Raw genomic sequence first — 288,358 nt, 5'->3', positions numbered from 1 at the left:
GGCTAACGTCCCATTCACGGGAGTGGAGGCTGTGCCCTCCGTTGGATCTCAAATCAGCATATTGGATAGGTTCTAAGGAAATGCCAACTCCTATGATCAAAACCTCCAATTGACTTGGCCAACTTATAGAGTGAACCTATTCGGTTACTAACTCCCTCACTTCAGGCTCTGCAAGACCTAGGCGGGTATACATATTCACTAGTCACTTTTGATGACTAATGCTTTTTATAGCAGATTGAGTATCTTGATCTAAATTTTTCCCTATCTCAGAATGGCATAGGTTCCTGGGATAGGTGGCTTTTAGATGAGTTCAAGATTGTTGTTGTGAAAGAAATTCGATCTTTGTGCTTGAAATTTATATGTATACATTATTGCTAATTGATTCTATATATCCTACTCAACTATTCCTATTGCTTTAAAGTAAAGGTAATTGATATGGTAAATATTTGTTGTTTATGAATGATCGGTGCCTTTCCTCTTGTTTGGACCACAGAGTCTATTACTTCAGCAGGACTTAATGTATGCTTCTATGAGACAATTTTTAAATCATCCCCAGGTAGATCTTTTAGTCACCTTTCCTCAAAAAGATCCATTTTAATAGTCTTATGCTATAATTTACTTGAATGAATTTAACCCTTATTTTATGAGACTATTCAAGGAAGACTTACAAGGAACAATTACATTCTAAAAGTAGGCCTTTTATTCAAATTAATAGCAACAGGAAAATAAACTTCGCTAGGGAGATACAAGAAACCTTATCTTCTATGAGATAATATCACAGAACAACTGCCAACTGAAATAAACAACTCATAGCACATATGTAAAGGAAAAAACAACTGATTACATTGAGAGTTTTGAAAGTTACAAAAAAACTGCTAGAGTATATTGTACACCTATTTCTTGATTCAATAACAACACTCTTCATGCGCTAGCAATCTTCATGCTTGTATTTTTATGGAAATTGGCTCCAAGATTTGGATACTTCTTTAATCACTCTTTAATTCATATTTTTTGTGAATAATACTTTATGACTAAAGTATTCCAAAATACATTAATCTTTGGTAATGACTATCACTCCTCTTCAACCAACATCTTTACATTTGTATTCTTATATTTACTCATATGACATTTATGTAAAATTTCCTCACCTATGAATAAAACTTTCTACCATCCATTCCTTTTGTGGAAGTGTACAAGTAAAAATAAATTCCCCTTTAACTTTGCATTTTACTCTTATAAGTGAAACAAGACCCTTTGGTAAAATATTTCCCTCATATTCTTTCACTTGTAATTATGAACTTATTTCACTCGCCACATTTTTTATTCCTTAAAAATAATGCTGGCCTTCATAATCTCATTGAATCATCTCACCAATTTAGAGTTTAATTCTCCCAAATATTCCAGAAGACATCTTTACCTAGGAGAACATAATTCTTCTTTCGTTAGGGTAATTTATCATGAAGATTTAACCTTCCCATATTCAGTTTTTACTTAGCTTGTCAAACAAATTAAAGATGATTCATTATTATTTCCCTTCAAGTCTTGTAAAATGATGAAGCATATACCTTAGGTAGAATAATTCTATCTTTCTCAAATATATGAAAACTATTACCTCTTCCATCTTTAATGTTTTTGTCCACATTCAATTGAGAGGTTTAATCAAATTATTATTTGATAATTTTTTCTCGTGAAAACTAGTTTTGATAAAATGTCCATAACTTTTTCATTTCTTAATGAAATTAAGAATTTCAAAATGTTCTGGAAAGCTGGTGCTAAGGAGAAACTAACCAAGAAAACCATTTTGGCAAATTTATCTTCATGAATGAGAAGATTTGATCACAATATGATGGATTTCTATGTTATATTTTTTTTTTTAATTTGCAACATTATTTCATTGTAGCATACCATTTGTGAGAAGCTATTTTTTGTTATGTAGATTAGCCTTGTTTTGTCAATAACACAATTGAGAAAACTCTTCTCTTTATGGGGTCCACCACTTTAGCTCATATTAACCAACTTAATGGTTTTCGTTTTACCATTACATATATAGTTTATATATAAGATCATTTCTTATAATGCTCCATAATAATTAATTTAAATCATTTTTGATTGATTTAAATTTTAATTTCTCTTGAGTGTTATTCCTCTTCAAACATATAATGTGGCCATTTGAAATATTATTATTGGAATTTGAATAACAAGCTATTATGGGTTTGCACAGATGAAACTTGATCCCCTTTTAAAACTTTATGTGTGGCTTTACCCTTATAGGAGCCACATTTATCCCCACATATAGTAAACATTTGGTTTCAATAATATCAAATATATTAATTTGAATTATCAACTTTCATAAAGAAAATGTCTTTCATTAATGAACGTGTAACAGTACTAACCTTATCTAAATATCAAATAAACCATTCTTCTCGAACCAACGCTCCATACCTTACTTTGACTTATTTTGCCAAATACTTCACTTGAACAGGTGACGGGAACAATTCGGAGTAAATTTTTTGTCATGAACTGATTAAACATTATCAAATTGTGCACTTTGACATTTTGTAAAAAGTGGTCCAATCATGATTTTTGCATCCAGAATAAATGTTGAAAACTATCCAAATCATACCGTGAGGTCACAAAAATTGGGAATCATGTAGACATTTAACCAGAGATTGTAATGCAATTGACAACTCTGATAAATTCCTTTTGAGGTGAAAGATATCAATTTCCAAAGTAGGCTCCACAATTGATTTTCACTTTGTACAAGTTTTATATTTGCATAGATTGCATTTGGTTTAAGCTTAGAAAAAATATCAAATGGATTGTTAAGGCTCCCAAAACTTGCACATGGGTTCATAATGGTATGGAGAATTGCAAGGAATAGCTGGTTAGATATTGGGATCACCAGGTTGCAAAATATGAACTCAAACAAAGGGCCACTTGTAATAGTTTTTAATGAAGAAATGAAATAAATTACAAATGATATGGGTATAGGAAAATAGCAAATTAGGTAGTGAGGATTTGCAAATTGGTATAGGAATACTTTGTTGATAGGGGAATTGATTGGGACAAACAGATTAGTATGAAGAATCATGACAGATATTAATCCTTGAAAATGGCTACTCAGAATGGTTGTGTGTCTCCAACTGGTGTGGACCATAAATTTTGTTGTTTGAGAGAGGTATTAAATTTGATAGTGGGGAGCTCAATATGGATAGCCATGCTTATTGATGAGTGGTAAACCTAACTGCAAGGTCAAATTTCTTACCAAGATCAAGATCTATGAGTGCATTTTTAGGGGTGTCCATTGAATTATCTCATTGAGGGGACCCTAAATTTTGCCAAAATTTAGGGCTCCAATAGTGGCTTTGTCTAGAGATGTATGCCCCTTGTCAGCATAGCAAGAATCTAGTTTTCTCTGGTAGAGTAGACCATTGCCAATCACATCCTTTCTATAGATTATGTTAAAATTGCATCTGGTTGTCCCTAGGTCACAAAAACTGAACTGTGATTTTTCCTGGATCAAACACCTGGTCCTCATCATGCAAAAATATTCCTATTTCATCATAAAGCTTATCAATTGTCATTTTTCCATGTTTTCCATATATGTTGTAATGCCTTTTATTTTTGTCTTGATGTTCTATAAAAGAATCACAACAATCTCCTTTTGTTTTCACAAGAATCAAACTTTTATAAACCATTATACTATTTGATGTATAAAGTTTTAACTTTTGAGATTTTCTAATATTTTCAAGTATCATATTATCTCTCCTTTCTCTATGGACACGTTCCAAATCACATAGGATGTATTCACCACATAGGCTATAAAATCTTGATAAATTATTAAGTTTTCATATTCACCAAGGTTTTCTTTCTGAAACATCCTCTTATTCACGAATACATCAATATTCATCCCTATTTTATAAGGGTGTTCCATTTTACTTGAGAGAGTTTGTTTTTTACCTCTAATGCCATCTTTAGGTAAATCCTCTTAGTAATGTCAACATTAGAATTTGAAAAAAAATTCTCCTTTATTATTTGCTTATGTGATTCATGTAAGCCAAAAGTTAAAAATTTATATCTCGACTTATTTTTGAGATGTACTTTATACTGAGGAGAAGGATTATTCAAAAACCCTAAATTTTTCTCATGCCACTTTTCTCTCATTTTTGAAAAAATTATATCACCAATTTTATTTGTCTGAGTTTTCTTTGGAGAATGCAACTTTTCTGATCCACAACAATGCTCTCAATTATCCTCATTATTATTTATATCATTTCTCAATAAGATCTCTTGATCATCTGGAAGTGTTTTTTCTTCTTCATATAGTGGATTCAAAAAGATAGAGATCTTTGTCAGACATACTTTGGTAGTATATCATTTCATCATTTCTATCTGCATCATTATAAAGAGGATTTGTAAAAAAATTAAAATCATCTCCATACTCATGTGACTCTTCAGTTTGTCAGTCACCATATGTGTCCTCACTATCATTAATTTATTCATCAAAGGAATAGCTGGACTCATCACATGAAGTTTTTTTCATTGTATCCTCCACATTACAATCTTCTTCTATCACCTTGTCACACAATGGGTTTGAAAATTCTGGAAATTATTTTTAGGTGTGTGTGCACATTTTGTCTATTGTTCATAATACACCCCCCTTGCCTTTATTGCATTTCTCTTATACTCTCTATCTAGAAGATCTGAAATTTGTTCACTATTGAGAAAACATTCTTCCTCTTCATCAATTAAATCATTATAGTTCTTAGGTATGGATGAATTAGTCATTTGTTCACTATCAAACAAGCATGCTTCTTTGCATAGAGATAATTTCTCATTATTACTATTAGAAATAATTTCCTTAGGTTCTGACTCATAGTCACAAACATCATCAATTGCTTCTTCATCAGATGGGCCTTCCAAAGGAACAAGTGATTTATCTTCATTTGCCTCTCTCATTTTGATGATACTCTTCTCTTGTACAACACGCAGTGTCTTGTTCATCGCCATAGCAACTGAACATGCTAATTGCAAATTATCAGGTCCACATTCCCTCATGAGTGATTCTAAAAGTATAGATATATTTGGCCTTGTATCATCAGGTGCTTGCAAATAAGTTATCATCGTTCTACCAATTAATCCTCTTATAGATTCACCTTCCTTTCTCCTTATGTTGAGGAGTGCATTAACACTTGCCAAGGGATCAATATAGTGATCTTTTTGAATCTGATTATGGAATGTAAAACATTATGGAGAATGGAATGATGGATTGATGAGAGATACATTTTCTTCAATGATACCATATAATTCCTCTACGAACCACCATTCAAGTTCCTCCCATGATGAGATTCTTTGCAGGGACAACAACCTAAATAAATGCTCTGCAACATCTTCCAGTGTCATCACGAATAGTTTCATGATCAATTCCTCCGCACAAATCTGAAAATTTTCAATAAAAAGGTAAAATTCTTTCAAATGTTCAATTGGTGATTCACCTTCTTCTCCATGAAACCTCGGTATATGAGTTTTAATCTCATATGGGAATGGATATGGATACATAGGAATGTTACTGAAATCCAACGACTTGTATGCTTCATAAAGTTGTCATTGTGTATATGTATGTTGTATTCTTGCACACATAGCTTCATAAGAATATGGATACTGATACATACTGGATGCTACTGATCTTTTTCATTTAATTTTTATTTTTTACAGAGTCACCACCTCTTTCACAGAGGATAAAAATTATTTTATTCTTCTGAGTTCTTTTCCACAACAGAGTCTTAATAATTCTTCATAATCGATCCCCAATAGAGTCGCCAATCTGTTTGATCTCAAATCAACAGATTGGATAGCTTCTAAGAAAATGCTAGCTCCTATGATCAAAACCTCCAATTTACTTGGCCAACTTATAGAGTGAACCTATTCAGCTACCAACTCCCTCACTTCAAGCTCTACAAGACCTGGGCGGGTATACCTATTCACTAGTCACTTTTGATGACTAATGCTTTTTATAGTAGATTGAGTATCTTGATCTAAATTTTTCCCTATCTCAGAATGGCATAGGTTCCTAGGATAGGTGGCTTTTAGATGAGTTCAATATTGTTGTTGTGAAAGCAATTCGATCTTTGCGCTTGAAATTTATATGTATACACTATTTCTATTCGATTCTATATATCCTACTCAACTATTCCTATTGCTTTAAAGTAAAGGTAATTGATATGGTAAAAGTTGTTGTTTGTGAATGATCAGTGCCTTTCCTCTTATTTGGGTCACAAAGTGTACTACTTCAGTAGGACTTAATGTATGCTTCTATGAGACAATTTTTAAATCACCCCCAGGTAGATCTGTTAGTCAACTTTCCTCAAAAAGATCTGTTTTATTAGTCTTATGCTATAATTTGTGGTGCAGGAGCACCTAGCTTCATTCTCAGCTTCATTTTCATCACAGGTTTGATTTTTGTTAGTTTTAAGTTGGAAAGTTGTCTTGGATGTTTTTGAAGTTGTTCTAGGTTGTTTGGATGAGTTTTGAACTCATTGTGTGGTTTTGGTTTCTTGTTTTCATCTTTTTGCTCAAAGTTGCCAGTTTGGTGTTGCTTGGCAAAATGATGGAAAAATGAGTTTTTAATGTGGTTTTTGTTTTAAAAGGTTTTAGACATGTTTTATGCTTGGGTTTTATGTGTGAGAAGTGTTTTTAGGCGATTGTTAGTCTTGGAGGTCAATCTTGCATTTTCTAGGCAGCAAAAGTTGTCATTTAGGCATCAAAATGTCAATTTTAGGTGCTCTTGGACATATACCTGTCCATACAGGAGGATAACCAATTGGGAGAGGTATTTAATCTCCTGTTTGAACCAATGTAAGGATTGATTTTGTGATTTTATGAAGCATTTTCCAAGTGTTCACTAGTTTTACTTGGTTTTTCTCTAGTTTTTAACTCCATGTGAACAACAGTCCGTACACTTGCTGTACTTGGCTACAATGTTCTTGTATTTTTAGATTCTATTATGTTTTCTTAAGCTTTTCCCTTTGGTGGCATCTAATTTTATCAAGTTTTGAGTTTGTAGAAAAAATAGTTTGATTTGACAGTTTTACTGCCTTGTCTAGGAAATTGGCAAGGATGCTTGACCAACTTGGCTTCTTGAAGTCCTAAAATGTTCATGGCTTCCCAAGAACCAGTTGGTCAACTTGTAAATTATGTAAATACATGTTTTTCTTTCAAGAGTACAGGTGCAAGGATTTATGTGGCAATGGAGCCCTAGGCAAGTGTGCCATTTGGCTAGGGTCTTGTAAAGGTTTGATGCTTTACTCTTCCATAGCAAATGCATTCTTCAGGTAGAAAGACTTGTCTTGTTGTCCAAGGTTGTAATTTAAAGCTAAGAGGCTTTCTAAGCCAAGAGAAGGAAGGTTACACTTTCAGTTTGTGCAAATTGTAAGCAAAAACAGTGAGTCATTGTTTTGGTATTAGTTTTCCTTTCATTTGTTTGCTCTCCACCATTTGTTGGTGTGTGTAAAAACTTTGTATCTTCTTTGTTTTTTTGCAAACAAGAGCAAGGAAATGTGTTTGGCCCTTGTCCATGGGTTGGAAAGTTGCCAAGATCAATTGATGATCTTTGAGGCAAAGTTGTAAAGCCCAATTTGCTGCCACAGTCAACTATGACTGATTTTAGCATTTTACATGATGTTGTTATTGCATTTTTCCTCTTCCACTTAACAGGTATGAAGGACAGAAAACTCTAAAGATAGAGTAGTGATAGAAAAGCACTGAACAGTCCTTTGCAAAGGTGTTTGATAGTGGTAAAGTGCAAGTCACAGTGAAAAAAAATAGTGAAAGGCAAAAGTGTAGTGACAGTTAGCCTTGACAGTGAATGAACCATTATTTGTAATTGCCTAATGCTTGTGTGCAGGGCTAACATGACTCTCCTTTGTCTCTAAATGGTATACATGTTTACATGTTTGAATATAATTGGTTTCTTTTTGCAAATGATGTGTTTGAAAGAGGCAATAATGGAAAAGTTGTAAATTGTTGCATTCTCCTCATAAGCAACTTTTTGTAAAATCTTGTTCTCCAAACTTTGAAGTGTAAATCTTCTTTATTGTGGCCTTATTAGTCAGTAGTATGATCACACTAAGGTTTCTTGTTTCATATTGGAGGTCTCTAGTTTGAATGTTGGTTTTCACCATCAAAACCCTACCAAACCCTCCTTTTTCACCCATTTTTGGGACAGTCACAGAGAAGGCTTGAGAGACCCTGAGACTTTGAAAATATTCAAGTATTCCCAAAAGGGTATCCATATATGTGAAGCTTTTAGTATAGAAGTCCATCTCTTGAGCAGGGTGAGCACAAAACCCCAAATGGAGGGCTAATGCCTAGTAGCCCGTTTTAGGCCTAAAACCAAGTTTTTGTCAAATCGGGTATGCCAGAGAAGGTGTCAAAGTATGAAATCCCACAAATCAAGTTGAAATAGGTTAACCTAACATGAATTCAACCTATTTGGTGAGTTTGGCTTCATAAGTCAGTTTTGGAGCACTTGAAAGGATGACAACAACTAAGGAGTTGATGCCCTTGAGTAGCCAAGGAGAGTTTGACATAGGGAGGTGGAACAAGGTGAGTTGTTAGATTGCCTTTGAGCTAATTGCACTCTATCCTTGGTGACTACACCTTGAAAATAGTAAGGATCTATCACTTAGCAAACACACTAGCCACTTAACAACCACCTTGCACTATCCTCTCTATCATAGTGGTATCAGAGCACAATTACACTTGGGAAGAAGTAGCAATTTGGCAACCATGGTGACAAATGCAGAGCTAGCAAACAAAGTGGAAGACCAGGAAGAAGAAAATAGGTTACTCAGAGTGAAACTAGACCTCTTAGAGCAGAAGTTGGGTGAAGTAGAAGTGAAGGTAGATGAAGCCAACAATAAGATAGAGGGAATAGAAGGTAAGGGTAAGCTATTAGCTATAGAAGATGAAACCTGTATACTAGACCCTGTGATAGAGAATGAACCCTTTTTGAAATCCTTGAAGGCTATGAGTGGGAGAACACTAGAAGGAGTCCCACTATTCAGTGGTAAAATGGACCTAGAAGTGGTTATGGAGTGGATTGAGGGGCTTGAGAACCATTTTGAGTGTGATGGTGTGATAGAGGCCCAAAAAGTGAAGGTGGCTAAGTCCAGGTTGAGAGGAGCTACCTTAACATGGTGGAAGTTCATTCAGGATGAACATGAGAAAGAGGGCAAAAAGCCCATAGCAACTTGGAAGGGAATGTTGTCCAAGATCAGAGAGGCTTACATTCCAAAGGACTATGAAATACAACTCCATAGGAAAAGGCAAAACCTTAGGCAAAAAGAGTTAGATGTCAGCACCTACACCGAGGAGTTTTAGAATCTATGCCTTAGGTCAAAGATCCAAGAGGATGAAAATGTCAAGGTTACTAGGTATCTCAATGGCTTGAGATGGAACATACATGAAGAGTTAAGTTTGTTGTGCCCTACAATAGTCCAGAAGTGCTATCAACTTGCACTCAAGGTAGAGGAAAGGAGTAGGAAGAAGCAAGAGTAGCATAACAGAGGTAGAGGAAGAGGCAGAGATGGTCAAGGCCATCGAGGCAGTTTTGGGGGAAGACACATAAATCAAAGGTCCCAGGGGGAATCTAAGCTTATAGAGAAAAGTGGGGATTCTCAGAGCAAAACTAATTATAGGGGAAGGGGATCAAGCAACCTAGGAAGGGGTAGGTCTAGTGGCCCAGGTAGAGGGTCTTACTTCTCCACAATGAAATGCTACAACTATCAGAAATTGGGTCATCCTACTTATAGGTGTCCAGAAAAGCCTAGTTCTTCCCATGGAGGTGAAAAGAGAGTGAATTATGCTCAGGAGGAAGGGAGTAGTACAAGAACTCCAGCAATGAACCTAGCACCCGAAGATGGTGAGAGTCTAATGATAAGGAGAGTATTGATGCAAGAACCTCATAAGTGTGAAGTGTCTCAGAGAAGAGCATTGTTTAGGATAAAGTGCAAAATCTTGGGCAAGGTATGTAAGGTGGTTATAGATTCAGGTTCCATAGATAACATTATCTCAGAGGAGGCAGTTAGCAAATTGAACCTACCTAGATTGAAGCACAGTGAACCCTACAAGGTAACCTGGTTAAACAAGGGGCAACATGTCCTAGTGAATGAACAAGCATGGGTAGACTTCAACATAGGTGAATACAAGGATAGGATACTATGTGACATCCTTCCCATGGATGCTTGCCATCTACTATTGGGTAGACCTTGGCAATTTGACAGAAGAGCACACCATGATGGTGAAAAAATCACATATTCCTTTCAAAAGAATGGCATTGTCTACAAAATTCAGTCCCTTAGTAAAGAGATAGAGAACAGCAAACCATAGGCACCTAAAGTGTTATTAGTCAATGAAAAAGAGTTCATCCAAACCATGAAAAAGGGAGATGGGATTGGTTATGCACTTGTAGTGAAACCTAAGGAGGAGAAGAAAGAAAAACAAGTAGAGATCCCACAAGAAGTGCAGCAAATTCTTGATAACTTTAAGGGCATCATCAGTGATGGACAACCAACAACATTACCTCCTCCTAGAGCCATTAGTCATCAAATTGACTTTATACTAGGAGCTTCTTTGCCAAACAAAGCAGCATACAAGATGACTCCTGAATAGAACAAAGAGGTAGCTAGGCAGATTCAAGAGTTATTGGATCAAGGATTAATAAGAAAGAGTATAAGTCCTTGTGTCGTACCCACTATGTTAGCACCTAAGAAAGGGGGCACATGGAGACTATGCACTGACTCCAGAGCTATCAACAAAATCACAATAAGGTATAGGTTCCCTATTCCCAGGATAGAAGATTTGATGGATTGTTTAGGGGGTGCGAGGTATTTCTCCAAAATAGACTTAAAAAGTGGTTACCATCAGATAAGAATAAAAGAGGGTGATGAGTGGAAAACTGCTTTCAAAACAAATGAGGGTCTTTATGAATGGTTGGTTATGCCTTTTGGACTCTCTAATGCTCCCAGTAACCTTATGAGGTTAATGAATGAAGTATTGCAAGATTTTATCAGTAAGTTTGTGGTAGTCTACTTAGATGATATTCTCATTTTTAGTAAGACTAAAGAGGAGCATTTGAAACACTTAGCTATTATTTTGCAAAGATTATCTGATGAGTAGTTAACCATAAATCTTGAGAAATGTGATTTTATGCAGCAAGAGCTAGTGTATCTTGGTTTTGTTGTGTCCAGTGGAGATCTTAAGATGGATCAATCTAAAGTTGTAGCCATAACAAGCTGGCCAACCCCACAATCAGCCAGTGAAGTTAGAAGTTTTCATGGTCTAGCCCAGTTTTACAAAAAGTTTATCAGAGGTTTCAATGAGATTTGTGCACCCATGTTAGATACAATAAAAGGTGGTCATAAGGTCAAGTTTCAATGGATAGAAGCAGCAAATAAGGGGTTTGAGTTACTCAAAACTAGAGTTGCTACACAGCCAGTGTTAATCCTTCCTAGTTTTGATAAACCATTTACCATAGAATGTGATGACAGCCATCCTGCAGTAGGTGTAGTCTTGAGTCAGGATAATAGACTAGTTGCTTTCTTTAGTGAAAAAATGAATGATGCAAAGAAAAAGTATTCATCTTATGATTTAGAGTTATATGCATTGGTGCAGGTACTCAGGAAGTGGAGGCATTACTTGCTTCCTAAAGAATTTGTTGTGTATACAGACAACCAAGCAATCAGTTTCTTGAATTCTTAGGATAAACTCAACCATAGGCATGGGAAATGGGTAGAGTACCTACAAGCATATACCTTTACTCTTAAGCACAAGAAAGGCCAATGTAACAAGGTAGTTGATGCTTTAAGTAGGAGATTGTTGACTATTCAGGAGATCCAAGTTAAGAGTATTGGGATTGATTGCTTTCAAGATTTATATCCTAATGATGATGATTTTGTTGTTGCTTATAAAGTTTGTCTTGCTTTTGAGAATCATTTCCATAGTGAGTATGCTGACTATACATTGCAGAATGGTTTGTTATTCAGGGGAGGATAGCTATGTGTTCCTAAAGGTTCCATGAGATAAAATCTCATCCAAGAGAAACATAATGGGTGTTTGAGTGGCCATTTTGGTCTCAATAAGACCTTAGAGTTGGTTCAATGCTTTTATTATTGGCCTAAGATGCAGAGAGATGTCTGAATGTATGTGGAATAGTGCATGATATGTCAGAAGGCCAAAGGTAATATCACTAATGCTGGTTTATATTAGCCACTTCCCATTCCTTCTAGGCCATGGGAGTGCATCAGTATGGATTTTGTTGTAGGTTTACCAAAGACAAAAATAGGGCATGACAGTATCTTTGTGGTTGTTGACAAATTTAGTAAAATGGCTCACTTTATACCTTGCAAAACTACTAATGATGCTAGTCATATTGCTTTCCTTTTCTTTAAAGAAGTTGTCAGAATACATGGTTTGCCATCTAGCATTGTATTAGATAGAGATGTTAAGTATTTGGGTCATTTTTGGAAGACTTTATGGAAGAAATTGGGTACTAACTTGTCTTTTGGCTCAGCTTACCATCCACAAATAGATGGCCAAATAGAAATGGTGAATAGAACATTGGGTAATCTACTCAAATGTCTCACTAAGGAGTATGGACAAAGCTGGGATCAGCTCATCCCACAGGCAAAGTTTGCCTACAATGACAGTGTAAACAGATCCACTGGTAAGACTCCATTTTAGATTGTTTATGGTATGCACCCAAGAGGTGTTTTTGAGTTACATGATGTGACTAACTTGCAACATGTTAGTGGGACAATAGAAGATATGGCACAATCTCTAAAAGATACATGAACAGGTTAAGCAGTCTTTGCAGGACACCACAACAAGAGTCAAGGCAAGGGTGGATGATTCAAAGAGGGATGTCCAATTCTCAGTTGGATATTTTGTGATGGTACATCTCAATAAGTCTAGATTGCAAAAGGGAGTTCCTACCAAGTTACAGATGAGAAGAATTGGACCTTGCAGGATTTTGGCTAAATATGGTCCAAATGCTTATAAAATTGATTTACCTACTGAAGTTTCCTTGTCTCCTATCTTTAATGTTGTAGATTTGGTACCTTTCAAGGTCTAGCCTCTAGAAGAGACTCAAAGAGCTTCAGACATTTCAAATTCCCTTTCTGATCTATCTATCCCCTCTTCTTCTTCTCCCATTCTTGAATAGGTACTTTATTCCAAAATCATCAAAAAGACTAGAAAGCATGACTACTTTGAGAATTTGATCAAGTGGAAATATCAACCAGCTTCTGAAGCCACTTGGATACATGAAAGTGACTTCAATAAGGCTGGTATTCCTCTCTCCTTTCTGCCCAAAGGAGTCACATCACTTATTTGTCACCGGGGGAGTATGGTGCAAGAGCACCTAGCTTCATTCTCAACTTCATTTTCATCATAGGTTTGATTTTTGTTAGTTTTAAGTTGGAAAGTTGTCTTAGATGTTTTTGAAGTTATTCTAGGTTGTTTGGATGAGTTTTGAACTCATTGTGTGGTTTTGGTTTCTTGTTTTCATCTTTTTGCTCAAAGTTGCCAGTTTGGTGTTGCTTGGCAAAATGATGGAAAAATGAGTTTTTAATGTGGTTTCTGTTTTAAAAGGTTTTAGACATGTTTTATGCTTGGGTTTTAGGTGTGAGAAGTTTTTTTAGGCGATTGTTAGTCTTGGAGGTCAATCTTGCATTTTCTAGGCAGCAAAAGTTGTCATTTAGGCATCAAAATGTCAATTTTAGGTGCTCTTGGACATATACCTATCTGTACAGGAGGCTAACCAACTGGGAGAGGTATTTAATCTCTTGTTTGAACCATTTTAAGGGTTGATTTCATGAGTTTATGAAGCATTTTCCAAGTTTGCACTAGTTTTACTTGGTTTTTCTCTAGTGTTTAACTCCATGTGAACAACAGTCCGTACACTTGCTGTACTTGGCTGTACTGTTCTTGCATTTTTAGATTCTATTATGTTTTCTTAAGCTTTTCCCTTTGGTGGCATCTAATTTTATCAAGTTTTGAGTTTGTAGCAAAATTAGTTTGATTTGACAGTTTCACTGCCTTGTCTAGGAAATTGGCAAGGATGCTTGACCAACTTGGCTTCTTGAAGTCCTAAAATGTTCATGGCTTCCCAAGAACCAGTTGGTCAACTTGTAAATTATGTAAATACATGTTTTTCTTTCAAGAGTGCAGGTGCAAGGATTTATGTGGCCATGGAGCCCTAGGCAAGTGTGCCATTTGGCTAGGGTCTTGTAAAGGTTTGATGCTTTGCTCTTCCATAGAAAATGTATTCTTCAGGTAGACAAACTCATCTTGTTGTCCAAGGTTGTAATTGAAAGATAAGAGGCTTTCTAAGCCAAGAGAAGGAAGGTTACACTTTCAGTTTGTGCAAATTGTAAGCAAAAACAGTGAGTCACTGTTTTGGTATTAGTTTTCCTTTCATTTGTTTGCTCTCCACCATTTGTTGGTGTGTGTAAAAACCTTGTATCTTCTTTGTTTGTTTTCAAACAAGAGCAAGGAAAGGTGTTTGACCCTTTTCCATGGGTTGGAAAGTTGCCAAGATCAATTGATGATCTTTGAGGCAAAGTTGTAAGGCCCAATTTGCTGCCACAGTCAACTATGATTGATTTTAGCATTTTACATGATGTTGTTATTGCATTTTCCCTCTTCCACTTAACAGGTATGAAGGACAACAAACTCTAAAGATAGAGAAATGATAGAAAAGCATGAAATATTCCTTTGCAAAGGTGTTTGACAGTGGTAAAGTGCAGGTCACAATGAAAAAAAATAGTGAAAGGCAAAAGTGTAGTGACAGTTAGCCTTGACAGTGAATGAACCATTATTTGTAATTGCCTAATGCTTGTGTGCAGGGCTAACATGACTCTCCTTTATCTTGAAATGGTAGACATGTTTACATGTTTGAATGTAATTGGTTTCTTTTTGCAAATGGTGTGTTTGAAAGAGGCAATAATGGAAAAGTTGTAAATTGTTGCATTCTCCTCATAAGGAACTTTTTGTAAAATCTTGTTCTCCAAACTTTGAAGTGTAAATCTTCTTTATTGTGGCCTTATTAGTCAGTAGTATGATGGCACTAAGGTTTCTTGTTTCATATTGGAGGTCTCTAGTTTGAATGTTGGTTTTCACTATCAAAACCCTACCAAACCCTCCTTTTTCACCCATTTTTGGGACAGTCACGGAGAAGGCTTGAGAGACCCTGAGACTTTGAAAATATTCAAGTATTCCCAAAAGGGTATCCATATATGTGAAATTTTTAGTCTGGAATTCCATCGCTTGAGCAGGGTGAGCACAAAACCCCAAATGGAGGGCTAATGCCTAGTAGCCCATTTTAGGCCTAAAACCAAGTTTTTGTCAAATCGGGTATGCCAGAGAAGGTGTCAAAGTATGAAATCTGACAAATCAAGTTGAAACAAGTTAACCTAACATGAATTCAACTTATTTGGTGAGTTTGGCTTTATAAGTTGGTTTTGGAGCACTTGAAAGGATGACAACAACTAAGGAGTTGAAGCCCTTGAGTAGCCAAGGAGAGTTTGACATAGGGAGGTGGATTAAGGTGAGTTGTTAGATTTCCTTTGAGCTATTTGCACTCGATCCTTGGTGACTACACCTTGAAAATAGTAAGGATCTATCACTTAGCAAACATACTAGCCACTTAACAACCACCTTGCACTATCCTCCCTATCAATTTGTTTGAATGAATTTAACCCTTATTTTAAGAGACCATTCAAGGAAGACTTACAAGGAACAATTACAATCCATAAGTAGGCCTTTTATTTAGATTAATAGCAACAGGAAAATAAACTTCACTAGGAAGATACGAGCAACCTTATCTTCTATGAGACAATATCACAGAACAACTGGCAATTGAAAGAAACAACTCATAGCACATATGTAAAGGAAAACATAGCTGATTACATTGATAGAGTTTTGAAAGTAACAAAAAAATGTCGGAGTATATTATACATCTATTTCTTGATTCTCCTTTTTTTTTCCTCCTCTCTAATATTACATATATATTACATTTTAGGGTTGTAACCCTTCACTTTTTTCAGTGCAACTTTACATTTAATTAACTATGATTAAAATATTTAATTTTAATCACTTTAATCTTCACACTTCAAAATAATAACACTCTTCCTACGCTAGCAATCTTCATGCTTGTATCTTTTATGGAAATTGGCTCCAAGATTTGGATACTTCTTTAATCACTCTTTAATTCGTATTTTTTGTGAATAATACTTTATGACTAAATTATTTCATAATACATTAATCTTTGGTAATGACTATCACTCCTATTCGGCCAACATCTTTACATTTGTATTCTTATATTTACTCATATGGCATTTATGTAAAATTTCCTCACCTATGAATAAAACTTTCTACCATTCATTCCTTTTGTGGAAGTGTACAAGTAAAAATTAAATCCCCTTTAACTTTGGATTTTACTCTTATAAGTGAAACAAGACCCTTTGGTAAAATATTTCCCTCATATTCTTTCACTTGTAATTATGAACTTATTTGACTCGCCACATTTTTTATTCCTTAAAAATAATGCTTTTACTTAATGTTGGCCTTCATAATCTCATTGAATCATCTCACCAATTTAGAGGTTAATTCTCCCAAATATTCCAGAAGACATCTCTACCTAGGAGAACATAATTCTTCTTTCATTAGGGTAATTTATCGTGAATATTTCACCTTCCCATATTCAGTTTTTACTTAACTTGTCAAACTAATTAAAGATGATTCATTACTATTTCCCTTCAAGTCTTGTAAAATGTTGAAGAAAATACCTTGGGTAGAATAATTCTATCCTTCTCAAACATTTGAAAAATATTAGCTCTTCCAACTTTAATATTTTTGTCCACCTTCAATTGAGAGGTTTTATTAAATTATTATTTGATAATTTTTTCTGCTGAAAACTAGTTTTGATAAAATGTCCATAACTTTTTCCTTTTTAACAAAATTAAGAATTTCAAAATGTTCTGGAAAGCTGGTGCCCAGGAGAAACTAACCGAGAAAATGATTTTGACAAATTTATCTTCATGAATGAGTAGATTTGATCATAATATGATGGGTTTCTATGTTATGTTTTTTTAAATAATCTGCAACATTATTTCGTTGTAACATACCATTTCGGAGAAGCTATTTTTTGTTATGCAGATTAGCCTTGTTTTGCCAATAACACAATTGAGCAAACTCTTCTCTTTGTGGAGTTCACCACTTTGGGTCATATTAAACAATTTAATGGTTTTCATTTTACCATCACATATATAATTTACATATATAAGATCATTTCTTATAATGCTCCATAATGATTAATTTAAATCATTTTTGATTGATTTAAATTTTAATTTCTCTTGAGTGTTATTCCTCTTCAAACATATAATGTGGCCATTTGAAATATTATTATTGGAATTTGAATAACAAGCTATTATGGGTTACAGATGAAAGTCGATCTCGTTTTAAAACTATATGCTGGGCTCTACCCTTATAGGAGCCACATTCATCCCCACATATAGTAAACATTTGGTTTCAATGATATCAAATATATTCATTTGAATTATCAACTTTCATAAAGAAAATGTCTTTCATTAATGAACTTGTAACAATGCTAACCTTATCTAAATATCAAATAAACCATTCTTCTCGAACCAACGCTCCATACCTTGCTCTAACTTATTTTGCCAAATAATTCATTTGAACAGGTGAGAGGAACAATTTAGAGTAAATTATTGGTCATGAGTTGATTAAGCATTATCAAATTGTGCACTCTGACATTTTGTAAAAAGTGTCCAATCATGATTTTTGCAACTGGCCAATGTTGAAAACTATCCAAATCATACCATGAGGTCACGAAAGTTGGAAATAATGTAGACATTTAACCAGAGATTGTAATGCAACTGACAACTCTGATAAATTCCTTCTGAGGTGAAAGATATTAATTTCCAAAGTAGGCTCCACAATTGATTTTCACTTTGTACAAGTTTTATATTTGCATAGATTGCATTTGGTTTAAGCTTAGAAAAAATATCAAATGGATTGTTAAGGCTCCCAAAACTTGCACATGGGTTCATAATGGTATGGAGAATTGCAAGGAATAGCTGGTTAGATATTGGGATCACCAGGTTGCAAAATATGAACTCAAACAAAGGGCCAATTGTAATAGTTTTTAATGAAGAAATGAAATAAATTACAAATGATATGGGTATAGGAAAATAGCAAATTAGGTAGTGAGGATTTGCAAATTGGTATAGGAATACTTTGTTGATAGGGGAATTGATTGGGACAAACAGATTAGTATGAAGAATCATGACAGATATTAATCCTTGAAAATGGCTACTCAGAATGGTTGTGTGTCTCCAACTGGTGTGGACCATAAATTTTGTTGTTTGAGAGAGGTATTAAATTTGATAGTGGGGAGCTCAATATGGATAGCCATGCTTATTGATGAGTGGTAAACCTAACTGCAAGGTCAAATTTCTTACCAAGATCAAGATCTATGAGTGCATTTTTAGGGGTGTCCATTGAATTATCTCATTGAGGGGACCCTAAATTTTGCCAAAATTTAGGGTTCCAACACCCTCACCACGGAGGTTGTAGCCACAATATGGATGCAGACCCCTGCATCCACATGGTGGATGCAAGCCTCTGTGGCCACATTGTGGATGCAGACCTCTGCAGCCACACTGTGGTCACAAAACTTTGTGGCCACAATGTGGACATAGACCTCCACAGGATGTGATCCATTGGAGGGGACACGAGTCGAGCCTTAGTTCCCCTGCCCTCCAAAACCTAAAACCACTTCAACAATTTAAAAAAAATTATAAAATGGAAAACCCCAGTTAATTCACAGTCTTAGACTGAGACTAAAACAAATTTCTAGAGCATCCATGGTTTTCAAATGATAAAATTTGTTGAATAACCAGACTCAGAATAGGCAAATTTTTCCAATCAAATACCATATTTGGCTAATAGGATTGATTACACACATTTATCCAATCCATTCAACCAATCTTGCCCAGAACAAACTAATTTCCCCAATTAAAACTTGATTCTGAAGACATTCATTGAAGTTTTAACAAAATTTTATCATGAACAGCCAACCCCAATATTTGATTTTAAAAACAATGAGCAACCAAAATTTAATCTGGGGGTTGGGAAAGAAGGCAAGGGGGGTTTGAATTTGAGATTAAACTACAACTATTCCTTATTCCACAAAATATAAGAGATTTTCAACAAGAAAAACTAGATTTCTTCAAAATCAAAACAATCTTTATTTAGCAAAGAAACCAAAGAGATGAACAACAATCGTACCTTATTCAACAATCCTATGAATGGTTTTGATGAAGAGCCCAACCTAGAAGCTCAAGAAAATCTTTCTCTCTCAAATGCCCAATATTTTCATTCCAAAAATAACTCCCAAAATATTTTTCCAAACCTAGGTTAAATGGAAATTGTTTTGACAAAAAATCCCCTTTTTTTTGGATTTTAAATATTTTCCTCCAAAAAATAAAAATCATTTTTTTTTTAACAATTCAAATATGATAAACTTGCTTTTCTTCTAAAATTGATTTTCTTGATTCAATTAAAACTAACATTTCTATCATTTCCTGCCCTCCTTGAATTGTCAGGTTTGTGTTCATGTTCACTGTATGGATGACTATCGGTATAAGTTTGTACTCGTGACATACGATGTCATTCATAGGGTGAGGTTGTGGATAATCATGATACATTCAAGGGTGGCAGTGGTATGTGCGATGTAAATTTTTTGGATTTTTAGCTTAAAATGGATATTGGCATGAGTGTGGTGTTATCTGTTGTACGTACTTAGGCTATTATTATTTGATGATGTCTCTGTACTAACTTGAGGATTGTTTTGTGTGACTTCGGTCGTTGCAGGAACGACATTATTCTATGATGTTTGTAATCATTTTTTGGCATATGTGTTTTCTCCCATTAAGCTTACATTGATGGTTGTCAGGTTTGAAGTGTTGTTATGCATTGTGAAATATCACATCGACATAGTTTGCAATCCTAAAATGATATTTTATCTATCTTTTTTGCTGTCGACATGGTGGTAAGTTGCTGGCGGACATTTATTACTTCTTTCCCTACTTTTCACTTAGACTATTTAGAATGTGTTAGGCTACATTTTATTTCACATGTTTCGTGGGTTGTCTTGGTGTGATTGTTTTTGCAAATGTCGAGTCTCTTGTCTTCTATAAAATATAGAGTGGTGCTTGAATATGTGGTTCTGGAGGAAGAAAATGAGGATAATAATGAAAAGCTTGGTAAGGTTTTTAACCTGTTTTCTCCTGAGGTGCCTTATGAAATCCTCAAGCTTTTGGGGAATCGTTGGTTGGAAATTTGTCTTAATATTTCTTACTCTGAGATTATGTCTCATTTTGTTACAATTTGTTATGATGTTTTACTGGATGCTGAATTGGTTTGTCTCTTGGTTTCCACATTCATATTTCCAACTTTGTGTAATAGGGATATGGTTTTTTCTGCTTTGGATAGTTATCATTTTGATGTGGGGACTTTCTATTACAGTGGCTTTCTTCCTCGTCATGAGATTTTGGGTAATGGATGGTATGGCTGATTATTGTTTGAATTAAGAATGGGGTTGATATGTGATACCATGGATGATACCCAAGCATGCATGGAGTTTCTTGTGAATTGGGTTCCTGCTCAGTTTGTAGATAAAGCTTTGGTTGTTTTTAAAGCTTTTCACTCGTTACTTTCTTTGAGCTTTCTGTTCTTTTCTCCTACATGGTCGGAATTCCCTCTAAGGGTTGTTCCTCCTCCGGATGTAGCTAATGATCCCCCTACTGAAGGCACTAGCACTTGGTTTCAAATGTCTGATACTTTTCTATGATATCTTGGAGATGTGGTATGATTTTTTGATGCAGGTATGGGCAATTTTGGTATAGAATTCAGTTTTGACAAGCGGTGTTGAAGATTTTTTTGCTCCCCATTTGGTAAAAGCATATGGGCTTCTTGGTGTCTTTGCATGATTTTCTTGTGGAGATATTTTTGAGATCCAACTCTTCATTTTGTAATCAGTTGAGCTTATGTTTTGTTGGATATAACCATATGTTGAACTATTGTATCAAGAAATGTCATATGGGACCTCATTGTATCTCTCAAATGAATGGGTTTGGGCGAGTTATATGATCAATTGGATATGTAACAACTATTTTGTAAGGGTAGTATAGTTTGGTTTATATGAGGCGACAACCGAAGGTTTTCTTGCAGTTTCTTTCTTGCCGGTATGCCTTTTGAACCCGTTGTAAAAAAATATTAAATATAATACAAAAAAAAAGTTTAGTGGCTTGTCCACTTTTATTGAAAAAACAAAACTAACATTTCTATTTCAAAATGCCAAAGAGGGTAAAATATTTCTAGTTTTGAATATAATTTAACCTTTCCTTTTCAAAATGCATAAACTTAATTAATTCATCATTTAAAATAACCAATTAATCGAACTTGCTGCAAACAGGAAATGAGAAATTCTAATTAAATGATTAATCAAACAAAAGGGGTCCTATTTAATTTAGTCCCTTAATTTACTAATGTGTAAAATAACACATTTAACCAAATTAAAAACTTAGCATTAAATACTCAATTTTACCAAACGTACAACACGCAACCCAAGAATGCATAACCAATACACAACCCGCATACCCAACCAAAGGGAAACTGACAGACAACTAACGATGCTCACTTGAGCATGACTAGGGTAAAATGAGGGTCTTATGACTACCTAATGCAATTCCTTAGGACCAATGAGGCACACTAAAACCTGTGAATCTAGGTGGAGATGAACCTCGTACCTTATGCAGTATTGTACCTGTAATCTCCTGCCACCATGAACCACACATCCATACATAAATGTATATATAATGAAAGTGTTAGCCCGAGATTAATAACATGAATCAGTAGAAAAATTATACTTACATAAGAATCGATGCAAAAACCACATTTATAGGTATGCACAATAATCATAATATCTGACTATAACATTACAACCTAGTAAATCAACCAAGGTCAAAATGGGTTTTAAAATCTGATTAGGGCAGGGGTACTACACACTTTCTGCCCTAATCTAGACCTCAGCCTTCCAGAGCAGTCACTGGATCACAATCTCATCGGATCTACATATTCTCTCAATCTCTTAACTCTATCTTCGATCTTCCAACTTTTGCCCTCTCAAATGATTCACAAACCTCCATTTATACCATTCACAAATGATAACAACTTAATCAAGTTGGCCCAAAGACCAACCAGTTCATGATGAAATGTGTAACAGTAACATGTCGGCTCAAATGACTAAGAATAACTCCCAACACATAAAACATCACACGGTCCTCCAAGAACATTGGACATGGCACAAGCAACATAAATACATGATCCATAAGTCACGAAGATCAGCTGCAACCTGATCCAACTTCATTCAACACACTGTCATAATAACTGGTAAGAACATATCAACCGAGCCAATACCGAAATCGACAACTCACCAGGATTAAATCCAATAGCCATAAAACTCGAACATAAACAAGACTACGAATAGAAGGGAATAAACCCAAAACTACAACGCTACATCAAATAAGAAGAAATGTCACGATCTCAAGCAATTCCATTGAAAAATGCCTCAACCAGTAAGAACTAGACCAATGCTCCTACATCATAAAGTTGAACCAAAAGCTTGGATCATTGACTATGATTTCTCAAACCATATGATAGGTGATTAAGGGAAGTTCATTAACCTTGAGAAGTATGATGGTGGATCAGTAAAATTTGCAGGAGAGGAAGTTGCACCTATTTGTGAAAAAGGATGCATTACAATTAATGGCAAGCATAAGGCTAATGATGTTAACTATATCAAAGGTCTATGACATAATTTGTTGCGTGTAAGTCGGATGTGCAATAAAGGTTATGAGGTCATATTTAAAGAGTCTAGATGTGAAATAAAAAAGGAGGTACTGGGGGATTAGTTGCAAAAGGTATGGGAACAGATGGAAATGTTTATAATGTGAAGGATAATAGTGAAAGCAACTATTTGCTAGTGCAAGTTAGTGGAGAATGCAATCAGACTGAGAATACACCTAAAACTCAAAATGAGGTTACTCTTGTTTTTTAGAAAAAGAGACTGTTCCAAAATTTAAATATTGGATAAAGATAGTTGAAGAGGATCTGAATCGGATAGAGGAAAGTCAAACTTCAGAACACATACCTATAGTGGTAAACAAGAGTGACATAGAAATAAAGAGGACATTCACAAGTAGGCTAAATAAAGATGATAAAGAAACAGAAAAGATAAAAAAATGAATTAAATCAACATGAGCTTACTGTTCCATGGAACAAAAAAGAATTTTAGGAATTCTTCTACTCAAAATAGGTACTCATTATGTTTCAATGGTAATTGTTTTGCATGAAATATATTTGGACATAAAATAAGTGAGTATAGAAATTAGAAGGGATCACATTCACTCAATAAACAATGTTATTATTGTAATAAGTTTAGTCATAAAGCTAATATGTGCAGAAGTAGAATAATAGAGAGTAGAAATATGAATGCAAATTATGGTAGGAATGTTCAGTCTTTCAAGGGAAATTGCTACTTTCAATTTTTATGGGCACAAGGCCATTGTGTGTAGATCTAATGGAAGATTAAAATGGACTAGTGATGGAAGAATGAATGAAAGTGGACTACAACAAGGTTCAGTATGCTATAACTGTACTAAGATTGGACATATTACTAAGTATTGGAGAGAAAGGAATGACAAGTCTACTAATCAAGATAAAGAAGATTGGTCTTAAAGAGAAGTTGAAGATAGTATGGATGAAGAAATTAGATGAAGTTATGTTTGTGATTGAATTTGCAGCCTCGATATTGATTCTTCTAACAATTAAACACAATATTGTGTTTGGGGGGAGATTTACCTAAAAATATTATGAACCTCCTTAGAGATTTGGGTGTTGAATTGTATTTAGCATCGTTGCTTAAAAATATTATGTGAGGTTTGGATGAAAATGTGGAAGAGGTGAGCCAGATATGGAATCAATCTATAATGCAAATAACTGAAGAAATTTTCATGGTAGTAGAGTGATTTCTTAAATCAAAATTTTATATTATTATCTACTATTGAAGAAAAATACTTTGCGATAATTATTTGTGATACTCAAATCATGACATGAAGTATTATTTAGGAGACTCAAATCTTATCTTCTATCTCCTAGATTGGTGTGGAAGCTACTCTCAGAGGGGGCAATGTAGTATATGTTCCTTCAGTTTCAGGAAAATGGTTGTAGATGAGAGTTGTCCTTGTCAAGGGGAGTATTGCTTGTATCAACGAAAGATAATGTGTCAAGATAAAATATGTGATACCATACCCGAGCATGCATGGAGTTTCTTGTGAATTGGGTTCCTGCTCAATTTGTAGATAAAGCTTTGGTTGTTTTTAAAGATTTTCACTCGTTACTTTCTTTGATCTTTTTGTTCTTTGCTCTTGCACGGTCGGAATTCCCTCTAAGGGTTGTTCCTCCTCCGGATGCAGCTAATGATACCCTTACTGAAGGCACTAGCACTTGGTTTCAAATGTTTGATACTTTTCTATGATATCTTGGAGATGTGGTATGATTTTTTGATGCAGGTATGGGCAATTTTGGTATAGCATTCAGTTTTGACAAGCGGTGTTGAAGATTTTTTTGCTCCCCGTTTGGTAAAAGCATATGGGCTTCTTGGTGTCTTTGCATGATTTTCTTGTGGAGATATTTGTTGACATCCAATTCTTCATTTTGTAATTAGTTGAGCTTATGTTTTGCTGGATATAACCATATGTTGAACTATTGTATCAAGAAATGTAATATGGGACCTCATTGTATCTCTCAAATGAATGGGTTTGGGCGAGTTATATGATCAATTGGATATGTAACAACTATTTTGTAAGGGTAGTATAGTTTGGTTTATATGAGGCAATAACCAAAGGTTCTCTTGTGGGTTCTTTCCTACCGATATGCCTTTTGAACCCATTGTAAAAAAATATTAAATATAATACAAAAAAAAAAGTTTAGTGGCTTGTCCACTTTTATTGAAAAAAAAAAACTAACATTTCTATTTCAAAATGCCAAAGAGGGTAAAATATTTCTATTTTTGAATATAATTTAACCTTTTCTTTTCAAAATGCATAAACTTAATTAATTCATCATTTAAAATAACCAATTAATTGAACTTGCTGCAAACAAGAAATGAGAAATTCTAATTAAATGATTAATCACACAAAAGGGGTCCTATTTAATTTAGTCCCTTAATTTACTAATGCGTAAAAGTACACATTTAACCAAATTAAAAACTTAGCATTAAATACTCAATTTTACCAGATGCACAACATGCAACCCAAGAATGCATAACCAATACACGACCCACATACCCAACCAAAGGGAAACTGACGGATGACTAACGATACTCACTTGAGCATGACTAGGGTAAAACGAGGGTCTTACGACTACCTAATGCAATTCCTTAGGATGAATGAGGCACACAAAATTTTGTGAATCTAGGTGGAGACGAACCTCGTACCTATGCGGTATTGCACCTATAATCTCCTACCACCATTATCCACACATCCATAAATATATGTATATATAATGAAAGTGTTAGCCCAAGATTAATAACATGAATCAAGAGAATAATTAAACTTACATAAGAATCGATGCAAAAACCACATTTATAGGTATGCACAATAATCATAATATCTGACTATAACATTACAACCTAGTAAATCAACCAAGGTCAAAATGGGTTTTAAAATCTGATTAGGGCAGGGGTACTACACAGTTTCTGCCTTAATCCAGACCTCAGCATTCCAAAGCAGTCCACCGGATCAGAATCTCATCGGATCTACATCTTCTCTCAATCTCTTAACTCTGTCTTTGATCTTCCAACTTTTGTCCTCTCAAATGATTCACAAACCTCCATTTATACCATTCACAAATAATAACAACTTAATCAAGTCGGCCCAAATACCAACGGGTTCATGATGAAACATGTAACAGAAACATGTCGGCTCAAATGACTAAGAATAACTCCCAATACATAAAACATCACGTGGTCCTCCAGGAACATCAGACGTGGCACAAGAAACATAAATACATGATCTACAAGTCACAAAGATCAACCACAACCTGATCCAACTTTGCTCAACACACTGTCAGAATAACTGGTAAGAACATATCAACCGAGCCAATACCGGAATCTACAACTCCCCAGGATTAAATCCAATAGCCATAAAACTCAAACACAAACAAGACTACGAATAGAAGTGAATAAACCCAAAACTACAATGCTAAATCAAATAAGAAGAAATGTCAAATCACAAGCAATTCCATTGAAAACTGCCTCAACCGGTAAGAACTAGACCGATGCTCCTACATCATAAAGTTGAACCAAAAGCTTGGATAATTGACTATGATTTCTCAAACCATATGACAGGTGATTAAGGAAAGTTCATTAACCTTGAGAAGTATGATGGTGGATCAGTAAAATTTGCAGGAGAGGAAGTTGCACCTATTTGTGAAAAAGGATGCATTACAATTAATGGCAAGCATAAGGCTAATGATGTTAACTATATCAAAGGTCTATGACATAATTTGTTGAGTGTAAGTCGGATGTGCAATAAAGGTTATGAGGTCATATTTAAAGAGTCTAGATGTTAAATAAAAAAGGAGGTACTGGGGGATTAGTTGCAGAAGGTATGGGAATAGATGGAATTGTCTATAATGTAAAGGATAATAGTGGAAACAACTATTTTCTAATGCAAGTTAGTGGAAAATGCAATCAGACTGAGAATATACCTAAATCTCAAAATGAGGTTACTCTTGTTTTTTTTAGAAAAAAAGAATGTTCCAAAATTTAAATATTGGATAAAGATGGTTGAAGAGGATCTAAATCGGATAGAGGAAAGTCAAACTTCAGAACACATACCTGTAGTGGTAAACAAGAGTGACATAGAAATAAAGAGGACATTCACAAGTAGGCTAAATAAAGATGATAAAGAAACAGAAAAGATAAAAAAATGAATTAAATCAACATGAGCTTACTGTTCCATGGAACAAAAAAGAATTTTAGGAATTCTTCTACTCAAAATAGGTACTCATTATGTTTCAATGGTAATTGTTTTGCATGAAATATATTTGGACATAAAATAAGTGAGTATAGAAATTAGAAGGGATCACATTCACTCAATAAACAATGTTATTATTGTACTAAGTTTAGTCATAAAGCTAATATGTGTAGAAGTAGAATAATATAGAATAGAAATATGAATGCAAAATATGATAGGAATGTTCAGTCTTTCAAGGGAAATTGCTACTTTCAATTTTTATGGGCTCAAGGCCATTGAGTGTAGATCTAATGGAAGATTCAAACATACTAGTGATGGAATAATGAATGAAAGTGGACTACAACAAGGTTTAGTATGCTATAACTGTACTAAGATTGGACATATTACTAAGTATTGCAGAGAAAGGAATGAGAAGTCTACTAATCCAGATAAAGAAGATTGGTCTTAAAGAGAAGTTGAAGATAGTGTGGATGAAGAAATTAGATGAAGTTATGTTTGTGATTGAATTTGAACCCTCGGTATTGATTCTTCTAACAATTAAACACAATATTGTGTTTGGGGGGAGATTTACCTAAAAATATTATGAACCTCCTTAGAGATTTGGGTGTTGAATTGTATTTAGCATCGTTGCTTAAAAAGTTTATTTAATTTTTGGATGAAGATGTGGAAGAGGTGATCCATCTATGGAATCAATCTATAATGCAAATAACTGAAGAAATTTGCATGGTAGTAGAGTGATTTCTTAAATCAAAAGTTTGGATTATTATCTACTATTGAAGAAAAATACTTTGCGATAATTATTTGTGATACTCAAATCATGACATGAAGTATTATTTAGGAGACTCAAATCTTATCTTCTATCTCCTAAATTGGTGTGGAAGCTACTCTCAAAGGGGGCAATGTAGTATATGTTCCTTCAGTTTCAGGAAAATGGTTGTAGATGAGAGTTGTCCTTGTCAAGGGGAGTATTTCTTGTATCAAAGAAAGAGAATGTGTCAAGATAAAAGATGTGAGGCCCTACCTTGAGCCCGTCATAGCACTTCTTTATTTTCACTATGAACTTATCTTTTGATATATTACTGTGATGCACTATGGATTTAGAGACTACTTGACAAATGATTTGATATCATTGGATATGATATATCCCATATTATGTTTGATTTCAGTACTTATGTTGATGATGTTATGATTCATGTATGCATGCCTAATTGATGAATAATTTATATGATGTTGCAATTGATTAAATGATCACATATGGATTGTTAGGAAATGTAATTGGATTCAATCTTTATTGTTCTTGATTAGGAGATCAATCTATAATATGATGTGAAATTTGGATGCTATGTGTTTAAAAGTATATTCTTTCATATATCTATGCATATTGTTTTGGACTTGCTGATGTCTGGATTGAGATGTGCAGGATATTAATCTTGTGACCATAGAAATACATGAGAGAACTAGAGCAAAACCTATGTGTGTAATGCCCCTATAGGAACTCTAAAGGAAAACAACACTAATATGCAACTAAAGGGTGAAATATTTTTTAAAAAAAAGATTAAGTGCATTAATTATTACATTGCACATTTAAAACACAAACGAAAGTCTAACACATGAATTCCTAAAGGGTTACCAATGAAGATTAATTCGTAAATAAAACAACATCATAAGGTTAATCCAATTATCCATCTAATTAGGGAACTCAAATACATCTAATTAAATCATATTCATAAAACTGAATTCCACATTGAAAGATCTAAGGTGATACAATATATTTATTTCAATGTAGCATTTACACATAAGAATAAAGATAACTGAAATAACATACATTCAATTGACTTAAGATTATAATATTCAATAATTACATGGCTTCCAATAGTATAAATTAAATACATAGATTACAATGCTAAGGTTACATAGTTTACTGATACAATGACCACATGGGTCTCAAATGTACAATAATCATGAACATGAGATGATACATGAATCACGAACCACATGAACACCAGTGAAGCCAATCCTTACATGAAGGTACGAACAAGAATATCCGATGGGAAGTGGCACTACCACCCGACCATGTGATCCCAAAATGGAATCACCCTGCCATGCTAGGAGATAGAAAAAAACCCTCAAGCAAGCATAAAAAATATAAGTAGGACAATACAACATGACTCCACAATACTCATGTGACTTGACTCACAAAACACTAGTGAACCTAAAGAGAGAGTGTCATCATATGGCTTAAGATGGTTACACTAGGTAGGCCTCCATAGGTCCCAACCCCCATCCCAGGTTATCCTGGTAACCTTTCCTGAACCCTCGGCTCCATCTAAGTATCATGCGGACCCTACCAACCCTTCGTGAAGACAAGGTGGTAAAATTTGCCATTCCAAGCCTTCCCACTACATCTTGAGCCTATACGAGCACTCAACCATGTGTGGGGTACAATATTTTAATTAGCATTACAACTACCCACCCCCTAATCAATTATTAGGTTATCACTTATTAACTGACTTTCAAGGAGTTATCCTGCCAACCACTTTAGGTGTGGCCCCTGCTCAAAAGCCACTCTCTCATAGGACACTAACAAATACGGTCTCTCTATGAGGACCCTATGGCAAAATTGATAGCTATATCTAATCTTGACAAAATACAGGTGAAGGAAACACAAATCAATAACCAAGGATTGACCATTTGGAACAAAACACACAACAGTTCACATCAACAGGGTTACGCAAACAACACTTGATCAATAGGGTACAACAACCATTACGACATGATGACAACTCAAAACAAGAATTGCAACATAAATAAGCTCTTGCCAAAGATACCACTTACACTAAAGATCCTAATACATGCAATCTTTTTAAAACAGTCAAAAGCATTAAATGCAATTATCAATATTTAAGAATTATAGAAGATACAACTATGTTGATAAAAGAAATTTAGAGTCGTCATTTGTCCAGTAAGGCTAAAATTAACCACATTTAAATAAATTAAAATAACCCCCTCAAGAAAAGTCAATGCATAATCACTGTAATTAACCCACTAACATATATTCATGATTAATTAATAAAAGAAAACCAAATATATGTTTTCAATAAAATAAAATAAAATTCCAAAATAAATATATATAATAATATAATATATGTATATAAACATATATTCATCGAACATATACCTATATAAATATATCATATTAAAATATATATTAAAACAAAAAAAAATCAAATTCCACCAATATTCACTATTTCCACATATCCCAAAACAATAATATATTATTACTTTTAAAAACTATATATATATATATTTAATAAACATAAAATAAAATTTTCGAATTCAAAAGCTCTTTGCCTGTGAACACAGTGGGCACGAGAAAAGGGAAAACGGCAAGTTTTTTTTTGGTAGCTTTTCTACCATGTGGTAGCATTGCTATCATATGGTAGAATTGCTACCTGTCAGGTAGAACTGCTACCTTACGGTAGAACTGATACCTTACGGTAGCACTAATTATGCTAGCACTGCTACCATACGATAGCTTTGCTACTGTCCCCCCCCCTTATTTTTTTATTATATTTTTTTTTAAATTTAAATTTTAAAATCAAACTCCCTATGCCCAGCACAATCTGTAACAAAACAGAGTATAGAAAGTTTTTATATATATATTTTTAAGACAATCTTTTTTCAAATAAAATTTCTGGGCATACTAGATAAATGGAAGAATCCCAAACATCATATTTTAGGCAAAATCATGAGGATTAACAAGCCATAAGAGAGAATTTTAAACCAAAATTTCTAATTTTCTCCACACACAGGAAGAACACAAAAACACACATGAAGAAGAAATTTCCAAAAATTTTACCAGCATAACTTTCCTTTCACCATAAATTTGCAAATTCACACAATAGGCAAAAAATCCCTTTCCCAAACCAGGAAACAAGGAATTTAAACTCCAAATTTTAAACTTGAAATTAATAACAGGAAGAGTCAAATTTCTGAATTAAAAATCAATCTCCTTCCAATTTTTACAAACTAAATCAAGGAATAGTTTAATCATCCAAAAATCAATTAGTTTCCCAAATATGAACTAATTTTAAAACTCCCCAAACAGAGATCCTTAAAAAAAAATGAACACACAAAGAGGTATTTTTCCAAGCTAAATTTAAAATTTTCAAATAAAATAAAGAGGGGAAAACACCCAACCTATGATAGCAATCCTGGAAGAACACTCTAAAATCAACCAGAATCAAATCTCCAAGCTCCAGTTCTGGTTTCCAATCTAGCCTCCAAAATTTCTCCTCTCCTCATTCTCGTGAGCTCTCAGGCATATATGGAGAAAAATATTTCTAACTTAAACTCTTAGGTTGAAAAGTTTTTCTCATCCAATCACAATTTCCAATTTAAAAATTACTTTTCTAATTTTTCCGAAAAAAGTAAATGGAAAAGTTTTTTTTTTTAAATCATTTCTTTTCTCAATGGTATTTAATCAACTTTTTCTAAAAAGTTATAAAGGCAATAATTTAAACTCTATTTTTATTTTTTTTCAATCTAAAAAGGCAAAAGCATGAAATTAACTTTATTTATTTTTCTACTAGATTTAAATATGATCACTTTTCCAAATATAAAGCAATTATCAAATTAAATTTAATAAACTCATTCAATTAACTAAATCCATAACACAAAGGCATATTAATAAATACATTAAATACACCAACTATGAAACGACGCCACATACTCAATTAAATATTCTAACCCATGGGGGCACACAAACCGAGAAAAACCACATGAAGACTCTGAAAAAGTCAAACGATCAAGACTCAAAGGCCAAACAAACAGAAAGGATGACCAACTGACGATACTCACATGAGTGTAACTAAGGGTAAAAGTTAGGGTCAACAACTATCTCCTCCACTCCCATCGAACAAATAAGGTACGCTCAGACCTATGAAGCGGGGTGAAGATGATACCCCGTACCTACATGGTACTTGTACCTACACGGTACTTGTACCTACAATGCCCTGCATCAATGAACCACACATGCATATAGACAAATATATAATTAGACACGACATGCACACCGATGTAGGAGAATCGTGGCATTCCTTGTCTCACTAGAGTGAGTGAAGGAAAATCATCCCCTCGCATCCCATACAGTTGCAAACACACAACATATAAATAACACATCACATATGTAAGGTAAAAATGTCAGTCCATGATAATAATCCATAAAAATAGAATTAATCATAAGTACTGAAATACTGTAAGAAAGTATACATCACATATCCAGTTAAAGCATGAAATAACATCAAATAAGTCTAAATAAAGTATAGAAATAATGTATCAATTGAAAAGTCAACTGCAGTAAAATATAAGTCTAACAAGTTTGATCAAGAAGGGGTACTACATTCTACCCCCCAAAACTAGGCTTACTCCTAGAAGCCTAAAACAGATAAGAATATAGCTCTCTCATCTTCGCTGCATCCTCCCAAGTTGCCAAGGTCTCATCATTTGGGTCCCATAGGACCCTTACCTGGTTGATGGTACGAACCTTGAGATCAAATCCCAACGCTAAAGAATGCGCATGGGCTCCATGGAAAGTTGCCCATCCTCAACCTGCAAAGCATTCCAATCAAAAACATGTGCCACAGCAGGATGATAAGGTCGAAGAACTGAAACATGAAAGACATCATAGATGTGAGATAGGCTCAGTGGCAAGGCAAGGCGGTAGGCAATAGGTCCTATCCTCTCAATGATCTCAAAAGGACCAACAAAATGAGGCACCAACTTATAACCCTTTCCATAATGGATCGGAGTCTTTTGCGAACGCACTCTCAAGAACATACGGTAGCCAACAGAAAACTGATGATCTACCCTATGAGCATCTGCATACTTTTTCTGCCTATCCTATGCAGCTACCAAATGCTCATGAATCCATTCCACCTGCTACTCCATCTCTCAAAGAATATCTGGTCCTATACGCACCGTGTCCTCTAACCGATCCGAACTCAAAGGAGTACAGAAAGGATGACCATACAATGCCTGGGAAGGAGATATACCTATGGAGCTATGATATCTATTGTTATAAGAAAACTCCACTAGATAAATATAATCCTCCCAACGCGACTTCTGGCCCATAACATACATGCAAAGCATGTCCTCCAAAAACTGATTCACTTGCTCGGTCTGACCATCTCTCTGGATGATAAGTTGAACTAAATTTCAACTGGGTCCCTAAAGCATGTTGAAGTGAGGTCCACAAGGCTGACATAAAGACAAGATCTCTATCAGAAATGATCCACCTTGGAATTCCATGCAACCTCACCACATCTTCCAAGAAAACTCATGCCACCACTGCTATCATATAGAAAGATCAAATAGGAACAAAATGAGCAACCTTGGTCAATCCGTCAACAATGACCATCATGTCATCATGACAATGCGAAGAAATAGACAACCCAATAATGAAATCCATGGAAATGATGTCCCATATCCAATCCAGTACCAGATTAGGCTGTAAAATCCCTGCCAGGTGTTGATGCTCCGCCTTCACCCACTCACATTCAAAACACTTTGACACAAAATTAGCAATGTCACATTTCATACCAACCCAATGATAAATCTGTCTAAGATTTGTGTGCATCTTCTTGACACCTAGATGTGCTGAATAGGGTGCATGATGGGCCTCAATCATGATCAAAATGCGAAGACCCTCCAAATGAGGTACATAGATCCATCCAAGATGATGAAGAAGACCATCTATCTCAAGGTTATATCCAAAATATCTACCCTCTAGTGGCCTTCCGAACTCCGTCATGGCTCTAACATCCTGATACCAAGTATCCTGAGGAAGAACTCCAAGAATTATCTCTCAAGTCCACACCAAGGGACAATGTTGAAAATCTATGCCACTTATGACTCAAAGCATCTGCCATGACGTTCTCTTTCCCTTGAATATATCAAACCTCAAAATCATACTTGTAGAGGAATTCCATCCATCTTCACTATCGAGCATTCAAGTTCGGCTGCGTGAAAATATACTACAAAGTGCAGTGATCACTATGCAGCTCAAACCGATGCCCCAATAGAAAATGTCTCCATCTAACCAATGCATGCACTACACCTGCTAACTCCAAATCATGAACTGGATAGTTCAACTCGTGGTCCTTGAGTTTATGAGACTCATAGGCAACCACACATCCATCTTGCATAAGAACTGCACCTATACCTTCTAAAGAGGCATCTGTGCATACCATAAAATATCTGGATGGATCAGGGACTACCAAAATTGGGGCACTGACAAGGAGTTCCTTCAAGGTATGAAAAGATGACTCACACTGCTCTCACCAAACAAACTTCTTCCCTTTCCTCTAAAGAGAATTAATCAGGTGACCTATTCGGGAAAAACTCTGAATGACGTGATGGTAATATCTGGCCAAACCCATAAAACTCTAAACTTTTGAAACATTGGTCGGTACTAGCCAATCCACTATGGCCTGGATCTTTGAAGGATCCATGGATACACCTTCTCCTGATACCACATGACCAAGATAGTTCACCTCTGACTGGAAGAAATCACACTTCACCAAGTTGGCATAAAGTTGATTCTCCATCAAGCACTGCAATACCTATCGCAAGTGACCCTCATTCTCTTCCATAGATCTAGAATAAATCAATATGTCATCCAAGAAAACAAGGATAAAATGATCAAGGTAGGTGCAAAAAACCCCATTCATGAGGCTCATTAAAACTGAAGGTGCATTCATCAACCCAAATGGCACCACTCTTAACTCATAGTGACCATAACGAGTACGAAACGTCGTCCTATAAATTTCTGCATCATGAATACACAACTGATGATACCCAGATTTTAGATCAATCTTAGATAACACCTTGGCTCCCTTGACCTGATTGAAAAGATCATCTATATGAGGAAATGGATATCAATTCTAGATGGTTACCTTATTCAACTGTCGGTAGTCAATGCATAACCAAAGAGAACCATCCTTGTTCTTAACGAAGATAACATGCGCACCCCAAGGGGAAACACTAGGATGAATGAACCCCTTGGCCAACAATTCCTCCATCTACAACTTCAACTCACTCAACTCCTGAGTAGTCATCCAATATGGAGCTCTCAAAATAGGTTTTGCACCAGGAACCAATTCAATGTGAAAGTCTATGTCAAATCTCTTCCTCATCCACATCCTCAAGAGAAATTACAAAAAGCTGATACCCTCGATGCATACACTGCTTAAGTTGCATAGCGAAAATCATATATAAGGATATCGATCTTTGAACTCCAACGATCCCCACTTTCTTGCCATGGTCATCTAAACACTCTACTATCTTCTGATGATAGTCTACACAAGCAATGTGAGATGATAGCCAATCCATCCCCAACACTACTCCATAGGACCCCAAAGGAATGACTCGAAGGTCAATAGAAGTAACAAAGGGTCCTAGGTCCAACTCACAACTAGGAACAAGGGCATCTATGGACACGCGCACTTTGGTAGCCAACTCTACTTGCCACCTATCTACCTACTTAGTAGACACAAGCTTGCACCACTCCACAATGGACAAATAAATGAAAGAATATGAAGCACCGAAGTCAAAAAGTACAGAGATAGGAATACCACACAACACACTCATAGCCTTAATAACTGTACCTTGATGCTCAGCCTGGTAGTCATCAACCACTGCAAACACTTTGTGGGATCTACCTGTATCCCCTACTATCAGCTCTAATGCTAATGACCTCTAACTCCCTATCTGGTGAGAACACTAAGGGCACTAAGTGGCAATGTGACCAAACTATCCACAAGAGAAGCAAGCTCTCCTACCTATTCCTCTAGCTCCAGTCGGCCCATTGGACTACTAGAAGCTTCTCCTACTAGGGGCCTAAGATGCACCCTGAGAGGACTACCCCGGAAGACCCTATCTGCTCCTCTGTCAGTTCATGTTCCTCCTATGCTGAGAGTTGCCACCTTGCTAGCCCTGGAACTATTTTATCCTTGATGGCTACTACTGTTGTTGTTGTCCACCCTTAGCAGGTGTTTAAGGACTCCTAAATGGTGTAGCTAGCTGGGACTGGTTCCCATGAACTTTGGGCCCACTAAAAGGTACACTCCCTATCTGCACTCCTGACTGAACACCATGTGCACAACTAAGGTTCTGCTCTACCAACTTGGATTTCACCACGACTACCTCAACTGAAGCTAGCTCAAACACTCTCACTCCTCCACTAATGCAGTCATTTAGACCCCTCAAGAAGTGTTGAACAAGCATCACCTCATTGTTGCCAATACTGACATACTATTTAAGCTCGTAGAATCGATGCTTAAACTAATCTACTGACAAACCATACTGATGCAAAGCGTAGAACTCGTCTACCCGAGACTGCCTCCATTGGAGTGAGAGAAATCATGCCCTGAATCTCTCCAGAAAGATCTCCCTTGATACGGTGTTAATGCTCACACTGATCCTCTCCTCCTCTAATCTCCACTAGATAGATTCAAAACTCTCAAGACACGTGATAGCGCATCTCACCTTGGTGTTGCTTCCATATGGGAATAGGGCAAAACACCAATCTAAACTGATAAGCCAGGTCTCTGCCTTGAGACCGGTACCTTTACTGTCAAAGAAAGGAGGGTTGGATCTCATCAAGTCCCTCATGTGACCCATGGGAGTTGGGTCCTAGTCAGCTCGGACCTCCCTCATTCTGGGAGACCTCTCTATCTCTCTCTCCTCTAGAACCTATTGATGTGACTCCCCAACTTGAGCATGGATGGGCTGATCAATCTCAGGTTTGGGGCCTAGCCTAGCTCGAACCTCCTGAAACATCTATCTCATCTCTTCCCTTTTGAGAACCTACTCTCCAGCATGTTGTTCATCCTGATGAACAAACTACTCCTACTCCACACTCACATGAGTGGGTGGTGGCGAAGGACTATGGCAGTCGGAACCTCAACCCTGTCCCCTACCTCTACCTCTATTGCGACCACCAACACGACCACCTCCCTTGGCTTTCCTAGCCATGACCTAACACTGCAAAAGAGAAAATGGTTCAAATCTATGGCAAGGATAAATACAAGGGAAATAAAAACACTAAGACCTACACAAAAGGTCAAGTTGAATGGGCTCACTACAATCCCAGAGTACCCAATATTGAAACATGGGCTTTGATACCAAATGTAATGCCCCACCAGGAATCCTAAAGGAAAACAACACTACTAGGCAACTAAAGGGTGAAATATTATTTTTTTTAAAAGATTAAGTGCATTAATTATTACATTGCATGTTTAAAACACAAACGGAAGTCTAACACATGAATTCCTAAAGGGTTACCAACAAAGATTAATTTGTAACTAAAACAACATCACATGGTTAATCCAATTATCCATCTAATTAGGGAACTCAAATACATCTAATTAAATCATATTCATAAAACTAAATTCCACATTGAAAGATCTAAGGTGATAAAATATATTTATTTCAATGAAGCATTTACACCGACAAAGCATTTGCAACATCTCACCGGTACAGTTAAAAGAACAGAGACAACAATAAGAGATAGTAAGAAGTTTATGGAGAGTATAAACTTGATTTTGGCAGATCTATTTCAAATTGTAACTATCCAGTTACAAGGTTGAAACTACAAACTCTACTAACATCTTGACAACCTTTGTCATTGATGCCAAAGGGGGAGTAGTGGGATGAGAAAATTCAACAACACAGGAATCATATGCTCAGGGGGAGCACACACATTTTTGGTAACTTTTTTGGACTTCACATTTTTGATACACTTTTGAAATTTCTCATGAGTGTTGCCATCAATACCAAAGGGGGAGATTGTTGGCATATGCACACTCCAATGAGACAATGTATGAGATTGAAGGTTTTGTCATTGATGGCAACCTTGCAATCCTATGGCACTGGTAAAGGAATTATACCGGCAAGGCATTACACCGACAAGATAGTGCACCGGCATCAGCAGATCACACTCTACATCGGCACTCAGGACACTGACACCGGCACAAAGAAAGGAAGTATACCGACACAGAGGCCGATAGGATTTTGTTATATTATATTTTGTTTATTATTGTAAGAACTTTGTAAGTTGACTTGGCAAATTGTAAAATGACTCTTATATATAAAGGAGATCATTGTAGACATTTTGTAAGGAGATGTGTAAGCGATAAGGAAAAATATTAGGTAGACCTATTATGCGAAATATAGGTTAAAGGATTTATGTAAGAAGCAGAGCAGCAACCGGTACTGGATCAAGCATTATAGATGCTATTGTAAAGCAATACAAGATATTGGATTTGTATAATCCACATTGTAAGTCAGTGAGACTTTCCATTGAGCAGTGAGCTCTAGGCAGTTGGCCTTCCTGCATGTGCAGGCCCCTATTGTAAGTAATATTCTCTTATTGGGCAGTGAGTGAATATTGTGGGTCACAAATCCCACCGAGGTTTTTCCCACACCAGGTTTCCTCGTTAAATCCTTGTGTTATGGTGTGCTTTTCATGTGGATGTTCTTGATTCTATTTATTGCATACCAGTACACTGTTATAATATGTTCTACATATTTTAAGTTAAGAAATTCTAATTACCGGATAGATACTGATTCACCCCCCCCATCTCAGTATCTGTGGGATTCCTAACACCCACTACATCTTGAGCCTATACGAGCACTCAACCATGTGCGGGGTGCAATATCTTAATTAGCATTACAACTACCCACCCCCTAATCAATTATTAGGTTATCACTTATTAACTGACTTTCGAGGGGTTATCCTGCCAACCACTTTGGGTGCGGCCCCTGCTCGAAAGCCACTCTCTCATAGGACACTAACAAATATGGTCTCTCTATGAGGACCCTATGGTGAAACTGACAACCATATCTAATCTTGACAAAATACAAGTGAAGGAAACACAAATCAATAACCCAAGATTGACCATTTGGAACAAAACACACAACAGTTCACATCAACGGGGTTACACAAACAACACCTGATCAACAGGGTACAACAACTATTACGACATGATGACAACCCAAAATAAGAATTGCAACGTAAATAAGCTCTTACAAAATATACCACTTACACTAAAGATCCTAATACAAGCAATCTTTTTAAAATAGTCAAAATTCAGACTTGTCATTTGTCGAGTAAGGCTAAAATTAACCACATTTAAATAAAGAAAAATAACCCCCTTAGGAAAAGTCAACGCATAATCACTTTAATTAACCCACTAACATATATTCATGATTAATTAATAAAAGAAACCCAAATATGTGTTTTCAATAAAATAAAATAAAATTGTGAAATAAATATATATAATGATATAATATATTTAAATAGATATATATTCAGCAAATATACCTATATAAATATATATATTAAAATGAAAAAAAAATAAAAATCAAATTCCACCAATATTCACTATTTCCACATATCCCAAAACAATAATATATTATTACTTTTAAAAACTAATTATATATATTTTAATAAACATAAAATAAATTTTTTGAATTCAAAAGCTCTTTGGCTGTGAACACAGTGAGCGTGAGAAAAGGGAAAAGGGAAGGTTTATTTTTGGTAGCTTTGCTACCATACGGTAGCACTGCTACCATGCAGTAGCTTTCCTACCGTCCCCCGCCCCTCCCCCCCACCCCCTTTTTTTAATTATATATTTTTTTAAATTTAAATTTAAAAATCAAACTCCCTCTACCCAGCATTCTATAAGAAAATAGAGTATAAAAAATTTTATATATATATTTTTTAACACAATCTCTTTTCAAATAAAATTTATGGGCATACCAGATAAATGGAAGACTAACAAACAACTTATTTTAGGCAAAATCATGAGGATTAACAAGCCATAAGAGAGAATTTTAAACCAAAATTTCTAATTTTTACCAACATAACTTTCCTTTCACCATAAATTTGCAAATTCACACAATAGGTAAACAAATCCCTTTCCCAAACTAGGAAATAAGGAATTTAAACTCCAAATTTTAAACTTTAAATTAATAACAGAAAGAATCAAATTCCCGAATTAAAAATCAATCTCCTTCCAATTTTGACAAATTAAATCAGGGAAGAGTTTAAACATCCAAAAATCAATTAGTTTCCCAAATATGAACTAATTTTAAAACTCTCGAAACAAAGATCCTTCAAAAACAATCAACACACAAAGAGGTATTTTCCCAAGCTAAATTAAAAATTTTCAAACAAAATAAAGAGGGGAAAACACCCAACCTGTGATAGCAATCTTGGAAGAACACTCTAAAATCAACCTAAATCAAATCTCCAAGCTCCAGTTCTGATTTCCAATCTGGCCTCCAAAATTTATCCTCTTCTCATTCTCGTGAGCTCTCAGGCATATATGGAGAAAAAAATTTCTAACCTTAACTTTTAGGTTAAAAAGTTTTTCTCATCCAATCACAATTTCCAATTTAAAACTTACTTTTCTCATTTCTCCAAAAAAAGTAAATGGAAAAGTTATTTTTTTAAAATCATTTATGTTCTCAATGGTATTTAATCAACTTTTTCTAAAAAGTTATAAAGGCAATAATTTAAACTCTATTTTTATTTATTTTTAAATCTTAAAAGGCAAAATCATGAAATTAACTTTATTTAATTTTTTACTAGATTTAAATATGATCACTTTTCCAAATATAAAGCAATTATCAAATTAAATTTAATAACCTCATTCAATTAACTAAATCCATAACACAAAGGCATATTAATAAATAAATTAAATACACCAACTATGAAATGATGCCACATACTCAATTAAATATTCTAACCCACTGGGGCATGCAAACCAAGAAAAACCACACGAAGACTCTGAAAAAGTCAAACGATCAAGACTCAAAGTTTGAACAAATGGAAAGGATGACCAACTGATGATACTCACATGAGTGTAACTGAGGATAAAATTTAGGTTCAACAACTATCTCCTCCACTCCCATCGGACAAATAAGGTACGCTCAGACCTATGAAGCCAGGTGGAGATGATACCCTGTACCTACATGGTACTTGTACCTACAATGCCCTGTGTCAATGAACCACACATGCATACAGACAAATATATAATTAAACATGACACGCACACCAATGGAGGAGAATTGTGACGTTCCTTGTCTCACTAGAGTGAGTGAAGGAAAATCATCCCCTCACATCCCATACACTTGTAAATATGCAATATATAAATAACACATCACATATGTAAGGTAAAAGTGTCAGTCCATGACAATAATCCATAAAAGTTGCATTAATCATAAGTACTGAAATATTGTAAGAAAGCATACATCACATATCCAGTTAAAGCATGAAATAACATCGAATAAGTCTGAATAAAGTATAGTAGTAATGTATCAACTGAAAGTCAACTTCAGTAAAATATAAGTCTAACAAGTTTGATCAAGAAGGGGTACTACAATGTGTGAATATGAAACCAAGGATTGTCTATTTGGAGAGACAATACCTTGTTTGTAATATGATAATTTTTATATAAGTGAATGCTTGTGTGTGTGTTTAATTTGTTAAATTTTAATTTATTTCCCCTTGAGAAGGCATGTCCAAGTGTATGATGTGTTGTATTTTATGGTATCACTTGACACTTGTAATGTGTTGTGAATTGGCATGTGACATTCCTTGAGAGGGAAATGTGAAAACCTATGCATTTTTCAAACCTCATTTAGTTTTCCCAAAGGGAAACTCGGTTAGGGAGCCCTTGGTATGGTCAAATCAAGTTTGACCCGTAGGTAAACTTTAGGTTGGTTTTTGGGGGGTCAAACTAACTCCTGTAGTTGAGGTTAAGTCATCTTTGAAGGCCTGCTTGATACACCTATGGGTAAGGGACCTTTTTGGGCATAGAACCACTCACATGTGATTGCCAAGTCACTTCAAAAGTGACCTTTTCTTGATGGATGAAAATCAACTTTTAGAACATTGAGTTTTGGTAAGGCAATCTTCTATTCTTGTGTTGGATGCACTTCCCCACCTTACACTTACCTTTTCAGTTTCCTCTTTTAGAAACCTTGTAAGAGGGTTGGGAAGACCAACCTATGAGCTCTCACCATAATTTTCCAAGAAAGTTGGAAAGTGTGAGAAGAGCCTACTTAGGAGAAAACAATTCTAACTTAGAATTTTATCACCCACTCTCCAATCTTGGAGATCAAGAGTTGTTGAAGGAATTAAATTTTGAAGAAGAAAAATTATCTAAGGTAAAAATCTTGTAGTTGATGGAAATCTTGTTGGATTGGGTTGGGGTATTGTCACCCTTAGGTTTTAAATGCATATGTTGGTTGTTTTATGTGAAAATATGCATGTTGTAAATTCACCTGTTTGTGACTAGAGTTTTGTGTTATTGTAAATTCTTGGTTGAATTGTTGCATAGTGTAGTATGTCTTTTCTTGAATATTGTTTATGAGATTCAAGACCAAACTTACATTTGGGAGGGTAGAGTAGTCTTGGGGTGAAGGGAGTTTGACAATGTTCATAGGGTGTAGAGTCTCTCTTCCGGGAAGAGAGGGAAACAAGGATCTGGGATCCTTGCTGCATTTTATTTTGTTTAAATTGGGGGTCATAAGGGAGGATTTGGCTTGAAATATTTAGGGGGTCATAAGGGATTTATTTTTATGGTCATGAGAGACCAAGTTTGCATGGATATTTTTGGTCTTGTGATGGCTTTGGTTATTGTATTATACTTGCAGAACTCCCCATGTCTAGTCCACCTTCACCCCACTTTAAAAATGTCATTTTATGACTATGTGTTAAGCTTGGGATGGGGTGTTTTTGTGTTGAATGTTTCCTCTTTGTAATTTGGAAATTGTAAGTGTGTCAATCTTGTTTGTAACCTCTTTGGTACCTAGTTCTCCCAAGCTCAGGGGTGGCCTCTTATAGGCCTAGGTTGGGAGGTGAGCCTCCATGGTCACAACCAAAAGAGTTATTTTAATTGCAAGTCTGTATATTGGATGTAGAAGATGGAAGAAAGAGAGTTACCTATGTGGCCGATTGCGGAATGTTATCTAGTTACAACTACATTATTATTTTAGTTTATGCTTATTTTTATGTATTTGTAAAATCTGGAAAAAGATTGTAATAGGGAAAGAAACCTATGTATTTCTCTTACCTACTATTGAGTTTTCAAAAGAAAATGTATGAGAAAAGAATGTATTTATTTCATTAGTTTATGTATTTAGTAGCAAAATAAAAGAGACAAGAAATGTATAGTTAATCTATTGTAAATTCTTTATTTGAAAGAAATACAAGCTGGAAAAAGATTTGTTTTTAAGTGGTATTGAGTTGTTATTTTCAGATTTAAAATAATGGGAGAAAATCAATAAAACTATGCAATTCCTAAACTAGTATTACATTATTTACATTTTGTTTTAAACTATTAGTTTGCTTTTAATCCTAGAAAGATTATTCTTACAAAAAAAATATATAGAAAGAGTTTCATTGTATTCACAACATTTACATTTGTAACATATAGGAAAATAAATTGCTTTGGAAAAAAGAAATAGTAGTTAGATTAATCCAAGGTTAGGAAAAAGATATTACAATAGTAGATTAAAGAAATGGATTTAAATCTACTTATACATCTGTAAATGTTTTAAATTTGCTTGTTAGATATCCAAATAAATCAGATTTAAATTCCATATAAGCATTTTATATACTCTTATATATATATATATATATATATATATATATATCCTCTTAAACCTGCAACTAGTTAATCTTTATGAAATATATACAGATTGATTAAATATTCCTCAAAAGGTATATATCAAACATATATATAAATATATGTATTTTTATATTGCAGTTATAAATTGACACCTTGGGTTAATAAAATAATATTAATACCCGGGGATCGTTATAATTTTAAATATAGTCTAATGACCCTGTTGGTTATTAGATAACCATGACTATTGAATTAATATTAATATAAAGAGTTTATATTAATATTAATATATTATATTTGGAAAGCTCATGATTAAATAATACATTTAGCATTAAAGTTTAAATGGAATTATTTGAGTTAAATTAGTTAACTCTATACGCAAATGAACCTTTTAGTTGTTTCTAGGGAAATTAGATTTTAATCCCTAGGTAAGTTATATTTTCAATGAATGGAACTATTCAAGCTCTTAGATGTGAATTAATAAATAATTTAATCAATCAAATTAGAGTATTGTTATTAACTCTAGGGGTGATATCTTTAATTTATTTTGAAGAACTAATCCCCATTAGGTGCAATGTAGAGCAATGGCTTAAGGGATAAATATACCCCACATAGTCAACATGCGTTACATGTTGCCATTTTAATTAAATTTTAAATAAAACATTTAGACATTTACATTGTAGTTCACATTAAGATGACACTAGGATAATCAAGTTAGTAAAAATTAGTAAGCATCCACACCTTCACTTTAGGTAAACATGAGTAATTAAGCCCTATTTGTTTTTTTTTTTATTGTTTTGTGTTTTTGCCCTAAAGTTTGGACACTACAAAAGAGTTCAACAAAATATTACAAAGTGGGAGAGAGCTCTGAAGGAAGGTGACTATTTTTAGATGCATTCCCACTAGTACATTTGGCCTAAAATTCCAACGGAGAAGGTATATTGTGACCAAATTTGATTTTTTTTTTAAATGCTCGAATTCATCAAATTCCGACGATAATTTCATATTTGGTTTCGACGAAGAAGGCATTAGTAATGAAGTTTGTTTTTTTTGAAAAAAGTGCCCGCATTCATCAAAATTCTGATGACCATGGGTATTACTTAAAAAAAAAAGAGCGCAAGTCATTTGCTCAATCAATCCCGCACAAGCTTCGTCGACCTCTAACAACCCTACGTGCAAGCTTCATCGATCTCGACAACCCTGTGTACGATGTCCTAAAAGGTTAGGGTCTTTTGCATATGAATTTTTATTTTAAATTTAATCTTCTTAAGTCTTAAGGTTTCTATCTTGAATATACCTTGGTGCCCAATTTCTCCTCGATCTAGTTACATCCACTTGCCATGACTTCCTCTGATACACCCATCTTAATAGATGCCTCCACCAATATAGTAGATTGAAATCAATGAAAGAGGGGAAGAGTGGATAGAGATATTGCTGGAGGAGATCGGGTTGTGCATGATCATTTAATGAAAAAGGGAAGAGGAGAAGAGGGCACACTTGATGGAGGAGATTGGCAAGTGTCCCAACTAAGTTTTGACCATGGAGGCCAATATCATTTCTAATATCCTTTCTGCCACTGCCAAAATGTGAGGTTTGTAATAGGATGTGACATCCATCAAAGCATAATAGAGCAGTCATTCTAACAAGATGGCAGATTAAACAATGTAGGAGAGCATTGATTAAAAATAAATACAAGATTGCAGTTTATAATGGTAAAATTAAAAGGGGCAATGAACAAACATAAAAATACTTTGGAAGGTTGTAGAGATGGTGTGTGGCACAATATAGAGACAGGCTATGCAAGAAACAAGAATAGAAAAGATGCAAGGTTGAGCCATAGAGTAGGGTATGATATCCATCAAAGCGTAAAGGCTTTTGAAGCTCTACCATAAATATAATTTCCATGTGTTTGATCAAATCAATAAATATCTAAAAAAATGAAACTCTAGAGAGAGACATTAAATGTGAAGACAAAAAGCAACTGAAAAGGCATCGAAGGTGAAATGAACCACTAGAGGAATTACTGTAATTCAAAACATGAAAGGGTATCAAAGTGGAGAAGATACAATATAAGAAGTATTGACCAAGGATGTGGAGGTGTGTGGGCATCGGCCAAGAGAGATAGAGGAATTGTAGAGAGGATTGATTGGAGATTGTTAATTGCATATTTGAATAAATATTTTGTTGTAATCTTTATGTCAATTCAATTTGTGTGCAAAGAATATATACATTTGTGCTAACTATTATTTAGTTTCTAGGTTAGGTAGAGGAATATTTGTGTGCTTGCATCAAATGATATAAGAGATTAGAAAGTACTATCTATAATTCAAATTGCAAATGTATACTATCTATAATTCATAAGATGGCATACTTTAGTACTTATAAAATAGTCTTATCGATTAGAAAGTATCATGGTTTTAGAGTGTAACATGTCTACCCAATTAAGACTGAGGAGAGATCGATCTACAGTAGCAAGAGATTGATCTGCAGCAGCAAGAGATTGATCTATAGTAGCAAGAGATCGATCTGTAGCAACAACCAATCGATCTGCATAACTTTTGTGCTTTAGATCGATCTACAATAGAACGTCAAAGATCGATATGCAGATTTTTTGTGCTTCAGATTGATCTCTACCTTTTGTAGCCAGTTCTCGATGAATGGCAGGGTGGGGACTTAGGAAAAATAAAACCCCCCAATGGCTATCTCCTAACTATAGTCCCCAGAACAATTCAATACAGTAACTAGAGTATAAAATTCTATCAAGCCAAATAAAAGAGTCATTAAAATAGGCTCATAAATTGATCATGTGTTTCTCTATATGATTGTCATTGAAATGTGGTATTATATTATAGAGTCAATATTTCAAACAATGGTATGCTTGGGATAGACACACTAACTAAATTTGTTTGGCTAGATGTACTAAAATATATGAGATCTTGTTCCTTGTGGATAGGGAGAGTAAAACTAGAGGTAACTTGTCACCCTTGGTAACTAGAGACTGAAGATAATAATTAGGATTTGAATCAAGGACCATTTTAATTACTTGCATCCCTTTAGTATATTGTACATATTCATATATGTCTTCCAATATAGCAACTTGATGAAGATCTTTTATCAGCACCTTTGAAGATGAAAACAAAATATTTTGAGATTCCTCTAGAGATAGTAAATGTGAAGGCATTCTACACTTAAATTCCTCTTGACTTACCTCCAAGTTTTTCTTATGTTTTAATTGTGCAGTTGCCAAGTATAAATTTCAAGTTTGCAAGTTTGAAGTTTATTTGCAAGTGTCCTTTCAAGTCTAGTTTGTCCAAAAGTTTCCTATTTTATAGGTGTGAAGTCATGATTGTGTGTCTGATTTGGAAGTTTTCTAAAAAAGAATGATATTGAATAAAAGCACAACTAGATTATACAAAAGTGTATAAAAATAGTGCAAAAGCATCATTCAAGGTTACAAATGCGTAAAATAATTGGACAAAGGAGCAATTATAGGTTACATATGTGCTCCTTCCTTTGAGACATTGAGCTTAAAATGCAATTAACAACCCTCTTAGATATGCCATCAAACATTAAAATTAATTATCCATTGAAGAAGGAATTCACTTGACCCTATTCTCTCTTTTGGACCACTTATGTCTTAGTCACCAAGCTCAAGAGATTCAATCAATTGCTGAGAATATCATCTTAATGAAAGTTATAGACAAGAGTTATGGGGGTGCCAAATAAATAATTTTCCAACAAACATTTTTAGTTTTCCATTAGGTTTGTCCTTATTTGAATGCTCATTTCAATTTCCAAGGATACTAGTTAGTACTAGGTGTGATGATTCTTTGGTTCCACCAAGATCCCTAATATACTACTTTTAGTAATTTTTTCTTTTTTGAAAGCTATATAGTGTCTGAATTTGAAGCACATAACAAGAATAAAAGGCATTCATCTCTACTACAAAGTTTACCCATTTTGTAAACACACTCGATTAAAATAAAGATCATTTTGTTCAACTATATTGTAATTATCAATTTTGTGTTTTATTTTGTTTAATTTTTACTTTTGGTACAATAAATTTCTCAACTAGTGTATTGTTCCTCAAATTTATAGCCTAATTTAGATAAGTGCTACCACAACCTAGTTTCTCTTGCGTGTACCATCAAATGCAATTAGATATTGGATATTTGAATTAAAGACAAGATTCAATGATATTGAAGAACTAGCTAGTAACTCCTCGAATTCCTTCAAGTTGTTGATCTAGGTGGCTTGAGAAAAACAAAGATCAAGGATGATGAACCAATTTGTGTTGATGCCATTGAAAAGGTCATTTGGCAATTGGACTTCCTTCAGAGCCTAGGTAAGTTGTGACATCCCTAAGTTTGATGGGAAAATTGATGTAGATGTTGTTGATGATTATATTTATAAATTGGATATGTATTTCTTTGTAATTTCTTAGATTAGAGAAAATTAGTAGAGACCTATTTAAATTAGAATTCCAGTTCAACAATGTTGGATTTCTAGCTTGCTAGCCAAGGAGGAGTTGAAGGAACTCCACTTGATTTAGTGATGTAGGTGAATTTCAGTTTGGGTGGTTTTATGGAGGCGAATTTTAGTTTGGGTGAATTATTAGACCTAAAGAAGAATAGAAAGTTGCAATAGATACATGTGCTCAAATACCAATAATAACTACATAATAGAAGAAGATGGAGCATATGCTCTCAAGGTACAAAGGCATGTTGATTTTGTTGATGGGTACACCTTTGCATTGTTAGGTAAATCTTTCAATTGATAATGTCCTTGACACACCACTACTAAATTAGCCACCATATAAATGACCATTTTTGGACAATGATGATTTCTAACATAGTGTGTAGGCACCTAAAATATGACAGAGATTTATGCTATTGTTTAGGTCTGCTTACAAGGTCTACATATTGGAAGGAGACAATCATCCATACTTATCACAAGCTTCTGCAGCTCATGTAGACTCAAGGTGAGTTGTAAAATGACCATCAAAGGTGCTCCATGTACCTACAATGGTGAGCCATTTCTAACATACTATCACCTGAGACTTTTTCTATTTATCATAACAAGATGTTTTATAACAGAGTGGGTAAGTACCTAAAATATAACAAAGAGATATATGATATCATTTAGGTTTTCATGCAATGCAAGGATTACATTTTGGGTAAGGAGAGGAGATTGTCATGCATACTTATTACAAGCCTCTGCAGTTCATGTAGACTTGAGGTGAGTTTTAAAATTACCATCATCAAAGGTGCTCCATGTACCTACAATATTTTTTTCAATTGAACATTTGACACAAGAACGAGAGTATTGATAAGGTTGTTGATTGCTTGAATTATCTTTCATCTACAACTCTGATAGCAATGCTTGGTTCTTGCAAGCATGAAACATTAGAATAACCTTAACTTGACATTAGAGATCTTGAATTCTTTGACATATACCAAAAATTCATAGTCAGGTGGTAGGTTCTTGATTTTCACATAGAAAATGAGCTCATATGCTACATGAGACACATTTGTATTCCCACTAAGGAACCACAAAAGACGATTCGAGACTTTCACTATAGCTAGGTGAAAAGATAGTGCTACTGCTAATTTTATAAAATTATTCCTATTGTCTACAATAGGGTTATAGAAGTGAGTTTCAAGTGACATATGCAAAACAAGCAATTGTAGATAAAGAGAGAAACAAATGACTAGGGATAACCTCCTCCTCTTAGTTGTCTTGTTATAATTGTTTTTTGGTTTGAGTTGTTGTCTTGTTTGGACTTTGGGATGTGACTCTTTCCACTTACCTTTATTTTTGTGAATATTAATAACACTATTTTGGAAATGATAATAGATCCTCATCCATTAAAAAAAATTATAATGGTAAAATTCATAGACCTTGTGTAGGGTCCTACAAGCCTAGAGTAAGGATTTTGAAGCCTAGATACATTGATTTGGCCTTGTGGCCATCAATGAGTGTTGACCCAATAGGAGATGTCTTGAGATTGACAATTTTGGAAGTGTGGCATTATTGAGAGCCAACACTTAGGTGTGAACCCTGTCTTCACAAATTATGATCATTTTCATGATACTTGACCATATCCTCATGGTGTTGGCTCAATTCATATCAGTTTTCCCAATCCTAGAAGACAAGTAATGTATCCAAGGGTGTCTAGAAGAATTGAGTGTATGATCATTGACTTTATATGTTGAAACCATTATACATGCCCCTCCATTGAGGGTATTGAGGAAGATTGGAAATAGTGTGTTTTGGTGCAAAAACATGATGTGAGAAGTTTGATGCAGAGGCGAGGGTAGAACTCGGTATTTCATATTAGGACAACAACCACATTGATTAGTAAAGTCAAATAAGGTCTCTCCAATGTTTAGGATACACAAGGGCAACATTAGTCATGTAAGTATGCATGAGCATGGGAATGGATCGTTACCTTCCTTTTAGACTAACTTGGGTCTATGAATCCCAATGGTATTCATCCCAAAAGTATATGCAATATCATTCACTTGCACCCAAGGTGTGACTGAGAATTTTTTCTTACTTGTCACTGATTTGGACAGTATTGAGAGGATCCTATAAGGATGACTATCACCATACTCTCAATGGCTTCACAACATTGATAATGAATTCATATTAGACACTCATGGATTACCCCAATTAGGCATTAGTCAACTTAAGATATGATACAAGGATTGCATACCACAAAGCCATTAGCATATCACCTGCTCTAAATCACCACAAAGCCATTAGATATGTTTTGAGATGAAAAAGAAGAGTTAAATGATTTTGGTTGAATTTGAATTATTTATATGTTCAAGTAATTTAATTTGGTATACTATACTAAAATGTGATTTCATAACTAACATTTCAACTTCTATATAACTAGTTCTATAGCCCGATTTGTGTGCCTGTGAAGAAAGACCATGTTAAACAATATCAGCAAACAACAAAATAAGGAGACAGTTGCTAGATTGTGGTCTAACTTGAAAAGAAAAGGTGATGGAAAATGTTATTTTTCCTACAAAATCTGTAAGGGGTTAAAGACTAGAAGACTTCTAATCAAAACAACTAAGAAACATTGTAGGTTGCATGGTTACATTGAAGGGGGACATGATTATCATCCATTGGTAAGTTTTTCATTATATAATTTTAACAATTTATATACATAAGAAATAAATTGATGATGAGATAATGATCATGGTTTATTTGTGTTTAGCATTTTTATATAGGTCAAGTGCCCCAGAGCGCATGATATGGATCAACACAACCCGAAGAATATGGTTTTCAAAGTGGAGGAACATGGAGTTGTGAATATCAAAGTTGAAGATAATGATCCCATGGAAGATGATGATCATGAGCCACAAAACACAATTGAAGATGATAGTACAAATACATTGATCCATGACATATTTAGTACTAGTGCAGCTAATCATGGTGACAAAAAAGAACTTGATGTTGTTGTAAAGTGGAAAAATCGAACCCTAGTCATTCTCTCCTCCCCAATCTCCAAGGAGAGAGAAGGAAGAGTCACTAGGGTTGATGGTTCTCACTTAGGAAGGACTTTACATTCAAAAAGAGGGGTTGAAACCCACAAGATCCAATCCCACACAATGCAAGATTGGATTCTAAATGAGTTTCAAGGGTTAAGACATCAAGGATACCCTCTTTTGTAAAGAAATGTAGATAGAAAGATTGAGCTAGAAATGCATGAAAAGTGGGAAAGATTCGCTTATAAACAGAGATAGGGATATGGTATAAAGCTGCGGACCTGGAATTAGCAGTAAAATGTTGAGATGGTGTTGTTTTGCAAATTTGAGCGAAAGTTGACAGGACGATGGCACCCGGCGTGCACATGGTCCTCCGAAAAATCCACGAAACGAAGGTGGATCTGTTCGTCTCTGCACAAGGATTCCAGATCTTCAATTACAGCCGCGTACTTGCAACCTACACACAGAAAAGAGAGGATGATTGGGGGGTTAGGGATGAGGGGTTTGCCTTTAGGTCAAACCCCGGTTTTGGAATTAACCAAGAAATGAGAATGTTGTAAATGTAAATGTTTGTAATGTAAACAAGTACCGATACCTTGTTGTAAGAATGTTTGTATTCTTACATGCGAAGGTGTAATGTATGTAGTATGTTGTATGTTGTATGTGATCTCCTCTTCAATGGTTGAATCCTTGTCTTGAATGCAACACTTAGCCTTGAATGGAGACTTAGAATGATCAATTGCTTGAAGGAATGCTTGAATGCTTGAATGCTTGAATGTTTGAATATCGTTTCTGCCTTTTTTTCCATCATCCAAAATGGGAGAGGAAATGTAGTTTATATACTTGTCAATTAGGGTTAAAAGACTGATTTTCCCGACCTTAGGCCGACCAGGAAATGTTATTTTCCAATTTGCAAACATAAAGACCCGAAGCCCCATAAGAGACCAGGCCCAAAATAGGGTCAGGGACCAGGGCACTGGGCGCCATGGTCCCACCTCCAGGGGCAGCAGGGTGCAAGGAGGATCAGGCCAAGGTGCTGAGAAATGCAGTTTTTGATGTCATGAACAAGTTTCAGGGTCTCCATTCAAGTTCCGTGTTGCATCGCCATCGTGAAGACCCAAATGTAGTCGAAATTGCAAGTGTCGCAATTTTAGGACACTACATTTAGCCCCCACTTTAGCGGGAGTATAAGCGTACGCTCATACTTCCGGTAAAGTACAAGGAAACAACATTGAAAAACTTTCACCACGTCAAGGAGGCAAGATACACCAAGCCCCCATTGGACTAAGGATCTTACGACTTCGATTGACAAAGTAAAAGGGAAGATCACGAGAGAGAACCATGACTGTCAGTAGTAAGGTTCCCTCACTATGAGTCATGCAAGAAAGATATCAAAAATTTTCAAGGCAAAGCTAAATTTGTCAAGAAATTTTCAAGTATCTTGAAAAGATATGGACGGGATGTATGCCCCCCTACGTTAAAGCGATCGCACACGCCTCACCGGGGGTGATTTCTTTAAGGTAGTGATACATATAAGGAATGAGAAAGGAGCACGTTATCACAAGGATTTAGCCCCCAAGTGTGAGATAAGCCCAAGGATAATAGACACAAAACACAAAGCACAAGGTGACTTCGCTTTCCTCGGGGTCAGCATGCTATATGATAATTCATGTATATCATATGTATGTATGCATAATTGTTCTTCATTCCCCAATCAAGGAAGGTCACCTAGAAGAAGGGAACACGTGTGTCTTTTGAGTCAACATGAGAGAGACCAAAAGAGATCTCAATGCTTTGCATCATCCTCAAGTAGACAACACTAAGGACAACAAATAGAAGAATGAGAATAACACATAGAAGAAGTAACAAAAGAGAGGAGGAGAGAATCTGCTATGCTAATGACACTAGTCTAGCACGTCATCTACCCCCCGATCTTGCTGATCAGTATTTCGAGAAGGTAGGAAACATGCTAGAGGAGGAACATCCAACACAGCAGATGGAGCTATCACAAGATCCAAACAAGGGCTATGTTCATATCCCAAGCCACGGTGTTCTTGTTTAGGAGCTAGGATAAGTGCTTTAGAAAATTCGTTAGATAAATGGTTATCAACATCAACATATTCATATTCACTATCAGAATGAACAGGAATAACATTTTCATCATGAATAACATTTTCAGCTATATCATATCAAGATTTATAAAAATAGGATCTTTAACTCGCACAGGATCAAGACCATCATGCATCTTATGTTTAGGAGATTTTGGCTCAATTTTCGGCTGAGGAGAAAATGGAATAATACTAGCTGAAGGTGTTTTTGGGGTTTGCAAAGTTTGAGAAGCAGCTGCCTAAGCTCTAAGATGATGCTTTCATTGGCGTTCACGTGTAGAACGATTTCGTCTAGTCTTAGTAGGGAGTTGAGAAGATTGAGGAGGAGGAATGTTCTCATCCTTTTCACTTGGGTGCTTAGGTTGAACAATAGGAGAAGAGGAAGGTCTCTTCTCTCCATAAGAGGAAGGATGAGGAATTGCTCCATATAAGGGAGGAATATTTGGTTTAGGAAGGAGACCAAGCCCATCATGACGAGGAGGTATAGGTCTACCTTTAGAAAGTTTATTAGACATAGGCATAGTTACATCCATAGGGATGGGTTGGGAATCTTCTTGAGGAAAGACATTGGTTTTATCTTTCAAAGGAATAACTTCCTTCTCAAGAATGATAGGAATATCAAGTTTGGGTGTTCTAGGTTCACTTAGAGATAGGATCATATCTTTTTTCCACTTTTGATAAGATTTGAAAAGATGATCACTTCGCGGTGGAAGAGATTGGAATTGTTTAGGCCAAAAGTAATCAATAGGAATGCTAGAAGTTCTTTCAGCTGGTTTAAAGAGACTATGATTGATAGTAACAACTTCACCATTATGGGGAAATTTCAAACACTTATGAATAGGAGAAGCAATAGCTTTCATGGAAGATAGCCAAGGATAGCCTAGCTTCACATGAAATTGTTCAGATGATGGAATAATAGCAAAGTCCACATCAAGGGATTTGTTATGGACCTCAATAGGTAATGTAATAGAACCAATTGTAGGAGAAGAAAATGCATCAAATAATTTCACAACCACATTTGTTTCATCATAGATCACCTGATTCAATTGCAAAGTAAAAAGAATTTCTTCAGTAATGACATTACCCATACAAGAAGGATCAATAAGCACTCCACAGCAAGGTGTATTCTTGACTTTTGCAACTATATATAAAGGACCATCAGGTGCCCTGATAGTTTCACTGGAATCAAATGTGATGGAAGGTTCTTTAGGGATTTTCTGCTACTCTACAAAGTTAATCACATTCGGAGTCATAGTCACGAGATCATTAGGTGAGACAGAGGAATCAGTAGTATCAATCGCATTAGAGGTATGAGAAGGCAATGGATCAGTTAAAATCTGAAGATTTTGGTTAGGAGGAGCTACAGATGTGTTGCCTTTATCATTCACACCAGAAATAGAGATAGTATTATTATCAATCAAATCTTGAATTTTACCCTTTAAAGCAAAACATTTTTCAGTATCATGCCCAGGATGACGATGAAATTGACAAAAAGATTTGTTATCAAAATAGGGCGAATTAATCTTTGCAGGATCTATTTGCCTTATAGGAGGAAGAGTAAGCACATTTTGTTCCAATAACTTATTCATAATACTATGCAATGATTCATTCAAAGGAGTAAACTTTCTTTCTTTCTTGAAAAACTTAGAAATAGGAAGCACACCTGATGCTGCATTCACATTGTTATTGATGATGTTTTCATTGAATTTAATTGACTCTCTATTCGGTTTAAACTTCCCAAATGGTTGTTGACTACTATCACCCTTATCACTCGGAGCCATAGGATTTGCTTGTTCCATTTGACTCACAGTCAGTTGATAATTGTGAAGAGTTGCGCACAACTGTTGGAAAGAAGTAAACTCAGAAAACAGGAGTTTTTCTCTAATATCTTTTTGTAAATTAGAAATAAAGATTCTCTGAATATCATTGTCAGGCACTGGAAAAGAAATCTGAGCATACAAATGCTTATATCTACCAATGAAATCAGTCACTTTTTCTTTAACACCTTGTTTACAATGCATTAAATCAATCAAAGTAACTTTAGGACTTATATTGTTTTGAAACTGTTGAATAAAAGCATTGACAAGTTGTTCGAAAGAAGTAATAGAATAGGAAGGCAACGAGCAATACCACTGTAGGGCTTTATCTCTTAATGTTCTAGTGAACAGTTTTGCAAGCAACCTTTGGTCATAAGCAAAATCGGTACATATTGTTTGAAAAGTCTTAACATGTGTTAGAGGATCACCTTTACCATTATAAAGCTCCAAATGCGGAATTTCAACATGTTTAGGTGGAATAGCTCGAACAATGTCAAGAGAAAGTGGGCTCGCAACATCAAATGTGGGCACACTAAACTTAGATTGATTCATAGAGGCAATTTGTTGCTGTAAAGAAGAGACAGTTTGTGCAAGATTGTTAATGGTCGCTTCAGTCGAAGAGTTAGATTGTGATGGAGGTGTTATGTTATTGAAAGAAGGTAGAGAGTAAGGTGGTGGGACACTATGATAGTTAGTCATAGGAGATGATTGGAAAGGAGGAACACTACAAGGAGGAATGGAAGGGTTAAATGAATTGCCCCCTTGCGTCATGTTCATTTGTGGAGATATAATAGGAACACTCATTGAAGGAATGAATGAAGAAGTTGGATTGAATGAAGGAAGAGGGTTGATTAAAGAAGAAGGATTGCCCCCATGACTGGTGATCATAGGAGGAATGTCTTGTGTTGAAGTAGTCATTATGTTTGATGTAAAAGTAGGTATACTAGCAATAGGAGTTGTCAAAGGAATAGAATGATTATCTTGAGTAGGAGGTTGTGTATAACCTAAAGTTTCGGCACAACTCTTCATAGGCATCACATTCGAATCCACAATGTGTGCAATACCACGCAAAATATCAATTCCATTCTTATCACTTTGAACCATACGTTTTAGACCCTCAATTAATGAAAGAGCTTCGCTATCGGGGTATTCTTGAGACATCCATTGTCGAAAATCATCAAATTGGTTATCCAATTTCGAAAGTTGTTCTACAGAAACCTCATGGAGAGCTTATTCATCATTAAGAGGATTAGAGGAATTACCCATGTCCTCGTTAAAAAGGCCATTCAAATTAGGTTCCATCTCCTCAGTAATTAAACCTTGGAAAGACTTAATTCTAAGGCTTTGTCTAACGGGAATAGTGTAAGTAGGGCTTATTGTTGTAAAACTCATGCACTAAAGAAAGAGAAGATTTTTGAATTTTAGAGGTAGCAAATTTCAATAAAATCAGCCAATCTCCTAGATTTAAGCTGTTAAATGCAATCAGGACAATCTCCCAAAATTTCGGAAAAAATGTCTGGGACCGTGGCGAACAGAGTGCACACAGTCCTCGCAACTTTTTTCGAAATTTTCAGGGATGAAAGTTATGATGATTTTAAAGCTAATCTGAAAAAATTGAGTGATTTTACGATCTGTAGATAGGCCAAATTAAAGTTGCAATCTCAAAATTGAACCCTACCAAGATTGTTGAAAAATGTAAAATTTGAATTTTGAAAAAGAGAGGGAAACTGAAATTTTGAATTTTATGATTTTAGAGGGAATACTGAAAGCAATGCAGGCTTTGAAATTTAAAAGTTGACTCAATTTCATGCAAAATTATAATTTTGAAAGTGGAAATCAGGGTTGTTGCAATTAAACACTTAATTTCAAAAGTCACAAACTGCAAAAATTTGAATAAAGCACTGAAATTTCGAATGAATACCAACACACTTTTCAGATTTAGGACTGTAAGGAACACAATTTTAACACAGATTTCAATTTCAACAATTTTTGAATGATTAGAAGCCTTAATCCAAGCAATCACTAGACCAACTTTGACTTTAATTTTGAAAGTGTTAGAATTGATAAAATCAGCCAAAATTCTAGATTTTAGCAGAAAAATACAGTAAGATCTAGCTCCCGAAATTTCGGAAAAAATGTCGGGGACGATGGCGCTCGGGGTGCACATGGTCCTCGCAACTTTTTTCCAAATTTTTAGAGATGAAAGATATTGTGATTTTGTTGCGGAATCCAAAGTTACAGCCGATTTGGAGGTGTTTTGATCAGTGAAATTATCAGTCAAAGGTTGAATCAAGAGGGTTTTAAAAATTAGGGTTTTGACACTTAACCACTTAATTTTTAGAATTAAAGCACAAATTTGAATTGATAATTTGCAATAGAAGGGTAGATCTGAAACAAACATTAACAATTAAACATTTCACAAGCTCAATTACTAAAAACAAAATTTTAGGGTTTTTATGCAATTAACCTCTAAAATTTGCAAAAGATCCAACATGGAAATGCAATTAAGGAAGCAAAATTTTCAGATCTAACCATGAATAATCAGAATTAGGATGTTCACGTCGGGTTCACCAAAATGTAAAGCGGAAAAATTGAACCCTAGTCGTTCTCTCCTCCCCAATCTCCAAGGAGAGAGAAGGAAGAGTCACTAGGGTTGATGGTTTTCACTTAGGAAAGACTTTACATTCAAAAAGAGGGGTTGAAACCCACAAGATCCAATCCCACGCAATGCAAGATTGGATTCTAAATGAGTTTCAAGGGTTAAGACATCAAGGATACCCTCTTTTGTAAAGAAATGTAGATAGAAAGATTGAGCTAGAAATGCATGAAAAGTGGGAAAGATTCACTTATAAACAGAGATAGGGATATGGTATGAAGCTGTGGACCTGGAATTAGCAGTAAAATGTCAAGATGGTGCTGTTCTGCAAATTTGAGCGAAAGTTGACGGGACGATGGCGCCCGGCGTGCACACGGTCCTCCGAAAAATCCACGAAACGAAGGTGGATCTGTTCGTCTCTGCACAAGGATTCCAGATCTTCAATTACAGCCGTGTACCTGCAACCTACACACAGAAAAGAGAGGACGATTGGGGGGTTAGGGATGAGGGGTTTGCCTTTAGGTCAAACCCCAGTTTTGGAATTAACCAAGAAATGAGAATGCTGTAAATGTAAATGTTTGTAATGCAAACAAGTACTGATACCTTGTTGTAAGAATGTTTGTATTCTTACATGCAAAGGTGTAATGTATGTAGTATGTTGTATGTTGTATGTGATCTCCTCTTCAATGGTTGAATCCTTGTCTTGAATGCAACACTTAGCCTTGAATGGAGACTTAGAATGATCAATTACTTGAAGGAATGCTTGAATGCTTGAAAGCTTGAATGTTTGAATATCGTTTCTGCCTTTTTTTCCATCATCCAAAATGGGAGAGGAAATGTAGTTTATATACTTGTCAATTAGGGTTAAAAGACTGATTTTCCCGACCTTAGGCCGACCAGGAAATGTTATTTTCCAATTTGCAAACATAAAGACCCAAAGGCCCATAAGAGACCGGGCCCAAAATAGGGCCAGGGACCAGGGCGCTGGGCGCCATGGTCCCACCTCCAGGGGCAGCAGGGTGCAAGGAGGATTAGGCCAAGGTGCTAAGAAATGCAGTTTTTGATGTCATGAACAAGTTTCGGGGTCTCCATTCAGGTTCCATGTTGCATCGCCATCGTGAAGACCCAAATGCTGTCGAAATTGCAAGTGTCACAATTTTAGGACGCTACAATTGTTTATGATTTACCTCTACTTGAGAAGGCATATGAGGCCCTTTACGAAGGCTCCCAGACAACTCTTCTCTCCGTTGTATTGTTGTTGGTGAACTTGAAGGCTATGAATGGTTTATCCAACATAATAATCTCATGTATGTTAAGGTATGTCATATATGTTATTATAGTAAATAAATGGTGAATCATATACCATTAATATTCTTTAAATTAAAAAATTATATTTTTTGTTGTAGATTGATAGGTGAGTTTTTGTTACCACAATCAAATATTCTACCTTGCTCATACCGAGAATTATCTGCCATTATGAAATATATTGGAATGGAGTATCAAACAATAGATGCTTGTCCCAATGATCATATTATATATCACAAACAACATGAATTTCAAACCGAATGCCCTGAATTTCATATCAGTAGATATCGAACAGATCAAATAACAAAAAAGGTGCCTCACAAGGTTCTTCGTTATATTCCCATTATTCCACGTATGCAATGATTATTCAAGTGCACTAGCTTGGCATGATTTATGGAGTACCGTGCATGCAATAGAAGTCAAGATGACATTATTTGATTGCTTGTAGATGGTTCAACATTTATGGACATAGAGGAAAAGTGGCCACACTTTAAAGAAGAACCTCATAATTTCAGGGTTTCATTGGCAGCGGATGGTGTCAATCCATTTGGAGAGCTGAGATCTGTTTACTCAGTGTGGCATGTTTTTGTTATCAACAATAACATTCCTCCATGTATGTCAATAAAGAGGGAGCACATAATTTTGGAAATGATTGTTCCATGTATTTTATCATTTAATAGTCGTCTACATTTAATTATAGATATTACAGTAAAATGGTCATAATAATTATGTAATGTTTTTGTTCATTCAATTGCGTAAGTACCAAGTTAAAGATATGAATGTATATATTGAGCCTCTTATCAATGAGTTGCTGGAGTTATGGAATGGTGTCACTATGTATGATGTCTCTAGACCAATAGGACAAAGACAATTTAAATTCCATGCGATGCTTGTATGGACAATACATAATGCCCCAGGGCTAACATATTTTTGTGGTATGTTATAGTGTTCAAGTTGTGCATGATAATTATAATTAAAAAAATTAACATATTTAATCCAATTATACATTATCTTGTATGTATTCAAACAAAGGGAAAATTTGCATGTCTAGTTTTTGGTCCAAAGATGAAATCTCGTCATTCATAAAGTTTAGGAAAGCAGGTGTTTAATGAGTATAGGCACTTTCTCCACAAAAATCATAAGTATCAAAATACTAAAAAACATCTTTTCAATGGGAAAGAAGAGAATACATCAAAACCACGAAGAATGACACCTCACATGTGGAAGTTGGAATATAATAGAATTAATCGTCAAGGTAATGCCATTCCATCTAATGGTTTATGTCATAAAACATCTTTTCTATTGTGTTTTGTTTACTGATGATGTGATTGATGATTGTGAAGGTCGTCAAGGCATTAATGACCACCTTCCTAAGGGACTAAAAAGTTATCCCCAACAATTTAGTAGGCTTCCCTACTATGAGCAGTTACAAATTATGCATTTGTTTGATACTATGCATATTGGAAAGAATATAACAGAGACATTATGGAAAATATTGGATGGAAGGCATGACAAAGAAAAAAATGTCAAAATTTGTAGTGACATTCAGGAATCCAATCATGCAATGAAAAATGTCATTCAATCAAATAGCCATGGAGACTAGATTAATATAAGTGACCTTCCTTGGTTATTCACGGACCAGCAAAGTAATTCTATAAAAGAATTCATACAAAAAATTCAATTTCTCATAGGATTTGTTGTGAACATAAACAATCTCATATCAAAGAAAAGTGAATTTGGGCCATAAAAACGCATGATTGGAATACCTTCATTAAGGTAATTCATGTTCTTGTGCATTTACTATATATTTGTATACTGCGCATGTACTTTTCATTGTATTATGTTAGAAAAAAAAAAGATAACTTTATAATTGTTGCAGTATGTTCTACCTCTATCTCTTGTAGACCACTTCGACAATAATGTCAAGCAAGTCATATATGATCTTGGAAAATACATGAGGTAAGTAGTGATATTTGATCAATTCATTGTATAGATATTATATTTGCGATTTGTTTTACTTGTTATGTAATATATATTTTTTAGTCTTGAATATCTTGTAGGTGGTTCTCATGTAAATAAATTAATAAAGAAGATATAAAATATTGGAAGAGAAAAATTCCTCATCTAATGTGTGAAATGCAAAAGTGTCTACCTTCATCTTTTTTCAATGCACAAGAACACTACCTCATACACCAAGTTGAGGAGATTGAATTGTGTGGACCTGTACACATTAGGTCAATGTGGATGGTTGAGAGGCACTTCAAATTTTTGAAGGCTTTGGTTCAACAAAGAGAACATCTCGAGGGTTCTATGGTGGAGGGATATATGGTATACCAGACTATGGTGTATATTTCTGAATATCGTCCTAAGTTTGCAGCAAAGATCCATGTGGATCACATTTGGGATCCCAACCCCATTAACAAATTTGAAGGGGACTACTTGATGGGAAAAGGTAGATTGAGGAAAGTGAGAGGTGATTATAAGATGTTATTGTATTTAATTAATTCTTAATCTCCAAAATAAATTGGTTGTCAGACGTCTGTTTATTTTTTGTACAGTTGGTCGAGAGTGGGATACACTACATTTATATATTGCAAACAATCTTGATTGGATGATGGTATGGATTGAACATTGTCAACATTCTGGTCGCACATTAACATGGGAATGTGTGGCTTCATTGGTTAAAGAAGCTCATCGTAATCGAGATTCCAATGTTACGCAAAGGGAAATTGATTTAGCATATGGTTTAAGAGAAATAGGTATGTATAAATTTATTAATCACCCATATGTTTATCAACTCACGATGCAATAATTTTTACATGTTTGACATATTGTAGGTCAAATACCACAACACTATGTGCTACAATGGTCATAAATTTCGCATCAAAAAGTTGGATGACATGAAGAAAACTTGTGATTCTAGGATAACTGCAATCTTTGAGGTGACAAATATTTCATCGAGAAACAACATATATCCTCAAGAGTCTCAAAATAGATACTATGGCATTTTGGATGATATACTTGAGTGTGACTTTAATTCCTTCAAATTAGTTTTATTCATCGTCAAATGGTACAGGCTACGAGTGAATAAAAATGATCCTGATAGAACTATTATTGAACATGATAATGGTTTTACAATGGTTAGTACAAGGTCATTTGAACCAGTTGGGGATGAGCCCTATGTTCTTCCAAGCCAATGTGAGCAGGTATTTTACTCAGAGGTTCCACATAAATCGTGTTGGTCATTTTTTGCTAGATATGATCCAAGAAGAAGGCCAATAGAGTATAATACGATGGAAGAAGAAGATACCAAAGAAGTAGAAGATGATGTAGATGATGATCATGATCAACAATTACTCGATGATGATGAAGAAGAAGAAGAAGCTAATGATGATGATGGTGATGGTGATGGTGATGGTGATGGTGATGATGGTGATGACGATGACGAAGATAATGATGGTGGTGGTGGTGAGGATGATGATGATGATGATGATGATGATGATGATGATGATGATGATGATGATGATGATGATGGTCATGATGTGAGTTGGATAAAGAAGAAGATCAATGACATGAATGAAATGTATGAGGTATGCAATTAGTATATTATCTATTTAATATTGATTTCTTGATAGAAATTTATTTGACTTATATGGTTACATAATTAATTTATTATGTTTTAAATTCTAATGGCATTACATAATTAATTCATGATGCACCTTTTAATGTTTTTAATTCATGTTCCACCTCTAGCGGGTCATAATAGTAGAATTATGCCACCCTGAGGAGATGAAGATAGGGAGAGTGACTATTTATGTGACATTTTTAAAACTTTGTGTTTATTTGTGGAACTTGGATTGTTTATTAGCTATGTGATGGATTACATGTTAATGATGATACATGTGACATTTTTTGAACTTTGTGTTTATTTATAGAATGTGGATTGTTTATTACCTATGTGATGGATGGTGATTTATGATACATATTTGATGGATTACATGTTTATGATGACGCATATGTGATGCTTATGATTCTTAATTACATATATGATGATACATATGTGATTCTTATGATGCTTATGATTCTTATGATACATATGTATTTATTGTTTATCAACTTACAAATGTAATGCTTATGATGCTCAATTGATAGTTCTGATTTCATGTATATATTTTATGTGATGTTGTCACCCTTGGTGGAAATAGGTAATTGACTACAAACATCATCAACCCTTTAGTTGAGGATCCTGCATAGTCTACATAAAGTAAAGGTAAGGAATTAAAAAAATTACAATGATTATGATGACAACATTTTTTTTTTAATACTCTTTTTGTCTGCAAAGTTCATGTTGTTCATTTTGCATACTATATAATTTTTAGCTAACATAAGATAATTGAATTACATGTGGAGGAACTTGAACCCCTTTGATGAGGATCCTGCACAGTCTCATGGATCGACAGGTATAAGTTAATACACCCTATATAAATAGTTTAATTTTTTAGAATAACTTGGAAAATAAACTTCCTCAGTTTTTCAAACCTCGACATTAGTAGCAAATCTAATACAATTATCAACACTTGAGGCCCTAGTTGGACTTATTCAAATTTTACTCTCAACATCAACTTTAGGGTCGAATTCTTCATCAACATTACCCTCATTTGTAAAATATCTCTCTCATTACCAATTAACTCTCGCATTTGATGGAGTGCAGGTACCACCAAATAGGTATTTGCTAGATGTGTCTTCCTCGAGTGAGGGAAATGCAGGAATAGATAATGAAAGTGATACATGTAGTAGGTCTACAATAGGGAGATCAACTAGATGTCAAAAGATTAGAATAAAATTCAATAAAAGCATGGAATTTTTCCTCGCTCAAGGGGGGTCATGTTCTTATGATGATGAGACCAAAGGTGACATTTAGGTGCCCTTGAGGTACAAACATCTACAGAAACAATGGGTATCCAAGGAACTTCCTCCAATAAATACCAATTTTTGTGTTAATGATAGAATATATTGCATAGCACCTTCGTTGTTACATGGTTTGGGCCTATTTTCCATGGACAACATAAAGATTTGTTACAACAAAGTTGCTGAATTGATAGAGTTTGTCGGACCTTGTTACAATTACAATAATTGGATACAGATTATTTGATATAAAAAAGGTATGTATAGGTATGCATTGTCAGCAAGTTATATACAATAGAAAGATAATGATCAAAGTAAATGAGTGGTTGTATACATTGATGGAAGGCCAAAAGCAACAGGGAATATTGCAGGTTTTATAAATAGTACATGACCTGGGTCAACTAATAAACAACCCAATTGCATATTTGAGGCGCGCGAGGGAAATCATGTATTCGTATGTGCAATAAAATCAATAAGTGCAAGGGAAGAGCTGCTAATCAACTACAATTTGAATCATATAGATACAAACAAAGTTACTATCATGGGGCTGGTACATACTGTATACCATTTAAATTAACCAACCTCCAATTAATGACTCCAATATGCCATTTTATTATAAAGTGTTTTTGCTAAGTCTATTAGTTTCATTTCGCTAACATTTTTTATATTTTTTCTTTGTCATAGGGTGACATGGATCCATCACATAGCACAAAAAGGGATGTAGGTCGTGACACTTCCATCAAGTAGGTAAATCTCATTATAATTGTATAAATTAGATAGAAGCAAATTGATACATTATTATGTTCTTTTCTTGAGTGTTTTGGAGTAAGTTTGATAGTGTTAATGATATTCTTATCACAGACGGATGTTCGGGGAAAGGGAAAGGGAGATGCAGTACTTGAGCACCTCTTTAGGGATGTGGACTCAATAGGATTAAGTGATGATGACATCACAAATTCCACAAACCTTATAGAATTGATAAAAAAAAGTCTATTAGCAAAATTAGTAGAGAGATCATTGCTTTGGCATCTATGGAGCCTTAGACTGATTAGATACAAGAGAGGGTGCAAAAATTGATGTGCACAACAGAAAACTTGCAAGTAAGTAGTAATGAAAGCTTTAATTATAACAAAATTTCAATAATGGTTTATATTTTATACTCATTTATGTCATTAACTAAAATATGTACGTTTTGTTTTTACATAAATTTATGCATCCTCATCAACCCGGTGGCCATGATCAGGGTATTGTAGGTAGTTCAGGTGAAGCCAATTTTCTTGGCTTATCACTTTGAGTACCCAAAATACATCATGCTTGATACTGTCAATGTTCATAATAAAGGTTCATCCTTGTTTACAATTCTTGCAGTTTTCATATATTTAATGTATTATTCTTCTGGTGTTGTCAATGTTCCTGTGCAAATGCCGCTTTATCAGAGGTTAGCCCCACCTGTATTGCCGACTGTAATGTCAGCAACACGCAGCATGCATACATCCTCTACTACATGTCATGTTGGCCCTCCCACTGTTGGTAGATCCCTCTTTTTCTCTGTCTTTTGTTATGTGTTTATTTCCCTTGAAGCATTCTTTCTTGGGGGCATTTCATAGTGGATTCATTTTTTGCAGTAGGAGATGCACATGAGGATGCGCTAGAGGCAACTACTACTGATAATGTACCATCATTTCCTAGATCTTCTTGTATTTCTAGTACGGGAACGTTGTAGGCCACATTGATGGTGAGTGATAAAGAATTGATTCTGTTAAAGATACAAAAGGTTCTAGGTACTTTAAAATTATTATTATATATAGTCTAATTGTAATTTACTTTCTGATCACTCATTTTGGACTAATGATCCCATGATTTTTTTGTAGGAAATGATATTTTTTATAAAAATCTTAATAACATTGCATTGCAGATATTTGGGTCCACCATACATCAAAGGTGGAACATCATATGTGAACTAACCCTAATCTACTATTTTGATTTCATATCATTGCTAGAATATTTTTTATTTGATCCATTTCTTGAACTATAATAAAGGTAGCTTTGGTTCATTTCTGAATCTAACAGGTTGTTTTTTGCTTTAAAAGGTGGAATGACCAAGAAAAAAGGTTAAAAGATGAATTGACAAACCGTATGGTTGAGTTGTTTGGAAATGACTCATTCGACAAAACCAAGCTCCTTGAAAAAGTTGGCACATATATAAAGTATGTGAGGGACCAATACAAGACCCATTTAGAGAAGAATGTAAAGTACGATAATTCCCCAATGATTCCAGAGAGGGAGTGGAAGGACCTAATTTTGGATGCCAAGGAGAGAATTGAAAGGAAAAAAGGAAATACACCAGCAGCCGCTAAAAGAAGGTATGGGATACTATTAAGAATTGAATTAAGTACTAATTATTTACTCTTTATATTTATATAATCTAACATATTTCAAACTTTTCATTGACTGCGTGACACGTCAAAGGCAACCAAGGCAAGACAAGAAAATCACGGGCAACACAAACTCAGCTCTGGTGGTTATATGAAACTTTTCACATGAATTGTAAGTATCAGTAAATAAAATATCGCATCAAAATATTTATAAATTGCAAAAAAAATTTTTTTATCAAACAATACAAGAAAAATTCACGATACCAAGCAAAAATGTAGGGCTTTGAATTCAATAGAGCACCCACAAAAGATGACAAGAGAATTCCCTACCAGCAAGGCTATACAGCTATGGTTGAATGGCTACAAGAATTGAGTGGGCAAACACAAGATTCTGGTGCATCTGTCACACAGGTAAATAAGCTAAATGAGAATTTTTTCAAATTGAATACTTTACCAAAAATCTAATTGATGTTGAGCTCCAACATAAAGTGACTATATTTGTTTTAAATAAGCAAGCAATGATAACAATGCCCATGACATTGGAATGCAACCTGCTAATTGTGAAACACAACCTGTGCATGAAGGTTCAGATGTGCATCCCAGTAGTGGAGGTATTCATTTGCTATTCAAATTTATTTATGTAATTTTTAATACAATTAAACATCTTAAATTGTAATTAGTGTAGTAATTAATATAACATTTTTTGTTAATATTTTAAAGCATGTAGTCGGTGGTGACCAAGTGGAGCATGATCCGAGTACACAACATTAGGAACATGATGTTCCCCAGTCAGGTAAAGAGGACCACTGTTATTCCTTTAAACAAATTTAATTGCAATTGGTGTTCAACATTAATGTAACCTTTAGTATTTCAACTCCAAAGGATCTAGAGGGTGTTCAACATGTTGAGGTTGAGGCTAGACAAAATAATGTGGCCCCGTCAGGTAAAGAGTGCCATGGTTATGTTCTCTAAATTAATGAAATACTTGTAAAAATAATAAAAAATATTTTGAATTTAACCCATTTCTTTGTTATTGTAGAGGACCCCCCTTTGCTTCAGTGTCCTCGTCCTTAGTATAGGACTAGACATACATCAAGATCACGAGTAGAGGGTAGACCAACTGAAGAGGGGGAAATGATAAAGAAAATGATGCTCCACTTATTCTTTTCATAGCTTCAAAGAAAAAAAAAAAAAAAGAAATCATTATAATCTACTTTATTTGATAGTGACTGATTTTTATGTGTTAACGAATGTAAAAATGTGCTAATGAATGATTATGAATGATATGTGTTAATTAATATTGATGAATGTTGCATGTTAATTAATGTTAATTAATATTATGTGTTAATGAACGTTATGTAATATTAATGAAAGAATGTTATATTTTATTAATGGTAGAATGAATGAATGTGGTTTGCCTTGTTAAGTAGAGAATTTTAAACTATTCTCAAAACTCAGTGAAGCTCAATAAGATAACACACTTTTCAATATTTCATTATGTTGCACATTTAATCTTATTAAATAATGTATATTGAATCTTAATGATAGTTTTGAAACTTAATATAAGTACAGATCCAATAGCCAACAAGATGAGAGGGGGGGGTGAATCATACAAACTTAATCATCCATAAAAACATCAGATTCAACCTCGGTAACATATATATCAATAATATAACAAAAACTGTTAAACATGCAAACTCAAAAGCATATGAACAATATAAACCTCATAACACCAAATTTAACATGGAAACCCAAATAGGGAAAAACCACTATGGGAATTTCGGACCCACTAAGAAATATACTCTTCTAGAGTATGCTCAGTTAAAAGAAAATCCTGTTAAAGATTACAAACACATTGCTAGATGTGACCCGGTTAAGGGATTTCTCTTAGATCCGTTAGGATCTTCACTTTGTTAGAAGTGATCTTGTTAAAGGATTTAAAACACTCAATTAGAATGTCACCTTGCTAGAGGGTTTACATATAAGACTGTTAAGTCCACTCAGTTAAGAGATTTTCTGTCACTTTCACAAAATAACATTAATAAAAATCTATCTGCAACTTCATATCTAAAATGCTAAAGCAGATTCCTATTTGTTCAATACAATCTAGACATAGAACTAATCTTGTCTATCTGATTGGCTTCTATACTCTATTATTCTAATAGGTCTTCAAGCTTTTGTGCTCGGTAATCACTATGTAGCATCCCTATGCATACACTTGCCCGCATACATTGTTTATCAATAGTTTCCTATTTATAAACAATTAGGTAACTGCTTAATCTCCTTGATCACATTTCCCATGATCAATCATAGCCATCAGATCTTCAATCTTGTCCAGGTTCAATGCATCTTTCAATCTGAAAATGTTTTACCCTGCCTTGGAACTTGCATAATAGTCTTGGAACTTGTGCCAAGGTATTGCAGTTCAATCTAAGCTATAGATCTTTATGCCGACTTTCCTTTGCCTTAGATTCATTAACAAACTTCTTCCATGACTCACCAATCATTTAATCCACTCCACCTCATCAACTTCCTTCATTAAATACCGCATGTAAACATTTAATGCATTTTGTTATAGCTTGGGTACAACTCGGTAACAACTCGGTGAATACTAAACTTCACTCAGTAGACATTCTGCCTTCATTAACCGATAGCAATAACCTTAGGGTTTATCAATTAGGTTCCTTAGGGTTTACCGACTAGGTTCTTTGCTTGATAACATAGTATAGTATTAACCTTTACAATTTACAATGTATGTATGCTATTAAAACAATCTAAAACATCATGATCTCATCATTGTCTGACTCAGTAGTAGTTGCCCATTGAATACCTTATTCATCCCCTTATTCATCATATCCTTTCCTGTGTCTTTCACTGACATCTTTATAATCTTCATATCATACTTCTCAAGATATAGCAACATCATACAGAATTAGAAAATCAATTTCTTGACATCAATGACAAAATAATAATATCAAGACAGTAAACATCGTTAATAAGTTATATCCATAATCATCAACAACCTTCTCAATATCCTTAAGAAATGCCAACAATCTCCCCCTTTGGCATTGATGGCAAAACCAATTGATCTGACCTTAAAAGATTTGGATTGCTGTGATTCTGAAATGCTGAAATGCTCTCCCCCATACATTAGACTTCTCCTCATTTCTATCTTCTTCCCTGATAGGTGTTCTCTCAGTCTTCTCCCCCTTTGTAGGTCTTCTCCCCCTTTGACAACAATGCCAAAAAGTAAAGAACTAAAACATAATTACTTTCTATAAGAAGTTATTTCCTGCTGTTATGTATCAACTGAGTCTCGGTTAGAGCATTTGTCTTCAATTCCTGTTCCCTGTAATATTTCCTGTATTATTTCCTATACACTTTTAGAAAACATCCTAAAGTGTATAAATCAGCATCAACTCTGAAAAGATATTCATTAGAGTCATCAGATTGATGCTTTCACCAAACTCGGTCACTGAGTAGAAGATAGGGGTAGGACCCCTAACTTACTTCTGAGATATTCAAAAATGTCCTTTGGTAGTGGTTTGGTGAAGATATCTACTATTTTCTCCTTCGTGCTAACATATTCCAGCACCACTTTCTTCTCTTGAGCTTTTTCTCTAAGATAATGATATTTGATAGAGATGTGCTTTGTCTTAGAGTGCATAACAGGATTCTTTGAAATATTAATGGCACTAGTATTGTCATAGAATATAGTTACTAGCTCGGTAATTTTCTCATTTATACCTTCCAATAGTTGTTTGATCCATGCAATGTTGGTACAATTCAATGTTGCAGCAACATATTCAGCTTCTGATGTTGACTGTGAAACACATCCTTGTTTCTTGCTAAGCCAACTCACTAGTCTTTCTCCTAAGAAGAAAGCTCCTCCACTTGTGCTTTATTTGTCATCAATGTTGCCTGCCCAATCAGCATCAGTATAAACTTTTAAATCAAAATCATTTCCTTTCTGATATACTAAGTCATAATCCTTTGTGCCTTTCAAGTATCTAAAAATTCTTTTGATTGCTGTCATGTGTGTTTCCTTAGGATCTGCAGAGAATCTTCCAACTATACCTACTGCATGTGCTATGTCTGGTCTACTGTGAACAACAAATTGTAGTTTTCCAATCATGGATCAGTAAAGTGTCTCATCAACAGATGCAGATTCATCATTATTTGATAATTTATAGTTGGTAGTCATAGGAGTACTTACTGGTTTTGAATCCTCCATTCCAAATTTCTTCAAGATTTCCTTTATGTAATTGGTTTGAGTAATGAAAATCTCATTTTTCATTTGCAGTATCTGTAAACCTATAAAATACTTTATCTCGCCGATTAATGACATCTCAAATTCTTTGCTCATTTCATTTCCAAAGTTCTTGCATAAAAAGTCATTTCCACAAATTAAAATACCATCAACAAATATGGCTGAGATCAGTATTCCATTTTCATCATTTTTCATGTACATATTGTTGTTCTCACTTGTCCTTACAAAACCAATCTTAATCAAATAAGAGTGCAATCTTTCATACCATGCTCTTGGTGCTTGTTTCAAACCATATAAAGATTTGTTCAATTTACATACCTGATCTTTATTATTGTCTTCAACAAATCCTTCAGGTTGTTCAATGAAAACTTCTTCTTCTAATATTCCATTCAGAAATGTAGATTTGACATCCATTTGATATAACTTGAAGTTCTTGAAAGCAGCATAGGCCAACAATGTTCTTACTCCTTCAAGTCTAGCAATAGGTGCAAAAGTTTCACCATAATCAATTCCTTCTTCTTGAGCATAACCTTTGCAAACTAGTCTTGCTTTGTTTCGAATGACCTCTCCTTTTTCATTTAGCTTGTTTCTGAAAATCCACTTTGTACCGATTACATTTTTGTCCTTTGGTCTTGGGATTAGTGTCCATGTGTCATTCTTCTTGATTTGATCAATCTCTTCTGTCATAGCATTTATCCAATCTTCACTATTAAATGCCTCTTTCACTATTCTCGGTTCAAATTCAGATATCAAACATGTGTTCTATCTTAGTTTGTTCCTTGTCATCACTGGATCATCCTTATCTCCTATAATCTGACTTGGTGCATGATTTCTTCTAACATACTTGGCTAATAAAGGCTTGGTAGGCTCTTTATGACCTTCTTCATCACTCGATAATTGGATATTTTCTTCATTTTCTTCAATAGTCTTCTTGGTAGGACTTCTCAGTTGCACATAGACAAATTCATCATAGTCTTCTGGTTCCTTGGAATTTCCTTCATCATTTCTTTCTGCAAATTCATCAATTTTCACATTTGCACTTTCTACTATTTTGTTAGATGATTTGATCAGACATTTAAATGCTTTGCTTCTGGAAGAATAACCTAGAAATGTTCCTTCTTCACTTTTCTGATCAAATTTGCCATTTCTATCATCTTTATGAACATAGCATCTACTTCCAAAGATTTTAAAATAACTAACATTAGGTTTCTTATCATACCAGATTTCATATGGTGTCTTCAAAGTACCTTTCTTCAATTGAACTCAGTTCAAGGTGTAAACAATTGTGCTTATTGCTTCTCTCCAAAATGTTTGTGGCACCTTCTTTTCAATCATCAGTGTTCTAGCACAATCCACAATAGATCTGTTTCTTCTTTCAGCTATTCCATTCTGCTATGGAGTTCTCGGTGCAGAGACTTGTCCTTTAATACCATGATCATTGCAAAATAAGTTGAATTCATCAGATGTGAACTCTCCTCCTCTATCTGATCTAAGACATTTCAGTTGTCTTCTTGTTTCATTTTCAACTCTTGCCTTGTACCATTTAAACATTTGAAAAGCTTCTGATTTTTCTTTTAGAAACATTACTGACATCATCCTTGAATAGTCATCCACAAATAATATGAAATACTTATCACCATAATAACTTTGAACTTTCATGGGGCCACAAAGATCAGTGTGTACTAGATCTAAAATTCCCTTAGAAGTGTAAGACTTACTTGTAAAGCTTGATCTTGTCATCTTACCCATCTGGCATCCTCAGCACATAGCATTCTTAGGTTTTTCAAGACTTGGTAGACCTCTTACTCTGTGCTTCTTACTTATTTTGATTAGATTATCAAAATTTACATGACAAAACCTTTTATGCCATAACCAGGTATCACCAATCTTTGCATGCAAACACTTATTCCGAGTTGAGTCAAGAAGAAATGTGTTACCTTTTGTTTGTGTCCTGGTAGCAGCTAACTTTCCATTCTTGTCATGAACTTTGACAATTCCTTTCTGAAATTCTATTCGGTAACCTATGTTGTTTAGTTGTGCTACACTCAACAAATTGTATTTCAAACCTTCAACCCAATAAACATCATTGCATCTTGCATTATTAAGAAGTGTTATAGATCCTTTACCTCTTACCGGACATGGTGCATCATTACCAAATCTAACATAGCCTCCATCATAATCTTCTAACATAACAAACTTGTGTTTATCTCCTGTCATATGATGTGAGCATCCAAAATCTATAATCCAAGAATAATTAGTGTTTAAGTGAGATATTAGGGCTTTTTCTTCATACCTTTCTTCATCTAATCCATCCTTGATAGCCACATAAACTACTTCCTCTGTATCAGTCTCATCTAATTTATCATCGTTAGATTCCTCATCAGCTATTAAGCATGTCTTTCTATCTCTTCTTCTGAAGTCTCGGTGTCCTCTGTAATGATCATCTTTCTGTCTATCATCTTGGTAATCTCTCTTTTTAGTAAAATCTTTGTCAAGACAGTTAGAAGCCATATGTCCTATTTTATCACAATTGAAACATTTCAAAGGTAGTTTTCCTTTATACTTACCTTTGCCTCTCGGTAACCTTTTGGCTAATAGTGCTTCAAACTCTTCTTGCTTTCTGATTTCTTCATATAGTTTGTGTACTTCTTCCATGTTCTTCCGAAATCTTTCACTTGCTCCACTGTGATCTCCTTTAGAGTACTTATACTTTCTTTCATTGTAATCATTAGATTCATCAAGATGAAAAGAACTAAATGCAGATTCAACTTTATTTACCGAAGATCCACTGTTATCAAAGTTACTTAACTCAAATGCATGTAGCTTACCAATAGTAGCATCTAAAGAAACTAGCATATTAGGTACAAACCTCAATTCATTGATTGTAGAGACTCGGATTGCATAAGCTGGTAGAAGGGTTCTTAACAACTTACTTGTTATATCCTTTTCTTCAATAGTTCCACCTGCTCCTTTGATTTGATTGACAATATCCTTTAGTCTTGTACTGTATTGAGTTATGTTCTCACCTTCATTCATCTGCATAGATTCAAGTTGTCCTCTTAGACTGTCTGCTTTTGCTCTTTGAACATGTTCATCACCTCCATATACTGATATGAGCTTATCCCACATTGCCTTTGCATCATTGCAGCCTTCTAGATCATTAAACTCTGGATCAGGTAATGCAGATGTTATTTCAATCATTGCTTGAATATGTTCTTGCTTTGCCTTTATCTCTTCCATAGTTAATGGATAGGTGCTCGGTGTAACAAAATCATTCTCCATATAGTATACAACATATTCTCCAACTCCTGATAGATGTAGCTTCATCCTTTTCTGCCATGTAGAGAAACTTGACTTGTTCAGCTTTGGTGCATCCCTCTTATACATCTTTGGATCTTTTAACTCAAGTGCATTTAACCTTTCCTTCCAGAGTCCAAATCTCTGATACCAATTGATAATTTTGATACTTAATATAAGTATAGATCCAATAGCCAACAAGATGAGAGGGGGGGGGTGAATCATACAAACTTAATCATCCATAAAAACATCAGATTCAACCTCGGTAACATATATATCAGTAATATAAAAAAAATTGTTAAACATGCAAACACAAAAGCATATGAACAATATAAACCTCATAACACTAGATTTAATGTGGAAACCCAAATAGGGAAAAACCACTGTGGGATTTCAGACCCACTAAGAAATATACTCTTCTAGAGTATGCTCGATTAAAAGCAAATCCTGTTAAAGATTACAAACACATTGCTAGATGTGACCCGGTTAAGGGACTTCCCTCACATCTGTTAGGATCTTCACTTTGTTAGAAGTGACCTTGTTAAAGGATTTCAAACACTCAATCAGAATGTCACCTTGCTAGAGGGTTTACATATAAGACTGTTAAGTCCACTCGGTTAAGAGATTTTCTGTCACTTTCACAAAATAACAGTAATAAAAATCTATCTGCAACTTCACATCTAAAATGCTAAAGCATATTCCTATTTGTTCAATACAATCTAGACATAGAACTAATCTTGTCTATCTGCTGGGCTTCTATACTCTGTTATTCTAACAGGTCTTCAAGTTTTTGTGCTCGGTAATCACTATGTAGCATCCCTGTGCATACACTTGCCTGCATACATTGTTTATCAACAGTTTCCTATTTATAAACAATTAGGTAACCGCTTAATCTCCTTGATCACATTTCCCATGATCAATCATAGCCATCAGATCTTCAATCTTGTCCAGGTTCAATGCATCTTTCGATCGGAAAATGTTTTACCCCACCTTGGAACTTGCATAATAGTCTTGGAACTTGTGCAAGGGTATTGCAGTTCAATCTAAGCTGTAGATCTTTATGTCAACTTTCCTTTGCCTTAGATTCATTAACAAACTTCTTCCATGGCTCACCAATCATTTAATCCGCTCCATCTCATCAGCTTCCTTCATTAAATACCGCATGTAAACATTTAATGCATTCTGTTATAGCTCGGTTACAACTCGGTAACAACTCGATGAATACTAAACTTCACTCAGTAGACATTCTGCCTTCATTAACCGATAGCGATAACCTTAGGGTTTATCGACTAGGTTATTTGCTTGATAACATAGTATAGTATTAACCTTTACAATTTACAACATATGTATGATGTTAAAACAATCTAAAACATCATGATCTCATCATTGTCTGACTCGATAGTAGTTGCCCATTGAATACCTTATTCATCCCCTTATTCATCATATCCTTTCCTGTGTCTTTCACCGACATCTTTATAATCTTCATATCATACTTCTCAAGATATGGCAACATCATACTGAATTAGAAAATCAATTTCTTGACATCAATGACAAAATAATAATATCAAGACAGTAAACATCGTTAATCAGTTATATCCATAATCATCAACAACCTTCTCAATATCCTTAAGAAATGCCAACAATCTTTTATTGTCTGTTATAATGCAATATTGCCAACACTTAATTACAGAGTCCAATAGAGCCAACATGAACAACAACACCACAAGTTGTTGGGTATAATGAACTCCCATATTGTCTTGTATGTACACTAATAGTATGAGTTGTTTCTAGTGTTGATATCCATGGTGGGACTGCAAAAGTTATGAATATGCCTCATCCTTGTAAGTTTTTTTATTAGTGTTTTCTTTAGCATTTTTAAATTTTTCTTATCATTTTAACTCTAACCACTTTTATATGGAATTTATTGTTCTAGTTTTTTACTATCTACCAGACATTATTGATACAAGGACTTGCATTGCATCTCATTTTTTAATTAGGTATTATAAAGGGTAGGTTGTATTTGTAAATGCCTCGTTGAGTGCATCCAAATTTTATAATTGTTACCTCACATCTCGTTATTACTTCATATCTCTATGTTTTATGAGGAGAACGCCTATGTTTTTCTTTTCCAATCCTCTAAGATAGTTTATGACTGCTAATAACTATATATTTTGATCATTTTATATTGTCTCAAACCCATGATAATAGTGATCTTTTTTGCCCTTATCAATGTATTTGTTATAAGGCTATGGACTGTCCATGGAGTATTGTTGTAGAAGTATTTCATTATTCACTATGTTGGACTTTGAACTATTTATAAAGTCCATGGTTCCAAACTGTCCTTAGACTGCTAATCCTATGTTGAAGTTGCTCCTTCGAAGGCATTTGGATTGAAATTATAATCATGATCACTATTCTACTACAATAAAATTTTGTGATAAACTCTTTGATGGCTATCAATACATTATTCATTCTTGTTATAACATATGACTGTGAAGGATACCTCCATGATGGTGACTTTGATCAGTTATAATGCTATAAATTCCAATATCCTCATTAATATCAAGATTCCTTTCTAAGACTATATTTTTCATTGTATTTACTTTGATGCCACTGTCTTGATGAATGGAAGATTGTGCTTTGCATATTTAGTCATTGTTTCTCTCTTGGTTGTTTTCTAGTGAATGGACCATGACCTTTTAAGTATTGTCATTGTTCTCTGATAAAGTTAATGTACGTTAGGAAATAGGAAATCATCACAAACAAGATAAACATAATAATCTCAATCACAAAAGCACTCATTGCAATGATCTATCCTAAACAACACTCAATAGAGACATTAAATAAAAACATTCAAAATTAAAGACATATGCAAACCAATAGCAGATTTGAATGCTCCTTCATGCGGCTCCATTGTTCTTCTTTCCTCCTCAAATGGTTTGGTTGTGAATCTCACCTACAAGTGCACATACACAATTGAAAGCAAATAGACGAGATTTTTGATCAAGAGTACTAGAAGCATAAATTCGATAGTCTGATTGCCAATTATGAATTAAAGGGTTTGATTGAAGAAATTCATCCAATTTATAGACAAATTGGAGAGATGGATCAAATTAGCATGATTCAATTCAAATGGAAATTGTAAATCAATTATGTCAATTATGACAAATTATGACAAATGATGCACTTTCTATGCAAAATTTGTTGATTGATAATTTATGACAAATTATGACAAACTTCTATGTCAAAAATTGATTGATTGTCAATTATGACAAATTTCTATGTCATTTCCATGAATTTAGGAGAGAAATAGGAGGAAATTGAAATTAGGAATTTAGAAAATAGAAAATTAGAAAAAGAGGAATTAGGAAATTAGAAAAAGAGGAAATTGATGAAAATTAGGAAATTAGTGAATTAATCAATAATTTTTCATTTATTAATTAATTCATTCACAAAGAGGAATAATTAGCCAATTAAATGAACATTTAATTGCGATGAGAAGACTTAGGATAAATAAATAATTTATTAATCCTAGAGGAAGAAATGACACACAAGGTTAAATGATTAAATCATAAAACCCTAGAAGACGAATTAGCAATGCGAGAATGACAATTAGGTCTTGATTGAAGATAATTGATATCGATCATGATTTTGAATTGATAAATGACCAATGTGATAAAGAGACCAAATTGATATGCGCCAATTGACATGATCGAAGAGGACAAGGATCGACGACGAATCGATCATAAAACGACGAGATTGACAAGTTGATAAGAGATTGACAAGATTGACCAAAATCATGATCAAAGATTGCTATCGACAAGACCTAATTCGAAAGCGAGAAAAATTGAAGAATGCAGAAGAAGGACTCGATGCTTGCAAATGATAAAGACCAAGTGCGTGACATAGGAGAAATGTTAATGCGATGCAAAAACCTAAAATGAGGCAATGCGCAAATGTTAAAGTATGATCCCGCAAGCATTGACCATTTTTAGGTGTCTACATTTTGCCCCTCTTTGAGACAATGCGATTTTAAGTTTTGTTTCAAAGAACAATAATGAAAATGCCCCAGACAATAACAATGACATATGCATGCCCCCTCGAGGAATTGGCCGGAAACATGCAGAGAAGAGGCGAATTGATCGATAAGAATGATAGGAGATGATAGGATCAAACGGACTGCCAAGACTGACGGAAGAAATGTTAGTAAGAAGAAATTAGACAGAGGATAGTTAGAGACGAAGAAAAACTTGCTTTCAGTAATGCACTTTGTAGGTGAGAACCTTTATTTTATGTAGCAAAATGGATGCGTAGCATCATGGCATTGAAGGCCAGAGCTGAAATGCAACCCTTTTTGCAAAAGACAGACACATTGCAGACAAACAACAATCACAACAAAAAAAGAAAAGGACCATGATCCATCCCGGTCACTCTAAATCACTCAGTGACATCATCGAGCAACATAGGAACATGATCGACGCCAAAGATAAATCAGTAAAAAAAATAAGATGCACAAATTCCAACAAATCAAACAAACACCTTGATCTTCATTGTCAAAAGTTGAAAGTGTTGATAGGATGATCATGTTGTCTGGTTTCAGGGAATGTGGTACCCCATCTAAGACAGGACACAGTCTATTTTTGAGTATACCACACCCTGCATAAGACCCATGATAGTGTGCCAAGGACGAATTGATTTTGATGGTAACGTTCGATTGATAAGACAATTTTGATCAGTTTGAATGTCTGGTTTGATTGAAAAGTTCATCTGTTTATGCATGATTTCATTAAAAGTGTAGTGTGTGATTGCATGTCATTGGAGGGATGCTCAGTGATTTGTCTTATGCATAGAGGGTACCATTTCTGTTTTGCTTTTCGAGATTTTACAATTTTTTGAAATGTTTTTGTGTTTATTTTTTTCAGGACTTTTATTTGATTTTTTTGGATTATTTCAGGACATTATTCAAATTTTTTGTTTTTTATTTTTTTCAGGACATTTTTCAATTTTTTTAATGATTATTTCAGGACATTTTTTCAATTTTTTTTTATGGTTATTTCAGGACATTTTTCAATTTTTAGGGATTTTGCCCCTAGTGTCTAGCAAGGCAAGGAATATGACAGGTGAATAAATAGGCTTGCTAAAATATTGGTGGATAGAGGGAAGACAAAGGCCTTTTATCATGGAGACAATGCGGATGCAATTTTCAAAGGCTATTGCGTGATGGGACAAGAGACTGGATAGGACAATGTAAAGCAGGGACATGGCATGAGGGACATGTCAAGAGGTGTTTGAAAACATGTTTAAATTTTTGCGTCCTTATGTCAGATCAAGATCAAGGAATGAAAAAGAGTGTATGGATAGTGATAAGATATGGATAGGATAAGCAAGACCAAGAATGGATAAGGGACATGGACTGAAGGTCGGGATAGGATAAGGGATAGTGGCAGAAAGTTGCAATAAGCTAGGGAATATGGATGAAAGGTTATAATAAGAAAATGGATAAAGACCAAAAGCTATGATGGACTAAAAGCTGCAAACAAGATGCATGATGCTCATGAAGATCCTCAGCCTTGTCAAGATCAAAGGTGGAAAGGGAAATTGGACATGAGGGACAATAGGATAACAGAGGGTGATGACAGGGGTTCGATAGGATAATGGAAGGGCAATAGGATATGAAGGAGGAAACCTGCCCCCAAGTGTGGTGTGCAAGAAGTTCATAGATTATGCATGATGCCTGTTTGCCAGGTTTTCACCAGTGGACGAATTATTTTTGCTTTACTTTTTTTCTTTTCTTTTTTTTTTTTTTTTCAATTTTTTTTTTCTTTGCATTTTGACTTTTTCAATAGAAGATAGACACATGATAGGGGATGGAAGAAGGACTCAAGTGTCTTTTTGTTTAGATAGTAGCCTTGAAAAAAAAATGGACCATGACCTTTAAAAGTATGCTCAAAGACGTTGGTAGGATAAGGACATGGAAAAAGAGATGAAACTAAGGCAAGGATTTATGTAAAGGATTGGACCAGAGGGATGGAAGGATGGAAAATATGCATTGGATAATGGATAGGGTATTGGAAGAATTGGACTTCAGTGGATGGAAATGTTGGCAAGATCGACATTGGCACACACCTTGAGGGGTGATGGACTGATGGAGGAAAAATGGAACTCAGATTGTGAGATTTGGATGGAGGAATAGCTATGGATTTTGGGACGTAAGGGCCCAAAATGGATGAAGAAGGTGATGGAGGAACAAATTTGAGAGGTTTGGATGGAGGAATAGCAATTTTGGATGCCAAGTTGATTGTTTCTTTAGGCTTTTGTGCTTCAAGGAGCCGCTTAGGGATCCACATGGTTTTTGATTTTTTATGCTTTTGTGGTTCCTTGGAGTGCATTGCCTGCACAAGGGATTTAGGAACCCATATATATTTTGACTTTGCTTTATTTTGCTCAGTGGGCCTTTGTGGCCTTTTGGATATATTTTTTTCTTTATAGATCATATTGTTCTTTGTTTTGACATGTCGATTATATTGGACATGTTGATCCTTGAATACATGTGGATTTCTAGACTTATGACTTTTATACTTGGCATCCAAATTGCTTGGAGGGGGAAAGGAATGCATGGATGGATAGGAATGAAATGGACTTCTTTTGGATGGATGGAAGGTTCTCCAAGATGTGTGCCTTTGCTGATGTTGCATAGGAGATGGAGGGATATAGGGACCTAGAATGGATGGAAGCGATGATGGGGAAGGTGGACATTTGGATTTTGACTTTGAAGGGATACCAATGCCTTGAGTGTGAGCTCTGTAGCCATGACCATTAGTATATTCTTTGATATGAAGGGGTTCTTTCTCATGAAGGTCTACTCCTTTGCCTTTATGAATATCTTGACTTGTAGGATACTCTTTTCTTTGGGAAGAAGACGCGAGTCCATTATGAGGTGGATATGATATGAGAGAAATAATGAGATCTTGAAGTGGATCGGATTGCACCAAAGTGGAAGAACCCATTATGCATGTAAGGGGTTCATGAACATCTTGCACTGACATGTTAGAATCATGAGGGGTATCAGGATCATGAGAGGGACTAGGATTGTGTAGTGGACATGGTTCAATGATAGGCTCTTCAAGAGATGGAATGGGAGAAATAATGGGATCATCAAAAGAAATGCAATCTTGGAGTGTATATGGAGCATTAAGACGTGGAGATGGAGGAACAAAAGGAATAATTTGATCTTGACAAGGAGGAAGATCATTGGAATCCTCTTTATAGGTGCTTTGCTGTTGACTTTTAATGGGATCATCGGAAAGGATGGAAGGGATATCTTGATCTTTCTCAGGAAGTGGAATGTCAATGGGATTTGAAAGGACATTATGTTCATGAAATGGAAGGGGATTGTTTGGGATTGGATGGACTGGGATATCTTGATCTTGCCCGGGGAATGGAGTGTCAATAGGACTTTGGATAGGATGGACAAGAATAGGGGAATCATCATGAGTTTTTGGGAAGATGAGATCCTAGTCAACAATTGGATGGGATGATAAGGTTTCAGGATCTTGATCTTGATCTGTTTTAACACGCGTTTCTTCATGCTCTAAATTATCCTCTTGACATGGGGTTGGACTTTGGATATGCATGGAGGATTCTGACAAGGAATCAATGTTTTGGCATGAAGGAAATGCACTTTGAACATTTGTGATGGATTCTGGCAAGGAATCAATGCTTGAACATGAGGAAGAGGGACTTCGAATGGGGTCCTCTAAAACAGGTAATGACAATAAAGTGCATGGTGGCATTGGGTCTTGTATTTTTGAAACATGACAAGGATGTGCATCATGAATTGGATTATCTTGGCAATCAATTATGGATAGCTCTTGGATAATTGCATCCTTGGGTGTATTGTTTGATGAGGACAATATGGAAGGTTCTTGTGAAACTTCTAAAGGTGTAGGGATAGATGCCACTGGAGAGTCAATTTTCTTGCAGGGGGATGAGGCATTGCTAGACATAAGTGTATTATCTTGATCTTCCTCAATAAACTCACTTGGTAATTTCCTTAAGAGCATTGCAATAAAGCCACCTTTCTTTCGAGGTTTTGACATAGTTGTAGCTGGAATTTGAACTTGTTTGGCAAGAATTTGGTCTTGATCTAATGTCATATTTTGATATTGGACTTGGTTCAATTGTTCTGACATGTTTGAAACTTGGGTTGGTGTGTGCTGCAACCTTTGTTTTTGAATGTTTGGTTGTTGTTGTTGATACTGAGTTGTCCATTGAGTTTGTTGTTGATACTTGATAGTTGGTTGGACATATTGTTGAAATTGGACCATTGGTTGTATTGGTTGCAAGTCTGATTGATAGTAAACACCTTCTTGTTCTTGTTGTGGAGGCACATAATTTTGAAATTGATGTTGTCTCTTTTCTTGAAATTGTTTCATCATCTCTATTTGGGAGAGGAGAGCTGGTATGTCTGATCGTTCAAGAAGAGATCTTACATCAATTGGCTCAATCTTTGGATTTCGACCTGGAAATTTTTGAAACATTTTGGACATTTGTGATCTATTCTTCTCAATGTTTTTCACTCTTTGTTCCAATATCTCATTTTCTTGAGCTAGTTTCTCCTCTAGTTTTTGTATTTGGAGACTTGTTTCATCATAAAATTTTTGATCGATATTGCCTTGTTGTTGGGTTGGATATAATTGTGATTGCATTGTCAGTTGATATGTCAAACTTTGTTGCATCATTGGTGCTTGGAACCTTGTTTCAATAGACATGTCACTATGCAATGTTTTTGGGATTTTTGATTTTAAAAGGATGATGTATGATATGCAACTAAATGCAAACTAAATAGATGAAAATGCAATCTATGGCAAGAATGCAACCTATGTTTTTGGTTGTTTTTCAAGATTTTGACAAACTTTTGAAATGCAAATCTAAGAGAGGGACCCTTAGGAAATTGGAATGATATCTAGACCTTAAAGGACAAAAGGACGTAAGTGACAAAAGGACAAATGACAAAGTCTCCCCTATATGCTTGGATACTAAGCTAGGTTTGACCAAATGACATTGATGACAAAAAGACAAAGGTTTGATAAGGTCTAAACTTCCTAACAATGACTTAGGGTTTATCAAAGATTTGGATTACTCAAGTATGACAAAACCTGGTTTTGACACTATATGCAAAGGGACAATTACTATGCAAATGACTCTAATATGATATGATAATGACCTAAACTTAATGAAGAGACTTAGGGTATGCAAAGTATGAATGTATGATAATGGTATGACTTTAATGCAAGAGGACATATGAAAATGGATGACCCTTATTGATATACAAAGGAGTATAACTTAGGTGAAACCTAACCTTGGTAGTTGACAATGACTTTGCAAAATGGACACCTAGGATGAACCTAGATGTAAGTGACATGAATGTTAAGACAAGATTTTGAACAATGTTTGATAACCATGTTTGAAGGTGTATCGAACTTTGTTGGATGAAATGTTCTTATGTTTAACCTTGTTTTGAATCAATTTGCCTTGTTCTTGAAATGAGATGCAATTCAACTTTTGACAAGCAAAGAAGACAAGATATTTCAACTTAGACTCAAGACAATCATGCTCATTCACACATTTCTTATGGTAGGCAAGGACATTAGGTACTTGAGAGGTAGACTCATTATGGGATTCAAGGAGAATACATAGATGCTTGACCCCACGGGCTCCCCTCCACGGCACTCACTTCTCAGGGCAGCCAAGCATCAGTCCCCATGGAAATCTCCCCATGGCGAACTTAGTATCTCTTCCAAGTATCCGAACTTGTCCTTCTCAAGCAACTAGAAGGGTTTTTTTGGCCTCTAAAACAAGGTGTGTAGTAAGGATTTCTGTTAAGCGTTACTCCTTGATGTCATGCAAGCATGATTGAGACATTAAACCCATCAAGATACCAAACAAATGTAGTCACGCAAGCATGATTTAGACCAAGAGGCCCTACTTAGATGTTGATATGAGAAAGAGTTCAAGGGTCATCACTTCCCAAGTAACTACAATTCCCACGTAACCCTTCCTTCAAAGCTTTCGCTCATCGGGTATTTTTTTATAGTGAGTTAGAATGCCAAGGTATTCTAGCCGTACTCACTTTGGGTCGTTCCCTTCTCACAATTTATCACTTGCTTGCAAAAGCAAAGTGATCGGGAAGGCAGGCCCTCTAAAGGTGACAAACAATCAAAGACACGAGCATGGTATCGAAGATCTGGATTTCTGATGACCCTAAGAAGGATGAGAGCATACTCTCCTACTCCAATGTCACACTCAACAATCAAAGCAAAAACATATTCATTCCAACCTATTTAGAAATCACTAGGTGCCTAAAACATTAATGACAAACACCAAGTTTAGTTGTTTCTCCAAGGCAACCTGCAAAAATCACCAAGTTAGAAGTTTAATTTGTTTGGTCTTTGACTAGCGAACCTGCAAATAATTCATTAGTAGTTTGTGAAATAATTCTTTGTCAAGCGTTTTGCCACAAAGCTACCAACAATGTTAGAGAATCAAGAGAAATGAATCACCATCAAAATTAATCCATAAAAGTTGTGATTCTTTGTCCTCTTAGATTAATCTATGTGAAATTTATCAAATTTACCACCCTAGATTAATCTAGATAAAATTTGCATGAATAGATGATTAATTTGCCAAGCTAAATTAATCTAGATGAAAGTTGCATGATTTTGTTTTTTGAAAATTTTGACCATTTACAGAAGCATAATTAAAAATGTCATAACTTCCTCAATATTTATCCAAATCACAAACCGTAAAATGATCTGGAAAGGGAAAAACGTGATCTAATATACCCAGAAATCGTTTATTTTAATTCTGCACAAAAGTTTTTACGTGATCAATTGATTATGACTATTTTTTTTAGAAGAAAAATCTGCAATTTCTCCACAAAAAAATCTGCAACTTTACAAAACATTCAAAAAAATATTAGATCCAAGCATGTTCACATCGGGTTCACCAATTAATGTACGTTAGGAAATAGGAAATCATCACAAACAAGATAAACATAATAATCTCAATCACAAAAGCATTCATTGCAATGATCTATCCTAAACAACACTCAATAGAGACATTAAATAAAAACATTCAAAATTAAAGACATATGCAAACCAATAGCAGATTTGAATGCTCCTTCATGCGGCTCCATTGTTCTTCTTTCCTCCTCAAATGGTTTGGTTGTGAATCTCACCTACAATTGCACATACACAATTGAAAGCAAATAGACGAGATTTTTGATCAAGAGTACTAGAAGCATAAATTCGATAGTCTGATTGCCAATTATGAATTAAAGGGTTTGATTGAAGAAATTCATCCAATTTATAGACAAATTGGAGAGATGGATCAAATTAGCATGATTCAATTCAAATGGAAATTGCAAATCAATTATGTCAATTATGACAAATTATGACAAATTATGCACTTTCTATGCAAAATTTGTTGATTGATGATTTATGACAAATTATGACAAACTTCTATGTCAAAAATTGATTGATTGTCAATTATGACAAATTATGACAAATTTCTATGTCATTTCCATGAATTTAGGAGAGAAATAGGAGGAAGTTGAAATTAGGAATTTAGAAAATAGAAAATTAGAAAGAGAGGAATTAGGAAATTAGAAAAAGAGGAATTAGGAAATTAGAAAAAGAGGAAATTGATGAAAATTAGGAAATTAGTGAATTAATCAATAATTTTTCATTTATTAATTAATTCATTCACAAAGAGGAATAATTAGCCAATTAAATGAACATTTAATTGCGATGAGAAGACTTAGGATAAATAAATAATTTATTAATCCTAGAGGAAGAAATGACACACAAGGTTAAATGATTAAATCATAAAACCCTAGAAGACGAATTAGCAATGCGAGAATGACAATTAGGTCTTGATTGAAGATAATTGATATCGATCATGATTTTGAATTGATAAATGACCAATGTGATAAAGAGACCAAATTGATATGCGCCAATTGACATGATCGAAGAGGACAAGGATCGATGACGAATCGATCGTAAAACGACGAGATTGACAAGTTGATAAGAGATTGACAAGATTGACCAAAATCATGATCAAAGATTGCTATCGACAAGACCTAATTCGAAAGTGAGAAAAACTGAAGAATGCAGAAGAAGGACTCGATGCTTGCAAATGATAAAGACCAAGTGCGTGACATAGGAGAAATGTTAATGCGACGCAAAAACCTAAAATGAGGCAATGCGCAAATGTTAAAGTATGATCCCACAAGCGTTGACCATTTTTAGGTGTCTACAGTTATAATAGTCATAAAGACTGTAATCTCTCTAGACAATGATCACAATAATGGTGTTTTCATCTAATCCTCTATACATTATTGATCTCCTAGTTTTGGGACCCTTAGCCATTGTAAGTGTTGCTTTTATGCTTTTGATGTACCTGACTTTGGGACTGTCCTTTAACTATTAAGTGTGGGACTTTGTTTTTACCATTGACTGTCAAATGATCTAGACAAAATTGTTCTTGTGATACTGCCATGATTGGGCTCTAACCCTGTCTTTTCAAAAAAATGCCTTCATGATTGTATTCTACCTCCAATCTATGGCTTTTGTGCTTCTCTACAATCGGAATGACCTTCTTTTTGGTGTTTTGTCACTCTCCAAGGCACTTAGTGTGACTCATAACACTATATTTTTCTTGTGACTTCTAATGCTTGTGACAAATATACACTATGTGATGATCTTCCTTTGTGTTTGGGATTATACTATCCTTTGTGCCATTGATTGCTATGAATGCTCCTTATGCATGATCTTTTCATTGGCATTGTGTTGATACTGGTACATTCACTGTTGCATGCTCTTAATCCAATATGACTACCCTATAGTATCATTGGGACTATTAGAGCTATTTATCTCCTGTAATAATGTATCAATAGAATAGATGGATATAAAGTTCTTATCCTGCTATAACTGTACATTGGACAATGTTCTTTGACTCCATGGTTACTCTGTGTGAGGATTATTATGACTATATGCTACTATTACTTGGTGATTCATATGGACTATTATTTAGGCATTCTCCTTATCACTATTGTATGATCTGCATGGTTGCTATCTTATATTTGTCAACCAATCTTAGATTTTCCCTCGATGATCATGTATTTTATCTCATGGAGGCTCTTACAAGACTGCAATTTTATAATTGTTACCTCACATCTTGTTATTGTTGTAACAGGGATTATGGCCAACATAGGCTATGATTGAAACCTCTCGATGCCATAGAATCTCTTTTTTCTTAAAATTGTAACAGACTGTTGGGTACATTCCCTCTTTTGTATTCTAAATTGTAGCGATCAATGCACATGACCAAATTTTCTTTGACATCTAGAGCATAGTATTAACTTTTAAGTAATGGGGGGGGGAACCAAGTATTCAAATTAGTACCAAGTGATATAATATTACTACTGCTTCTATCTTTCTTTTTTGCTTCATGGTTTAAACTATTCATTTGTTCTTTTTTGCTTCATGTTTTGAACTATTCATTCAACAACTTATTGTCTTATTCTTTAGTTCTATATACTTTTTCTATGCATCTTGGATTTGCAAGTGCATCATAACTCACATCCTCTAATAGATTTTTCTACTTGTATCCTTGAAAGTACATAAAACTTTGTAAATGAATCACTATTTTTCCACCACCAAAATGAATTTCCACATTGGAGTTATGTGCCTCCAAAAGTAGAAACCATGCCTTAGACACATTCAATTTTGCTCACCTATATAGTACTACTTTCTTGCTATTTGTATTCTCCATAATTTGAGTCTTTCTCATACTACTTTTTATACAATTTCTCATCGCTTAGACTAATGCATAAAGTTATATCATAAGATAGATAGTCCATCATTGTTGAAAAGAAAGCCTTTGAATAGTAGCATACTATTTTTACAATCTTATAACAAGATGGCTCCCATGACATCCTCAGTAGCATTTTTGTAAGATTCAATGAGCAACAAATAATTAGGTAAGGTCAACATTGGAGAATTGTGATGCAGAGAATTCACCAATCTCAATCAATTAGGGAGATCTTTCTCCCAACTCACCTATTCAATAGGGAACAAACCCCAAGCCCTCACTAGGCTATTAGCCCCTCAAGTTGCTTCAACACCCCAAAGACTCACTCCTACTCCCTAGTCCCATACAACCATTGATATACATCACATAAGGCATTGTCACCTTTCCCAAATCTATCTTGAGGTCTTCCAACCTTTGAAGCACACCAACTCACAAAATCCTACTCCCTCAAGCCCTTCTCCAATTAGGACTCCTAATGGCTTTTGGACACAACTCCTAAATCCAAGTAGGTACACATCAACCCAAGTGATAAGTTGGGACTTTGTCATGTTTTTGTCATCAGAACTCTTAAGTTTTTGACATCTTTTGGTTTGCATAGTAGTAGTGATGTATTAGAAATTGACTATGTGTATTCCATATGTTAAGCCTAAACTTATTAAATCATGTTTAAACTTTGTTGGTCTATTCCTGCAGCCATGCCATTTATTCCTGCAGCCATGTGATTTGTTCCTATTGCCATGCAAATTATTTAGGGTAATATCATTAGTGAATTAATATATGTGTTAATTAAATAAAATGTGTATGTATGTCCTTGCATGTTGTTTCTGTTGTAGTGCAGGTAATAAATGATGTTGCGGTGGATATTCTCCTACTGCGCCTGATGAAGGAAGGATTATGTAGGAGATAACTGAAGATCAAACCGTAGAGGAGCTGAGAAAGCGCAAGGTATGACATAGGTGGAGCAGTAAAGCGATACTACTAATGTCTTACTTCAGTGGGCATTGAATTTTCAAACACCACCACGACATGCAAAGACTGTGGTTTGGTTTAGATCCACATTTCCTACAACAAAGCTCCAGTTATCTTCTTTATCATTCAATCATCCACCTCTTCTTCTAGGAGTGATTTGTTTTATCTATTGTAGTTGATTTCTCTTTAATAATAAGCTCTTCTTTTTCTCTGAGGTTAGACAGAAGAGAGAAGAATAGAGCAGAGGATTTTTAATAGTTATTCTTGAGTTTCTTTTCAAAGATATGTAATCACTTTCAAGAAGCAATGAATAAAAATTATGTGTTTTTGATCCATTAAGAGTAGTTTTATGGAAGCTAGGTATCACTCATCCAAGGGGTCCCACTTGGTGAGTGATCCTATGTGTTCGTTAAAACTAGTTTTCTTTCTTTAGCTACAGTAGAAGTTCTTGCTTAGATTATTCCTGCAGCCACTCAAAATAGATCCATTGACTGTTCTTGTAGCCAAGCCAGAACAGAGTAATTTTTGTTTATCCGTATTGAATTTTTCTAGCATTGCTTTTATGAATTTATGCAGAAGTAATTCCTATAGCCTTTCCATAATTTCCGTTCTTGTTTTCCTTTTCTGCATAATGTTAGCTATTGTAGTAATGCATAATAGCTGTTGCAGGAACATAGTGCATATATAATGCAAACCCATTTCAAGTATTACGTCCCTAGGTTGACAATCAAATGAGCACTAGCCATGAAAATAGTGACTTTACCAAATGAATGTCCAAACTTTGGATTGATACTTCAATTAGAGTTATTATTCTTATTGTTGGGGTAGACATTTTTGGTGCCATTGTCGGGGATGGTGTCAAACTAAGAACCTGCTATGGTTATTATTCTTTTTAGTTTTTAGTTAATTATTTCTTTTGGTATACCTGATTGTTCAAAAAATTTCATGAATCTGCATGCATAGACGAAGAAAAGATGCCAGAGGTAGATTTGTTCCCACTCATTCTAATCATGCAGAAGATAATTTCCTAGATATAAATCCTGTTGCTGAACTCTACCAAACCACATAGAATTTGAACCACCCTGAGTCTAAATTTCTAGAAGGAAGTCTTCAGTTCCTCTTTGGTCTTCCAGAAGATGAATTCCTTATAGAAACAACCCCCACAAGTCCAATGCAAGGGAACCCACCTCCTAGTGGAAATAACCCACGTCCTGGTGGAAATAACCCACCTCCACCACCAGACCCCACGTTTGAGTTCCCCATATCTGATCAGCATGATAATGCTAATCTCAAGAACATTCTAGCATCTTCACTCCCTAAATTCTATGGGTTGAGTTTGATGTTCTCTGTAGAAGTTTTGACTATACTACAGATGCCCATAGACTCAAAAATTTTCCTACCACCTTGAAGGAGTCATCCTTGAGATGGTTTATGAGCTTGGGTAGTAGTACAATTAATACATGGGATGAGATGAAATAGTTGTTTCTTGCAAAATACAAATATTATTGTAGAGGCACTGATCGTCATGGGGATGATATCTTTAGAATGACACAGAAAGAAGATGAGAGTCTTGAAGATTATCTAGAAAGGTTCCTGTTTAGTGTCAAAAAGTCCAAACATAGTACTCTCAAAGAAGATTCCCTCAAGTTGATATTTTTTAGGGGAATTAGTGATGAATGAACTGATTCTTTGGATCTTATGGGAGGAGGTGACATTACACAGTCCACTTGGGCTGAAATAGGACAAATTTGTAAGAAGTATTCCAGATCTGCTTCTAAGAAGAACATGCATTTCAAGCTAGGAGCACCATCATCAACATCTGGTACTGGAGTTTCTAGATTGGAACTTAGCCATTTATTAAAGGACTTTAAGGAGGACATTATAGATAATATGGCTACCCAGTTGGATACACTTGCAACTAAGAAGAAGCATGATGAAGCTGATGCATTTCTTGCAGAATTTTGCCCTCATTGTAAATAGCGAAAGAAGGATTGTAGATGTAAAATAGTTGCAAATGTGGAGGTACCTGACTTCAACCCAATTCAAGGTGAGGACGAGCAAGTCTTCTATGTTGCTCAAAGAAGGCCAAATTTACAAAGACAAGGTATGCCTCTAGATCCACTTGCTTTTTCTGGTTATAGTGGAAATTCTTATGCACCAAATAACCAATGGTAACCACCATAAGCTCAAAATTTTGGTAATTATCAAAACTGGTATGGTTCTCAAGGGCAAGGACATCATTTGGGTAACCAAATGCCATAGTGGCAGCAATCACAAGGGAACGGGTACCCACCATAGGGCCAAGGAAGTCAGTTTCAAGGGAATTGGGAACCTACTTCTCAATAGAGGGGGAGTCAGCCATGGAACGCCCAATCTTCTGGTTATCAGTAGCCACAGCCTTCTGCACTAATGCCTCCTCCTGCAGCCATTGTTGTACCACCTAAACCAACACAATTGCCTACTCAACCTCTACCAAATCCTAATAATAAGTCTCAGCAACAACAAAAAGCTTATTCAGCTGATCTTAATCAATACCCAGCCTATTCTCTATCTCTAAGTGACATTCACCTCTGATCTGGGACAACTCTGCCTAATCCCTCTCATCCAGTGATCACTGAGGTACAAGAGGAGCAGGAAATCTCTAATCCAACAAATACAATGCCTCAGAACCAAATATTGCCACCATTTCCCCAGTGATTGCAAGAAAAGGAAGTTCCCACAAAACAACAGCAAGGCTTTGATATTATAGATCAACTGAAGCATATTTGTGTTAAAATTCCATTGTTGCAGGCAATAAAAGATGTTCCCATGTATGGTAAGGCACTGAGAGAAGCATGTCTAAAAAAACCTGACAGGAAGAAAAAGGATCCACAAACAGTGCATGTTATGTGTCAACTGGCAGATATTATGTTGGGCAAGGTTTCCATTCTAAAATATTCTGATCCAGGTAGTCCTGTCAGTCAGATAAGAAATGTTTTGATTGATTTAGGGGCAGCCATTAATGTGATGATAAGGGAAGTAATGAAATAGCTTGGAATCAATAGTTTAAGGCCTACGCCCATACTTCTACAACTTGTTGATAGCTCTACAATGAGACCTGATGGTATTATTGAGGATGTAGTGGTTATTTTGGATTCCTGGGAATACCTTGTAGACTTTATGATTTTATCTCCAAAAGCAACATTGGGAGGATATCCCATAATTTTGGGAAGACCTTGGCTTGCCATAGCTGATGCATATATTGGATGTAGATCAGAGGTTATGACTATTTCAGATAAGAGTTCTACAAAAATGTTAGCCTTGTATTCTCCTGCACAACCCCAGCTTGATCAACAACAAGCCGTTTGGCCTATTTGGGAGAAGAATCTGAGGGAGTTGACTCTATTAATCACCTTATGATGATTAATCAAGGGCTATTCATGCAATTACATGATGAAGAATCAATTCTTTATACGATCCTGATAAATAAATTAGTAGAAGAGAAAATATTGCAAGAGTTGGTTCTGAATATTGCAGGTTTGGACTTTCCTGCAGCCACTGATATATTGCATACTCTATTGCCGCAGGAAGTATCTTCTTCTCATTTTTCTAATATGAACCAGATTGATCTTACTATCAAGAAAGAAGTGGAGTTGAATAAATGTTTGAATATCAATAGAGATCTACCAGATATTCAAAAAAGGGCCCTTGTGGACTTGCTGAAATATCATAAAAATGCTTTTGCATGGGATTACAAGGATATGCATGGGATAAATCCAGTAGTTTGCACCCATCATATTTATATAAAGGAAAAATGTTGCCCACTCAGACAGTCTCAAAGAAGAATCAATCCTACCTTAAAAGAGATAGTTAAAGAAGAGTTACAAAAGTTGTTGAAAGCTGAGTTTATCTATCCTATCTGTGATAGCCAATGGGTATCACCTCTAGTCATAGTCTCTAAGAAAGGAGGAAAATGGAGGGTATGTGTTGACTATAGAGCCCTGAATTTAGCAACAAGAAAAGATCATTTTCCATTACCATTTGTGGATCAGGTATTGGATTCCTTGGCTGGTAAAAGATACTTTTCATTCCTTGATGGATTTAGTGGTTACAATTAGATTCAGATAGACCTAGAGGATCAAGAAAAGACAACATTTACTTATCCATGGGGCACATATGCATATTATGTTCTTCCATTTGGGTTGTGTAATGCTCCAGCCACTTTTCAAAGGGCAGTGATCAATATCTTTTCTGACATTTCTCAAGACATCATGGAAATCTATATGGATGACTTTACAACTTATGGTTCTGAATTTGAACAAGCATTGGGTAATCTGAAAAAGGTTTTGCAGTGATGTGAAGACTACAGTTTGTCATTAAATAGTGAGAATGTTTCATCATGATACAAGAAGGAATAGTCCTTGGTCATCATATCTCTATAGAAGGCATCTAGGTGGATCCAATAAAAATAGAAGTCATTTAGCATATCAATGCCCCTATGAAGCAAAAAGATGTAAGAAGTTTTCTTGGTCATGCTGGATACTACATACGATTTATCAAAGATTTGAGTAAAATTGTGAGTCCCTTATATTCATTGCTTACCAAAGATATGGAATTTAAATGGACCCCAGCATGCAATGAAGCTTTCTTAAAGCTTAAGCATGCTTTGACTCAAGCACCAGTTCTTAAAGGCCCAAATTGGTCTTTACCATTCCAGATCCATACAGATGCATTTGATTATGCAATAGGAGCAGTATTAGGGCAAAAGATTGACAAATTGGAAAATGCAATATATTATATCAACAAGAACTTACATGGACCTGAATTGAATTACACAGTCACTGAAAAGGAAATGTTAACTGTTATATATGCACTTAACAAATTTAGGCACTATATAATGGGATATCCCATATTTGTGCATACAGATCATACTGCAATTAGATATCTCATGAATAAGCCTTCAATTACTAGTAGATTGGCTCGCTAGTTATTGTTGATGCAGGAATTTGATATCACAGTTGCTGATAAACCAGGGAAGTCTAATGTGGTTGCAGACTATCTTTCAAGACTTCAATTACAAGAAGATTCTACACTGATAGATAATGCTTTTCTAGATGAACATTTATTTCTCATCCAAGCTCACACTCCTTGGTACACTAATATTGCCAACTATCTAGTTGCTGCTAAGATGCCAATTTATTTCTCTCCTAAGGAAAGAAGGTTGCTTGTTGAAAAATGTTTTAACTTCTCGAGGATTGTTGATTGTCTATTTTATACTGGGCCCAACCAAGTCATGAGAAGATGTGTCAGAGAAGATGAAACGCATGACATCCTGCATGCATGTCATGATGAGCCATGTGGAGGCCATTTCGCTGCCAAAAGAACAACACTGAAAATACTCAATATAGGATACTATTGGCCCACATTACACAAGGATGCAACACACTACACACATAAATGTGATAGATGCCAGTGCATGGGAAGACCTACAAAATCTGATGAGATGCCACTATATCCACAAATATCAGTTGCACCATTTGATAAGTGGGGATTAGATTTTGTTGGCCCAACTGATCCACCTTCTAATGGAAAATCCTAGATTTTGGTGTGTACGGACTATGTAACAAAATGGGTGGAAGCTCATGCCATGACACATGCAAGAGATAATAACGTGGCTAAGTTTCTTTATGAAGAGATATTCACAAGATATGGAGTACCAAGGGAGATTGTCTCAGACCAGGGACCTCAATTTACTTCAACACTGATAGTAGCCTTGGTCAATGAATACAATATAAGGCATAGAAAATCTACTCCATATCATCCACAAGCTAATGGACAGGTGGAAGTTACAAATAGGGAGCTTGAGGCTATTCTTACAAAAACAATATCTGTTCATAAAAAAGACTGGTCTCATAGGCTTTTAGAAGCAATTTGGGCATACAGAACAACTTGGAAAAAACCAATTAGTTTTACACCTTTTGAGATGGTTTATGGCAAAACAACAATGATGCCTATTGAATTTGAGCATAAAACTCTAAGGACAACTTTGCAATTAAATATGACATTATCTGAAGCATAGAAAGAACACATTCAACAATTCAATACTCTAGATGAATGGAGGAAAACAGTTGTTCAGCAGATAGAACTGATCCAGAATCAGAGAGCAAAGTGGCATGATAAATATATCAAGGACAAGAAGTTCAAAGCTGGTGACTGGGCACTACTGTATGATTTCAGATATAAAGATGCTATGGGGAAGCTGCAAACCAAGTGGTTAGGTTTGTATGAGATAGAAGAAGTTTTCAATAATGGAGTTGTTCATTTGACCACAATTGATCCTGTTTGATTTAAACTCTTGGTAAATGGTCACCGACTGTGTCTATATCATAAGCCGGCCACTAAAGAGTTCCTGCAACAATTTTCCCAACAAGATGAAACAAAGGTTCCTGTAGCAACTGACAAGGTTCCTGCAGCAACTAACAAAGATCCTATAGCAACTAACAAAGATGCTTCTTGCTGCAACTAAGCAAGGTAATAAAGGTAAAGTTCCTACAGCCTTTTCTAGGAACATGCTTGCCGCTTCACAATAAAATATTTTCATATCTTATGGGAATATTCTTCTCCATAAATAAAATTCCATCCACATCATTCCATCCCACTTTCTTATCTGTCATTTCACTTCATTTTGCCATCATTTTCATATGACTGCAGGTACGTGCATATTGTGTTTTATTTTAATTACGCATTTATTTATTCATTATGATTATGCCTTTTTAAATCCGCTCCTCCCTAAAATCTCATCAGCTTGTGTGGACACGTGCTAGGTTAAGTTGGGGGGGGGTTGCTTTATGGCTTCGGTTTCCAAAGTTATTGATTATCTATCCTTCTTGGTACTTAGAATTAATTTCTTTCCATCATTGTGTAACATGCTATTATTTCATGCAAGAGAATAATAAATTCTGCCGCCAGAATTGAGATATGTATGGAAATTTTAATTTAGCAAGTCTGTCGGATATTTTGGTCTTCTATTTCTCAGTTGCAGAGTGTTCAATACTAGCAGAGTAAGAGATGGGCAGTGATCCAATCCGCCATGAGCCAACAGTTTATGAAGTGTTGCTACAGGATGCTCTTTGTGAGTATTATTTTAGACACCACGTCTGGTTGGATTACTTCTTGATAATCAAAGATTATAACGAAGAAATTGCTACAGAATTTTTGCATTCCTTCAATGAAGGAGAAGCTACAGTTAAAGGCCTGAGGGTTATTGCTACAGAGCAGTGAATAGCAGAAGTAACAAGGTTTCCATAGGGAGGGGAACTATTTCTAGAATCAAAAGATGCAAGGAGCGCTAGGGCAGAGTTCATAATTCCCACAGATGGACCTCTAATGGTGGACAAATAGGGAACTAGAAGGGTTTCCTTGCCAGCAGAGTGGCCTCGGGTAGCTTTGTATGTTATGAAATACATTACATGTGAAGGGAGATATTCAAATCTGAATTCATTGCATTTTAAATTACTTAGTCATTTACGACATGGCTGGAGGGTAAATGTCCCTAATTTCCTATACCACCTCATTTCTACAAGCACTAAGGAGACACGAAAAAATGGAAATCACTCTGTTAGCCATCATGGATTGGTCAAACTTCCTGTAAAATGATCCTTGAGAGATGTTTCATAGATGGAATGGGGATTATTTGAGGATATATTGTAGTTTAATGTTGAAGATGTTGTTGCTGCATAGAATCCGTCGGTTGAAGAAGAAAATGTTGCAGAACCTTCTTCCCCCATAGTTGCTGCAGAGGATGATTTGTTTGATGCTAAAGGAGCTGTAGTTATCATTGAGGAAGAAATGGCTGAAGCAAATGTGGAACAACCCTCTACTTCTCTTCAAAGAGAGTCACCAATTCCTATGAGAAAAGGGAAGGAGTTGGAAAGGGATGAAATAGATGAAGAACCCATGGCCCAGCCGCAGGCAACTCCAATTTCTCCTACAGCCAAGAGGCGTAAGACAAAAAGAAAAACTCTTGTAGCAACTGAAGAAAATCCTGCAGCAACTGAAGCAACTCCTGTAGCCATTCCAAAGGTTTATGTGAGAAGAACACGAAGTAGGACACAAAAGGCTCATCCTACAGGTGATCTGACAAAGGTTATTATGGTGGAAACTTTAGAAGATGGAAGCCCTGCCGATATTGAAATGCAAGAAAAAGGAAGCCCTGTGGATGATGAAATCCATGTAGAAGTTGATGAGGATAGACTATCAAATCTTTCTTTTGTGGCACAACAACTTGAAGAAATTGTTGGAAATATTTCACAGCAGTCTGATGAAATTATTGGGGAGATTCCCGAGTCGTTTGAAGAGACCATTGGAGATATTTCACAACATCCTGAAGAGACTATTGGAGACACTTTATAGTAGTTTGAAGAAAATGTTGGAGAGATGCCAGCACAAATTGAGGAATTTATTGAGGAAATCCCATGGCCTAAGGTAACACCTATTAGACCTCCTTCATCTCTAAGAAATTTATCTATTGCTTTGACATTTTATAGACAATGGGAAATAGAGAGGGCTAGGTTGTAAGGGATTTTTGATAAATAACAAAAAGAAATTGAAAAGAGGGCTAACAAAATTGAGGAATTAGAGGCTAAGGTGGAAATAATTGTTGGTATGGTTTCTGAGTTGATGCAATGTAGGTCACATCCAAGGGTTTATGTTGTGCATTTGAAGGAGCGGTATTTGAATTTCAAATTGAACCGCATTATTAGGGACCTTACCCCCTCCTTAGAAACACCTGAAGAATTCTTTTATGCTTACCAAACCTCTCCACCAGCTGTGAAGAATTTGCTATGTGAATTTTATTTACATAACTATGTTGTATTCTTAGACAGTGATTGGAGCCCTTTATTATATATTGGAGATATCCTTATCAAGGCTTTAATGTCATGGATCCAAAATGAAATCAGCATGGGGCACAAGCCAGGGCATATGAAAAGTTAGAGTTTGACTGTACATTGCCATTAAGGAAAGAATCAAAAGAACCAAGAGTTCTTTATTATGAGTGGCAAAAATTACTGGTAACGGATGATGTTAGAAAACTAGTTCTTCCAATGAGAGAAGAAATCTATCAAGCATATGAGCATTTGGTTCAGACTAATGGGACAGTTGCAATAGAAGGGTTAACTCAACACTGGACCAATTTACTAGAACAGTTAAAGCAGGGAGAGCCTTATTCACTACAGAATTTTTGGGCAGCTATGCAAAGAGCTCCTAGATATATATAGTTAGGCAGAGAGAAAGCCAACAACTGGCTACCACTGATCTTTCAGCCCCCAATCCTCATGTGACAACTGTTGGGATGTCAATCTATGGATCAAAACTATGATGTAGTCACAGAAGAGTCAGCAAGATGGTCCAGGTTGGAAAAAATGAAGGGATTTTATTGGAACTTGGCTTCAGGAGGGATAGGTCAGGGTACCATTGGCGATTTGAGAGTTAGTGCAAGAGTCATAAATTTTCCTTTTGTTGTAGGATCAGCAAGTTATTAAGTTGGGGGGCATGATAAGTTGGGACTTTGTCATGTTTTTGTCATCAGAACTCTTAAGTTTTTGGCATCTTTTGGTTTGCATAGTAGTAGTGATGTATTGGAAATTGACTATGTGTATTCCATATGTTAAGCCTGACCTTATTAAATCATGTTTAAACTTTGTTGGTCTATTCCCGCAGCCATGCCATTTATTCCTATAGCCATGTGATTTGTTCCTGTTGCCATGCGAATTATTTAGGGTAATATCATATATGAATTAATAGATGTGTTAATTAAATAAAATGTGTATGTATGTCCTTGTATGTTGTTTCGATTGTAGTGCAGGTAATAAATGATGTCACGGTGGATATTCTTCTATTGCACCTGATGAAGGAAGGATTACATAGGAGATAACTGAAGATCAAACTGTAGAGGAGCTGAGCAAGCAAAAGGTGCGGCATAGGCGGAGCAGTCAAGTGATACTACCAATGTCTAACTTTAATGCGCATTGAATTTGCAAACACCACCATGACATGCAAAGACCGTGGTTTAGTTTAGATCCACATTTCCTGTAGTAAAGCTCGAGTTATCTTCTTTATCGGTCAATCATCTGTCTCTTCTTCTAGGCATGATTTGTGTTGTCTATTGTAGTTGATTTCTCTTTAATAATAAGCTCTTCTTTTTCTCTAAGGTTAGGCAGAAGATAGAAGAATAGAGTAGAGTATTTTTAATAGTTATTCCTGAGTTTCTTTTCAAAGACATGTAATCACTTTCAGGAAGAAATGAATAAAAGTTATGTTGTTTTGATCCATTAAGAGTAGTTTTCTGAAAGCCTGGTATCACTCATCCAAGGGGCCCCACTTGGTGAGTGATCTTGTGTGTTTGTTAAAATTAGTTTTCTTTCTTTATCTGCAGTAGAATTTCTTGCTTAGACTATTTGTGCAACCACTAGAAATAGATCCATTGATTGTTCCTGCAGCCAAGCCAGAACAGAGTAATTTTTGTTTATCCGTATTGAATTTTTCCAGCATTGCTTTTATGAATTTATGTAGAAGTAATTCATGTATCCTTTCCATAATTTTTGTTCTTTTTTGCCTTTTCTGCATAATGTTAGCTGCTACAGTAATGTAGAATAGTTGTTGCAGGAACTTAGTGCATATATAGTGCAGACCCATTTCAAGTATTACATCCCTGGGTTGACAATCAAATGAGCACTAGCCATGAAAATAGTGACTTTACCAAATGAATGTCCAAACTTCAGATTGAGACTTCAATTAGACTTATTATTCTTATTGTTGGGGTAGACACCAAGGGTACTCAAAGACATCCCCTCTATTTTGGATTTGGTTTCATCCAATTTGATTTTGTTTTGAAAAAGATATTCCAATTTTTGTAAAGCACTGTCAAAACCCTTCCTAGGGTTAATAGTGACCATAAATAATGTAATGCATCATTTGTAGCTATAGGAAAACCACCAAAACTGGCGAGAACTTGTATAATATCATGCCTTTTCTTATTTTGCTATTTTTAGGGGCTTATAAGTAATTTTGGCATGTGCGAGTTGAATGCAAGGGACTAATTTCTGAGTCACAGTCTAAAACACAATGATTTCATGGAGTTTGAAGTGGTGTGATGCATCAATGGTTCTTGGGGAGTCTAGTGAAGGGAAAGAGGAATGTGTGAGGGCTCCATTAACAAGGGAAAGGGTCACCAAGTTGAAGAACCAATAACTAAGCAAACCTTTGGCTGTCCTAAGTTAACAGTGACTGCAACTGTCTTAGCAAAACCAGCGAGACAATAATTTCTTGTTTGCCAAATAGGGTGTGATGGGAAGTTCAGTTGTTGGAGTTTTGGGAGGGTTAGTACATGGACCCTATAAAGTCCTTGAAGCCTTTTGGAGGCATTGAGGAGAGGGGAGAAAGGCTATGTGTTAGGACCCGAAGGCAACTGAGAGGGGGGGGGGGTGAATCAGTTGTCTAATAATTTCAACCCAAATATAACTTAACCAAACTTGATACTTAATACCGGTAAACCAAAGTTAATGTCGGTAAACAAATTAACAGTTAATAACAGTACCAGTGAAACTTAGTGAATGAAACATAAAGAGAAACAATATCCACAACACATAACACAGAGATTTGTACGTGGAAACCCTGTAAGGGGAAAAACCATGGTGGGAAACCTTACCCACAGTCAAATGATACTACTATAGATGGTATGTGTATACAAATGGGGTCTACACATGCAGATAGGCCAACTGCCTAGAGCTCACTACTCAATCAAAATATGGGAGTCACACTTACTACAATTGGATGGTTAAATCCAATGATAATGTACTGCTCAAAGTAGCATCTTCAATGTTGGATTCAGTACCGGTTAAGCTTTGATTGTCTCCTTCAAACCTTCCTTGAATCTTCAAATGATGTTTGCATGAGTAGATATGCTTCTATTCACATTTACCAAATATCACAATCTTACAATACCTTATTACATAACATAGCTATATTAATCTCACAATTGAGATCTTGCATATATACCAAAACCTAAGACCAAATGTGTAGGTTAGCTTACTAAGAATAATACAATAAAATTTATTACAAGTAAGTCAAGATGTGATGCATCATGTTGGCTCAACAAAAATTTTAATTGATTAAGTCATCTCCATAACATGTCGTGCTGATCTAGAATAGATAACGCATGCTGGTCCATAACCTAGACCAATTTGCTGGTAACAACAAATATGTAAACTCGATTAGACCATTAACCAAATCTCCAAAACCAAGTGTCCAAACCATGTCTTCAACATAGCCAAATGATCTCTAGATGATAACAAGTCATCCTCAGTGCCGATGAATGATATAACCTGCCAGTGAACCAAATACCGATGACTGTGCATAAGTCACTGAACTTGCCGGTGAACATAATTTGTTGGTTCAACATAACCAAAGATCTCCAGAAGGATAAGTGTTGATAAGTGTTGACATCAATGACAAAGCCAATGCAACATATCCATAATACCAACACTATGTTCATTATTGTCCCAAGCCTACATGATTGGCACAAAAGGACAATGGTATAACAGTAAGACTTCCTTTGTCCTTTGGTTGGTTTATGGAGTAGATACCCCTTTTGTGTATGTTGAGAATCCTTCTTGGTATGCCTATGAATTATATGTGTTGGGGTTATTCATTGTATGCTTTGAATTGGGATTGGAAGTCCTAATTGAGAATTTACTAGGGTGAGTGTCTTATGGTGTTGGAGTGTTAGAGGACATGGGGTTTGGATTCATACATGTTGGAGAGGTCTATGTGAGCATTTTCCAATGAGTGAAATATGACTAATAAGAATGAGTGCGGTTTTGGATGTATTTTACTTTGTGAGAATTATTGACCTCTTATCTTGATCTCAAATAACAAAATGAATACAATTAAAAACACAATAAAGGAGTTATTAGAAATAGGGTGCGTTCAACCTATATTTATCCCTTTTTCTTCCTTGGTAGTGTTGGTAAGAAAGAAGCATGACACAGTGAGAGTGTGCATTAAATACAAAATAATAAATTGGTACCTAATCCCTAGGATTGATAAGCTAATAAACCATCAAACCTAGATCTGAAAGGAGGATATATATAAGACATCTTTACATGCAACTATATGCACTATGAATATTTATCATTTTATTCTGCTTGAAAAATGTGCCTACAACATTCTACTCTTGTATGGATTGTAAAATATTTGAGGAAATTTGTCCACATTTTCTTTGATGATATTCTCATTTATAGTGAGACATTGGAAGTGCACCTAACGTACATGTATGAAGTGTTGGGGTTTTTGGATTCCTAGACTATTTTTGATAAAGAATCTAAATATGGAGTTTCTATGGAATAAATTACATATTTAGAGCACATCATCAGTGTAAAGGGACTGCAAGTAGACTGGGAAAAGATCAAGGTGGTTGTGGGTTGTGGGTTTGCCTCTACCCCTTGGCCTATAGAGTTACTACAAAATATTTTATAAAGGTTTATCATAGCTAACCACTCCCTTAACCAACCTAACAAAGGAAGGAGTCTTTGAGTGGATGAAAGTGAAACATTAGAATTTTGACAAGCTAAAGGTGGTAATGAGGTCATGTCCTCTATTAGCTATTACTAAAAATTTTCTTCCATTTATTTTAGATTTTAATTATTTTGGCGAGGGAATCAAAGTCACACTCATGCAAAAGAACCCCATTGCCTTTCAAAGTTATAAATCCAAGTAGGCAAAAAGGAGATTCTCAATCTATGATAAATATATTTTGGCCCTCATGCAAATATTATCAAATTTCAAGATCAATATGGACCATGAAATCTTGAAATATTTCCTCAACCAAAAATATTTGAATGAGAAACAACAAAAAATGGTAAACTAAACTTCAAGCGTTTGATTTTGATATCAAGTATGTGAAGGGAAAAATAAATAGTGTTGTTAATTCTTTATCTATGAGAGCAGCCTTGAACTTAATGTCCGACATCTCCGCAAATTGGAAGACTAATGTGACACATAATACACAAAGAATACATTAAATATTGGCATTCTAGAAGTGAAATAACATATTAAAAGTACTTAATATCCAATGACCTCATGCTCTAAAGGACAAGATTATAGGAATCTAAGATTAAGATAAAATTTCTAAGGGTAATCCATTACTTGCTTTTTGTGAGCCACTAGTAGTATTTTAAAACTGATAAGAAAATCAAAGATAGGTGCACTTGGAAGGGACTCCAAGGTGACATCTTCTAATAGGTCAAGGTTTTTTTATTTGCAAATGAAACAAAATAAAGTAGTTATTTCCAATAATATTATTTCATACCTTTCCAATTATTAAGAAAAATGGGTGAGTGCCTCAAGGAATTCATTGTAGGACTCTTCAAGGTCCATGTCAAGGATTATATATACACGGTTGTGGAAAAACCCATTTCTTATGTACACCTCTTTATCATTTCTTTGAATTAAAAGGCACCATGGGTTAGTAAATAAATGGGTGGAATGAAATAAAAAACTAAGCAATGGACTAGAAAAATGCATGGATAAAATGGCTCCCCTTGGGGAAGTACCACTATAATACAACTCATCATATTGTCATTGAGTTGAACCCCTTCATGATATTATATGGGTATGAAGATTAAAATTTTTTGTTGACCCTGTTTATTTTGATAATAGGTTCCAAGGAGAAAGTGACTTGATCCTACAAGGCTAATAAATTTTGAAGACTCAAAAATAATCTCCGACAACCATAAAATCAATAAAAATATGTGTGTTGATTGCCATCATATGGATGAAACATTTGAAATAGGAGAGTTGGTATTTTTTTTATTCTAGCCTTGCAAGCAGTCATTTGTAAAGGTAATCAACTATGAAAAACTTGGTACTCACTTTTAGAAGCCATATAAGGTCTAAGAGTAGGTAGTTGAGGTAGCGTATGAGTTGTAGTTACTAGATGAAGTTAAAATATATAATGTGTTTTATATATTCTAATTGAAGAGGGCACTGGGAAAACATGTTGAGCCTTCCTCGAAGATAACTCCTCATCTTGGTCTCTAAGACAATCATAGAGACCAAAAAAAGGAAATTCAAGAGAAAAACCATAACCAAGTACTTGATTAGATGGAATAATATTTTTACTAAGGATGCAACATGGGAAGGCCCACACTTCCTTGAATATCCAAGATTTGAATTGCTTGAGGGAAAGATAAATTGGTTAGGTTAGACTTATCATGTCCCCTTTTCATGTAACTCATGTCGTGGATTGAAATGCACATTTATTGGCTTTGAAACTTTCCTTGATATCACTTTTCATGTAGATCCTTCCCCTTTATCTTCCAAGTGTTTGTTTAAGTCCCCTAAAGGTCAAAGTATGAAAGCATAGTAAATCTCATGAGTCTGTATAAGAAATTAGAGTGACAAAGTTAACTTTCCCATAATGACTCCCTTCTCAATTTTACTTATCTCTCTATCCCCATCAAGGTATTTAACCTTCCCCTACTACACCTCCCAACCATTACTTTCTTTTTCACTCATCTCTTCATTGGTACTTTAGATTTGTACATGCCATCATTGATCCCTTTTTCCAACCCCTACCTTCAAACCACATTCCTGTCATTTTTTATTACCCCTCTCAACCTACCACCCTTGGCATTATAAATACCATTAATGGATAAAATATCAATGTGGCTTCATGTGGGATTCCAAATGACATTAAATTCATCCTAGTATACTTGAAATTGAACAACTTGGGTCCATCTAGTAGGACACGCTAAAAGGGAACCAACAAGCACCATTATAATTGACATGCGTATTATTTTAAAAAATTTTTAAAAAAATCACTGTTGGAATTATGACATCCTCCCAACTTTGCATCGACAACCAAACCGTCAGACAAACAACATCCTTGTCAGTGCATAGTTCCTGGCAGGTGTCGGAATTCAAACGCTAATCAACGAAATATCCGATTAGGATGTTGTATGTCTGATGACACTCTATTGTCAGACACTCGTTGTAATCCTCATCGGTGCAAGTTCTTGGAAGGCGTCAGAATTCTGATGTCTATTTGATGAGGATGCTTTACGCCTGACGACATTCTCTTGTCAGATGAGTGGTCATGGTCACTGTTGGAAGAGTTCAAGATGTCATCAGAATTCAAACATTAGCTGGCACCATCAGAATAACCGACGATGACTTTTTGATAGCTTCATTTATCGACAGTCCGATGAAAAATAGTCAAAATTCTAATGATAGGCCATCAGAAATCATCCCCAAATGTACTAGTGTCCCCCTATCTTTGATGTCAAAGGGAGAGAGATTTCAGTAGAAGATGGTACAAGTTTTATCATCAATGAAAAAGGGGGAGATTATTGGTAATCTAAGTTATGTTGTCATTGATGTCAAACTTATTGGTTTGAATATGGTCTAGTCTAAATATTGTTGTTATTGATATCAATCTTGTTGGTTTGAATATGATCTGGTATGGATATAGTCTTGTAAAACTATAGTTGGTGGTAGGTGACCTATTCAGATAAGTATATGAAGGTTTATATGTATTGTATTGTTGATTAAGAGTGTCAGAAATTATTGTTGTTGTTAAATTTGATTGGTGCTTGAGTTGAAGTTTATTGTGGAAGATGATCATAGATGTATAATATCAATATGTGTTGCTTGGTGTTGTTGTTGAGTTTGATTAGTATCTCAGTTAAAATTTTGTTGTGAAATATTATGAGATGTATGATATTAATATGTGTTGCTTGATGTTGATATTAAGTTTAAGTTAAGGTTGTACTATCATTGATGTTACAGGAAGTCTTATAAAGTTGTATCAGATGTCAAGTGGTATATTTGGTCTAGTATTAAGTGTTCAAATACTGTCACATTGCTTGGTAAAGATTGTGTGCCTACATGAAGAGTTTCCATAAGATCAATGTAGCAAAAGTTTCAATATGCAGGAAAGAGTATTTAATGCCCTAGTGGAAGAATATTTCTTATTTAAATTCTAAAGAGTATGGTGTGTGGATAGATATAATGTCAATGTTTTTTGAATAGTGTACTATCAAGTTTGTAGGTCCTCTAGTTGCTCAGATGATGAGATTTATTGTTTCTATTTGACACTGAAAGTGTCTATCAGACTGGTCTAGGATTTGCTTGGTGGCTTCTAGAGATATGTGAACTCAAATGTTACAATTTGGAGGACATTCTTATTTGATTTTTGTAGTGTTCCATTTCAAATCTCTGGTGTTATTTATGTTCCACATGTGTGTTATGCTATTCTATGCTTAGTATGGTTAGTTGTATTGGGTCCCAATATGCTTGAATAGATTATCTTGTTTAGATCATGCTTTTTGGTCTGGTTATGCATTGGAGGTTAATTTGAAATATTACTTTGGGTCTCATTGTGGTGTGTGGAGATCCACATTAGGTAGTTTGCATTGGAAGATACTTTTGGGCTGACTGGTTGATAAGTTTTATTGTACATCTATATATTTCATTTGAAATTGACCTTGGAAGAAGTGTTAGCATATGTGTCTCATTGGAATCAACTTAGAGGGATGTGTGGCATTCTTTTTGGGTCCCCTATTTATTTTGGAGTAGACCACATTGTATATTATTGGTTTGGATGGCCTAGTTTACGTTATTTTCTATACTCTATTTTTGGCTGACCCAGTTGAGAGTTTTAATGAATATATATACGGATGAGTAAATGTGTGTGTTCAGATGTATAAGAGTATGGGATGTGTTTGAATAATGCAAAGTGGATGTGAATGATATACAAATAGATTTAATTGAAAAGGTGTGTGATAGTCAGTTGAGAAGAGCCTTGACAATGTTCTCTAATGGAGTCTGAGGTCAAATGTATTTTTCATGATAGTAGAAATTTGGCATAGAGATTCAAGATCAATTTCATGATCAAGAGATCCTATTCCTTTTCAATTTAGCTATTCCTACTAGAAGACAATGTGTCTCTCTTGGTAGCTCTTTATATCTTTGTAGTGCCCCTCCTTGATTCATCCTTTATGAGAGGATGTTATAAACACTTATAGATTTGTTCATGTTCTGGATGCCTCCTATCTCATTCTTAATATTGATATTCTCTTTGACAATAGTGGATTTATTATTATTACTATGTTGATTCAGAGCTCTAGTTTGATTATTGAAGTTAGGACTATGTTGAGATTCGTGATTATTGCACCATTTAAGATATGTGATTCATCCTTATTTCTTATGATGATTTAACTTGTGCTAGACATTTTATATTGACAAATGAGATATGGTGTTATGTGGCTGACAATATATTCAAGACTATTATTATGAGGGACTTAGGATTGGTGATTTATATGCACTCATTATTCATGTGAGGTTTATGCTAGTCTATGCTTGGTATGGTTAGTTGTATTGGGTCCCAATATGCCCAGATATATTATCTTGTTTAGATCATGCTTTTTGGTCTGGATATGCATTGGAGGCTAATTTGGAATATTCCTTTGGGTCTCACTGTGGTGTGTGGAGATCCATATTAGGTAGTTTGCATTGGAAGATGCTTTTGGGCTGACTGGTTGCTAAGTTTTATTCTACATCTATATATTTCATTTGAAACTGACCTTAGAAGAAGTGTTAGCATATGTGTCTCATTGGAATCAACTTAGAGGGATGTGTGGTATTATTTTTGGGTCCCCTATTTATTTTGGAGTAGACCACATTGGATATTATTGGTTTGGATGGCCTAGTTTACATAATTTTATATACTCTATTTTTGGTTGACCCAGTTGAGAGTTTTAATGAATATATTTGTATATAAGGATGATTAAATATGTGTGTTCAGATGTATAGGAGTATGGGATGTGTTTGAAATAATGCAAAGTGGATGTGAATGAAATATAGATATATTTAATTGAAAAGGTGTGTGATAGTCAGTTGAGAAGAACCTTGACAATGTTCTCTAATGGAGTTTGAGGTCAAATGTATTTTTCATGATAGTAGAAATTTGACATAGAGATTCAAGGTCAATTTCATGATTAGGAGATCCTATTCCTACCAGAAGATAATCCGTCTCTCTTGGTAACTCTTTATATTTGTAGTGCCCCTCCCTGATTCATCCTTTATGAGAGGATGTTATAAACACTTTTAGATTTGTTCATGTTTTGGATGCCTCCTATCTCATTCTTAATATTGATATTCTCTTTGACAATAGTGAATTTATTATGATTACTATGTTGATTCAGAGCTCTAGTTTGATTATTGAAGTTAGGACTATGTTGAGCTTCATGATTATTGCACCATTTAAGACATGTGATTCATCCTTATTTCTTATGATGATTTAACTTGTGCTAGACATTTTATATTGACAAATGAGACATGGTGTTATGTGGCTGAAAATATATTCAACACTATTATTATGAGGGATGTAGGATTGGTGATTTATATGCACTCATTATTATGTGAGGTTTATGTTCTCTTATGATGATATGATGGTATCTTGTTATGTGCTAACCTCAGTTCATATTTATATCGGGCAAAGAGATGAAGATGATGCTATGTTTGTCATGATTGTTTTACTACTATGTTTGTGAAAGAGGTGATGTCATACTACTCATCTTGAGCATGATATGACATTGTGATTCTCTTTCAGTTGTCTATATATATATATATATATGTATATATTACGTACACACACACACACACACATATATATATATATACATTTACATATATACATATGTATAGATATACATATATACATATGTATACATATGTATATATATGTATATATATATGTATGTATGTATGTATTATGTATGTATGTGTGTGTGTATGTGTGTCTGTGTGTGTATGTATATATGTATATATGTATGTATGTATGTATATATACATACATATGTATGTATGTATGAATGTATGTATGTATGTATATATATATATATATATATATATATATATATATATATATATATATATATATATATATATTTGTGTGTGTACATTAGTGATTACAATGTTGCAAGTACTAGACGTCGACTCGACCTGGTTCCACAAGTCTGAGCATGTCTTCAATCCCAATGGCAAGTTGATCAGAGGTGACATGAGATCCTATTCTACACTCTAGGTTTAGCTGGCATCCTATCAGTTTTGGTGTCTTGGCTAGAGTTGCTTTGTTAAGCATCATGTGGTATTTATGTTACCCTATGTTGGGTTGTCTTGAGGAGTCATGATTATTGGTTGATTAAATTAGTAATTAATTAATTAGTTTATATACTTTATTAATATTAAACTAAATTAATGGATGACACTGATATTTAAACATAATGGCGTACTTAATTATTGAGAGTTATTATTTATTAATGTTATTTTGTGAATCATAATATTTGACATTTATAATTATACATGAAAGATATTTATTTATTTATTATATTTTATATGTATGTGGGATATATTAATGGTATTGAGTTCAAATTATACTAGTTGGAGCATTTATATTTATCTGTACATTTAATTATTTGTTTGTTTGTTTATTTATTTATTGTTGGCTTATCTATTTATTGGTTATTTATTTGTTATCATTTAATTACTTAACCCTTGTTTTTTATTAAGATAAATGGGTTTTATAGGGACCCAAAACCCAAATCCAACAAAAATAGAGTCAGTAGCAAACCAAAGTCTAAACAACTGCCAAATAGTAATAGAAATAGGGGCAGCTCCCCACCGAACCAATCAAAAAGAGATTAGACTAAAGCAAGAAAAAAGTCAGAAACAACTAACTAAGAGCTTTCATGAGCTCAATATTCTTCTTAATCATATTATTGTTAATTTCTTCGAGCTCCTCCATAATAAATATTGAGTTGCCTTTTTCCTTGTTTTTTGCTTATGGTCATGGTAGAGGACCCTGTGGAAGTTTGCATTGCCTCGTATTTCTTGTCCAAATTGGTTGCTGAAGATAGATCAGAACTGGCAGACTAGGCTTTCTGTGTGACGATTTTTTTGTTAACCCTTTTAAGAACTTCCACACTTAAGCATGACCTCTTTGCTAATCTCCACCAATCCCTTGAGTTTGACCATCAATTCCTCTATACCATTTTCCAAGAGCGCAATCCTAGACTCATGCTCTATTTTCATAATTTTGATGTCCTCCATTATTTTTTCAGTTTTATTTATAGTATTTTGTGGTTTAACATTTATTGAGATTTTTATTTATTTAATTTATTTATTAGCCCTTTCTATTTTATTTATTGGCTAATGGGTTTATTTATTATTTATCTTACTCACCCTCTCTAATTATTGGCTGTGAAATTTGGAGATTAAGATAATATTATTTTATATTATCATTGTATTGATTTTCAAGATGGTTGGTTGGAAATATTATATTTTGGATTACTTTGATTGGCTGCGAAGGTTGCATAGTTTTAGGTAAATGAAGAGCTTTTTTATGATAATACATTTATATTGTTGGCATTATAACAGACAAAGGGAGATTGTTGGTATTTCAATAAGGATATTGAGAAGTTTGTTGATGATTATGGATATAACTGATTAAGGATGTTTACTATCTTAATATTATTATTTTGTCATTGATGTCAAGAAATTGATTTTCTAATTCAGTATGATGTTGCCAAATCTTAAGAAGTATGATTTGGTGAGTATAAAGATGTCGGTAAAAGACACAGAAAGATTGTGATGAATAAGGGGAGAAATAAGTTATTCAATGGGCAACTATTACTGAGTTAGACAATGATGAGATCATGATGTTTAGATTGTTTTGATATCCTACATATGTTGTTGATTATAAGGTTAATACTATACTATGTTACCAAGCAAGGAACCTAGTCGGTAAACCCTAAGGTTATCGCTATCGGTTAATGAAGGCAGAATGTCTACCGAGTGAAGTTTAGTATTTACCGAGTTGCAACCGAGCAGTAACAGAATGCATTGAATAAATATAAGCATTATTTAATGAAGGAAGTTGCTAAGCTGGAACTAATTAAATGATTGGTATGTCATGCATGAAGTTTGTTAAAGAATCTATGGCAAAGGAAAATCGGTAGGAAGATCTACAGCTCAGATTGAACCGTAATACCCTAGCACAAGTTCCAAGAATTGTATGCAAGTTCCAAGGCAGGGTAAAACATTTTCAGATCGAAGGATACATTGAACCTAGTCAAGTTTGAAGATCTGATGGCTATGATTGATCATGGAAAATGTGATCAAGGAGATTAAGCGGTTAGCAAATTGTTTATAAATAAGGAACTATTGATAAACAATGTATGTGGGCAAGTGTATGCATAGGGATGCTACATATTGATTACCGAGCATAGAAGCTTGAAGACCTGTTTGATTAATAGAGTATAGAGCCCAGCAGATGGACAAGATAAGTCATATGACTAGATTGTATTGAGCAAATAAGAATCTACTCTAGCATTTTAGATGTGAAGTTGCAGATAGATTTTTATTACTATTATTTTATGAAGTGACAAAAAATCTCTTAACTGAGTGGACTTAACAGTCTTATTTGTAAAACCCTCTAGCAAGGTGACATCCTAATTGAGCGTTTGAAACCCTTTAACAAGGTCACCTCTAACAAGGTGAAGATCCTAATAGATCTAAGGGAAATCCCTTAACCGGGTCACATCTAGCAATGTTTTTGTAATCTTTAACAAGATTTTTTTTTAACCGAGCTTACTCTAGAAGAATATATTTCTTAGTGGGTCTGAAATCCCATAGTGGTTTTTCCCTATTTGGGTTTCCACGTTAAATCTAGTGTTATGAGTGTTATGATGTTTATATGCTTATGAGTTTGCATGTTTAGCAGTTTTGGTTAAGTTGCTGAAGTATATGTTACCGAGGTTGAATCTATTGTTTTTATGGAAGATTAAGTTTGTATGATTCACCCCCCCTTTCATCTTGTTAGCTTGGCATCTATACTTACATTAAGTATCAGAACTATCAATTGGTATCAGAGCCTTGGACTCCAGAAGAAAAGTTTAAAGGTACTTGAGGCAAAGATCCAAAGATGTATAAGAGGGATGCACCAAAGTTGAACAAGTCAAGTTTCTCTACATGGCAGAAAAGGATGAAGCTGCACCTATTAGGAGTTGGAGAATATGCTGTATATTATTTGGAGAATGATTTCATTACACCAAGCACCTATCCATTGACAATGGAAGAGATAAAGGCAAAGCAAGAACATATCCAAGCAATTATTGAAATTACATCTGCATTGATCGACTCAGAGTTTAATGATCTAGAAGGCTGCAATGATGCAAAGGCAATGTGGGACAAGCTCATATCTATGTATGGTGGTGATGAACATGTTCAAAGAGCAAAAGTGGATAGTCTAAGAGGACAACCTGAATCTATGAGGATGAATGAAGGTGAGAACATAACCCAGTATAGTACAGGACTAACGGAGATTGTCAATCAAATCAAAGGAGTAGGTGGAACTATTGAAGAAAAAGATATAACAAGTAAGTTGTTAAGAACCCTTCTACCAGCTTATGCAATCCGAGTCTCTGCAATCAATGAATTGAGGTCTGTACCCAATATGCCAGTTTCTTTGGATGCTACTATTGGTAAGCTACATGCATTTGAGTTAAGTAACTTTGATAATAGTGGGTCATCGATAAATAAAGTTGAGTTTGCATTTAGTTATTTTCATCTTGGTGAATCTGACGATTACAATGATAGAATGAGTAAGTACACTGAAGGGGATCACAGTGGAGCAAGTGAAAGATTTCGTAAGAACATGGAAAAAGTACACAAACTGTATGAGGAAATCAGAAAGCAAGAAGAGTTTGAAGCACTATTAGCCAGAAGGTTACTGAGAGGCAAAGGTAAGTATAAAGAATAACTACCTTTGAAATGTTTCAATTGTGATAAGATAGGAAATATGGCTTCTAACTATCCTGACAAAGAATCTACTAAAAAGAGAGATTACTGAGATGATAGATAGAAAGATAATCATTACAGATGACATCGAGACTTCAGAAGAAGAGATAGAAAGTCATGCTTAATAGCTAATGAGGAATCCAATGATGATAAATCAGATGAAACTGATACAGAGGAAGTAGTTTATGTGGCTATCAAAGATGGATTAGATGAAGAAAGGTATGAAGAAAAAGCCCTAATATCCCACATAAATACTAATGATTCTTAGATCATAGATAGTGGATTCTCACATCACATGACAGGTGATAAACACAAGTTTGTTATATTAGAAGATTATGATGGAGGCTATGTAAGATTTGGTAATGATGCACCATGTCAGGTAAAAGGTAAAGGATCTATAACACTTCTTGACAATGCAAAATGCAATGATGTTTATTGGGTTGAAGGTTTGAAATACAATTTTTGAGTGTAGCACAGCTAAACAATACATGCTACCAAATAGAATTTCAGAAAGGAATTGTCAAAGTTCATGACAAGAATGGAAAGTTAGCTGCTACCAGGACACAAACAAAAGGTAACACATTTCATCTTGACTCAACTAGGAACAAGTGTCTTTATGCAAAGATAGATGATATCTGGTTATGGAATAAAAGGTTTTGTCATGTAAATTTTGATAATCTGATCAAAATAAGTAAGAAGCACCGATTAAGAGGTCTACCAAGTCTTGAAAAACCTGAGAATGCTATGTGCCAAGGATGCCAGATGGGTAAGATGACAAGATCAAGATTTACAAGTAAGTCCTACACTTCTAAGGGAATTTTAGATCTTGTGCACACTGATCTTTGTGGTCCTATGAAAGTTCAAATTTATTATGGTGATAAATATTTCATATTATTTGTGGATGATTATTCAAGGATGATGTCAATAATGTTTTTAAAAGAAAAATCAAAAGCTTTTCAAATGTTTAAATGGTACAAGGCAAGAGTTGAAAATGAAATAGGAAGACAATTGAAATGTCTTAGATTAGACAAAGGAGGAGAGTTCACATCTGATGAGTTCAACTTATTCTGCAATGATCATGGTATAAAAAGACAAGTCTTTGCACCGAGAACTCCATAGCAAAATGGAATTGCTGAGAGAAGAAACAGATCTATTGTGGATTGTGCCAGAACCCTGATGATTGAAAAGAAAGTGCCACAAACATTTTGGAGAGAAGCAATAAGCACAACAATTTACACCCTGAACCGAGTACAACTGAAGAAAGGAACTTTGAAGACACCATATGAGATCTAGTATGACAAGAAACCTAATGTAAGTTACTTTAAAATCTTTGGAAGTAGATTCTATGTACACAAAGATGATAGAAATGGAAAGTTTGATCAGAAAATTGAAAAGGGAACATTTCTAAGTTATTCCTCTGGAAGCAAAGCATTTAAATGTCTGATTAAATCATCTAACAAAATAGTAGAAAGTGCAAATGTGAAAATTGATGAATTTGCAGAAAGAAATGATGAAGGAAATTCCAAGGAACCAAAAGATTATGATGAATTTGTTTATGTTCAACTGACAAGTCTTACCGAGAGAACTGTTGAAGAAAATGAAGAGAATATCCAGTTACCAAGTGATAAAGAAGATCATACAGAGCCTACCAAGCCTATATTAGCCAAGTATGTCAGAAGAAATCATGCATCAAGTCAGATTATAGGAGATAAGGATGATCCAGTGATGACAAGGAACAAACTGAGACTGAACACATGTCTGATATCTGAATTTGAACCGAGGATAGTGAAAGAGGCATTTAACAGTGAAGATTGGATAAATGCTATGACTGAAGAGATTGATCAAATCAAGAAGAATGACACATGGACACTAATCCCAAGACCGAAGGACAAAAATGTAATCGGTACAAAGTGGATTTTCAGAAACAAGCTGAATGAAAAAGGTGAGGTCATTCAAAATAAAGCAAGACTAGTTTGCAAAGGTTATGCTCAAGAAGAAGGAATTGATTATGGTGAGACTTTTGCACCTGCGGCAAGACTTGAAGGAGTAAGAACATTGTTGGCATATGCTGCTTACAAAAATTTCAAGGTATATCAAATGGATGTCAAATCTGCATTTCTGAATGGTATATTAGAAGAAGTTTTTATTGAACAACCTGAAGGATTTGTTGAAGACAAGAATAAAGATCAGGTATGTAAACTGAACAAAGCCTTATATGGTCTGAAACAAGCACCTAGAGCATGGTATGAAAGATTGCACTCTTATTTAATCAATATTGGTTTTATAAGGACAAGTGAAAACAACAATATGTACATGAAGAATGATGAAAATGGAATACTGATCTCAGCCATATTTGTTAATGATATTATCTTTTGAGGAAATGACTCTTTACGCAAGAACTTTGGAAATGAAATGAGCAAAGAATTTGAGATGTCATTAATCGGTGAGATAAAGTATTTTATAGGTTTACAAATACTACAAATGAAAAATGAGATTTTCATTACTTAATCCAAGTACATAAAGGAAATCTTGAAGAAATTTGGAATGCAGGATTCAAAACCAGTAAGTACTCCTATGACTACCAACTGTAAACTATCAAAGAATGATGAATCTGTATCTGTTGATGAGACACTTTACCGATCCATGATTGGAAAGCTGCAATATGTTGTTCACAGTAGACCAGATATAGCACATGCAGTAGGTATAGTTGCAAGATTCTCTGCAGATCCCAAGGAAACACACATGACAGCAATCAAGAGAATTTTCAGATACTTGAAAGGCACTGAGGATTATGGCTTAGTATATCAGAAAGGAAATGACTTTGACTTAAAAGTTTATACTGATGTTGGTTGGGCAGGAAACATTGATGACAGAAAAAGCACAAGTGGAGGAGCTTTCTTTTTAGGAGAAAGACTAGTGAGTTGGCTTAGCAAGAAACAAGGATGTGTTTCACAGTCAACAACAGAAGTTGAATATGTTGTTGTAGCATTGAATTGTACCAATATATCATGGATCAAACAACTATTGGATGGTATAAATGAGAAAGTTACCGAGCCAGTAACTATATTCTATGACAATACTAGTGCCATAAACATTTCAAAGAATCCTGTTATGTGCACTAAGACAAAGCACATCTCTATCAAATATAATTATCTTAGAGAAGAAGCTCAAGAGAAGAAAGTGGTGTTGGAGTATGTTAGCACAAAGGAACAAATAGCAGATATATTTACCAAGCCACTACCAAGAGACACTTTTCAGTATCTCAAAAGTTAGTTAGGGGTCCTACCCCTATCTTCTATTCATTGACCAAGTTCGGTGAAAGCATCAATTCGATGAATCTACAGAATATTATGTGTGGATTGATGCTTATTTACATCTTTTAGGAGGTTTTCTAAAGGTGTACAGGAAATAATACAGGAAATAGGAATTGAAGACAAAATGCTCTGACCGAGACTAAGTTGACACATCACAGTAGGAAATCACTTCATACAGGAAGAAATTATGTTTTATTTCTTTACTTTTTGGCATTGTTGTCAAAGGGGGAGAAGACTTAAGAAAAGAGGAGAAGACTAATGTATGGAGGAGAAGATTAATGACAGGGGGAGAGCATTTCAGTAGTTTAGCAATTTGAATTCTGAATCAATTAGGTCAGATCAATTGGTTTTGCCATCAATGCCAAAGGGGGAAATTGTTGGCATTATAATAGACAAAGGGAGATTGTTGGCATTTCAGTAAGGATATTGAGAAGGTTGTTGATGATTATGGATATAACTGATTAAGGATGTTTACTGTCTTAATATTATTATTTTGTCATTGATGTCAAGATATTGATTTTCTAATTCAGTATGATGTTTCCATATCTTAAGAAGTATGATTTGGTGAGTATAAAGATGTCGGTAAAAGACACAGAAAGATTGTGATTAATAAGGGGAGAAATAATTATTCAATGGACAACTATTATCGAGTTAGACAATGATGAGATCATGATGTTTAGATTGTTTTGATATCCTACATATGTTGTTGATTATAAGGTTAATACTATACTATGTTACCGAGCAAGGAACCTAGTCGGTAAACCCTAAGGTTATCACTATCGGTTAATGAAGGCAGAATGTCTACCGAGTGAAGTTTAGTATTTACCGAGTTGCAACCGAGTAGTAACAGAATGCATTGAATGAATATAAGGATTATTTAATGAAGGAAGTTGATGAGCTGGAACTGATTAAATGATTGGTATGTCATGCATGAAGTTTGTTAAAGAATCTAAGGCAAAGGAAAATTGGCAAGAAGATCTACAACTCAGATTGAACCGCAATACCCTAGCACAAGTTCCAAGAATTGTATGCAAGTTCCAAGGTGGGGTAAAACATTTTCAGATCAAAGGATACATTGAACCTAGTCAAGTTTGAAGATCTAATGGCTATGATTGATCATGGGAAATGTGATCAAGGAGATTAAGCAATTAGCAAATTGTTTATAAATAAGGAACTGTTGATAAACAATGTATGCGGGCAAGTGTATGCACAGGGATGCTACATAGTGATTACCGAGCATAGAAGCTTGAAGACCTATTTGATTAACAGAGTATAGAGCCCAGCAGATGGACAAGATAGGTCCTATGACTAGATTGTATTGAGCAAATAAGAATCTGCTTTAGCATTTTAGATGTGAAGTTGCAGATAGATTTTTATTACTATTATTTTGTGAAGTGACAGAAAATCTCTTAACCGAGTGGACTTAATAGTCTTATTTGTAAAACCCTCTAGCAAGGTGACATTCTGATTGAGTGTTTGAAACCCTTTAATAAGGTCACCTCTAACAAGGTGAAGATCCTAATAGGTCTGAGGGAAATCCCTTAACCGGGTCACATCTAGCAATGTGTTTGTGATCTTTAACAGGATTTGCTTTTAACCGAGCATACTCTAGAAGAGTATATTTCTTAGTGGGTCTGAAATCCCACAGTGGTTTTTCCCTATTTGGGTTTCCATGTTAAATCTAGTGTTATGAGTGTTATGATGTTTATATGCTTATGAGTTTGCATGTTTAGCAGTTTTGGTTAAGTTGCTGAAGTATATGTTATCGAGGTTGAATCTGTTGTTTTTATGGAAGATTAAGTTTGTATGATTCACACCCCCCCTCTCATCTTGTTATCTTGGCATCTGTACTTACATTAAGTGTCAAAACTATCATATACATGAGGTCCAAATTGAAAAATCAGACCTACTACAAATGAATGATGAGGAAAAAAATTGAGACATTGGGATGAAGAATAAGTATCATGATTTGAGAATGAAAAATTGATTGATTTGTTAATTGAGCTTCCATTTTTGTTGATAAATGATGAATAAAATTTATCTATACTAATGTCAACAATGAGTTTGGGATAACTGGACAAAAAGTAAGAGAAAATTGGTGAAAAAAAAATAGGTTATATTTTGGTTCGATGAGTTGCCTTCTATTGTCGAGAAAGATGAAGAAGATATGGTTGTGACCACTTCAACAACAAGTTTGGGGTAGCAAGATGATGTTAAATATTGTGAAGAGTTGTTGATTCATGAAAACCAAAGTAAGGATGAAGCTTTGACTTATGAAGAAGAACTCAATTAAGTAAAAATAGTCCTTTTATGCAAGAAATTAAAGAGGAAATTCAAGAAGACTTATTTTGGGATGATTTGGAGGTATTTTGCTCAACATTGGATATAAAACCACCTTTTAAAGAAATAAATCATGAACAAGATTAGAAACAAGAAGTTATTTTCCAAGGCAAGGGTTTTGATATTTTCTTAGATCTTCAAGGAAGTTCTTCTAAGGTTGAAATATAACATGTTATGCATAAGGAAACTAAAATGAATTTAAGGAAGATTATTTTACCAGCATCATAGAGGGGTTTTTTTCAAAACTTGAAGATGAAACACCACTTCCTAAAGCATAAGTTTGTGAGCAACATAATCAGGTGGTAGAAGTAGTCATTTCCATTTGATTCACTTAAATCAATTCATTCCATCTAGCAAAATGGTATTGAAGAAGTAACCCATAGAAAAGAGACCAGCAAGAAAGGCTCCAATTTTTCTTTTACAAGAGGTTGTCCTATAATAAATTTACCTCGGGTGGAGGCCAATCAAGAATCATAAGTCATGAGTGCACCAAAGCATCAACTTATAGTTAAAGATGATACTATGGACGTAAATTTAGTTGAGGAAGAACGGATTTAGTTCACTTCTCCACTTCAAAACAACAGTATGTATGGTCAACAAGAAGAGGAAAATGAACTTGTTTATACCAGTCAAAGTGAGTTATAACTATTTTTGAAAATCTATCTCTACTTCATCTCTTATTAGTTGTCCTCAAACATGAAAAGCACTATAAGTTGAGAAGAAGATGTAGCTAATTTAAGCAGGCCATCAATAATTTTATTTAGGTGGTTTTTTTCATTTGGTTAGATTAGGTTAGGTTAGGTTTTCAAGTTTAATAAGTGTTGATTCTAAATTTGGGTCTAGTTTTCATTCCTCCAAGTGCCAAGGCATATTGTTTTGGTATTTTGATTGGTTGTAATCTTAGTTTTAGTCAGTTTGTTATCTTTTCAAGGTACCAACACTAGTAGTGTCAAGTATAGTAAAGAGTTATTTCAAGTCTCTTTTAACAACATTCCCAATGGATATGCAAGGTAGTTGGTATTGAGAGTTTTAGCAAGTAAAATAACCTAAGAGGTCACCAAAGATGAAAATTTTGCCTCCATGGCCTAAATAGCTCTCTAGGAGTATTAAAGAAGTTCGTTAACTCAAGTTTAAAAATACAAAATGAGTTATGGAGAGGGTTTGGGCATTAGAAAATATACAAAATCAAGAATTTAAATTTCTTTTGACCAATATTGAAATCTTCTTTTGGGTGTGTATGGAATTGTGTAAGTTTATAGGATTTTCTTGATCAATGTTGAAGGAGTATCCATGCCTATAGGAAACAACACATATTGCTTTGAGTTTCACAATGTTGTAGAAGAAATAAAGGAGGCAATCCACATTGTGGCCATAATAAAGTGGTTATGGAACATTGCAAAGATACTGAGGGAAAATATTACATGAGTTAATAAAATAATGATAGATCTTTCCCATGTGTCAAAGGCCAAAAACTTTTGGTTATATATTTTATGTTGTATGTATCTTTTCCTTATCAAAGCTTGTGTTTGTTTTTAGAAGAAAACCCTCAACCCAATCTAAATATATCAATACTTGTTGCAATCACCAAATGTATTGTTTACACTTTCTTTCTTTTGGTGAGTGATGATTTTATTGCAAGTGACCAAATAGCAATTCTATCAACCACCAAAATTTAATTTGTGTTCCTTTGCTAGACTAGTCAATATTAACTTCTTTGAGTTGTTATGGAGAACTCCACTTGCATTTTCATCCACTATTATTACAAAGCTTATTCTTCTACTTCAATGATGTAGCTTCCAAATAGCCTCTAGGGATATTAGATTTTCTATTTCTTACATCAAATCTAAAATATTTCATAGTGCATGTACAAATTATACTCTTAGTATTGACACCATACAATTATTAGAGTTGTATGAGAATATAAAAAGAAGACATGGTGTGCAATGTCAAGGACAACAATATTAAGATGAACAATGAAAATTTAACAAAGGAATCTCAAGGGAAAATAAGGATAGAGAAGGTTTCATTTTGTGACATTCAATATTGGCTTGAAGGTATTTTACCTGTACTACAAAAGGGATTTAAAGTTGAAGGTTATGTTTCCTTATTAGATGTTTCTTGCATTGAATATTGTTATGTAATTATTTAAGGTTTCCATACATATTATCATTTAATTCCTTTACTATTGGGAAAGGTGATAAATATCTTTATGATGACGATGCTCTATTATTAAGCATAATAAGAAAGCTTATTGTCATTATTATAATGGGAAGTATGATGGATTCATTCTCATTAAGTTTGGCTATTGATTAAAAATTGAGACTAGACCCCAATACTCTACTTAAGGTAGTATCATGGTGTGCTACAATTTCACCCATATTTTTATTTAAAAGGCTTATTTATAGTAAAATCCAATTACAACCCAACATTCCCTTTCAAACACTAGCAAAATTATTTTCTCCTAGTTTTGGTTATGGTAGAAGTGTCATTGTCTTTCTATCATTTAAAAATGCACAACAAATGACAATATGATGGATGTGATATTAAAAAGAAGATCAAGTCTAAAGACATGGTGGATGTGTTCATGGCTATGACAAGAAATACTAGAGGGAAGTAGAGGAAATTCTCATTACATATCATGCAAGATGCATAACAAGTGTCAAGAGACAAAAAAAAATGGATGCAAAAGACCTAATTTATAGATAAAGGAAAAAAAGACAATGAGATGTTAGATGCATATCCAAGAAAGCATGTTAGAAGTAAGGAGTAGACCTTAGATGCAAAATACAACAACATTTATGGATTGATGCACAAAAGGATGTGAGAATCCTTGTAAAAGTAAGGTAGGTACTTAAGGATATATTAAGAGAATAGAGACAAAAGAGATATTAATAAAAGAAAAATCAAGTGATTGAAGGGTACACATATCTATCACAGGGACCTATAATAATTGTAAATTACTCTCAAATTTGGAAACACAATTATCTAAGCTAAAAGGAGACTCCTTGGTATAAAAGCATGCCTCAAAAAAATGAACAAAATCTTTTGTTGTAGGTCTAATGTAAAATTAGAGTATATTCATTGTTGAGGAAGAACAATCCAAAACCTATGAGAGAAGTGAACAAAAGTGTAGTCTTGGAGAGATGGCAATCCTTAGAAGAAATGTATCACTCAAAAGGATTGTCACAAAAGAGAAATACACAGTGTATGCCAAATTCTATAAAGATTGTGAAGCCATTCATGTGAAGTCATCTTCAACTAAAAGATTCATAATAACAACCTACTAAGTCAATACCCAATTAGAAATGAATACAATATCTTCTTACATCAAGATGAATAGTATCCAATCTGTAAGTATGAGTATCTCATAATACATGATACAATATTGCAATCCACTTTACATAAGTACATAACATCTGCTCCAAGAATCCAACATAAGTTGATGAGATAAAGAATCCATATCCATGAACGATTGCATCCAACAAAGAATATCCCAATGGAAGAATTCATCAAACCACCTGACCATTTGGAACTAATAAGGAACCACCCCTCATGCTCTAGAGAATGACATGAGGTCCCACACACAAACTAGACCTAGGTTGACATGTAGAAACCAAAGGACATAAACATAACAATAACCCCAACTGGAAAGCAACCACGTGAACAATAATCCAAGTCACGTCATAAGGTTAAATCAAATTCATAACCCCCTGAGGCTTTCAACAAAACAAGGAATAAGGAATATGGACACATGTAGGGAAGAGTGCCATCACATGATACCCTCAAAGGAGGGAGATACATGTGAAACCATCTCAACCTATGTGAGAAACAAGGGAGTTCAACTTTCCATCTCCATGACCCTCCCAAGCTCATCTCGAGTCTCTAGTCTAGGGCCATGAGATGGTGCACCAAAACCAATTTATTATCTTGTTTAGATGAATCCTAAATACCCAACCCATCTAATTAATTATTAAGGTTATCATTTATTTAAACAAGAAAACTTCCAATGATTTCCTAGAGGTCTAGACCCACAAGCATCCTTACAAGGAACCTCTTAGTGGCCTATCTCATGTGACACTGACATACTTATGAAAGCCCACTCCCCATAACCATGTTCCAAGACCTTTGGGTAAACAACCATACAATAACAACAAGGCTCTTCACCAAATTTCACATATTATCCATACAAGAATCCATGCAATCACTTCTAAAACATAAGCGGACATACCATAATCCCCAAATCACATGTATAGCCAAGATCCTCTTCTAAAAATCATGCAACACAAAGAAAATCATTATCCATCTTGCTTAAACTATAAATATGCACAATTATCCATAGTAACGTAAAACCATCTTGCTCAATGATAAGATGCAAATAATATCACTAATCATGAAAACCACAAGGAATCCAAGAAACAGCCTTTGGTAAAAGTAACAAACTCAAAAATCATATTAGATCATGAGAAAGATCAAATAATGGTAAATAAAGTAGACTGGTGCATTTATGGGCTTAAACAGTGCATATACTAAAACACTGACACCTTTACTAACCAAAATCATGCATATACGCAACTGTACATCATATTTGACAGCCAGTTTAGCGTATACAAGATCTAAATTAGTGTATTTTCCATACCTTGTAGAGAAGACATCAACCAAGACATCACTTATGGTCTTCAAACTAGCACATAAGAAGAACAAACTAGCACTTTTGAGATAGAGTGCATCACATTTACAAAATACTATAATGCATATGTCCAATAGGGTAGCATATACAAGATAGAGAGTAAAGTAGACTTAGAAGATGGAAATGAAATATACAACTAATTACAAAAGTTAACTTAATCAATAAAAAAATGCCAATATGTAAAGGAACACAGGTATTCAACGCACCAAATCCAAGACAAAGAAAACACAACTAAACAAAGGACAAGCCAAAAAATAATGTCGACCTTTTGAACTGTTATAAACAAACTTTTGGCATAGAAAGAAGGAAACTCAATCATGGAAGGTATAGGATTTCATAGCCTCACAAACAACCAAAATGAATACCCAACATGAAACACAGACTGCACAGAAAGATCATAGACACTAGAAACTTTTGAATATAGGCATAAATTGATACATGAAACTTCACAACAATGCAGAGGAATAAAATCCAGGCTCCCATTAAATTCAAAACTATTGCAATACAATAAATCCAAGGTTATCAATATATTTTGTGTATATTTTAAACACATAGAAAAATCCAATATTTCTTCCCATAGATATGGAGTATATATTTTTCTTCCAAATCAAAATGTAAGGAATTAAACCTCCAACCTAGTAAATTGAAGTTATAGCCTATGAAATTTGAAGAAGCGCAATCCAAATCCACAACCAGTGAAAATACAAAGCCAAGCTCCAATCCAATTTCAATCCAATTGAGAACCAAAATCTTCAACAATGAAACTATTTCTTTAGACAAAAGAACCCTCGGAAAATCTCAGAAAACTCTATTTGTAAAAATTAATCCAAAACTATACAATCTCCCTAGCCAATCAAAATAATCCAAAATATGATGAACCATACCTACCATTGCAAAAATTGAAATTAAATAATATAAAATAATTTATTTCAAACCCCAAATCTCACAACCAATAGTAAAAGAGATTAGGTAGAGTAAATAACAAATCAAATGGGTAAAAGGAAATAAATAATAAGAATATCCAATAAATTAAATCGAAAGACTTAACAATACAATAGATAAACAAATATATAAAACCAATAACCATTAACCAATAATTAAATAAATAATCAAATGCCATAAATATACAATAATATAAAATAGATAAATTAAATATAAATCCATAAAATAAGCATTAATAAATAATAACCCCTCAATAATAAAATACACATTAATATTAAATATCAAAACTATATATTAAATTAATTTTAATATTAATAAACTATATGGATCAATTAATTATTAATTAATTACTAATCACAACTTCACAAGGCAACCCACCAAAGGGTACTTGACTAAATACCACATGACACCAACAAGACAACTCAAGCCAAGACAGTCAACTAGCAAGGTATCAACTAAACCTAGAGTGCGTAGAAGGAACACATGCCACCTCTGATCATCTTGCCATTGGGATTTAAAGACACGCTTAGACCTATGAGACCAAGTGGAGTCGATGTCTAGTACTTGCAATCTTGCAACCACCAATATCCACACAATAACATATACATTCGCATATATCATAAAATAGTCAAACAAGTGAAAGATAATTGCAATGTGTAATGCCCACCAAAATGCGCTAGAGAAATACAGCCAACTAACATACAAATAGAGAAAAAAAATTTAAATTCATCTAAGAAACATACATAAACAGCTACTCAAATTCATTACACAACCATTAACAAGATATACACATATCCATCATGAACATAAACATAAAGCATAATCATACGAGCTCATTATGCAAGTGGAAGTAAATATAACTCAACATATAACTTCTCTAGGGTATCTTAATGCCATTACTTACATTATCATCATAAACATAACATCATGTAATCTAATGTATTCTAACACATATAGTATTCATTATTACATGCATATATATATATGGTTATTCATTAATCCATCTATCATGAGCTCTTCATTAATAATGTTAGTGTCATTAAACCTCTTAAGATTCATTTTAAGAGCATCAAGCCAAATGTTCCTAATCCCAATTACTTATTCATTATCTAAATATCATTATTCCATTTCAACTACCATCTATCACATTCCATATCTATTTCTAACCACAATAAGCATACATACAACACTATCACTAAATGCACATCAATAGATCCAATTACCTTAGTTCCACCAATTATCAATGTCCATGATACAACAAGATACATCAATATATTCTCTTACAAGGGTCATAACTATATGCTAATACATCAACTATCATTACATATGAATACATTATCCATTTTACATAAAGGAGCATAGCTCTCATTCTATAAGTACAAGGATATAATGAAATCTATAAATACATATGCCATAAGAATCATGTACAATAATCTGCTACAAGTATCCATCCATAAGCTAAAGAGATAAGAATTCATATCCATGCACAAGAGCATGAAACCACCCAACCATGTGGAATCATAAGGAACCACCCCCATGCTAGGAGATGACACAAGATCCCACAAACACTTTAGATCCAGGCTGACACCTAACAACCAAAGGATACAACAAAACCTCCTCAAATAAAACCATAAGGACTATAATCCAACACATCACATGGCTAAGACAAAGTGCAAGATATAACCATAAGACCTCCATAAGAAACATAACAAATCAAGGCTAAGGTGTTAGGACCTACTTGTAGGGAAGGAGTGTCAATGCATGCTATCATGACAATGGGAACCTAGGCACCTATTCTGGCATCCATGATACTCATGCAGAACTATCTCAAGCTTTGAGGATATCAAGGGAGTTATACTTACTTGGTTTACCAAGGTCTTCCCAATCCTATCATGAATCCACATTACCATCCCTAGGCAAGGAATTGGGGCTGCAATGTCCATTCCTTAATCTTATTAAGGTGAATTACTACCCATCCCACATAAACATAGACTCACAATATTTCATAACTGGATAACCAAGGTAAATCAATTGATGATAATCAAGAGACATTATTAACATATGTCCTACTAACAACCACACAAATGACATTGAATATGAATCATGAAATAATTATCACATCAACCATATAATCCCGAAAGATAATAGCAGCAAGGTACATATTTCATCTCGCTCAACCAAATAACATATACAATCAGTTATCACACTAAATTGTTCCTAGCACATCTTCAAAAACCTAAAAGACAATAGAAAACGGCCTCCATAAAGACTTAGACTTGAAGAATAACAACTTAGAAATTCAAAAAGACCAAAATTCAAGAGACAGAGTAGTATAGCGCTTTTGCAAAACAGTGGAGCGCTTTCACCTAACACTACAATGCATTTGACAAGTAAATCAGTTCCTTTGAACCACTTTCAAATGTATCTGGACACAAGAATAACACATATGATTGGCAAGGCAACACTTCTGTCAAGTATATTAGCGCATATACTCACAGCATTAGCACATATAGACATTCCTGCAGCGCTTTTACCTAATAAAATAACACATTTTCTTAATGATCAGTGCATAAGACATACAAACCAACACATACAAGAAAAGAAACAACCTAAATGAATAAAATAGTAGTGCATATGTTACTGTGACACATTCGATAAATAATTTGGTGCCTTTGACTTCAAAACTCAGAAAACCAAAACATAAGACTTGTGATTTAAACTAAAATATATTAGTATCAATCACGACATCGAATCGACCTAAATAAGGGCACAAGTGACATATGAATTAATACACAAAAGAGATAAAATAGCCCAACGATGGGCACCACAATGTTTTCACATACAATCACAGGAATGACTCCCGACAAGACATATATAGAGAAATCATATAAATCTCTTTCACGGTATTCTTCAAAAATGTAGAAAATATAAACATTACCCCTAGTATAGATATAATATTTCTTCCTTGAGCTATGTAAATAATCTATGACATTATTATATTTCCCAACCCGCAAACAGTCTTTCACACAATCACTGAGTAGACAATCTTTCAAAAAAATCAAATGCAAAGAGGAGAGCCTCCAACCTAGAAAAAGAAGAGATCTAAGAAACTTGATGAAGAGCAATCCATAGCCAAGCCAAGCTCCAACAAATCCAAAATCCTTAATTCGTAGAAAAATTCCCATGAAGGATAACCTAGGAAACCTCACAACAAACTCAATATATAGAGAATCAAATCCAAACTATAGAATATGATGGCCAAAAAATAATAATTAGACAATATAATATTTCATACCAACCCTCTCTAAAAATCAAGGTAAGATTATAAAATAATAATTAATTAACTTACGCAATATTCTCAACCAATAGTTAAATAGGGTAGGTAGAATAAATAAGTAATTAAATAACCCAAAAGGCTAAAAAGGGATTAAAATAATATAAACAATCAATTGATTAAATAAACCAAGACACAATAAAATATAAAGGCCTAATTAAATAATTAAACCATAGGACCCCAAATAAATATTAAGCCACAAATAAATAATAAATAATCAATAATATAAAATCATTAATTAAATATAAATCCTAAATAATAATCTCACATTAATATTAAATATTAAGATCAACTATTAGTTTAATTTATTATTATAAACTATATGAGCCAATTAGTTAATTAATAATTAATTAACCAATAATCACATCTCCACAACAATCTGACACTAGGTAACATAAAATACCACGAGACAACTCTAACCACAGAACTAAGACTAACAGGTTACCAGCTTACACCTAGAGTATAATTTGGAATTTCATGTCACCTCCTATCAACTTGCCATTGGGATGAAGACACTCTCAGACCTATGAAGCTATGTGGAGTCAATATCTGGTACCTACAAACATGTCACCACCAATAGATGTATGATAGCATATACAATAATATATATCATAGATGATCAGGCAAGTGAAGAGAATTGCAACATCATATCATACTCGCAATGAGTGATATGATATTGTCTCTATCACAAATACACTAGTAAGATAGTCATGAAATTCATAACATCAACTCATCTAATGTAACCATAAAGTTGGGTTAGTACATGGAATGAAACCATCATTTCATCATTAATAAACAACTAGATCATCAAATAAGAGTCCATGAATATCATCATCCACATGAAATCATAATGTCACATGCAAATATGATATGTTTACCATCATCTATGAAGTATCCAAATCATAGATAAATCCATAAACATCAATCAAAAGAATCATAAAGTAGTCTAATATATAACCATATGGTCTATCAATGCATAAAAGAAAGATGAATTGAGGAGGGCACTACACGATGTCATATCATGCTCATGACGAGTGGTATGACATCATCCCTATCATAAATATAGGTAAAAGAGTCATGGAAATTACATCATCATGTTATCAAATATAATCAAGTGGTGGGGTTGGAACTAACAAAATGCCATCATATAATCACAAGCCATATAATTCATACCTGAATAATGAGTGCATATAGATCACCAAATATGAGCCCAACCATAATAATAATCCAGTATATAACATCATCCACATAAACCATAATGTATCAAATATCAATATGAAATGTCTAGCATCAACTATAAACATCTGAGATATAAATAAAGCCATAAGTATGAATCAAAAACATCATCAAAGATTCTAAGCAAGTCTATCGATGCACAAAACAAAGATGAATCGGGGAGGGGCACTACAAATAGAAACAAAGAAGGAAGTCAATTTAATGAATTATGTCATTCGTAGAGAGAATTCAAAATGTTGGAGCTAATTCAAACACAAGGTGAGCTATTTTAAAACATGGATGATCTCACAAGGGAACATGTTCTATAAATTATTATAAGAAAAAATTTACAGTTTCAAGAAGTATAGTCAATAACCAACAAGTGGAGAACATCTAGGATTATTTGTTGTTTCTAAGAATAAGTCAAGGGATAGTGAGGAGTACTTATGATAAATTTAGATGTTTTATGGAGTTGGCAAGCATGGAAAAACTCAATTTTTAGCTCACTAATGCCTCCTTTGAGTTTTCAAGAGATTAAAAATAGGGAAATTAGTTTTTTCATCACCAAGTGGAGGTTGGTTAAAATCATGTGGAAGACATTGTTTTTGTTGGACACTAGGAAATATTATTAGTACATAACACGTATTGTCATTTGAAGGATCTCCATCATCCACAACTGAATTGTAGCAAGTGTAACTACTGTATATTCCCTTCACCATCCATAACTACAATGAAGGAAAACTGCAAACTTAGAATATGAATTTGACTTTGTCATCCTTTATGAAAAATACAATAAAACTAGATTTTAAACCACAACCTTAATAATGTAATCATTTGGAACTATATAAATAGCTATCTTTTGTAAGTTTATAATCTAATGATTACATGGACTAGTATCAAAAGACAACAAGCTTTCTAATTAATTCTCATATATTAATCACATGAAATAACTAATTGGTATTAGGTGAAAATTAATTAATCACAATAAAGCATCAAATTAACCTTAAATGTTCAACTATAAGCTTTCTAATCTCATATATGTAAGTCAATCGAATGTACAATGGCAAAGTAGAATCAATAGAAATGGATTTGAATCACAAACTAGCACATATAAGTTTCAACTTGCATTTCAATGAGTCCTAACTACCATTTACCCAAATGCAAATTAATAACCATAAAGTTTCTCATTTCATAAAGCTTCATTACAAGAATTCTACTTAAAGAGGCAGGGTTGCATTGTTGAACCACAAATAGCATGTGCTAGACCCTATTTTGGTTCGACGCTAAGAAATATGCTTAGTTACGAATCATCCATAACTAAATTGCAACAATTATAAATACGACGATGAGGGAAACTATAAACTTAATATATGAATTTGACTTTGTTGCCCACTATGAGAAATACAAAAAAACTAGATTTCAGTCCTCAACCTTTAATGATATAATAATTTAGAACTATAGGAATAGCTAGATTTTTTAACTCTATAATATGATTATTACATGAACTAGTACCCATGGACAAGAATTGCATGTCTACATAATCTACACAAACACCACTCTCAAGCATTCTATATAATTTTGTTAGCCATTTGGTGGAATTGATTATGTGTTGCATTGTTATTTTGTCATTGATGTCAATACTAGTTGTTTGGATGCTTTAACGACACCCTTCTAGTCCTAGTAGGTTGAGTGGTTTCTGGTTAACTTGGATCTAGCATGATTTGGTAGGCTCCAGTATAGTTTGGTGATGGAATTGGCTTGTTCATGATACACATGATCATATTTGGTCAGTTTGTTTTGGTCTGGTGATCGAATGTTATCCTACTTGCTTAAATCTTGGTTTTTGGTTTTGGCGAGGGTTTCACCGGAAGAGCTTTTGGTGAAGATCTTTGATGAATTGCATAAGTGGTGTTGGTGTAGATTCTGGTGGAGTTTCAAGATGTTGTTGGTGATCATGTTTGAGACTTGGAAGATGGAGATCACTGCTAAAGCATGTGGACCTATATTGGGTCCTGGTTGATCTAGGTTATAGATCGGCTTTAAAGTAGCGTGGGGATTGGACCTATCTATGTATTTTTGGGATGTCTTATGTGTTATATATTATTTGTTTGGTCTAAGGCTGACATGGTTTGTAATTATGTAATTGGTTTATTGTCTGGTGGCCAACCTAATTGTTTATGGTTGAGGGTTTGTATATATAGATGTAAGATCTTATTCTAGATCATCATGATTATTATTAGAGGTAATGGTCAAGGGATGTAATGTGTGAATAATGTTATATCATTCAGGCAGAGGAGTTGGTTGATCATTAGAGATCAAACTGGGTTTATGTAAGAGGATTTAGTCCTCTGATATTGAGCTTAACCGGAATTGTACTCAAGCATAGGAGATGCTATCTTTTATAGTTCAACACTTCTCTGGATTGTAGTCTGGATTTATATATAGTCATTGAGGCTCCTTTTGTGATGAGCATTGTGCACTAGGTTGTTGGCCTTCCTGAAAGTGCAGACCCCTAAATTGTAATTCACATACTTGCTACAAAAGTATTATCTAACTATGGGTAGGCTTCCTACCATGGTTTTTCCCTTTACCGGGTTTTCCATGTATAAATCTTGGTGTATGTGGATGGATTTTATTCTATGATTATTGTTAATGCTTTATTGGATTAACTACTATTTCGGTATTAATGTTTTGGGTTCCGGTATTAAAGTTTAAATTGCTAATGGTTCTGGTAATCTATGACAATTGATTCACCCCCCCCCCTCTCAGTTGTCTTTTGGTTATTTGAACTATCTAACAATTGGTATCAGAGCTTTGGTCCTCTCTACAGAAAGCTTAATCGCTTGAGGAAGATCCTATGGTGACTAATAGTTCAAGTTCATCCAGTTCTTCTAGAGCTATCTTTTGAAGGGATATTTCGAGGCTTGATGGAACAAATTATACTCTAAGGAAGATTCTGATAGAGACTCATCTAAGATGTCTTGGCAAGGAGATTTGGGAGATGACACAGAATGGTGTCACACCCTATAATCTGAGATCTAGCATTCCTCCTCCAAAAAACTTGGACAAGGAGATTGTGAATGATTGTAGAGAAAGAAAAGCCCTCTTGTGTGCACTTTCTGATCAACAAATAATGGGATTAGCTGACAAATAATCTAGAAAGGGTATATGGGATAAGTTGGAGACTCTTAATGAAGGTGACCCTACAGTCAAGATTGCTAAACTTGATGGTTACCAGGTGAGATATGAAAACTTGAAGATGGAAGAAGATGAAAGGATTACTGCATTCATGGAAAGGGTAAATGAGATTGTTATGGGAATTCAACGTTGTGGTAGGACTCTGAGAAAAGATGAAATTGTTTCTAAAGTCCTAAGAGCCCTACCACTGGCTTATAAAATGAAGGCTACTGCTATCAATGAGTTGAGAACAATGTCTAATACATCTCTCAATAGAGATACTTTGGTTGGGAAACTATCTTCTTTCAAGCTTGAAGAATATGGACCTTCTGGAGCTGTGAAGACTGAATCTTCTTTTCATGCATCTACATCTATAACTGGTAAGAAAGACTAGAAAGCTTTGTATGCAAATGAATTAGAAGATATGAAGAGATAAGATGATGAGTTTGAGCAACTTGAAGTACCATTTGCTAGAAGAGTACCTAAAGGACCGGTAGGAAGTAAGTATGAAGAAAAAGCACCTTTTAAATGTTTTGCATGTAATAAGATTGGTCATTTTGCATCTAGATGTCGTGAAAGGAATTCAAGATTTGAAGAAAGAGTTAGAAGATCATTTAAGCCTAACCCTAGATATCAGAACAAGTATAAGTACAAGAAAAACATAGACAAATCATGCTACATAGTGGATGAGGAAAGCATTACTGATTCAGATGATGAACTGAAAGAAGACTCTACTAGTGGTTTTGGCAATGGGAAGAATGAGTGTTCCTGACTATCAAAGAGGATGATTTGACACTGGAAGAGAATGTACCCAAAGAGAAGGCACTTGCTGCTAAAATTGAAGACAAGGATGAATGGGTAATTGGCAATGGTTGTTCACATCATATGACTGGAGATAAAGGGAGGTTTCTATCTTGGCAAGAATTTGATGGAAGTCTAGTTAGATTTGGAGATGAAAAGGCATGTATGATCAAAGGAAAATGAACTATATCATTAGATGGTGAGAACAATACTAACAATGTTTATTATGTTGAAGGTTTGAGGCATAATATTTTCAATGTAGGACAATTGGTAGATAAGGGATTTCAATTACAGTTCAAGGATGGAAAATGCAAAATCATTAACAGATCTAGACTGGAGATTACAACCGGTACACAAACAAAATGTAACATATTTCATTTGAACTTTGGTGAGAAGACATGTTTGATTACACAGATTGATGAGAGTTAGCTATGGCATAAAAGGATATGTTATGTGAATTTTGATTGCATTGTGAAGATCAATTCAACTAAGGCAGTTAGGGATATACCTAAGATTATGAAACCCTATAATCTGATATGTAAAGAATGTCGAATGGGTAAACAAGCCAAAACCTCTTTTAGGAGTATACAAGATAAATCAAATGATGTTCTTGATCTTATTCATACTGATTTATGTGGCCCTACTAGAGTTAAAAGTTTTCAAGGTGATAGATATTTCATGCTAATCATTTATGATTATTCTAGAATGATGTGGGTTACTTTTTTAAAAGAAAATTCTGAAGCATTTGAGAAGTTTAAAATCTTTAAGGCTAAAGCGGAAACTGAGACAGGATTGAAGATTAAATGTTTGAGGTTAGATCATGGTGGAGAATTCACATCTGATGAGTTTACTAAATTTTGTGACAAGCATAGTATAAAAAGGTGATTTTTTGCTCCTCGAACACCTCAGCAGAATGGAGTTCTGAAAATCAAGAACATAACTATCTTAGATGTTTCTAGAACAATGATGATGGAAGCTAAGCTACCTCATATCTACTAGAGAGAATCAACGAGCATATCGGTTTATACATTCAATAGAGTACATATCAAAGGAGAAACCGATAAGACACCTTATGAATTATGGTTTGGTAATACACCTATAGTTAAGTATTTCAGAATTTTTGGTAGTAAATGTTATATCAAGAGAGATGATATTATTGGGAAATTTGGCCCTAGATGTGATGAAGGCATATTTCTGTTAGATAGTTTAGATAACTGGAAGACAACTGAGAGGGGGGGTGAATCAGTTCCAATAGATTACCAGAAGCTTTAGCAATGTAAAACAACAATACTGGAATTTTCGTTAATCCAATTAAGTATAAACACTAATCACATAATACAATCCATCCACACAACACCAAGATTTGTACATGGAAAACCTGGTAAAGGGAAAAACCACGGTGGGAAGCCTACCCATACTCAGATAATACTTTTGTAGTAAGTATGTGAATTTACAATGAAGAATCCTTCACTTGCGGGAAGGCCAACATCCGCACACCAACATCCTAGAGCACACCGCTCATCACAAAAAGAGTCTCATTGACTACATACAAATCCAGACTACAATCTGGAGAAGTGTTGAACTGAAATAGATAGCATCTCCTATGCTTGAGTATAGTTCCAGTTAGGCTCAATACCAGAGGACTAAATCCTCTTATAAACCCAATTCAATATCCAATGATCGACCAACTCCTCTGCCAGAATGATATTACATTATTTGCACATTACATTCCTTGACCATGACCTCTTACATTAACCATGATGATCTACCATGAGATCTTACATCTTATTTATACAAACCCTCGACTATAAACAATTAGGTCGGCCACCAAACAATAAACCAATTACATAATTACAAACCATGTTGGCCTATAACATAAGACATCGCGGAAATACAACAATAAGTCATATCCATATGTTACATCAATGTCGGTCCATAACCTAGATCAACCGGGACCAAGTATAGGTCCACATGCTTCAACAATGATCTCAAAGTGCAAAGTCTTGAACATGATCACCAACAAAATCCTAAAACTCCATCACAAGCTGCACCAACACCAATTATGTAATACATCAAATATCTCCACCAAAAGCTCTGTTCGTGAAACCCTCACTGGAACCAGAAACCAATCTTCTAAGCAAGCAGGATAGAATCCAATTACTAGACCACAACCAACTGACCAAATATGAGTATAAGAATCATGACCAATCCAATTCCATCATTAGATTGTACTAGAGTCAACTAGATCATGCCGAATGCAAATTAACCAAAAACTATTCAACTTAATGAGAGCAAAAGGGTATCGGTAAAGCATCCAAATAGCTAGTGTTGACATCAATGACAAAACGTCAATGCAACACATAATCAATTCCTCCAAATGGACAAAAATATCCCCCTTTGGCATTGATGGCAACACTAGATGTGAAAAACATCTAAGTACCAAGAAATTGCAAACAAGTCTCCCCCTATGGAAGACAACAAATAAAGTCTTGCATGTAGCTCTGAATATCAATAACTCTCCCCCTTTAAATGATATCTCTGTAGTGTTTTTAATTTATTTTTCACATCACTATCTCTCCCTCTTTGACATCAATGCCAGAGATCTGACATAAATATCAAAGCAAAAAACATAGGCCTCAAAATCTCAAAGATGACTACTTTTGCTGAGCAGTAGTATCCCACATCAGTGCCGGAATGAATAGTATCTCTAATAATGCATACCAAACTGATGCCAAATTGTATCAATCAAGTCTCTGGCGGAGGGGCAGAAACCCCCAATCTGTCTCTTAAGTACTCAAATGATTCCTTGGGTAAGGGTTTAGTGAAAATATCTGTAATTTGTTCTTTACTGTTCACATAAACCAGTTTAACTTAATTTGCTTCTATGTGTGTGAAAAAGTGAAATAAAAAGCTATATCTGCAAGACACAACACTTCAATTAAGTCATTACATGTATGGTTAGACAAATATAAGCATGAATAATAAAACCATAACAAATCGACCAATTGCCTTCTAAAAGATGCGAGTATAAGATTGCTCTCAAATTTGTATAAGCAATACCAGTCACTAGACAAAGTATTTAATCTATATGAGCATGATATTAAGCTAAATGGATGCAAGATGGATGAAAGATTCAAGCAATATTCAAGCAATATGGATTCAAATAATAAAAAAGCACAATATATTCAATGACTCCAGAGCAAAACCAGCGCAATAATAATCTCCAAGCATGTTCTCAAAAATTTCTGAGGTGTTTTGAATGAGAGCTGAAGGTTCAATTTATAGATAATTCACAAGAGAGATGATGAAAACGCTCAATTTAGGATTAATTGAAATAATTGAGAAATCAGGTTCAGTTAACCTTGAGATAGATTCCAATTATAGTTTAATTGAAATGCATTTAAAAAAGAAGTTCAAGTTGCATTGGAAATAATATTTAATTAATTCCATGCATTTGTGATAAAAATAGATAATTCTTTGATTTATTCAAGAAAAGAGTCTTTTCAATGCAACTGAACTTCTTTTTCTGAAAAGCTTTGAGTTCCAATTTTAAAGAATGATTAATAATTCAATTAATTGCTTTTCTAATTTCAAGTTCTAAATTTAGAAGAATATCTCAAGTTTGATTTCTCTCTCAATTCAAATCTTTTATTTTATTTTCAATTCAACTCTTGCTTTGTAATTAATTCCTCTTTTGTAATAAATTAATTCCTCTTTTGAATGATTAATTGAAAAATTTATTAATTAATTAAATATGCTAGGATATTTAATAAATTAAAATAGGATAATTTATCAAAATGATATTCTTGGAATGATTCAATTAATTAAATAAATATTTAATTAATATAAAATAATTCACTTGCAATGTGACATTTAATAATTGGAGAATTAATTAATGTGCTCAAGATTGATTTAATTGCCTTTGGTTAGGACCTTGGTGATGTTGTCAAGATTAGGGGTCCATGGTTTAGGTGACCATTTTTAGGGTATTATATTTACCCCTCTTTGAATTAATGTGCGAGCAGTGCATTGGTTCAAAGAATATATGATGTCTAGGAGATACCAATTCTGAACTTGATTGATCACAAACCAGATAAAGAGCGAGGTGTTTAGCTTGATTTGAAGTGATGAAGTTGAACAAAGTTTGATTAAAGTGATACCGATCCCAAACTTGATTGAACTAGGAACGATAGAGAGCAAAGATATCGAACTTCAACTTGATTGATCAAGAAGTGGATCTTACTGATCTAGAACTTGATTGAACTAGACATAGTGAGCGAATATAAAAATCGGTCTTGAACTTGATTGATCAAGATACGATGAGTGAAGTTAAACTGTCCAGCTTGATTCGATGTGATGAAACTGAACACCTTCTTAGATTGAGCATCTGATCAAAGATACTCTTTAAACTTTTGATTGAGTTTAAACAAATAATTAGCTTGATGAAAAGCGATGAAACTGATTAACGTTAAGAGACTAATTTAGATGAAGACAAATATCAGCTTGATTTAAAGTGATGAAACTGATATGCCCCTAGGGATTGATTTGATTCAGATGATCAAGAGATCTCAACTTGATATGAAGCAATGAAGCTAAGATGCCCTTTAGCAATAAGAATTTGTTTGATTTTCTTTAGTTGAAAATATTTTTGCTCAATTTTTGATGAAGATTTGAAATTTTTCTCGACTGTGAAGATGTGAGGTCATGAGGTCATGAGTATGCCCCCTCGGGAGCAAAATCGAAAGATAGCGAGGGTACATGATGATAGGAAATTTTTGGCGATGATAATTATTTGAGCACAAATGATTCAGAGAAATTTTTGAAAATTTGGCGTTGATTGATGAGAAATTGAAAGTAATTTGAAGAATGAGTTTTTAATGAAAAGCGCTAAGTGGTCAAAATTAGGTGAAATTTACTAAGAGAATGATCTCAGATTTCGATTTCGATCTCAAAAATGGAATCAAAATGGGAGAATTAGCTAAGGGTACAATTTTTATGTCCATCGGAGCAAGTTGAAAAATTAGGGTTTTGGCTATATATGGGGAAAAAGTGTCATTTTCAAATCATTTTAACCCTCCAAGTTTGAAAATTAAAAAAAGCCTTCTGCGAAGAAAAATGGTGGTTCCCACTCATGAGCATCAATTCGAGCGCCAGAGATGATATAATCGCCCTCAGAACTATGAGCCAACAGTAAGTGATCGATCTTAAGCCTTTTATTCATTTCAATTTTGAATTTTTTTGTTGTTTTTTTTTCAATTTTTAGCATGTTTAAAGTTGGGCATTCTCATTTTGTTGTGCGAGATAGGATCCTGTCTCGTACGACAAACTAATAAAGTTTGTTTTATCGTTTAAGTCTACTAGTTTTTTCGTTCGAGACCTACCCTTATATCCTACGAAAACATTCAAAAGAGCCCCTTTTGTCGTCCTAGGTCTGTTCTTGTATTGTATGGGAGTCTTTTGTCATACAAGGTCTATTCCTAGCTCGTACGAGTTTCTGCCCTTGTGTTTTATTGCTTGAAAAAAAGTGAGCATTTTTGAAGGTGCAAAATTGAAATTTTGATTTTGCAATTGACGTAGTTGAATTTGCGTGATGTTTTACTTTTCTTATAAGCTTATTTGAAATGTTTTTTGATTCTCCGTTGTTTGATTTTTGCAGGTTCAATTTCCTCATGTTCTTTTCAGATGCGTCTATCCACCGATGATGACATTAGTGCGGTAGTTGTCAGATGTGGACCGGGCATATATTGATTTGTGTGGATTCACCCACCTTGATTTACTCGATATTAGTGTGAATCACGGTATGCTCACTGCACTTGTAGATAGATTCCATTTTGAGCATAACACGTTTCATTTGCCAGTTGGGGAGATGACCATCACTCCTGAGGACATTTAAAAGATTCTCCATATCCCTTTTGTTGGGGGTAAGGTAAATTATGATGCAATGCAGCTTCTTGGGTTACTAGTTGTCAGACATGTTTTCAATGATCTAGACATTTTGACACGTTCTATCAGTTGGGACATGATGATGAGCAGGTACAGTGAGGATTTTCCACTTGCTTGCATCTTGGCAAGGTTTATCAGCTATTTTCTTATGCCAAATAGGGGATAGTAGGGATTTTTGTGTGGATGGGGCAGGATGTTAGAGAGGCTTATTGAGACCCCTCAGAAATTAGGCTGGGGTTCTTGTATATTAGTACACATGTATCACGAGATGCATGAGATTATTTATAGGGAGAGGAAGAGCATGGTTGCTGGAGTTTTGATTTTATAGGTATGGGCCTGGGAGCACCTTCCAGTATGCGGGCCGATTGTAGATGACGACAAGGATCCTGGTCAACCCATTGTGTATAGATATTTAGGATATGTTACTCAACCCCATCTGGGCAGGACAAATTTTTTGAGATGACAGCTAGATGATTTGATAGCTATGATATGGAGACCTTACAGGGGTTTAGAGCCATGGGATGATTGGAGGATTGTTCATAGAGATCTATTTGTGACTCAACCACTCATTGGCAGATCACAGACTGTAGTAGAGCAAATCATTATTTCTCAAGTGATGAGGCAATATGGTAGACCTTAGGGGATCTCGCAGTTCACTGCATACACACGTTATGCTGATGAGGAGAAGTAGTGATGGGCACTGAGGTTATCTTATGCCCTGGGTATGCAGGAGTTGACTGGTTTACAATGAATCAGGTGGGATAACATGGATGACATTGCAGATGCGGGGGTATTACCCTAGTACAGGGATTGGTTCCAGTAGCATCCATTCCCTAGATTTACAGATCCAGCTGAATAGGCACCTCATATAGTGGAGGTTGAGGATGATGCCCCCACATAAGGATAGGGACATGGGCAGAGGTAGGGGCAGAGAGTTGAGGCTTCGAGGTGGATAGGTGGTGATCTTGGTGCTAGTAGTAGCAGGGTTCCAGGTGGAGGTAGACAACAGAGGGGTGAGGGTGGATCCCTAGGGAGTGTTGGTGTTAGGTTGGGTGGAGCGAGGGTGGCTAAGGGTGGAGGTAAGGAGGAGCGAGTAGCTTCGAGATAGGTCAGACAGAGATGAGAGGAGCAGGGTGGAGTTGGAGGTGGAGTTGGGGGTGGAGATGGAGGTGGAGATCTTGTGAGGGAGCAGGGGGCCGACCGACACAACACGGTCGATGAGAGCACGTCTAGCAAATCTACTGTCATAGTTGACAGTGGCACAGACTTAGCTGGCAGAGTGAGACTGACAGCTAGTAGAGCTTAGATATGAGAGAGATCGTCAAGTCATAGGGATGAGGGTAGAGCAAGATGCTTTGTAGCAGAAGGTTCTCCACCAAACCAATCGGGCAACCTATTATGTTGTGGCTTATAGCATGGCAGTTCCATTAGCGCAGCAGGTTGTTTCGTACTCATAGTATATGGCACGGTCAGAGGGAGTGTGGGCACCTCTGCAGGATCCTGGTCAGCAGGCTCCTCCTCCACCACCACCTGGCAATGAGGTAGAGGCCGAGAGATAGATATTATTTTGTAGCTCTAAGATTTTTTTGTAGCCCTTATGATTCTTGCTTTGATGGGAGTTTATATATGTCAGTGACATTATTTTGTACTCTGAGACATTATACAATATCTGATTTGACTTCATTGTACTTGTGTTGATTCAATTATGAGATGCTTTCAATATGCTTTATTCTATATGTATGCATTTGTTTTTAGTATGGATGTATGTAATGCAAGTAATTATGGATGTCTATTTTTGTTTCTTTTCTTATGCAAGTAAATGAATGCAAATGAGTAATGAGTAATGCAATAATTTATTTTTCTATGCAATAAGGTGAATGCAAATGAGTAATAATGAAATGTATGAATCTATATAAGATGTTTATGTATGCAGCTAACATCTCAAAACACAAGTACTCGATCAGAGAAATGATGAAAGAGAGACCACTTAGCTAAGAAATGATGATGCTTCCAGCTCTCATAAAATAAAGAGTTCATTATTATCATACCGAAATCACTCTAAATTCACAAAATACATAATGGAATGCAAAATGAGATGCAAAATGAAATGCAACCTAAACCTAGTCACTAGATTTGAAATGCTTAAGTTTCATTCATATCCTTGGACATATTTTGCAGGGACCCGAATTGCATCATTAAAAAAATCCCTCAAAACAGACAAAGAAATGTTGTGGACCTCCCTTTAGCATTCAAATAAGAAGAGTCGAGGTATGTGTGGTGATTTCACCTTGATGTGAGGCTCTTATCACAGACACCCAACTGATTAGATGTTTCTAGATCATTGGGATCATTCCTACAAGCAGAAAACAAAGAAAATATTATGCCCCCAATCCTTGCTCCTCTTAGTCAAGATAGACTTCCTTGAGTTACTCAGAAGGATAATAATCGAAATTCAATATAAAAGACAACACACAAAGAAAATTTTCATGCATATCTCAAACTGTTTAGTGATTGTTTTCCATTATGTTGCTTTGCTTGTTTACTCAGTGATAAAACTCTTTAGTAGTCAGGAGACAAGTGACTGACTTAGAGTGGACGACCTAGTTTCACTGACGGAAAGATGACTTGGTTGATACTTGCTTAGGACATGTAATGTGCTCTGTCAATTAACCTAAGACTAGGACATTGACCAATATCAATCCATGAGGGTTCCAACAAACCAGGATGTCACAAAAGTGACTATAAAATATGTACAAGTGAAAGCAAGGATGCAAGAAAGTGGGAATGCAAATGTTGCGTTGATAGATGGAGCGCTTGAGTACAAGAGGTGCCTGTTTACTAGATTTTCACCTGCTTGGTAGAGATTCATTTTTTTTTTACTAAGGTGCCTGTTTACCAGGTTTTCACCAGGACATTTTCCCTCTTTATATTTTTTTCTTTTCTCTTTTTTTTTTTTGGACTTTTTCTGATGTACAGGTTGCTGGAGAAAAGAATCCTAAGTGAATAATTTCTTCAATTGGATGGTGTTGATCAGTTCATGAAGTTGTTCTCCTTCCAAACAAGAGCCAAAGACTGCAATAACAATGTAGGGACCCAGCCAATTGGGTTTGAACTTCCCTTTGTTGTCTCGAAACTGTTGATTTTTAGGATTTTCTCTCAGAACTAGGTCACCAACCTGAAATTCTCTTTGTCTAAGCTTTTTGTTATATCCTTTGGATATTCTCTTTTGATACACTCTAAGATGATCAAACGTCACTTGTTGATGCTCATCCAACAATTTGAGTTCTTGCAATCTAAATATTCTATAGTCTTCATCAGTAACAAGACCTTGCAAAGAAACTCTTAGAGATGGTATTTCCACTTCAATAGGTAATATTGCTTTGGACCCATACACCAAAGAAAAAGGTGTAGCCCGAGTAGGTGTTCTGATCCTTTTTCTATAAGCTCATAATGCAGGATTGAGCTGTAGATGCCAGTCCTTCCCAGATTTGTTCACTGTTTTGTGCAAGATAGTCAATAGCTTTTTGTTAGATGCCTCAGCTTGTCCATAACCTTGAGGATAATATACTGATGACCAGTGTTGTTTAATTTTGAATTTCTCACAGAGCTCATCCAAATCTTTATTCTTGAACTATCCTCCATTATTAGTCATGATGGATGAAGGTATCCCATACCTACAAATGATATAGTTTAGGATAAACAAAGCTACTTGTTTACCGGTTGCTTTGATGAGCGGAACCGCTTCTACCCACTTACTGAAATACTCAGTGGTAGTTATGATAAATTTGTGTCCATTAGATGACATAGGATATATCTAACCAATGAGATCAAAGGCCCATTACTGAAAGACCAATTTGTAATGAAGGGTATGAGATCCCTTGCCAGAGCATGCATGAGGTTCCCTTGTAGCTGACACTTCTCACAAGTCTTAGAAAATTTAATAGAATCTTTTTCCATGTCTGGCCAGTAGTAGCCAACCCATAGTAGTTTTCGAGCTAAAGTAAGACCATTCGAATGAGATCCACAAATACCTTCATGGACTTCTGGTAATGCATGTTTAGATTCTTTAGTTTCTAGACACCTAAGAAATGTACCATCCAAACCTCATCTAAATAGATCATTAGCAATTATAACATACCGCAAAGCATTTCGGTTTAGGTTCCTTTTCTCATTATGGGTAATATTTTCAGGGATAATTTGGTCTCGTAGATAAGAGTAAATGTGGCTATATCAGGATGAGTCATGTCCAATAATAGAATAGACTATATGGGTCTCAAAAGAATCATAGGAAGGGTAATGTAACTCTTCTGCTAGGAGTTGAAAGAAAAAATTGGATTCTTGTAACTCAGGAATAGACGCCAAGGTGACCATAGCATCTGCTGCTCTGTTTGTGGATCTGCGAATCTATTGGAATGATACAAAAGAAAAATATTTCTTAAGATCGTCGACCATCCTCTTATAAGGCATCAGTTTCTCATCTTGAATCTGATATGTATCATTGATTTGATTGATGATCAGTTAAGAATCTCCATAGATATGTAATTCTACAACCTTCCATTCAATAGCTAGCTTTATCCCATTTACCAAAGCTTCATATTCTACAATGTTGTTTGTGCAAGGGAAAATAATCTTATAAGACTTTGGGATTGAATACTTTTGAGGAGTAATAAATAGTATTCCAGCATCGGAACCATTTTGAGTAAAAGACCCATCAAAGAACATTTTCCAGGGTTGTTGAGTAAGGTACATTCTTGATTCATCTGGGAACTCTATATATAGTGGTTGAGTGTCTTCAAGTGGAGCCTCAACAAGTTGATCTGCAATTACCTCTCCTTTTATGGCCTTGCATTCCACATATTCAATATCAAACTCAATAAGGACCATGACCCATTTTGCCAATCTTCTTGTAAGTGTTGCTTTGCTGCGAAGATATTTGAGTGGATCAGTTTTAGCCACCAGCTTGACTGGATGTGCTAACATGTAGTGTCTCAATTTTTGTGATGCAAAGAATAATGCCAAGCATGATTTTTCTATTATAGTGTAGTTCATTTCATAAGACACCAATGTTTTGCTAATGTAATATATAGCTCGTTCCTTTTTATTGTCATCCTATTGTGCCAGAAGTGCCCCCAGTGATGAATCAGTTGCTGATATGTATAAGATCAATTGTTTACCCTAAATTGGTGGCATCATTATTGGTGGATTAGACAGGTACTGTTTGATTTTCTGAAGATGTTGTTCACATTCCTGATCCCAATTGTATATTACTCCTTTCCTCAATACTTTTATAAAAGGTTGAGCTTTGTCTACTAGTGGAGAAATGAAGCATCTGATGGATTGGAGACATCCTTGTAAACTTCTCATTTGACTGATGTTCTTCAGAGGCAGCATTTCCATTATAGCTTGGACTTTCTCATAATCAACCTCGATTCCCTTCTTTGAAATTATGTAGCCAAGTAATTTCCCAAATGTCACTCCGAATGCACACTTTTTTGGATTAACCGGAGTTTGAATTTTTCCATTCTATCTAGTATAGGGCCTAGCTCTTGAATATGTGTGGATCTCTTCATAGTCTTCACTAAAGTGTCATCAACATAATCCTCCATATTCTTATGCATCATGTCATGAAAGATAGTAGTTACTACTCTTTGGTAGGTTGCTCCTGCGTTCTTTAGCCCAAATGGCATGAGATTCCAACAAAAGGTTCCCCATGCATAGGTGAAAGTTGTCTTTTCTTGATCTCTAGGGGCTATTTTGATCTGCCAGAGAATCTTTCTATTAGTGAGTACATCTCATACCCAACAGTCATGTTGACTATCATATCAATGTTCGATAATGGAAAGTCATGCTTTGGACAAGCTTTTTTAAGATCCCTGAAGTCTGTGCAAACTATAATAGATTTGTCTGCCTTTGACATAGGTACTATGTTTGAAATCCATTAGGCATAGTCTATGGCTTTGATGAATCCAGCTTTTAGCACTTTTTCTAGCTCAGCCTTGACCAGCAGTGCCACATGAGGATGCATCTTATGAAGTTTTTTCTTGACTAGTTTAACTCCTAGTGTGATAGAAAGATGGTGCATGATAATATCAGGATCTAGCCCTAGCATATTAGAGTATATCCATGCAAAATTGATCTTCTTTTCTGATAATAGATGAGTGAAATCTTTCAACTCTTCTGCTGATAGTGATTGAGCTACATGAATTATGTGTGGTGTCTCTTGACTCCCAATGTTCACTGGCTGAGTTGGCTCGATCAAGATAGAAGACCTTTCCTGAAAATGACTTGCCAGTATATCAAGTATCTCATGTTTAGGTGCCTCAGGGAGGTTTTCACCCTTAGGTACATCCTTTAATTTTTCTTTTTTAGATTCTGACACTGCCACAATGTGGTTTTCACCATTAGATCTTTTATTTTTTATTTTTCTTATTTTTGCGACTAAGATAATTGATATCTGTTTCAGTCATGTTTTCACTTTGTTCACTAGTGGAAGAGTCCATAGGTTCAACTACATTGAGATAATAGGCTAACGTATAGTCATTGGCAAAAGTAGGTATATTCATGGGCTAGTTTTTTAAAGTACAGTCAATTAGTTCTGGATGTAGTAAGTATAAATGTTGGATAGGTTTGAGGGAGTTCATGATATTGTCATCAGAACTACGGATCGAAAAGTTGAGTTCCAAAAGGATACCTTGTGTAAATATCTCAAGACCAGGAAGAGTTAAAACATGATTATTAAAGTGCATGTTAATATTTAGTTGACTTGATCCAATAGACCTACTTGTAGTGCCGTTCTCTACGCCAGACTGGACTTCATGTCGTGGTTCGACAACAATAAGATCAATAGATAGATTTTCATCATTTACATCAGATGATTTAGAATTTGATGCTGAGTAGATATTGTCAAAAATAGGACAGTTGTCAGAGTCATCAGAGTCATCAAATGGAGATTCTAAGTCTTCTTCAAGTGATTTATTGAATATATGTATGGTATCAACACCAACATCTTTAATGCTACAATTAAAAGATCTGGCTCATTTATCATTTGTATCTGATACACCTATTGACATGATCTTGATGTTTATGTGATTCCTTGTCATTTATTCCATTCAGCTTCCTCTAGACTAATGACTGGTTCTGCTTCTGTACCTTCCAATTCTTCTTGTGTATTGCTATACCTAATTTGTTCTGTTTTATTAGAGGGGTACATAATAGATGAGAAACTTTCTGGTATTATTCCTTCCTTCAGTCCTTGTTCATAGTTTGCTTGTCTTTTTGTCTAATTTCTTGTATCTCCTTTTCTAGTTTTATGCACATTGGCTCTTGAGTATCATCTATGGTACTAGTAGACTCTTCTAGAGTTTCTGTAGTAGATGTATTTGAGAGGGGATCTGGACCCCATTCATACTCATTTGAGTCAGTCTCTGAATCTTCTACTTGTTGCCTACAAGTGTGTGAGGCCCCACCCCGACTCAGTCTGACATTTCAGTGGTTTTTATGTTGAGACTATTATGGATGCTTTATTTTTATGCATTTTGGATTTAAAACTTATATGATTCCATGATTGGGATAACATTGCTATATGTTGATGCTTCATTTATATGCTTTATGATATAGAACACTACATGATTTTTGGATAGGATAAATTTGTGGTGATAAATGTCGTTATTGGATTTGCAGGACTTTACTATGATGATAGAAATATGATGAATGTTTATGTGTGGATCAAAATTATGAGAATTAGGATAAATTGCTTATGTGAAATTACTTGGATATAAGATGTATTAAATTGTTCAAATGTAAATTGTATGCAAGTGTTGATGTGTATTATTATTCTTGTGATTTATATTATATGAGGTTATTTGAAGTTACTAATGTGTAATTGAGATGCGCAGGAAGTATCCATATGACCATGGAAATATTATGGAGAACCAAACCTAGACCTATGTATGTTCGTAAAGCCAGGGTTTGTCTATTTGGAGAGACAACACCCCGTTTGTGTCGTATTTTATTCGTAATAGTAAATGATGCATGTGTGTTAAATGTTATTTAATTGAATTATGTAAATCCCACAAGAGACACAATTTCATGTATAATTTTGTAAAAGTATTTTCTTTGTGTAACTTGACACGTGTGGATTTATGTTTGAATTTTTAAATTTGTCTCTTGGTGGGAATTGTTTTACTATAGCTTTTTCAATTAATGTAATGAGATTCCATAAATCCCTTGGGTAAAGAATATTTGGGATGGTCAACATAGGTTTGATCCGAAAATAAACTTCAGAGGGGTTTAAAAAGGGTTAAATGGACACCTAGGGGTAGTTTAATAGGGTTTCCTAAAGCCCATAAGGTATACCTAAGGGTTAGGGGTAGTTTTAGGCAAGTTTCTACTCCCATGTGACCTTTTAGACACCCTAAAAAGCGACTTTTCTAAGTTGTGCGAAAATTGAAATTAGAAGACTTGAACTAAGATGCAAACCTTCCTTTTCGAATGAGAGTTCCCTTTCCCATTTTACCTTACCTTCTTTTTTAGTTTTTAGAAACTTGTGAGAACTCTCACAAAGGACTTCTTAAGCAAGAATTAGAAAATTAGTGGGTAATCACCCACTCTCCATTTTTGGAGACAAAAGAATTTTGTAAAGAAAAAGATAGATTTTGGATTGAAAATTTTGGCTAAGGGTAGAAAGAGAAGAACTATGGAATTGGGTTGCCCATCCTAAACAAAACTAGCATACCTTTGGGTAGTTTAAGGTTGGTTTTACTTTCCTTGTAATTTTTTCTTTTTGCATGTTGTTTTGAAAGAAATGTTGTGTAAAAGACTAGTTTTTCGTGCATGTATTTCTTGAAAATTTTATTTGGTGTTTTGTGCTTATGCAATGTATGTGTTTTGGGAGTAATCAAGACCTCCTACTCTTGGGAGAGAGGATGATCTTGTGGGTGGTAGAAGTGACAACCCTCGAGTGAAAGGCTCTCGTTACGAGAGTGATCACAAGGAATTTTATGTGACCCTTGCTGCATGGCTTGTTTATGCATTGGGGGTCATAAGGAGGGAAATAAGGCATGAATGCCTTTGGGGGCATAAGGAATATGGGGTTGTTATACTTGATGTATTTGGTTTTCCACGAGGTGGCTATATGTTTTTTTCCATACTTGCAGTCTCCTTAGGGTACTTGGTCCACTACCACCCTTGAAAAGACATCACAAAAGTGTAGTGTAGTGTAGCCCGGGGTTGGGATTGTGTTTGAGTTGTGTATTTTCTATCTATTGTGTGTGCATGTGTGTTACCTATCTAGGGCTTGGTTCTCCGAGCTCGAGGGTGGCTACCAGTTAGCCTAGGCTAGGAGGTGAGCTCTCCATGGTCATAGTTTTTGATTTAATGCAGGTTGTTAGAAGAAAACAGCAGGACAAGTAGATGTGGCTGGATTTAGTTGTTGCAGAAAAATGATGTAAATGTAATTTATGTTCTTTGAAAGTCCTCACTTGTTTGAAAGGAGAGACCTATTTGTAAAGCGACTATAAAGTCTTGGAAATAAGTTTAAAGTTATGTAATATTTATTCATGCAATACTGTAGAAAAGAAAGAAGTAACTTTGGTTTAGTTTTCTAAATTTTCTGAAAGATAACATTGTTATGTTTAGGATATTTTGATAAGAAAAAAAAAAATTGTTTATTCCTTTTTGCATTTAAACACAAATATTATGAAAGAAATGAATCTGTTTTGCATGCAAGTAGAAGGCTGAAAATAAAAGCATTTAGATTAATCTAGGAAAATTTAAAAGTCAATTTATTTAATTCTGTGATTTTATTTTATCTGTGATTGTATTTTTTTTATTTTTTTTAAATTAGAAAATAAGAGCAAAGAATTTATAGCCATCTCTAAGGTTTCTAGATTAATAAAGTATAGCTATATTTAGTTGCTATTAAATTTATTAAATTTGCCATTTAAATAGTTGTTGTAGAATTTGCAAAGTCTGTCAATCTATTTATTGCAGAAACTGAAAATCACAATCTATTATAGTTTTTATTTAAATAATATCTAGATTTATTTAGTTGCTGGTAAATTTATTAAATTTAGTCTTTTCTATAATTGAAATTTGGATTAATTAAATATTGGCATTAATTATATGCAGAAAATAACATTTATAGTAATCAGTTTAATTACTTTACTTTTGTTGTAAGTGAATCAGAAATTTTCATAATCCATCTATTTGATTTTTGTATTTAAGAAACTTATACATACCTGAAATCAAAATACTCTGGTCTATTCATTATATAATCTCTGTTATATAAAATATATTTATATATAAATATATAATTATATACATGCAATTTCATGTATATACTTCTATATATATATAAAATAAAATTATATAAATATCTATGAAAGCAAATGCATATGTACCTACATTCATATAAAAATGCATATATATATAAATATATATATATATATAAATACATATATAATTATATTTAAAAAATATATATATAAAAAAAAATAATAAAAAAATAAAAATTAATTAATAGGAAGAGGGGGCGGGCTGGGCCCATACCCACTGTGCTTTCACGCAGTGGGTGGCGCCCAAGGCACCGCCACTGTGTGAACACATAGTGAACGACGCCCACGACATAGCCACTATGTGGTCTCACAGTGGTGCGGCGCTGGCCGGGGTTAGACCGCCGCTCACCCCCCCCTCCATCATGCAATGCCTCTGCCATCTGCCATGGCCACAGTCAAGGTTTCCCCAATTCGGCCTTGCACCAAAATTTTTAAGCAAGAAAAAAATATAAAACCCTAGCCCGGGTAGGGCTAGGGTAATATTAAAGAAATGGTAAAATTTTTAGATTAGGGGCATTTTATATTTGCAAAATCCCTAGCTAGGGTTTGCATGGCTTTGTTTCCATAAAGTTTGGGAAATTTTTAAAGTAATTAAATATATATATTTTTATATGTATTTATATATAAATATAAATATTTATATACACATATATGAAAATATAAATAGATAGTTGTGGGAATTAAAGAATAAAGCATATCTTTAGATTTTAATATTTATTTAGTGTTGTAAATTTTTGAGAGTATATAAAATCAAGGGGGCAAACATTATTATTTTTTTAAATCAATTTAATTAACATACTTGGAAATAGGTTTTTGGAATTAAATCTTATAGGACATTTTTCTGTCATGGGTTTAATTGTACCTTAGTTAATTTAATTTGAGCACAATTTAAGTATGGATTAAACGAATTAATTTAAACACATTTTAATTATGGATTAAAATGGATGCTAGGAGAATAATTTTAATTTAGCTTTCTAAAATCAATTAATGGCTATCCGAGATTAATTTTGCTTGTGCCAATTAATTATCCGAATTAGTTGACTTATTAAATTTGAGTAGACAATAAAACCATTCACTTAGAATTCCACATTTAATTTTATTTAATTTCGAATATTTGAGCTAGTAGATAAAGTTAATCTAAATATAGTTAAGACAAAACATGTTGTATCATTTTATATTTGTCAATTTAATGCTTTTAAAAGTTATGTTTAAAAAAATAAAAATTATCACGTTCTTGCCCTAAATTTTGGGCATGACAATTTGGTATCAGAGCAAGGTTTCCACACTAGGAACCTTTCTCAACTTACGTTTCACTTTAGATTATTTGATTTATTTTATTATATTGATTTTATAGGATATTTAAATTTAATTAATTAAATATTTTTCTAAAAGAAATTAGTTATTTAATTTATTTTATTTTCCTCTTAGGATGCCTCCAACGACGTGACAAGCTCGCAAGCACGGAAGGGGTCCTAGGCATGTGTGCATAGCACGCGAAGAGGTAGCTAGGGAGGAATTGGTTCCAGAAGAGAACCCAGAAGCACCTCTCGAATAGCCAAATGATCCTAACCGAAACCTCTTAGAAGCAATCCAGAACCTAATTGGCATAGTTCAGGAAAGAATTCTAGTAGAGAACCCTTATGTTAGAAATTAGGACTCTGGGAGTCATAGATCAGTTGATAGGGAATGAAGCAGGAGCCCAACTCCTATTCCTATAGAGAGTCAGGGTGGAAATGAGCCAGAGTCTGTGCACCTACCAGGACCACCTCCAGTGGTGGAGCCAGTTTATTTTGAGAGAGCTCATCGGGATCCACGGGATCTTATCAGGGAGGTTATGCGCCTCCAGCCACCGTCTTTTGGGAGCTGTACCGACGGGGTAGAGGCTGAGGCATGGCTTTTGAGCCTTGAGAGGTGCTTTGCATTACGCTCTTACAAGAGCAACCTAAAAGCACGTGTCGTGGTCCATCTGTTGAGAGGAACAACCGCCACATGGTGGAGAAAGGAGGAGTAGAAGTGCGGATTAGTCCCTGATACTCTCACTTGGGAGATATTTACAGAGAGGTTTAGGGAGAGGTACCTATCAGAACATTTCAGGCAACGTCGGATAGACGAGTTTCACGACCTCCAACAAAAGGGCTTATCAGTAACCCAATATGAGAGAAAATTCTTTGAGCTCTTGCCTTACGTGGATTGTCTAAAGGATGAGAAACTTCTCATAAACCGCTTCATCAGAGGGTTGAATGCTGATATAGCCAGGATAGTGAGAATGTTTGCTCCAGAGAGCCTTTGGGTTGCCATGGAGAAGGCACTGATAGCCGAGGAGATTCAGGTCAGACCATAGGACACTAGAGATCAGTTTCAGAACCGAAACCCTACACCTCAAACTTATGGATCCCAGAAACCACATTGGAAGGGAAATAACCAAAACTCATAGGGGTTCTCCAAACCCCCTCCTTCGCAACAGACGCAACAGAACCAGAGGTAGAAGCCTCCGCAGTATCAGCAGGGTAGAAAGACCAAGCAGTGGTAGTCCCAGGGTCAGAGGCGAGATCAGAGAGCGCAGGTGCCTTACACACCTCCGGTGAGTACTCAACAGTCCTCCAGGGGTGGGTACAGCAGATCCAGTAGGACAGGAGGATAGGCTTTCTCTAGGCCTTAAGGCGCCTAGTTTCAAGCACAGGGTGCTTGCTTTACATGTGGAGCCATGGGGCATATGGCGAGGGATTACCCTCAAGGTCAGATGGCAGGGAATCAATGGATGGCCACTTCAGAGCCGATAGTTGGTGATATGGGTAGGTCCCATAGAGTATCCACAGTGGTTGACAACCGCCAGGCTGAGCACCAGGCCATGGTCATTGAGGCTGTAGGTATGATCAAAGGTAACAATGTATCTATTTTGTTTGATTCAGGAGCTATTGACTCCTTTATATCTCCATTGGTTGTGGAGCATTGCGGGCTAGTAGTAACTAGACAGGGTGTCAGTTGGGAAGTGGAATTAGCTTCAGGGGCTAGAGTGTCAGTAGAATCAAAGGTTAGGGCATGTCAGTTGCAGATTGGCAAGACCACCACATTAGTAGACCTTAGAGTAACACCACTTGGATCTTACGATATCGTACTTGGCATGGATTGGCTTTATGCCCACAGAGCCAAGATGGATTGCCACTTGAAAAAGATCGAATGTGAGGATGATCATGGTTCGCCCATAGTTATCATCGGGATTCGGAGTCCCATGTCTCTTCGTATGATCTCCACAATGCAGCTTAAGCGGAGCATGCAAAAGGGATGTTAGCTTTTTGCTATCACTATCAGTAATAGAGGAGAAGAGGAAGAAAATGAAACATCACTTGATGACCATCCCATCCTTAAGGGATATTTAGATGTGTTTCCTTCAGAGCTACTTGGAATGCCGCCCCATAGAGAGATTGACTTTCATATAGACCTTGTACCAGGAGCTGAGCCAGTTTCCAGAGCACCTTATAGGATGACCACAAATGAGCTTAATGAACTCAAAATACAACTTGAGGAACTCCTTGAGAAGGGTCATATTCATCCTAGTGTATCCCCTTGGGGTGCACCAGTCATATTTGTTAAGAAGAAGGATGGATCTCTCCGATTATGTATGGATTATCGGCAGTTAAATAAAGTAACCATCAAGAACCGATATCCTTTTCCCAGGATTGATGATTTATTCGACCAACTTCAGGGTGCCAAAATCTTTTCCAAAATTGATCTGAAGTCAGGATACCATCAGCTAAGAATAGTGGAGAGTGATATCCACAAGACCGCATTTCGCACTAGATATGGTCACTATGAGTTCACCGTGGTTCCATTCGGTCTTACGAATGCTCCAATTATTTTTATGAGCCTCATGAATGGGGTATTCTGCACATTTTTGGACCAATTTGTCATTGTGTTCCTCAATGATATACTAATATATTCTTGGAATGAGAAGGAGCATGAGGAGCACCTGAAACAAGTATTGCAATGTTTGCAGGATAATCAGTTGTTTGGCAGTTTGTCAAAGTGTGCTTTCTTTTGATCAGAGGTCAAGTACCTTGGGCACATTATTTCCGGTGATGGGATCTTAGTTGACCCATCAAAGATCAGGGCTATTATGGATTGGCTAGCACCAACCAGTGTGACAGACGTCAGGAGCTTCATGGGCTTAGTAGGTTATTACCGGCATTTTGTTGAGGGATTCTCTAGAGTCGCACGTCCTATTACTTCTCTTCAGTGTAAAGGGGAGAAATTTGAGTGTACAGAGAAGTGTGAGAAGGCCTTTTAGGAACTCAAGAAGGAACTTACTAGCACTCCTATCCTTGTTGTACCAGACCCCTCAGCTAACTTCATGGTTTGTACAGATGCTTCACTAGAGGGTTTAGGGGCAGTTCTTATGCAGGATGGTAGGGCTATAGCTTTTGAGTCTAGGAAACTTAAGACTCATAAACTTAATTATCCTACTCATGACCTTGAGCTCGCAATAGTAGTGCATGCACTTGTGAGGTGGAGACACTTCCTTTTAAGTCATCACTTCGAGCTGCATTCAGATCATCAGAGTCTTCAGTACATTTTCACTCAGCCGAACCTTAATGCACGTCAGAGGAGATGGATGGAGTTCTTGTGCGAATATGATTTTGACGTTCACTACATCAAAGGAAAGGAAAACGTAATCGTAGATGCTTTGAGTAGGAGACGTCACAAGGTTTACACCATATCTATTGGTACAGATTTGAGAGACCGTATACTACAGCACTTGCTAGAGGATGGATGGTATGCAGAGGTTTGTCAGGTAATACGATCACAGGTTACTCTAGAGGGTAAATATGTGAATTATTCTTTGGAGTCCGATGGACTATTACGCCATAGAGGGTGTATCTATGTACCTTCCTCCGGGGGATTGCGAGAGTTCATTGCCACGGAGGCTCATAGAGCTCCTTATGCAACGCATCCCAGAAATAAGAAGTTGCATGCTGACTTGAGGCAGTTATATCATTGGCCAGGAATGCAGTAGCTCATTGCTGAGTTAGTAGCCCAATGCCTCGGGTGTCAGAGAGTAAAGGTGGAGTATCGCCATCTAGGTGGGTTGCTCTAGTCTCAAGCTATACCAGAGTGGAAGTGGGATACTATATCCATGGATTTCATCATTGGTCTTCCTATGTCTTCTCGTCGCCATGATGCCATCTTGGTGATAGTTGACAAGTTGACCAAAGTGGCTCACTTTTCACCAGTTCGGACTACCTTCACAGCACCAGCGGTAGCACAGGTGTTCTTGGGAGACATTGTCAGACTTCATGGCATTCCACACAAGATTATTTCTGATAGAGATTCCCTCTTCACTTCTTCCTTTTAGAAGGCATTACAGGTAGCCATGGGCACTAAGCTCAATTTCAGTACAGCCTATCACCCAGAAATGGATGGTCAGACAGAGAGGGTTAATCAGGTGTTAGAGGATATGCTTCGCATGTACGTCATGGATCATCAGACCAGATGGGAAGAGTACCTTCCCTTAGTAGAGTTTTCCTATAACAATGGGCATCACACTTCTTTGGGGATGCCAACCTATCAGGCATTATACAGCCGGCCTTGCAAGACACCGTTGAGTTGGGATCGCATAGAGGACAGAGTTGCTATTGGTCCTGAGATAGTTTAGGATATGGAATAGCAGGTGGATTTGATTAGGCAACGTCTTAGAGAGGCTCAGGATAGACAGAAGAAATATGTTGATGCGAAGATAATAGATCGTAGCTACTTGGTTGGAGATAGAGTCTTCGTGAGAGTGCGGCCACATAAGAGTCCAATCCGTTACGGAAAGGGTTCTAAGCTCACACCTCGCTTTGTAGGACCCTTTGAGATCCTTGAGAGGATAGGCCCAATTGCCTACCGTTTAGCATTGCCACCTAGCCTATCATGAATCCATGATGTGTTTCATGTATCATTTTTGAGAAAATATATCTATAATGAGTCTCATATTTTAGATTGGGATGCCTTGCAGGTGGAGTCGGATGGGCAGCTAGCTTTGGAGCCCATTCGCATTTTGGCATGCTAGATGCTGGCCCTTTGAGGTCGAGAGCTGGACCAGGTTAGGGTCCAGTGGGATTGCTATGATGAGGTTATAGCTTCATGGGAGGACGCAACACGTATGAGATCAGAGTTCCCCCACCTTTTTGATGCAACACGTATGAGATCAGAGTACCCCCACCTTTTTGATGCAACACGTATGAGATCAGAGTACCCCCACCTTTTTGATGAACTCCAGGAGGAAGTTCATGCCTAGAGGGGGAGGGTGTGAGGCCCCACCCTGACTTAGTCTGACATTTCAGTGGTTTTTATGTTGAGAATATTATGGATACTTTATTTTTATGCATTTTGGATTTAGAACTTATATGATTCCATGATTGGGATAACATTGCTATATGTTGATGCTTCATTTATATGCTTTATGATATAGAACACTACATGATTTTTGGATAGGATAAATTTGTAGTGATAAATGTCGTTATTGGATTTGCAAGACTTTACTATGATGATAGAAATATGATGTATGTTTATGTGTGGATCAAAATTATGAGAATTAGGATAAATTGCTTATGTGAAATTACTTGGATATAAGATGTATTAAAATGTTCAGATGTAAATTGTATGCAAGTGTTGATGTGTATTATTATTCTTGTGATTTATATTATATGAGGTTATTTGAAGTTACTAATGTGTAATTGAGATGCGCAGGAAGTATCCATGTGACCATGGAAATAATACAGAGAACCAAACCTAGACCTATGTATGTTCGTAAAGCCAGGGTTTGTCTATTTGGAAAGACAACACCCCGTTTGTGTCGTATTTTATTTGTAATAGTAAATGATGCATGTGTGTTAAATGTTATTTAATTGATTTATGTAAATCCCACAAGAGACACAATTTTATGTATAATTTTGTAAAAGTATTTTCTTTGTGTCACTTGACACATGTGTGGATTTATGTTTGAATTTTTAAATTTGTCTCTTGGTGGGAATTGTTTTACTATAGCTTTTTCAATTAATGTAATGAGATTCCATAAATGCCTTGGGTAAAGAATCTTTGGGATGGTCAACATAGGTTTGACCCGAAAATAAACTTCAGAGGGGTTTAAAAAGGGTTAAATGGACACCTAGGGGTAGTTTAATAGGGTTTCCTAAAGCCCATAAGGTATACCTAAAGGTTAGAGGTAATTTTAGGCAAGTTTCTACTCCCATGTGACCTTTTAGACACCCTAAAAATTGACTTTTCTAAGTTGTGCGAAAATTGAAATTAGAAGACTTGAACTAAGTTGCAAACCTTCATTTTCGAATGAGAGTTCCCTTTCCCATTTTACCTTACCTTCCTTTTTAGTTTTTAGAAACTTGTGAGAGCTCTCACAAAGGGCTTCTTAAGCAAGAATTAGAAAATTAGTGGGTAATCACCCACTCTCCATTTTTGGAGACAAAAGAATTTTGTAAAGTAAAAGATAGATTTTGGATTGAGAATTTTGGCTAAGGGTAGAAAGAGAAGAACTATGGAATTGGGCTGCTCATCCTCAACAAAACTAGCATACCTTTGGGTAGTTTAAGGTTGGTTTTACTTTCCTTGTAATTTTTTCTTTTTGCATGTTGTTTTGAAAGAAATGTTGTGTAAAAGACTATTTTTTCATGCATGTAATTCTTGGAAATTTTATTTGGTGTTTTGTGCTTATGCAATGTATGTGTTTTGGGAGTAATCAAGACCTCCTACTCTTGGGAGAGAGGATGGTCTTGTGGGTGGTAGAAGTGACAGCCCTCGAGTAAGAGGCTCTCATTACGAGAGTGATCACAAGGGATTTTATGTGACCCTTGCTACATGGCTTGTTTATGCATTGGGGGTCATAAGGAGGGAAATAAGGCATGAATGCCTTGGGAGGCATAAGGAATATGGAGTTGTTATACTTGATGTATTTGGTTTTCCATGAGGTGGCTATATGTTTTTTCCATACTTGTCTCCTTAGGGTACTTGGTCCACTACCACCCTTGAAAAGACATCACAAAAGTGTGGTGCAGTGTAGCCCGGGGTTGGGATTGTGTTTGAGTTGTGTATTTTCTATCTATTGTGTGTGCATGTGTGTTACCTATCTAGGGCTTGGTTCTTTGAGCTTGGGGGTGGCTACCAGTTAGCCTAGGCTGGGAGGTGAGCTCTCCATGGTCATAGTTTTTGATTTAATGCAGGTTGTTAGAAGAAAACAACAGGACAAGTAGATGTGGCTGGATTTAGTTGTTGCAGAAAAATGATGTAAATGTAATTTATGTTCTTTGAAAGTCCTCACTTGTTTGAAAGGAGAGACCTATTTGTAAAGCAACTATAAAGTCTTGGGAATAAGTTTAAAGTTATGTAATATTTATTCATGCAATACTGCAGAAAAGAAAGAAGTAACTTTGGTTTAGTTTTCTAAATTTTCTGAAAGATAACATTGTTGTGTTTTAGGATATTTTGATAAGAAAAGAAAAGAAATTATTTATTCCTTTTTGCATTTAAACACAAATATTATGAAAGAAATGAATTTGTTTTGCATGCAAGTAGAAGGCTGAAAATAAAAACATTTAAATCAATCCAGGAAAATGTAAAAGTCATTTTATTTAATTCTGTGATTTTATTTTATCTGTGATTGTATTTTTTTTTAGAAAATAAGAGCAAAGAATTTATAGCCATCTCTAAGGTTTCTAGATTAATAAAGTATAACTATATTTAGTTGCTGTTAAATTTATTAAATTTGCCATTTAAATAGTTGTTGTAGAATTTGCAAAGTCTGTCAATCTATTTATTGCAGAAACTGAAAATCACAATCTATTATAGTTTTTATTTAAATAATATCTAGATTTATTTAGTTGCTGGTAAATTTATTAAATTTAGTCTTTTATATAGTTGAAATTTGGATTAATTAAATATTGGCATTAATTATATGCAGAAAATAACATTTACAGTAATCGGTTTAATTACTTTACTTTTACTGTAAGTGGATCAGAAATTTTCATAATCCATCTATTTGATTTTTGCATTTAGGAAACTTATACATACCTGAAATCAAAATACTCTAGTCTATTCATTATTAATCTCTGTTATATAAAATATATTTTTATATAAATATATAATTATATACATGCAATTTCATGTATATACTTATATATATATATATATATAAAATAAAATTATATAAATACCTACGAAAGCAAATGCATATGTACCTACATTCATATAAAAATGCATATATATATATATATAATTATAATTAAAAAAAAAAGATATTAAAAAAAATAATGATAAAAAAAAATTAATTAATAGGAAGAGGGGGCGGCCCGGGCCCATACCCACTATGCTTTCATGCAGTGGGAGATGCCCAAGGCACCGCCACTGTGTGGTCTCAGAGTGGTGCGGCGCTGGCCGGGGTTAGACCACCGCTCCCCCCCCCCTCTCCATCATGTAATGCCTCCGCCATCTGCCATGGCCGCCGCCAGGGTTTCCCCAATTCGGCCCTGCACCAAAATTTGTAAGCAAGAAAAAAATATTAAACCCTAGCGCGGGTAGGGCTAGGGTAATAATAAAGAAATGGTAAAATTTTTAGATTAGGGGCATTTTATATTTGCAAAATCCCTAGCTAGGGTTTGCATGGTTTTGTTTACATAAAGTTTGGGAAATTTTTTAAGTAATTAAATAGATATATTTTTATATGTATTTATATATAAATATAAATATTTATATACACATATATGAAAATATAAATAGATAGTTGTGGGAATTAAAGAATAAAGCATATCTTTAGATTTTAATATTTATTTAGTGTTGTAAATTTTTAAGAGTATATAAAATCAAGGGGGCAAACATTTTTTTTTTTTAAATCAATTTAATTAACATACTTGGAAATAGGTTTTTGGAATTAAATCTTATAGGACGTTTTTCCGTCATGGGTTTAATTGTACCTTAGTTAATTTAATTTGAGCACAATTTAAGTATGGATTAAAATGAATTAATTTAAGCACATTTTAATTATGGATTAAAATGGATGTTAGGAGAATAATTTTAATTTAGCTTTTTAAAATCAATTAATGGCTATCTGAGATTAATTTTGCCTACACCAATTAATTATCTGAATTAGTTGACTTATCAAATTCGAGCAGACAATAAAACCATTCACTTAGAATTCCGCATTTAATTTTATTTAATTTTGAATATTTGAGCTAGTAGATAAAGTTAATCCAAACATAGTTAAGACAAAACATGTTGTAGCATTTTATATTTGTCGATTTAATGCTTTTAAAAGTTATGTTTTAAAAAAAAAAAATTATCACGTTCTTGCCCTAAATTTTGGGCATGACATAGTGTATGTGACTGGAATTTTAGTGGTGTAAACAATTCCCTGAATCTTTCTACTTCCTCTTTCATATCTTTTGGGACCTCTACTTCTTGTAGTTTTGTAGCTAATACTATCGGAACTTGAGCACTGACTATTTCTTCTCTCTTGATTGCTAGTTCCTCTTGATCTGTTTCATAGTTTTCTTGAAGTTGTTGAGTGTTTACTCCCTATAATGTTGAAGGCAGTGTCTTTTTCTTCCATTTAGTCTTAGAAGCATGTCTTTGGTCTGATGTTGTTCCTGGATTGTATCCAAGTCCAGCTTTATCATTTGTGGATTTTGTTTGCAACTGAATCGGTTCAATAATACCCTCTTGATGTTTGCCTAGAGGACCAGTACTTGAATATCCCATGTGTTGAATCATTTTGTAGCTAGGACCATATTGGGTTGGGGAAATCTCACAATGTCGTACTTCCTCATTTTGACTGTCTTCCTTGAAAATCCATTTAAGAGCTGCATCCTCTTCTATTTCATCTTCCAGAGAAGTAGAAGACTGTACAAAAAGACCATCATATATGATATTCAGAGTTGAAGTTTATGTTCTCATAGCCTCTGATGGTTTGCCCAACTGTTTTGGTGATGGAGGGAGAGAAACTAATGAGAGTATCAGTTCTATCTTGTAGCCATCCATGTCAGTAATTGTAATCTTCAATTTCTTTTCTAAGTCTTTCATCAAGGCTTTTGGATTTTCATTTGTAGAGGCTGCCCTATTATGAGGCACAAAATAATCAACACCTTTTGTTAATGCATTATAGGTGATATTTTTATCAGGAGGAATACTAACTTCAACTCCGTTATAAGGAAAGTTTAAGCACTTTATGGTATGTAGATGGAACTGCCTTCATTTCATGAATCCACGGTCTGCCCAGTAAGATATTATACAATAGAGGAAGATCAAGTACCTAGAAGATGACATCTCTTTCTATAGGTCCCACCTTGATTGGTAATGATACCAGACCTTTAGAGGTCCTTTCTTCTTCATCATAGGCTTTAATTGTTATTTTCTTGGCGAGATCAATGACATTTTTAGAAAATCCTAGTTGTGTAAGTAGACTATAAGTACATATATTCAACCCTGTGCCTCCATCTATCAAAACACGTTTAACTCTGTGCTTATGGATTATGGCTTCAATATGCAATGGCTGGTTATGTGGACGATTTAGCGAGTTGTCATCTTCTTCAGAGAAGGTCAGATAGTGAGGTGAAGCTAGATGACCCACCATAGACTGAAACCGATCAATATCCAAATCTTTTGGAATATTAGTGGTGAGCAACGCTTTGTCCAAGATCTCTTTGCAAGCAGAAGAGATTTTTAGCAATTCAAAGATTGAGATTTGATCATTTGTCCTTTTCAACTGTTCAACAACACTATATCCAGAGGATGATATCAAGGTTAGCCTTTTAAATTAATCAAAGGTTGACTATTTTTTTTTGTTTGACGAGGCTGGTAGGTTTGATGTTGCTTGAGCCAGAGTTGAAGAAATAGCTCCTTGGAGAGTGAGTTTCTTTTGAGAATGGGTCATAGCTCTTGCATATCGTGATTCATTTTGTTTATCTTGGACTATAATCACATTGCAATATTCAGATTGGGAAGGATCAATCATGTTGATGACGTTATCATTGCTGGTATAAGTATAATTTACTTTGGCACCTCCTTTGGTCTTTAAGGATTCACCTTGTTCGTAAACAGGTTAAGGGTCCTTAAATGCTTTGTGATGAGCATTGGTTGGGTGATTCTCGAGAACAATTTTACCAACGTCTATGAGATATTTAATCTCATGCTTGAGCTTCATGTAGTTGTTTGTGTTATGACCTTTATTCTGATGGTAGTCGCAGTATTCATTTTCTCTCCACCATTTTGGTTTGATTTTCGAATCATATGGCCTGGAATTATCTGGTAGCATTATCAGGTTGTTTGCCAATCGAGCTTTGAAAGCGGATTCATATGATTCTTCAAGAGGAGTAAAGCCATGCGTAGGTTTGGAAAGCCAAGGTTTCTCTTTGAACCACTCTTTTGTTTTCTTTGGAGGATTTTCTACTGCAGCTTTACCTACTTTGAGTGCTTGTGTGCAGCCAAGTTGAATATCATGGGCTTTGAGTTGGTTTTAATAGTGTCTACTACTCTATCATTTACAACATTCTTCTTGTTGTCTTTGCCATAATTCCAATACTTGTTCTTTTCTTTAGAGGTAGATCCTGGTTGTGTTTCTTTCCAAGGTGAGATATCTCCCTTCTTTATGATCACATCTTCCATTTGAATAGCATTATCTACCATTTTGTTAAATGATGGGTGTACTTGCATTTGTATACTATATTTCAATTCTTGGACCAAGTTGTTGACAAATATATCCATTTTCTTAGAATCTGGGATAGGTCGTGAATACCTAGAGAACATCTTTCTCCAACATTGGAGGAAAGTAAGAAAAGGCTCCCTTGTTTTCTGTTTAGTATTGTAAATCTCGATCATTCTCACAGGATGTCGAATGTTATATGATTATTGTTGTAAAAATAGTTGGATTAGTTCTTCAAACATTTTTATTCCTTTAGGTAGACTTGAGAACCATTCCATAGCTCGTCCTCCCAAACTCCTCAGAAAAAGGTGCATGAGATATGTTTGATCGTGCATGAACTCCATACAAGAAGTGCAAAATTCCCTAACATGATCTTGAGGATCTGAGGTTCCATCATATTTGTCAAATTTTGGGATCTCAACTCGTGAAGGAAATGGAGGCATGTATAGATTTTTGTCAAATGGAAAGGGGCATATTATCTCCAAAGAATATTGTTTTGGGGACTTATCCTTATTTTTTAGTTCCGTGATCTCAATCCGTAAGGCTTGTAATTGTCTGTGTACCATGATTATAGGTGATTCTTCCTTTTTTAGTAACGAGAGTCTGAATGTCATATCTAGTAGGAAGTTTGGCACCTTGTTTTGTAGTTCTAAGAAATAGTCTTCTTTTTCTCTAGCCAGAATAGCTTTCATCATTTTTTGTAAATCTTTATGCTTTTGACATTCATGAATATATTTTTCTGGAGGTTTAGAGTCTTCAGCTTCACTTGATGAGGAATCATTATCGGTTTTGTGAATACTGAAGTTGTCTTTGTCATTTTGTTTTGTCTCATGTATAGTGGGAGATTCAGGTTCATCAAAAACTGGCACCCCTGATGATAAAGGTTTATCAGTGAGCGGGTCCTTCATGTAATATGGGTTATTTTGATATGTGAAGTGCTTTCCTTTACCTTTGGCCTCTTTCTTATGAGAACTCCAGGTTTGAATAAGCATTTTTATCGATTAGTGTGACCTAAAGTTGTTTGTGGTGCAGAGGTCAAGATCAAATTCAGAGTTGTTGTTCAGTTAACATATTATTTAAGAGAAGCAACTAAGATTTAGTCTGGTTTCAGGAAAGATCTATCCTATATAAGATGTTTATCTATGTTGATTCGAGAGAAGTGACTAAGATTCAGTCTAGTTTCAGGAATGATCTATCCTATATAAGATGTTATCTAAGTGACTTAAGTTTGATAGGTAGTTGATTGAACTAGCTGAAAGATGATCAACCAAATTGTGCAAACACAAATGGCAAAGGTACACTATCTTGATCTGTTTATGCTTAGGATGATGATAACCATTATTATGCTCATTGTAGACTATTTTTAGGTAAGTTTGACTGCTCTGTATTGACAAAATCAGAGATTTGTAAGACTGGTTTTAATGAGCCGGACGACAATTCAATAGATTCAGGATGACAACAACAGTATTTCATATGAGTTGCTGCCTAGTATCGTATGACATATGGGTATGTATAGAACAACAGACTATTCAGTACAATTGTTTATCATACGATATAAGATTCAGCCTCAGACAACATACTATTAGGATTCGTATGACACAGTATTGAGGCTCAGACGATAAATAATCAGACTTGTATGACACAGGATATGAAGAAGGAAGATAAATGATCAGACATGTATGACTGTTCACTGGATAGAGACAAAATTCTGAGTTTTCAATGGCTGAGTATGATAATTGAGTATGACCAATTCTGAGATAGATTGAGTTTTTGACTAGGATAAACTAGTTTTGACAAAGTTTTGATTTAGGATAGACTTGTTCTGACACGAACAGAGTTTTTGATCACTAAGTTTGTTTCTTGTTTTCTCCAGTTTTGGTATTCCACTTTTAGTTTGAGGGATGAAAACATAGAAAACACATAATATGAATAATAACTCCAATCACAACATGCAAACCCTACAGAATTTGGTGAGAGAAGAAAACCTTTTCTTGTAGAATCAAGTACACACCCAATAGCTAATCAGAATACGGCCACTGAGTCTCACACAATGGATTCTCAATGTCATATTATTCAACTCCAAATGCTAATGGGGGCACAAAATGACAAGTATCTTGGGAGAGTTACTATCTCTCTTGCACAAAGATTATCCCCCTTTCGGAGGTGAACCGGGTAGCTTCTAATTTTAATTGGATCTAGTAAGGGGTCCGTTCAGCATGTCGAGGTATAAACTCAATTAAGAGATCTCCCAGCCTTCAAAACCAAGGATCAATATACCTGAAGGTATTGAGGAGAGATATTCCTGAGCACTATCGTTGACTTGATTTTCATAAAATCACATTTATTTTATAGTGCGTTGGAGTACTTGGCATTTAGCCGTTCCCACTTGGGTCATTCCCCTCACATCGGTCATAATGACTTTAAGAGTTTTTAGCTCCTCGGGAGGGCAGGCCCGCTAAAGATGTACAAATCTCAAACAAAGAAAATGCCTCAAGGGTCTGGATTTTTTATTGTCTAAAAAGATAAGAGCATACTCTCCTACCTCTCAAAATTTACTTAAAACATGAAATATAGATTTGTTCTTTAACCAGATAGCAATTTAGGTGCCTAAAAATGAATTTAAAGAATACACGATGTTTGGTCGATTCTTCTTAGGCAACTTGCAAAGACAACGAATCAGTAGTCATATTGTCTTTGTGCAACAAGCATATTCTTTGACAAGTGTTCTACAAAAACTGATTAGGCTGTGAAAAATTCCAAGATAGACAAATAAACAATAAGGGTCAGTCATCAGTATAATCAATTTGAACAAAAAACCAGAATAATAAAATTTGTTTTGTTTTCTATTTTTACCCAAGAAAATACAAAATCGTACAAAAATATTTACCAAATTGTACAATAAACCATACCAGTTCGTACGACACCTGCAGTTTGTCATTTTGGCCTGTGGGAAATGTCGTATGATATTACGCAGAGACTGTACGGACGAAAATCCGAAAAGTCAAAAATCTGAAAAAATAAAAATATTTAAATAAAAAATTAAAAAATAAAATTAGTCTTGGAGGCCGAAAAATGTAGTCTTCTGCCCCATTGTGGGCACCAGAAATGTGTGTATGAAAAAGTGAAATAAGAATATGTATCTGCAAGACACAACACTTAAATTAAGTCATTACATATATGGTTAGACAGATATAAGTATGAATAATAAAACCATAACAAATCGACTAGTTGCCTTCTAAAAGATGCGAGTATAAGATTGCTCTCAGATTTGTATAAGCAATACTAGTGACTAGACTACACCAAGACAAATGATTTAATCTATATGAGCATGATATTAAGCTAAATGGATGCAAGATGGATGAAAGATTCAAGCAATATGGATTCAAGAAATATGGATTCAAATAATAAAAAAAGCAAAATATATTTATTCAATGACTAGAGAAAAATTAGCATAATAATAATCTCCAAGCATGTTCTCAAAAATCTCTGGGGTGTTTTGAATGAGAGCTGAAGGCTGAATTTATAGATAATTCGCAAGAGAGATGATGAAAAATCTCAATTTAGGATTAATTGAATTAATTGAGAACTCGGGTTCAGTTAACCTTTAGATAGATTCCAATTATAGTTTAATTGAAATGCATTTAAACAAGAAGTTCAATTTTCATTGGAAATAATATTTAATTAATTCCATGCATTTGTGATAAAAATAGATAATTCTTTGATTTATTCAAGAAAAGAGTCTTTTCAATGCAACTGAACTTCTTTTTTTGAAAAGCTTTGAGTTCCAATTTTAGAGAATGATTAATAATTCAATTAATTGCTTTTCTAATTTCAAGTTCTAAATTTAGAAGAATATCTCAAGTTTGATTTCTCTCTCAAATCAATTCTTTTATTTTCAATTCAACTCTTGCTTTGTAATTAATTCCTCTTTTGTAATAAATTAATTCTTTTTTTGCATGATTAAATGGCAAATTTATTAATTAATTAATTAAATATGCTAGGATATTTAATAAATTAACATAGGATAATTGATCAAAATGATATTCTTGGAATGATTCACTTAATTAAATAAATATTTAATTAATATAGATTAATTCACTTGTCATGTGACATTTAATAATTAGAGGATTAATTAATGTGCTCAAGATTGATTTAATTACCTTTGGTTAGGACCTTGGTGATGTTGATGAGATTATGGGTCCATGGTTTAGGTGACCATTTTTAGAGTATTACAGCTTCCTACTTTTCCTTCAAAAAGATATACTTGATAGATATGTGCTTTGTCTTAGAGTGAAATATCGGATTCTTTGATATATCAATAGCAGCAAAGTTATCATAATGAATAACTATTGTTGCATCACAATCCACCTTTATATCCTTGAACATTTTCTTCATCCATAAAATTTGTGTACAATTAGTAGCAGCAACAACATACTCAGCTTCAGTAGTTGATAAAGAAGTACATGACTATTTCTTGTTGATCCATGAAACCAACTTCTTTCCAAGAAAGAAAGCTCACCGGAATTACTTTTCCAGTCATCAACATCTCTAGTTGAATCAGCATCTGTATATGCACATAAGAGAAAGTTATCATCCTTAGGTTACCAAAAACCATATTCTGATGTACCTTGCAACTATCTAAAAATCCTTTTCACCGCCATCTCATGATTTTCTCTAGGATCACTCTAAAATCTTGAGACAATATAAACAACATTCATAATGTTAGGCCTAGTCTGAGTTAGATAAAGTAGACCTGCAATCATAGATTTGTATCTTGTAGGATTTATCGATGCAGAAACATCTTTCCTTATCAATTTATCACTTGTAGCCATAGGCGTACTTACCAGTTTAGAATTTCCCATACCAAATTTCTTCAACAATTACTTCGCATACTTAGTTTGACAGATAAAAATACCTTTGTCAGCCCAAGTAGTCTGCAAACCTAAGAAAATTTTCATCTCACCAATCATAGACATCTCAAATTCTTTCTCCATGTTTTTAGAAAATTCTATGCATAATTTATCTTCACCTCCAAATATAAAAAATCAACAAATACTTCAACAATCAGTATGTCATCATCTTTGATTTTATAATATAGATTACTATCACCACTGACCTTAGTAAAACCAAGCTTCAAAAGATATTTATCCAACCTTGCATACCAAGCTCTAGGTGCTTGTTTCAATCCATATAAAGCTTTCCTTAACCTGCAAACCATATCAGTATCATCTGATAGTGAAAAACCATTAGGTTGCTCAATATAAACTTCCTAATAAAGATCTCCATTCAAGAATGTACATTTAACATCCATCTAATAAACCTTGTAGTTTTTATAAGTAGGATAGGCAAGAAATAATCTTACAACTTCAATCCTAGCTACCAGTGCAAAAGTTTCTCCATAATCAATTCCTTCCTTCTAAGAATAACCTTTACAAACCAATCGGCTTATTCCTTATAACTTTACCATCCTCATTCAATTTATTCCTAAAGACCCATTTAGTTCCAATAACATTTTTATTTTTAGGTCAAGGAACCAAAGTCCATGTGTTATTTTTCTCAATCTGATCTAATTCTTCTTCCATAGCTTTTAACCAAAATTCATCTTTACATGCTTCAATTACTGATATCGGTTCAACTTGTGAAATTAAACATACCTCATTAGTTGCCATTCTTCTTCTTTTCACTACTCCATTGCTCTTATCCCCAATGATTTGATCTTCAGAATGATTCAATCTCACATACCTAGGAGTCTTTTGACTCTCTATTCCTCTTCCCTATTTTTAAGGTACTATAGAATTCTCTGATGTTGTCGGAGTAACTAGTTCAAATCTCTGTTCTGATAAAGGTTCTACCGGTTCAGATTTAATCATTTCCACTACCGATTCCTTCTCATAGATTCTTATTTGACTTTTTCTCAGCTCATCTACTTTGACATTAGCCCTCTCTACTATTCTCTTCAATATCTCTTTATAACATCTATATGCTTTGCTTTCATTTGAATAACCAAGAAATATGCCTTCATCACTTCTAGGATCAAATTTACCAATAGTATCATCTCTCCTGAGATAACATTTACTACCAAAAATTCTAAAATACTTAATTGTAGGTGTATTGCCAAACCATAATTCATAAGGTGTCTTACCAATTTCTCCTTTGATATGTACTTTGTTGAATGTATAAACCACTATACTAACTGCTTCTCTCCAATAGATATGAGGTAGATTAGCTTCCATCATCAATGTTCTAGCAGCATCCAAGATAGTTCCATTTTTCCTTTCCACAACTCCATTCTGCTAAGGTGTTCGGGGAGTAGAAAATTGTCTTCTAATACCATGCTTGTCACAAAAGTTATTAAACTCACCGGATATGAATTCTCCACCATGATTTGATCTCAAATATTTAATCTTCAATCCTATCTCATTTTCCACTTTAGCCTTAAAGATTTTAAACTTTTCAAATGCTTTAGATTTTTCTCTCAAAAAAGTAACCCACATCATTCTAGAATAATCATCAATGATTAGCATGAAATATTTATCACCATGAAAACTTTTAACTCTAGCAGGGCCACATAAATCAGTATGAATAAGATCAAGAACATCATTTGATTTATCTTGTATACTCCTAAAAGAGGTCTTGACCTATTTACCCATTTGATATTCTTTACATATCGGATTATAAGGCCTCATAATCTTAGGTATATCTCTAACAACCATAGTTGAACTAATCTTCATAATGCAATCAAAATTCACATGACACGACCTTTTGTGTCATAACCAACTCTCATCAATCTGTGTTATCAAACATGTCTTCTCACCGGAGTTCAAATGAAATATGTTACCTTTTATCTGTGTATCAGTTGCAATCTCCAAGCCAGATCTGTTAATGATTTTGCATTTTCCATCCTTGAACTGTAATTGAAATCCCTTATCTGCTGATTGTCCTACACTCAAAAGATTATGCTTTAAACCTTCAACATAATAAACATTGTTAGTAGTGTTCTTATCATCCAATGATATAGTTCCTTTTCCTTTAATCATACATGTCTTGTCATCTCCAAATCTAGCTAGTCCACCATCAATTTCTTGAAAAGACAAAAACTTTCCTTTATCTCCAGTCATATGATCTGAACAACCACTATTAATTACCCATTCATCCTTATCCTCAATTTTAGCAGCAAGTGCCTTCTCCTCAGGTACATTCTCTTCCAGTACTGGATCATCTTCTTGCATAGCCAAGAATACCCATTCTTTCCCATTGCCAGATCCACTAGCAGAGTCATCTACCAGTTCATCATCTGAATCAGTAACACCTTCCTCATCTACTATGTAGCATGATTTGTCTCTATTTTTCTTGAATCTATACTTGTTATGATATCCAAGGTTAGTTTTAAATGTTCTCTTAACTCTTTCTTCAAATCTTGAATTCCTTTCAGGACATCAAGATGCAATATGACCAATCTTATTACATGCAAAGCATTTAAAAGGTGTTTTTCCTTCATACTTACTTCCTACTGGTCCTTTCGGTACTCTTATAGAAAATAATGCTTCAAGTTGCTCAAACTCGTCATCTTCTCTCTTCATATCTTCTAATTCTTTTGCATATAAATCTCTCCAATCTTGCTTACCGATTGTAGATGTAGATGCATGAAAAGCATATTTAGTCTTCACAGCTCCAAATTCCTCAAGCTCAAAGGAAAATAATTTCCCAACCAAAGTATCTTCATTGATAGATGTATTAGCCATTGTTCTCAATTCATTAATAGTACTAGCCTTCATTTTATAACCCAGTGGTAGGGCTCTCAGGAATTTAAAAACAATCTCATCTTCGCTCAGAGTACCATCACAACATTCAATTCCCATAATAATCTCATTTACCCTTTCCATGAATGCAGTAATCTTTTCATCTTCTTCCATCTTTAGGTTTTCATATCTCACCCGGTAACCATGAAGTTTAGCAATCTTCACTATAGGGTCATCTTCATTAAGAGACTACAACTTATCCCATATAGCCTTTACAGATGATTTGTCAGTTAAGCCCTTTATTTGCTGATCATAAAGTGCACACAAGAGGGCTTCTCTTGCTCTACAATCATTCTCAAGGTCCTTGTCCACATTGGTCAGAGGAGGATTTCTAGATCCCAAATTATAGGGTGTGACACCATTCTGTGTGATCTCTCAAATCTCCTTGCCAAGACATCTCAGATGAGTCTCCATCTAAATCTTCCATATTGTATAATTTGTTCCTTCAAGCCTTGATATATCCCTTCGAAAGATAGCTCCAGAAGAACTGAATGAACTTGAATTGTTAGTTGCCATAGGATCTTCCTCAAGCGTTTAAGCTTTTTGTAGAGAGGACCAAAGATCTGATACCAATTGTTAGACAACTCAGATTACCAAAAGACAACTGAGAGGGGAGGGGTGAATCAGTTGTCATAAATTATGGAAGATTTAGCAATTTAAAACAATAGTACTAGAATAGTAGTTAATCTAATTAAGTATAAACAATAATCACAAAATAAAATCCATCCACACAACACTAAGATTTGTATGTGGAAAACCCGGTAAAGAGAAAAACCGTGGTGGGAATCCTACCCACAGTCAGATAATGCTTTTGCAATAAGAATGTGAATTTACAATGAAGGGGCCTGCACTTGTAGGAAGGCCAACAGGCTAGAGCACACTGCTCCTCACAAAAGGAGTCTCACTGACTACATACAAATCAAGACTACAATTCGGAGAAGTCTAGAACTACAAAAGATAGCATCTCCTATGCCTGAGTACAGTTCTAGTTAGGCTCAATACCAAAGGACTAAATCCTCTTATAAACCTAATTCAATCTCTAATGATTGACCAAATCCTCTGCCAGAATGATATTACATTATTCGCACATTACATTCCTTGACCATGACCTCTTACATTAACCATGATGATCTACCATGAGATCATACATCTTATTTATAAAAACCCTCGACCATAAACAATCAAGTCAGCCACCAAACAATAAACTAGTTACATAATTACAAACCATGTCAGCCTAACACATATGACATCACGGAAATACAACAATATGTCCTATCCTTACGTTACATCAATGTCGGTCCATAACCTAGATCAACCCAGACCAAGTATAGGTCCACATGCTTCTGTGATGACCTCCAACTGCCAAGTCTCAAACATGATCACCAATAACATCCTGAAACTCCATCAGAAGCTACACCAACACCAATTATGTAATGCATTAAAGATCTCCACCAAAACCTATGTCAGTGAAACCCTCACCGGAACCAGAAACCAATCTTCTAAGAAAGCAGGATAGCATCCAATCACTAGACCACAACCAACTGACCAAATATGAGTATAAGCATCATGAACAAGCCAATTCCATCACCAGATTGTATTGGAGTCAACTAGATTATGCCAGATCCAAGTTAACCGAAAACTACTCAACCTATTGGGACCAGAAGGGTACTAGTAAAGTATCCAAACAACTAGTGTTGACATCAATGATAAAACATTAATGCAACACACGATCAATTCCTCCAAATTGCAAACAATTTCTTGGTTATTCTAATGATAGCAAATCGTATAGATATTATAACAAGAGATTGCAAAGAATTGTGGAGAGTGCTAATGTCAAAGTAGATCACTGCCGATAGTAATTTATATTGTAAGATCACTGATGATGATATACTGATTATTGGAGTATTTGTTGATGATATTATTTTTGGAGGTGGAGATAAGTTATGCATATAATTTTTTAAGAATTTGGAGAAAGAATTTGAGATGTCTATGATTGGTGAGATAAAAAAATTCTTAGGTTTACAGATTACTTAGATTGACAAAGGTATTTTCATCTGTCAAACTAAATATGTTAAGGAATTATTGAAGAAAGTTGGTATGGGAGATTCTAAATTGGTAAGTACTCATATGGTTACAAGTGAGAAATTGACAAGAAAAGATGTTTAAGCATCGGTAAATTCTACAAGATGCAAATCTATGATAAGAGGTTTGCTTTATTTGACTCAAAACTAGGCCTGATATTATGAATGTTATTTGTATTGTTTCAAGATTTCAGATTGATCCTAGAGAAAATCATGAGATGGTGGTGAAAAGGATTTTTAGATACTTGCAAGGTACATCATAATATGGCTTGTGGTACCCTAAAAATGATAACTTTACTTTATAAGCATACACAGATGTTGATTGGGTTGGAGATGTTGGTATCCAGAAAAGTACTTCCAGTGGAGCTTTCTTTCTTGGAAAGAAGTTGGTTTCATGGATCAACAAGAAACAATCATGTACTTCTTTATCTATTGTTGAAGCTGAGTATGTTGTTGCTGCTACTAACTGTACACAAGTTTTATGGATGAAGCAAATGTTGAAGGATATAAAGGTGGATTGTGATGCACCGGTAGTTATTCACTATGATAACTTTACTTCTATTGATATATCAAAGAATATAGTATTTTATTCCAAAACAAAGCACATATCTATCAAGTACAACTTTTTGGAGGAAAAGGTGGAAGCAAATGAAGTTAGACTGGTTTATGTGAACACTAAAGAGAAGATTGCAGATATTTTCACTAAACCTTTGCCCAAGGAATCATTTGAGTACCTGAGAGATGGATTGGGAGTTTTTGCCCCTCCTGTAGAGACTTGATTGATGTGGTTTGGTTGCATTAGTCTAACATGCATTATTAGAGATACTATTCATTTTGGCACTGATGTGGGATGCTACTACTCAAGGGGAGTAGTTAGCTTTGTGATTCAGTGTTTTATGTTCTTGCTTTGATATTTCTATCAGAGTTCTGGCTTTGATGTCAAAGGGGGAGTGATATTGATGTGAAAAAGAAAAAGAAAGAGAAAAATTAAAAGAAAGGGGGAGAAATATTGATAGTCAGAGCTGTATGCGGGAGATTGTTGGTTGCCTTCCATTAGGGGAGACTTGTTCGGCATTCTTTTGGTACTTAGATGTTTTTTAACATCTAGTGTTGCCATCAATTCCAAAGGGGGATATTGTTGGCTATTTCATGGAATTGATTATGTGTTGCATTGATGTTTTATCATTGATTCCAACACTAGTTGTTTGGATGCTTTACCGGTACCCGTTTGGTCTCAGTAGGTTGAGTGGTTTCTAGTTAACTTGGATCCGACATGATCTGGTAGGCTCGGGTATAGTTTGGTGATGGAATTGGCTTGTTCATAATACTCATGATTATATTTGGTCATTTGGTTTTGGTTTGGTGATTGGATGCTATCCTACTTGCTTAGAAGCTTGGTTTCTGGTTTAGATGAGGGTTTCACCGATAGAGCTTTTGGTGAAGATCTTCGATGAATTGTATAAGTGGTATTGGTGCTTCTCCTGGTGGAGTTCTAGGATGCTGTTGGTGATCATGTTCAAGACTTGGTGGATGGAGATCATTGCTAAAGTGTGTGGACCTCTATTGGGTCCTAGTTGATCTAGGTTATGGACTGGCTTTAATGTAACATGTGGATTGGACCTATCGATGTATTTTTGGGATGTCTTATATGTTAGATATTATTTGTTTGGTCTAAGGCCAACATGGTTTGTAATTATGTAATTGGTTTATTATCTGGTGGCTGACCTGATTGTTTATGGTCAAGGGTTTGTATATATAGATGTAAGATCTCATTGTAGATCATCATGGTTATTATTAGAGGTCATGGTCAAGGGATATAATGTGCGAATAATGTAATATCATTCAGGCAGAGGAGTTGGTCGATCATTTGAGATTGAATTGGGTTTATCTAAGAGGATTTAGTCCTTCGGTATTGAGCTTAACCGAAATTATACTCAGGCATAGGAGATGTCATCTTTTGCAATTCAACACTTCTCCAGATTGTAGTCTGGATTTATATGTAGTTAGTGAAGCTCCTTTTGTGATGAGCAGTGCGCTCTAGGTTGTTGGACTTCCTGCAAGTGCGGGACCCTCAATTGTAATGCACATACTTACTACAGAAGTATTATCTGATTGTGGGTAGGCTTCCCACCGTGGTTTTTCCCTTTACCGGGTTTTCCACAAATAAATTTTGGTGTTATGTGGATGGATTTTATTTTGTGATTATTGTTTATGCTTAATTGGATTAACTGCTATTCCAGCATTAATGTTTTGGGTTCTGATATTAAAGTTTAAATTTCTAATGGTTCCAATAATCTATGACAACTGATTCACCCCCTCCCCCCTCTCAGTTGTCTTCCGGTTATTTGAACTGTCTAACAAATTCATTTAGAAAAAAAATTTAAAACTAGACCTCGCTATACAAATTATATGAACATCAAAACCATAGAAGAATTAATTGTTTGAATTAAGCGACAAAACAAAAGTATAAGATTTTAAAAAAATTAATAAAAAATTGATTAAAAGTTAAATTTAATGTAAAAAATGGAAAAAAATAATCCAAAATTACTTTTTGCATATTTAAGTGTATTTCCATAGCATAGAGATATTGTAAGAAAATAAAATAGAGACTCCAACACATGAAATATAGAAAATAGATTTTCACTGTTTATATTCATATTGTTGAGTACATTGCACAAAATATACCACAACATAAATAATAACTAGATGATGATAGTTGTCAAAATGTCAATAAAAATATAGTTTGTGACTTTGTAAGAAGTCAACCTATAAACTGAGTATAAAGTTCCAAATCAAATGTAGCCAATAACATGCTAGAGGACAGGAGGCCCTGATGATGAAGCTCCTAAGTTAGAGATTTTCCTAATTCATTCAACCCATTCAAGATTCATGTTGGTGTGCCCCATGATCTCAAAATAATCAGGCTCAAGAAAACTAACATCATCATCAATATAAATCCAATCAGACTTTGGATCTATCTCATCAAGGTCAATTGGTTGGCCTTCCTCAATAGATCCTTTTTTTGCCCATGATAAAATTAGTATTGAAATTACAAGTAAAAATAAATTGAATACAATTTAAACTGATTGCAAGTATATTTTAATATTCTTACCTTGATATTTCTTTAGCTTCAAGCGAAGGTTGTGGTGAACAAACACCAAGTCATCCAATCATTGTTGTGTTTCTTGAAATGTATGTGTTAAAAAATGCTCCAACTACATTCATAAGTGGATGTGTTGCATGGTTGGTTCAAAATGCACATCATCATCCACCTAAGAATTTTGCATTCATCCCCAAAACAAACCCACCATTGAGCTAAAAAACACATTATATGGAGATGATATTGTAAAAATATCTTAAAATCTTAACAAATCTAATGACCATTTTCAAAAAATAAAGAGAATGTCAAAAGTTTATAGAGTCTACCTAATTGGAAGGTCTTTTTGTCTTCCATGGGGCCCCTAGAGGATGTTAGTAATATGTTGGATTTGGTTAAGTGTTGTCATTGATGTCAACATTGTATCCTGGTTAGATCTATCCCGATGAGTCTTGGTGATCATTTTGGTTTTGGCTATGATTCTGATCTGGAATGATCAGAAATCTGGAATCAATTTTGGATGCTTATTCTAATGGTTACATGCTTGCTATATTCTGGTGGTTTCATGGTTTGTTTATTGCTTTTGGTTTTTCCATTTACTAGTTGGTTTATGCCTTTACCGACTTCTGGCGTTCCCAGTTAGCTTTACCGATATACTATTTTGGTGACTTGGTCAATGGATTTTGGGTCCAGCTTATGGAATCGGTTTCTTTCATGATTTTGGTGCTTCTTGATCATATCTCGAGTGTTTGGCAATATTTATTTAGATGGTATGCTATTTTGATGGTCCTATTTGGATCTGGTTAAAGTTTCACTAAGGGTTTCTACCAGCAAGTGAAGCATGTTAGATCTTGGTCTTAGTGAAATCCCTGATAGATATAATTATTTGGTTACTTGATTTAGGTCCATGCTATGTAATGTAAATCATAATATTGGTTTGGTGGTATTATGTGATGTAATTCTTGTAATTATGGGTTTAGGGTTTAGCCAACCTTGTCAATAAGGTTGATGATCCATATTTCTAGGTGACCTATTCATGTTAATGAACATGCAATGGTTATGGATGGTTAAGTCTGCATTATCAGAGAAGGATTAAGGGTATGTGCACAAAGATGGTGGTTAGAAAAGTGGACACCACCCAAAAAAACATGGAAAAACAAGCAGCACATACGCGGTTCTAAAATTTGAATTCACCGCGTACGTGCTTAGGTTTGTTGTTCCTGAGCCTAAAGAAGGTAGCACGTATGTGCTACTTTTAGGAAAATAAGTGCGTATGCGCTATGGCTAAAAAAATGAGTGCGTACGTGCTACTTATAGGAAAATGAGCACGTACGTGGTGCCTGTCAAAAAAAGTTTTAAAAAAAAAATTGGGTCTTACTTTCCCATGAATAGCTCATTTTTACTTCATTTTTTCTTCATTTTCTCTCCTAAACCACGAACAAGGTGCTATATTTCTCCTCCAAACTATGGATCAAGGTTAGTTTTTGTTTATTTTTGTCTTCCTTTCCTGTTTGTTCAATTTGTTTTACATTTTGAATTTAATTTAATTAATTTGATTAGATTTTTTCATTTTTTGTTTCAAAAACTAGATTCTTCTAATCCACAACAAGAACAACCAAATGCACCTCCTAAAAATCCACAAGAACAACCAAATGCACCTCCTAAAAATCCACAAGAACAACCAAATGCACCTCTTGAAAACCCACAAGATACACCCCCAATTCCTCCTTTTGACCGCACACCTGAAACACGGGAGCAATTAATAAATCAGTTAGGACAAAATACGTCTAAAATCAATAGACTGATTGTTAAATTGAAAACATCCAAACTTGAGCATCATCAATCCCTTGCCACTAGCCTAGAAATATTAGCTAGTGGTGCCATAGCTATTTCCACACAAATTACCAAATAGGGAAGCTTTAGGGATAGGTGTCATTAATTTTATGCCGATGGGCTATCATATGAGGGAGTAAAAAACAAAAATATTAGTAAACAACAAATATGTGCCCTTTTCGTTGATCCCAAAACTGGTCAGTCATTACCTCTTAATGCAAAGAGGTTTCCCATATGTTAGTGAATAGATTTGCTCTTTGTTTTTTAAATGATTAATCTTAAACTCTGTTACCTTATTCTAAGAACAAATGATTCACTGAACAGTTGGGTAAGTGTTGTTCAAATCACTTCCCTCTGAATTTTTGCATAGGTACAGCTCCCTATCTTGGTTTTTCATGAAATGTGTTTTATTTTTATTTATATCTGAATGAAAGCTTTTAACCAGAAAGTGTGTAAGGCCACCTATTTCATTCTTGGATGAAAGGCTGCAACTTTTCTCATGTCTCATAAATAATGAAAGCTATCTCCTTAATTTTCAATGCATGTAACTACAGCAACTGAAACAAAGTTCAATATACTTCTTCCATCTAAATTAATAAAAGACGAACAGATTTAAGGAAAATAAATCCGCCCTCAATCATGAATCTTTTCTAGAATAAACAACACATTCAAAGGAAAGAACATTAGAGGAATAATGAAATGCTGCAATGAAATGATCAATTACTGTTACTTGATTGGATGAACATATGCAAAGACATGTTATCTATTCGGATTCAAAATACACAGATTTTTCTTCTCCCCAAAAACAATATGATCAGATTTCATATATATATCCTTATGCAACAATGGCACAAAAATACATCTGCCAATCTTTTTCCATAACAGATCTCAATCATCTAATTCTTCCTTTGATTAAGAACAGAAAATACCAAAATAAAACTTTAGTCGAAGTTCACAAAATTAGTTACTAAAATCTAACCCTCTACCATCTGTTTTACTTAATTTATAGTCTAAACGGGGGCGGTCTCCCTGAAAACTCGACCACTCCCCAGTAAAATAGTTATGAAACCAACAAGAAGTATTTTGGGACAGATGTCCCGAAGTCTTTGTATAACTATGAGAAATGTTTTAAAAATAAAGGAAACTAGTCCTAAATTGATGCATTATGTCATATTCCATCATTGTCATCTTCTCCGTCTTCGTGGGTGTCATGAGTAGTTGTGAGTTCTTGAACCATGGATTAGCTCAGGACTTTCATTGCATTGAGTTTCGCCTTTGCCACCTCTTTATTCCACTTATGTTGCACCATCTTCTCTAAGTGTTTCGGCAACTGATCATTCCCAATGAAAATCATAGATTCGATCCTAGCCACCTTGGTTATATCCTCCGGCATGAAGCTACTCTTGAATCTGATCTTCTCCATGTTCAACCAGAAAGATCTGATTGCTTCCTGTGTGCTTGAACCGCAAATTCCTAACTCCCAGTCATGATCGAGATTAACCACTTTATTATCCTTGACTATACTACTTTGTAAATCCTGGAGTTCATAGACAGAGGTTCTTGCATCCGTAATCACCGACTGAAAGGTAAGCACTCACCACATGATTGTTTTCTTTAGAATGAAAAGCTGGCATTCATCGGCCACCAACTTAATTGAATGTTCTATCAGAATCCTGGTAGTCCCATATCCTTCAATTTTGGCAAACAGAGGCAGGACATTCTACCATTTGTGCTCTTCTTTCTCCCATGGCACAAGCTAGTTTTGGACTTCAGAAATCTGGCTCTGTATTTCATCACACAATTTTTGGGAGTCAGTAATGTACTTTTCACCATCTTTGATTATTTGTTCAATCCACTTCTCAATCGCTTCAGCGATGCTCTTAGCCTTTTGAACTTGGTTCATCAACTTCTTGTTTTCCGGAGAAGTTGGGTCGAAATTCTCAGTGGCATGGGATATTGGAATTGCTCCAAGGCAACCGATACTATCGATGAACTGAGCCAAAACACTTATGTGTCTTTTAAGTTCTCTTTTCTCTCATCCATCCTTCTCTGATTGAGTAAGCATTTTCTTTGCTGACATTTGGAAAAAATGGTTATCTGTATCTCTGCTCATTTTTCCCAACTCTACCTTTGTGATCTCAAAATCATCAGTTTTCATCTTTCAGTTTGTATGAGGCAATTTTGGCCATCCATTTTCCAATTTCTTCGTCATTGTTTAGGTGAGCGGTGGTCTTGAACCTTTTCGGCTTTGGATTCTTCTCTGAATACTTAGCAACCATTTCCTGAATCGGAATGGTCATAGGAAGAAACCTCCTTTTCTTGTTCACTGAGGTTGTTAACCATTTAGGGGTCGCAGCGGAATGAGTAGTTCCTTCAATCATTTTTGGTGGTGGCGTCATTACCATAGTCACTGTTTGGGAGTCCGGAGCACAAGCAACTTCACCATCCAAATCTTCAATTTCAAAAATCCGAGCCTCAAGCACAACATCCTTTACTCCCATATCCTTGACCTGGTCCATCTTCCTTTGGGTGACACTTCATGATCGAGTATGTCATGGGGTACTAATATCCAGAGTTGGACTAGACCTGCGTCTAGGTTGAGGTGACTTGGTATCCTTACCTGCACAAACAGGAGCATTGTTAGAAGGATGTTTTGGTGAAGATAGAGGATCCTTATTATTTCTTGCAGAAAGGGACTTGGCGCCTGACTTTATCGCTTTCTTTTTAGCCACCCATGCCACAGTTCTTTCTAGAACTTGTTTGGTCCTCAATTGTATGTCATCATTTTCCTCCTCATCCCAATTAATTGGGAGCATTTCAGTCTCTGCATGGGCTAAATATCCTGGTTCAAACAATTCAAGATAATCCTCTTCAAGCCCTTTAATGTCTAACTTTATTTGCAAAGAGACAACCTGTTCTAGCACCAATCTCATGTTTTCCCTTTTGAAAACTTCAAGTTCATCTGTACAGTCTTCCCAGAAATCTTCTAACTGTGGCGTGGGAAGATAAGGCATTAAGCCAAGGCTTCGAGAAAATCCCTTATTTTCAAACCCTTTCCTTTCAGAATATAGAGAGAAATTAAAATTCCTAAGGTCTGCTCCTATACTTAGTGCATCAGACATTGAATTACAAGACAAGACTCCCAGTTGTATTGGAAAATGACCTTCCCACTTGTCCTTAGGCTATGCCTTCTTGATCATAGAGATCAGTTGCCTGCATACTTCTGCTAGAACAAAACAATTATAATAGAAGTGGGGGAGCTTGAAGGGTTCCTCTGCAAATCCTCCTACCTGTATATAGCAAAAGCATGGGAATTGGATGTAAAAACTACCGAACTTCTTAATCAAGGTCTATGCATCATCTAAAATCCATTTAGCTTTTGTACCCTTCAATTCATGACACATATCACCCAGAAATGCATTGTGTATCCTTCTGAAATCTTGTAGGGCATTGTCTTTTTGCAGCATAGGATAGAACTCATACACGGGAACATCCTCCTCAGTGGGCTGCTTTGGTATACCCATTAACTCTTTAACACAAGCTAGACAATACAAGAGATATGAGGACATGAAGAAGTTTTGTTGAAACTGCTTGGCTAGACTCAACTGCTCTCTCATTGAATCAGCAATTAACTCTGCCCAATCCAAATATTGTTTTCCTTCTAGAACTAATTGCGCATAGCAATATATCCAATCATCAAAGCTATAAGCTTCAGCAGAACCTCTGGCTCGATGCAACAGAAGCATCACATCGTGGATATGTGGCAACATGTTGTTCTTGTTAGGATTTTTAGGTAACCTAGAACCACCTCTCTGAGGGACCTTCAACTAGAATTTCGCCACATTATTTTGTTGTCCAACTCTATCTGCATTGAACTCACTGATTGACTGGGTAGGAGAGGAATTAGAAAACTGGTAATCCGGTATCTTGAAAACTGAAGCAATCACCTCACGGTTAATGGCAAGAAGGGTTTCGCCATTATCTCTCTTACTAGTTTTAGATACTGGGTCATATCTAGCAATACACTCCCGAACCAACTCTGGACAAGGAATTGCTGGAGGAAAGGCTGCAGCTTCTAAAAGTCCACTACTCAAAATCTCTATACAAAAAGACTTATCAATACCCTTGAACACCCTTTCTTTCAAATCTTCAAGGTTCTCTCCTTTCAGGTCGGTATCACTAACTATGGCTTCTATGGATGCCAAACTAAAGACGTTTCCAAACAAATGTAGAGTGGACTTCATAACTTCAAAACAAGAAACCTAAATTTGATTGCAGTGAAACCTTCTGTATGAGAGAAAATGCAAGGGAAACACTGGAGAAAATAAGGAAAGACTCACCTTCACAGTTGTATAATTGGACGACAGCTAGCAGCAAGAAAGACTCCTATCCAGGGATAACATAAACAAAAGTCCAGCAGCAAGTAATGAATGTAGAACACAAATAATTTTCATACCTTACTGAGAAAGGTAATGATACAGAGACATTAAATGCAATGATTTCACAATTTCAGTCTGGACGCGGCAAGTTGGTAGATTAGACCTTCGCACACATGCATTGAATGCATGGTGGTGTGCTTTAAGAAACTGCCAGTTCCTGAAATATTCACTTACTTCGAAAAAGCCAAAGAATGACATCACCTTAAGATATGGTTCTGCCTCTCCGTATTTAGCAATGAATGCACTTCCCAAAACATTAGAAACTGCGGGACCCACCAATATTGAACCCACATGAACATCTTGAACCGACTTCTTGAGTGTTCAAGTAGTTCAAGATGTACGCTGCGTCAAACTATTGACCACTTGCTATGTTGAACACGTTGAACATATTTGAACCCTTTGAACTCAGTTCAATAAGTTCAACATAGATGTTATGTCACCAAACAGGAAAAACTTTTGGAAGAGCCGCTGCAAAACACTTAGAGAAAATGTTAGTATGAAAAACTTTTTCTTGAACACCTTGGAACCTATGGAACCTAATGAACCTCTTGAACCTAGTTCAGAACAGTTCGACGTGTTCAAAGAGTTCAATCAATTGTCCGAACTTGACTTAAATGACTAGAAAAAGGATTTGAAGACGCATTAAAGACTTGAACCAAGGTAATATAGGATGAATTAGGACACCAACATAAAAAGGAAAAGATGACCCACTCTTGCCATGAGGAATAAATGATGCAGTAACACCATACATTGGTGTACCAATGTGTAGATGAAGAATCTTTTATGGAAGAGGTGGTGGATGGTCTTTGATGATCCACCTTGTAATAATTATGAGGTGCCATTATATTTTTTGAGAAAAGTATATTGTGAGTTTGTGCTCAATGTGCGCCCAAACTATCTTGACATGAGAGAGTTCTATGGTAGAGGTGGTGGCTCTGCCCAAGATAGACCTAGAGCCCATAGACGATTACCTGTGGAGAGTCGTTGCCCCCTAGCACCCAAACCCAAGGTGCATCAGACTATCCTAGTAGAGCTGAAAGAGTCGATGGAGCTACAGACTCAAGCAACCACAACATTGACTGGTGCCATCATCTAGCATGGGATGTCGTTAGCACACCCTATTGTATTGGATGATGAGCCATTATTTTCTCCACGTGGTGACTGAGAGCCCATCCAGCATATGTGTGTCAGTTGCTTGGGGATATGCTCGGGGATAGATGATGCGACCGGTGCAGATGGATCCTCATCTCATATGTGCATGATTTGCAGGAGTAGATGTCAGGCCCACACGGCTGAGGATTTTGCCTTGACAGATGAGTTGATGGACATGGTGTTTGCCCATGAGTGACAGACATAGGTGTGTTGATTTGAATTCATAACATTTTATTTATCAGTCACTTTAAATTTGTAATTACATAAATGAATTTTCATTTATACATCAATTTAAATTAAGACAAATAATATGCATTTCAGGATGCAACAGTGGTATCCCATACTCCTCCCCTAGTTACTATAGTTGCAACTTCGATGCCTGAGGTATAAATTTTGTAACATGTTAAAATAGAATATTACACTTTGAATTAAAAAAATATGAGATATATTAACTATCTTTAATGCTTGGTCCAATTTTTGGTTTGTAGGTGTTGACAGGGGACCAAATGTCCTAGATTGATGACATCATGCTCTCAGCGATCGATTTTGGCCTACAAGGCTATACGGTATCATATTTTATACAACCCTTTTTATGTATTGTTTTGATGGAATATGCAAGTCATTTCATTTTAGATTTTTAAAATTTTATTTAATTTATTATCTGTACTAATATCTCATGTTAATTTTGTTTTTTTAGGGTACCCCCTCTGCGTCTAGGGCTCGTCCTAAGAAAATGAATTCCTCAAAGATGCCAAAATGTGGGAAGAAGGTAATTGAACACATTTTTAGTTATACAATTGTTTGAAAATGTTGAAATCAAGTATTAGTTGGTTTTGTAGATTGATTAGTGTTTTTTTTGTCTATTTTACATGTACAGTGATCATTGAGCTATGTGGATTTGTTGGATGCACCTGATTCGCCCGTGGATCAAGAGAGGGCGGAGGTATGTATCTCTAATTTATTTTCTTGATTTCATGATTATATGCATGCATACATGTGAACTTGTGATATATTATAATCTTATAATTTTTTCATACAGGAAACATCCATAAATATTTCATCAATGGTGAACCCTCCTCCGTGCACTGGAGAATCATCTCAAGATCTGGTACACTTTTGTTTGATATGTAAAATTAATTGTTTTTAACCTACAATACTTATCATTATATTATTTGTATTTAATCTTTGAAATTTTTTTGTATAGGTAATAGCAATAGTTTCTCCATCGATGGTGAGCCATCCTCAGTCCATTGGAGAAGCATCTCAAGCATAGGTACGTCGTTGTTCTCTATATTATAGCTTTTAAGTGTTTTTGATATATTTATGTTAGTACATTGTATTAATTGTACATTTAATCTACAATAGACCCCTTCGCGGTATGACCATAATGTGGATCCATTTAAGTATGTCTCCAAGAAAACTCCTAAGAGTGACAAGGAGAGGAGAGCGAAGACATTAGCTCCTAGATCAGCTGATGAGGTAATCTACATTTCAATTGTAAAGGAATTATAGTTAAACGCATAATTATATTGTTAATTGTGAACTATTTTCTACAAAATATTTCTAACTTGGCTTTTGAATTGTGGTTTTGCAACCATCTACAGAGCCGCATGTTGCATCGAAGAGGCTTGATTTTGATGATCCATCATAAGTTTAGGATCATATAGTGTTAGTTTTGGTCATAGAATGACCAATACATGTAGATATATTCTACATTTTTATTGTATATCGATTTGGACTTGACATATGCCACATTTTTGTAATACTTGTATTGACTTGGCAAACATGCCTATTTTATATTTATATAAATATTGATATTCGATCCAATAAATGTGTATTGAGTTTATTATTTTGTATTCATTGTATTTTGTGGTTGTCCTTTTATAAATTTAATTTATCATTTGCCTATGTAATCAAAAATATGAATATAAAAAATAAAAATATATGATATAAAACATTGCAAGCGTGGAATATGATTTGATTAAATTTCTAAAATGTTGAATTAACCCTACAAAACTCCTTGTATTTAGTTCATTATTATGTATTCGCTATATTTGGTGGCTTCCCTTTTATAAATTTAAATGAGTATTTGGATATGTAATCAACAATATGAATACAAACAACAATATTTGTTTAGTGCAAGAGCACCCTCATGCTCACAATGGTCAAATTTTGTTCATTTCCAGTGCATTTGGGTAGGCAGGTTTACGCTAGGCATGCCCCTCTCCTGCATCCCAAAGCACCAAAATGTCGAGTCATACCATACCGGTGCGATCTCTCAAGTGCCTCGAGTCCAAAAAAATTATCAAAATTTGTCAGACTATTTCTTCGAATCTAGGACACATATGGTTGATCTATTTGAAGTCGTGGGGTTGCGTGAGGCTCCTCTACAATGGCCTATCTCAGTTTTTTATGACTCAGAGCTATTTTCAATTGGTAGCATTTTTTTGCCTGCTGCAAAAACCATCAGTTGCATGCAATGCAAAGTTGCAAGATTGGCTAGAATTGATTCGATTTGTCATGTGCACAAACTGATGTCATGAACACAATTCCAAAGCACCAGAACGTCGAGAGTCATACCATACTGGTGCAATCTCTCAAGTGCCCTAAGTCCAATAAATTGTCAAAATTTAACGAACTGTTTCTTCAAATCCAGGATGCATACGGTCAATCCGTTTGAACCTATAGGGTCACGTGAGGCTCCTCTACAATGGCCTATCTCCATTTTTTACGACTCAGAGCCATTTTCAATTGGTAGCATTTTTTCGCCTGCTACAAAAATCGTCAATTGCATGCAATACAAAGTTGCAAGATTGGCTAGAATTGATTTGGTTCATCATGTGCACAAACCACCATTGTGAGTACATCTGAGTGGGAAGGTTTATGCTAGGCATGCCCCTATCATGCATCCCAAAGCGCCAGAACGTCGAGAGTCATACCGTACCGGGGCGATCTCTCAAGTGCCATGAGTCCAAAAAATTGTCAAAATTTGACGGACTGTTTCTTCAAATCCAAGACACATATGGTCGATCTATTTGAACCCATGGGGTCCCATGAGGCTTCTCTACAATGGCCTATCTCATTTTTTGATGACTTGGAGCCATTTTCAATTGGTAGCATTTTTTTGCTTGCTGCAAAACCGTCAGTTGCATGCAATGCAAAGTTGCAAGATTGGCTAGAATTGATTCGGTTTGTCGTGCACACAAACCGACATTGTGAGTGCATTTGGGTGGGAAATTTTATGCTAGGCATTCCCCCATTGTGCATCCCAAAGTGTCGTAACGTTGAGAGTCATACCATACCGATGCGATCTCTCAAGTGCCCTGAGTCCAAAAAATTGTCAAAATTTGATGGAGTGTTTCTTCAAATCCATATGGTCAATCAATTTGAACCCATGGGGTCACGTGAGGCTCCTCTACAATGGCCTATCTCAGTTTTTGATGACTTAGAGCCATTTTCAATTGGTAGAATTTTTTTGCCTCCTGCAAAAACCGTCAGTTGCATGCAATGCAAAGTTGCAAGATTGGATAGAATTGATTCAGTTCGTCATGTGCACAAACCGATGTCATGAGAATATCTGGGTGGCTAGGTTTATGCTAGGCATGCCCCTGTCATACATCCCAAAGTGTCGGAATGTCAAGAGTCATACCATATTGGTGCGATCTGTCAAGTGCCATGAGTCTAATAAATTGTCAAAATTTGACGGACTATTTCTTCAAATCCAAGACACATATGGTCGATCCAATTGAACCTGTGGGGTCGTGTGAGTCTTATCTACAATGGCCTATCCTTTTTTTTGATGAATCAGAGCCATTTTTAATTAGTAGCATTTTTTGCCTGCTGTAAAAACTGTCAATTGCATGCAATGCAAAGTTGCAAGATTGGCTAGAATTGATTTAGTTCATCGTGTGCACAAACCGACATCACGAGCATGTCTGGGTGGGAATTTTTATGCTAGGCATGCTCCTCTTGTGCATCCTAAATCATTGGAACATCAAGAGTCATACCCTATCGATGCAATGTAGAAGTTGCTTGACAACGTTTTTGACAATTTTTTTGACAACAATGACAATTTTTGCTCAAATTGTATCTAGTCTCAATGTATGACCCCTATGACCCGATGATGACTCAAATAATTCTCCATGATTATACAAGAATTAAGAATGATTGACCATCTCATGGTTTTTTATACAAAATTTGGCATTACAATATGTGTGATTCAGCTCATCGCCATTTTAATATACAAATCATCTCATGTGCTTTTATACAAAATTTGGCATTACAATATGTGTGATTCAGCTCATCACCATTTTAATATACAAAATTTGGCATGTATATATGTACAAATCAACTCATTTACATTTAAATATACAAAATTATGCCCCTAAACATATAAAAATCAGCTCATGGGTATTTATATATATATAAAAATGAATATAGAACAATTCATCAATGATTTATACAAAATTCTCAAAATCATTCTACTCTAAACCGTAGAATCAATCAAGTGAAGCTCCAGGATCGGCTCTAACCCATATTGTGTCAAGTATTGCCTCGTGGTCAGATTCATGAACTTTCCATAAAATCTTATTATGAGGTCTACCACGATACTTCATCAAATGAATATTTGTCACAACAACAAGGTTAGAGAAATGAAGAATATGTTTGTGTGTTTCAAAGTCCTTGAACAACCAAACATCATAATTCTTGATAGGGTATCTCCGAAGCAATGTTCTTGTCACAACAACAGACCCTATTGGGTACTCAATACCCTCTCCATCACTGATTGTGGTTATCAATTTTCTTTTTGGCTCAACACAACGACACAAATAGTAATATGTTCCATCTTCATTTTTCTCTTCTGCAACAACTGCATACACATGACTTGAATTTTATAAAGTGTTAATTAATACCAAAAATAAAGTATGATGTACAACAAATTGAACCAAAAAGAATACTTGCAAAAAAATTAACTCAAAAAATCACCTAAATCCACTAGGTCAGATACATGGTCAAAATCCACTGATGTCTCCATCTGGCTCAATTGTAGTGCTTTGGGAATTTGATATGAATCAATGGGAACCAACGGTCTACAAGACCATTTTTCAACCCACTCTTGTGATTCACATTCTTCCCACAAACAATACATGCATGAAGAACAAAAACATACTATTTTTCTCATATAAATTACCAGTGAACTTGAATATGAACTCATAAATGAGTGCATGTCACTCGATCCTGCAACTGTACAACAATCTAGATAGTTTTCAATGTTAGATTCAGTGATCAACCAAGAATATCTATGAACCATTGACATACCTAGATTACCTGGACCCATCATACACTAACACCATTGCACAATTGTTTCTGCATCTATCAACTCAGCACCACCTTCGTACTTCAATTCTTCTCTAGCTAGGGCTCTTTTCACACATGCTTCTGCACCATCGTGCTCTCCCTTACCATGTCCAGCCTCAGTGAAATTCCAAAAATGTTGTACACTGCTTGTCATATGCATCCTTGTCAACCAATAAAACATCCTTGCATTCTTGAATTGTGTGGTGCAATTATCTGACCATATTAAGTGTCGGTTGTATCGTATGTTCCTTTCCCTTAAACTATCATAGAAAACTTTAAAGCATCCTTGTACAAACTCCGATGAATAAGTATGATCATCACTTACGTAGAAGTGATACTCTCTTACAACCTTTCTATCCTCCTCTATGATATCATCTGCATGCATGAATGCTATGTGTACAAAAATAGAAACTTGTGTAGAGTGATAATACATAGATTGCACTTCATTTTGAGGTTATAGTGTATAATTTTCAGCGAAATCAATGATAGAGACAATGGTGCCAAGAGGAAATGTGTCCTTACATAACTTGAATTGATCATCTAACCATTGAGCTCTATGTGTAGGCATTATGTACTCATAAACTAGTTTCTCTTGAAATATTTTCATAAATTCAGCTACACATATCATTTTTCACTAGCTCACATCTCTTCAAATCTTTTCCATCTTTAACTACATATGTGATTGTCTTGTATTTTCCAAAAGAAACTAGTTTCATACCAATTTCATGTGTGCTCTCCAAATGTACGCATCTTGGTAAACGTTGCAAACCACCACATATAGCACAAGAACATTCCAAACAAAGCATCTTATAATAAATGCAACCATCATGTCTATTACATAGCACACTTGAAATAAATTCTCTTACCGACTTAGGATGTGCTTGTATATTGCATTCCTGCAAAACATCGTTAGTGTGAAAACTAGAACAAATATGATGAAAAATATCATAGTGCATGGAAAATTCAATATGCATCCTACAACAACACGTGGTGCATACATGATTAATCTTAATATAAAAAGGTTTTGTCATTTCAAAAAATCTTTGAGAATTTCTTATTTGAGGAAACTTTTGAAGGAATCTTTCATAAAATTTAGTTTGAGTCATATCCAAATAGTGTTTGGCATGTGGCTCACAATTTTTAGACCCAATTCGCCTTCTAACAACATCTCTTTGGTTGGGTGAAACTCTTGTGTTGTCATGCAAAAAATTTCAATTAATGTTCTTAGTGCATCAACAACAACCTTGCCTTTGCGTGGTAGTCTACCCGAGAATGCCCAAAGAGAATTATTGTTAGGTTCCTCTATTTTTTCCTGCCTCTTTAATGCTTTACTTAATGTTGTTCTACTAACGTTTAATGACTTACTTGTTTTTCTTATCAAATAATCTTTTTTTATTTTCTTTCTCATTATGGTTGATGTAATGACATGTCGAGTAGAATTAGAATCTTCACTACGTGATTTTGAACCAATAGCTTGATATGCATCAAACGGATTTCTCAAAATAGTTCTTTCACTATTACTTTCAGATGATCTTAGGCCTAGAATTTTCATTGTCTATCTAAAATTCAAATTTTTAATCATTTGAACAATTAATTGACATCTCGCGGTTTGATTTAACTTTTCAAAATTAAACTGGTAGGAACCTCGTAACTATAATTATTTTTGCCATATTCTTTTAACCATTCTCCTATAAGTTTGTTCATTCATTTTATTGGGCATTGGCTTCAATATATTCTCATCAATGTCAATTAGATACTTTGGTTTCCTACGAATGATTCTAGGAGGTGTTAACATCAGTGCATTATGTACATTCAATTCATCAAATAGAGAAGGTGTATGTTCATCATTTAATTGATTATTCAATGTGGCATCTTCTTCAATTTCATTAGGTTCATACGGTAAATCAAATGTCTCTTCTTCAATTGCATTAGGTGAATTATGTTCATTTGGTAAATCGAATTGAGATGTTGAGAATGACATACCTTCTTCTCCCATTGTTCTTATGTTACATAATTTCTTCATATGCTGCCTTCGTCTTTCCTTTTCAACCTCTCGTTGTTCCATCGTTCCTCACTTGTTCTTTCCCATGGTTGATATCGGTTGTCCTAAATAGAATCATATTACATATATATATGTAAACAAAAGTTCATAAACAAACAAATAACCATAAATATGCATCTTATCACTATTTTTTGGAATCAAACTATTAAACAATCACAATACTATTGACAAAACTAATAAGAACAACAATTCTATTATTTGAAATCATGCAAAAACAAAAAATTCACTTACTTCTATGTATAAAATAGTGATAGAAGTGCAGACACAATTTTAGTGGGGCCTTCAATAACCTCAAAAACTTTATTTGAGGTCATTGACGCTCTTGGGCAACTAAAACTATGTCTATGTACCGCGTACGCGCTACATTAATAACTGTGTATGCGCTATTAGTCCATAAAATATTGGCAAGCCCAATGATATTTTTTCTTCCCATTATGTACTAATAAGTAGCGTGTAAGCCTAAAAAATGTTATCGCAGGCTAGTGAATAATGAGCTCGGTACCCTGTACATGCTTACAAGTACCCTGTACATGCTTACAAGTAATAAGTACCGCATACGCGCTCCTACACCTTAAAAAAGTTATGGCAGGGTAGTGAACTAATAGTTTCAGTACCCTATACACACTATTGGTAGTAGAAAAAATGTGAATGAAAAGGGAGGGAAGGAGAGAGAGAGAGAGAGAGAGAGAGAGAGGGAGAGGGGGGAGAGTAGGGGGAGGGAGAGAGGAGGGGGGTGGAAGGGAAGGAGGAAGGGAGAGAGGGAGAGAAGAGGGGGGAGGGAGGGCGAGGGGGAGGAAGAGAGAGAGAGAGAGAGGGAAGGAGGGAGAGGGAGAGAGAAAGGAGGGGAGGGAGAGGAAGAGAGAGAGAGGGAAGGAGGGAGAGGGAGAGAGAGGGAGAGAGAGAGAGAGGAAGGAGGGAAGGTAGAGAGAGGGAGAGAGGTAGAGGGAGGGAGAGAGGGAGAGAAGAGGGGAAGGGTGGGAGAGAAGAGGGGGTATGGAGGAAGGGAGAGGGAGAGAAGGGTGGAGAGAGAGAGAAGGAAGGAAGGAGGGAGAGAGAGAGAGAGAGAGAGAGAGAGAGAGAGAGAGAGAGAGAGGAGGGAGAGGTAGAGGGAGAGAGAGAGAGAGAAGGAGAGAGGTAGAGGGAGGGAGAGAGGGAGAGAAGAGGGGGAGGAAGGGAGAGAAGAGGGGGGAGGGAGGGACCTATAATGACACCAAAGGGGTCATATGGTGGGCTAATAAAATGATATATTAAATTTAAAGTTATGAATAGAACATCATACAATAGAACTTTATTAGTTTAGTTTTCATATAGCTAAGTTAGACTATTGTCAGCATAAGAGAGACTCCAAGTGAACAAACAATGAGGGTTCACTAAAAACCAAGTGTAAGAGCTTGACCTAACCCTAAGAGTACTGCCTAAGTTCTAAAACATATGATGCTATTAAATTTACAAGCTTATAGGACTGATCTCAATTGTGACTATAGGAATTACATAAGAAGAGAAAGAGGGAGGGAGAGAAGAAGAGAAAGAGAGATGGGGTATGGAGGAAGGGAGAAGGGGAGAGAGTGAGAGAGAGAGACTGATGGGGTATGGAGGAAGGGAGAAGGAGAGAGAGAGAGAGAGAGAGAGAGAAGAAGGGGTATGGAGGAAGGGAGAGGGAGAGTAGGGTGGAGGGATAGAGAAGGAGGGAAGGAGGGAGAGGGAGAGAGGGAGAGAGGGGGAGGGAGGGAGAGGTAGAGAGAGGAGAGGGGGAGGGAAGGTAGAGAGAGGGAGATAGGTAGAGGGAGGGAGAGAGGGAGAGAAGAGGGGGAGGAAGGGAGAGAAGAGGGGGGAGGGAGGGACCTATAATGACACCAAATAGTACACCATAGGACCTATAACGACACCAAATAGTGTCTTAAGGGGTCATATGGCATCCTATGACCTATTAGCCCACCATATGACCCCTTAAGATACGATGCAACACATAACAACACCATATGGTGTCCTAAGGGGTCACAGGACACCATATGACCTCTTAGGAAACAATACGACCTCTAATGACACCTAAGGGGTCATCTGGTGGGCTAATAGGATTTACAAAAGAAGAGAAAGAGGGATGGGGTATGGAGGAAGGGAGCAGGGGAGAGAGCGAGAGAGAGAGGGATGGGGTATGGAGGAAGGGAGAGAGAGAGATCAAATCCAGGACACAATATGAACCTTAGAACACAATATGAACCCTAACAACATCTAAGGGGTCATAGGGTATCCTAAGGGGTCATATGACACTATATTATCCCTTAGCACACCATAGGACCTATAACAACACCAAATAGTGTCCTAAGGGGTCATAGAACACCATATGACCCTTTAGAACACCATATGGTGTTGTTATGGGTCATTGGTGTCCCGAGGGGTCATATGGCATCATATGAGCCCTTAGGACACCATATGGTGTTGTTATGGGTTGTATGGTGTCTTAAGGGGTCATATGGTGTCCTAAGGGGTCACAGGACACCATATGACCTCTTAGGAAACACTACAACCTCTAATGACACCTAAGGGGTCATATGGTGGGCTAATGAAATGATATATTAAATTTAAAGTTATGAGTAGAACTTCATATAATAGAACTTCAATAGTTTAGTTTTGATATAGCTAAGTTAGACCATTTTCAGCATAACAGAGACTCCAAGCGAAGAAACAATGAGGCTTCACTAAAAAGAAATTGTAAGAGCTTGACCTAACCCTAAGAGTACTGCCTAAGTTCTAAAACATATGATGCTATTAAATTTACAAGGTTATAGGACTGATCTCGATTGTGACTATTGGAATTACACACTTGATTTCCTTCATGGGTATGTATCATTCTAAGTCGTTTGACAAGTGATGATTATCATATACCGTCATTGCCATTCATACAACAAAATTTAATTTCTTTAGGTGATAGGCTTTTTGTAACAACATAGGAACTCTCGCATACCCACCACTATCATTCTCCAGGACATCATCTGTGCTACTCTCCCTCTTTCTCTTCCTACTGGTTGTTTCCTTCTAAAAAACATATTGCAGGTACTCTGACTCATCTTGTTGCTTTGTTGACACTATTTTCCACATCTTCTCTGCTCATTAAAAACACATTCAAGAAGAATATTGATGTGGGTTTCCTTGTTTGTCACAATAATACATCCACAGTTCAATTTCAAACACTATTCCTCCTATTCAATATACACACACAAATCCATCAGTCAATTTTCTTAGGAGAGCATACCTGATAAAAATCAAAGAGGAAGTTGTAGACAAGAAATAAATTCACTTACTTCTATAGAAGTGTAGACATAGTTGCAGTGGGGTATGGAGGGAGGGAGGGAGAGAAGAAGAGAAAGAGGGATGGGGTATGGAGTAAGGGAGAAGGGGAAAGAGAGAAAGAGAGGGATGGGATATGGAGTAAGGGATAAGGGGAGAGAGAGAGGGATGGGGTATGGAGGAAGGGAGAAGGGGGGAGAGAGAGAGAGAGAGAGAGAGAGAGAGAGAGAGAGAGAGAGAGAGAGACCGTGCATGCATTTGAGAGGGGGAGAAAATACACTTACATGTGTATATATACTTAATATAATATTTATATAAATATTATATATTATATGTATATACATATATTATATATATAATATCATATTATACACATATTATATATACAATATCATATTATATAATAGCGTGTATGCATTGTTTATAGTAAAAAGAGCATGTACGCGCTTCTTACACCATAAGTACCCCATATGTGCTTTTGACTATTTAGGCTTGGAAATAGGTCTGGATGACAAAGATACGGTTTGGAAGTTTGATTTCCCTCTATTTCTCTCATTTTTGACATGTTTTATTTTATCAACTTGGTTTATCAACTTTGTCATCATCAGGTTTACATTTCATCAAGTGGATATTTCTAAAATTGCCACCATATTTTCACCCATCTTCTGAGTTTTCTAGCCATATATTTTTTTTCAATTTGAACAACAATAACATATTATTATTGAATTTCTTTTACCAGTGTCTCCATAGTTCTCACAGACATAGGTGCACCATTTTTTGAATAACTTTTGATATACTTATCCAAATTTTTAAAAAATTATATATTATTGTAGTGCACTTGATTATTTACAATTTAAAAAAAAATTATATTTTCGATTTGTTTAGTGCAACTTATGCTTCGTGCATGAACAAGTACCTAATTTTCAAGATGTGTTCGATTGGAAAAATCATAAGAAAAAATACTCAACAAAAAATTACAAAAATACGCATATTCTAGTGCTCACTCTTAACTATCTTTCTGCCAAAGGATTTGTCAAACTACTAAATCTAACTATGACTTTTTTGATGCACACATCAGACACTATGTTATGTTTTTTAGAAAAAATCAAGGTCATTTTTTCGTGCGCAAAGCATTTGACCCCCTTAATCTAATCCAATTTTGAAAAAATTTAGTAGTTTGGAAACTAGATTCAGAATACTACAATATTTGTTCTTTGATTATCTTCATATCCTGAGTGGATGACTTTCAAATTTTCCCTCCAAGTTCAGGTTCACCTAATTTCAGAAAAAAAAGTGTCCACTTATACCCCCCTTTTTTACCACCATCTTTGTGCACTTACCCTTAAGTGCAAATAAAGTCATATCATTTAGGTAAAGGTTGGAAAGGTTTTGTATTACAGAGTAGACATCAGTGCTTAATCGAAACTATATCAGACATTAGTAGATGCTACTTTCATAGTTCATTATTTTCTAGATTGTAGTTTAATGATTTTGTAAGTCAGTGAGACTTCCCTTTGTGAAAAGTAGTGCGCTCTAGGCTATTGGCCTTTTTGTATATGTAGACCCCATTGTAATTATTCACAATACTACTACATATTATTCATCTGATTATGGGTAGGGTTTCCCATCGTGGTTTTTTTATTTTTGGGTTTTCCACGTCAAAATATTGGTGTTATGTGTGTTGTACTTTCATGTTATATTCTTCATTGGGTTGTGCTCCAGCTTAAGGTTTATAATTGAATTGATTTTTGTTATTGTTAGTAAACTGATACACCCCCGCTCTTAGTTTACTGCTAGTATCAATGCATTCCAACAATTGGTATTAGAGCGAGGTCCTCTCTGCAGAAGCTTAACCGCTTGAGGAGATTTGATGGCAACTGCATCTAGTTCTACATTCAATCCTTACCGGAAGGAGAGTCCTAGATTTGATGGTACAAATTACAAGATATGGAAGGAGCACATAAAGATTCATCTCAGATATCTTGGAGCTTAAGTTTGGGAGATAGTGGAGAAAGGGTATATACCTCATGATCCTAATTCTAGAACACCGACATTTGCTAATTAACAAAAGAGACCTGAAAATGATGTAAGAGCAAAAGAAGCATTGTTAAGCTCCCTATCTGATAAAAATCTATTGAATGTCATATAGTTGGAGAATGCTAAGCTGATCTGGACAAAGCTTGAAACTCTTTATGAAGGTGACCAGGCTATGAAGATTGCAAAACTTGAAGGTTTCCGAGTAAGATATGAAACTTTGAAGATGGAAGAAGATAAGTTCTTTCATGGATAGAGTCAATGAGATTGTCATGGGTATCAAATGTTGTGGCAGATCTGTTAGTGAGGATGAAATAGTGGCAAAAGTTCTAAGAGTTCTACCTCTAGCTTACAAGATGAAGGCTACTGCTATCAATGAACTTCGGACAATGTCAAGTACCCCTATGACCAGAGATATACTACTTGGGATATTGACTACTTTTGAACTTGAAGAACTTAGAGATCAGAGTGCTGCTAAAACTGAGACTGCATTTAGAGCATCTGCATCTGGTAAATAGAAGTTAGATTGGAAAGAGATGTGTGCTAAAGATATGGAGGAAATTGAGAAAGAAGAAAAAGAGCTTGAAGAGATGGAAAACCTGATTTCTAGAAGAATTCCTAAAGGACCAGTTGGAAGTAAGTATGATGGAAAAGTCCCTTTTAAATGTTTTCATGAAATAAGATTGGTCATTTTGCATCTAGTTGTCCTAAAAGAGCTACTAGGAATCATGAAAGATTTTGAGGAATTATAATCCTAATCCTAAATATCATAGCAAACCTAGATTCAGAAGAAATAAGGATAAATCATGTTATTATGCTGGTGATGATGATGATGATGAACCTGTGAGTGGATCCAGTAATTATGCTTCATCTGGCAAAGATTGGGTCTTTATTGCTATCAAGGATGATTCTTTGGAATCTGTCATTGAAACAACACATACTGAGGATTTATGACCTTGGCTACTAAAATTGAAGAAAAAGATGAATGGGTTATAGACAGTGGATTCTCACATCACTTGACTGGTAACAAAAGAATTTTCTTATCATTGCAAGATTTTGATGGTGGATTGGTCAAATTTGAAGATAACAAGTCATGTAGGATCAAAGGCAAAGGAACAATATCATTGGATGGTAAGACTAATACTGATAATGTTTATTATGTTGAAGGCTTAAAGAATAATCTTTTAAGTGTAGGTCAGATGGTGGATAGAGGATTTCATTTGCAATTCAAGGATGGAAAATGCAAGATCATTAATAAATCTGAATTCGAGATTGCTTCTGGAACTCAGACTAATGGTAATATCTTTCATTTGAACTCCACTGAGAAGGATTTCTTGATTGTTCAAATTGATTAAAGTTGGTTATGGCATAAGAGGATGTGTCATGTTAATTTTGATTGCATAGTAAAGATCAGTTTAGTACCAGCTATCAGAGATTTGCCCAAGATTGTTAAACCTCATAATTCGGTATGTAGAGAATGTCAAATGGGTAAGAAAGTTAGAACTTCTTTCATTCTTGATCTTATTCATCCTGATTTGTGTAGATTGGCAAGGACTAAAAGATTTCAAGGTGATAGATAGATATTTTATGTTACTTAGTGATGACTATTCTAGAATGACGTGGGTAGCATTTTTCAAAGAGAAATCTGAAGCTTTTGAAAAATTCAAAATATTTAAAGCTATGGTTGAGATTGAGACAGGACTGAAGATAAAGTGCTTCAGATCAGATCATGGTGGTGAGTTTACATCCGGTGAGCTCAACAACTTTTGTTAAAGGAATGGTATTAGGAGATAACTTTCTATACCTAGAACCCCACAATAGAACGGATTGGTGGAAAGAAAGAACAAAACAATTTTGGATGCTGCAAGGACTATGATGACTAAAGCTAAATTACTTGATATCTATTGGAGAGAGGTTGTCAATACCATTGTATACACTTTCAATAGAGTACACATTAAAGGAGATATCAGTAAGACTCCTTATGAACTATGGTTTGGTTATACTCCTACTGTCAGATATTTCAGAATTTTTGGAAGAAAATGTTACATTAGAAGAGATGATGCATTAGGAAAGTTTGATCCTAGAAGTGATGAAGGAATATTTTTGGGTTATTCTACTAAGAGAAAAGCATATAGATTTTATAAAAAAAGATTGAATAGGATATTGGAAAGTATAAATGTCAAGGTGGATGAGCATGGCAGTAATCAAATCAGAGCATATGATTATGGATCAGAAGATGAATTTATCAGACCTGAACCATTAATGCAAGAATTAGTTTAGAACAGTGAACCTGTGACACCAGTAGAATCAAAAAATTCAATAATGGCAGAGGACCGACAAAATGAGTCAATAAATCAAGAAAATTCAAATACTCCCAGGTTTGTAAAGCTAAATCATTCTGAGGATCAGATTATTGGAGATAAAGGGAAAGGTGTGATGAATAGGAGAAGGTTAGTTGTTGAAGAGGTATGTTTAATTTCTCAAATTGAACTGGAATATTTCATTGAAGAAAGGATGAAATTTGGTTAGAGGCAATGGAAGAGGAATTAGATCAGATTGAAAAGAATAAGATATGGGAACTTGTACCTAGACCTAAAGACTAGAATATTATTGGAACTAAATGGGTTTTTAGGAACAGATTGAATGAGGAAGGTCAAGTGGTGAGGAAAAAAGCTAGATTGGTTTGCAAAGGTTATTCATAGGAAGAAGGAATTGATTATGGGGAAACTTATGCCTTGGTTGCTAGAATTGAAGCAATAAGACTTTTTCTTGCTTATGTTGCACACAAGAACTACAAAGTATATCAGATGGATGTTAAATGTTCTTTTCTAAATGGAGATCTTGAAGAGGAAATTTATATTGAACAACCCAATGGATTTGCTTTATCAGAAGACAAGGACATGGTTTGCAGATTGAAGAAACCTTTATATGGACTAAAATAGACCCCTAGAGCATGGTATGCTAGATTGGATAAGTATCTTTCAAAGCTCAGTTTCAGTAAAGGTAATGTTGATAGTAACCTATATTACAAGATTGAGCATGATGACATATTGATTATTGAAGTCTTTCTGGATGATATCATTTTTGGAGGAGAAGAAGTTCTATGCATGAAATTTGCTAATGATATGAAGAATAAATTTGAAATGTCTATAATTGGTGAGATGAAATTTTTCTTAGGATTGCAAATTACTCAGACTGATAAAGGTATTTTCATTTGTCAAACTAAGTATGTGAAGGAGTTACTTAAGAAATTTAAACTTGAGAATTCTAAATCTATCAATACTCCTATGATAACTGGTTGCAAATTGTCAAAGGATGATGAATCACCTAAGGTGAACTCAAGCATATTCAAATCAATGATTGGTGGTTTGTTGTACCTAAATCAGACAAGACCTAATATAATGAATGTTGTTTGTATTGCTTCTAAATTTCAGCCAGATCCTAGAGAAACTTATGATATTGCTGTCAAGAGGATATTCAGATATTTGGTAGGTACAATAGACTTTGGGTTATGGTATCCAAATAATGATGACTTCACATTATGTGCATATACAAATTCTGATTGGGTAGGAGATGTGGATGACCAGAAGAGAACTACTAGTGGTGCATTCTTTCTTGGGAAGAAGTTGGTTTCATGGCTTAGTAAGAAACAATCATGCACTTCCTTGTCTACAGCTGAAGCAGAATATGTTGTAGCTTCTACCAACTATACTCAAATTTTATGGATGAAATAGATGTTAAAAGATATAAGGGTAATTTGTGATGAACCTATTGTTATTCATTGTGATAATACTACGTCTATTGATATGTCAAAGAATCTAATATTTCATTCCAAATCAAAACACATTTCTATAAGGTATAATTTCTTGAAGAAAAAGGTTGAAGCGAAGGAGGTCAGATTGGTTTATGTGCCTACTAAGGAACAAATCGCACATATTCTAATGAAACCATTGACTAAAGACTCTTTTAAATATCTTAGAGATCAGTTGATGGTTACCAACCCTTCGAAACACTTAGTGATGCATAGATGCATCAATCTGATGACCTTATCAGACATACTTTTCTGATCCAAGTTGATGAAGATGGTGCTACTACTTAGGGGGAATAGTCAGTTGTTTAGTTCAGTATTCTTGGTTTAGTATCTGTTCTTTGTCATTGATGTCAAAGGGGGAGAAGGTATTCATGTAAAAATTGCTAGATCTTTTGATTGTTTTGGAGTTTGTTGGCATTCTTTGGCACTTGGATGTTTTTCACATTCACTATTGTCATCAATGCCAAAGGGGGAGATTGTTGGCAATATGATGGATTTGGTTAAGTATTGTCATTGATGTCAACATTGTATCCCGGTTAGTCTTGGTGATCATTTTGGTTTTGGCTGTGATTATGATCCAGTATGATTAGACCTCTGGAATTGGTTTTGGATGCTTATTCTGATGGTTACATGCTTGCTATATTCTAGTGGTTTCATGGTTTGGTTATCACTTTTGGTATTTTTTGGTTATCAGTTGGTTTATGCCTTTACCGGCTAGATTTTGGCTTTAGCGGCTTCTAGCATTCCTAGTTAGCTTTATTGGTATGTTGTTTTGGTGACTTGGCTAGTGGATTTTGGGTCTAGCTTATGGAATATGTTTCTTTCATGATGGTGGTGCTTCTTGATCATATCCTGAGTGTTTGGCAACTTTTCTTTGGATGGTGTGCTATTTTGATGGTCCTATTTGGATCTACTTAAAGTTTCACTGAGGGTTTCCACCGGCAGGTGAAGCGTGTTGGATCTTAATCTTAGCAGAATCCCCTGTGGATATAATTATTTGGTTACTTGATTTAGGTCCATGCTATGTAATGTAAATCATAATATTGGTCCGGTGGTATCATGTGATGTAATTTTTGTAATTATGGGTTTATGGGTTTAGGGTTTAGTCAACCTTGTCAATAAGGTTGATGATTTATATTTATAGGTGACCCATTCATGTTAATGAACATGCAATGGTTATGGTTGGTTAAGTCTACATTATTAGAGAAGGATTAAGTGCGAATAAAGTCATATCATTTAGGTGAAGGTTGGAAAGGTTTTGTATTACATAGAAGACATCAGTGCTTAACCGAAATTGTATCAAGGATTAGTAGATACTACTTTCATAGCTCATTGTTTTCTGGATTATAGTATGATAATTTTGTAAGTTAGTGAGACTTCCCTATGTGATGAGTAGTGCACTCTAGGCTGTTGGCCTTTTTGCATGTGCAAACCCCATTGTAATTATTCACAATACTACTGTAGAGTATTTATCTGATTGTGGGTAGGGTTTTCCACTGTGGTTTTTCCCTTGCCAGGTTTTCTATGTCAAAATATTGGTGTTATGTGTGTTGTGCTTTCATGTTATATTCTTCGTTGGGTTGTGCTCGAGTTTCAAGTTTATAATTGAATTGATTGTTGTTATTTTTAGTAAACTGATTCACCCCCTCCCCCCCCTCTCAATTTACTGTTGGTATCAATGCATTCCAACATAAGAGAGAAAAACCTTAGCTTGCTTGTACATTTCCATCTTTGCCATAGCTACAATAAATTTATCTTAATTTGGAAATATTTTGTCCATGCACTTGAAGAAGCCTTGTTTGATCTCAGCATCAATATCCATGAATGGAGTCTTGTAGAATAAATATAGATTGAGAAAGTATCCTGCAACATGGAGAGAGTGCATTTGTCCATCCAATATCCTATCAATTATGTCCCACAATGACATATACATATCCTTGTTATTTTTCAACCTAATCTGCATCACCTCATTGGCCCTATCCATGACCTCATACAAATATCCCATGAGAGATTCTCCCCATCCACTAGTCTCAATACTTTTACTGGCTCTGCAAATTCTACAATTTGTTCAATTGATTCCTAAAAATTGGTAGAATATGTATAATTAGCCACTGCTATGCCATTTGATAGATCTATGAAGCCACACTCCATACACTCAACTAAAACAATTTCTTAAAATTATTTTAATGTTCACATAGTTTCTGTAATGCAAGGAAGTGTGTTGCAAATCTTGTCACCCCTAGTCAAACTAGCTTCTGGCCTTCTGTGAAACAACACATTATAGACAAAATCCTTGTGTGATTATAAATAATTTTGGTAACCTTGTGAGCCTTATGCATTAATGGCTCCTTAACCCATTCAATTTTTTCAATGTCCTCTAGGGTTAGATCAAGGAAAAATGTTGCACATGGTGTAGAAAATAGAGAGGGGCATTTATCTATTAGAAGTCTCCCAATAGCAACACAAGCAACAACACTATCTATGATAAATTGAACCATATTTTATGACCTACATCCATAACTACCATGTCATACATCTTGAACAATGTAGTTGCAATTTAATTATATACACATCCACAAATTGCAAAAAAATAGTGCCAATCTCACAAGAGACAAGGAAGTTAATGAGGGTTTTGTTCCTTCTATCTGTGCATCCATCTGACATAATGTTGAAACCACTAATATCCCACTGTGACTGATGCTCTTTAACAACATCTTCAACATCCCATACTATATCTTTGAGCATACCAACCCTCAATGACTCATAAAATGGGGCTTGACACCCAAGACCTGCAAATGCAATAGCACTTACCATAGCTTGCCAATATGGAGATTTGGAAGAATGGAATGCCAAGTTAGAGGAGTACCAAAAATAGCAAATTGCCTTCTTTACTTGTTCATGGATGGTTTTTCTCCATCCTATACTCTCCAAAGTGGTATATGATCTTGGTATAGTATGAGGTTGGAAGAAATCATTAATGTTTCCTCCACCTGTGTTTGGTCCACGTGTTATAAAAGAAGGTGTTGTTCCAGATTTCCTAAAACCCCCGACTTCACCATCCTCACCCAAATGACAAAAGCACTCAAATAAAAGTTAATGAGAAATGAATCAACAGATCTGACATCTCTGGGTATTTTATTTAATACTTTATTAAATCTTTTATTAAATTCAGCAACTGGTTCATTTTGATTTTTCCTTATACTTGTTAATTCATGGGATGAAAATGAAGGATCATTGTGATCTCCAAATTCCTCCAAGAGCAGCATTACAAATTCTTGCCAGCTGTGAATACATCTATTAGGTAGGCTTCTATACCATTCTCCTACATCCTTTGTCAAAGATTGAACAAACAATTCCATGAATACATCCTCATGAGGAACCTCAAATTCTTCAATGATATTTTTTAGATTAACTACATGTTGTTTTGCTGAATCAATTCCATTTCCTGAGAATTTGGGGATTGCTAATCTCAAATCATTAGTGATCTGATTTGGATAACCAACAATGCTAGTGAAATCCAATTGTTTGTATCTTTCAATGATCAGAGGTCGTCTGCCAACATGATGGTTGTTTTGATTGTTCATACTTCCTCTATTGAATCCACCATTTTTGCCATAATTACCATTGTTCCCATTGTTTCCACCACCACTATTATTATCATTATTATTACCATTATTATTGTTCCTACCTCCACCATTGCCACTTCCATAATTGCCATTGTTACCTCTATTATGTCCATTATTTTGATTTTTGTCATACCCATTACTTCCTACATGGTTACCCCTATTTGTGCTATTTTAATTCCCATCATTTTACCCATTTCCATTCCTTCTTCCATCCTCCTGCCTTTCTTCACTTTGATCCCTATGCACATCCCTCCATCTTCTACTTTCATTTACCAATGGGTAATCATAAGTTCCAAATGGATGGTCTATTGTTCTCATATGAGGGGGACTATACTTTAGAATTACTTGTCTACTTGTTTCATCCCTCTCTTCTTCTAACTTGTTTGTCTTGGGGCTTGAAATATTATTTCTCTATTCTGAGATTTTGCAACACCCAATCTGGTTGCCTTTTAAGTGCCCTCACCATCTTGGCATCATCTGGATTGATATCAGCAATTCTAAGAATAAGTTCATCCCACTATTTTGCTTCATGTTCCTCAATAGTCATGATCTCATCATGGCTATGTCTATTATATTTTGCATTTATTTTATAGAAAGGATTTTCCTCTCTATTCTCAGATTTGCTAGCAGATGAAGAATCTTCCTCCCTACTAGGAAATCTCTTATATCTTTCAAATGCCATCTTTGATTTCTTCTCTTTGTTGCTTTTCTTGGGACTCAACTGAACAAGATCTTCTTGTCCTTTGTGCAAATACCTCCTCCCTTACATCAATTTTATTGATAGATGTCTACGGGTTTCTCTTATTTTCTCAAAATACCAACCATTATTCATGTATTAAAATGTACAGTCGCCACCTCCTAAGAGGAAAATATTACCAACTTAACTGATCTTCTGGGATCCTCCCTCTAGTAGAGTCTAAAATAAACTACTAGAGATTCTGAAAACTTTGTATAACAACTCCCCAACAGAGTCGTCAATCTGTTGGTGCCCAAAACCACAGATTGGAAAACTTAAGGGTCTTCCAAAGCATTAACTAATCCAACTAGCCTTGGCCAATGAACAGGGATGGTCGAAGATCAAATTCCTCTGCACTTATGGCTCCAATGAACCTAGGTAGGTATACCTTTCCCTCTCAAGCACAAAAGAGTTATTTAAAGTGGATTTAAGTTTTATGATTAGCAAATGCAAAACTGGCAAATGATTGTTCTGCAATTATGCTTTATTGTGTTCTTTAAGTGAATGCCTTTTAAAACAAAATGAAATTGATTATGATTGTATATTAAGAATAAGAATGCTTTGAGGATTTGAAAGAAATATACGAAGATCGGTTCATATAGGATTTGGTAAGAATGTCTTCTTCATTAAGGACCTTAAATGCATAGCAAACTAGGACCTTAAAAGATGAATAACAAACCAGTGCCTCTATCTAGGGATATTTATGACACTTTGTGGATAAGAGATGTTATCAACTCCAGAGACAATATTAATTATCAACTATGAAGGCTTCATTATGTGTTACACAAACAAGGAAAACCCAATCTTATATTTAATGCAATAGCATGTGATGGCACATCATGGCAAATCAAATTACTAATTTATCAAGAGGACAAAGATAACTCATCAACACAAAAGTATGCACAATATTTGGAAAAGAAACAATGAAACTTGTATATTAATCTTTAGGAAATTATTGCATACATAAGCTACACCTAAATATACTCCATTACAATTTGTTTGCACAAAAAGATGATTCTTGTTCCTATAGACTTCCCTAATACATATAACTTACAACCCTTATAGGCAGAAGTGATTGTTTCTTTTTTGTAATTCTTCTAAAAATCCTAGATCATAGATCCCATCTACATACAAAATGACTTACTACAAATATGTGAATCAATAGGAATAGATGAAAAGACACACCCTTTCATTTTGCTAAACTAAAATCTAACTAAAACCTAACTACTTAACTGCTAAGATAACATAAGACAATTATAAAAGAATGAGAAATAAAAACTTCAATTCTTTGGATCCAACCTCTTCCCTCATTTCCTAATGTGTTTAAGGTAGCCTTAATCCTTGTATGTAATTGCATTAAAAATTATATCCCTAAGTGCCATCTCTATCTTGATTAGGTTCTCTAACTAGTCCACTTTCTCATTCATATCCAGGGCATCTGCTTGGGTGACATTGAGGGCTGCACTAAGTAAACCCTTACATTCAAAGAGCCATGTACCTTTGTCCTTGATAACCCCTGCATCATTAACCAAACTAGGAATCTCATTCTGCAAAACCTCTTGGCACTCTTGGAACTCTTCCTTCAACTCTTTTGTATACTTTTCATGAATTTCAATTACCTATGTTCTCCTTCTGATAGTCTTTTCTTTCGATATCTCATCCTATAATAACAGATTGAGTCTGTCATAAATCCTTTGGTTAGAGACTATATTATCCATGTTTTTCTAATATACACCCCAAAATTCATCCAAAACCTTTTCTAGATTTTCATATCTCCTTGTCATGAATACATAGGCAGCATTCGTCCTGATAGTTTTCATTTGCTTCTTCATCTTATTTTGTTCCAAGGCTAGTTTCTCAAACTTCCTTTTCCATTGGCCACTAGAGTCAGTGATTTCTGGAACTGGATGTCCTCCTCTTTTTAAAGCTTATTCATACAATGCTTTGTATTTATACTTTTCAGCAAGTTCCCATTTCAACTAAGCCTTATTAAACTTGGAAATGTCAATCCCTATATCTGCAGTGACCATAGGATCGACCTCTCCGACTTTCAACCTATCCAATTTCATATCCCTATTATCCAAGTGCAGCAAAGTATCAAAAACAAACGAGGCACTCAAGTCCCATCCTGGAAACGTAATTATACCAGCCTCCACTGGTAATTGCCTCCCCTTTTGTGGGGTCATTTTCTCAACTTCTACATTGATGTCTTCCTTCAACCTCCTCTTCATTTCTGCTTCATTTTCAGGGGTAATATTTGCCACCGCTTTCCTTAATTTCTTACCTTTGAAGTGATACAAGAATAATTTGAACTCTTTAGATTTTATGAATTGATCATCTGATACAAAAGTGGCATGCTCAATCATCCTATCATCTACCTCTGCATTCAAGATTGTGATTAATTTGTCATGTGCATCAAGATATTCTTCTCTATTAGGTACCTATAATTTTGATACAACTTCATTCTCCCCTAAGTCACTTTCTGTACATTCCTCTTCTTCACCTTGGAGGTCCTCCAACCTTTATTTTTTTCATGTAACCTTCTCTCCAAATATTCCATCACATCAGCCAATTCTTCCACTTCCTTATTTCTGCACAGATCTTCCATATCATAAAAAAAAATGGATATAATCTTTCAGGGCCTGCCCTTTCCTACACATGTTTATATATCCCTCAGGATCATAATTCTTCCTAGGTGTGTGTAACAACAAATTGTATTCATCTACTAACTTTTTGTCAATGGCTTCATAAGACCTGGTTGATACAATCCTAAAATCTCCAAACTCCAAAGTCCCTAGCAAAAAGGCCTACTTACGTGCATCCCCAAAGTGATGAGAATTGGAAACACTAAGTTGTCTAACAATTTATAAAAATGCAATACGATTACATGCCGGTTTAGGCAATGCATATGGTGAACCCTCAAAACTGAACACTCTAACAAAACTGAAATTAGCACAGGAAAACCAATCAACCCAATTAAAATTCGCTTTGGTATTATGGTGCTCCAATGGCTGAAGAAACTTCTTAATGGTTTCCGAAAAGGATCCTTCAATAGTTTCATTATACATTTTGAACAAGGGTTTGACAAAAAATTCTTCAAACCTAACATAATGGGAATTCACATACCTAGAATCCCATAAAGAAATCCATAGTTGTACAGGTTTCTCTTGTCCATCCTTTCGAAACTAGTTTACTCTCAAACCCTCTGGCCACAGTCCTTTGAATTGACCATAAAACAATATTATACACATTAAGAGAGAATAATGCTTGAAATGCTTATCAGGATTGTTCTTTAGGTTAAAAAAACCCTCATGCAATCTGTCTGCCAGATATGCAGTGAAATCAAGCGCTCTTGGTTCATGCCTCTGGATATTAGCTACCAAAACTAGCGGTCCCATTCTTGCTACGTCTCCAACTTCTCCACAAGCCATGTAGGTATATTGGAAATATTTTTTGAAACTGTTGATATCATAAGATGGACCGTCTTCCTCCGTCAATCTTCCTTTCTCAACCTTATGAAACACCAAATTTCACCCTTGATATGTGGTGTCCATCTTTTTGTATTCTTCCTCCAAATCATCAAAAGACAGAGGCACCTCCGTCTCAAAATTTAAACCAAAAACTTCTTGAATTGTCACTACTGCGAAACAAATGAAAACAGTCCTATCGAGGAAATAGGATGCATCTTTTAGTGACATCATAATTTTTGACTGGGAGATTGAGCAAGTCTATGTTTATAAATACATTAGGGACTGTGAGTTTGCCTAGACCACTACTCCATGGGTTAGATATAGGCATCGGGTCATTTCTCCTCATGTAATGAAACAAGAATAGTTCGTGTCCTCGCGCACTGGTCCATACATCACCTATATCCTTATATCTATCCTCCAGCTGATCACGAATTGGAAAATTTGTCTTCGACCTTCTAGACTTATCTCCCAAAGAACTCCTTTGATCAATCATGTCTTGATTTACCTTCCTCTAATTTGCAGCCTCTCATGCCTTTGATTGTTTTGATGTGTCACTAGATATTTCTACAACCTTCCTTTTTCCTCTCGCACTTGAACCCTCCATTTTGCAAATCCTTTCTTCTGCACTTTGTAACTTTAATTAGCACTTCAAAATGCTTATAGATTACTTTGTGAAATAAAAATTTACACAAGACCTCGTATATAAATTTATCTCCATCATAGTTAACATCTGAAACAAAATCTGGGTTAGATTTGCTTCGTGTGATTTCAATGCTATCCATTGGATGCATTAAATAATGGTTGTCATGTCTGTTTTCACACCAGATTTCTTAACGGCTAATCGGTGTAACTCTCCCCAAGAGCTTAATTATCTAGCGCCACCCATAATGTACATTTCTTTAATTTCCCTTTTGTCCTTTTGATTGGCATAAGTCACCCCGACAAATCCGCCTTTCTTTCCTCTGTGGCATCCTGCCCATCAGAAATCGGCATGACTCAAGAAATACTCATCCAATAGTAGAAGCTAACCCAATGAGTTCTCTTTTATGGTTCACACTTCTTTCCTCTCATTTGCTTCATCAGGTGTCAGAACAACCTTGTTGATGTTTTACCGATTCCCCGATGATATTGGCTTATATCTTGCAAAACCCTTCTATCGCTCTGCTCTATTGGTATAGTTTTTCCGGACAAGGTCTCCTTATCTACATTCTACTTTTAACTTCTTCATCAAGCATCAGGACAACATGTAAGCATCTCTCGCCGATGGATATAAGTTACCCCAATAAGATTCTGAACCCCACACTCAACACTTCTTTATCGGCATAACTCCAACTGCTATTGTCGCTCACCTAGCTCTTGTTTATCAGGTATTGGTGTAGCTATTTTGGTTCCCTCCCAAAAGTTAACATTTTCTCCAATGAAACCACCTTACTTCTGGTTCACACCTTTTTCCTCCTAGCTCCCCTATTCATCCTATCGGAGATCGAGGTAACCCAATATTCCCATCTTCCAATACTATCATAATTAAAAAGTTGCAATCACACTCCTCCTTATCAATGAGGGTTATACCGATAGTTCCATCGGCTATCGGTATAACAACTTGCTCGCACTTCCGATATTGAATTCTTTTGCCGCTGGATACATCCTCTTACTTACTCGGTATAAGCTACCCGATAATAACGTCTCACTTCTTTTGTGCTTGGCTATGCAGCCATGTCAGGATAACCTATGCTGATAATTTAAATTTTGTAAATTTGAAAATTACCATAAATGTTAATGGCTCCAATTCTTCATATAGGGTGTATGCAAGCCAAAGGCACTTCTAATTTCATCATACCGACTGCTCTTCTAATATCTACCAGAATGCTGCTATGATGGACTCTTTATGCAGCCTTTACTTAGTGCATGCCCTTAGTGTATCCAAGTGATACCTTGACACTCCTCAAACAACTGATCCTTCAAGAACTTTACTCATCCTAATAAGGTTCCTGCACATGCAAATGAATAGTAAATTCTCATATGATAGGAAAAAAGGCCTCTATATAGCACAAAATGTTTTGTAAAAATATGTGCTAACACAACCCTCAAATCCATCTCCCTATAATCTACTAAACAACAAGGTTCCCAGGCTAATATTAAATACACTAAACCATAGAATATATTTCAATGTTCACTAGGTTAATTTCAACCCATGGCTTATTTCCTGACTTATCATAATAACTAACTTCATGACTTATTTAAAATTTACCCAAGTGGGTTGTGCCACCCAATATAATTACAAGAGAATTATATCTTTAATCATCATACTACTAGATTATCCCATTTTTAAATCAACTAGGTAAAAACAATTAATTATTATCCTTTTCGAAATGATTCTAGCAATATTTTTCAATTATAATTTGTTAATTTAATGTAATAATATTAATGTAAGTCCATTATATTAATATTAACATTAATATACTAAGTGTTTCATAATTTCATATTAATACCTAATTGTAATATTTACGTCACAACATTTAAGCATTTGTTATTTCTACACATATAAAAATTTAAACCTATACAAACTTTACGTATGTGATGTACATACATAAATTCTCTTATTAAACATGATTGTGTTTATATCCATTATCAAAAATAAATCTTACGTATTTTATATATTTCCATATATACTTTGTATATGCAATATATATACTTGACCCTAATTGGCATACACCTAGGTATTATTTATTCACCTATTCAATTATCTTAGGTATATGGTAATTATGCTTAATTATCTCTGATTAATATTTGAAGTATATATACATATAATTACATGTCCCTCCTCTTATGTATATAAAAACACATATATACATCCCATGTTTATGCTTATTTTAATATATATTTTGAATCAAACCCTAAACTCAACATATTCCCTGTATTTTTCCACAACCATGCCCTAACTTTTCATTTTGTTGGGGCTCGGTTCATCTTCTCTATTTTTTTTTTACATCCCAAAACCCTAACTTGTTCGGCCCCTTTATTTCCTGCAGGTTGGAGAGGCATGATTGGGGGGGGAGGGGGGGTTTTCATTATGTAGGCTACAAAGGAGTAGTTACAGGGTGTTGGTTTGGGATGGAGGGGTGGTGATGCTGCACCCACAATAGTGGGTTACAACCCCCACTGTCATGATCATCCATGACAGTGTGGGTTGCAGCCCTCTAGTACCCCTGCCCTAATCAGATTTTAAAACCCGATTTGACCTTGGCTGACTTTTTAAGTGGCTTTCTTGGATGGTTGATTTACTATGTTGTAATGTTATAGTCAGGTATTATGCTTAATGTGTGTACCTATAAATGTTGATTTCATATCGATTCTTATGTAAGATTAGTTGTTCTTCTGATTTATGTTATTAACCTTGGGCTAACACTTTCATTGAATATATATATGCATGCATGTGTGGTTCATTGTTGCAAGAGATTGCAGGCACAATACTGCATAGGTACGGGGTTTGTCTCCACCTAGCTTCACAAGTTTGAGTGTATTATTGGTCTAAAGGAAGTGGATTAGGTAGTTGTAAGATGCTACTTTTTATCCTAGTCATGCTCAAGTGAGCATCGTCCGTCGTCCATCAGTTTCCCCTTTGGTTGGGTATGCAATTTGTGCATTTGTTTGGTTTTCTTAAGTTGCGTGTTCTGTGTTTGGTAAAAATTGATTATTAAATCCTAAGTATTTAATTAGATTAAAATGTGTTTTTACGCATTCATAAATTAAAGGGACTAAATTAAATAGGACCCCTTTGTGTGATTAATCTATAATTAGATTGCTAAATTCATGTTTGTAGCAAGTTTGGCTAAATGGTCATTTTTAAATGATGAATTAATTAAGTATATGCATTTTGAAAGAAAAAGTTAAATAGAAATTGGAAAATTAATATCTTACCCTCTTTGGCATTTTGAAATAGAAATGTTAGTTTTAATTTAATTGAGAAAATTAATTTTGGCAAGAAAAGCAATTTTTGCATATAAAATTGTGTGGAAATAATTTTCATTAGGGTGGAAAATAATTTCAACCTAAAAAATTGGACTTTTGGTCAAAAATTTATTTTTAACCTAGGTTTTTAGAAATTTTTTGGAGAGTTGTTTTTGGAATGGAAAATGGTTGGGCATTTTTTGTTGGAAGAAATTATTGAGCTTGCAGGTTGGGCTCTTCATCAAATCACTTCCAGGATTTCATATGGAGGTAGGATTACTGTTAATCTCCTTTGTTCTAAAGAAATTACTAATTTATTTTTGAAGAAATTTGTGTTTGTTTGTTGAAAAATCTTTCAGATTTGTGGAATAAGGAAGAGTAGTAGTTAAATCTCAAATTTGAATCCTCCTTGCTTTCCTTTCCAACCTCTAGATCAATTCTTGTTTGTTCAAATTGATTTTTATACTGAAAATGGGTGTGGATGTTGTGTGTGTGAAAAGTAGAATAAGTATCTACAAGCTGTAAGACACAACACTTCAATTAAGTCATTACATGTATGGTTAGATAGATATAATCATAAATAATAAAAACCATAACAAATCAACCCATTGCCTTCTAAAAGATGCGAGTATAGACTTGCTCTCAGATTTGTATAAGCAATACCAATGACTAGACTACACCAAGATGAAGGATTTAATCTGTATGAGAATGCAAATAAGATAAATGGATGCAAGATTATGCTAGATGGATGAATAGTAAGCTATATAAACTCAAAAAATCATAATTGAACTAAAATATGCAAAAAGATAAGCTATGATACAATAATCTCAAAAAGAAAGCACAATGTCTTCAATGACTCTAGAGCAAAAACTGTATAATAACAATAAATCTCCAAGGCATTTTGAATGAGAGATGAAAGCTGAATTTATAGAAACTCAAAAGAGAGACAAACGATAAAGATCAATTAGCAACGAGTGGTTAATATTATTCAAGAAAAAACACAACTTAGGATAATTGAAATAATTGAGAAATCAGATTTAGTTAACCTTGAGATAGATTCCAATTATAGCTTGATTGAAATGCATTCAGATTATAAGTTTGAGTTTGCATTGGAGATATAATTCAATTAATTTCATGCACTTGTGATAAAAATAGGTAATTCCATGCATATTCTTTAATTTATTCAAGAAAAGAGTCTTTTCAATGCAACTGAACTTCTTTTCTCAAAATCTTTGAGTTCTAATTTTAGAGAAGATTAATAAATCAATTTAATTGCTTTTATGATTTCAAGTTCTATCAAGTTAGAAGAAGAAATAATATCTCAAGTTTGATTTCTCTCTCAATTCAATTCTTTTATTTTATTTTCAATTTAACTCTTGTTTTGTGATTAATTCCTCTTTTGTAATAAATTAATTCCTTTTTTATGATTAGATGGAAAATTTATTAATTAATTAAATATGCTAAGATATTTAATAAATTAAATAGAATAATTGATCAAAATGATTTAGTTGGAATGATTTAATTAATTAAAAAATATTTAATGAATATAGAATAATTCATTTGCCATGTGACATCTAACAATTAGAGGAATAATTAATTGTGTTAAAGATTGATTTAATTGCCTTTGGTTAGGACCTTGGGGATGTTGTCGAGATTTGGGGCCCATGTTTTAGATGACCAATTTTAGGATAGTACATTTGCCCCTCTTTGAATTAATGTGCGAGCAGTGCGTTGGTTCAAAGAATAGTTGATCTCTAAGAAATACTAGTTTTGAACTTGATTGATCATGAATCAGATGAAGAGCAAGGTGTTTAGCTTGATTTGAAGCAATGAAATTGAATAAAGCTGATTAAAGCAATATCGATCCCAAACTTGATTGAACTAGGACCGATGAAGAGAAAAGATACCGAACTTGAACGTGATTGATCAAGAAGCAAATCTTACTGATCTAGAACTTGATTGAACTAGACACAGTGAGTGAAGATAAAATCGATCTTGAACTTGAGGGATCAAGACACGATGAGCGAAGATAAATTGTCTAGCTTAATTTAATGTGATAAAACTGAACACCTGCTTAGATTGAGCGTGTGATCAAAGATACTCTTTAAACTTTTGATTGAGTTTAAACGAATAATCAGCTTGATTTGAAGTGATGAAATTGATTAACGTGAAGAGACTGATTCAGATGAAGACAAAAATATCAACTTGATTTGAAGCGATGAAATTGATATGACCCTAGCGATTGATTCGATTCAGATGATATGGAGAATCTCAACTTGATATGAAGTGATGAAGCTGAGATGCCCTTAGTGATAAGGTCTTGTTTAATTTTTTTTAGTTGAAAATGTTTTTGCTCGACTTTTGATGAAGTTTTGAAAATTTTCTTGATATTCAAGATGTGAGGTCATAAGGTCATGAGTATGCCCCCTCAGGAGCAAAATCAAAAGATAGCAAGGGTACATGATGATAGGCAATTTTTAGCGATGATAATTATTTGAGCATGAAAAATGATTCAGAGGTTTAAAGATATAGCAATGATTGATGAGAAATTGAGCACTAATTGAAGAAAGAATGAGCAATTAACGAGAGCGCTAAGTGGTTCAAGTTGTGCAAAATTGACTAGGAGAATGATCTCAGATTTTGATTTCGATCCCAATTTTTACTCTGATACATTGTTTATGACAACTAATAACATTTGTACCTTGAGACTTTTATTTGTACTCCAAGATATTTATGATGATATATGAGATCTTGGTTTGATTTCATCATACTTGTGTCGATTGATTATGAGATGTATTTATATATGCTTTATTCTACATGTATGCATATTTCTTTTCAGTATGGATGTAGGTAATGCAGATGAATATAGATATTCTTTCTTTTTTGTTGCTTTTCATATGCAAATAAATGATGATAATGAGTTATAAGTAATGCAAATTTTTAATTTTTCTATGCAATAATATGAATGCAAATGAATATACAATGAAATGTATGGATCTATATAAGATGCTTATGTATGCAGCTAACATCTTAATACACAAGTACTCGATCAGAGAATGATGAAAAAGAGACCACTTAGCCGAGAAATGATGATACTTCAAACTCTCATTCAGAAGATAAAGAGATCATTGTTATCATGTAGAAATTACTCTAAATACATAAAATGCAAAATGAATGCAACCTAACCCTAGCCAGTGGATTTGGAATGCTTAATTTTCATCATTGAGCATTTAAAAACATAGTAGGCAGAATAGAGTTCCTTTCTTTTCCTGTACAAATTTAATTATCTTGTCCTCAATGACCCTTTTTTGTTCATATCCTTGGACAGATTACGCATGCACCTAAATTGCACATTTAAAGAAATTACCTCAAAACAGACAAAAAATGATGCCAACCTCCCTCTAGCATACAAATAAGCGAAATCGAGGTGTGTGTGGCGATTTCAGCTTGATTTGAAGGCACTTATCATAGACACCCAACTACTTAGATGTTTCCAAATTATTAGAATCATTTCTACAGGGAGAAAACAAAGAAAATATTATGCCCCCAATCATTGCTCCTCTTAGTCAAGACAGACTTCCTCGAGTTACTTAGAGGGATAATCGAAAACCAATATAAAAGATAGCACACAAAGAAACTTTCATGCATATCTCAAACTATTCAGTGATTGTTTTCAGTAATTTGTTTTGCTTGTTTACTCAGTGATAAAACTATTCAGTAGTTAGGAGACAGGTGACTGACTCAGATTGGATGATCGGGTATCACTGACAAAAAGATGACTTGGTTGATATTGCTCAGGACACGTAAATTGCTCAATCAATTACCCTAAGATTGGGACATTGATTAGTTTCAAGCCATGAGGGTTGTAAAGAACCAGGATGTCACAAAAGTTACTAAAAGATATATACAAGCAAAATCAAAGATGCAGGAAAGCGGGAAATGCCAATGTTGCATTGATAGATGGAGCACTTGAATACAAGAGGTGCCTGTTTGCTAGGTTTTCACCTGCTTGGAAAAGATTCTTTTCTCTTTTTTTTCTTTTTTTTTCATTTTATGATTTTTAGGATTTTTTTCAGAACTTTTTAGTTGTACATGTTGCTGAAGCGGAGAATACTAAGTGAAGAATTTTTTCAAGTGGATGGTGTTGATCGGTTCATGGATTTTTTCTTCTTCTAATCTTGAGAGTTGATAGGAACCAGAGCCAAAGACTACAATAACGATGTAGGGACCTAGCCAGTTGGGTTCAAACTTCCCTTCGTTATCTCGAAACCGTTGATTTTTAGGATTTTCTCTCAGAACAAGGTCACCAACCTAAAATTCTCATTGTTGAACCCTCTTGTTATATCCTTTAGACATTCTCTTTTGATATACTCTCAGATGATCAAATGCCACTTGCCGATGTTCATCTAGCAACTCGATTTCTTGCAATCTAGATATTTTGTAGTCTTCATTAGTAACGAGACCTTGCAAAGAAATTCTTAGAGATAGTATTTCCACCTCAATAGGTAAGACTGCTTCGAATCCATACACCAAAGAAAAAGGTGTAGCCCTAGTAGGTGTTCTAATACTTGTTCTATAAGCTCATAGTGTAGGATTGAGCAACAGATGCCAATCCCTTCCAGATTTATTTGATGTTTTGTGTAAGATAGTCAGTAGGTTTTTGTTAGATGCTTTAGCTTGTCCATTACCTTTAGGGTAATATACAAATGATTGGTGCTATTTGATTTTGAATTTTTCACAAAGCTCATCTAGATATTTATTCTTGAATTATCTGCCATTGTTAGTCACAATTGAAGAAGGTACCACATACCTACAAATGATATAGCTAAGGATGAACAAAGCTACTTGTTTACCAGTTTATTTGATGAGAAGAACCACTTCTACCCACTTAGTGAAATACTCAGTGGTAGTTATGATAAACTTGTGTCTGTTAGATGATGTAGGATATATCTGGTGAATGAGAACAAGCACCCATTGTTGAAAAGGCCAATGTGTAATGAAGGGTATGAGATCTCTTGCTAGAGCATGTATGAGATTCTCATGTAGCTGACACTTCTCAGAAGTTTTAGAAAACTTTATAGCATCTTTCTCCATGTTTGGCCAGTAGTAGCCAACCCTTAGTAGTTTCTGAGCTAAAGTTAGACCGTTTGAATGAGATCCACAAAAAACTTCATGAACTTTAGATAATGCATGTCGGGACTCTTCAGTTTCTAGACACCTAAGTAAAGTACTATCCAAACCTCGCCTAAATAGATCGTTAGCAATGATGACGTTCCATGAATCATTTCAAATTAGGTTCCTTTTCTCATTACAGGTAAGATTAGCATGGATAATTTGGTCTCGTAGATAAGAGTAAATGTGGTTGTAACGAGATGAGTCATGTCCAATAATAGAATAGACCATCTGGGACTCAAGAGAATCATAGGCAGAATAATGTAACTCTTCCACCAGGAATTCAAAGCGAGAACTAGATTCTTGTAACTCTGGTATAGATGCCAAGGTGGCCATAACATCTTCTGCTCTATTTACTGATCTGGGAATTTGCTAAAATGATACAAAAGTAAAATATTTCTTGAGATCATCAACCATTCTCTTATAAGGCATCCGTTTCTCATCTCGAGTCTAATATGTATCATTGATTTGATTCATGATTAGCTAAGAATCTCCATAGATGTGTAATTCCAAAACCTTCTATTTGATAGCCAACTTGATCCCATTGACCAAAGCTTCATATTCTACAATGTTGTTTGTGCAAGGAAAGAGAATTTTATAAGCCTTTGGGATTAAATATTTCTAAGGAGCAATAAAGAGTATTCCAGCACTAGAACCATGTTGAGTGAAAGACCTATCAATGAACATCTTCCATGATTGTTCAGGGAGGTGCATGATGGATTCTTCCAGAAATTTTATGTGCAGAGGTTGACTGTCTTCAAGTGGAGCATCAACAAGTCGATCTACAATTACCTATCCTTTGATGGCTTTGCATTATACATATTCAATATCAAACTCTGTAAGAACCATAACCCATTTAGCCAATCTTCCTATAAGTGTTGCTTTTCTGAGAAGATATTTGAGTGGATCAATCTTAGCCACCAGCTTGACTGAATGTGCTAACATGTAGTGTCTCAATTTTTGTGATGCAAAGACTAATTCCAAACAAAATTTTTCTATTATAGTATAGTTCAGTTCACAAGACATCAAAGTTCTGTTGATATAATATATAGCTCTTTATTTTTTATTCTCATCCTGTTGTGCGAGAAGTGATCCTAGTGATGTATCGATAGTTGATATGTATAGAATCAATGGTTTACCTTGAATTGGTGGCATGAATATTGGTGGATTAAAAATTTATTCCTTGATTTGTTGAAGGTGATGCTCACATTCCTGATCCTAGTTGTATGTTACACCTTTCCTAAATACTTTTGTGAAGGGCTGAGCTTTATCTGCTAGCTGAGAAATAAAGCATCTGGTTTATTGGAGATGTCCTTGTAAACTTCTCATTTGACTGATATTCTTTGGAGGTGGCATTTCCATTATAGCTTGGGCCTTCTCAGTATCAACCTCCATTCCTTTCTTTGAAATTATGTAACCAAGTAATTTCCCTAATGTCACTCCGAGTGCACACTTTTTAGGATTTAGTCGAAGCTTGAATTTTTCCATTCTATCTAGTATGAGCCCTAGCTCTTGAATATGTGTGGATCTCTTCATAGTCTTTACTAAGGTGTCATCAACATAATCTTCCTTGTTTTTATGCCTCATATCATGAAAGATAGTATTTATTTCTCTTTGGTAAGTTCCTCCTACATTCTTTAGCCCAAATGGCATGACATTCCAGCAAAAGGTTCCCCATACACAGGTCAAAGTTGCCTTTTCTTGATCTAGAGGAGCTATTTTGATCTAATTATAACTGGAGAATCCATCCATTAATGAGTACATCGCTGATGGGAATGGGTATGGGATAGACTAGCCTAGTCTATGCTCTTTAATACTTTCCTTGGATCACCAGGTGTTCTAACCACACCCTAAGGTCTCTAGGACTTCCCTTTCTTGTGGAATCCCCTGACCTTGCCCAATCCACCCACCAACAACTTGTAATACTTCTCCCAAGGTCTCACCTACTCATGAGATTCAAAAGAACCCCTATTTAGGCTAATAAGGGTTTGGCTTGTGCTACACCTTCTTAGGTCCTAGCAAGGATAGGACAAGTCTTAGTCATGGTTTTCCATCCAGTCATGTGCTCCCAAGAGGTTTAGACCTTCCTATTTGTTACCGATTTCACTATTTTGCTTCTTTCCTGCAAAATAGGGCTACAAGGAATGAGCCCAATTAGGCCTCCATTTTGGACTTTTAGGGCTCCCTCTTGCAAACGATGACCCAACTTGTGAAACTTCCCAAAAGGACTGCTATTCAATTGGAAAAATATCAAAGATTTTCTAGGTTTTGGGCCTCAAAGTGTCCGTACACTGTCTAGGTGAATTTTGGGGTTTTAAAGGGTTTTTCGGCCTGCCAAGGTCATAGTGATGGTTTGGTGTTTTTACCACCTTGTTTGGATTGGTGGAAGCTCCTCCTTCTCACCAATGGTTCTCCACACACCCCTCTACAACTCCTCCAAAGGGTGTATCCTCCTCTGACCTTCCTTTCTCTCACGGACCTCTGCAACCTTAACCCTTCCTAGCCGGGCACTATCCAGTCTCGCCTAGGAGTGGGTCTTTGGATGGCTTCCCTGCATCTTCAAGGGCCCTTCTTGCTCTGAGGTAATGTATAGGGTCTGTACTCCTATTCCCCATGGTTTCATCATGATTCCATAATGGGGATAGGAGTTGTCAACCCATTAACACAAAATAGTCCAAAACTGGACTATGAAAGAGTGTTTTACAAAATATTTACAAAGGACTCAAAACCTGCACAACACAACAAAACTAATTTCTCAAAATGGAAGAGTAAACACAACACAAATCTCTCAACATAGTTGAGTCTGCAAAATAATCCATTATCACTCTCTGATGCTCCATTTGTGCTGACTGGCAACAAAATTACAGTCACAGTCAAGGTCTCTTTTCTTGGGCCGTACAAAAACTAACATCCAACCCATCATTTTAGGGTTTGTAACAATATATAGTATCCTCTCCTCGGTCTATGTCCCAAAATTAGGGTTCTCCATGCTAAACTAAGGTTTTTGACCTATTAGGTGGAAAAGTTGCTTGACGACTTTGAAAAGTTGTCATGCAACTTTTTGCAACTTTTGAGCAACTTTTGCAATGTTACTTTTCTTGACTCCTAGGCCTACATTGGGCTATCCTATGGACACCACCATGCTCAAAGGACCCCAAAATCATCAATGGCATACATACCCTCTCCTTCACAAGAAACCTCAACCAAGACTTGAGAACCTAAGGCCTAAATAAGACCAATGAGCTCATGGCCCTTATTACATTTACAATGGCTTCTTAAAGAAGCAAAACACCAACAAAAAACAAAAGGAGGAAGACCTTAGAAGGGTGCTTCTACACCATACTCCCCCTCTGCACAAAATTAAGGAACTAGGGGAGAAATGAGAGCCGGGTCAATACCAAGTTTCTTGAACCTACCCTCTTCAACCCAAGTGGCTTCAGACTCAAGTTGACTTGCCCACTTCACCAAGTGTTCCATATAGACCTGGTGTCTAGCAGACTTTTTCACCCTTGAATCCAAGATCTCCTCTGCTATGGGCTGCTTCATTTGAGGTAAGGCATTCACATCCAAGTCCTGCAGTACCTTGGCTTGATTCTTAGTTTTCCTTGCTATTTCACCCTTGTATAATGTCAGATCAACAACATTAAAGACTGGTGATATAGCCAAATCTGAAGGAAGATCAACCTTGTAGGCATTCTCACCATATTTTGATAGAATTCTACAAGGTCCTACCCTCTTCTTCATTTGCTATTTAGTAGGCTTGTCGCTTTGCATTCTAGCTTTGCTCAGATGGACCATCACATAGTCACCCACTTTGAATTGAACCTCTCTCCTTTTCTCGTCCACTTTAGCTTTCAGTTTTTGAGTAGACTCTAGGATGACTCTCTTGACCTATTCTTGGACCTCCTTGATGGTTTGTGTGAAGTCCTCTGCTTGCCCACTCTTCATCTCCATGGAACCAAGTTCTCTTAGTTCACACACTCCCCTTGGATGTCTGCCATAGACAACCTCAAAAGGACTCCTTCCAGTGGTCCTATTTACACTGTCATTGTAGGCATACTCCACTTGTGGAATGACTAGATCCCATGTCTGCCCATACTCCTTGGTTAGACACCTCAATAAGTTGCCTAACACCCTATTAATGACTTCAGTTTGACCATCAGTTTGTGGATGGTAAGTTGAGCTAAATGATAAATTGGTACCTAGACTTTTCCATAAGGTTTTCCAAAAATAACCCATGAACTTGTTATCCCTATCTGAAATAATACTTAGTGGGAGTCCATGAATCCTTACAATCTCCTTAAAGAAGAGATGTTCAACATAGCTAGCATCATGAGTAATTTTACATGGAATGAAATGGCTCATCTTAGAAAACCTGTCTACTACCACATAGATGCTATCCATACCTGTCTTTGTCTTGGGGAGTCCTACTACAAAGTCCATGCTCATACACTCCCAAGGCCTATTTCGGACTGGTAATGGCTGATAGAGGCTTGCATTACTTGACCCTCCTTTGGCTCTTTGACACATACCACACAGCTTCACATACCTTCTCACATCCCTTGGCAACCTAGGCCAATGGTAGTACCTCTATACTAGATCCAAGGTTTTATTGATCCCAGAATGTCCACTTAGACTACCATTGTGTTTCTCTTGTATGAGATTTTCTCTCATGGATCCTCTAGGCACACATAACTGATTACCTTTGAACAAGAGACCACTTTGAAGAGTGTATTCTGCATACTCACCATGAAAATGATTCTCAAACTCCTTGCAGACCTTGTAGGCTAATGAGAAGTCTTCATTTACTTCATAGAGGTACTTGAAACCTTCTATTCCTATGCTTTGCAATTGCAACTCTTGGACAGTCAACAACTTCCTGCTTAAAGCATCTGCCACCTTATTGAGTTGCCCATTTTTATACTTGATGGTAAAGGTAAAGGATTGGAGGTATTCCATCCATTTCAAATGTCTATTTCTAAGCTTCTCTTGAGTGTTAATGTAACTCAAACCTTGGTTATCTCTGAACACCACAAATTCTTTTGGGAGTAGGTAATGCCTCCACTTTTTGAGAGACTGAACTAGTGCATACAACTCTAGGTCATAGGCTGAGTACTTCTTCTTTGCTTCGGTAAGCTTCTCACTAAAAAATTTCACAGGCCTTCCCTCTTGACTCAATACACCCCCTACTGCAATGCCACTTGCATCACATTCCAATGTAAATAGCTTGTCAAAAGTAGGCAAGAGTAGGATGGGTTTTGTGGCTACTTCTTGCTTCAATAATTGGAATGATTTATCAGCCTGTTCAGTCCACTTGAATTTGGTTTTAAGGCCTCCTTTTATGGTGTCAAGTATTGGTGCACATATGCCACTGAAGTTCCTCACAAACTTTCTATAGAATTGGGCTAAACCATGGAAACTCCTAACTCTAGTCCCTGTTTTAGGGGTAGGCCAATTCAAGATTGCCTCCACTTTGGTTGGATCCATCTTCAAGGTTCCCTTAGACACCACAAATCCCAAGTAGACCAACTCTTGCTTCAAAAAGTCAAACTTCTCTAAGTTGATTGCCAACTTCTCTTCATGCAACCTCTCTAGGACTAACCTTAGATGTTCTAGGTGCTCCTCTTTGGTTCTGCTATAGATGAGTATGTCATCTAAGTACACCACCACAAACCTGCCTATGAAGTCCTTTAACACCTCATTCATCAACCTCATGAAGGTGCTTGGGGCATTGGTGAGTCCAAATGGCATCACAAGCCATTCATACAACCCTTCTATGGTCTTAAAAGCGGTCTTCCACTCATCACCCTCCTTGATCCTAATCTGATGATAACCACTTTTAAGGTCCAACTTAGTAAAATACATGGCACCACCTAAACAATCCATCAAATCCTCTATTCTAGGAATGGTAAATCTGTATCTTATGGTGATCCTATTGATTGCCCTTGAATCAGTACAAAGTCTCCACTTGCCTCCCTTCTTTGATGCAAGCACTACCAGGACTGCACATGGGCTGATGCTCTGCTTGATTAGTCCTTGATCCAACAACTCTTGCACTTGCCTTGCCACCTCCTTGTTTTGATCAAGTGTGAGCTTATATGCAGCTTTATTGGGTAGGGATGCACCAAGAACAAAGTCTATTTGATGGCTTATAGACCTTCTTGGTGGAAGTGTTGCAGGTGCTCCATCACTCACTATGTCCTTATAATCTTGCAACATTTGCTTCACCTCCTTGGGTACCTCTATCTGCAACTTGTCTTCCTCCTCCTTTGGTTTCACAAAGATGGCACACCTCACTATCTCCTCCTCATGTAGCAAGTGCAAGAACTCTTTACCAGTATTCAGTAAGACACTAGGTGTTCTTTAGGTTTCCTCATCATTCTTTGTCAAAGACTTAATCTTAAAGGTTCTATTGTCCTTCTTGAAGGAAATGGAGTTCTCCTCTCCATCATAGATCACCTTCCTATCAAATTGCCAGGGTCTACCTAGCAGTAGATGACATGCATCCATGGGTAACACATACAAAGGATCTTATCCTTGTATCCTCTAATAGAGAACTCTACCCAAGTCTGTTCATTGACAAGCACACTCTGCTCTTGATTCAACCATGTCACCTTGTAAGGGCTAGTGTGGGGTATCCTTGTGAGTTTCAACTTCTTGGTTGCCTCATCTGATATGATGTTATCAGTTGACCCTGAATCAACTATCACCTTGCAAACTTTACCAAGGATCTTGCATCTAACCCTAAACAATGCTCTCCTATGCTTAGGTTCATCCTTAACCGGCTATCTTATCAAGACTCTATTGAACATCAAATTTTCTCCAATCTCTAATTCAATATGGTCCACCTCAGGTGTCTTGCTACTTGATGTGTCTTCATGGGCATAAGCAACCCTTTTTCCACTATTTGATGATGTAGGCTTGTCAGGGCATCTATAGGCCAGGTGTCCCAATTGACCACAATTGTAGTATTTCATGGTTGCAAAGTAGGAACTGCTCCTGCTAGTACCCCTGCCCCTATTTGGGCCCCCTTGTGCACCTCTACCTCGAGAATGACCTCCTCTAAGAGCGGTCTCACTGTTATGCTCAATCAACTTGGACTCTCCTTGATTCCTTTGTTCACTTGTCTTGTTTTGGTAACCACCTCAGTGATTAATTTGATCTCTACCTATGCCTCTACCCTTGTTGTTGGAGTCTCCCTTCCTTTTATTGCTCTCTTCTACCTTAGCAGCAAGCTGATGACACTTTTGGATAGTGCTAGGAGTCCACAGGCTTATCTCCTCTTGGCTGTTCCACTTTAGGCCACTTAGATACCTAGCCACCTTGATAGATTCTTCTTCTTGGACTTTGGATCTAAGACAAAGCTTTTGAAACTCCTCTGTGGGTGAACTCACAAAGCTGGTTCCCACTTTTTGGTACATCCTGATTTTTCCTGAAATCATACATTTTTTGGAAAATATAATTATTTAAGCTTTAAGAGGTCCCATTTGAAGTTATTAATTGAAGAGAGTTAGATCAAAGGCTCTTAGATCAAAATTTCTTGGATAGAACCTCTCTACTTCTAAATCATACTTGCAATGGAGTCTCCTTTGCATCTATCAAATGCTGATAAAAAACCAACTTTACATTAGCTTTTGAGGGGTCAAACGAATTCATTTAGAAGTTTTATTTTCTTGAGGATTTAGTCCTTATTATAAGCTTTCCAAATAGTATAATTTTTAATATATTTAAGTTTATTAATATATTTTTATTTTATTTTTTATGAATGTAGGTTTTTCACCGAACATAAACTTCTTTGTTCAATGCATTGGGAAAAATAGCAAACTAATTCAAAAAAATTCTGAAAAATATCTATGCTCGAGGCATTGATGTCTTCTTTCTAACAAAAAAAATAAAACTCAATTTTGATATATATAGAACAAGTTATGTGTTCAAACGTACACCTATATCTAAATTATAATTAGTCAGACTTCAAAACTTAATAAAATAAAAAATATTCAACATATCACTATCAAATCAACTGCATGCCCTGGGTATTGATGTTACAAACCAAAATTTAAAAGAGATAAGTTTTTATCATTTATAGAAAAAAATTTATACGTTTTGGGATGCACATCACTCTTAAAAAATGTTGTTTCCTGTAAAAAACTACTTTTGAGGGAGATGGAAAAATCAATAAAATTTTATTCAAAAAAAATTGAAAAAAATATATTTAGAATCTACAAAAAGGATGTTACAAATCATTAGTTTACATCATCTTCAAATTATTAACAATTTAAAAGTTATAGGTGTCGGAAAGGGAAGGTTTTTTGCAAAATGTTCATCTAAGTGTCAAAGTTGGTCAAAAAGTGGGAACCAGTATTGTGAGTTCACCCCTGTGTAGGAGGCCACCTTAAGATCCTTCTGCTTTAATCCCTGTCTCTTCTTATGAAGTTGGACTTCATAGTCCTCTGGCAAGTAGTTCTCTTTGATCTTACTCACCATGGCCTTCTAATTTGCAATTGGTAGCTTCCCCATGCTAATCCTCTCCTCTTGTAAGTATTTCCACCATGTCAAGGCTGCTCCCCTTAGTCTAGATTTGGCAACCTTAACCTTTTGGGCTTCTGTCACACCCTCACACTCAAAATGGTTCTCCATACCCTCAATCCATTCCATGACGGTGTCAATATCCATCCTCCCACTGAAAAGTGGTAATCCTTCAAAAGATTTTGGATTCAAAGCCTTAATGGCCTTTACAAAAGGTTTCTCATTGATCAAGGGGTCTGGTTCAGGTATAATGTCATCTATATCAATAGTTTTCTTGCCTTTATCCTTGGTGTCCTCACCCCAGAGTCCATGTGCCCTCTGATAAACCACTTCTTGCAGCTTGTCCCTTATCTCACTCATAGCTTCTTCAAGGAGTTTATTTTTCTCCTTCTACTCTACTACCTCCCTAGATAGCTTTGCATTAGTGACCATTATGTTCTCCCCTACTGATTCACCAGAATATAGAGACATGCACGGTCCACCAAATCTTTAACTGGCTCTATACCAATCTAATGGGAATGGGTATGGGATAGACTAGCCTAGTCTATGCTCTTTAATCCTTTCCTTGGATCACCAGGTGTTCTAACCACACCCTAAGGTCTCTAGGATTTCCCTTTCTTGTGGAATCCCCTGACCTTGCCCAATCCACCCACCAACAACTTGTAATACTTCTCCCAAGGTCTCACCTACTCATGAGATTCAAAAGAACCCCTATTTAGGCTAATAAGGGTTTGGCTTGTGCTTGTAGCGTCGTAAATTGTACGCACTTGCTAGGGTGGTACAATTTCACACCTAGTTTAGCACCCGCCTTGGCGCATTTTGCATTTTGCATTGCATTTCCCCTTTAGCACTTAATTAATTAAATTAATTAGGTCTAAGGTCCTATTTTATCATCTCCCATATCATAAAGTTGGGCCCTTTCATTAAAGTGTGCCCCTTTCATTTTATTCTTCCAATACATCATTTAATCAAAAACCCTGATTAGGTCCTATTTTGAACTTGGGGGCTTGATTTCGGGGGTCAAAACATCTCGAAATCACCTGTAACTTCGGAATTCTCTCTAAAATCATCATATCTGACGGCCCTGAAAATTTGGTGAAAAGTTGTCGGGACCATGGCGCCCGTGCAACATGGTCCCGGACATTTTTCCCGAAATTTTGGGAGCACGATCCAATCATAAAATAAAGCTTAACCCCAAGAAATTGGTGGGACATTCAATCTCTAGGTCGGCCAAAATACGAATTTACAACCTAGGGTTTCATACATAAAAGCTCTCTTTCCTCATTGGAAAGGATCCGATTTTTGGCTTTCAAGGAACTTCATAGGCAGCGAAAGAGCAAATCTTTGAAGACTTCAACAACATTCAACATCACTCTATCAAGCATCTATCAAATTCATTCATTCATCCATTTAGGGCTTGGAAGACATTGAAGAACAATAGGAGATTACCGACTGAAGATTGGCTTGTACTCCTCCCTTGAGGGTTGGGTATGATTTCATATTGTTTTCATGTCCTTACATAAGCTTTGATATATCATTTATTCATGCTTTAGATCACATTGCATCTTGATTTAGAGCATTTGCATCATCATTTACAAGCAATTAGGGTTTACTTTCTAGGTTGCTCTAGTTTGCTTTCTTGCATTTTGGACCTTGCACACACACTAGGTCTGCACACACAATACATTTTACAAAACAACTTGGCTATTCGTGGAGGTGGAAATCACCGAAGCGGGGGTTTGACTAAGGCAAAAACCTATATAGCCGCCCCTTCCCCTTTTTAGATATTATTGCAGGTTTCGGGACTCGGACGACGCCGCAGGTTGCAGATCTAGAAGAAGCAGACTGAGACCGGCCTTCCCACCAAATTTCAGAACAAAAGACCAGGACAGGGGCGTGGGGCGCCCTGGTCCTGCCAGGACAAGGGCGCTGGGCGCCCTGGTCCCTTTTGGGCACCCTGGTCCCTTCTGGGTGCCCTGGTCCCTACTGGGCGCCCTGGTCCGACAGCATTTTCAGCAACTTTGACAGCTTTTTCCAAAGTGCAAAAACAGCAGTTTCCGGAGCAGTTTTAGGGGCAGAATCAGGACAGTGGCGCCCGTGCCCCCATCCTGAACATTTTCAGTCAGATTTTAACTCCGGGTACGCATTTTCATTCTTGTCTTATCCTTGTGTTTACAGCTTTCCATCATTTAAGTTCAATTCTGCAATCTTGTCATTAGTTCCTACTTGCATTTTGAGGTTAGGGATTGAACTTGCATCATTTTATCTTTCAATTTCAACAAGGGAATAGAAATCCTAATAGATATCCCGTGGCTCTCTCTTTCACAAAAAGAAGTAGCCAATTGTGCGATATCTCTAGGCTCTTTCGTATTCCGTAATGTGTGTCAAAAGGTAGGATTAGGGCATGTTAACCTAGTCTCGCTTTTTCCCCTACACATTTTGGTGAACCCGACGTGAATCTATCATTGCTTCCTCTTGCATTGCATTTGTTAGATCTAGATCTAGATTTAGTGTGTTTTCATTTCATTTTCATTAAAAAGAAAAAAAAAAGTGTGTTTCTTTGCATTGTGTGTTTAAATTTTATGCAATTTCAAAATGTTAGATTTTTATTTGCAAGATGATCATATTTGTGATGATTATGAGTTATATGAAGCTTTAGATGAATTTTTGAAACCTAAATATACCAAACCTTCATTTTACCAAAAACTCATAAACCTTGTTACTATGCCATTTAGATGTGATGAGAAAGATAAGTCAAATGGTTCCTCTCAAGGGTACATTCCTATCAACTCTTCCACTGAATCTAGTAACATGGTTGTGTTCAATAATCCCCTCTATGAGGAAATATCTCCTTTTGAATCAAAAGATAAACCTTTTAATAGATATGATCATGCTTTGTGGGATGATGCCCTTGATGCCTTTGTGTCTCCTAAAAAATGCTCCCTTCATGAGGATCCTTGTGTGCAAGAAGATGACATTATCCCTACATTTCCTAGTGATGGCCTTTCCTTTTCCAACAAAATTCCCACTAGAGATGATGAATTAATGATAAATGCTTACCCTTCTCCTAAAGTTTGTCTTACCCATAAGCATCCCTTAGAGAAAGAAGATGAAATAATAAGCAATTTCCTTAATTCTCTCTCCCCTAAAGATCATATTGAACATATTTTGAGGAAAGAGGATGAGTTTAACACATTTATTGATGCTTTCCCTCCTAAGGATGAAGAATTAATAAACAATGTTATCTCCTCTCCCGAAATTGACAATACTTTAAACATTCCTTTCAACAACCTCACTATTTGGGATGAACCATTAGAAGAAGGTATAGATTATTCTCTACCCCTAGCCAAAGGGGATGAAATCAAGATTGGAAACTCCCTTGATAGTTTCTTCCCTTCCTTGAATCTCAATTATTCTCCCTCTAAAAATAAAGCATCTCCCTCTCCTCAACTTGGTTCTACTCATAAGGAAACCCTAGTTCAAAGCAAGATGGTTAACATTTCTTTCAAAGATCTCCCTCTCAAAAGTGAGACTTTAGAGAGTAGTGTTGATCCTTCTCCTAGAGAGTTTATTCCCCATGTAGATCCTTTGATGATAGAGGATGATATGACCTTTCCTCTTCCTACTAGAACATCAATGCTTACCCCTTGTCTCTCTCCTAAAATTGATTTAATCCGTGATAAGATTTTAGTGCAAGAGAAGACTATCAATAATTCTTCCAACACTTTTGTTCATTCCTCTAAACCATCCTCAATCAATTTGATACATGTGAATGAGACACCTAACAAACCTCTCTTCACTGTCCAAGGTGCTTGTCCTTCTCAAAATTCTAAACCTTTAAATAAGCCTATCTTAGTGGTTCAAGGTGGTTATGCTAATGATTCTTTTTGCACTCCTAAGAAACCGGTTATTACTGTGCAAGGAGGTTATTCTTCTAAAAGCCCTTATGAGTATGCTAAGCAACTAACTAGAGAGAGTTATCATGCGGTTGCTCATACCTATAACACAAGAAACAATAGGCAACCTAGTCCTCCTCCAGTTATCCCCACTTCACTTCCTCCTTCCCAACCTATTCTTCCTCAAGCGCCTCGTATTTCACAAATGCTTAGTAAGGAATATGATCTCATAGAACAACTTAAAGCTACCCCTGCTAAGATATCCCTTTGGGATTTGATCCAAACTTCTTCCGCTCATCATGGAATGTTACAAGATGCCTTGAAAGATTTGAATGTTCCTCCACCTAATACATCTACTAATATAGTGTCTTTGGTTAACTCTGTGATGAATCCTAAAGCTCAAATTGTGTTTACCCAAGATGAGTTGCCTACTAGTGAAATTCAACATCAATATGATCCCTTGATGATTGTGGTTATCATAAATGACACTGCTATAAGACGAACATTGGTAGATAATGGCTCTGGCCTTAATGTGTGTAGCATCAATCTATTGCATAAGATGAATGTGGATACATCCCTTATTGAGCCTGACTCTCATCCCATTCGAGGCTTTGATAATGTGGCTAAGTCTTCATTAGGTATTATCACCTTACCCGTCACAGTGGGACCTGTTACTTTGCCTACTCCTATCCATGTTATGTCTATAAATCTAACATACAACTTGTTATTAGGGAGACCCTGGATTCACAGTATGCAAGTTGTCCCCTCTACATTGCATAGACAAGTTAAATTCATTTATAACAATAAGACATATACCTTGATAGGTGATACTAAACTTCAGGCTTGTTTGCAAACATCTACTTCCAAAGGGAGTTCTTCTAAGCCTTCCTCTTCCAGTGATGACTCGTTAAACAAGATACCTATGGATGAATCATCACCCTCTGATAATCAAAATTCTTTGGATGAGCCTAAAGCTCCTGAAGAAGATCCTTCTGGACTTGAGTCTACACATGAAAAGGCTTTTGATCCTGAGAAGGTTCTCGCGGAAGACGATTGGGGATCTCTTGATTTTAATCCCACCTTTGTAGGTGAATATAGGGTTCCTCCCAGAGATCTTAAAGGTAAAAAGAAGGAAGAAACTAGAGATCAATCAGTCTTACCTGAATCTATGAGCAATAATTTTGTGGCTGCTTCTCAAACTTCTTCTCCTCACACCTCTAATTATGAAGAGTTTGATTCTTTGTCTTATGAAAAACCACCTTCTCTTCCTGAAATGGTTGATCGTTATGGTCGTGGTTTTCGCATTTTTGCTAAGCATGGGTATCATGGAAAAGGTTGTGGTGCTCATGAACAAGGGATAAAAGTTCCTCTAGAGACTAATTTTCACAATTATGCCTTTGGACTTGGCTATAATCCCTACAAACGCACTAAAGCATCTAAAAGACCATCTCTCAATGTGAATGCTATATTTAGTAGTGATGATGATCTCACTTCAACTAAATCATCTTCTACTTCTATCAGCTCTCATTCCCCTCATAAGGAAATCTTGGCAATGAACAAATCTCTTTATGAATACCCTCAAATTTCTAAATCCACTTATCAATCTTTATCTCCTATTCATCATAAAGTCCTTTCCTCCAGGGATAAGGCTCTAATAAATTACACTCATCCCTCTTCTAAGAGTTCTTGTGACTTTTCTTCTTCAATTTTATACATGTTTTTGATCTCACTTATAGTTGAGCATTTAGCATGTCATATTCAAATAACTCATTCAATCTATCATGTCTTTAAATAACAGTAATGGCTATTATGTTGCTCATCATTATGTGACATTAGTAGCTCATTTACTGGGGGCTCATTGTCATTCATGATGGCACAATTTCAAGTGCAATCATATTTTTTTGAAGCAACATAATAGCCTAATTTTCTTGTTCCTATGGGGACAAGAGTGATTTCATACATCTCTTCTTTTGCTTATGTCCAAATCTCTCCCTAGAAGATTGTGTAAGTCCTTCTCATTGAGGCAATGATCTTTCCTTTTTTTTTATCTAAGGATACACTTTTTCCTATTTTGTGGATGGTGTGAACTTTATTATTTGATGTTATGCCTTGTACGCATTTGTTGTTGTTTGTTCAAGGATTCTCTCTTACAAGAGGACTAAGTCCTTGACTACAACCTCTTTTGCACTTGGTAAGATACATCTATAATGAATTCACTCTCCCAATTGGGTTAAAAGGAGCATCATCCTTCATTAAGAATCACTTTCAACTCGCAAAAGAAGAAAGTATTGCATTCTTATTCTCTTCTTTGTCTTATTCTAGAAGATGTTATATTTGTCTAAGACAATTCCTCTTGGGGATAGGTGTCTTTTGTACAAAGATCTCTTCTCCTCTAAGGATCTCCTTTACACATACTACAAGATATCCCTTTTCAACTATCTCATCCTTGCTTAAAGAGTGCAAAACTCTCTTGCTTGGATCTATGACATTGTTGCATTTTTGGGGTATCTTCTTTTGTGATGAAGGTAGGTATCCTTGTTCTACTTTGCTTATGACATAAACATTACACTTTTTGAGCAATGGGTCATTCTCAAAACTAGAGCACAGACTCTTAGAGCGAGATGTCACCTTTTTGTACTATACATATACAGGTTGTAGCATACTCGGGCATAGACTCCTATGAGGTGCTTCTAACCTCCCTTACACACACATGCACGAGGTTGAGTGGAACTAGCGGCATAAGGCTAGACTTTCTCACTCTCCTCGCTTACATGGATCACCTAGACAGACTCTAGGGGCTAGTTTTCCATGTCCTTTACCCATGGATCACCTAGACAAGATCTAGGGGCGAGAAGTCCATGTTTTCTCTCTCACTATTTTTCTCATGGATCACCAATGTGTGTATTCATGCTTTTTTCCTTTCTTTTCTTCTCTTAGCATTTTGTTTCCATTTACATCCTTCATCTTGTGTTAGAGAACTCTCGAATCCTCACACTCTTTGTTGTGTTGGAATTGAGGTTTAGTCCTCTTTCTTACCAAATGATTCTCCATTAATTTTTGATCTCATATCAAATCTTCTTGTGAGCATTTGTCATCAATATTCTTTAACAATTCGAAGTGGTAAACATGATACCCTGTTTCAACTCACTAAAATTAGCAAGCCGAAACAGGGGGGGGCATATAGCTACCCTCAAATTTTCATCACCTTCCTTAGTAAGCATTAGGTGATTTTGTGATCTAACGTGTGTTTTGTAGGGTGCGGTTCCTAACTGTGTACTGCAGATACCGCTGGGGGCTTCGTTTGACAGACTTATGGATATATCCTTTTTCAAATAATGTTTACTTTTCTGTACTTTAGCTTGCATATGCACGTAGTGTTCATATGACCGCTAAAGTGGGGGCTAAATGTAGCGTTGTAAATTGTACGCACTTGCTAGGGTGGTACAATTTCACACCTAGTTTAGCACCCGCCTTGGCGCATTTTGCATTTTGCATTGCATTTCCCCTTTAGCACTTAATTAATTAAATTAATTAGGTCTAAGGTCCTATTTTATCATCTCCCATATCATAAAGTTGGGCCCTTTCATTAAAGTGTGCCCCTTTCATTTTATTCTTCCAATACATCATTTAATCAAAAACCCTGATTAGGTCCTATTTTGAACTTGGGGGCTTGATTTCGGGGGTCAAAACATCTCGAAATCACCTGTAACTTCGGGATTCTCTCTAAAATCATCATATCTGACGGCCCTGAAAATTTGGTGAAAAGTTGTTGGTACCATGGCGCCCGTGCAACATGGTCCCGGACATTTTTCCCAAAATTTTGGGAGCACGATCCAATCATAAAATAAAGCTTAACCCCAAGAAATTGGCAGGACATTCAATCTCTAGGTCGGGGAAAATACGAATTTACAACCTAGGGTTTCATACATAAAAGCTCTCTTTCCTCATTGGAAAGGATCCAACTTTTGGCTTTCAAGGAACTTCATAGGCAGCGAAAGAGAAAATCTTTGAAGACTTCAACAACATTCAACATCACTCTATCAAGCATCTATCAAATTCATTCATTCATCCATTTAGGGCTTGGAAGACATTGAAGAACAATAGGAGATTACCAACTGAAGATTGGCTTGTACTCCTCCCTTGAGGGTTGGGTATGATTTCATATTGTTTTCATGTCCTTACATAAGCTTTGATATATCATTTATTCATGCTTTAGATCACATTGCATCTTGATTTAGAGCATTTGCATCATCATTTACAAGCAATTAGGGTTTACTTTCTAGGTTGCTCTAGTTTGCTTTCTTGCATTTTGGACCTTGCACACACACTAGGTCTGCACACACAATACATTTTACAAAACAACTTGGCTATTCGTGGAGGTGGAAATCACCGAAGCGGGGGTTTGACTAAGGCAAAACCCTATATAGCCGCCCCTTCCCCTTTTCAGATATTATTGCAGGTTTCGAGACTCGGACGACGCCGCAGGTTGCAGATCTAGAAGAAGCAGACTGAGACCGGCCTTCCCACCAAATTTCAGAACAAAAGACCAGGACAAGGGCGTGGGGCGCCCTGGTCCTGCCAGGACAGGGGCGCTGGGCGCCCTGGTCCCTTCTAGGCGCCCTGGTCCCTTCTGGGCACCCTGGTCCCTACTAGGCGCCCTGGTCCGACAGCATTTTCAGCAACTTTGACAGCTTTTTCCAAAGTGCAAAAACAGCAGTTTCCGGAGCAGTTTCAGGGGCAGAATCAGGACAGTGGCGCCCGCGCCCCCGTCCCGAACATTTTCAGTCAGATTTTAACTCTGGGTACACATTTTCATTCTTGTCTTATCCTTGTGTTTACAGCTTTCCATCATTTAAGTTCAATTCTGCAATCTTGTCATTAGTTCCTACTTGCATTTTGAGGTTAGGGATTGAACTTGCATCATTTTATCTTTCAATTTCAACAAGGGAATAGAAATCCTAATAGATATCCCGTGGCTCTCTCTTTCACAAAAAGAAGTAGCCAATTGTGCAATATCTCTAGGCTCTTTCGTATTCCGTAATGTGTGTCAAAAGGTAGGATTAGGGCATGTTAACCTAGTCTCGCTTTTTCCCCTACACAGTGCTACACCTTCTTAGGTCCTAGAAAGGATAGGACAAGTCTTAGTCATGGTTTTCCATCCATTCATATGCCCCCAAGAGGTTTAGACCTTCCTATTTGTTACCGATTTCACTATTTTGCTTCTTTCCTGCAAAATAGGGCTACAAGGAAAGAGCCTAATTAGGCCTCCATTTCGGACTCTTAGGGATCCCTCTTGAAAATGATGACCCAACTTGTGAAACTTCTAAAAAGGACTATTTCTCAATTGGAAACAGCTCAAAAATTTTCTAGTTTTTGGGCCTCCAAGTGTCCGTACACTGCCCTAGGTGAATTTTGGGGTTTTAAAGGGTTTTTAAGAGGGTTTTTAGGCCTACTAGGGTTACAATGATGGTTTGGTGTTTTTACCACCTTTTCTAGATTGGTGGAAGCTCCTCCTTCTCACCAATGGTGCTCCACAGACCCCTCTACAACTCCTTGAAAGGGTGCATCCTCCTCTGACCTTCCTTGCTCTCACGGACCTCTGCAACCTTAACCCTTCCTAGCGGGGCACTGTCCAGTCTCGCCTAGGGGTGGGTCTTTGGATGGCTTCCCTACATCTTCAAGGGCCCTTCTTTCTCTAAGGTAATGTATAGGGTTTTCACTCCTATTCCCCATGGTTTCATGGTGATTCCACAATGGGGATAGGAGTTGTCAACCCATTGACACAAAACAGTCCAAAACTGGACAGTGAAAGAGTGTTTTACAAAATATTTACAAAGGACTCAAAACCTGCACAACACAACAAAACTAATTGCTCAAAATGGAAGAGTAAACATAACACAAATCTCTCAACATATTTTAGTCTGCAAAACAATCCATTATCACTCTCTGATGCTCCATTTGTGCTGACTGACAACAAAATTACAGTCACAGTCAAGGTCTCTTTTCTTGGGCTGTACAAAAACTAACATCCAACCCATCATTTTAGGGTTTGTAACAATATATAATATCCTCTCCTTGGTCTGTGTGCCAAAATTAGGGTTCTCCATGCTAAACTAAGCTTTTTGACCTATTAGGTGGAAAAGTTGCTTGACAACTATGAAATGTTGTCATGCAACTTTTTGAAACTTTTGCAATGTTGCTTTTCTTGAGTCCTAGGCCTACATTGGCCTATCCTATGGACACCACCATGCTAAAAGGACCCCAAACTCATCAATGGCACACATACCCTCTCCTTCACAAGAAACCTCAACAAAGACTTGAGAACCTAAGACCTAAATAGGACCAATGAGCTCATGGCCCTTATTACATTTACAATGGCTTCTTAAAGAAGCAAAACACAAACAAAAACCAAAAGGAGGAAGACCTTAGAAGGGTTCTCCGGCACCAAGCTCACATCTAGTAGTCATATCCACTATCATATCAATATTAGTAAATGGAAAATTGTCCTTCAGACAAGATTTGTTGAGATCTTTGAAGTTTGTGCAAACCCTAATAGATTTGTCTGCCTTTGATATAGGTACTATATTTTAAATATATTATGCATAGTCTATAGCTCTGATAAATCCAACTTTTAGCAATTTTTCTAGCTCGGTCTTGACTAGCAGTGCGACATGAGGGTGCATCTTACAAAGTTTTTGCTTGACTGGTTTAACTCCTGGTGTAATAGAAAGATGGTGCATGATGAGATCAGGATCTAGTCTTGGCATATTGGAGTATGTCCATGCAAAGTTGATCTTCTTTTTTGAAAAGAGATTTCTGAAATCTTTTAATTCTTCTGCTGATAGTGATTGAGCCAAGTGGATGATATGTGGTGTCTCTTGACTCCCAATATTTAAGAGCTGATTTGGTTCAGTTAATATAGAAGACCTTTCCTGGAAGTGACTTGGCACTATATCAAGTATCTCACCTTCAAGTGCCTCAGAGAGGTTTTCACCCTTAGGTGCGTCCTTTATTTTCTCTATTTTTGATTTTGAAACCACCACAATGTGATTTTCGCCATCAGATCTTTTTTTTTTTTTTTTTGTGACTAAGATACTTTATATCTATTTCAATCATGTTCTCATTTTGTTCGCTAGTGGAAGAGTCTATTGGTTCAACTTCATTAAGGTAGTAGGCTAACGTGTAGTCATCGGCAAAGATAGGTACATTCATAGGTTGGTCTTGTAGACTATAATCAATTAGTTCAGGATTTCTCAAGGTTAAAGTTTGAATAGGTTCGATGTATTTCACGGTATTATCATCATAACTTCAGACTGACAAGTCGAGTTCTAGAAGACCACCTTGCGTAAATGTGTCAAGACCACGAAGAGTTACAACATGATAATTGAAGTGCACATTAACATTTAGTTGACCTAATCCAATTGACCTAGTCCTAGCACCGTTCTCTACACTAGACTAGACTACATATCATGGTTCGACAGTAACAGGATCAGTAGATAGATTCCCAACATTTAGGACGAAGGAGTTAGAGTTTGATGTTGAATAAATAGAACTGTTGTCAGAGTCACCAGAGTAATAGGATGAAGTTTCTAACTCTTCTTTAAGTTATTGAGTAAAAGTATGTATAGTGTCAATACCTACATCTTTGATGCTGCAAGTTCCTTCATGATTTGGTTCATTTATCACGTGTATCTAAAATACCTATTGACATAACCTTGATGGTTCTGTGAATCTCTATCTACTCCATTCAACTTCTTCTAGACTAATGACTGGCTATGCTTCTGTAGCTTCCAATTCTTCTTGTGTAGTTCCATAGCTAATTTTTTCTATCTTATTAGAGGGAGATATAGTAGATGGAGAATTTTCTTGTGTTCTTCCTTCTTTCAGCTTTTGTTCATAGTCTTCTTGTCTTTTTAGTCTAATTTCTTCTATCTCCTTTTGTAGCTTTAAGCGCATCAGCTCTTGTGTGTCATCTGTGATATCATTAGATTCTTCTACGATTTCTGTAGTAGATGTATCTGAGAGATGATCTAGACCCCATTCATACTCATTTGAGTTAGTTTCTCAATCATCTACTTGTTGTCTACCAGTATATGTGACTAGAATGTTCAGTGGTGCAAACAATTCTCTGATTCTTTCTATATCTTCTCTCATATCCTCTGAGACTTCTGCTTCTTGTAGTGTTGTAGCTGACACCATCAGAACTTGAGTACTAGCTACTTCATCCCTCTTGATTTCTAGTTCTTCTTGTTTGTTTTCACACTCTTCTTGAATTTCTTGAGTGTTTACCTCTTTTGTAGTTGAAGGCAGTATTCTTTTCCTCCACTTTGACTTATGATGAGAAGTATGTTTCTAGTCTGAGATCTTTTTGGGATTGTATCCCAGCCTAGCTATATCATTTATAAACCTATTTTGTAGCTAAATAGGTTCAATAATGCCCTCTTGATGTTTTCCTAGAGGACCTATTCCTGAATATCCCATGCGTTGAATCATTTTATGGCCTGGACCATATTACGTTGGGGAAATCTCACAATATCGTACTTCTTTATTTTCATTATCTTCTTTGAATGACCATTTGAGAATAACATCATCTTCTATTTCATCTGCAAGGGAAGTAGAGGACTCTAAAAAAAGACTATCATAAATAACCTTTGGAGTGGAAGTCTATGGCTTCATAGCTTTTGATGGTTTTCCTGACCGTCTTGGTGATAGTGGAAGAGAGTTGAGTGAAAGTACTGGTTCTATCTTGTATCCATCCATGCCAGTATCTGTGATTTTCAATTTCTTTTCTAAATCCTTCATCAAGGTTTATGAACTTTCAGCTATAGAGGCTGCTCTATTATTAGGCATAAAGGTATCAACACCTTGATAATGCATTATAGGGGTAGTTTGTATCAGTAGGAATGATGACTTCAACTCCGTTATAAGGAAATTTTAAGCATTGATAATATGTAGATGGAACTGCCTTCATCTCATGAATTCATGGCCTGCCCATTAAGATGTTGTATGAAAGAGGGAGATCAAGTACCTAAAAAATAATATCTTTCTATAGATCCTACCCTGATCGGTAATAGTACCAGACCTTTAGAGGTTCTTTCTTCTTCATCATAGGCTTTGATTGCTATTTTATTGACCAGATCAATGACATTTTCAGAAAAGCCCAGCTGTGAAAGCGGATTGTAGGTACAAATATTCAACCTAGCACCTCCATCTATAAAAACACGTTTAACTCGTTGTTTATGGATCATAACTTCAATGTGCAATGGCTAGTTATGTGGGTGATTCAGTGAGTTGTCATCATTTTCAGAGAAAGTGAGATAATGAGGTCAAGTCAGGTGACCCACCATAGATTGAAACTGATTGACATCTAAATCTTTTGGGACATTAGTGGTGAGCAAAGCTTTGTCCAGGATCTCTTTATGAGCAGAACCCCTCACTAATCAATCCCTCTCCCTTCTGGGAGCAATTCAAAGATGGAGATTTGAGCATTCATTCTTTTCAATTGTTCGACAATGTTATAACTAGGAGAGAATGATGACACCAATTATTTAGATTTAGCCATGATTGTATCTATTTGTCTATTTGAAGAAGTTGGTAGGTTTGATGTTGTTTGAGTAGGAGTTGAGGAACTAGCTCCTTGGAGAGTAACCTTCATTTGAGTGTGAGTCATAGCATTTGTAGTTTGTGATTTATCTTTAATTATGATCACATTGCAATATTCAGGTTGGGAAGACTCAATCATGCTGATCACATTGTCATTGTTGGTATAGGTGTAATTGACTTTGGCACCTCCTTTTGTTTTTGAGGAATCACCTTGTTCATAAATAAGTAAGGGATCCTTAAAAGCTTTGTAATCAGCATTGGTCGTGTGATTCCTGATAACAATTTTGCCAGCGTCAATGAGATCTTGAATCTCATGCTTGAGCTTCATGTAGTTGTTTGTGTTATGACCTTTATTTCGATGGTATTCACAATATTCATTTTCCCTCCACCATTTTGGTTTGACTTCTGGATCACATGGCCTAGAATTGTCTGGTAAGGTTATCAAATCATTTTCCAATAAGGTTTTGAAAGAGGATTCGTATGATTCTTCCAGAGGAGTAAAGTCACGTTTAGGTTTTGAAAGTCAAGGTTTCTCTTTGAACCACTCTTTTACTTTCTTCGGTGGATTTTCGGCTACAGTTTCAGTTGCTTTGTGTGCTTGTGTGCCACTAGCCAAGTTAAATATCATGGGTTTTGAGTTTGTCTTAACAATGTCTACCACTCCATCATTAACAAAATTTATGTTGTTTTCTTTGCCATATTTCCAATATTTGTTCTTTTCTTTGGAACTGGAACCTTGTTGTGTTTCTTTCCAAAGTGAGATATCTCCTTTCTTTATAAGTATATATTCCATTTGGAGGGCACTATCTACCATTTTGTTTAATTATGGGTACACTTGCATTTGGATACTATATTTCAACTCAGGAATCAAGTTATTAACAAAGATATCTATCTTCTCAGAATCTGGAATAGGTCGTGAATATCTAGAGAACATCTTTCTCCAACACTGAAGGAAAGTGAGAAAGGGATCTCCTATTTTCTATTTGGTATTGCAAAGCTCAATCATAGTGACTATCCGAGGAATGTTGTAGGAATATTGCTATAGAAACAATTGGATTAATTCTTCAAAAGTGTTGATTCCCATAGATAGGCTTGAGAGCCATTCCATAGCTTGCCCTCCTAGACTTCTCGGGAAAAGGCACATGAGATATGTTTGTTCGTGCATGAACTCCATACATAAAGTACAAAATTATCTGACATGGTCTTGAGGATTTGAGTTTCCATCATATTTGTCAAATTTTAGAATCTCCACTCATGAAGGAAATGGAGGCATGTATAGGTTTTTATCAAATGGAAATGGGCATATTGTGTCAAACGAATATTGTTTTGAGGATTTATCCTTGTTTTTCAGTTTTGTGATTTTAGTTCATAACGCATAAAATTTTTTGTTTACCATTGCTAAGGGTATCTCTTCCTCTTTAGTGATGAGGGTCTCAACATTATAACCAGTAGGAAGTTAAGCACCTTGTTTTAATAGTTCTAGGAAATAGTCTTCTTTTTCTCTAGCCATAATAACCTTCATCATTTTGTGGAAATCTTTATCCTTTTGACATTTATGTATATCAATTTTTGGAGGTTCAAAGGCTTTAGATTTGCCTAATGAGGAATCACTATCGGTAGTATGGATACTAAGATTGTCATGAGTATCATGTTTATTGGCTTGTTTTTCTTGTCTTGCTCCAGATATGGTGGGAGACAAGGGTTGATAAAAAACCGGTATAATTGATGATGAAGGTTTATTGCTGACAGGGTCCTCTACGTAAAATGGATTATCTTGATATGAAAAGAATGGTCCTTTGTGTAGTACCCCTCCTTGATCAGCCTCTTTTGTATGTTTTGAGTTACTTTAGTGACTCTTTTGTGGAACATTTTTGTATTTTGATTTGAATATTATGCGATGTTATTTCATGCTTTATTTGGAGTTATGGTGTATGATTTTATGCAGTATTTTAGTGCTTATGAGTAATGTTATTTTATGGATCATTATCATTGACTGACACCTTTCCCTTATATTGTGATGCGTTATTTATATGTTGTGTGTTTGCAAGTGTATTGGGATGCGAGGATGATTTTCCTTCACTCACTTTGGTGAGACAGGGAACGTCACGATTCTCCTACATCGATGTGTTTACCGTGTCTGTATGTATATTGTCTATATGCATGTGTGGTTCTTTGGTGTAGGACATTGTAGGTACAAGTACCAGGTAGGTACGGGGTATCCACTCCACCTGGTTTCACAAGTCTAAGTGTGCCTTATATATATATATATATATATATATATATATATCCGATGGGAGTGGAGGAGATAGTTGTTGTACCCTAGCTTGACCACAGTTACACTCATGTGAGTGTTGTCAGTTGGTTGTGTTTCCCCTTCTGGCTATTATGCATGTCATGGTGCCTTGGTTTGGTCATTTGAGAGTCCTCATTTGATCTGTCTTGGTTTTGCGAGTTTCATTTTATTTAAATGGTTATTTAATTTAAATAGATGATGCTATCTTGTGTTGGCGTAATCATTTAATTAATATGCTCTGTGATTATTGATTTATATAAATTGATGAATTTCTAGATTAAATGGTTAAATGGCTTAATTTATTGTGTAAACTTGCATTAATATTTTTGTCAAATAAATAAATTGCCTAGGCATTTAAAAGGGTTAAATGCTTAAGTTGAAGGAAGTATTTATGGAAAAAGAAATAAATAAAAGTTTTCCTTTTTATTTTCCATTTGGCCTTTTAAATTTAATCATTGGAAAGAATTACTATTTATGGAGAAAGAAATAAATCTGATTGCCTTTTTAGTTTTAAAATATTTAAATTTGATTGGATGAAAAACTTTAACCTAGAAGCGTGGGTTAAAAGATATTTTGGGCATCCATTTTGGGCATTCACGGCAGGAGAAGAAGAGGATTTTTGGAGAGAAAATTCTAGAAAAACTTTCTGAAGGAGCTAGAAATTCGACCTGGCTGCAAGACTGGAGTTTCTTCATCCCTTTTGCTTGCTAATTGCTTCAAGGTTGGAGGTTCCCTTCTTGTTTTGAATTTATTTTTGAAATTTTCAGTTTGCTTCCTGTGTATGGAAACTTATGTTTTCTGCCTGTAGATTATCTTTGGAATGTTGAAATGGAAGAAAGATTGTCTGATACAGTTGATTGTGTGATGCTATAAGCATATGGTTGCATTCAAGAAAGGAATTTGTTCACTTCTTCTTTGTTATGTGCTATTTGTTCATAGCAAACAATTTCTTGATTTACCTCTTCTTTGGAAAGAAAGAATTTTAGATTGGGCTTGCTGGGTGCATGCTTGTTTCTATTCTATCATGATTTCGCTAGCTATTCTTTCGAGTGTGTTTATTTCACCATTTACCTTGTTGGTAAACTCTTCGTTGAAATTTTGGAAATTGGCATTGTATGTGTGTGCCCGTGAAATAATTCTGGAAATGGAATGTTCCTTGTGGTAAGTGTTACCGGTTCGAAGTGGTAAGTGTTATTGGTTGGAAGTGGTAAATGGTACCGGTTCGAAGTGGTAAGTGTTACCGATTCGAAGTGGTAAGTGTTATTGGTTGGAAGTGGTAAATGTTACCTATTCGAAGTGGTAAGTGTTACCGGTTCGAAGTAGTAAGTGTTACCGGTTCGAAGTGGTAAGTGTTACCGGCTCGAAGTGGTAAGTGTTATCGGTTGGAAGTGGTAAGTGTTACTGGTTCGAAGTGGTAAGTGTTACCAGTTCGAAGTGGTAAGTGTTACCGGTTGGAAGTGGTAGTATTACCGGTTGGTAGCGGCAGTGTTACCAGTGGTGGCACCACTACCGGTAAGTGGTGTCTGTTGCCTTGACAACAGCACAATTGCGGGTTGGTTTGACTCCCACTTAGCTTTGAGCCCTCATAGGTCTCCAAATCGGTTTGTGTTAAGAATTTAAATTTTATAAATGGAATGTCTAAAGTGGTATTGCATGATGTAATGTGATTTTCATGTGATTTTTATTATGTGGTTAATAAATTTATCAATGAAAATTAAGGCATGAATTAGAGATTCAAATGGGTAGATTTGGAATATTGATTTGGAAATTGATTAGATGTGACTGCTGGAAAGGAGTATTTTATTTAATTTTCAATCAATGATGTTGCAAGTGTTTATGATGCTGATATTTTCTATGATTGTCTAAGTGCCGATTTGATGTATTTAGCCATCCTTGCAAGTGTTTATTGTGATATTTTGGTCTATGGTTCAGTCATCCTGTGGTGGTGTAATTGGTACCTTTGACCAAGTGATATATATTGGCTCTGTTGTCTTAACCATGTAGTGTCTTGCCTTATGGTTAGTCAAGAGTCAGTACATCCTTGTTTGACCATTTGTTTCTGATAGTGGTGTTATGGTTGTCTTCTTCACCATAGGGTCCTTAGGGAGTGACCATGCTTGTGTAGTGTCCTTTGAGAGAGTGGCTTTCACTTGGGGGTTGCACCCAAAGTGGTAGGTATTATGACCCAGTGAAAGTTAATATAATAATTGGTAATCTAATGAATTGATTAGGTGGGTAGTATCATAATATTAATAAAGATAATTCTACCTCATGCATAGGTAAGTGCTAGTACAGGGCTCATAATGTTGTGAGAATGCATAGAATGACAAACCAACCACCTTGTCTTCACGAAAGGCTGGTAGGGTCTATATAAGACTTAGTTGGAGCCGCAGATCAGGAAAGGTTACCAGGACAGTGAGCTGGGACCAATGAAGGCTATACCATGGTATCCATCTTAAACTATGCGATGACCCTCTCTCATTCGGCTCACTTGTGTTTTGTGATGTCAGTTCACTTGTGTTTGTGAAGTTGAGTCACCTGTATTCTTGTAGAGTGTTTTGCATTGTCATGGAGTCGTACTATTTTGTCGACCATGTCATGCTTATGCTTGTTTGAGGGTCCTCATCTATCTCCTAGCATGGTGGGGTGATTCCATTTTGGGAATTACATGGTGGGGTGGTAGTGCCACTTCCCATCAGATGTTTGGATTTGTGCCTTCATGCAAGGATTGGCTTGGCAGGTGTTCCTGTGGTTTGTGACTCATGCTTCATCTCATGTTTGAAGATTATTGGTATTTGTAGACCTATGTGGTCATTGTATCATTGTAATATTGATCTTATGTAACCTTGTAACTGGATGGGATCTATCCTTTATGTTTACTAAGAAGTTATGTATTGGAAGAGCAATGTAATCCTATGTTTGGATGTTTTTATCAGTTTCCTTGATGATGTTAGTAAATGCTTATTGAAGTGGAAATTATGTTGTATCCTTTCAATCTTTCTATGATGAATCTTTATTTGCTTTGGCTTCTTGTGATCATTGAGTTAATGATGCATATGTGGATTTATGATGTTGTGAAATTTATCCTTGAAGTTAATTCTTCGTTGGTAACCCTTAAGGAATTCTGGTGTAAATCTTCTGCTTGTGTAAATGCACTTATGATGTTTATACTTAAAAAAAAAAGATTGTTTCACCCTTGCTGTGGGTTTTCCTTTGGGGTTCTTGGTGGGGCATTATATTTGGTATCAGAGCCCATATTTTAACACTGGGTACTCTGGGTTTGTAGTGAGCCCATTTTCCTTGACCTTTTTGTGTAGGTCTTGTGGTGTGACTTCTTGTGTCTTTCTTTTCCTTTGATCTGAACCTTTTCTCTTGTGTAGTATTAGGTCATGGCTAGGAAAGCCAAGGGAGGTGGTTGTGTTGGTGGTCGCACTAGAGGAAGAGGAGGAGGAAGGGGTCAAGGTTCTAACCACCATAATCCTTCATTACCACCCATTCATGCGAGTGTGGATAGAGATCAGTCGGTTCATCAGGAGGAACCGCATTCAGTAGGGCAGGTTCTTGAAAGGGAGGAGCTGCGTCAGATGATTCATGAGGTGCTAGCTAGACTAGACCCCATACCCGAGGTGGATCAGCTCATCCATGACCGAGTAGAGGACTCGCTTCAGGGGATTCCAGAGAGAGAGAGATCTCCTAGAAGGAGAGAGGTCCCAGTGGACCCAAATCTAGCTAACTTAGGGCACATGAGGGACTTGATGATGTCCAATCCACCCTTCTTTGATGGAAAAGGTACCAATCTCGAGGCAGAGACCTGGCTCATCAGTTTGGACTGGTGTTTTGCTATGTACCCTTACAGTAGCAACACCAAGGTGAGATGCACGATCATGCATCTCAAGAGATTTGCATCTATCTAGTGGATTTTAGAGGAGGAGAGGATCGGTGTGAGCATTAACACCACATCTTGGGAGATCTTTTTGGAGAGGTTCAGGGCACGATTCCTGTCACCCCAACGGAGGCAGTCATGAGCAGTGGAGTTCTATGCTTTGTGCTAGTTTGGGTTGTTAGTGGATCAATTTGAGCACAAGTTCTATGAGCTCAAATAGTATGTCAGGATCGGTAATGATGAGACTATGTTTGTGCAACACTTCTTGAGGGGTCTTAATGACTGCATCAATGGAGGAGTGAGAGCTTTTGAGCTTGCTTCAGTGGAGGTAGTCATGGCGAAAGCTAGGTTGGTAGAGCAGAACCTTAGCTGTGCTCATGGCGGCCAGTCTAGAGTTCAGATTGGGAGTGATCCTTCAGTGGATCTAGAGGTAGAGGGAATCAATCCCAGACTGCTGCACCTTTTAAGGGTCCTCAGGCACCTGCCAAGGGTGGATAGCAGTCACTGAGACCGAAGCAGACTCAAGGCCAGCAGGGTGGCATCTCTCAGTCCTAAAAGAGTAGGAGATGGCAGAAGGGTAGGCAGATCTTTCCAGGGTAGTCTTCTCAGGGAGCATCCCAGGCCCCTAGTGGGGAGAGCTTTTAGCAGTCTAGTGGACCATCTGGAATTAGAGGACCTGGCAGTAGAGATTTCTATACTTGTGGTTATTTTGGCCACAAGGCCACTCCGTGTCCTCGACATTCACATCAGTCGGTTAGTCAAAGGCCAGCCGCATCAGAGCCAACAGTGGGGGATGTAGGTAGATCCTATAGAGTATTTGCAGCAGTGGATGACCGTTAGACTGAGCAATAGAGTACTATGATTGAGACCACAGGTGTGTTGCATGGTACCCCTATCTCTGTACTTTTTGATTTCGGTGCTTCAGATTCTTTTATTTCTTCATCCATTGTGGAGCGATGCGGGCTCATGTCTGCTAAACAAGCAGATAGGTGGCAAGTAGAGTTGGCTACCAGTGTGCGAGTGTGTGTAGATGCCATCTTTTCCAGTTGTGAGTTGGGCCTAGGACCCTTTGTCACTTCAATGGACCTTCGAGTCATTCCTTTGGGGTCCTATGGAGTTGTGTTGGGGATGGATTGGTTATCATCTCATAGCGCTTGTGTAGACTATCGTGAATGCATATAAGGGAGAGAGTCATATCCTTACGTATGATTTCTGCTATGCAACTTAGGTGGTGCATGCATCAAGGGTGTCAATTTTTTGTAGTTTCTCTTGAAGATGTGGATGAGGGAGAGAGTCGAGAAATTGCTCTTGATGGTCACCCTGTTCTTCGAGAGTATGCAAATGTGTTTCCTTTGGATATTCCCGGTATGCCTCTGAAATGAGACATAGACTTTCACATTGACTTGATTCCTGGTGTGGAACCTATTTCGAGAGCACCATATCTGATGACTACTCAGGAGTTGAGTGAGTTGAAAATGCAAGTTGAGGAGTTTTTGGCCAAGGGATTCATTCGTCCTAGTGTTTCTCCTTGGGGTGCACCGGTTATCTTCGTCACTTGTTATCTCTGGCTATTGATTATCGATAGTTGAATAAGGTAACCATCCGGAACCAATATCCGTTGCCTCGGATTGATGATCTCTTTGATCAAGTGAAAGGAGCCAAGGTGTTCTCTAAGATATACCTCAAGTTTGGGTATCATTAGTTGTGCATTCATGATGCAGACATTCATAAGATGGTGTTTCGTACTCGTTATGGTCACTATGAGTTCACAGTGGTACCATTTGGGTTGACGAACGCGCCTTCTGTGTTCATGAGTCTTATGAATGGGGTTTTTCGCACCTACCTTGACCACTTTGTTCTTGTGTTCTTGGATGACATATTGATTTATTCTAGATCCATGGAAGAGCATGAGGGTCACTTGCAGCAGGTATTGCAGTGCTTGAGGGAGAATCAGCTTTTTGCGAATTTGGCAAAGTGTGATTTCTTCAAGTCAGAGGTGAGCTATCTTAGTCATATAGTTTCGGGAGAAGGTGTATCCATGGATCCTTCTAAGATCCAAGCCATTGTTGATTGGCCAGCGTCGAGCAATGTTTCTGAAGTTTGAAGCTTCATGGGTATGGTCGGATATTATTGTCACTTTGTTCAGAGATTTTCTCGGATAGGCCATCCGATTACTTATCTATAAAGGAAAGGGAAGAAGTTTGTTTTGTCAGAGTAGTGCGAATTGGCTTTTCATACCTTGAAGGAACTCCTTATTAGTGCTCTGATTTTGGCAGTTCCTGACCCATCCAGAGATTTCATGGTATGCACAGATGCCTCTTTGGAAGGTATAGGTGCGGTGCTTATGCAGGATGGACGTGTGGTTGCCTATGAGTCTCACAAACTCAAGCATAACGAGTTGAACTATCTAGTTCAAGACTTGGAGTTGGCAGTTGTAGTGCATGTGTTGGTTCATTAGAGACATTTCCTATTAGGGTGTCAGTTTGAACTACATAGTGATCACTGCAGTTTGCAGTATATTTTCATGTAGCTGAATTCGATACCGGATTGGAAATGGGATATCATTTCCATGGATTTCATAATAGGGTTGCCTGTCTCTTCATGGTGTCATGATGCCATCATGGTCATTGTTGATAGATTGACCAAAGTTGCTCATTTTGTTCCTATTCAATCTTCTTACACTGCAGCAATCATGGCACAAGTCTTCTTGGAAGATGTGGTGAGGTTGCATGGGATCCCAAGGTGGATCATTTTTGATAGAGACCCTATCTTTACATCGGCCTTGTGGCGCTCACTCTAGCATGCTTTGGGGACCCAATTGAACTTCAGTTCAACTTATTACCCAGAGACCAATGTACAGACTGAGCGTGTGAATCAGGTCTTGGAGGACATGCTTCGCATGTATGTTATGTATCAGCAATCGCGCTGGGAGGAATATCTTTGCCTTGTGGAGTTTGTTTATAATAACGGTTATCACAACTTTATAGGCATGTCACCCTTCTAGGCATTGTATGGTCATCCTTTTCGTACTCCTTTGAGTTGGGATCGGTTGGAGGATAGGGTGTGTTTAGGCCCAGATTTTCTTCATGAGATGGAGTAACAGGTTGAGCAAATTCGTGGGCATTTGGTTGCTGCCCAGGAAGGCAGAAGAAGTATGTCGATGCTCATAGAGTTGGTCACTAGTTTTCGGTTGGCAACCATGTGTTCTTGAGAGTGCTTCCATGAAAGAGTCTGATCCGTTATGGAAAGGGTTCTAATTTGTTGCCTCATTTTGTAGGCCCTTTTGAGATCCTTGAGAGGATAGGACCTATTGCCTACCGTCTTGCCTTGCCATCGAGTCTATCCTGCATCCATGATGTCTTTCATGTTTCTCTTCTTCATCCTTATCATTGTGATGTGACCCATGTTCTTGATTGGAATGCTTTGTAGGTTGAGCATGGGCAGCTCTCCATGGAGCCCGTGTGCATCCTTCAGCATCGATATTTGACCCTCAGGGGTCATACCATCGAGCAGGTAAGGGTCCTATGGGACCCCAATGATGATTCCTCTACGACTTGGGAAGATGCAGTGAAGATGAGAGAGCTTTATTCTTATCTATTTTAGGCTTTGAGGAGTAAGCCTAGGCTTGGGGGGGAGGATGCACTACCCCTCCTTGATCAGCCTCTTTTGTATGTTTTGAGTTACTTCAATGACTGTTCTGTCGAACATTTTTTTATTTTGATTCGGATATTATGCGATGTTATTTCATGCTTTATCTGGAGTTATGGTGTATGATTTTATGCAGTATTTTAGTGCTTATGAGTAATGTTATTTTATGGATCATTATCATGGACTGACACCTTTCCCTTATATTGCGATGCATTATTTATATGTTGCGTGTTTGCAAGTGTATTGGGATGCGACAGGATGATTTTACTTCACTCACTCCGGTGAGACAGGGAACATCATGATTCTCATTCATCAACGTGTTTACCATGTCTGTATGTATACTCTCTATATGCACGTGTGGTCCTTTGGTGCAGGGCATTGTAGGTACAAGTACCGAGTAGGTACGGGGTATTGATTCCACCTGGTTTCACAGGTCTGAGCGTGCCTTATATATACATGGGAGTGGAGGAGATAGTTGTTGTACCCTAGCTTGATTGAAGTTACACTCGTGTGAGTGTTGTCAGTCAGTTGTATTTCCCCGTCTGGCTGTTATGCATGTCATGGTGCCTTGGTTTGGTCATTTGAGAGTCGTCATTTGACTTGTATTGGTTTTGCGAGTTTCCGTTTGTTTAAATGGTTATTTAATTTAAATAGATGATGCTATGTTGTGTTGGCGTAATCATTTAATTAATATGCTCTGTGATTATTGATTTTTCTAAATTGATGAATTGCTAGATTAAATGGTTAAATGGCTTAATTTATTGTGTAAAGTTGCATTAATATTTTTGTGAAATAAATAAATTGGCTAGCCATTTAAAAAGGTTAAATGCTTAAGTTGAAGGAAGTATTTATGGAAAAAGAAATAAATAAAACTTTTTCTTTTTATTTTTCCATTTGGCCTTTTTAATTTAATCATTGGAAAGAATTATTAATTTTAGGGAAAGAAATAAATCTGATTGCCTTTTTAGTTTTAAAATATTTAAATTTGATTGGAAGAAAAAATTTAACCTAGAAGCTCGGGTTAAAATATATTTTGGGCATCCATTCTGAGCATTCACGATATGAGAAGAAGAGGATTTTTGGAGAGAAAATTCTAGAAAAACTTCCTGAAGGAGCTAGAAATTCAACCTAGCTGCAAGACTGGAGTTTCTTCATCCCTTTTGCTTGCTAATTGCTTCAAGGTTGGAGGTTCCCTTCTTGTTTTGAATTTGTTTTTGAAATTTTTAGTTTGCTTCCTGTGTATGGAAATTTATGTATTCTACCTGTAGCTTCTTTTTGGAATGTTGAAATGGAAGAAATATTGCCTGATATAGTTGATTGTGTGATGCTATAAGCATATGGTTGCATTCAGGAAAGGAATTTGTTCACTTCTTCTTTGTTGTGTGTTATTTGTTCATAGCAAACAATTTCTTGATTTACCTCTTCTTTGGAAAGAAAGAATTTTAGATTGGGCTTGCTGGGTGCATCCTTGTTTCTATTATGTCATGAATTGGCTAGCTATTCTTTCCAGTGTGTTTATTTCACCATTTACCTTGCTGGTAAACTCTTCCTTAAAATTTTAGAAATTGGCATTGTATGTGTGTGCCCGTGAAATAATTCTGGAAATGGAATGTTCCTTGTGGTAAGTGTTACCGGTTTGAAGTGGTAAGTGTTACTGGTTCGAAGTGGTAGGTGTTACCGGTTTGAAGTGGTAAGTGTTACCGGTTCAAAGTGGTAATTGTTACCAGTTGGAAGTGGTAAGTGGTACTGGTTCGAAGTGGTAAGTGTTACCAGTTTGAAGTGGTAAGTGTTACCGGTTGGAAGTGGTAAGTGTTACCGGATCCTTGTGATAAGTGTTACCGGTTCGAAGTGGTAAGTGTTACCAGTTCGAAGTGGTATGTTTTACCAGTTGGAAGTGGTAAGTGTTACCAGTTGGAAGTGGTAAGTGTTACTAGTTTGAAGTGTTAAGTGTTATCAGTTGGAAGTGGTAAGTGTTACCGGTTTGAAGTGGTAAGTGTTACCGGTTGGAAGTGGTAAGTATTATCGGTTCGAAGTGGTAAGTGTTACTGGTTGGAAGTGGTAAGTGTTACCAGTTGGTAGTGGCAGTGTTACCAGTGGTGGCAGCACTACCGGTAAGTGGTGTCTATTGCCCCGACAGCAGCACAACCGTGGGTTGGTTTGACCACCGCTTAGCTTTGAGCCCTCACAGGTGTCCAAACTGGTTTGTGTTAAGAACTTAAATTTTATAAATAGAATTTTTAAAGTGGTATTACGTGATGTAATGTGATTTTCATGTGATTTTTATTATGTGGTTAATAAATCTATCAATGAAAATTAAGGAATGAATTAGAGATTCAAATGGGTAGATTTGGAATATTGATTTGGAAATTGATTAGATGTGACTGCTGGAAAGGCATGTTTTATTTAATTTTCAATCATTGATGTTGCAATTGTTTATGATGCTGATATTTTCTATGATTGTCTGAGTGCTGATTTGATGTATTTAGCTATCCTTGCAAGTGTTTATTGTGAAATTTTGGTCTATGGTTCAATCATCCTATGGTGGTGTAATTGGTACCTTTGACCAAGTGATATATGTTAGCTCTGTTGTCTTAACCATGTAGTGCCTTGCCTTATGGTTAGTCAAGAGTCAGTATATCCTTGTTTGACCACTTTTTTGTGATAGTGGTGTTATGGCTATTTGCTTCGCCATAAGGTTCTTAAGGAGTGACCATGCTTGTGTAGTGTCCTTTGAGAGAGTGGCTTTTGCTTGGGGGTTGCATCCAAAGTGGTAGGTATTACGACCCAATGAAAGTCAGATAATAACTGGTAATCTAATGAATTGATTAGGTGGGTAGTATCATAACATTAATAAAAAAAATTGTACCTCGTGCATAGGTGTGTGCTAGTACATGGCTCATAATGATGCGAGAAGGCCTGGAATGGAAAACCAACCACCTTGTCTTCACGAAAGGCTGGTAGGGTCCACATAAGACTTAGTTGGAGCCAGAGGTCGAGAAAGGTTATCGGGACAATGAGCTGGGACCTATGGAGGTTGTACCATAGTATCCATCTTAAGCTATGCGATGACACTCTTTCATTCGGTTCACTTGTGTTTGTGAAGTTGAGTCACCTGGATTCTTGTGGAGTCTTTTGTGCTGTCATGGAGTCATATTGTTTTGTCGACCATGTCATGCTTATGCTTGTTTGAGGGTCCTCAGCTATCTCCTAGCATGGTGGGGTGATTCCATTTTGGGAATTATATGGTCGGGTGGTAGTGCCACTTCCCATCGGATGTTTGAATTTGTGCCTTCATGCGAGGATTGGCTTCGCAAGTGTTCCTGTGGTTCGTGACTCATGCTTCATCTCATGTTTGAGGATTATTGGTATTTATAGACCTATGTGGTCATTGTATCATTTTAATATTGATTTTATATAACCTTGTAAGTGGATGGGATCTATCCTTTATGTTTATTGAGAAGCTATGTATTGGAAGAGAAATGTAATCCTATGTTTGGATGTTTTTATCAGTTTCCTTGATGATGTTAGTAAATGCTTATTGAAGTAGAAATTATGTTGTATCATTTCAATCTTTCTATGATAAATCTTTATTTGCTTTGGCTTCTTGTGATCATTGAGTTAATGATGCATATGTGGATTTATGATGTTGTGAAATTTATTCTTGAAGTTAATTCTTCATTGGTAACCCTTAAGGAATTCTGGTGTAAGTCTTCCGCTTGTGTTATCGTGCATGTTGTGTAAATGCACTTATGATGTTTATACTTTAAAAAAAAAAGATTGTTTCACCCTTGTTGTTGGTTTTCCTTCAGGGTTCCTGGCGGGGCATTACACTTTGCCTCTGTCATCTTTCTTATGAGCACTTCTGGTTTTAGTAGGCATTTTTATGACTGACATTTCCTAGAACTGTATGTGATACATAAGTCAAGATCAAATTTGGAGCTAGTTGTTCGTTTAACGTATTGTTTTAGAGAAGCAACTAAGATTTAGTCTGGTTTCAGGAAAGATCTATCATGTATAAGATGTGATCTGAGTTACCTAGTTTGATTTGAGAGAAGTGACTAAGACTCTGTCTAGTTTCAGGAATGATCTATCCTATGTAAGACGTCATCTCAGTGACTTAAGTTTGATAAGTAGTTGATTGAACTAGCTGAAAGATGATCGACAAAATCATGCAACACAACAAAAGAAGTTTACTGTTTAGATTTTTTTATGCTTAGAATGATGATAACCAATTTTATGCTCACTATAGATTGCTTTTAGGCAAGTTTGGATGTTCTAGACTAACAAAATCAGAGATTTGTATGAGGGGATTTATATAACCAGATGACAGTTTGACAACTTTAGCATGATGAAAACAATATTTCATATGAGTTGCTACCTAGGTTCATACAACATGTGGGTATACCTCAGATGAAAAATTGGCAAAGGTGATTATTTTTTGTACGATACAGAATCAAGGGTCAAATGACACTTCCCTAACCACGATGATAGTTTATCAGATCTCCTACGATAACAAAACTAGGGTCAGGCGACAAACTGTAAGGCTTGATGAAACCTCATACGAAAATAGATATGTAGCAAGATGATATTTTAGAAGACTCATACGATAGTTTACTGGATAGAGATGAAATTCTGACAGACAGAGTTTTCAATGACTGACGATGACCAGTTTTGAAATGGACTAAGTTTTACCAAAATCAAGGCTTTCAAGGCACAAGCTCTGAAATGAGGTTCTAAGACCACGATGTACATCAAAATTTCATTTTGATGCTACCGACTCTGGAATCAGGAATTGTGTCTTGAAACCTTATTGTGCCTCCAAACACTAATTTTTGTGCTCCCAAAATGAGGCTTTTGAGGCACAACCTCCAGAAATGACGTTCTAAGAACACCATGTTTATCAAAATTGTGTTTTGATGCTATCAGCTTGAGAATTGGGACTTGTGTCTTGAAACCTTGTTGTGCCTTTAAACATTGATTTTGATGTTTTGAAACTGAAGCTTTCGAGCCATGTGCTCCGAAATGAGGTTCTAAGAGCACGATGTGCATGCAAATCACATTTTGATACTACAGGATCCAGAATAGGGACTTGCATCTTGAAAGCTTGTTGTGTCTCCAAACACCAACTTTGATGCTTCAAAACCAAAATTTTTTGAGGTATAAGCTCCAAAACAAGGTTGGACCTCGATTTTGATGCTCCAAAACTCGGGCTTTTGAGGCACAATTTCTAAAACAAGGTTCTAAGAGCACAATGTGCATCAAAATTGAATTTTGATGCTACTGGCTCTAGAATTGGGGCTTGCATCTTGAAACCTTGTTGTGCCTCAAAACACTGATTTTGATTCTCCAAAACTGGGTCTTTCAAGGCACAAGCTTTGAAATGAGGTTCTAAGAGCACGATGTGCGCCAAAATCATATTTTAACGCTATTGACTCTAGAATCAGGACTTGCATATTGAAACCTTGTTGTGCCTCTGAATATTGATTTTGATGCTCCAAAACTGGGTCTTTCGAGGCACAAGCTCCAAAATGAGCTTCTAAGAGAATGATGTGCATCAAAATTGAATTTTGAAGCTACAGGCTCTGGAAGAGGGACTTGCTTATTGAAACCTTGTTGTGCCTCCAAACATTGATTTTGATGTTTCAAAATGGGGGCTTTCAAGGCACAAGCTCCGCAAACTAGGTTCTAAGACACGATGTTCATCAAAATCATGTTTTGACACTATGCCGACTTCGAAATCATGACTTCCGTCTTGCAACCTTGTGGCTCCAATCACCAATTTTGATGCTCCAAAACTGGGGCTTTGGAGGCACAAGCTCCTAAACAAGGTTCTAAGAGCAAACTATGCTTCAAAATCTCATTTTGACACTACCGGCTCTAGAATCGGGACTTGCATCTCGAAACCTTGTTGTGCCTCCAAACACGAATATTGATGCTCAAAAACTGGGGCTTTCGAGGTGCAAGCTCCGAAACAAGGTTCTAAGAGAATGATGTGCATCAAAATTGAATTTTGGTGCTACCAGCATGGGAATCGGGACTTGCATTTTGAAACCTTGTTGTGACTCCAAACATTGATTTAGATGTTCCAAAATCAGGGCTTTCAAGGCACAAGCTCTGAAATGAGGTTTTAAGAGCACGATGTACATCAAAATTGCATTTTCACGCTACCGACTCTGGAATCGGGAATTGTGTCTTGAAACCTTGTTGTGCCTCCAAACACTAATTTTTATGCTCCAAAAATGAGGCTTTTGAGGAACAACCTCTGAAATGAGGTTCTAAGAACACCATGTTTATCAAAATTGTGTTTTGACGCTATCATCTTGAGAATCAGGACTTGTGTCTTGAAACCTTGTTGTGCCTTTAAACATTGATTTTGATGTTTTGAAACTAGAGCTTTCAAGCCATGCGCTCCAAAATGAGGTTCTAAGAGCACGATGTGCATGAAAATCACATTTTGATAATACAGGCTCCGGATTAGGGACTTGCATCTTGAAAGCTTATTGCACCTCCAAACACCAATTTTGATGCTTCAAAACAAAAAATTTTGAGGTATAAGCTCCAAAACAAGGTTCTAACTTGATTTTGATGCTCCAAAACTGGGGCTTTTGAGGCACAATTTCTAAAACAAGGTTCTAAGAGCACAATGTGCATCAAAATTGAATTTTGATGCTACTGGCTCTAGAAGCGGGGCTTGCATCTTGAAACCTTTTTGTGCCTCAAAACACTGATTTTGATGCTCCAAAACTGGGGTTTTCGAGGCATAAGCTTTGAAATGAGGTTCTAAGAGCACGATGTGTGCCAAAATCATATTTTAACGCTATTGACTCTAGAATCGGGACTTGCATATTGAAACCTTATTGTGCCCCTGAACATTGATTTTGATGCTCCAAAACTGGGTCTTTTGAGGCACAAGCTCCAAAATGAGCTTCTAAGAGAATGATGTGCATCAAAATCAAATTTTGATGCTACAGGCTCCGGAGTAGGGACTTGCTTATTGAAACCATGTTGTGCCTCCAAACATTGATTTTGATGTTTCAAAATTGGGGCTTTCAAGGCACAAGCTCCACAAACTAGGTTCTAAGAGCACAATGTGCGTTAAAATCATGTTTTGACACTATACCAGCTTCAAAATCATGACTTCCGTCTTGCAACCTTGTGCTTCCAATCACCAATTTTGATGCTCCAAAATCGGGGCTTTGGAGGCAGAAGCTCCTAAACAAGGTTCTAAGAGCACAATGTGCTTCAAAATCGCATTTTGACACTACCGGCTGTGGAATCGAGACTTGCATCTTGAAACCTTGTTGAGCCTCCAAACACAAATATTGATGCTTGAAAACCGAGGCTTTCGAGGTGCAAGCTCTAAAACAAGGTTCTAAGAGAACGATATGCATCAAAATTGAATTTTGGTGCTACCATCATAGGAATCAGAACTTGCATCTTGAAACCTTGTTGTGCCTCCAAACATTGATTTTGATGTTCCAAAATTGGGGCTTTCAAGGCACAAGCTCTGAAATGAGGTTCTAAGAGCACGATGTACATCAAAATTGCATTTTGATGCTACTGACTCTGGAATTGGGAATTGTGTCTTAAAACCTTGGTGTGCCTCCAAACACTAATTTTTATGCTCCAAAAATGAGGCTTTTGAAGCACAACCTCCGAAATGAGGTTCTAAGAACAACATGTTTATAAAAATCATTTTTTGATGCTATCATCTTGAGAATCGGGACTTGTGTCTTGAAACCTTGTTGTGCCTTTAAACATTGATTTTGATGTTTTGAAACTATAGCTTCCGAGAAACGCTCGGAAATGAGGCTCTAAGAGCATGATGTGCATCAAAATCAGATTTTCACACTACAGGCTCTAGAATAGGGACTTACGTCTTGAAATTTTGTTGTGCCTCCAGACACCAATTTTACTGCTTCAAAACTAAATATTTTGAGGCATAAGCTCCAAACAAAGGTTCTACCTCGATTTTGATGCTCCAAAAACTAGGGCTTTTGAGTCACAATTTCTAAAATAAGGTTTTAAGAGCACAATGTGCATCAAAATTCAATTTTGATACTACTGGTTCTAGAATCAGGGCTTGCATCTTGAAACCTTGTTGTGCCTCAAAACACTGATTTTTATGCTCTGAAACCAGGGCTTTCGAGGCACAAGATTTGAAATGAGGTTCTAAGAGCACGATGTGCACCAAAATAATATTTTTATGCTATTGATTCTAGAATCAGGACTTGCATCTTGAAACCTTGTTGTGCCTCCGAACATTGAATTTGATGCTCCAAAACTAGGTCTTTCAAGGCACAAGCTCCAAGATTGCATTTTGATGTTACCAACTCTTGAATCAGGAATTGTGTCTTAAAACCTTGTTGTGCCTCCAAACACTAATTTCTATGCTCCCAAAATGAGGCTTTTGAGGCACAACCCCTGAAATGAGGTTCTAAGAGCAGTTTATCAAAATCGTGTGTTGACGCTATCATCTTGAGAATCAGGACTTGTGTCTTGAAACCTTGTTGTGCCTTTCAACATTGATTTTGATATTTTGAAACTAGAGCTTTCGAGCCACACACTCTGAAATGAGGTTCTAAGAGCACGATGTGCATCAAAATCCCGTTTTGACACTACAGGCTCCAGAATAGGGACTTGCATCTTGAAAGCTTGTTGTACCTCCAAACATCAATTTTGATGCTTCAAAACCAAAGATTTTGAGGCATAAAATCGAAACACAAGCCTCTACCTCTATTTTGACGCTAAAAAATTGGGGATTTTGAGCCACAATTTCTAAAACAAGGATCTAAGAGCACAATGTGCATCAAAATTGAATTTTGATGCTACAAGCTCTAGAATCAGTGCTTGCATCTTCAAACTTGTTGTGCCTCAAAACACTGATTTTGATGCTCCAAATTTGGGGCTTTCGTGGCACAAGCTTCAAAATGAGGTTCTAAGAGCACGATGTGTGCCAAAATCAGATTTTGATGCTATTGACTCTAGAATCAAGACTTGCATCTTGAAACCTTGTTGTGCCTCCAAACATTGATTTTGATGCCTCAAAACTAGGTCTTTCAAGGCACAAGCTCTGAAATGAGCTTTTAAGAGAATGATGTGCTTTAAAATAATATTTTGATGCTACAGGCTCCGGAATAGGGACTTGCTTCTTGAAACCTTGTTGTGCCTCCAAACATTGATTTTAATGTTTCAAAATCGGGGCTTTTGAGGCACAAGCTCCGCAAACGAGCTGCTAAGAGCATGATGTGCATCAAAATCACATTTTGACACTATACCATCTCCAAAATCGCAACCTTTCACCTCCAAAAACCAATTTTGATGCTCCGAAATCAGGGCTTTCAAGGCACAACTCCTAAACAAGGTTCTAAGAGCACAATGTGCTTCAAAATTGTATTTTGACACTACCGGCTTTGGAATCGAGACTTCCATCTTAAAACATTGTTGTGCCTCCAAACACCAATTTTGATGCTTTGAAACCAGGGCTTTCGAGGTGCAAGCTCCGAAACAAGGTTCTAATAGAATGATGTTTATCAAAATTGAATTTTGATACTACCTGCACGGGAATCGGGACTTGCATCTTAAAACCTTGTTGTGCCTCCAAACATTGACTTTGATGTTTCAAAATTAGGGCTTTCAAGGCACAAGCTCCGAAATGAGGTTCTAAGAGGACGATGTACATAAAAATTGCATTTTGACGCTACCAACTCTGGAATCGGGAATTGTGTCTTGAAACCTTGTTGTGCCTCCAAACACTAATTTTTATCAAAATTATGTTTTGATGCTATCAACTTGAGAATCAAGACTTGTGCATCTTGAAATCTTGTTGTGCCTTTAAACATTGATTTTAATGTTTTGAAACTGGAGCTTTCAAGCTACGTGCTCCGAAACGAGGTTCTAAGAGCATGATGTGCATTAAAATCATGTTTTGACACTATAGGCTCTAGAATAGGGAATTGCGTCTTGAAAGCTTGTTGTGCCTCCAAACACCAATTTTGATGCTTCCAAACCGAAGATTTTGAGGCATAAGCTCTAAAACAAGGTTCTACCTCGATTTTGATGCTCCAAAACTGGGGCTTTTGAGGCACATTTTCTAAAACAAGGTTCTAAGAGCACAATGTGCATAAAATCTGAATTTTGATGCTATTGTCTCTAGAATCGAGGCTTGCATCTTGAAACCTTGTTGTGCCTCAAAACACTAATTTTGATGCTCCAAAACTGGGGCTTTTGAGGCACAAGCTCCGAAATGAGCTTCTAAGAGAATGATGTGTGTCAAAATCAAATTTTCACGCTATAGGCTCTGGAATAGGGACTTGCTTCTTGAAACCTTGTTGTGCCTCCAAACACTGATTTTGATCTTTCAAAATTGAGGCTTTTGAGGCACAAGCTTCGCAAATGAGATTCTAAGAGCACGATGTTCATCAAAATCACGTTTTGACACTATATCAGCTCCAAAATTGCAACTTTCATCTTGCAACCTTGTGCCTCCAAACACCAATTTTCATGCTCCGAAACCGAGACTTTCGAGACACAAGCTCCTAAAAAAGCTTCTAAGAGAACAATGTGCTTCAAAATCACATTTTGACACTACCGGCTCTGGAATCGGGACTTACATCTTGAAACCTTGTTGTGCCTCCAAACACCAATTTTGATGCTTTGAAACTAGGGCTTTCAAGATGCAAGCTCCGAAACAAGGTTCTAAGAGAACAATGTGCATCCAAATTGAATTTTGATGCTACCAGCACGGGAATCGGGATTTGCATCTTCAAGCCTTGTTGTGCCTCAAAACATTGATTTTCATGCTCCAAAATTAGGGCTTTCAAGGCACAAGCTCCGAAATGAAGTTCTAAGAGCATGATGTACATCAAAATTGTGTTTTGATGCTACTGACTCTAGAATTGGGAATTGTGTTTTGAAACCTTGTTGTGCCTCCAAACACTAATTTTTATGCTCCCAAAATGAGGCTTTTGATGCACAACCTCCAAAAATGAGGTTCTAAGAACACCATGTTTATCAAAATCATGTTTTGATGCTATCAACTTGAGAATTGGGACTTGTGTCTTGAAACCTTGTTATGCCTTTAAACATTGATTTTGATGTTTTGAAACTAGATCTTTCAAGCCATGTGCTCCGAAATGAGGTTCTAAGAGCACGATGTGCATCAAAATCACGTTTTGACACTATAGGCTCTGGAATAAGGACTTTCATCTTGAAAGCTTGTTGTACCTCCAAACACCAATTTTGATGCTTCAAAACTGAACATTTTGAGGCATAAGCTCCAAACCAAGGTTCTAACTCGATTTTGATGCTCCAAAACTGGGGCTTTTGAGGCAAAATTTCTAAAACAAGGTTCTAAGAACACAATGTGCATCAAAATTGAATTTTGATGCTACTGGCTCTAGAATCGGGGCTTGCATCTTGAAACCTTGTTGTGCCTCAAAATACACATTTTGATGTTCTGAAACCAGGGCTTTCGAGGAACAAGCTTTGAAATGAGGTTCTAAGAACACGATGTGCGCCAAAATTAGATTTTGATGCTATTGACTCTAGAATCGGGACTTGCATCTTGAAACCTTGTTTTGCCTCCAAACATTGATTTTGATGCTCCAAAACTAGGTCTTTCAAGGCACAAGCTCCGAAATGAGCTTCTAAGAGAATGATGTGCATCAAAATTGAATTTTGACGCTACAGGCTCTAGAATAGGGACTTGCTTCTTGAAACCTTGTTGTGCCTCCAAACACTGATTTTGATGTTTCAAAATCGGGGCTTCCGAGGCACAAGCTTTGCAAACAAGGTTCTCAGAGCACGATGTGCGTTAAAATCAAAAAATCACATTTTGACACTATATAGGGTCCAAAATTGCGACTTCCATCTAGCAACCTTGTGCCTCCAAACACAAATTTTGATACTTCAAAATCGAGGCTTTCGAGGCACAGGCTCCTAAACAAGGTTCTAAAAGCACAATGTGCTTCAAAATTGCATTTTGACACTACCGGCTCCAGAATTGGGACTTGCATCTTGAAACCTTGTTGTGCCTCCAAACACCAATTTTGATGCTTTGAAACTGGGGCTTTTGAGGTGTAAGCTCCGAAACAAGGTTCTAAGAGAACGATGTGTATCAAAATTGAATTTTGATGCTATGAGCATGGGAATCAGGACTTGCATCTTGAAACCTTGTTTTGCCTCCAAACATTGATTTTTATGTTCAAAAATCATGGCTTTCAAGGCACAAGATCTGAAATGAGGTTCTAAGACCACGATGTACATCAAAATTACGTTTTGACGCTACCGACTCTGGAATCGGGAATTGTATCTTGAAACCTTGTTGTCCCTCGAAACACTAATTATTATGCTCAAAAAATGAGGCTTTTGAGGGACAACCTTCAAAATGAGGTTCTAAGAACACCATGTTTATTAAAATCGTGTTTTGACGCTATCGGCTTGAGAATCAGGACTTGTGTCTTGAAACCTTGTTGTGCCTTTAAACATTGATTTTGATGTTTTGAAACTGCAGTTGTCGAGCAACGTGCTCCGAAATGAGGTTCTAAGACCACGATGTGCATCAAAATAACATTTGACACTATAGGCTCTAGAATAGGGGCTTGCGTCTTGAAATCTTGTTGTGCCTCCAAACACTAATTTTGATGCTTCAAAACCAAAGATTTTGAGATATAATCTCCAAAACAAGGTTCTACCTCGATTTTGATGCTCCAAAACTGGGGCTTTTGAGGCACAATTTCTAAAACAAGGTTTTAAGAGCACAATGTGCATCAAAATTGAATGTTGATGCTACTGGCTCTAGAATTGCATCTTGAAACCTTGTTGTGCCTCAAAACACTGATTTTGATGCTCTAAAACCAGGGCTTTCAAGGCACAAGCTTCGAAATGAGGTTCTAAGAGCACGATGTACCCAAAATTAGATTTTGACGCTATTGACTCTAGAATCGGGACTTGCATCTTGAAACCTTGTTGTGCCTTTGAACATTGATTTTGATGCTCCAAAACTGGGTCTTTTGAGGCACAAGCTATGAAATGGGCTTTTAAGAGAATGATGTGCATCAAAATCGAATTTTGATACTACAGGCTCCAGAATAGGGACTTGCTTGTTGAAACCTTGTTGTGCCTCCAAACACTGATTTTGATGTTTCAAAATCAGGGCTTTTGAGGCACAAGCTCTGCAAATGAGGTTCTAAGAGCATGAGGTGCATCAAAATCACATTTTGATACTATACTGGCTCCGAAATCACGACTTCCATCTTGCAAGATTGCGCTTGCAAACACAAATTTTGATGCTCTGAAACTGGGGCTTTCGAGGCACAAGCTCCTAAACATGGTTCTAAGAGCACAATGTGCTTCAAAATCACATTTTGACACTACCGGCTTTGGAATCAGGACTTGCGCCTTGAAACCTTGTTGTGCCTCCAAACACCAATTTTGATGCTCTGAAACCAAGGCTTTCGAGGTGCAAGTTCCGAAATAAGGTTCTAAGAGAACGATGTGCATCAAAATTGAATTTTTATTCTACCAGCTGGGGAATCGAGACTTGCATCTTGAAACCTTATTCTACCTCCAAACATTGATTTTGATGTTCCAAAAATAGGTCTTTCAAGGCAGAAGCTCTGGAATGATGTTCTAAGAGCATGATGTACATCAAAATTGCGTTTTGATGCTACCGACTCTGGAATTAGGAATTGTGTCTTGAAACCTTGTTATGCCTCCAAACACTAATTTTTTTGAGCATTAAGTGAAGTTCTATTTTGTATGACACAGGTTTTAACTTAGGATGAAAGACTTTTTGTTTCGTACGACAAAGGATATTGTGCAAGATGACAAACTAGGATACTCGTACGACACAAGATTTAACTCGAGACGACAAATGATCAGATTTGTATGCCTGTTCACAGGGCAGAGACTAAAAATTCTGAGTTTTTTGATAGCTAAGTATGACAATTGAGTATGAACAATTCTGAGATGGACTGATTTTTGACCTGGATAGATTAGTTTTGGATAGAATTTCAACTTAGGATAGACTAGTTCTACCACAGATAGAGTTTTTGATCACTGAGCTTGTTTCTTGTTTTCTCCAATTTTGGTATTTCAGTTTTTGTTTTAGGGATGAAAACACATAGTATGAATAGTAACTCCATTCACAACATGCAAACCCTAAGTAATATAGTGAGGAAAGAAAAGCTTTGCTTGTAGACTCAGGTACACACCCAATAGCTAATCAAAATATGGTCGCTGAGTCTCATGCAATGGATTCTCAATGTCGTATTGTCTGGCTCGAAATGCTAATGGGGGCACAAAATGACAAGTATCTTGTGAGAGTTACTATCTCTCTTGCACAAAGATGATCCCACTTTCGAAGATGAACTAGGTAGCTTCTAATTTTAAATTGGATCTGGTAAGGGGTCCGTTCGGCGCGTCAAGGTATAAAATCAATTAAGAGGTCTCCCAGCCTTGAAAACCAAGGTTTAATATACCTGAAGGTACTGAGGAGAGCTATTCCCGAGCACTGTCATTGACTTGATTTTCATCAAATCATATTTATTTTATAGTGGGTTGGAGTACTTGGCATTTAGCCATTCCCACTTAGGTCGTTCCCCTCACACCGTCCGTAAAGGCTTTAAGAGTTCTTAAGCTCCTCGGGAGGGCAGGCCTGCTAAAGATGTACAAATCTCAAACAAAGAAAACACCTCAAGGGTTTGGATTTTTGATTGTCTAGAATAAGACAATAGCATACTCTCCTACCTCTTAGAATTTTCTAAAAACACAAAAAATAGATTTGTTCATTAACTAGATAGCAAGTTAGGTGCCTAAAAATGAATTGCCTTCTAAAAGATGCAAGTATAAGATCTCTCTCAAGTTTTTATAAGCAATACCAGTGACTAGACTACACCAAGATGAAGGATTTAATCTATATGAGCATGATATTAAGCTAAATGGATGCAAGATGGATGAATAATTCAAGCAATAACGAATTCAAGCAATAATGGATAAACTAAATATGGATGCAAATAATCTAAAAAGCATAATATATTCAATGACTCCAGAGCAAAATCAGCATAATAATAATCTTCAAGCGTGTTCTCAAAAATCTTTGGGGTGTTTGGAAAGAGAGTTGAACGCTGAATTTATAGAAAATTACAAGAGAGATGATGAAAAAGCTCAATTTAAGATTAATTGAAAATAATTGAGAAACCAAGTTCAGTTAACCTTGAGATAGATTCCAATTATAGTTTAATTGAAATGCATTCAAATAAGAAGTTCAAGTTGCATTAAAAATAAGATTAAATTAAGTCCATGCACTTGTGATAAAAATAGATAATTCTTTGATTTATTCAAGAAAAGAGTCTATTCAATGCAACTGAACTTCTTTTTCTGAAAAGCTTTGAGTTATAATTTTAGAGAATAATCAATAATTCAATTAATTGCTTTTCTGATTTCAAGTTCTAAATTTAGAAAAAAGAAATAATATCTCAATTTTGATTTCTCTCTCAATTCAATTCTTTTATTTAATTTTTTATTTAACTCTTGCTTTGTAATTAATTCTTCCTTTGTAATAAATTAATTCCTTTTTGCATGATTAAATGGCAAATTTATTAATTAATTAAATATGCTAGGATATTTAATAAATTAAACAGGATAATTGATCAAAATGATTTACTCAGAATGATTTAATTAATTAAATAAATATTTAATTAATATTGAGTAATTGACTTGGCATGTGACGTTTAATAATTAATAATGTGCTCAAGATTGATTTAATTGCCTTTGGTTAGGACCTTGGTGATGTTGTCAAGATTAGGGGCCCATGGTTTAGATGACCAATTTAGCGTATTACATTTGTCCCTTTGAATTAATGTGCGAGCAGCGCGTTGGTTCAAAGAATATGTGATGTCTAGGAGATACCAGTTCTGAACTTGATTGATTATGAACTAGATAAAGAGCAAGGTGTTTAGCTTGATTCGAAGTGATGAAGATGAATAAAGTCTGATTAAAGAGATACCGATCCCAAACTTGATTGAACATAGGAACAATAGAAAACAAAGATACCGAACTTGAACTTGATTGATCAAGAAGCGGATCTTATTGATCTAGAACTTGATTGAACTAGACCCAGTGAACGAAGATAAAAATTGATCTTGAACTTGATTGATAAAGATACGATGAGCAAAGATAAACTAGCCAGCTTGATTCGATGCGATGAAACTGAACACCTGCTTAGAGTGAGCGTGTGATCAAAGATACTCTTTAAACTTTCGATTGAGTTTAAACGAATAATCAGCTTGATGAAAAGCAATGAAACTAATTAACGTTAAGAGATTACTTCAGAAGAAGACAAATATCAGCTTGATATGAAGCGATGAAACTGATATGCCCCTAGCGATTGATTCGATTCAAATGATCAAGAGATCTCAACTTGATATGAAGCAATGGAGATGAGATGCCCCTTAGCAATAAATATTTAATTTTCTTTAGTTGAAAAAGATTTTTTGCTCGACTTTTGATGAAGATTTGAAAATTTTCTCAACATTGGAGATGTGAGGTCATAAGGTCATGAGTATGCCCCCTCGGGAGCGAAATCGAAAGATAGCGAGGGTACATGATTTTAGGCAATTTTTATCGATGATAAGTTATTTGAGCACAAATGATAATTCTAAGGAATATTTGAAAAATTGGTTTTTGAGTGCAAAGTTGACTTGTAGAATTAAATTGAGATTCAGTGTTGAAATTGTGCACAATTTGAAGAAAGAATGAGCATTTGATGAAAAGAGCACTAAGTGGTCCAAATTGTGAAATTGACTAGGAGAATGATCTCAAATTTTGATTTTGATCCCGAAAATGGAGTCAAAACGGGTGAATTAGCTAAGGGTACAATTTTCATGACCATCGGAGCAAGTTGAAAAATTAGGGTTTTGGCTATATATGGGGTAAAAGTGTCATTTTCAATTCATTTTAACCTCCCAAGTTTGAAAATTCAAAAAGCCTTCTGCAAGAAAAATGGTGGTCCCTACTTGTGAGAATCTATTCGAGTGCCAGAGATGATATAATTAACCTCGACACTATGAGCCAGTCGTAAGTGATCTATCTTAAGCCTGTTTATTCATTTCAAATTTGAATTTTTTTGTTGAATTTTGCATTTTTTGCATGTAGAAAGTTGGGTTTTCTCATTTTGTCATGCGAGATAGGATCCTGTCTCGTACGACAAATTGCTAAATTTTGTTTCATTTGAACCCATAAGTTTTGTCATTCTGCACTCACCCTTGTGTCGTACGACAACCTTCTTGAAAGACCATTTTGTCATACAGGGTCCAATCTTTTGTCGTATGGGAGTCTTTTATCGTACGGGGCTTAATCTTGACTCGAACGAGCTTCTGCTCTTCTGTGTTTTGTTGTTTGGAAAACAGTGAGCATTTTTGAAGGTCTAAACTTGAAATTTTGATTTTGCAATTGATGTAGTTGGATTTATGTGATGTTTTATTTCTCTTGTAGGCTAATTTGGAATGTTTTCTGATGCTTCGTTGTTTGATTTTGTAGGTTCGATTGCCTCGTGTGCTCTTTAGGTGTGTTTATCCACCTACCATGACTTTAGTTCGGCAACTATCAGAGGTTGAGCAAGCTCATATTGACTTGTGCTGCTTGACACATCTTTTGAGATTACCTGATATCCGTGTGAATCATGGTATGCTCACAGCATTGGTAGCGAGATTCCTTTCAGAGCATAATACTTTTCACTTACCAGTTGGGGAGATGACTATCACTCCCAAGGACATATATAGTATCCTTTGTATCCCTTTTGCTAGGGATAAGGTGGATTACGATGCAGGACACCTTCCTGGATTACAGGCAGTGAGGCATGTCTTCAGGGATTTTGATATCCTGACACGTTCCATTAGTTGGCACATCATGATGAGTAGGTACAGTGAGGATATTCCTCTTGCTTGTGTTCTAGCCGGGTTTATCAGTCATTTTCTAATACCGGATAAAGGTTAGAAGTGATTTCAGTGTGGATGGGGCCGGATGTTGGAGAGATTGATTGAGACCCCTCAGAGACTTGGTTGGGGTACTTGTATTTTGGCCCACATGTATCATGAGATGCATGAGATTATATACAAGGAGGGCAAGAGCATGGCCGCAGGAGTTTTGATATTACAGGTTTGGGCTTGGGAGAACCTCCCAGTTTGTCAGCCTATTGTGGATGATAGAAGAGATCCTGGGCAACCAATAGTTTATAGGTATGCAGAATATGTCACTCAGCCCCATCTAGTCAAGACAGATTTTTGGCGACGACAGTTAGATGACCTGATAACCCTAGTGTGGAGGTCTTATAGAGGCTTAGAGTCATGGGATGACTGACGACTGGTCCACTGGGACCTTTTCGTTACATGCCCACTTATTGGTAGATCACAGACTATAGTGGAGCAGTTTGTAGTATCATGGGTGATGAGGCAGTATGGCCAGCCTCAGGGGGTATCATAGGACTTCACAACATATGCCCGATATGCTGATGAGGAGAGGCAAGGATGGTCGCTGAGGCTATCTTATGCCTTGGCTATGTAGGAGCTGACCAGTCTATAGCGCTTGAGATGGGACTATATGGATGATATTGTAGATGCAGGGGTACTGCCCCAGTATAGAGATTGGTTCGAGTAGCATCCATTCCCCAGATTGACAGATCCAGCTAAGCAGGCTCCTCACATTGAGGAGGTTGAGGATGATGCCCCCATGTAGGGATAGGAATAGGGTCAGAGGCAGGGCCAGGGACAAGTACAGAGAGTCAAGGCTCTGAGGCAAACAGGTGGCATTCCTAGTGCTAGTAGTAGCAGGGTTCTAGCTGGGGGAGGATAGTAGAGGGGTGAGGGCGGATCCCTTGGGAGCATTAGGGTGAGATTGGGTGGAACTAAGGAGGAGTGAGTTGCTCTGAGATAGGTCCGATAGAGGTGGGAGGAGCAGGGTGGAGGAAGAGGTGCAGATGGGGTTGGAGAGCCTACAAGAGAGCAGGGGGTGAATGTTGGATGGTCGATGAGGGAACATTTAGCAGAGCTATAGTCACTATTGATAGTGGCTCAGACTCAGCTGGTGGAGCAAGACTGGCAGCTTGTAGAGGTGAGGACTGAGCGAGATCGTCAGCTTACAGAGATTAGGGCTGAGTGAGACCATCAGCTTGTGGAGCTGAGAGTAAAGCATGATCGTCAGGTCGTAGCAATGAGAGAAGAGCAAGACACTCTTCAGCTAGAGGTCTTCCACTAGACCAGTAGGGCGGCATACTATGTTGTAGCTTACAGCATAGCTATGCTAGTTGCATAGCAGGTTGTCCCCTACTCACAGTATATGGCATGGTCTGAGGGAGCTCAGGCACCTTGTCAGTATCCAGGCCATCAGGCTCCTCCTCCTCCACCTGGCGATGAGGGAAAGGGTGCTAGCTAGATATTTCTTTTTGTAGCAGTGATATTTTTTGTAGACACACCCATTTTTTTGTAGTCTATATGATTCTTTCTCCGATGGGAGTTTGTATATGTCATTGGACATCATTTTGTACTCTTAGACTTGATATGATATATATATATACGAGATCCGATTTGACTTCATTGTACTTGTGTTGATTCAATTTTTGAGATTCTCTCTATATGTTTTACTCTACATGTATGCATTTCTTTTCAGCATGGCTGTATGTAATGAAAATGATTATGAATGTCTATTTTTGTTTCTTTCCATATGCAAATAAATGATGCATGCAAATGAGTAATGAGTAATGCAATGTTTTCATTTTTCTATGCAATAAGATGAATGCAAATGAGTAATAATGAAATGTATGAATCTATATAAGTTGTTTATGTATGCAGCTAACATCCCAAAACACAAGTACTCGATTGGAGAAATGATGAAAAAGAGACCACTTAGCTAAGAAATGATGATGCTTCCAGCTCTCATTCAGAAGATAAAGAGATCATTATTATTCACTGAAATCACTCTAAATTCACAATATATAGAATGAAATGCAAAATGAGATGCAAAATGAAATGCAACCTAAACCTATTCACTGGATAAATGCTTAAGATTCATCACCGAGCATAACGAACATAACAGGCAGATTAGAGTTCCTTTCTTTTCAATGTGCAATTTTAATTATCTTGTTTGCAATGACCCTTTTTTCGTTCATAACCTTGGATAGATTTCATAGGGACCTGAATTGCATCATAAAGAAATTCCCTCAAACAGACAAAGAAATGATATGGACCTCCTTGTAGCATTCAAATAAGCGGAGTCGAGGTATGTGAGGCAATTTCACCTTGATGTGAAGGCTCTTATCATAGACACCCAACAAATTTAGATGTTTCCAAATCATTGGGATCATTCCTACAAGCAGAAGACAAGAAAATATTATGCCCCCAATCCTTGCTCCTCTTAGTCAAGATAGACTTCCTTGAGTTACTCAGAGGGATAATAATCGAAAAACAATATAATAGACAACATATAAAGAAAATTTTCATGCATATCTCAAACTGTTTAGTGATTTTTTTCCATTATGTTGTTTTGTTTGTTAACTCAGTGATAAAACTCTTCAGTAGTTAGGAGACAGATGACTGACTTGGAGTGGATAACCAAATTTCACTGATGGAAAGATGACTTGGTTGATACTGCTTAGGACATGTAATGTGCTTTGTTGATTAACCTAAGACTAGGGCATTGATCAATTTCAAGTCATGAGGGTTCCAACGAACCAGGATGTCACAAAAGTGACTATAAAAAATGTACAAGCGAAAGTAAAGATGCGGGAAAGCAGGAATGCCAACGTTGCATTGATAGATGGAGCACTTGAGTAAAAGAGGTGCCTATTTACCAGGTTTTCACCTGCTTGGTAGAGATTCATTTTATTTTTTTACCCGAGTTCCTGTTTACAAGGTTTTCACCAGGGCATTTTTTTTTTCCTTTTCTCTTTTCTAATTTTTATGATTTTTTTCAGGACTTTTTCAGCTGTACAGGTTGCTGGAGCAGAGAATGCTAAGTGAAGAATTTATTCAAGTGGATGGTGTTAATTGGTTCATGGAGCTGTTCTCCTTCCAATGTTGACAGCTGATAGGCACTAGAGCTGAAGGCTGCAGTAACAATGTAGGGACCCAGCCAGTTGGGTTCAAACTTCCCTTTGTTGTCTCGAAACTGTTGATTTTTTGGATTTTCTCTTAGGACTAGGTCACCAACCTGAAATTCTCTTTGTCTAACCTTCTTGTTATATCCTATAGACATTCTCTTTTGATACACTCTGAGATGATCAAATGCCACTTGTCGATGTTCATCCAGCAATTCGAGTTCTTGCAATCTAGATATTCTATGATCTTCATCAGTAACAAGACCTTGCAAAAAAACTCTTAGAGATGGTATTTCCACTTCAATAGGTAGTACTACTTTGGACCCATACACCAAAGAAAAAGGTGTAGCCCCATTAGGTGTTTTGATACTTATTCTATAAGCCCATAATGTAGGATTGAGCTGCAAATGCCAATCCTTCCCTGACTTGTTCACTGTTCTATGCAAGATAGTCAATAGGCTTTTGTTAGATGCCTCAGCTTGTCCATTACCTTGAGGATAATATACCGATGACCAGTTTTGTTTTGTTTTGAATATCTCACAAAGCCAAAGGCCCATTGTTGAAAAGGCCAGTGTAATGAATGGTATGAGATCCCGTGCGGGAGCATGTATGAGGTTCCCATGTAGCTGACATTTCTCACAAGTCTTAGAAAATTTGATAGAATCTTTTTCCATGTCTAGCTAGTAGTATCCAGCCCGTAGTAGTTTTTGAGCTAAAGTAAGGCCATTCGAATGAGAACCACAAATACCTTCATGGACTTCTGATAATGCACGTTTAGATTCTTCAGTTTCTAGACATCTAAGAAATGTACTATCCAAACCTAATCTAAACAAATCGTTAGCTATGATAACATACCATGAAGCATTTCGAGTTAGGTTTCTCTTCTCGTTATGAGTAAGATTTTTCAAGGATAAATTAGTCTCGTAGATAAGAGTAGATGTGGCTATATTAGGATGATTCGTGTCCAATAATTGAACAGACTATTTGGGTCTCAGGAGAATCATAGGTTGAGTAATATAACTCTTCCACCAAGAATTCAAAGCAAACATTGGACTCTTGTAAATCAAGTATGGACGCTAAGGTGGCCATAGCATCTGCTGCTCTGTTTGTGGATCTGGGAATTTGTTGGAATGATACAAAAGAAAATTACTTCTTGAGATCATCCACCATGCTCTTATAAGGCATCAGTTTCTCATCTCGAGTCTTATATATATCATTAATTTGATTGACTACCAGCTAAGAATCTCCATAGATGTGCAATTCAGCAACCTTCCATTCAATGGCTAGCTTCATCCCATTTACCAAAGCTTCATATTCTGCAATGTTGGTCATGCAAGGGAATAGAATCTTGTAAGACTTTGGGATTGAGTACTTTTGAGGAGTAATGAATAATATGCCAACACCTGAACCATTTTGAGTAAAGGACCCATCAAAGAACATTTTCTAGGGTTGTTGAGTAAGGTGCATTATTGATTCACTTGGAAACTCTATGTGCAGTGGTTGAGAATATTCAAGTGGAGCTTCAACAAGTTGATCAGTTATTACCTATCCTTTTATGGCCTTGCATTCCACATATTCAATGTCAAACTCTGTAAGGATCATGACCCATTTCGCCAATCTTCTTGTAAGTTTTCTTTGTTAAGAAGATATTTGAGTGGATCAATTTTAGCCACCAGCTTGACTGAATGTGCTAATATATAGTGTCTCAGTTTTTGTGATGCAAAGACTAATGCTAAGCATGCTTTTTCTATTATTCTTGTAGTTCATTTCATAAGACACCAATATTTTTCTAATGTAATAGATAGGTCATTCCTTTTTATTGTCATCCTATTGTGCTAGAAGTGCCCCCAGTGATGATTCAGTTGCTGATATATATAAGATTAGTGGTTTACCCTGAATAAGTGGCATCAATATCAATGGATTTGACAGGTACTCTTTGATTTGTTGAAGATGTTGTTCACACTGCTGATCCCAAATGTATATTACTCCTTTTCTCAATACTTTCGTGAATGGTTGAGCTTTGTCTGCTAGCTTAGAAATGAATCTTCTGAAGGATTGGAGATGTCCCTATAGACTTCTCATCTGACTGATGTTCTTCAGAGGTGGCATTTCCATTATGGCTTAGACCTTCTTAGGATCAACCTTGATTCCCTTTTCTAAAATGATGTAGCCAAGTAGTTTACCAGACGTCACTCCAAATGCACACTTTTTTGGATTTAACCGGAGTTTGAACTTTTCCATTCTATCTAGTATAGGACATAGCTCTTGAATATGTGTTGATTGCTTCATAGTCTTCACTAAAGTATAATCAACATAATATTCCATGTTCTTGTGCATCATGTCATGAAAAATTGTAGTGACTGATCTTTGATAGGTTGCTTCTACATTCTTTAGCCCAAATGGCATGACATTCTAGCAAAAGGTTCCCCATGTACAGGTGAATGTTGTCTTTTTTGATCTCCAGGAGCTATTTTGATTTGGTTGTAGCCAGAGAATTCATCCATTAGTGAGTACATCTCGTACCCAGCAGTCATGTCGACTATCATGTCAATGTTTGGCAATGGAAAATCGTCCTTTGGAAATGCTTTGTTGAGATCTCTGAAGTCTGTGCAAACTCTGATAGATTTATCTACCTTCGACATAGGTACTATGTTTGAAATCCATTCGGCATAATCTATAGCTCTGATGAATCCAACTTTGAGCAATTTTTCTAATTTAGCCTTGACTAACAGTGCCACATGTGGGTACATCTTGTGGAGTTTTTGCTTGACTAGTTTTACTCCTGGTGTGATTAAAAGGTGATGCATAATGAGATCAGGATCCAAGCTTGGCATATCAGAGTATGTCCATGCAAAGTTTATTTTCTTTTCTGAGAATAGCTAAGTGAAATCCTTCAATTCCTCTGCTAATAATGATTGAGCCACATGAATGATGTGTGGTTTCTCTTGACTCCAAATGTTCACTAGCTGAGTTGGCTCGATCAATATGGAAGATCTCTCCTAGAAATGACTAGGTAGTATATCAAGTATCTCATCTTCAGGCACCTCAGAGAGGTTTCCACCTTTAGGAATGTCCTTTATTTTCTCTTTTTTAGATTCTGAAATCGCCACAATGTGGTTTTCACCATCAGATCTTATTTTTATTTTTCTTAATTTTGCAACTAAGATACTTGATATCCACTTCAATCATGTTGTGACTCTGTTCACTTGTGGAAGAGTCCATAGGTTCGACTGCATTTAGATAATAGGCTAATGTATAATCATTCACAAAATTAGGTATATTCATTGGCTGGTTTTGTAATGTGCAGTCAATCAATTCTGGGTGTACTAAGGATAAATCTTGGGTAGGTTAGAGAGCATTCACGGTATTGTTATCATAACTGCGGATCGAAAAGTCGAGTTCTAGAAGTATACCTTGTGTAAGTGTCTCAAGACTAGGAAGAGTCAGATCATGATTATTAAAGTTCACGTTAAAATTTAGGTGATCTAATCCAATAGACATACTTGTAGCATCATTTTCTATGCTAGACTGGACTTCATATCGTGGTTCAACAACAACAAGATCAATAGACAAGTTTTCATTGTTTGCATCAGGTGATTCAAAATTTGACGTTGAGTAGATATTGTCCTGAATGAGACTGTTGTCAGAGTCATCAGAGTCATCAGATCAAGCTCCCGAGTCTTCTTCAAGTGATTTAGTGAGTATGTGTATGGTATCAATACCATCTTTAATGCTGCAAGTCCCTTCAAGACTTGGGTCATTTATTTTTTGTATCTGACATACTTGTTGCCATGATCTTGGTGTCTCTGTGATTCCCTCTCATCTACTCCATTCAACTTCCTCTGGACTGATGACAGGTTCTTGTTCTGTAGATCCCAACTCTTCTTGGGTAGTGCTATACCTGATTTGTTCTATCTTAGTATAGGGGTACATGGATAAAAAGCTTTCTGGTATCCTTCCTTTTGTCAATGCTTGTTCATAGTTGGCTTGTCTCTTTTGTCTCATTTCCCATATTTCTTTTTCTAGTTTTATACGCATCATCTCTTGAGTATCATCTGTGATGGTAGTGGACTCTTATGTAGTTTCTATAGTGGATGTGTCTGAGAGGTGTTCTGAACCCCATTCATATTCATTTGAGTCGGTCTCAGAATTTTCTACCTATTGTCTACTAGTGTATGTAACTGGTATTTTCAGTGGTGTGAACATTTCCTTGAACCTTTCTACTTCCTCCCTCATATCCTCTGGGATCTCTACCTCTTGTAGTCTTGTAGCTGATACCATCGGGACTTGAGTGATTACTATTTCTTCTATGTTGGTTGTTAGTTCCTCTTGTTTTGTTTCATAGGTATCTTGAAGTTTTTGTTGAGTGTTTACCTCCTATAATGTCAAAGACAGTTTCTTTTTCTTCCATTTAGTGAAGAAGCATGTTTTTGATCTGATGTTTTTCCTGGAGTGTATCCTAGTCTAGCTTTATCATTTGTGGATTTTGTTTGTAGTTAAATTGGTTCAATAATACCTTCCTTTTGTTTTCCCAGAGGACCAGTACTTGAATATCCCATGCATTGAATCATTTTGTAACCAGGACCATACTGAGTAGGAGAAATCTCACAGTGTCATACTTCCTCATTTTGACCATCTTCCTTAAAAATCCAGTTAAGAACTGCATCCTCTTCTATTTCATCTGCCAGGAAGTGGAAGACTGTACAAAAAGACCATCATATATGACATTCGGAGTTGGAGTGTGTGTTCTCATAGCCTCTGATGGTTTGCCTAGTTGTTTTGGTGATGGAGGGAGAGAGACTAGTGAAAGTACTGGTTCTATCTTGTAGCCATCCATGCCAATATTTGTGATATTCAATCTCTTCTCTAAGTCTTTCATCAAATCTTCTAGGTCTTCATTTGTACTAGCTGCCCTATTATGAGGCAAAAAAGTATCTGCACCTTTTGTCGATGCATTACAGACAACATTTGTATCAGCTGGAATACTGACTTCAACTCCGTTATAGGGGAATTTTAAGCATTGATGGTATGTTGATGGTTGCCTTCATCTCATGAATCTGTGGCCCACCCAGTAAGATATTGTATGACAAAGGAAGATCAAGTACCTGAAAAAGGATATCTCTTTCTGCAGGTCCCACTCTAATTGGTAATGATACAAAACCTTTAGAGGTCCTTTCTTCTTCATCATAGGCTTTAATTGTTATTTTCTTTGAAGGATCAATAACATTTTCAAAGAATCCTAGTTGTGTGAGCAGATTGTAATTACAGATATTCAACCCCGTGCCTCCATCTATCAAAACATGTTTGACTCTGTGTTTATGGATCATGGCTTCAATATGCAATGGCTGGTTATGTGGATGATTTAGCGAATTGTCATCTTCTTCAAAGAAGGTCAGATAATGAGGTGAGGTTAGACGACCCACAATAAACTGAAACCGATCAATGTCTAAACATTTTGCAATGTTAGTGGTGAGCAAGGCTTTCTCCAAGATCTCTTTGTGAGCAGTAGAGATTTTCAGCAATTCAAATATTGAGATTTGAGCATTTGTCCTTTTTAATTGTTCAACAATGCTATATCCAAAGGATGATGTTGAAGTTGGCCTTTTAAATTTCTCCAAGGTTGATTCCTTTTGTTTGATTAACGGGGCTGGTGGGTCTGATGTTGCTTGAGCCGGATTGGAAGAACTAGCCCCTGGGAGAGTGACTTTCTTTTGAGAATAGGTCAAAGCTCTTGTATATCATGATTCATTTGGTTTATCTTGGACTATAATCACATTGTAATAATTCAATTGGGAAGGCTCAATCATGTTGATAACGTTGTCATTGCTGGTATAAGTATAATTTATCTTGGCACCTCCTTTGGTCTTTGAGGAATCACCTTTTTCGTAAATAGGTAAAGGTTCTTTAAATGCTTTGTGATCAACATTGGTTGGGTGATTCAAAACAACAATTTTACCAGCGTCTATAAGATCTTGAATCTCATGTTTTAGCTTCATGTAATTATTTATGTTGTGACCTTTATTCCAATGGAAGTCACAGTATTCATTTTCTCTCCACCATCTTGGTTTGACTTCTGGATCATCTGGTTTGGAGTTATTTGTTAGTGTTATCAGGTTGTTTACCAATAGAGTTTTGAAAGCAGATTCATATGATTCTTTGAGAGGAGTAAAGTCATGCTTAGGTTTGGAAAGCCAAGGTTTCTCTTTGAACCACTCTTTTGTTTTCTTTGAAGGATTTTCTGCTACAGCTTTAGTAGCTTTGAGTGCTTGTGTGCCACTAGCCAAGTTGAATATTGTGGGCTTTGAGGTGGTTTTAATAGTGTCTACTACTCTGTCATTAACAACATTCTTGTTGTTGTCTTTTCCAAATTTCCAATATTTGTTCTTCTCTTTAGAGCTAGATCCGAGTTGTGTTTCTTTTCAAGGTGAGATATCCCCCTTCTGGGATAGGTCGTGGATACCTAGAGAACATCTTTCTCCAATGTTGGAGGAAAGTGAGAAAAGGCTCTCCTATTTTTTGTTTAGTATTGCAAAGATCGATCATAGTCATGGGATGTCGAATGTTGTATGAGTATTGTTGCAAGAATATTTGGATTAGTTCTTCAAACATTTTTATTCCTTTAGGTAGACTTGAGAACCATTCCATGGCTTTTCCTCCCAAACTCCTCGGGAAAAGGTGCATGAGATACGTTTGATCATGCATGAACTCCATACAGGTAGCACAAAACTCTCTGACATGATCTTGAGGATCTGAGGTACCATCATATTTGTCAAATTTTGGGATCTCAACTCGTGAAGGAAATGGAGGCATGCATAGATTTTTGTCAAATGGAAAGGGGCATATTGTCTCCAGAGAATATTGTTTCGGGGACTTATCCTTGTTTTTCAGTTCTGTGATCTCAGTTTGTAAGGCTTGTAATCTTCTGTTCACTACGAGTATAGGTGACTCTTCCTTTTTACTAACGAGTGTTTGAACATCATATGCAGTAGGAAGTTTGGCACCTTGTTTTGCTAGTTCTAAGAAATAGTCTTCCTTCTCTCTAGCTAGGATAGCTTTCATTATTTTTCTAAAGTCTTTGTCCTTTTGACAGTCACAAATATCTTTTTCGGAAGGTTCAGCGCCTCCTTCATCTTCACTTGATGAGGATTTTTTATCAGTTTCATGAATACTAATGTTGTCATTGTGCTTGTCATTGTGTTCCATCTCATATATAGTAGGGGATTCAGGTTCATCAAAAATTGGTTTGCCTAATGATGAATGTATGTTAGCGAGTGGATCCTCCATGTAAAATGGGTTATCTTGATATGTGAAGGTTTGTCCTTTGCCTTTGGCTTCTTTCTTATGATAACTTCTGGTTTGTGTAGGCATTTTTATGGATTAGTGTGGCCTAAAGTTGATTGTGATGCAGAGGTCAAGATCAATTTCAGAGCTAGTTGTTCGGTTAACGTATTGTTTGGGAGAAACAACTAAGATTTAGTCTGGTTTCAGGAAAGATCTATCCTATATAAGACATTTATCTAAGTTGATTCTAGACTAGTGATTAAGATTCGGTCTGGTTTCAGGAATGATCTATCCTATGTAAGACATTATCTAAGTGACTTAAGTTTGATAGGTAGTTGATTGAACTAGCTGAAAGATGATCAACCAAATTGTGCAACACAAATGGCAAAGATACACTATCTTGATTTGTTTATGCTTAGGATGATGATAACCAATATTAAGTTTGTTGTAGACTATTTTAGGCAAGTTTTGACTGCTCTGTACTGACAAAATCAGAGACTCGTACGATAGGTTTTTATGAGCCAAATGACAATATAACAGTTCCAGGTTATGTTTCATATGAGTTGCTGCATAATATCGTATGACAAGTGGGTATGTCTTGAACGACAAAGCATTCAGTGAAGTTCTATTTTGTACAACACAGGCTTTAACTCAGGACGAAAGACTTCTTGTTTCATACAATAGAGGATATAGTGCAGGATGAAAAACTAGGATACTCATACGACACAAGATTTAACTCAGGATGACAAAAGATCAGATTCGTACGACTATTTATAGGGCAGAGACTAAAAATTCTAAGTTTTTCGATAGCTGAGTATGACAACAGAGTATGACCAATTCTGAGATGGACTGATTTTTGACCTGGATAGATTAGTTTTGGACAAAATTTCAACTTAGGATAGACTAGTTCTGACACGGACATAGTTTTTGATCAATGAGCTTGTTTCTTGTTTTCTCCAATTTTGGTATTTTAGTTTTCGTTTCAGGGATAAAAACACAGAAAACACGTAGTATGAATAGTAACTCCAATCACAACATGCAAATCTTAAGGAATTTGGTGAGGCAAGAAAACATTTGCTTGTAGACTCAGGTACACACCCAATAGCTAATCAGAATACGGCTGCTGAGTCTCACGCAATGGATTCTCAACGCTGTATTATCCAACTCCAAATGCTAATGGGGGCACAAAATGACAAGTATCATGGGAGAGTTAATATCTCTCTTGCACAAAGATTATCCCCCTTTTGGAGATGAACCAAGTAGCTTCTAATTTTAAATTGGATCTAGTAAGGGGTCTGTTCAACGCGTCAAGGTATAAAATCAATTAAGAGGTCTCCCAGCCTTGAAAACCAAGGTTTAATATACCCGAAGGTACTAAGGAGAGCTATTCCCGAGCACTGTCGTTGACTTGATTTTCATCAAATCATGTTTATTTGATAGTGGATTGGAGTAATTGGTGTTTAGCCATTCCCACTTAGGTCGTTCCCCTCACACCAGTCGTAAAGGCTTTAAGAGTTTTTTAAGCTGCTCGGGAGGGCAGGCCTGCTAAAGATGTACAAATCTCAAACAAAGAAAACACCTCAAGGGTCTCGATTTCTGATTGTCTAGAAAAAGACAAGAGCATACTCTCCTACCTCTTAGAATTTTCTAAAAACACCAAAAATAGATTTGTTCATTAACCAGATAGCAAGCTAGGTGCCTAAAAATGAATTTAAAGAATACACAATGTTTGGTTGATTCTTCTCAGGCAACCTGCAAAGACAATGAATCAGTAGTCATATTGTCTTTGTGCAACAAGCATATTCTTCGACAAGCGTTCTGCAAAAAACTGATTAGGCTATGAAAAATTCTGAGATAGACAGATAAACAGTCAAGGTCAATCGTCAGAATAATCAATTTGAATCAGAAAATGAAAATCATGAAATTTGCCATTTTTGCCTTTTTAACCAGAAAAATACAGAGTCGGACGACAGAGTTTTAGCTCGTACGATACGGGATTCCCTCTCATATGATACAGGATTACTGCTTGTACGATACCTATAGTTTGTCATTTCAGCCTATGAAAATTTTTGTACGAGATGACATAGAGGTTGTACGGTCGAAAATCTGAAAAGTCAAAAAACCTGAAAAAATAACAAAAATAAAAAATAAATCTTGGAGGCCGAAAAATGTAGTCTTCTGCCTCACAGTGGGTGCCAAAAATGTGTGTGTGAAAAGTCAAATAAGGATCTATATCTCCAAGACACAACACTTCAATTAAGTCATTACATGTATGATTAGACAGATATAAGCATGAATAATAAAACCATAACAAATCGACCAATAGCATTCTAAAAGATGCAAGTATAACATTGCTCTCAGATTTTTATAGGCAATAATAGTGACTAGACTACACCAAGATGAAGGATTTAATCTATATGAGTATGATATTAAGCTAAATCGATGTAAGATGGATGAATAATTCAAGCAATAACAAATTCAAGCAATATGGATTCAAGCAATAATGGATAAACTAAATATGGATGCAAATAATCTAAAAAGCATAATATATTCAATGACTCCAAGCATGTTCTCAAAAATCTCTAGGGTGTTTGGAATGAGAGCTGAAGGTCAAAAATATACAAAATTACAAGAGAGTTGATGAAAAAGCTCAATTTAGGATTAATTGAAAATAATTGAGAAATAATTGTTAGGCCCAATATAGAAAGCTAATGTACTAAGAGGGGAGGGGTGAATCAGTACTCCAAAACTTTTCTTTTGTAATAACCTTACTATTATGCATAAACAGAATAGTGCACTAACATAAAATAAAACTATAATCAACAGATAACAATCATAAATGATTCACTCCATAACACATATATTTTGGTCACGCAAAAACTCTTGGTTAGAGAGAAAAACTATGGTGGGGATGGCACCCACAACTTCACTACTGCAATAATAAAGAATGCTCGGTTAGAGCTACATTTAGCTATTTCTGATAGCTTACCCTGTTAGGAGTATTAAGATCAGTTAGATCTACCTTACTAAAGGATTTTTACAACACTATATAAGTGTAGCACCTGGTTAAAGGATTTACAATTTATAGACTTGGTTAGAGTCTTTTACCCTATTAAAGGTTTCTCTTACAACTTCAAAATATTACAATATAATCATTAAAAATATCTGCAACTTTACATCTGAAATGTTAAAGCAGATTCTATGTGCTCTGAATAAGATTACCTAGCTTGTAGCATACCTCGGTAACCCATAATGAAACTTGGTAAACCCTTCTGTTTACTCTATTCTTTGACTGTTCACTGATAACCTTCTCGGTGACCTCTTTGTGTCTCTGTAACAGTCTTCCTTCATGCATACACACTGCTATCTCATTGCATCTCTTATCACATCATATCATGTCATATATCTAACCCTAGAATCATGTTGTATATATAGATCTCTTACAGCGGTGATCTGATTCATTGCTTCGATCTTACAAAAAGATTCTTCAAATGAATAACTAAACAAAATATCTCATAGGTTAGATTGGCCTTGTAATCATACACAATCTCATAGTGCAATTTCCAATGCAAAAATGGTTATCTGTGCCTTGATCTTGTAACACATTTTCATGTGCATGTCCAGGTTCAATGTATCTAGTAAGACGTTTCACTCGGTGAATATCAACTCGGTGAGTTAACTTTACCACTTGGTAGCCATGAACCTTTACTTGGTAAACAGCTCGGTGAATACTATGTTCTGTGACTGCTTTCTTCAGTAACCGACTAGACTATTCATACCGACTTCTCTATGTGTACCGATTGCATGATTCGGTAATACTAACCGACTAGAATATAGTATGACTTTGGATATGAAACTAATGGCAATTTGATAAGTAGTACCAATAATGTTCAGTTAACCTTGAGATAGATTCCAATTATAGTTTAATTGAAATGCATTCAAATAAGAAGTTCAAGTTGCATTAGAAAATAAGATTAAATTAATTCCATCCACTTGTGATAATAATAGATAATTCTTTGATTTATTCAAGAAAAGAGTCTTTTCAATGCAACTGAACTTCTTTTTCTGAAAAGCTTTGAGTTATAATTTTAGAGAATAATCAATAATTCAATTAATTGCTTTTCTGATTTCAAGTTCTAAATTTAGAAAAAGAAATAATATCTCAAGTTTGATTTCTCTCTCAATTCAATTCTTATATTTAATTTTCAATTTAACTCTTGCTTTGTAATTAATTCTTCCTTTGTAATATATTAATTCATTTTTGCATGATTAAATGGCAAATTTATTAATTAATTAATTATGCTGGGATATTTAATTAATTATGCTGGGATATTTAATAAATTAAACAGGATAATTGATCAAAATAATTTACTTGGAATGATTTAATTAATTAAATAAATATTTCATTAATATTGAGTAACTGACTTGCCATGTGACATTTAATAATTAAAGAATTAATAATGTGCTCAAGATTAATTGCCTTTGGTTAGGACCTTGGTGATGTTGTCAAGATTAGGGGCCCATGGTTTAGATGACCAATTTTAGGCTATTACACTTGCGTCTTGAAAGCTTGTTGTGCCTCCAAACACAAATTTTGATGCTTCAAAACCAAATATTTTGAGGTATAATCTCCAAAACAAGGTTCTACCTTGATTTTCATGCTCCAAAACTGGGGCTTTTGAGGCACAATTTCTAAAGCAAGGTTCTAAGAGTACAATGTGCATCAAAATTAAATTTTGATGCTACTGGCTCTAGAATCGAGGCTTGCATCTTGAAACCTTGTTGTGCCTCAAAACACTGATTTTGATGCTCCGAAACCGGGGCTTTTGAGGCACAAACTTTGAAATGAGGTTCTAAGAGCACGATGTGCACCAAAATCAGATTTTGACGCTATTGACTCTAGAATCAGGACTTGCATCTTGAAACCTTGTTGTGCCTCTGAACATTGATTTTGATGCTCCAAAACTGGGTCTTTTGAGGCACAAGCTACGAAATGAGCTTCTAAGAGAATGATGTGCATCAAAATCAAATTTTGACGCTACAGGCTCCAAAATAGGGACTTGCTTCTTGAAACCTTGTTGTGTCTCCAAACACTAATTTTGATGTTTCAAAACCGGGGATTTCAAGGCACAAGCTCCGCAAACGAGGCTCTAAGAGCACGATGTGCATCAAAATCATGTTTTGACACTATACCGGCTCTTGAATTGGGACTTGCATCTTCAAACCTTGTTTTCCCTCCAAACACCAATTTTGATGCTCTGAAACTGAGGCTTTCGAGGTGTAAGCTCCGAAACAAGGTTCTAAGAGAACGATGTGCATCAAAATTGAATTTTGGTGCTACCAGCATGGGAATCGGGACTTGCATCTTGAAACCTTGTTGTGCCTCCAAACATTGATTTTGATGTTCCAATATCAGGCTTCCAAGACACAAGCTCTGAAATGAGGCTCTAAGAGAATGATGTACATAAGAATTATGTTTTGATGCAACCGACTCTGGAATCAAGAATTGTGTCTTGAAAACTTTTTTTGCCTCCAAACACTAATTTTTATGCTCCAAAAATAAGGCTTTTCAAGCACAACCTCCGAAATGAGGTTCTAAGCACACCATATTTATAAAAATTATCTTTTGATGCTATCGGCTTGAGAATCGAGACTCGTGTCTTGAAATGATGTTGTGCCTTTAAACATTGATTTGGATGTTTGGAAACTGGAGCTTTCAAGCCACGTGCTTCGAAACGAGGTTCTAAGAGCATGATGTGCATCAGAATCACATTTTGACATTATAGGCTCTGGAATAAGGACTTGCATCTTGAAAGCTTGTAGTGTCTCCAAACACCAATTTTGATGCTTCAAAACTGAAGATTTTGAGGTATAATCTCCAAAACAAGGTTCTACCTTGATTTTGATGCTCTGAAATAAGGGCTATTGAGGCACAATTTCTAAAACAAGATTCTAAGAGCACAATGTGCATCAAAATTGAATTTTTATGCTACTGGCTCTAGAATCGAGGCTTGCATCTTGTAACCTTATTGTTCCTTAAAAATCTTATTTTGATGCTCTGAAATCGAGGCTTTCGAGGCACAATCTTTGAAATGAGGTTCTAAGAGCATGATGTGCTCTAAAATCAAATTTTGATGCTATTGACTCTAGAATTGGGACTTGCATTTTGAAACCTTGTTGTGCATCTGAACATTGATTTTGATGCTCCAAAACTAGGTCTTTCAAGGCACAAGCTCTGAAATGAGCTTCTAAGATAATGATGTGCATAAAAATTGAATTTTCATGCTACAAGCTCTGGAATAGGGTCTTGCTTCTTGAAACCTTGTTGTGCCTCTAAACACTCATTTTAATGTTTCAAAATCGAGGCTTTCGAGACACAAGCTCCACAAATGAGGTTCTAAGAGCACGATGTGCATCAAAATCACGTTTGACACTATACTGCCTCTCAAATCGTGACTTTTGTCTTGCAACCTTGCACCTCCAAACACCAATTTTGATGCACCAAAACTAGGGCTTTCGAGGCACAAGCTCATAAACAAGGTTCTAAGAGCACAATGTGCTTCAAAACCGCATTTTGACACTATCGGCTCTGGAATCGGGACTTGCATCTTGAAACCTTGTTGTGCCTCCAAACACCAATTTTGATGCTCTGAAACTAGGGCTTTCAAAGTGCAATCTCTGAAACAAGGTTCTAAGAGAACGATATGCATCAAAATTGAATTTTGATGTTATGGGCACAGGAATCGGGACTTGCATCTTGAAACCTTGTTGTTCCTCCAAACATTGATTTTGATGTTCCAAAATTGGGGCTTTCAAGGCACAAGCTCTGAAATGAGGTTCTAAGACCACGATGTACATCAAAATTGCCTTTTGATGCTACCGACTCTAGAATCAAGGCTTGCATCTTGGCATAAGCTTCAAAATACCAATTTTGATGCTTTAAAATCGAAGATTTTCAGGCATAAGCTCCAAAACAAGATTCTACCTTGATTTTGATGCTTCAAAACCAAAAATTTTGAGGTATAAGCTCCAAAACAAGGTTCTAACTTGATTTTGATGCTCCAAAACTGGGGCTTTTGAGGCACAATTTCTAAAACAAGGTTCTAAGAGCACAATGTGCATCAAAATTGAATTTTGATGCTATTGGCTCTAGAATCTCGGCTTGCATCTTGAAACCTTGTTGTGCCTCAAAACACTAATTTTTGTGCTCTGAAACCAGGGCTTTCGAGGCACAAGCTTTGAAATGAGGTTCTAAGAGTAGGATGTGCTCCAAAATTAGATTTTGACACTACTGACTCTAGAATCGGGACTTGCATCTTGAAAACTTGTTATGTGTCTGAACATTGATTTTGATGCTCCAAAACTATGTCTTTTGAAGCACAAGCTCTGAAATGAGCTTCTAAAATAATGATGTGCGTTAAAATCAAATTTTGATGCTACAGGCTCTGAAATAGGGACTTTCTTCTTGAAACCTTGTTGTGCCTTTCCAAACACTAATTTTGATGTTTCAAAATCAGATCTTTTGAGGTACAAGCTCCACAAATGAGGTTCTAAGAGCACGATGTGCGTAAAAATCACATTTTGACAATATACCAGCTCAAAAATCGCTTCTGTCTTGCAACCTTGCGCCTCCAAACACCAATTTTGATGCTCTGAAACTGAACCTTTTGAGGCACAAGCTGCTAAACAAGGTTGTAAGAGCACAATGTGCTTCAAAATCACATTTTGACACTACCAATTCTGGAATCGGGACTTGCGTCTTGAAACCTTGTTGTGCCTCCAAACACCAATTTTGATGCTTTGAAACCAAGGCTTTCGAGGTGCAAGCTCCAAAACAAGATTCTAAGAGAATGATGTGCATCAAAATTGAATTTTGATGCTACCGGCATAGGAATTGGAACTTCATCTTGAAACCTTGTTGTGCCTCCAAACATTGATTTTGATGTTCCAAAATCAAGGCTTTCAAGGCACAAGCTCTGAAATGAGGTTCTAAGAGCATGATGTACATCAAAATTGCATTTTGACGCTATCGACTCTGGAATTGGGAATTGTGTCTTGAGACCTTGTTCTGCCTCCAAACACTAATTTCTTGCTCCAAAAATGAGGCTATTTAGGGACAACCTCTGAAATGAGGTTCTAAGAACACCATGTTTATCAAAATCGTGTTTTCATGCTATCGGCTTGAGAATCGGGACTTGTGTCTTGAAACCTTGTTATGCCTTTAAACATTGATTTTGATGTTTTAAAACTGGAGCTTTTCATCCATGCACTCCGAAACAAGGTTCTAAGAGCACGATGTGCATCAAAATCATGTTTTGACACTACAGGCTCCAAAATAGGGACTTGCATCTTGCAAGCTTGTTGTGCCTCCAAACACAAATTTTGATGCTTCAAAACCAAATATTTTAAGGTATAAGCTCCAAAACAAGGTTCTACCTCGATTTTGATACTCCAAAACCGAGGCTTTTGAGGCACAATTTCTAAAACAAGGTTCTAAGAGCACAATGTGCATCAAAATTGAATTTTGATGCTACTAGCTCTAGAATCGGGGCTTGCATCTTGAAACCTTGTTGTGCCTCAAAAAACTAATTTTGATGCTCCAAAACTAGGGCTTTCGAGGCACAAGCTTCGAAATGAGGTTCTAAGAGCATGACGTGTGCCAAAATGAGATTTTGACGCTATTGACTCTAGAATCGGGACTTGCATCTTGAAACCTTGTTGTCTCTCCAAACATTGATTTTGATACTCCAAAACTGGGTCTTTCGAGGCACAAGCTCCAAAATGAGCTTCTAAGAGAATGATGTGTGTCAAAATCAAATTTTGACGCTATAGGCTCTAGAATAGGGACTTGCATCTTGAAACCTTATTGTGCCTCTCCAAACACTAATTTTGATGTTTCAAAATCAGGGCTTTTGAGGCACAAGCTTCGTAAACAAGGTTCTAAGAGCATGATGTGCATCAAAATCAAGTTTTGACACTATACCGGCTCCAAAATCATGACTTTCATCTTGCAAACTTGCACCTCAAAACACCAATTTTGATGCTCTAAAATCGAGGCTTTTGAGGCACAAGCTCCTAAGAGCACAATGTGCTTCAAAATTGCATTTTGACACTACTGGCTCTTGAATCGAGACTTGTATCTTGAAACCTTGTTGTGCCTCCAAACACCAATTTTGATGCTCAGAAACCGGGGCTTTCGAGGTGCAAGCTCCGAAACAAGGTTCTAAGAGAACGACGTGCATCAAAATTGAATTTTGATGCTACTAGCATGCGAATCGGGACTTGCATCTTGAAACCTTGTTGTGCCTCAAAACATTTATTTTGATGTTCCAAAATCAGGGCTTTCAAGGCACAAGCTCTGAAATGAGGTTCTAAGAGGACGATGTACATGAAAATTATAGTTTGACGCTACCGACTCTGGAATCAGGAATTGTGTCTTGAAACCTTGTTGTGCCTCCAAACACTAATTTTTATGCTCCAAAAATGAGGCTTTTGACACACAACTGATGAATACTAAGAGGGGGTTTAATTAGTATACCAAAAATTACTGAACTCAAATACTTAAACAGTTTAGCAGTAAATTGGTATAACAGTTTTACTAACAAATTGGTTAACACAAATGCAAACTAGACAAAAAATAAGGCATTCACCCACAGAAGCACAATCACCATTACACAAGAGATTTTGACGTGGAAACCCAAATGGGAAAAACCACGGTGAGATGAAACTCACAAGTAACTATTTGCAGAATAGTAACAGTCTGGTTAAGGTCAGACTGGTTAAGGTCATACAATGTTCTTCACCAAAACAGATCCTGATAGGAGATAAGTCCGATTAAAGACTACCTTGTGAGAGGATTTCAGATCCACAGTTGTGAACCACCTTGTTAGAGGATTTTCAAAGGCTTTTCTGGGCCTACCCGATTAAGGGTTTCAGACTTGTCGAAGATGTGAGTAATCAACAAGTGAATAATCTAGTAAATAGCACAATCATCTTGGTTAGATCCATGATAGCTCATTGCTAATGCATTTCAGCATTACTTCAGTCTTCAGTAAATCCACACTCTATTTCTTCACATAGACCTATTCTTCTTTTGTGATTGCACATGCAAAAACCTCACCAATCCACCTAAAAAAAACCCTGACCACACCTAAAACCCTAGACATGATGTCCTTATAAAGGAATCTGATTTCATGTCGGTCCAATAGGATTACATTGTAAGTTCCTAGGTTCATTGCATCTAGACACATTTGGTAACATGACACAAAATCACCGTCAAAGTATCGGTGGATGGTAACTCATCACAAAAATACCAGTTGGTAACTCATCACAGAGTATTACTGGTTGGTAACTCATCACAAAGTAATACCGGTTCAAATATTAAACCGATTACCGGTTGACAAAAATGAAGACTGGGAAAATGATAGCTGCTACTTTAGTTCCTTCGTTCCGCTTGAGATCTTTATACCACTAGAGTCTTCATACCGCTTGAGATTGGTAAACACTTTCTGCAAAACACCGATAGTCTAAAGACTATAATACATAATACCAGTTTGGAACAAATACCGGTTGAGCATAACTCATACATACAAAAGGTGATCTCAAAGCAAGTGTGTGTCCATCAATGACAATCACAACATAATCATCAAAATGCCAACAACAACCTCCGAAATGAGGTTCTAAGAAAGCCATGTTTATCATACTCGTGTTTTGACACTATCGGCTTAAGAATTGGGACTTGTGTCTCGAAAGCTTTTTGTGCCTTTAAACATTGATTTTGATGTTTGAAATTGGATCTTTCATGCCACGCACTCCGAAACAATGTTCTAAGACCATGATGTCCATCAAAATCATGTTTTGACACTACAGGCTCCGGAATAGGGACTTGCATCTTGAAATCTTGTTGTGCCTCCAAACACCAATTTTGATGCTTCAAAACCAAATATTTTGAGGCATAAGCTCCGAAACAAGGTTCTACCTCAATTTTGATGCTCCAAAAATGGGGCTTTTGAGACACAATTTCTAAAACAAGGTTCTAACAACACAATGTGCATCAAAATTGAATTTTGATGCTACTAGCTCTAGAATCGGCGCTTGCACCTTGAAAACTTATTGTGCCTCAAAACACTGATTTTGATTCTCCGAAACTGGGGCTTTTGAGGCACAACCTTCGAAATCAGGTTCTAAGAGCACGATGTGTGCCAAAATTAGATTTTGACATTATTGACTCTAGAACGGGGACTTGCATCTTGAAACCTTGTTGTGCCTCCAAACATCGATTTTGATGCTCCAAAATGAGCTTCTAAGAGAATGAAGTGCATCAAAATCGAATTTTGATGCTACAGGCTCCGGAATAGGGACTTCCTCCTTAAAACCTTGTTGTGCCTCCAAACACTTTTTTTGATGTTTCAAAATCGGGGCTTTCGAGGCATAAGCTCCACAAACAAGGTTCTAAGAGCACGATGTGCATCAAAATCATGTTTTGACACTATATCGGCTCTGAAATCGCGACTTTCATCTTGTAACCTTTTGCCTCCAAACACCAATTTTGATGCTCTAAAACTAGGGATTTTGAGGTACAAGCTCCTAAAAAAGGTTCTAAGAGCACAATTTGCTTCAAAATCGCATTTTGACACTATCGGTTCTGGAATCGGGACTTGCGTCTTGAAACCTTTTTGTGCCTCCAAACACCAATTTTGATGCTCTGAAACTAGGGCTTTCATGGTGCAATCTCTGAACAAGATTCTAAGAGAATGATGTGCATCAAAATTGAATTTTGATGCTACCAGCATGGGAATCAGAACTTGCATCTTGAAACCTTGTTGTGCCTCCAAACATTGATTTTGATGTTCCAAAATCAGGGCTTTCAAGGCACAAGCTTTGAAATGAGGTTCTAAGAGCACGATGTACATCAAAATTGATTTTTGATGCTGTCGACTCTGGAATCCGAATTGTGTCTTGAAACCTTGTTGTGCCTTGAAACACTAATTTTTATGATCCAAAAATGAGGCTTTTAAGGCACAACTTGCAAAATGAGGTTCTAAGAACACCATGTTTATCAAAATCGTGTTTTGACACTATCGGCTTGAGAATTGGGACTTGTGTCTTGAAGCCTTGTTGTGCCTTTAAACATTGATTTTGATTTTTTGAAAATGGAGCCTTCGAGCCACGCACTCCGAAATGAGGTTCTAAGAGCACGATATGCATCAAAATCACGTTTTGACACTACAGGCTCTAGAATAGGGACTTGCATCTTGAAATCTTTTTTTGCCTACAAACACCGATTTTGATGCTTCAAAACTTAAGATTTTGAGGCATAAGCTCCAAAATTAGGTGTACCTCGATTTTGATGCTCCAAAACTGGGGCTTTTGAGGTACAATTTCTAAAACAAGGTTCTAAGAGCACAATGTGCATCAAAATTAAATATTGATGCTACTGTTCTAGAATCGAGGCTTGCATCTTGAAACCTTGTTGTGCCTCAAAACACTAATTTTGATGCTCTGAAACTGGGACTTTCGGGGCACAATCTTCCAAATGAGGTTCTAAGAGAACGATGTGCACAAAAATTAGATTTTGATGCTATTGAGTCTAGAATCGGGACTTGCATCTTGAAACCTTGTTCTGCCTCCAAACATTGATTTTGGTGCTCCAAAACTGGGTCT

Source organism: Cryptomeria japonica, chromosome 3, assembly GCF_030272615.1.
Source record: "Cryptomeria japonica chromosome 3, Sugi_1.0, whole genome shotgun sequence".
NCBI lineage: Eukaryota > Viridiplantae > Streptophyta > Pinopsida > Cupressales > Cupressaceae > Cryptomeria > Cryptomeria japonica.
This window is presented reverse-complemented; position numbering follows the sequence as displayed.